General features: G+C 46.8%; 2 protein-coding genes and 1 pseudogene across 2 annotated transcripts; 1 reads left to right on the top strand and 2 right to left on the bottom strand.

Annotated features, from left to right (window-relative positions):
* The first annotated feature begins 28,612 nt into the window (after positions 1-28,612).
* On the top strand, positions 28,613-31,026 carry LOC142591530 (uncharacterized). The gene is made up of 2 exons (XM_075703852.1): positions 28,613-28,657; positions 30,202-31,026. Exons 1-2 carry the CDS (start codon positions 28,613-28,615, stop codon positions 31,024-31,026), a joined length of 870 nt encoding a protein of 289 aa, XP_075559967.1.
* Positions 31,027-110,111: 79,085 nt separating this feature from the next.
* LOC142591237 (uncharacterized) lies at positions 110,112-263,236 on the bottom strand. The gene is made up of 9 exons (XM_075703584.1): positions 263,221-263,236; positions 256,456-256,562; positions 246,834-246,911; positions 238,657-238,712; positions 193,186-193,332; positions 172,870-172,895; positions 164,564-164,625; positions 155,844-155,933; positions 110,112-110,400 (listed from the first exon to the last, which is right to left on the bottom strand). Exons 3-9 carry the CDS (start codon positions 246,886-246,888, stop codon positions 110,240-110,242), a joined length of 597 nt encoding a protein of 198 aa, XP_075559699.1. The 5' UTR covers positions 246,889-246,911; positions 256,456-256,562; positions 263,221-263,236; the 3' UTR covers positions 110,112-110,239.
* Positions 194,673-194,851, bottom strand: LOC142591793 (U2 spliceosomal RNA; annotated as a pseudogene).
* Positions 263,237-288,358: the final 25,122 nt, after the last annotated feature.

Here is a 288,358-nt window from a genome sequence, read left to right as displayed (position 1 = left end):
CATGGTGGATCCTTCGAAAGCTGCGCTGGGAAATTACTGCGTGGCATTACGCTCCAAAACAACTTTAGAGCGGTGGCGCCTGTGCGTATATTTTGTTCGCCGAACAATCAATACTGTAGTGGATAAAGATGGTATTATGTACAACACAGAGTAATTCTTCTGGACAAGATGGCTGCGCCCCGCCATCAAAGCATTCGTTGTCATACGGTTGAAAACAGTGTTGGCGGCACATTGTGGCAATACACTTTTGGCAAGTTAAAGATGGAGAGTTGGCTGGTTTCATTCAAGGGTAAAAGGAGACTTGCCGAGTGGCTGTGATGATGAACCTGCCGGACAGCCGCTTGAATTTGAGCAGGGGCTATGACCCTCCGGTGGGGACAACCAAGTGACGGATGGTCGCTATGAGCCCTCCCACCCCCCACCCCCCCGTTCCCCAAGAATGCGGAAGACTTAGGTGTGAATGGCGGAAAGAATCAAGAGTTAAGGTTCAAGATAGGCTGGTTTCCCGCGGTTTCATGACGCGGTCTCTGCTGTGCCGCAAACGTCAATCTTCAAGGTTTTCCTTCAATGGGACACCACGCGAAACGGGCCTTCACAAGGAACGATCTAATTGTGGCTTAATAGAGTCGCGCTGCATAAATACGTACGTGATTGTGTCCATTATCAGGAAACTAAAAGACACACTGCCCACTCGCGATGCCTGGGGGTGTAAGTCGAGCTGGTCGAGCTATGAATGCAGCCTCTCGATATCTTGCGCAAGTGCTGGCGGAGTGCCTTGTTGGGTGATAAAAACTGGCCTGGAAGGCATATTGAAATTGAAATTGCAATTGAAATTGATTTTATTCATTATAGATTACAGGTTGTAAAAACAAATAATATACAGAAGGAGGTCCCATAGTCAATGACTGTATCGGGACCTCCTGTTATTTATAAAAATGCGCTTTCTAAAGCAACGAATTGAACTACATTAAAATCATATATAAGCAAACATGGAAGAAAGTAAGTACTGGACAATGCAAAACAAGATTACGAGTTAGTTACAAGAAATCTAACGAAGGAAATTATACAATTGCAAGGAGCAAATGCAGTAAAACCAAATGAGCTAAGCGAATTGAACAGTAAAGGTAATTTTACCCAAACGTGCAAGACACACACAAAAAAAAGAATTTCAAATATACATGACCATAAATGCAACAGTAGAAACAACAACAAAACAACTTTGAAATACACATGACTATTAATAAAAAAGAAAGGTATCAGAATAGCAGAATATTTGAAGTAATAAGGGTGAAGAAAAAGAGGAAAAAAAGAAGAAAAAAAAAGAAGTTAACGTTAAATATTTTCTGTTAGAAGAAAGTTCTTGAGGTGTTTTTTAAATACGGATGTTGAACGCGAAGTTTTGACACAAAGTGGTATGGAATTCCAAAATGAAAAGGCAGCAAAATGAACTGATTGTTTGCCATAGTTGGTGCGCACTTGAGGTAAAATTAGATTATTGTGCAAAGCAAATCTAGTGACATTAGTGTTGATCAGGCAGGTTTTAGGAATTATACATGCAGGAACTTCATTATTCAATAACTTAAAAATAAATATACCCAGATTATACATCACAGTTTTTTTGACAGACAGAATGTTATTACGGTGTAGCAATGGGAGAGCGCTAGTATTATAGGGACTAGAGGTGACTATTCTAATTGCTTGGTTTTGCAGAGTTTGAAGTGAACTGAGGTGAGTATTGTATGTATTTCCCCAACATATTAACGAGTAGTTAATGTGTGAGTGTATAAAAGCGTAATATAGTGACACAAGTGTAGAACAGTTAAAAAATTAGCGGGCTCTAATTAATAACCGAATGCCGTAAGCAACTTTCTTTTTGATATTCGAGATATGATGATGAAACTTGAGGTTAGAATCTAGTTCTACCCCTAAGAATGAGCAATGAATGCTAGAAGGGATTAAATCGGAACCATGAATCAGCAATGGAACTGAACAAAATGGTTTCTGGGGGGAATTAAATACAATAAACTTGGTTTTCGAGGGATTAATAACTAGATAATTATCTATACACCAGTTTGTAACCTTAGCCAAGTCATTGCTTAGTTTAGTAACTAAGGACGAAATATTTTTATCGTAGTTAATTATGGTTGTGTCGTCGGCGTACAACACACATTGTGAGGATGTTAGACAGTCAGGCAGATCGTTAATGTAAATTAAATATAATAAAGGTCCCAGTATAGAACCCTGCGGTACCCCTAGGTTAGTAACCTTGGCTTCCGAAAAAACATTAGAAATTTTAACTATGTTATGTCTATCCTGCAGGTAGGTTCGTAGTAACATTAGCGCTGGCCCAGTTATGCCTAGAGCTTCCAACTTTAAAAACGAAATGTGATGGTTAATAGTGTCAAAAGCTTTCGTAAAATCAATAAGAACTGAACCAGCAAAAAACCCTTTATCAATAGCTTCTTTTAAGCGATCCGTTAGGAAGATAAGTGCAAGGTCGGTTGAATAGCCAGGACGAAAACCATACTGAGAATTGGAAAGAATATTAAATTTAGACAGGTAATTGGTTAATCGAGTAACAGTCAACTTTTCAATCACTTTACTAAAGAATGGAAGTATACATATTGGGCGGTAATTTGTTAGTAAAGAACGATCGCCTCTCTTAAAAACTGGAATTACCTTTGCTCGTTTCAGGCCAGATGGAAAAATGCCGGTCCTGAATATTAAATTGATAATAAAACATAAAACATCACATATGAGATGAGCAATTAGTTTTATGTTACTAGGATCAATATTATCAAGACCGGCACTGGTTACTTTCAGCTTGCGAATGACATCAAGAACCTCATGGGGAGTTGTAGGGTAAAGAAAAAATGAATGCGGCACACGATTCAGTGACAAAGGACGGCTACTGATGACTGGTTTGTCCGGAAAAAAGGCATCACTGAACGCTCTTGCTATCTGAAATGGTTGATCATATGTAATTTGATCGTTTGTGATGGTATCGATGAATGATAGTTGTTCATTTCTGCGCAAAAATGAATTTAAAACTTGCCACTTTTGCCTCGAGTTGCTGCCAGACTGACCAAGTTTGTGCTCATAGTAGGTCTTCCTCGCATTCTTTATTTTGCTGTTGAGTGCGTTGCAAAATTTTTTGTATCGTGCAGAGAGGGCGACATTAAAAGGTTGCCTTTTAGTTTTTTTATATAGGTTGTCACGTTTCCGCATATTGGCTAGTATGCTAGCATTTAACCAAGGGTTTTGAGGAAGGGAGAGGATTTTCTTGCAATTTTTCTTGACGGTATGTGAATCGATTAATGATAACAAAATTGCGGAGAACTGAGAAAAGGCTTCTTGCGGATCATTATTTTCTAGGACAGCAGACCAGTCACTTGTAGTCACAGATTCCAAAAAGGCATCTTTGTTCAGTACGTAGCTGAAGTATGAAAGAGCGGGTGACTGCGGCTCTGAGTTGAGGAAAATAAAGATAGGATAATGGTCTGTTATGTCGACATCAAGGATACCAGCCTCTGGCGGTGACGTCATGTTGCTTAGCGCATGATCTAGTAGTGTGCCCTCATTTATCTTATTACAACGAGTAGGTAGCGTTACCAAACATTCAAAACCGTAACTCTGAAAACAGTTGCTATAAAGGGAGCAGGTAGGGGAAGTGTCATCCAGAATGTTTATATTGATATCGCCCATAATAACTACATTCTTGTTATTAAATGATAGTTTCTCTAGGGATTGATCGAGGGCAGAACAAAAGTCAATGTAAGATGAAGACGGTGATCTGTAAATGCAACCAAAAATAAAGTTTCTGTTATCAGCCTGAAGAAAAGGATGATTGAATTCTAACCAAACAGATTCACAGTTAGTTAGCTTTAAGTCGAGGTCATGACGACATTTATAGCTAAGATGTGATGATACGTAAACGGCCACACCACCATGACTGCTAGTTTGTCTATGACAGTATTCGGCTGAGTAAGAAGGGAAGGAAAATAAGTTTTTGTCGTCATTGCAGAGCCAAGTCTCAGTAAAGCTAATGATGGTAAATCGAAAAGAGAGCGTTGACAGAAGGGAATTAAAGTCGTCATAGTGTTTCCGCAAACTTCGTGCCCTGAAATGAACGGCCGAGCATGAACTATTAGTTTTTAGTTCATTTAATTGGTTAGTTGAAAAATACGCGGACATGTTTGTTTTTGTTATTAGCGAGGGTTTCTGAAAAGTTTCCCAAGGTATAGAGCTGTATTAAGTAAATACAGCCAAGTCAGATTCGTTAGCAATGCGAAACACCCTACTACCGATGCTCTTGCGGGCATCATTGGCAGCGGCGACGGCACAGTGAACACCTATTAAGCGCGTTTTTCTGCTTGTGCAGCTTTCGATGCTGGCCACCTGACATCGGAACACGTGCAAGAGGAACAAGGTCACCTGAGTCATCAAGTTTTCGATGCTGGCCGCCTGACATCGCGACACGTGCAAGAAAAACGTCACCTGAGTCATCGCGGTACCTGCGACCCTAGCGGCTGAGGCGGACACCAGAGTTCGTCGCTACTTAAGGCGTGGAAGCTTCGACAGGCGGCATCATTGACAGCGGCGACGGCACAGTGGACACCTATTAAGCGCGTTTTTCTGCTTGTGCAGGTCAGTATTTCTGTGCTTGAGCACTTTATCTTTGGTTTTGTTGCTTTGCTGTCACTGCTGCGACATATATTCCGTGCCTTGTGTAAGCGCAGTTTTAGGAAGGTTCTGTTTTCTTGCATGCGTGTTTCAAGGCTGTTTTCACTATGCCCACTTGTGCTGAGCTCGCGAAAAGAATCGATGAACTCGAATCAAAATTAGGAAATGGGATCGGTAATTTAACAGGTTCAATACCAAGGGGCAGTCGTGAATGTGTATACATACATACATGCATGCATGCATGCATACATGCATACATACATGCATGCATGCATGCATACATACATACATACATGCATGCATACATGCATACATGCATGCATGCATGCATGCATACATACATACATACAATGTATGTATATACTCTCATTTCTTGTCGACCAGGAAACTTTATAAATAAATGTGTGCGCGTACCTTTCGTCGCGGTGATCAATGATCACCAAAATAATTGTGTACGTACCTGTGTTAAAGTAATCTGTCACCTCTGTTCCACGTGCCAAACAGCTTCAATGGTTATCCACCTTCACAGAGTGGAATGGCTGATTTTATTGAATCAACTCATCCTCAATCACCTTGATAAAAAAGCAGTATATATAGCTCAAGCTCTCTACACAGAGAAGAAACCATGAAAATTCCAATTTCATCGCATGTGTCAAACTACCTGATTGTGAAATCAGCCTCCTTGCAAGATTTGGCAGCGTGAGCACTTGCTTGCTGAGGAACTGTGTGTATTTATTCTTTCCTTTACGAAATAAAGCCGTCACTTGTTAGTGTGCTAGTCCAGTGCCTGTCTTATCAACACAACACTTCCGCGGTGTGTCTTGTCGTTATTTTAGTGCTGCTTATACTCGGAATTTCAACGAGCAGGGCCACATTTACGCTGCATTGGACTGATTCATGCCACCAGCGATAGTTGATGAAGCTTGTGAAACAAATTGTGAAACACCATTCTTCATCAGGCTCTGATTGCAAAGGTAGAAAATTCCTGAATACGTATAGATTTTGCACAATTATATTACCTAAACTGTTGCCACAACCTTTAGACACATTAACCTTAGCCGCAGAATGGGAAATTGGGAAAGCGGTTGTTCTGTGTAAATCTTGTAACAAAGTTTATCCTGCTAGTTAAAGGCCAACATCTCTAAGGAGCACGTTAGATATAAATAAAAATATAGATACAGGTAAAATAAATACAGATATCGAAATATATGCATTGTAAGCCTAAAATACCGATACTGATTTACATTTATTTTGAGGTAACGGAATGTTTTATATATAGCTTTGCAAAAAGACACAAAAGTACACCGAAACTCAGATACAGCAATACAGAGACAGGAGTGCACATACAGGAATCGTTTTTTAGTTCGGGGTTGTTCGTGCTCCGCGACGGGTATCTCTCGAATGGAGGCGCTTCCTTCTCTCTCGCAGCTGCGATTGGTCGATTTCTGTTCAGTGATAGCGCGCGCTTTTTTTTCTTGATATTTTGATTTCTTGCCTCTCGGCGGCATCTTGAATGTTCCTCAGCGCTCGCCACGTGCATGCGAAGCGCCGATCTGCGTCTCGCTCGTAGTGTCTCCCTGTGCCGCGAGGATCTGTGTGTGGCTGTTGTAAGTGGGACAGTCAAACGAAAAGACGGGTTCGCAGCACGCGTCATCGCAAACTGGTTTCCGAACATACATAAAGAAAGAAGATAGCTCTGCCCGCACAGTTTCGCTCTATAACCGACATATCCGAAAAGTGTTTCACTGGTGTGATACAAATGAATTTTTCAAATATATCTCGATCCTGAAATACAGATACTCAAAAGTATATCTAAAGTATTATGGCGACACGCCTGTAGCTTGATAACGCCCTGCCGTGCTTTGTACTCGGCTTTGCATATTTGTTATACTTTGTTTATTGTTGTGTCAATTGCTTTAGAAGTAAATTTTTCATTCTATAGTTAGCAAGCATTCATTAGCAGCCGAGATTGTTGTTTATGCTTTAAGCTAATGCTCGCTTTTTGTTCCATGTTGAGTTTATAACCAGTCCCTTCTTTAGTGCCTTTGGTCCTGCCGATATGATGATAAAATAAATAGAGATACCTGTCCTGGTTGCGTAGTGGCTATAGTGCTGGGCGATTAAACATGATGTCGCGGCATCGAATCCCGGCCGCATTTCAATGGGAGCGGTGTGCAGAAACACCCGTGTACATAGAATTAGGCGCACGTCAAGGAAACTCTTGTAGTCCAAATTATTCCGAAGTATCCCATTATGCCATGCCTCAAATAATGTTTGTGGTTCTTACACGTAAAAACCCATCAATTTGACTGAAACAAATCAAACGAACTAACTAAAGAAAGACAGGCCCGCATGCTTCGTTGCGGCATGGCTCAATACAGCCTAATACCGGGCCGTGAAGCCAAGCAAAATGTTCCCTGTTCTTATCTTCCACTTTTGATTCATGAACTGCCAGGACGTCACGATTGTGATCAAACATCGATAAATACATCTACGCCTGTCTTAAGGAGACGCTTCCATTGCCTCTTGCCTTGAATTTACTTCCTGTTCTTTCTGCTGCTTTCCCTGTTGCCTTCTTGCACGCGTAGTTAAGAAACGGTTGAGAGCGTACTGAAGGGGTGCAACAGAAGAGATACGAGATGTTAGAAAAGGTGACTCGATAAAAGGTAGCATTGCCACAATGTCCTCGCTCGGGCTCACAACAACGCCCTCTCCCCAGAAACATTGCGTAAACTTGAGTGCTTGCTCTCGGGCTCATGCACAACTGTCTGAAGAGAAAAGAGAGAGAGGAGGCGAAGAATGGGTAGAACAGGATGCTTTACCCAAATCATTAACAACGGAGTGGCGAAATCACATTTTGCCAGCATGGCGGGGCAGAGGGGAGAGCGACGTCAGAAAGCGTGCGTCGTTTCGGTTGTCTGCAATGGCGGAATGGCAGATGCTACATGTAGGAAAAATTGATGACAGGGTTGTTAACTGTAACATCAAAGAATGGTAAAGTATGTTTCGGCTATTTAGAAAAATAAACATCCATCAAGTTTGTCTTACAGAGAATGGACACCGGACATGCACAAACAAATTTGTAATAAAGCACTATAGCGTGAAGCGGGGAGTTCATATTCACACAAACGTTCTCAAATATCGTCACTACATTACGTGGACGCCAAACAAATGTCAGACAACCAACTGTTTGTTCACCGGTTTATTACAGGATAAGGACGTTTTGAAGATCAACCAAAACTTCCAAGAACCAAAAGCGGGCGAATGTTAACGTACAAATATGTTAGCTGTGCCTAGGCTGGCGTCTTCAAGATAAAATTCTTCCAAGGCTGTAGATACTTCGTCGCGGGGCATCCTTTCAGGCATGTACCCTTTGCTTTTAGAAAACCTTTCTGACGGTTTCAGTTATGGACTCCCGTGCACGGCGAACGTTAATCTCCGCATGCCTAATGGCAATTTTGTACTTGATACGCTATGCAGGGCAATTAACATAATGAAGTTGAACGGAGAGCTATCGTCTGTTTCGACAGACCATCCCCAGATTGTTTGATGATAACGGGGAGCTCAATTTTAATTGTATGCTGTGGTACAGGCGTAAAGAAATGGGGCGCACTCAAGAATGTTCCTCATGTAAGCCAGCACGTTCTTGCGTGCTTATGACAGGCATAATGACAAAGTATTCGAATCTTTTGATTCCAGATCCGCGGTTAGCCCTTCGTGATAGATCAAAATAGACCGGGCCCCAACCATTGGCGCGCGGCACTTGACCAGATTCTCCGGGCCTATGCTGTTTTTAATTTTCATGGAGTGCAAATAACAAATATAAATAATATACTCACTCAAATAGTTTTACGTTGTGAAGACCTTCAGAAATTTGGCGACGGGCATAAGCCTAGACATGTGAAATAGAACATCTTTGGGAATTCCGCGCGTGCGTGACACCGTGTTTTGCCGCTTGCGATGCTTTGAATTCGCAGATGGCAAGTGAATTAAATTACGTAGTTTTCCGGGCGAAAACCACGATTTGATTATGAAGCCTCCTTTAGTGAGCGACTATGGTGCGGTCGGGATATGATCCCGTGACCGCGTGTTTGGCAGCCCAACACCATAACCACTAAGCAATCTTGGCTGGAGTAGATGACGACTATAATCGTGTCTGGCCAAAAATTAATTTTCTGCTGGCAACTGCTTTAATGTTGCAAATTGGCTAACCGAGATATCGTTTTTCAGCACCGTAAACGTGTTAAGCGCCGGTGCTCTTCCTTGATAGTCCTAACACATCAAGTATCTGAAATGTGTCGCTTGACTCTCTGAGCGTGTGCTTCAAAAGCCAGATCTATTTACTAACTTGGTCAAAGTGATTTTAATATCTTTCTGCTGTTTTTTGAAAGATGGGACGCATGCTCAATGAGCTCAACGATCATGCTTTCGACACTGTTTCTGTTCACCTTCGAATCAACGGCAGACCATCATTCTAGACATAAAGTCCAATACACACAAACTATTATTCGCCACAAACGAAGCAATATAGAAAGAATGTTGAAGCGCATGCAACTGACAAATCTGTCGAGCCATGTGAAAATACCCCTTCATTGCCACGCCAAGATCAGGAAACGGGCTGACAGATGGAATAGCACAGTGTGGTATAAAAATTGTAAACAGGGATATGGTGTCGCAGAAAGGCTAGCCTTTCTGAAGCACCTTATCTTAGTATACAAACTTTATAGCTTCATTTCCATTGTGCGCTAAAGAAGTGCAGTATGTAGGAACACGAAGAATATGTTGTTTGCTGGAAGGAAAGTTCCGAATACGTGACACCCATCTCAATGTTCTCTTATACTGTAGCATGGTATTTATTCCCCGTCTACATTCAAAATAAAAATGATTGAAAGTCAGCGCTCTTTGCTGCGATTTTCGTTACTTCCTACGGAGACTACCGCACTAATAATGAAAGGTCAAAGTCATAGTTATCAAGCCTCTGGCGCGAAGAATGATGAGTGAGGTTGAAAATGTGTACTGCAAAGACAGCTTCGAATTCACGAGGAGGGATATCGTGGAGGATGCCGCATAGATACGGCTATAGTTAGGGGTCACTCCTCAAGAGTGTCGTCGCGTCTTAAGAAGGGTGTTTCTTTTCCACTGCGCTTGACGGCAGCATTCTTCGTGTATAGCGCAAAACGTGGTGACGTTTTTGGACAGAAGCAAATTGAAAGCGTCGTCATCAATCCTCTGACGTTTGAAAGTTAACTGAACTCGGACATGTGGAGGTCGACTTTCAACAAATAGAGAATGCCTGTGGAATGCCAGAAAAGCAAGGCTTCGACGACGTCAGCGCAGAGGTAGCAACGACATTCTCTGCAAAGCGCTGTCGACCAAATGCGCTGGCGGAGAGGCTAACAAGCTTCTCATTGAAAAGCTTCCAGCTAGTTTTCTTTTAATAACCTATCATCAACCTCAACTTTTAAGTGATATTGAGGCAGAAAATGACGTTAGCTATCATAGCCATAGTACTGCTTGTTTTGGGTGCTGATATGTTCATAAAATCCTCGGCTTTATCAAAAGTGTGGGCCAATTCAAGCCGGAGAAACGGAAAAGGTCAAGAACATGTGAAATGCTGACGAACGTAATAGACGTAGTTATAGTAGCTGGCGTATTCTATTTTCGTGTTCCAGGTTCCATGGTGACAGTTTCCAGCGTGGCTAAGTTTCAGCTGAATGGCTAAGTTACTTAGCAGGGGAATTTATAACGCTCTTTCAAGGGTGACTAACATGATACATGATTGGCAATGAAAAACACATTGTTAAAGCATACCTTCGACCTCAGCTTAGCCTTATTATGCGGCTGAGGTACGATAATCAACCTGAAGCTCCCTTCTTGACTTTGTGGTCTTTCAACGTCTAATGCGACGCCCATGCGAAAACTTATAAAAACATGTTTTGATAGATTCTGTACGAGTTGCTCAGCGCCCCAACAGAACAAACATTTAAGTTAACACTTTAAAAAGTCACAGTTTCGCCATAAAGGCGAAGCACTTATTTCGACATCAAATAAGTGCATAGCGATATGAAGTATGGGCAGTAGTTCTATCCGCAGTGTATACTTGCTAAGATTCGCTAACAAAGTGGGCGCCCGCGTAAGCGTTCGCGCACTTTGACACACGTCAGAGGCAGCTTTTAAGATAGGGCGCCCGCATGGCTAAGCTGCAAGCGGCAGTTGCCGGAGAAGCAATCTCCCCTCCCTCGTCTCACCACCGCACCTCGCGCTCGACAGAAGAGGGCGCGCTTCCAGCCCGCCTCCTCACTTTCACGCACGATAATAAGCCGCGCTAGCATTCTCGCCCTCGCACTGTTTAACTTGCTCATAAAGCATAAGACGCGGGCGACGATTTTATCGCCCTTGGATATTGTACGGAACGTCACGGCGACGGCGAAGGCATAACTGCGCCTGTAGTGCCTACATAATTGATATCGCAATAAAAATGTTATTCAATAGAATGTTACGGGTGCAAAAGTCGGCATGATAACGCGTCGTATTGCTTATGAAAATTATTTGCGTCGTGTTCGACGAATTGTCACACTCAGAAAAACGTTCCCATGACGTCCAGGGGGCATATTGGATCGGTTTTCTTCTTGCACCAGCTTGAATCGCCGATCTTATTCGAAAAATACAAATGTCCCAAAATTCTTTGAACAGTGTTTCTGACGTACTAAAGCAAATTAGCATTGCGTAATACTCAAAGCGAGTGGTTTGGAAAAACATGCATTACCTTGCGACGGCCTAAGATGGAAACGTAATTATCTTTGTAAGATGTTCTAGAGTAACCAAGGAGATATAAACACCGATATAAATGTATATGAACCGAGTAAAAAGCAATACTTTTTCAGAAAATCCGTATTTGAAGCTGGTATTTGACGGTTCTTTATTTTTTTTTCTACCTCTTTCGTTTTCACTCGCGTGTTTGTAGCGTCGGGACGATGCTTTTTAGGAGGTGGAATTGACACATGTGCGTCCTTTTTCCTCGGACAGTATTTCACCCGCTAACCTAATGTTATCGCTCAGTACAAGACACGGCTGCTTGGCTTGGAACTTCTTCGAATGTTATCGTCAGATTTTGTCTAATCAGATTCGGTAGTAATTTCTTCAAGGCACGCGGGTGACGTCAATTACGCTGGAGAGTTCGACGAGTCATGCATAAAAGCCAATGATTTTGACCCGCTGAGCAGATTCCGACAATTGCCGTCTTAGCGAACTGCTGTTATGGTTCTTTGGGTGCAGCCGCTTCAAGTCGGCGCAGATTCACCAAATAAGGAGCTAATTTAACAACAGACAATTTTTCCCACTATGTTTTTCACAGTCACTACAACCTGACAATTTGTACTTATGTATGTATTTTTTAATTGTGGGGTTTTACGTGCCAAAACCACTTTCTGATTATGAGGCACGCCGTAGTGGAGGACTCCGGAAATTTCTACCACGCGGGGTTGTTGATCGTGCACCTAAATCTAAGTAAACCGGTGTTTTCGCATTTCGCCCCCATCGAAATGCGGCCGCCGTGGTCAGGATTCGATCCCGCGACCTCTTGCTCAGCAGCCTAAAACCATAGCCAGTGAGCAACCACGGTGGGTGTATGTATGTATGTATGTATGTATGCATGTATGTATGTATGTATGTATGCAGGCATGTATGTATGTATGTACGTACGTACGTACGTACGTACGTACGTATATATGTATGTATGTATGTAACATTTTTCCCACCTACCTTGTCCACTGGGTAGTCTTTGGTGGGATGTGAAGCGCATCGAACGGCTGGGCTGAGGGAACAAGGAGTGAAAGCAAGCATCGGCCTAACTAGGATTACCGAGTTATGGTGATCTGTAAATATGCGCGGCTGATCAAGGAACCCACTTTTCGCCGGCTTAGCGCACTGGGTACGTGTCATTCAGTTTGTGCTGATCTTCAATGAAGCTTATGAGTGCACCTCTATTGCACCCGTTCCTTCGGCGAGCGTCGGCGACCCTAGTAGCCTAGAGAACGAGCATAGCGAAGAATTAAAGACCAAACTAGGAGTGCAGTAGCGATGAAAACAAGCGGTGACGGAGAGTTAAAAAATTTTCAAAAACAATGTTAGTACAGAAGCTCGGGAGCAAATCCGAACGGATTTGTAAACAATCCAGGCAGCTCATTCCAAAACGTAGACAATTGAAATCTTGGAAACTCAGCCAAACATCTTAAGAGAAACTTTAAACGATGAAAGTTCTTTTTGAAAGAGAATGTTTTGATAAGTGGCTTGTGGATGTGCTGAACTCAGGGGCGCCGTTTGTTGTACGTCCGCTAACAATACCGTGTGCTCATGTGTACATGCGCTGCCCGTTTCAGTGCCGCTGACCTAAACGCTCAGCGCAGTGCTTGCATGTTCTGTCAGTTCAGTAGTCAAGTTCACTAAGCACCTATAAGCTCCTCCGCTCTATTTCCCCTACTAAATATACCTTGTAAGGCTGACCTTCAAGATGAAGCTTCGAGCGGATCGTGCTCCGCCATGCACATTCGTCTCACCTACATATGTGTAAAGTGTGATCGTTTTGAACACACAGCCGTGCCACTCACGGTGATATTACCGTCTTTCGTCTCGCGGACTGTCTGTCTTTCCCCTTCACATTCCTCTTCCTGTGACTACACTACACACACACTCCATGGTTCTTTACTGGCTCATGGTGTTGGGCGGCTGAGCACGAGGTCGCTGTGTCGAATCCCGACAACGGCAGCAGCGTTTAGATGGGGGTGGAATCCGAAAACGTCCGTTACACAGATTTAGGTGCACGTTAAGGAACCCCAGGTGGTCGAAATTTCCAGAGCTCCTAACTGCGGCGTGCCTCATAATGAGAAAGTGGTTTTGGCACATAAAAGCTCATAACATTTTAAACTACGCTACAGAGGAAGGCATCGCGTTAGCCTTGCTGTATTGGTCTACATACTGTCACGGTTCGATTTCACAATCGCCCGCCCTGCACTTCATGTGTCACCGATGTTGGTCTCTGGATTAAATATGAAAGCATTTGGACATGAAATTTATAGTATGTAATTGTTTTTCTTGCGAACTACTAAAGGTGAGACCTACAATAATACGGTGGACATCGCGAAAATTGACAATATTACACTGCCTGCCATGCTGACATAGTAGCCTTGCCGTTGCGCTGGTGAGCCTATGTGCACGGGAAGAAATCTCAGCTTCGGCTTCTGCATGTCGGTGGAGGCGAAATGAAAGAACACCCGTGTACCGACCTCTGGGTGCCCGCTAAAAAACGTCAGATGTCAGAAAAGAGCATAGAGTATACAACTACAACGTGCCTCGTCATGATATAATGGTTTCGGCGCCTAAAACCCTGGCATTTTTGCGCATTACTTACCAGTATGCTCTAAATAACAAAGCGTAGCCTGAAAGGATCACCGCGCCCGACATGAAAAATAAGCAGTATATTAAGGTTTACTTGATGTCGGATTTTTTCCTCAAGAGAAATAGCCGAAAGTGGACATGGAGGAGCCAGAATGCCAAGACTAGAAATGAAATAGACGTTGTACTCTGCGCTATCTCTGGCATCATACAAGATGTGCACGTGCTCGGCAAATGTGCGCTGAAGTGACCATAGGATGGTAAGAACTCGAATTAGCCTAGACTTGAGGAGGGAACGGAAGAAACTGGTACATAAGAAGCCGATCAATGAGTTAGCGGTAAGAGGGAAAATACAGGAATTCCGGATCAAGCTACAGAGCAGGTATTCGGCCTTAACTCAGGAAGATGACCTTAGTGTTGAGAATATAAACGAGGATATAATAGGCATCATTAAGGAGTGTGCAATACAAGTCGGTGGTAACTCCATTAGACAGGATTCCAGTAAGCTATCGCAGGAGACGAAAGATCTTATCAAGAAACACCAACTTATGAAAGCCTCTAACCCTACACCTAGAATAGAACTGGCAGAACTTTACAAGTTAATCAAGAAGCGTAAGACAGCTGACGTAAGGAAGTATAATATGGATAGAATTTAACATGCTCTCAGGAACGGAGGAAGCCTAAAAGCAGTTAAGAAGAACCTAGGAGTAGGCGAGAATCAAATGTAAGCGTTAAGAGACAAAGCCGGCAATATCATTACTAGTATGAATCCGATAGTTTAAGTGGCTGAGGAGTTCTACAGAAATTTATACAGTACCAGTGGCACCCACGACGATAATGGAAGAGAGAATAGTCTAGAGGAATTTGAAATACCACAAGTAACGCCGGAACAAGTAAAGAAAGCCTTGGGAGCTATGCAAAGGGGGAAGGCAGCTGGGGAGGATCAGGTAACCGAAGATTTGTTGAAGGATGGTGGGCACATTGTTCTAGAAAAGCTGGCTACCCTGTATAATGCCTCATGACTTTGAGCGTACCGGAATCTTGGAAGAACGCTAACACAATCCTAATCCATAAGAAAGGGGACGCCAAAGACTTGAAAAGGTATAGACCGATCAATTTACTGTCCATTGCCTACAAAGTATTTACTAAAGTAATCGCAAATAGAATTAGGAACACCTCAGACTTCTATCAACGAAATGACCGAACAGAATTCCGTAAAGGCTACTCAACAATAGACCATATTCGCACTATCAATCAGGCGATAAATAAATGTGCGGATTATAAGCAAACCTTATATATGGCTTTCTTTCGTTACGATAAAGCGTTCGATTCAGTCGTATACCTCAGCAGTCATGGAGGCATTACCGAATCATGGTGTAGATGAGCCGTATGTAAAAATACAGAGATACCCATAGCGGCTCCACTGCCACCGTAGTCCTCCATAAAGAGAGCGACCAAATCCTTATAAAGAAAGGAGTCAGGCAGGGAGATACGATCTCTCCAATCCGATATAAAGCCTGTTTACAGGAGGTATTCAGAGACCTGGATTGGGAAGATTTGGGGAAAAGAGTTAATGGAGAATACCTTAGTAACTTGCGATTCGCTGATGATATTGCCTTGCTTAGTAGCTCAGGGGACAATTGCAATGCATACTCACTGACCTGGAGAGGCAAGGCAGAAGGGTAGGTGCAAAAATTAATCTGCAGAAAATTAAAGCAAGGTTTAACAATTTCCGAAGAGAACAGCAGTTTAGAATAGGAAGCAAGGCACTGGAAGTGGTAAGGAAATACATCTACTTAGGGCAGGTAGTGACCGCGGATTCGGATCATGAGCCTGAAATAATCAGAAGAGTAAGAATGGGCTGGGGTGTGTTTGGCAGGCATTCTCAGATCATGAACAACCGGTTGCCATTATCCCTAAAGAGAAAATTGTACAACAGCTGTGTCTTAAATGTACTCACGTACGGAGCAGGAGCCTGGAGGCCTGCGAAAAGGGTTCTACTTAAATTGAGAACGACGCAACGAGCCATCGAAAGAAGAATGATGGGTGTAACGTTAAGGGATAAGAAAAGAGCAGATCGGGTGAGGGAACAAACACGTGTTAATGTCATCTTATTTGAAATCAAGAAAACGAAATGGGAAGGGGGGGCATGGACAGGACATGTAATGAGGAGGGAAGATAACCGATGGTGATTAAGGGTTACGGAATGGATTCCAAGGGAAGTGAAGCGTAGCAGGGGGCGGCAGAAAGTTAGGTGGGCGGCTGAGATTAAGAAGTTTGCAGGGACAACATGGCCACAATTTGTACATGACCGGGGCATTTGGAGAAGTGTGGGAGAGGCCTTTGCCCTGCAGTGGGCGCAACGAGGCTGCTCCTGCTGCTGATGATGATGTCTGGCTTAGATTATATGCATTAATTTACATTTAGGTAATACAGCATAACCTTTATGCGAGTTGATACGATGCTACCAGTACGCTGTTTACGCAAATGCGTACATGCCTGCATAATCAAGGTGGGGCAAAAGGCAGAGCTCATCTTTAATAGAGCATTGATGAAGCAATCACATTCCTCCTTGTTTATAGTCACGCGCTTATAATGTTTTATGGTTGTTACAGCCTTTAGGAATTCTAACGGATTATTGTTATAACAAAGCTGATGACCTAAATGAACCCGTTTATGCTTGGCGCTATATTTGAAGGGCGGCAGCTCGCTATCCGTGCCTATGAAACTCTTTCGCATTCGTGAAAGTATTGTGAACACAAAACCACCTTGTTGTCACGATAGGACGACATATTCGTCGAAATGACTGATTTGAACAAAAGCGTGTTTTGTTGGACACTGTCTTCCTTACAGTTGTAAACTGCTTAACAGAGACACAGTTCAAAACTGCCACTCAGCCTAATCAAGCTTTTTGTTCCTTTTAGCCTGAATGGCCTGAACATTCCATTGCTATTGTACCATATTAAAAGGATAGGAAAAGCGAAATACCGGCCGTAGTTACAGAGCAAAACGGGCATTATTTGCATGTACTCTTTCCAGGAAAGACGTCCCGTCATTATGCAAGTCTTTGTGCTGTTCAGGCATGCTCTCTGTGTGTGTGTAAGATTGGCACCGTACTCTGTCCACGCGCTTTCATATAAAGAAAGATTTTTAAATTGTGCTAAGTAACTGCACAGGTCAACAAAAAACGAAGACAATCACGTTTTTAAGTATTATATTTTCACAATGTAAGGCAGTTTCTACTATTTATAAAAAAGGCTAAACTGTCACTGAAGGTGGTATTTTCAGTACTAAAAAATCTTCTCATTCCGTGGAAGTTCATGAGATTGTTAACTCTACAACGCTATACTTATGACGTGCGTCACCAGAAATGTAACAAGGGCTAACGATGCTTACATTCAGCAAGAACTTGTGTAGTACCTATTAAGTTTCTATGCCATATATCGTTTCTAGTCATTAGAAAATCCTAAGCCTGCTGAGTTCATGTCTACCAAATTGGAGATGTGAATACTGCTGGGCGAGATAATTTCATTGACTAGATTTTACTCGAATGAATGGCAACGACCGGAGTTGGCTCCATTATGTCTAGAAGGGTATCATTTAACAAATGACACCGCTTCATTAAACTAAGAAGCGAATCGTTGGAATGAACTGTATATATCACGAGATTACCTTATTATACATGATACTACACAATTTATATAGCTTAGAAGAAGTCAACGATATGTGCCAACCACCTGTGCAGAATTTTATATATTGCTTAACTATTCCGGATAGACTTGTGTTTACAATATACATTTCAGTATACCAAACAGTGTGCATGATTGCTGCGTTGTGAGATAGTGTTCATGGTAAACACGAGATTGCCGACATCAAACTGCACGCGCAAACCCTGCTAAACAAGTCAATATCGCGGAAAATTTACCCTAATGACTGTTTGCAGGTAAAAATATTGTGTTCGTTGTCGCTTAAATCGCCATCAAAATTTAAGTTTTATTTTTCAAACTTGCCACTGATGCGTCATCTGTGCTTAAAGCACCCTTTGACACCAGTTTGATTGGCGAACCTCAAAGAGGCCATGACATGGTCGTTCAGCTATTCTCAATTTAATATTGTAACAAGGATTGCGGGTCGAGTATTGCAAACAAAGAAATCGGGCTCTCAGGAAACTTTTCAGCTCGATATTTTATTTAAGATCACTTATTCCGAATGCCTTCTATCAACAGCGACTTCCATTTTTGGCATGTACTATGTAGAGTGGAGAAACAAAGGGCCATTACAGCGCCATTTGTTTCCGAGTAGCGCGATTCCAAATGGTAACTCTTCCTTTGCTCACACTAAATGGCGTGAGCAAGGCTCGCCATTGAATTTAGGCGGCAAATGTGTTCTTCACGCAATCAAATACCGCTAAAATCCACCGAGACTCACTACCACAAACAAAATTATTGACATCTGTGTGTCCTTTTTTAAGCGTGCAGCAGTATTGTTGAAATGCGTGCTGCCTAAATGATTTGGAACCTTCTCAAACAGCTCCTTCGAGTAAAAGAAGTCGATCACAAAGCTCGTGTTTCTGCTTGATACAAACATACAAATGACTGCAGTAATCGGAAATGCGTCATGACAGCTATGCGTCGTCAAGGCGGCCTTGTTGACACAGAGGAGGGGGACGTCATGACTCATAGCAGCCATGACGTATGTCGCAGTGGCCGAGATGAAACTTGAGTACGTGTTAAATGTCGAAGGCACCGAAATAAGGCAAGCAATGTTATTGAAATATACGTCGATGTATTGTAAGCGTTCGCACAAGCCGATACAAGTGAAGAAATCTCAGCTGTATGTGAACTTTGCCTAACACATGTAAAAGCAGCGACGTCGTTTTATAACTCTATTTGAATACTGCGAGCTGCCCAGCCTGTTTAAACCATTAGGGACCGGTTTCTTTTTTTTTCTTTCTATCTTGAAATAAATCTAATATATTAACTTTCCTTTATACTTATAATTCACAAGCAAGAAATTATTACTCTTGCCTATTAAGTTTTCGATATATAGCCTGTGACCATATGGTTACACTGGGCCCTTACGCTACAGCAAAATACGCGAAGTTAAACACATATATTTCAAGCCATGAAACATCACAAAAAACATATTCGAGCACTTATTTAGTGTGACATGGTTTAAATAATGGAATAAACGTGCCGTCGTCATACTTTGTACATTGTGTGCGCACCACGCTGTTGCAATTATCTCATGCACACCTCCACCTCTTGCCATTAGGTATTGGTGCAACAAAGTGGGCCACTTGGTCATACCGGGTACCATTCAGGACACCAGCAGTCTTTGGGATTCTGCCTTGATCAGGTCCTCTAGGCTTATTGTCCCATCGCATCAGGTATAGCTTTGTGCAATTTGCCTGCGGAATTCTACCTGCGTGAAGTCGAACCCTGTGCTACGAATTAGCACCCAAGCGTTGCTGATAGCTACATCACAAAGTCAAGTGAAAATCGGCCACCACCACTTTTTGCTACGAATTGCAATCCGCCTACATATTGCTCCCACTTTTTGCCACACTCTTTTGACATCCACCACTTTTCGCCACAATTGCTATAGGCGCCTACATTTACATCCCTCTGGTCCGCACCTCCTATAATACTTGTGCTGAGCAACAGTGTTTGGACGGGCCACCTTGATTCGCTTCTTCTCAACACGAGAGTACCTGTCTGCAGATGACATTGGCTCTACGCCATAAATGGTGCTTACGATCGTTACTACGAATTGTCCATCCAGCGGACAACAATTATGCCATTGTCGCTCAGCACGGCATCTTCGTGCCCGCGAGGTTGGTGCTTGACGAATTCTGGTCAAGCGATAAGGCACTCTCTGGGAACACGGTTCTGCTGCACTGTGCCCGTGACTTCGTAGCTCTGTGCGTTGAGATGCCTGAGTAACTGCATGCTTGTGAATAAACTATCAAAATTGAAAAAGAAAGGAAAGTCGTGCGTCTCTGCTGCGAGTTCTTCCACCATTTGAAGAAGTGGCGCCGCTGCTTTTACGAAGTCCATTTGATATTTTTCAGATGTTCCGGGATCCCCCGCTTGCCTTGATACACTTTGAAGTTTACAAGGTATCTGTTCTTGGCATTTAGGCACCATACTTTATACCCGAAGCGGATAGGCTTTCCGCGCACAAACTGTTTACAGCCATGATGACCGTAATACTCGATCATACTTTCGTCATAGCTCACGTGACGCACAGGTTGAACATGCTCCAGAAACCTTGCATTCAATACTGCCATCAATGGACGCAGCTTTGGCAACTTGTCACTAAGTGCTAGGCTTGCATTTGGCACCGTGCAGCAATCGCATTATCTGAACGAAGCGATTTCTTCCCACAGCATTGTAGGCCATCGTGTTTCGCATATCCGTGCCGCTATCCCAATAGCACTTTTTCCCTGGCAAGCGGTTATAGGCGGACAAAACGAGCACTCCAAGAAAACCTAATTCTTCTTTGGTAACCTCCGGATAGGGCATATTCAAAAATAACACATACGTTCTTGCTTGTTCGACTTGCAGCTCCACGACGGCTTTGTCAAAAAGCTCGAACTGCTCAACAGGTGAAAAGTCCTCGTAAGCAGCAAAGTTTGGTTCTGGAAATATGCCAAGGCTTACCTGGAGATCACCCTTCGTCCACTTAGAAGCAGTGCATAATTTTGCAGGACTGGCCGCATCAACTACAGAAGAAACCTCTGATGTACCGTCACCTTGCTCGCCGGCGTCGTCACCGTCCGAGTCGCATCCGCCAATGCGGCGTCCGTCAGTGAAAACAGTTTCAGCGCCGGCTCATAGCTGCCACCTGCTTAGAATGTCAATGAGCCCACCTGAGCCTTCATCGGCCGAGTTTTCATCCGAATAGGTGCTAGCCTCTGGCGGCTCGATATAAATCACTGACACGTCGTCATTTTCCTCTACGACTATCGTCGCTATTTCTTCCAACATCAACCTACTCAGACAATAGAATAAGAAATAACCACTGCGAGAATGCGCCAGCAGCCGAGCAAGAGATGAGAACGCACTTAAAAAAAAAAGTTAGGTAGCCTGAAGGCCCAGCGTGACCATATGGCAACGCGCAAGATAACACGCTCGTTCGTGGATAAATCAAACAGTAATCTTTCACAAATGCTCATAGAAGGTCACATATTAATAGAACAATACGGAGGTAAGGATATCTGACTATTGCTTAAAGAAGTGGTGAAATAAAAACACGCTTAGCCCTTGGAGCAATGCATGGCAATGCTACTCCTAGAGCAACACTTATTCCCGCCTTTGCGAGGGGCTCCCACAAAACGACTGACAGCTGCTGCCACTTGGTATCCATAAAGGGAACTCTAATCTTTTAAACGGCACGTCAAAGGCGATTTTGGTGCCGTTTTGTTCATCTTAATTAATTGAAATCCACTGTGCAGACTACCGTGACCATATGGTCACGCTGGTCTTTAATGGGTTAATATCTGGTCAACTGCACAGCACATGTTCTCATGGAGAAGCCTATCGAATCTATCGTATTTGCTGTGCTATATCGTTCCTCCACAATATCATCCCAGGCAGGATTTCCTTTCCGCGTGACTTTCATCGAGACTAGGCGCAATTTTCCTTTCCGAGTAAGTGCGCCTGGCTCACCAGCGCCCTCTTTCTCAGCAAATATTTTTTGGGAAATGCTGCACTTGACCTACATATTCTTCACATCACGTGTGCAGGCGCTAATCGTTGGCCACATCATCAACCGATAGAATTGCGGTTGCTGTTCCTTGAACTGACGAAGTCCCTCCGCCACCAACGAAGACGCCGAAAAGACTACCTCGACAACATATCAACGAGATGCCGCCATCCCAGCGAAGCCTAGATGCAAAGAATACGCCGACAAAAGGGCACCTGACGAAGCGATGTTCCAGCCACAGGTCAAGATGACACAACTATGATCAGACCTCAAGTCCCAACTGGAACGCAAGACGAAGCACTACTGACCTTGAGATGCGTCTCAACAGCCACGCAGTCACCGCCTTACTGGAAAAAGCAGAACGCTATGGGTGGACCCGTCCCCGCCCAGTGGAAAAAAGTTAAGGCTGCATGGGAAGCACCTCGAATTCGGACAGCTCGAGGACACCTAGTAACGCCGAATAGAATCTCTACGGCATTAATTACCATGCATGGCCGGAACAATCCTGCCAGCTTCGTGGTCCTCCAATAGCGTTCACGAGACGTCATTCTCGGCATGGACATCCTGAACCAACGCAGCACAATAATTGACCTGAACTTGAGGTTAATAACGCTGTCCGAATATCAGTCGATACCGCCGGAGAGCTGTCGTAGTCATCACACCTTTAGTGTGCTCGAAGATCAAGCGAGCAATCCACCTCGCTCCAGCATTCTCATTTCCCTCGGCAGCGAAGCACCCGCTGACATAAAAAGAGTCACCGAGGGCGATCAACGTCTACTACTAGATCGTCAAATTTGTGCCGCAAGAGGGTTCGCTTGACTGCAGGGAGGAAAGCGAAAGTGATGATGACCAACTTCGCCAAGGACTACAGGCATGTCAACACGGGCACGACAATCGCATACCTCGTGGAAACTGTAGACACTAGCAATTTGCATGTGCTCTCTGATTCTACTGCATCTACTTTGGAGACCATAGTTCCCGAATCAGTCCTTGAAATAAATGCAAACCTCCCTATGAGTAAGCACCAAAAGTTCGAAAGTCTCCTCCTACGATACAAAGAATGCTTTTCGATGTAATCTAAGATTCGGCAAACACCAGTTGAAAATGAAATCGACGAGGGGGGGCGATATGGGGGTTTGTTGGTTCGTCGTTAATGTAAGGTATCTTTATAGCGCAAGAAAACAAGAACACAAGAAGAAACGAAGACGAAGACAAACGCTTGTCTCCATGTTCGTTTCTTCTTGTTTCGTTGTTTTGTTGCGCTATACAGATACCAGGTTCAAAGCATAATTCACTCAACCTCTCCGCCAGAGCCCTTACCGACTGTCAACGCGAAAACCAGAAGCTATAATGCAAGTCGGCGAAATGCTGCGTGACAGCATCATCAAGCTGTCTAAAAGCCTGTGGGCATCTCCTGTGGTCTTAGTAGAGAAGAAGGATGGAAGTCTGTTCTGCGTCGATTATTTCCGCTTGAACAAATCATCAAGAAGGACGTATACCATCTCCCACGGATAGGTTACGAATTTGACCAACCTTGGAATGCTAAGTATTTTTTGTCGATTGACCTCAAGACTGGTTACTGTGAAAGTGAAGCGCACGAGAGGGATCGAGAGAAGACCACGTTTATCACACAAACCGGCATCTTCGAGTCCGAGGTGACCGGATTCGGACTTTGCTCGGCGCCAGAAACGTTCCAGCGCGTGATGCACACAGACTTGACAAGTGTGAAGTGGCAGACTTGCCTTATCTGCTTGGGTGACGCTGCAGTCAATGCCAAGAATTTCGAAGACCTCCTAAGGTGGCTTCAGAGAGTACTAGAGTTGTCCAAGTCATCTCGATTCAGCCGGAAGCCGGGAGAGTGCCGTTTGGCTTGCGAAGAACTTCTCTTCCTATGCCACGTCGTCGGAAAGTCTGGTGTTTGTCCTATCCAACAGAAGAAAGCTGCCTTCGCTTAGTTCCTGTGGCCCGTCGACAAGAAGGCAGCGCGCTTTCTTGTCGACAGCAGCGGGCTGTGCGTCTATTACAAGCGATTTTAAAGGACGACTGTTCAAGAATTTCGGAACCCTTAACTTATCTTACAAAAGCCGACATTCATTTTGAATGCAAGCCACGGCAGGTTGACGCATTTGAGGAGCTGAGACGATGGCTGAAGACACCACTGGTGCTTTCACACTTCAACGAAGGGGCTAAGACTGAAATCCAGCCGACGCAAGTAGCGTACCGTAACATCCCTAGCGATAGCCAACCTGAAATCTAGAAAAATACCGGTGAAAGCGTTAGTTGGGATAACTCTCAGTGGGCCGTAAAAGAAAGTTGAAAAACATATAGTCGCCAAAGCATAGACACGCGTTTATTAGCACTGAATTGATTCATCGCCAAACCGTCGAACGAACAGTCGCTGTCTCTTTCACGCGCCTGTTCCTTTTCATGCGTTATACGACGCATCCTTTGTGCCCTGATTTATGGTTAATGGATCGGGTTCGTATTTCGTGAAAATTGGGACAACTTATGGCTAACGTGCAGCAAAAGTTCTATGCAAGCGCTAACTACAGGGTATAATGTAAACACTCCGGAGTGGTTTAAGAGCTAACTACAGGCTACAATGTAAACACTCCGGAGTGGTTTAAGGGTTGCTTACGAACAGCGAAGGTTTAGGGCTGCTGTCCTGGCAGAACACGAGTTAACCCTGGAACCAAATTTGTTGAGGATGCCGGGAAGCTTATCAACAAAATGTATACTCAATAAAAGCCTGTGGATAACTTATAGCCGTCAGAAGAATATTCGTTTAGACAGAACGACAAAGCGATTGGTGTGTTTTAGGTGCGCTTTGATTGGTGTACAACAAAGAGATTGGTGTGCTTTAGGGATAACTGAGAGGCATACGTTATGCCTTGAAGACATAAGTCGGACTTTATTTTACTACAATGGCATGCGTCTAAGTGATCGAAATTAAATTTCCGTTGTCTCGAAATCCGCACGTCTTTTTGGGTACGCTGACGATAACTATTGTCGCCATTGACAACACACAACAATTTTTGTCATCGTGAAGCCGTCTGGTTAATGCCGGCTTTACTATCGGCACAGGGCGAAGAGAAATCCACAACTGCCACCACTGAGACTGAAACACATTTCACTGGAGCAATGCGCATTTCGGAGCCGGGGGCGTTAACCATTGTGGATCCTTCGAAAGCTGCGCTGTGAAATTACTGCGTGGTATTACGCTCCAAACGACTTTAGAGTGGTGGCGCCTGTGCATATATTTTTATGGCCGAACAATCAATACTGTAGTGGATGAAGATGGTATTATGTGCAACACAGGGTAATTCTTCTGGACAAGATGGCTGCGCCCCGCCGTGAAAGCATTCATTGTCATACAGTTGAAAACAGCGTTGGCGGCACATTGCGGCAAGAAGCGTACATGCACATGATGATGATGAGCCTCAAACGTGGCCCCTACTCCCAAAGGAGTGTGTGCTATCAATCAGGCGCTTTGTAGAAAAGAACGCATACAGCCTTCATGGTGTGAATATCAACAACGACGTTGCATTGTTAACGCCACCTAGTTTAGGCACTGGTTCGCCGGATCCGCAACTGCCAAGTGTCCAACAAGGGAAATATTAACGAAAAAATCCCTCAAGTGTCGTAGATGGCACTACGTCATCTCGCTCATGGGATCAGTTGTTGTAGGAGTTTTGGCCGCAGAGTTGTGTATGTTCCAAGCGGGGCATTCACAACAACTGCTGAAGCCTCAGAAGCCAGAAGCCTTTAACACAGGAATGTCCTCATCCACGGCGACCTAAAATTAAAATAAAAAACAAGTACAAAAAAGCGTAGAAAACGTAATTCGTAAAGGTTATTCGACATGCCACACTTACGGAAGGTCGACCAGGCTGGTGCTTTCACGTTCGCCTATTGATTACAGGAAACATAAAATATGATTGTTTCACACAAGTTTTCGAATATTATTGCACGGCCCACAACGCGACATTACCAAACCAACAGACGAAATGAATGTAAATCAACAGGATGCGGCATGTTTGTCTGAAACATGTATGCTGAAAAAGTAATATTGAAGGTCATTCAATCAAAAAAGTATTACTCCAAGTCCTCGGCAAAAATCTGCAAACAGCTATAGATTTCAACTAAATGCATGTAGCCTACCGTCTCAGAGGGCTAAATGCTCTTCATGTATGCATTTGTAACTCAAGTACATGCACTGCCGTGTCCTAGGGAGGAAGTTCCTAAACAACGAATAAGATAACCTAGTCATAACCTATTTCTTATAATCTATGTTTTTCTTTCTCTAAAATCATATTTCTAATTTTTTGCTTATTACGTAAAGCTCGTACGCAATCTAGCACTAATTTTTGGTCAGTATGTAGATCCTACATAGGCTGTTTGTTACCACTTGAAGTAGGTGCACCATATCGCTTTAAAAATATGTTCTAATAGCGACTCCGCCATCAGCATCAGACGCCCGCGGCAACTATGCAGAAACCAGGAAAGTCGCGAAATAAGGCATAGTTTCGAAATACCAGCATGAGAGCCTCGTTACCTATAAGATTTAGCGTTCCAAATTGTCGTGCTGGACTACCTATATACTTCTACATATACTCTATATAAGTATACATGGCGAACATTACGAGCTACTTCAGTAGATCCGAAAAGTTATGCCGATGTTGAAACAATTGCTCATAATAACCCGCAACAAACAATCTTGCTTTCCCGCAGTGTGGCGCCGTACACTGCGTTAAAAAAACATACGGCGCATGCTTGGAACTTTCTGAAAATATGAAGGCGAAAGCCTGCTTGGATCTTGTATTGATATGCTATGGCACTTTCCGCTGAACTTTGTAGATTCTAAATTGCGCATTCCCAGAACGCCTGCGTCGCATTAAAGCCACATGTTGCTCTCGTCGGGTCGCTGCCGCAGCTTCATTCGTAGCAGCTTTCGCCGGATTCAAAATAAATTTGTTTCCATCTATCCACTCATAGCCTCCTGCCGATGAGAATTATGACGAGTAGCATTTCGAGCTGCCCTAGCTTGTTCCGCCGTGTCGCGCTTTCGCGGTCTTCACCGGCTGCGACTAGGCACTTGTGTGTCGTCACCCAATTGTGAGGTGGAGTCAAGCTACGACGCCATGCGGAGACGTACGCATGGTGTGCAGCTGCCTGCGAGAGTGCTGCCGCCGTTTCCAGAACGTTCTACGGGCGCCGCCATTGACATATCCCCTCCTACCCCATCCCACATCACCTCTGTTAATAAATGCCTGTTCATTTCTATGCCTATAAAACGAGAAATTGGGCCGTCACTTAAAACAATGACTCATATTCGCTTAAGCCACTGCTCATACCTGCGTTAATTGCTGTAGCTCACAATGCGACTTTGAAACATAGAAATCTGAGGCTATCGCATTAAGATTAAGGCTCCAACAGATTGGTTCGCGCCACTTTAAGAACGCAGAAAGGAAAATAAGCGACGGAGACTTGTCCACTATTAAAGGTTACACAAAATTTGACAAACACTACTTAGGATTTTCAGCACAAAAATTCTGACAAATGTCCTGTTTTACCAGGGTTATGCTGATTGATCTTTTTTTTTCATATCCTATGACTGTGAACATATTGTTACGTCCAAGCGCGTCAAAGGGACGCGGGGATCAAGAAGAGAGGGGAAGAGGAGAACGAAGACTGTGCAGCGGCCATTCCTGTTCTTCGTAGCCTGCCGTTCCTGCCCTGGCACGCCCAAATAAACCCCTTTTCCCCGTGCTTGTAACAAATTGGTGGACAGTGCGGGGTAAACCTCGTAATCACGGAGCCTACGCTGCTACAATTTCGCCGAAGCCGTCGACTTGCCGGACTTCCGCCACCCTCACCTGCCATGCCTGAATACGCCTGCCAGATTCCCGAAGGATCTGACGCGGCTTCAAGGCCAACACCTGGCGTTCCGTGGCAATACCACCGGGTGCCACTCACTTTCGGAGGAAAAGCCGGAGAAGATGTCGACGAGTGGCTCACGAACTACCGAAGGGTGAGCCGGTCTAACGGTTGGAACTCGACCGCACAGTTGTCCAATGTTGTGTTTTCCCTTACCGACACAGCGCTCGTCTGGTATGAGAATCACGAAGACACGCTCACTTCGTGGGAGCTTTTTGTCGAGGAGCTCAGAGCGTGTTTTGGAGACTCTAGCGCAAAAAAGAAACGCGCTGAACAGACGCTTTCGCAAAGAGCTCAGATTCCCGGCGAGACCTGTACGACTTATATCGAAGAAGTGCTGAAATTGTGTAAAATAGTTAACTCTCAGATGTCTGAGGATGACAAAGTGGGACATTTGTTGAAAGGAATAGCCGAAGACGTCTACAATTTTTTTATCGGCAAGGAAAGCTTGGACTCCGTGTCTGACGTCATTCGCCACTGCAGGACCTTTGAGACGTTGAAGATACGATGGATAATACCGAAGTTTGGTCGCCTGGCTAATGTCACAACGGTGGCGAGTGTAGACCCGAGCTCGTGTGTTGACCTTCCATCCACTATACGGCAGATTGTTCGCGAAGAGTTGCTCCATCAGGAAGAGATGTACTGTTGCACACCCGGCATCACTGGCGCGTACTCACCACACGAGATGAGAAACACGGCCGTTTCGACCGCATGGCAACCCACGGTTCACTGAGCGACCATGGAGTCTAGGTCTACCCCACAAACGAGAGGGACCATGAGCTATCAAGGTCATGACTACGGCCAACACCCACGCCGCACGCAGGCCTCCCGGCGGCCGATGCCTAGCCATGATGAATGTCACCCACCTGCTGTCTATGCAGTCGACAGCAACATGCGCGACTACATGAAAGAACATCGCAATTCGAGGCATCTGCCGGTGTGTTTCCAATGCGGTGTCGCGGGCCGCATAGCGAGATTTTGCAATCGTCGCCCAACAACGCGGAATTGTCGATCGGGGCCTTCAACAAGGACCACACCTCCTACGAGGACAACTCAACAGCCGTACACCACCTCTTGGTCAGTTGGCGTCCCTCCTGGCAACGATTACTGGCAGAGAAGCTTCAGGAGCCGCTCGCCGGCATCTGACAGGAGTTTGACGCCACCGCCAACTTCTCGTGCACCGCGTTTACGTCAATCGCCATCGCCAGTGCGCCGCTCCTTCTCGCCTTCACAACCGGAAAACTAGCTAGCGCGGCCGATGGGGGTGAGGTCGCTCGACACGTGCTATCGACAGAAATGCCCCCCGCAGTTGCTATGATTAAGAACAAAGTGCATGTACTTGTTGATGGTGTTCCTACAATGGCTTTAGTGGATACCGGAGCAACTGTATCCGTAATGAGTCTCAGTTTTAAAGGTCGGTTGGGGCGTAAAGTTGTCTTTCGGTGGGACCAGGCTGCAACGTTTTGTGGAGTGAGCGGCGAGTCGTTGCGCCCTGTTTGTGTGTGCACTGCTGACGTATCCTTTGCTGGTGGAATTTTCGCGACGGAGTTTGTAGTTATTCCCCGATCGACGCACGAAGTGATTTCGGGCATCGAATTTTTGCGACAGTGTGGTGCGACCGTCGATTGTCGCACGGGGGAAGTTTGCGCCGATGGCCATGTTTCGTCCGGGCTCTTAGAGGAGACTTGCCGTCAAGGTGAACTTTGTGTGTCTGCAGAGTGGGCTGGAGAGAGCTGGATGTCTGCAGAGTGGGCTGGACGGAGCGGCAGCCATGCAACCGCTTCAAAACCCGTTCTTGTTTGTTGTACAGATTCTGGCGTTCCTCGGCACATGGCAGCCCTTGGATTCCTTTTGCGAGGCTATCGTCCTGCCTCTATCACCATGTTACGTCAGAGATCAACACTATGGCGGAAACGCCACATCATCAACCCTTGACGCGGTGTACATCGTGCCCCGACTTGGCTGGCCATTCCCATCGCCTACGACACCAGTCAGCCGGATGTACTTAAGAGCGACGCTTTCATCGGGCCACTTCAGTGGGCTGGACGGAGCGGCAGCCATGCAACCGCTTCAAAACCCGTTCTTGTTTGTTGTACAGATTCTGGCGTTCCTCGGCACATGGCAGCCCTTGGATTCCTTTTGCGAGGCTATCGTCCTGCCTCTATCACCATGTTACGTCAGAGATCAACACTATGGCGGAAACGCCACATCATCAACCCTTGACGCGGTGTACATCGTGTCCCGACTTGGTTGGCCATTCCCATCGCCTACGACACCAGTCAGCCGGATGTACTTAAGAGCGACGCTTTCATCGGGCCACTTCAGTGGGCTGGACGGAGCGGCAGCCATGCAACCGCTTCAAAACCCGTTCTTGTTTGTTGTACAGGTTGGTAAACACCCGTCGTTGCACGCTAAGCGATCCAGTAATATCTGTCTGCTGCTCTTCCCAGGCCCACTGGTGATTCTTTGTGATTTTTTGAGTGTATATATGTTGTTAAGTTGCTTATGTTAGCTGGGGATGTGGAACAGAACCCTGGTCCTCAAAAGGAGATTCTAGACGCCATTGCGGCCTTGTCGGCTAAAAGTGACGCACGCCATACCGAGGTAATAGGGTTGCTATCAGAGGTCCGAGCTAATCAGCAAAAACTTGAGGAAAAAGTTTCCAGCTTAGCCAGTAGGCTCGCAACAGTTGAATCCCTGGTGGAATCATATGAAGCAAATCAGAATGGTGTTGATCTACCGAGAGTAGTCGATGAAGCTGTGCGAGACCAAACTGCAGCAATAACTTCTCGGTTGGACGAGCTGGAAGACCGCTCTCGCCGTGACAACCTTATATTCTACGGGATTCCTGACGTCCCAGCTGAGAACTGGTCCGAATCGGAAACTAAAATTCGAAACTGCCTTACCAATTTACTACAGATAACTTTAATAGATGAAGCCATTTCCCGCGCCCACAGGCTGGGTACCTATGCAGTAAATAAGCACCGGCCCATAATCGTAAAATTCTCGTCCTCAAAACTTAAGCAAAAGGTTTTCACTGAGCGAAAAAAATTCAAAGGTTCTGGCATTTCTGTTAGCGAAGACTTCTGCCGCGCCACACGCTTGTCACAGAAAAAATTGATTGAATTCGGAAAGGCTAGCGGACAGAAATATGTGTTACGGCTTAACCGTCTACAAATCGACAAAAAAACTTACGTTTACTGTCCGGTAACTGATCGAGTCTGCGAAATCCACACAAACGAGCTTCGTTCGACAAATTCTGTCCCAAATGCACCTTCTGATGGCCCTAGCAATTCACAAACATAGCGGAGTCATGGTCGGGTGGCAAAAAATATTTCTCTTCTGTATTCAAATATTCGCAGCGTATGCAACAAGCGGGATGCTTTATCTTCTGTCGTCGACACGTGCAGTGCAGATATTGTTATCCTGACAGAGACACGGCTTTCTAGCAAAATTGAAGACCGTGAAATTTTGGAATGCCAGGGTGTTTACCGTTTCTATCGACATGATCGTGATGTGCGGTGTGGCGGCGGTGTACTTATCGGTGTTCGTGATTCGATTACCGCTGCTGCAATTGAGCTTGCGTCGCCATTAGAGCTAGTGTGCACGCGCGTAGGCTTCGAACGCAAAAATTTTATCATTTGCGTCGTTTACAGGCCCCCTTCCTCACCTAACACATTTTGTTCAGACCTTCACGATGCCTTAAATAGTTTAATTTTACGGTTCCCTTCTACGCCACTAATACTCCTTGGGGACTTTAACTTTCCTGGCATTAACTGGCATACTGATCCCCCTTCAACCCAAGAGTGTTGTTCTGAATATTCCGAATTCATCAGCCTTTGCCCCGATTTTAACCTGCACCAGCTTGTCCTGAAGCCTACTAGATGTTCTGCACACTCGGCTAATATCCTAGATTTAATCCTTACTACATCCCCGGAATTTGTTTCGCCCCTAACTTACCTACCGGGTATTAGCGATCATTGTATAATCCAGTGTAATTTGATGTTAACCATCCCATCTGTTAATTCGTCGAAAGTTATACGTGATTACAAAAATGCTGATTTTGCCGCAATTAATAACGAACTAGAAACTTTCATCACTGACTACATTCCAAGTTTCCACACTCGATCGGTTGAAGAAAACTGGTCAATATTCAAAGAGAAAGCCAACTCCTTAATTAACCGGTACATCCCGCAAAAACGTATTTATTCTAATTCTCGCGCACCCTGGTTCAACTCGCGTCTTAAACGTTTACTGAACAAAAAGAAAAGACTTTTCCGACGAGCAAAATTAACTGGCAATCATGATCGTTGGAATGCTTACACACTAGCACTGAGCGACTACAAGAATGCTGTAGCAGAGTCCAAAACAACATTTTATGAGCACACGTTGCCTTCTTTTTTGAAAGACAACCCACAGAAATTTTGGAGTGTGGTCAACGGTAAAAAATCTAGTGCCATTGAGCTGTGTGACCTTAACAACGAACCTGTCGATCGGAGTGTCTGTTGTGAAGTGTTGAATGACGCGTTCATCTCTGTATTTTCGGATTGTGTGCTGTGCGCAAGCGCTGTTTTTCCTGATGTGCATTATTTTCCAATGCTTCCTATTACCATTGACTTTGATGGCGTTGTAAAGTTGATACAGACCTCAAAAGTTTCTGCATGCAGTGGAGTAGATGGTATCAACACGAAATTTCTTAAGGGAACTATTAGTTATTCATCTATAATTCTGAGCGAAATCTTTGCTCAGTCACTTCAAACCACCATCCTTCCGAATGATTGGAAGGCAGGGATGGTGATTCCCGTACATAAGTCTGGCAGTCGGTACTCCCCACTTAATTACAGACCCATATCCCTAACCAGCGTTCCCTGCAAATTAATGGAGCACATAATTTACTCACACCTGGTTTCATTTCTCGAGTCAAACCTATTTTTTACCCCCTACCAACATGGATTTAGAAAATACTATTCCTGCGAAACACAGCTTTTGTCATTCACTAATGATTTATTCCAGGCGATGGATGCTAACATTATTATTGACTGCATTTTTTTAGACTTCGCCAAAGCATTCGATACTGTTTCACACGAATTACTTTTAACCAAATTAAGTAACCTCAACATTGATCCTAACGTGCTTGCTTGGATCAAGTGTTTTTTGTCTAACCGTTCCCAATTTGTTTATGCTAACGAATACTTCTCTTCCACTGGTCGAGTAACCTCCGGTGTACCGCAAGGCTCGGTTCTAGGACCATTATTATTTCTAATTTATATTGATGACCTCCCAGACCAAATTAAATCATCATTTAAGTTATTCGCCGATGACTGTGTTCTCTATCGTGTCATTTCTAACTCTGGCGACTGCGATACTCTTCAATCAGACATTGGCATAGTAACATCATGGTGTGCTAGATCCCAAATGAAGCTCAATTCTAATAAATGTAAGGCGATGCGTGTGTCCCGTGTTGTAAGAAATACCACCCTTCCTACGTACAATATTAACAACATACCTGTAGAAAATGTATCATCATATAAATATCTTGGTATCTACATTACGCACAATCTTACATGGAATATTCATATAAATTACATTTACGGTAACGCTAATCGCATGCTTGGGTTTTTACGGCGTAATTTTTCATCGGCATCTGCAGCTGTCAAGTTATTTCTGTACAAATCCTTAGTGAGGCCTAAACTTGAATATGCATGCTCCATTTTCGACCCTTCTACTCTAAAGCTAAAGAACACCATCGAATCCATTCAAAACCGAGCTGCTCGTTTTATTCTTTCGAATTATTCTCGTCATGCAAGTGTCTCATCAATGAAACTAACCCTTGACTTGCCTAACCTAGAGTTACGTCGTAATTACTTTCGCCTATGCCTTTTTCACAAGATCTATTACTCTAACGAAACACTTAAGGACGAACTAATCTCCCCTCCATCATACATATCGTCACGCACGGATCATCGTTTTAAGGTTGAAGTCCCAACTTGTCGCACGAACGTTTATTTTGATTCCTTTATACCAAGAACGACGAATGACTGGAACCGCCTCCCTGCCTCCGTCACTGCCATTTCTGACGCCACAAACTTCAAGAATATTGTTAACGAATATGTTTGTACTAATCACCACTCCTCTCTGTAATGCCTCCGGGCCTTGAGAGTATGACAATAAATAAATAAATAAATAAATAGATACTGTTGTGGCTGCATCAACCTCTGTGTGCGTGCCGGTTGTGTGTCGCGGTGAAGTTCCAGACAGTTTTGATGCCTCCGTAGAGCCAATGCATCTCAATTGTATGAAGAAGAACGTTTTTGTCCCTCATTGTGTGGTATCCATCGGCAACGGGCGTGCTGGCTTGTGGACGGCCAACTGCTCGACAGAACCCATCCTGCTTCCAGACGGCTTGAAACTCGCCTACTTTACAGAATACACGTCTTCGTCCGTAGCCGTACTAACAGATCGGCCGTGTGAACCTGCTGACCTTCGCCACGTCTCAGACAAAAAGCTTCTGTCTATGATAAACAAGTCACTCAGCACAAGGGAGCGCCATACCTTGGTGGATACGCTTTCTAAGCATCTGTCAGTGTTTGACTTTGCGCAGCCGGACAAAGCGTTCTCGATCCCCGAGTCACGAACACGCCATACTGTCGATACGGGACCTGCGCGCCCGATCAGGCAAAAGCCTTATCGCGTGTCGCCTAACGAGCGGAAGATAGTCGGGGAACAAGTGAATGACATGATGAAAAATGGAATAATACAAGAGTCCTCGAGTCCTTGGGCAGCTCCGGTCATACTTGTGAGAAAGAAAGACGGTAACTGGAGATTTTGCGTCGATTATCGAAGATTAAACGCCGTGACTAAGAAGGATGTCTACCCCCTGCCCCGGATTGATGATGCAATTGATTGCCTGCATTCGGCCTCTTATTTTTCTTCAGTGGACCTGCGCTCAGGATATTGGCAAATCCCGATACACCCGGCAGACAAGGAGAAAACAGCCTTCATAACCCCGGATGGATTATTCGAATTCAATGTGATGCCATTTGGGTTGTGCAACGCTCCAGCAACCTTTGAAAGGTTCATGGACACCATTCTACGTGGGTTAAAGTGGAACATCTGTATCTGCTATCTTGACGACGTTGCTATATTTGGGCGCACATTCAATGAGCACAATACGCGCCTGGATATTGTCCTCGACTGCATCAAAAACGCTGGCCTGGTTCTGAACTCCAAGAAATGTAACTTTGGTGACCGTCAAACACTTGTGCTGGGTCATCTTGTTGACAAAGACGGTATCCGGCCTGATCCCCTCAAGACGGCAGCTGTCGAGGCATTCAGTGCACCGCAGTCAGTGAAGCAACTTCGTAGTTTTCTGGGTCTTTGCTCTTACTTTCGCCGATTTATTCCTGGTTTTGCTGACGTCGCTTATCCTCTGACAAATCTGCTACATAAAGACGCACGGTTTGAGTGGACACCTGAGTGCGATTCTGCATTTCGTCAGCTGAAGTTCCTGTTAACCTCCCGACCTATCCTTCGCCACTTTAATGCTACTGCGCCAACAGAAATCCACACAGATGCTAGTGGCGTTGGTCTGGGTGCCGTCTTGGTCCAACGCTATGACGACCGTCAGCACGTGATTGCTTATGCAAGTCGCTCATTAAGCAAACCTGAACGCAACTACACGGTGACAGAACAAGAATGCCTCGCTGCAATCTTTGCGGTTCAGCGATTTCTCTCGTACTTGTACGGACGCCCATTCCAAGTCGTCACAGACCACCATTCCCTGTGCTGGCTCGTGAACCTTCGCGACCCTTGTGGTCGCCTTGCGCGCTGGGCTTTGAGGTTGCAGGAATATAACTTCACTGTTTCCTACAAGAGTGGCCGAAAACACGCTGACGCAGACTGCCTTTCCCGTATGCCGCTTGCCACGACGGACTGCGACGCAGACCATTTTGATCATCTCGTCGTTTCTGTGACACCCCCTTTTCCAGATATCGACGCATTCAAAGGAGAACAACGGACAGACACTAAATTGGAGCCACTCTTTACTTCTGCCCATTCAAGTGCAACAAGCAGCTACTGTGTACGTGACGGGCTCCTGTACAAAAAGAACTACTCAAGCACGGGTGCACGCTTCCTTCTAGTGGTGCCGGAGCGTCTCCGGCCAGCAATCCTTCAGGCTATGCACGATGACCCTACCTCCGGTCACTTAGGCACTGTGCGCACACTTTATCGCATACAAGAACGCTTTTACTGGCCCCGGATGCGACATTCGGTTGCGTTTTATGTCGCCAGCTGCATACAGTGCCAACGTCGGAAACGCCCAACCACTGCCCCATCTGGTCTCCTTCAACCTGTGCCGCCTTCCAGCTCACCCTTTCGGCAAGTTGGAATTGATCTGTTAGGCCGTTTTCCAAAGTCATCTAAGGGGAACTGCTGGATAATTGTCTGCGCCGACTATTTCGCACGCTATTGCGAGACGGCGGCTATACCATCAGCAACTGCCACCGAAGTGTCGCTTTTCTTACTTCACGCTATTGTTCTACGACATGGACCGCCTGGTGTTATCATAAGCGACCGGGGGCGTCAATTCACGGCGGATATCGTGGAAGAGCTTGTGCGTTTATGTAACTCGCACCTCCGGCACTCGACGCCATATCATCCGCAAACGAACGGCCTCACTGAGCGCACTAATCGAACAATCACCAATATGCTTTCCATGTATGTTGCGTCCGATCACAAGAATTGGGATGAAGTTTTACCGTTTATTACTTAGGCCTACAACACCGCCAAGCACGAGACAACCGGCTACAGCCCCTTCTTCCTTCTATATGCTCGGCCGCCCCAGTATACGCTCGACACTGTCCTCCCCTTTTACCACCACGAAAATCCTACGGTCGCCGATGCGCTATGCCTCGCTGAAGAGGCTCGGCGACTTGCGCGTCTGCGGACTTTGGCATCACAAGAAAACTCCAAAGCCCGCTACGACGCACGATATCGGCCTGTTACATATCACCCTGGTGATCTCGTTTGGCTTTGGACTCCCACAAGGAAGCGCGGTTTGTGTCAAAAGCTGCTGGCAAACTACGATGGACCGTATGTTGTCATCGACAAAGTCAGCGAAGTGAACTATACTCTCGCGCGCCTCACGAACACTGGTAGACCTTCTGCTAGGACACAAGTCGCGCATGTCGCACGGTTGAAATCATGTACGCCACGACAAGCTAGTTGACTCGCCCAGGGGGCTTTGTCTGCGAGGGGAGGTATGTTACGTCCAAGCGCGTCAGAGGGACGCGGGGATCAAGGAGAGGGGAAGAGGAGAACGAAGACTGTGCAGCGGCCATTCCTGTTCTTCGTAGCCTGCCGTTCCTGCCCTCGCACGCCTAAATAAACCCCTTTTCCCCGTGCTTGTAACAGTATATACGTTTCTGCGATTCTATTGTTTTTCTGTACACCTCTCTGTAGCGTGAAAGATGTTGGTGCGAAGATTGGGTTTGGGGTACAGTGGCTCAATACTAAAACGTAAAATGACTGAGCAGTGACTGGGTGCGTGTTTGGCGGTCAGTATAGAATGCCGTGATTTTAGTCACGAGACCACGTGTTCTTGGGAGTACGTAGCACATGCAACAATGTAGATAATTCTCGTACATTTGTGCGATGGTTATTGCGGGCGTGTTGTTCTCTCGGACATTAAAGTATTGTTCACGTGCAAACTCGGGCAGAGTTATGCACTACCAGGTTTTGTCGGTTCCTGCCGCCTAATATATGCAACCACATCATGCGTGGTCCTTATGAAATGAACCATCAAGAATTCATTTTTTCTTCCACTTCCCTAATATATTTACACAGCCTACGAAGTTAAGAATTTCGATTGCCTTAAGCACTGATACATTAAAGTTGCTCAACGACACATAAAGTATACCAGAAGAGACAGGAAAGAACGAAGAAAGATATAACCTTGTCGTGGCTTCACCCGACACGGATAACATAAGAGGATTTGTGCGACATGTACATGATAGGTTATGCTGCACTTCGCCGCAGATCCGCCAAGAGCTGCCGTTTGCTGACGAAGGGTCACTCACCGTCTAGCACTTATGAATTGTGCTTCATTCTTTTTCATTTTCGGGGGAGGGATCAAGCGGCATGTCCTGGTTGGTCGGTCTGTGTTTTGCTTTATATCCAAAGAATAGGTTTGTAAGGCCTGAAACCTCAGCATGCAAAGTATGGCTTACAGCTGTATCGAATGAAGAGCTCAATGCCTGACTTATACCTTTACCCACGAACGGACTAGATTCTTTTGATATACGTTCTTTCATTTTTCGCTGAAACAGCCTTTACGAGAAGAACTGTCCCCGGTGAGACATGGTGAGGCCGGTTGCCTTCACATGTTTTCAGTAAGCGCCGCACCAAAACAGATGGAGCTGCGTGCTGAAAGTGAAACTGATTAAAAAAAATAAATATCAATAAAAGATCATATGGTAAATGCAAACACAATGAAACATGACGCAAAAAGTATAACACGCCGGTGGAAGCAATATCATTTGTATATTCTTTATCTTTCGCGGTTTGTTTTTGTTTGAAGTGAAACTCAACCGTCGTTCAACAGCAGTCCACAATTACCTTCCTTTCTTTCTTCATTTCTTTCTTTCCTTATTTCGTTGTTTTTATATGCGCCGTATACACTGTGGCCCACACGCTGTACAAATACATTGCAATCTGCCGCCTGAAGCCGGCTTGATGGCGCCACGCTAAACGAAGTGCTTACACTTGCAACGTCAGCTATTTCTTCAGTTTTTGCGAACTTATGTAGTGTCAATTTAGGTTCTCGGAATTTATTCGTGCCATTCACACTCAATACATTACGCCGGGACCGTGATGAGCTTGAGAATACATTTATTGTTTGAATTACCGTTTTGGCAACAGTATTTCCCAAATTCGGGATAGTCTGCATTGCATACACTCAATGGCTGTAGCAGCATGTTGTCCAAAGACCGCTGGAGTGCTTAGTGCTTACGCAGAGAATGGCCTTTACGACCATTCGTAGCAGACAGTGGCTTCACGCACGCCTTCCACACGTGAAAAAAAAAATAAGCGGTAACAGCTGCCTGGAGTTAAATAAAATATCCGAAGTCGGTCCCTGCAGCTGGTAGCGATGTGAGTTAAGAGGAAGATTTAGCTCGGGCCCAACTCCAACGCGGCCTATTCAATTACATGTGAAACGCAAGAACGTTTCTCTAAGAGAAGCTTTTGACTGACTTTAATGAAATTTCTTGCACTTGAGAGAGAAAGTTAAATTCTGGTGACTGTTGGAAGGAGAATTTTGAGTTAGGGTTCAAATTTTGTTTAAAAAGATTTTCAAATATTCGATAATTTGAAAAAATAGAAACATCAAGTTTACAAATTGGTAGCTCTGTATCAAGAAAATATATCGCGGTTTTGTGAACGGCATCCATTAGATCATTTAAAGCGGACAAATTCTATATGTCATTTTACATTTTACGGGAATATGTTGCGTTGCTTTTCAAGGGTACTGCAAAAGCTGTATTTCCACAATATTAATTATTTTTTATATTTATGTGTGACATACCAATTTTGTCCACTTTAGATGTACTATCAGATACAATTCACGAAGTTGTGATATTATTTTTCATTGCCGAGTTACAGTGTTGTAAACGCGATAGTTTCGTACTCTGAAAATTTTCGATTTTCTCCAATTTTTAATGAAAAAATGAGGATCTAAATCTAATATTCAAGACCAACAGTCACTATATTTTAAGGTTTCCTTTTAAATGCAACAAACTCCGTAAAATTTTGTGCAATGGTTGTGGAGAAAACGAATTCTCCTTTTACATATATTCAGATAGGAGCACCCGAGATATAGCTTCCTCTTAAGCAAGGAACTGGCTAACACACAGTTTTAACGCGATAGCGTTAAGGAGCTCGTGTCGCAGAAAATCCGGTGTCGTCGGCGTCGGTGTCGGCGTCCGCGGCGTTGACCGTGAGCGATAAATCACGGCAGGCACTTCATAAATAAAAAGCAATTGCCAAGATGGGCTGGGTAAGAATCGAACCAGGGTCTCCGGAGTGTGAGACGTTACCACTGAGCCACGAGTTTTTTTCTTTGTTACACTGAGCCACGAGTTCGATGCTTCAAAGCGGTACAAAAGCGCCTCTAGTGAACACGGTGTTGCCTTAGAAACGAGCTGTTTCTAAGGCTCCGGCGTGCGTCGCTTGCTCAGGCGCACATTTCGTTGTCGCGCCGAACGCTGCGTTGCTCGACGCTCACCGCGTCCAATGCTGGGCGCGTAGTCGCTGCGCCGTAGCCCATTGTCTTACACCCCTTGGCGGGTCGACGGGAACGCTGTCGCGTTCCACTCTTGAAGGCGAAGCTTAAGCGTCCTCCAATTTTTAACGCGATAGCGTTAAGGAGCTCGTGTCGCAGAAAAGCCGGTGTCGTCGGCGTCGGTGTCGGCGTCCGCGGCGTTGGCCGTGAGCGATAAATCACGGCAGACACTTCATAAATAAAAAGCAACTTCCAAGACGGGCTGGGTGGGAATCGAACCAGGGTCTCCGGAGTGTGAGACGGAGACGTTACCACTGAGCCACGAGTTTCGATGCTTCAAAGCGGTACAAAAGCGCCTCTAGTGAACGCGGTGTTGCCTTAGAAACGAGCTGTTTCTAAGGCTCAGGCGTGCGTCGCTTGCTCAGGCGCACATTTCGTTGTCGCGCCGAACGCTGCGTTGCTCGACGCTCACCGCGTCCGATGCGGGGCGCGTAGTCGCTGCGCCGTAGCCCATTGTCTTACACCCCTTGACGGGTCGACGGGAACGCTGTCGCAATCCACTCTTGAAGGCGAACCTTAAGCGTCCTTCAATTTTTTTCTTTCCTTCTTTCTTTATTTGTTTTTTTTGTTGCACTACGCTTATTTTCTTTCGTGGCTGGTACACACTATGTCGATGGTGCGCAGTGATATAGCGTCGCAATGTTTTATCACGAAATGTGTAAACAGGCGTTATTTCACACAATTACAGTTCTCTGGCAATTAGCACAGGGCATAAGTATTAGCATCTATAGCATATGTGCAAACTCTGATGACTGCCGTTTTCTTTTTGTAGAGCGATGCTGTACATAGTGTACATAGTGCTGAACAGTGAAAAAATATACACTTTCAAAAGGATGTCAACGAAAAAGAATGTGAGAAGGGTCATTGTACCATTCGGTGCGTCAGGTTAGGGCCTTTTTTCCGGTGGGGATACGTCGTGCACGGCGATAACACCCTGCTAGACCAGGAACGTTTCGTGCAACAATATCGGTGACCTTCAAAGTCGCTGACTGAGATTATTCGAGCTGCGTGCTTTACAGCATCTGCAATGAAGTTAGATATAAAAGATATATATAAAATCAGGCACGCGTTTAGGAACATTGAGTGTCTCCTAGCTTTCACTCGGAATACCTGCGCGTGCAAAACAAAACTGCACTACTATGGATGGCACTGACACTGCTTAGAGGGTATAATTGACGTCTATGTATTGACACGTCACTACACATCATCAAGACGACATTTCCTTTCAAGCTTGCAGAAACGCGGCCAAGTTTACAGAGAACATGCTCTTCATGTTTTAGCCATAGAGTACCTCCTCAGTAACTCTAAACAACAAGGTCTGTGAAAACAAAGTATTAATAATTGTCCGGAGACGAAATGTATGCGAAACTTAAGAAAGTAAATAATGAATACAATATCTCAGGAATTTTTATTTCATTCTTTGGTTTATCTAAATACCTAATAGTCGTACGCTGAAATCAAGTAAGCCGTTTGCAGTTTTTACATAACAATGCAAATTTCACAGCCAATTTTACTCAGATTATAATTAAGGAGGAAACAACAATGTAGTACAAATAAACAAAATGAAATGTGCTGAATATTTTTTCTATATTTAGTTAACTTCCCAACTCTTCGTGAGTCGACGCTTTCTTTCCAATAGCCTACAGTGAAGACATTAATTGCTGGTTGACTAAATCAAGTGTATTAATACTACGCCATGTTTGTAGGCATCAGATGTCAGGAAGAAAGAAGGTACCTGTGCAAAATGACATAACTAAATTATGCAATAACAAGCACACAACGAAAGAAGGCGAGCGCAAACGTGCTAAGCAGTTTTTTGTGATGCGTTTTTTACGATATTTCAGCCCATCAAATATGAACCAACTAGACCTGAAAATACTCTTTTTATCCACAATTTCGTCACCGTACTGCAACCAGAACGAGAACAATGACATTCGTCGACGCGGCGAAAGAGACAACACAGGATTTAGGCAAGGCTATCCACAACACTGGTGGCTCAGCTACACATCTTCATTTATAAATAAATTTTAATTTATCTCTCTTCCTGTTACATCTTGGTAGACTGACGGGCAGAGGTGGAAGACGGAGGTCTGCAGTAAACTTTTTCGAGTCTGGCCGGTGATGTCGAAAGTAGAGAAAACAGCTTACAACTCTATTCCAACATCCGCGACTCACAACCATTAGTCATCAAGTCGCAGTTGCTGTAACATTGGTATTTCTCGCGCCACACCTTAGCCTTCAGTGAACTCCTTTGAACGTGTCATGGCTTCACCACGCTAACTTAATGAGACCTCACAGCGATCGTCCTGAATGCCCTAAAAGCAGTTTTCTGTCTTTCGTAGAGAGCACATGCTTGGTTTGAAAGCCATAAAGACGAACAGACCAATAGGAACTAATGGAAAGAAAGTTTGCTTTATTTTGTTGGCGGGCTGGCCTGTCGCTAGCCCATCGCTATGAAAGAACTCTGCTGTATCGCTCAGGCAAAAAGCACAACGTAGGTCACTTACATACTTATGACGCCATGTTGAGGTGAAACGAGCTCGGAAAAATGTTCAGGACAGGAAAGAGTGTAACTTGCAGCTAAGTTAACCGAAAGCTAACGGGATCACGTTCATAGCAGAAGGTGGAAATGTACGCACGCAGGTTTGTGCACAGTTCTGAGAAGCAAATTTGCGTCTTAATCCATACATACAGCCCAAAAACGGGTGGTTTTGCTGCGAAAAACCACAGACCTATCGCTCACGCAGATGTCACTTTTCATAAAAGATGCCTCGAGTAAACCCCGTGTCAAGGAATTTTGGCTTCTATCAAATATGTGCAAATCGGGAAGATCTGACCCTCACGTGCTGGAATCCCAGTACATAAGCAAATGCGCACTAATCTTATTCTTCACCGCGAGGTTGTGTTTTCTTGCGCTGACATTGACGCAATGGCGTGCCTGGCATATATATACCTTTCTGCAAGTAAGTGCAATTTCGAACACCGCGCCCACCACGCTAGTGCCATACGGCTTTCACGTATGGTCACATATGGTAAGCTCCTGCGACCTTGATGTGCGTGAACACAAGCGAGCGAGCTTCCGTGGAGCCGAGGAAACGATAGGTACATGATACTTGTAGGCCATTACATTTGAATTGTTGGCCACATTAGACATGCATTGCAGAAACCTGCTCCGTTTTCTTCACTAGCGGTTTGGCTATGCGTTTACCCTTCAGTAAAAAAAAAAGTTGGGTTTTACGTGCCAAATGCCCGACCTGATTATGAGGCACACCGTAGTGGGGCACTCCAGAACTCTGGACCACATGGGATTCATTAACCTCGCTATAAGCTAGAGCGCAAGGGTGTTCGGGCATTGTGCGGCCATCGAAATGCAGCGGCCAAGGCCAGGATTGGGATCATTAATAACCGCTCATCGTCGCCGCAAAATATTACAGTGAAAGCTTTTCCGCATTTTGTGAAATCAAGGTCTCACCAGCGGCGCCAAAAACACATGAAAGCTATTGCCCTCTTGTCAATCTCAGTATCCATGGAGTCGACCGTTCAAAGTTATTTGCGTGAGCACGGGCACTACACTCAGCATATGTGTTATGCGGAAAAGATAAATTTAAAAACTGCCACTTCTTATGGGAAGACACTTCATGCGTCAAGGAAACTCCTATGTCATGTTTGTGAAATCACGTAAAAGTTCATCTTAAAGCTGAGGTTGCTTCGTCGCTATGAGCCAGTGCGAACACCTGAAATCCTTTGATGGATACTTCAGTGACGTTGCTTGGGTTATTTCTATATCTTTGGTATTTCAAAGGGCACGCAAGTTTCGTTTCAGGAAATGCGACATTTGTTTTACCCAAACCATACCGCTTGGCGAGGGACACAATGATGAGAGAGAGGGACTGCGTGACGTTGGAAAACTACAAGTGGGGATGATGGAGGCTGTATCCGTTGTTACAAGAGGTTGTGATGAATGGGCCACGTAAGTCCTCATGACTCACTGGTAATTATCAAATCGTCAAATGCACGCCACGAATATCGCAATTCGAAAGCGTTTTCTCGTGCGAGCGAAGGAATTGCGAGCAAACACTCACAGACCTTGGCGGTGGACGTGGAACGTCCTTTCTGCCGCAGGCATCACGAGAACGTGATCTTTTTGGGTGAAGGTCACTGTTCAATAAACCCACACATGCTACCTGAAGGCATCAATGTGATTCGAGACCCTCGTTATGTAATAAACGAGGGGAAAAGGGGTTAACCGAGGGGCTCGACTTTATTAGTCATATCATAGGAAGCAAACAAACATTGACACAAAGGACAACATACGGCAAATAACTTGTGCTTAATAAGTGAAATGAAGAAACAATGAATTATTGGAAATGAAAGTGGATGAAATAAGAACTTGCCGCAGGTCAGAACTCAACTCAGAACCTTCACATTTCGCGTTGTGGGTTGGTTGTGGGTTCGGTTCCCACCTGCGGCAAGTTGTTTTTTCATCCGCTTACATTTCCATTCATTTACCGTTTCTTTATTTCATTTATTAAGCACAAGTAATTTCCCCTTTGTTCTCCTTGGTGTCAGTGTTCGTTGGCTTTTTATGATATGACTACACACACACACACACACACACACACACACACATATATATATATATATATATATATATATATATATATATATATATATATATATATATATACATATATATATATATATACATATATAGCAGGAGAAAGGGGGTTATACGAGGGGCCCGATTTTAATTATCATATCATAAGAAGCCAACAAACCTACGCACCAACAAAAACACAGGGGAAATTACTTGTACTTAATAATTGAATTAAGGAAATTATACATAAATGGAATTGAAAATGGATGAAAAACAACTTGCCGCAGGTAGGAAACGGTGCATCCAGTTGGTTTTCCATCCATTTTCCAGTCCGTTCATTTGCAATATGGTATGGCATGAATAACTTTATTGGGTCCTGAGGGTCAACACTAGGTTGATGCGAGCCGCTCCCACGTTGGGACTGTCAGGCCGAGCCCTTCAGCCACATAGCGGGCCTTCTGGACTGCCCGTAAATTGGTGAAAGAGTGATTCATTGTGTAGCATTTGCCGCCACCATTCTTGTTCCTTGTCACACTCTGTGAAGACCGCGGGGCACTGCCAAAGCATGTGGTCAAGAGTAATGATGCAATTGCACTTACTACAGTTGGTTTGAGTTTCCCTCTTCGAATAGACTCTGTTAATAAAATTCGGACTTGGGTATGTTCTTGTCTGTAGTAAACGTAATATGACAGCTTAGGCTCTGCAAAACTTACCGTGTGGCAATGGGTATTTCATTCTGCTTAAATAATAGTGCTTCGTGATTTCATTATATGTTAATAATTGATCCCTGTGTTCCCCGGGTAAAGTGCAAGTTGCTCAGTCTTGAAGAGCACGGCTAGAAAATCCTCGTGCTGCTTCATTTGCCACCTCATTGATGTTTCTCCGAGCTCCATCCACCACCCTCAGATGTGCAGGAAAACAGCGGTTTTCAATCCCCTCACTGTTTACCTTCTCTAGTAATCATGTTGCTATCCGTGTCACTAATCCGTTAGTAGCCCGGATGGCTAAGGCGATTGCTACTTGTTCTGTTACTGTTGGGTCCTTGGTATAGACAGTGATGGCATCCCGTATGTTACCTTGAGTGTCTACAACAACGGAGGTATACGCATCCTTATTTTTAACTCAGGCAGCGTCAACGAAGACCGCCTGCTGCTTATGTTGATCTATGTCTTGAAGGAGTGCCTTCGCCCTTGCCTTCCGTCTCTGTGTACAGTGTACACAGAGACGGAATGCTACACTGTGTACAGTGTAGCATTCCTGCCAGGTACGAGAAGTGGCAAAAGGCGAATGCATGTACCAATCTTATGGCACTGTCTTCTCCGAGCCCCCTATGTTTGTTGGTAATTCTACGGAGAAGCCTAATGACTTCTTATGACTTGTTAGAGATATGTTGTATCATCCTGCAATTAGATCCATTCACTTGCAAGAGAAGTCCTAGCACTCTAATAGACTCCATCTGCCTGATTGGTTCTCCATTCTTGGCGTTAATGTCAATGCGGGGTTCTTCCTCTGGGACATATCCGTTCGGTTTGCTCCCACGCTTACTGCTGCGTAGTAAGCGTGGGATAGTGCTGATTTTTTAGCACAGCAGTTCAGTCCAATACGCTCAAGTATTGTTTCCACCACATAAATGCTTCACTGTAGTTTGGTCTCTCTTTGTCCCATGTTACCTTCGGCACTCCATATTTTTACATCATCTGAGATATTACATAGTGGATACCCTCAATCCGCGCGGGACCTCGAGCCACTTTTGACATTGCCAATATATATATATATATATATATATATATATATATATATATATATATATATATATTAGCAGGGGACATTAATTGTACCTAATAATTGAATTTCAGAATTCACAATATGTTTAAATTCAATTATGAAGTACACGTAATGTCCCCGGTGGTTTCTTTTGTGCCTGTGTTTGTTAGCTTCTTATAATATTTATATATATATATATATATATATATATATATATATATATATATATATATATATATATATATATATATATATATATATAGTTCTGGCTGCGGAAATTACGCTGGAGCAAAATGAAGAAAAAGAGTACGACATAGGTTCAATAAGCACAGTATAATTGACTGATATTGCGGCTGATATTGACTGATATTGTCAAAGTGAGTTTGACGAAGTCTGGTCCACCAGTCAAAACGTCAATTAAATATACCGTGCTCATTCAACGTATCTCGTGCTCCTGTTCTTCACGTCTCTCTCTCTCTCTCTCTCTCTCTCTCTCTATATATATATATATATATATATATATATATATATATATATATATATACGCAGGAAAGAGACGACGAACTTTTTGGGAGACTTCTTTTACTTAACGTTTTCGGCTGGTGGACCAGCCTTCGTCAGAGTACAGTACTCTGACTGTACTCTGACGAAGGCTTGTCCACCAGCCGAAAACGTTAAGTAAAAGAAGTCTCCCAAAAAGTTCGTCGTCTCTTTCCTGCGTATGTTACGTCGGGTCCTGCGTGCTGAACTTTGAAGAAAACCCCTATATATATATATATATATATATATATATATATATATATATAGTGAACACGAAGTGAACTCGGCTTTGGGAGCACGCACGGCGGGTGCTGTAAGAAAAGACGAGGAGGCAGGGCATACATAAACCGCCCCGTTGTACGGCTGCTGAATCTGTTCTCTCCCTTTGAATGGCGCAGTCGACGAAAGGCCTGTCCTAATGCTCTCTAGTGTTAAGCAGCGTATTGCGTAGGCCTTGCGTCCGCCTGCATCTCGCCGTCCTGCGTCCATCCGGCTAGGAAACGCCTACAACCCTTCCTTTTTTATGGATTTCATACCTGAAGCTACCTCTATCTCCGCGCTGCCAAGGCATGCTGTCCTTCCCGATTGCCTCGGACATGAATCCTCGCCGTTATAGGTGCGTCTAGAAAACACCGTCCACGCTTCCCCACTGTACGCATATCTTCCCCACAACATCAACCACTTCTCAGCCGCCATGGGATGCCGTTGACGCTCCGCTGCCTACACTACCGGTGGCCGTGAGTACCATGCCCTTGGCTCAACGAATGCCCTTGACGCTCCTTTGTCCCTGGGGCTGACTGGCGTGACTACTGAGGCCACAGCCCCGCCTTCTTTCTACGTTGATTTCACCTATGGCTCTATGGATGCTGCTCACGCTCCCTGAGGCCAAGGGCTCTACTGGCGTCAGTACTGTGGCTGCGGCCACCACCACACAGTTCGTGGATTCCGCACCTGTCTCAACGGGCGGCTTAGGAGGCGCTAAGATCGACGACGTAAAGCGAGCCATCTCCCTGCTGTCGAAGAATTTGGACTACATATTTTCTTTCACGTTCGGTTCTATGCGAGCAACTTTATGATCACCACTTGTCTGGGAACTACCGGAGTTATATGGATTCCAGAATCACCCCACTCAGTGGGTGCAACCGGCCAACGTGCTCACCGCTCTCCATGCCTCGCCCGACAACACCATATGGCTGGTTCCAGCGTGGAGGCTTCGAGGACGTTCCAAGGAGTGGGACCTCGACGAAGGTAAAAAGTGATGGTCATGGGCAGAATGGAGCTCAGCTTTGATCACTATTCCACTCTCTTGCATATGCCTGCTACGAGCCCGGCAACCACTGGTAAGCGACCGGAGCTCGCGAAGTATACGCGATGGACGTGGGAGTCGCGCACAGCAGCACCTCGATAGAGAGTCCCGCAGCCTGCCCCGCTGCAGGCGTCGGTTTACCAGGTGTCACCGTCAGGTCCACCTCAGACGGTTGAAGAACACGGCAGCTAATGTGCCCGCTGCGTGGTAGCACCGGGCGGCGCATGATAATCCAACACCATCCACCGAACCACAACCCCTACACGCAGCCGACCGCCACTGCTGTTTCTACTTCTGCTTCGCCGACTTATTTCAACGCAGTCGTTGGCCGACTGCGTGGCTGTTCGCCCCCGCTGAGTGAGGCCTCACTGAAGGAAGCGCAGACGAGTAACACGGCTGAGGCCATCATCATCAAAGAGCTGCCCGTACGCCTAAGATGAACAATATGCCCAAGAGGCCTCAGGGTGCTCACGAGACCATCGCACGATGCCATCACAAGAGACCGAAAGATACGCGCAAGAAGGCAGATGCGGAAGCAACCATCGGTTTCAAAGCGGACGACTCTCGCGTCACTTTCGGGCACTTCTTATTTCGTCGAGCTCCGCGTATTCGAGCACATCGGCCAGACTTCGTTAGTCAGCGGCAACACTGAAACGACGCTTGCGACAGCTGAGAAGAGCAGCTGTTTATTGTACAGGGTCTATGGCAGGAGCCTATCAATGACGGGATATTCGTCGGCGAGGCCTTCGAATAGCGCGCCACCGTCAGTGCCAGACCGACAGAGAAAGTGGTTTCACACGGGACGGCTCACCAATGACGACCGCATTCCGTGGACAAGTTCCGTCCTGCCTAACGCACCAAAATTTTCAGCGTGATTGAGTGTCGAGACAAAGTGAACTTGCATTCGGGTGTTCGCAAGGCGGGCTTTGTAAGCAAAGAGGACGAGCAAGAGAACAGACCAACAGGCCCAGTGAACACACACACACACGCACAGATATATATATATATATATATATATATATATATATATATATATATATATATATATATATATATATACATATATATATAATGGTACGGCGAGCATTTATTTAACAATAAATGCCTAGCTTTCTCGTAATCAATGAAAGCTATATATAAGGGTTGGTTATATTCCGCACATTTCTCTATCACCTGATTGATAGTGTGAATATGGTCTATGGTTGAGTAGCCTTTACGGAATCCTGCCTGGTCCTTTGATTGACAGAAGTCTAAGGTGTTCCTGATTCTATTTGCGATTACCTTAGTAAATAGTTTGTAGGCAACTGACAGTAAGCTGATCGGTCTATAATTTTTCAAGTCTTTGGTGCCCCCTTTATGGATTAGGATTATGTTAGCGTTCTTCCAAGATTCCGGTACGCTCGAGCTCAAGAGGCATTGCGTATACAGTGTGGCCAGTTTCTCTAGAACAATCTGCCCACAACAACAACAACAACAAATCAACAAATCTACTGTTACCTGATCCTCCCCAGCTGCCTTCCCCTTTGCATATCTCCCAAGGCTTTCTTTACTTCTTCCGGTGTTACCTGTGGGATTTCGAATTCCTCTAGACTATTTTCTCTTCCATTATCGTCGTGGGTACCACTGGTACTGTACAAATCTCTTTAGAACTCCTCAGCCACTTGAACTATCTCATCCATATTAGCAATGATATTGCCGGCATTGTCTCTTAATGAATACATCTGATTCTTGCCGATTCCTAGTTTCTTCTTGACTGCTTTTACGCTTCCTCTGTTCATGAGAGCATGTTTAATTCTATCCATACTATACTTCCTTATGTCAGCTGTCTTACGCTTGCTGATTACCTTGGAAGGTTCTGCCAGTTCTATTGTAGCTGTAGGGTTAGAGGCTTTCATACATTGGCGCTCCTTGTTCAGATCTTTCGTCTGCTGCAATAGTTTACTGGCATCCTGCCTAACGGAGTTACCACCGACTTCCATTGCACACTCCTTAATGATGCCCACAATATTGTCGTTCATTGCTTCAACACTAAGGTCCTCTTCCTGAGTTAAAGCCGAATACGTGTTCTGTAGCTTGATCTGGAACTCTTCTATTTTCCCTCTTACCGCCAACTCATTGATCGGTATGTTATGTGCCAGTTTCTTCCGTTCCCTCCTCGAGTCTAGGTTAATTCGCGTTCTTAACATCCTGTGGTCACTGCAGCGCACCTTGCAGAGGACGCCTACATCTTACGAGAAAGCGTTTGATTCTGTCGAAACCTCAGCAGTCATTGAGGCATTACGGAATCAGGGTGTAGACGAGCCGTATGTAAAATTACTGAAAGATATATATAGCGGCTCCACAGCCACCATACTCCTATATAAGCAAAGCAACAAAATCCCAATAAAGAAAGGCGTCAGGCAGGGAGATACAATCTCTGCAATGCTATTCGCAGCGTGTTTACAGGAGGTATTCAGAGACCTGGATTGGGAAGAATTGGGGATAAAAGTTAATGGAGAATACCTTAGTAACTTGCGATTCGCTGATGATATTGCCTTGCTTAGTAACTCAAGGGACCAATTGCAATGCATGCTCACTGGCCTGGTGAGGCAAAGCAGAAGAGTGGGTCAAAAAATTAATCTGCAGAAAACTAAAGTAATGTTTAACAATCTCGGAAGAGAACAGCAGTTAGGGAAGGTAGCGAGGCACTGGAAGTCGTAAAGGAATACATCTACTTAGGGCAGGTAGTGACGACGGATCCGGATCATGAGACGGAATTAATCAGAAGAATGAGAATGAGCTGGGGTGCGTTTGGCAGGCATTCTCAAATCATGAACAGCAGGTTGCCACTATCCCTCAAGAGGAAAGTGTATAACAGCTGTGTGTTACCAGTACTCACGTATGGGGCAGAAACCTGGAGGCTTACGAAAAGGGTTCTGCTCAAATTGAGGACGACGCAACGAGCTATGGAAAGAAGAATGATGGGCGTAACATTAAGGGATAACAAAAGAGCAGATTGGGTGAGGGAACAAAGCTGAGTTAATGACATCTTAGTTGAAATCAAGAAAAAGAATTGAGGGGGGGGCATGGGCAGGACATGTAATGAAGAGGGAAGATAACCGATGGTCATTAAGGGTTACGGACTGGATTCCAGGGGAAGGGAAGCAGAGCAGGGGGCGGCAGATAGTTAGGTGGGCGGATGAGATTAAGAAGTTTGCAGGGACGACATGGCCACAATTAGTACATGACCGGGGTGGTTAGAGAAGTATGGGAGAGGCCTTTGCCCTGCAGTGGGCGTAACTATGCTGATGATGATGAACTGGCTAGTTTCCCGGATGGTGGCCAGAATAAGCGGTGGAGGGTGAGCGACGGCGTTGAGGGGAGCGCAACTGGTGACTCTGAGGTGACGGCGATCAGCTAGAGCAATGTCCTGGAGCGGCAATGTCAGCCTACGTCGGTGCAGGGCGCTAAGGTTGACGGATAGACGGTGTGGTTCGCGGCCCGAAAGGCGGTCGCTGAAAAGAGATATACGAGAAGAGGGGCGAAAACCTTGGCGGAAATCACCGGGGGAGCTTAGTCAGTAACACCAACGATTTCGGCAGTGGTTTGAAGTGTGGCTCACGGGAGAACAAGAAAAACAGATTGGTCGATCGTCAGGAGTGCTGTACTCAGCTAGGTTTCCATTCGGGGCGAGCTCTACCACTGGAACAGCTGGCGCCATCGTCAGCGTGACCTGGCATGAGGGATCCCGTGTACACAGAAGCCCTGTCAGCTGCTTCGTAAGCGCCGAAACGAGCTGAACACGAAAGTCCTAACTGCGCTGCAGTTCTGGTTAAGTGATGAGGCTTTACCGCCTTGGGTGCCTGCTTGGCAACAAGTGAAAGTACTATAATAGGTAGTGGCTGCCTTTGGAGGCGTGCAGCATGGTAGACTACTGGTCGGTGCCGCAGTGTCGGGCGTACGCAACGGAGCCTGGTGTCAGCCTTATTCCCACGCAGCCGCTGGATAAGCAGCTGCGTGAAGCTTGGCTCGCGAAACTTAGACCCGTCAGACAGCCATCGGCTGCAACTCGGGTATGCAGGAAGCACTGACGCGAAAAGGATTTCAGCTACGGCGCCGGGACTGCGATGTTTAGTGAGTAGCAGAAACCGCGTACTGAGATGCATGCCCGCGCCCGCTGCGCGGCTAATGTAATGACGGTTTGGGCTATGAACTTGTTGAGTTCACTGGAACGGAAAGGGAACGGTAAGACGCACGTACATTAAAAAAAACATGGCATTTGGTCGTATTTGTGTTCTGAATTATTGCACTGGCTTACGAAAAAGAAGCAAAGAGAAATCGCACGCTGCGAAGACCGATCAACATACAATGCGACGCAACTTGAGAAATAATATGGAAATCTCCATGAATTTAGAAGACAAAAAGAGATTGAATCGTCGCGACGGCACATCATAGTCGCCGTAGGCGTCGAAGTCTCTATAACGAAATAATTTCTGAACAGTTCTGATAGCGGCCACCCCACAATGGTTGCTAGTGTACTGTGAAATTCTCATATGCTGCGGCGTAAACCTCACGTCATTGTGCGAAAACGCGCTCACAGCAAAAGCAAAACATTGTGCGCGAACATGCAAGCAGACGCGCAGTAGTTCGCTGCGAACACGTGCGATCGCTGCACTGAGGTTTCATTCTGTTATGCTCCATTTGGTTACGCAGACAACCCACTATACGAACACATTTAAGATAGTTTACTCTCAGTGTTTGCTTACCTTTCAGGCAAGAAGCCGGTTCGGGAGACTCCATCAAGTCGACCGCGCGCAGTGGCGTTCAATGTGCGTATTCACTAAAGAGATAGCATCTGTAAACGATTCTGTCCTTTCAGTTTGCCCAAGATTATTATATCGATATTCAAAATTTTCCCTCATTTTCAGATTACTTACATAAATGTCCAAGAGGGCTCCTTAGTGGTGTTTTCATTGAGCGCCGTAAGCGAAACCTATGAGGAGCGCTCCGCGTGATCCCTCATACTAGGTAAAGGCGCCGCTTCCGAAAGGTGTCGAAGCCCCATGCCCTCGCCCCCAATAGCAGCATGTGAACCGCGGAGCAGAACTGGCAGCAGCAACAATTGGGGTGGTGAAGTGTTCAGTGTGAGGACGGGTAGAGCACACGGGCTGACGTGCGTGAGAGGCGGCTTGTGGAATGGCCAAATTCGCAACCTCTTGACCAACGACGGCTTCAACTAGGGATATCGTCGCCAAATGGTCATGAGCAGGTGCCTGATAAGCGGCTGGAGCCATGGCTTCGGGCTCCTGGTGAAAAATCCCGGTTCGGCTGTTAGGCGTCGAGAACGGAAAGGGAATCACGGAATCTCCGCATGAGAATGTCGCAGCCGTCTTCGGGAGTCTGGTAAAGCGGTGAGTAATGCGCCTGCTTTTTGCTTGTTGAAACCGATGACACCGATGACATTCTGTTATGAAGTAGTCAAACATGCTGCAGTGCTTACACATGAGTATGTTGAAGGCATCGTCAGCTATGCTTTCAACACGTGGCCAACCTTGTCCGTCTCTGGCATGTCTTTGTCAATGGTGCGGCACGAGGATTGCACATCATGAATATACGCGACGCACAATTCCGTCTAAATCTGAGCTCTGGGCACGAGTTCGTGCCAGGCGTACGACCAATCGGCCAGACGATTCGCGCATCTTGCATTCGGCCAATTCGTCAGTTCTACCCCGTGCGTGTTAAGCCACACGCTAGCTGTGCCCCGTGGGTAGAAAATTACATTGGCGAGCATAAGCGTCTTATCCCACCTGACGCGCTCGTACAATAGTAACCCATCGTCGATGTCATTGTTGTCCGTACCGAAAAATTGCCGAGATCGAGGGGATGAGAAATGACCATGGTTGTCGGAGCCGCGGGTGCGCGCTGCCATGACGGCTCATTGGCTTTGGCTACGGAGGCGAGAAAAACGCAGCGTCCGCTCCGAAGATCCTGGGCCGGGAGGAATAGAGCCCGCAACCTCTACCAAAAAATATTGCGCGGATTATTTAATCAGCAGTAAATGGCTAGCACTTGGCTAGTCAAGGCTGCACAGAGCACACAGGTTTTAGCAGCTGTTTCACTCCGACTGGAGAGACCCGGGCCCACTACAACATTGTCTACCTTCACACCATATATATATATATATATATATATATATATATATATAATATTTGGTGTGAAAGTAGACAATGTATCTTTGGCTCTGCTGCAATGTCTTCATTGAAAAATATGTGCACTTCTTAAATATAATTGTTAATTACGCCGACGTTTCAGCCGGAAACCGGCCTTTTTCAAGACGGTGCTTGGTGTCGGTGTGGCAGAACATTTAAATGCGTTAGCATTTCTATGCTTACCCAATGAACAAAGCCGCCCGTTGCGTAAGAAGATGGCACCTGCAGCAATGAGCTTATTCACCTTCGTGATGCTGCTTGCTTCAACGCGAACGAAGCGGTAAGTCCACAGCACTCACGGAGCTCTTAGCGCATGCAGGACTCCGCCCCTTTCGCAGATCGCTTTCAAAATACGGGACCGCGCTTCTCCCCTCAAAACTACATGGCGCTAAGATAGCGCGCGAAGCTATCAGCAGTCAGCACTCTATGTTGACATCGCAGATCGCTTTCGAGATACAATCCACGCGGCCGTGCCATGCAGGCACCACGGGGCCCTATAACGTAAAACTATTCCAATATGTTTTTATTCCAATCTCCTGACGTCAAATTTGCGTAACTGCCGACACAAGCATCGGGCGTTGAACCGCAGGGTTTTCTGAACAGACCAATCAAACGCCCTCCTCATTTATAACAGGTCACTTTTGTTCACTTTAAAAAGGAATAACATTGCCTACGCTGAGTGGCTTGTCTTATCTAATTGGCTTACAAGGGGCGAGGAGCATGCTAGAGTGGAGAGAGATTTGATGGGGCCGAGCCACTGTACTGAATATGGATTACCGGTTGAAGAGGGTGGTGCCGGCGTCTGCGATTGGTCCGCTTTTCTTTACTTGGCTTGACGTGGATGGTCGCCAATCGCGGCGGCATGCAACGGAAGGGTAAGAATGCCGCTAAAACTGATCCTCAGCGAAGAAGAGTTGGCACACTGAGGTCATAAACAAGCCGTAAGTGCTCGATAACGTTACGCGGCCACGCAAAAACTTTTATTGTACGTAAATAAGCCCAAGCTCTCCGGCAGGTGCGAGTAGCCAGAGCCCAAGCAATCGGCGGCAGCCATCTTTTATTCCTTTTGGAACGGAGCAGCCTGCGGCTATTCAGAAGAAAATCCAGTTTTGTTCGGCATATTAATGCGTCTTTTGCGCGTGCACGTCACATTGGCGCGGTGAGATTTCGCGGTTTCGTGACGTCGCGTGACTGCTAGGTGAAGTGGGTGTAGCCAGAAAACGTTTGAACAATAGCCGAGGGCTTATGCCGAAAAGACGGGGAATCAGAACTAACCATTTTTCTTTTGTTCGGTCCAGCATGCATAATCAGTGTGCACGCGTTATATCAGATGGGGAGCTAACACGGTTTTCGTGACGTCGTTTTACAGACAGGTGAAGTGGGGGTGGTTCAAAAAAGTTTTTGACTAATGGCGGAAGGCTGATTGCAGAATTGGAATAGGAAAGTTTGGAATAGCTTTACGTTATAGCGCCCACGGAGTGACAGATCGTAATGGTTCGACGCAGACGAATAAGGCGCTAAAGAGCCACAGCGGCTTGTAATCATCGGAGCGTAACCAGCGCACTTGTCGACACCACTTGCAGTTCGTTGCTTGCGTCACCTATGAACCCTACGCCGCCGTGCGCACCAGTTTGTTTCGCCGCAACGCTGTCGTTCGCATTGGTAATATAAGGTTTCATAGCATTGATAATGACACTCGGTTGCGCGGAGATGAGCAAGTGGCCCAGTGCTTACGCATACTTATACAACTCCCAGGTGAGTGTCTGGGTGGATTTTGTTTTACATTTTTCTATGGAAAATGAGCCTCGGCAGAGGGGTGACGTAGCGCAAAGTTGGCCCGAAGAACGACGTCCAATGGACCGCAGAGGTGCGATCTCTTAAGCGCCACTGAAGTCGGCGATTTTACAAGAGGTGGCTTCCGACGGCATCAAGCCACTCACTTCGTTAAGCGTGCCGTGGTAGCCCTAAAAATGATTCCAGGAAAGCCAGGAACTTTTGCCAGGAAAGCCAGGAAACACGTGGACGGGCGGGTTAGGTTAACGATCATCAACTATTGAGCCGGTCAACTACTGCAATGCCGCAGCCACAGCCGTTGCCTTCTTCCTCTCGCGACATTGCCATAGGAAGACCTGCTGGCAAAGTAGGAGAAAGGTGAACCTCGGAGTATAGAAGAGGGTGAGATCTGTAGTCTTCTATAAAGTATCCCAAAGGCGTGTTCCTATTCTTCATCGGAAAGGATATGCTGGAGTCCGTAAGCGACGTGGTTCACCAGTGCGGCCCATTGAAAACACTGACAGCTCGGCGTATCACACCTAAGTTCAGCTGTCTAGCGAAGATGATTATTGACGACAGAATGGAAGTGGTCAATGCATCCAATCTCGCTTCAGTAGTTTGTTTAATTGTTCACGAAGAGCACTAACGACATGAAGTGACTTCATTGTCCCTCTCGGCGGATACTTTTTTTTCATGCCACTACAGAGAACAGACCGTCGACGCCAACGTTGAATCATACAGCAAAGCGACTCCTCAAAGAGTGTCAATCCGATGTATTAACACAAATTTCGGTTAGTTGTTACGGGACGGTTACTCATGTAGGCCACATGTTTTTTGAGTGAGTGAGTGAGTGAGTGAGTGAGTGAGTGAGTGAGTGAGTGAGTGAGTGAAGAAACCTTTATCGCAGGTCCGTCGAGGACGCGAGCTCGTCGCGCACCCGGCCAGTCCCACGTCGGGACCGGCAGGTCTAGCCCACCGGCCCGGTCGCGGGCATGCCGGACAGCCAGGATTTGCTTTTCCAGTGCGGGGCTACGCAGAAGCGAGTCCCACTCCTCCTTGATGAACTTGGCGTATGTCGACCCGCACTCCCACAACATGTGCGCTAGAGTGGAGGTCTGCCGGCAGGAGGGGCAGGCGTCGTCGCGATACACGTCCGGGTAAGCCTCGTGGAGAACGGACAGGCAGGGATAGGTACTGGTCTGCAGAAGCCTAAGCGAAACGGCTTGCGCCCTATTCAACTTGGGGTGAAGGGGTGGAAAGACCCTTCTAGACATGTAGAAGAATTTGATAATCTCGTTGTGAGTAGTGGGAGCGTGCTTGTGGCCTTGTGGCCGTAGGGAGGAGGGGAGTCGGTGCTTCTTGCAGAGGAAGCGCGGTCGGTGAGGTCACGCGCAGACTCGTGAGCAGACTCATTGCGCTTCGGAGGAGCACCCTCGACCGACCCTACGTGAGCTGGAAACCAGTGGATTGAATGATGCGTGAGAGCATATCGACTCGAGCTGCTAAGAAGACGACCAGCTGGCTTGGCGATGCAAGCCTTCTGAAAAGCCGTAACTGCCGTTTTGGAATCGCTGTAGATCTCTGACCCACGACCGTCTAGCAGGGCTAGGGCGATGGCGGCTTGCTCGCCGACTCGGGGGTCTCAAGTGCGAATGGAGGCGCAATTGGAAATCTTGCCTCTGGAGTCGACCACAACGATTGCAAAGGCCTTCCCATCGCTGCACTCCGCGGCGTCGACGAAGCTTGCTCTAATGTCTCGTTGCTTGATCTGTTTGAGGATGGCTGCTGCTCTGACCTTGCGTCTGCCCTCGTTATGGACAGGATGGACGTTTCGGGGCACAGGGGCCACTTCGAACATGTCTCGAATCCACCTACGGATCGGGGTACTGACCATCGGGAATCCCGCAGTTTGGTAACCCAGCTCTTCGAAGATGTGTTTACCTGCCGCTGTGGTGCTCAGGCGAGTGAGTTGCGCGCGTTCTTTGACTTCGGCAATCTCCTCGGCAGGGTTATGTACTCCCAGCTTGAGGAGATCCTCGGTATGGGTCCTGATGGGTAGCCCGAGAGCCCTCTTGACCACTTTGCGGATGAGAGCGATGAGCTTGTCTCGCTCCGCTCTAAGCCAGTTGTGCATAGAAATTGTGTACGTAAAGTGACATAGTACTAAGGGATTGATAAGCCTGAGGATATTGTTTTCCTTCATTCCTCGGTACCGGTTTGCTATCCTGCGAACGAGGCGGAAAGCGTTGTCCGTCCTTGCGATGATCTTGCGGAGAGCCGTTCCGTTCCCGCCGTTCAATTCAACAAACATGCCCAGGACCCGAATAACGTCGACCCTGGGTATCACCCCCCCCCCCGTCACAACTGCGAAGACTGATGCTGCTTTCGGAGACTGGCTTCCAGTCTTTGGGTCTACCTCCCTTCTCTTTTCTGTAAAGCAGAAGCTCCGACTTGGCCGGGGCGCATCGAAGTCCGGTGGGGCGGAGATACTCCTCGATCACGTCGATCACCTCCTGCATGGATTCTTCGACTCTGCCCTCGCAGCCGCCGGAGCACAATAAGGTGATGTCGTCGGCGTATATGGTGTGCTTGACGCCCTCGACGCGTGCCAACCTCTCGGAGAGACCAATCATACAGATGTTAAACAGGGTGGGTGAGATGATGGCGCGCTGAGGAGTGCCCCGCGCTCCGAGGGGCACATCGTTGGAGCGGAAGTCCCCAATGCGAAGCTTAGCCTGCCTTTTCGTTAGGAAAGAGCTGACGTAGCTATGGAATCTGGAACCGAGACCCGGGTCTAAAATGGTCTTTACGATGAAGCTGTGGAGCACGTTGTCGAAAGCTTTCTCGAGGTCCAGACCGAGCAAAGCCTTGACGTCTCTGGAACGGCCATCCACAATCTGATGCTTTATTGGCTTCATTGCATCCTGTGTCGAGAGTCCGGCGCGAAAGCCGATCATGTTGTACGTTTAAACCTCGTTGTCTTCGAGGTACCCGTTGACCCTGTTGAGCACGACGCGCTCCATGATCTTTCCGACGCAGGAGGTTAGAGAAATCAGCCTGAGGTTCTCGATGTTCGGGGCCTTGCCGGGCTTGGGAATGAGCACCGTGCAAGCCATCTTCCATTCTGCAAGAACAACGCCGCTATTCCAGGACTGGTTGATTTTGTCGGTCAGAAAGACGATCGACGTGTCCTCGAGGTTTCTCAACATTCTGTTGGTGACTCCGTCTGGACCCGGCGCAGACTTGCGGTTGAGCGCGAAGATGGCCTGTCTGACCTCGGCAACGGAGAAGTCTTCGTCGAGCTCAGGGCGTGGAGGGCCTCGGTAGTCCGGGAGTTGGATCACTGGATCTCCGTCGTGACGGACGGGCAAGTAGTTCTGTACGAGTTTTGAGACGAGCTTATCGACCGTGTGAGACTGGTGGCTTCGTGAAGGTCCCGGGCCAACGTATGACTCTGATTTGACTTTGAGCCGCTTTCGTCGAGAAGGTGCTTGAGCATACCCCAGGATTTGCCGTTGCGCATCTGTCCGCCGATGGATTAGCAGAGCTCGTCCCACTGCTGCTGGCATAGCGCCTTGCAGTGGTCATCGATGATCTTGTTGAGCTCCGTTATCGTCTTTCGGAATCTGCGATTGAGCCTTTGACCCTTCCATCGGGGGAGCAGGACGTCTTTCGCCTCGATCAGGTGGGCAAGTCTGCTGTCCATCCGCTCGACTTGGAGATCGATTGCCAGTTGCGCGGCAATTTTGCATGTGTTCTCGGGCTTCTTTCACGCCAGGAAAGACTTTTATGTAGTACATATTTAACAACAAAAAGCTGTATCGGGAATTGTTCTTGTTGCTCTACACTTTTCTCATTCACGCTATTAATCTAATTTTATTATTTGAGGAGTTCATTACTTAATTCAGAGTAATTATGCAATTAGGCGGATTGCAAGATAAAATAAAAGTATCTCCAAGCGACGGCAAACAACATTACCATTGCTCTGTCCAGGTATGTGGCATTGGTGAATATTTAAATGTTTGTTGATGATACTAAGGACACGCTGTATATGTCCGTTTATGGTCCGTGTACGGTTTGCTGTATTTAGCGTTCCTATCGATTACCCACGTGGACAAACTGTCAATCTGGTCAATTTTATCGCATAAGACCCCTTATGGTGAGGTGCATTCTGCCACCTTGTATTTCTTGCTGTTTTTTTTAATGGATGCGTCGAGATGAACTTGGCTTCTGATAATATTTTTCCAGTGACTGTATACTCTTCAATGAAAATTTTGTATTATACACAGCAATGAAAACGCACAAATTTATTCTACTACTGGCCCAACAGCGTGCTTATCCTTCCTGGAATGTAGATTTACGGCACTGTTAACGTTAAAGGAAGCAGTCAAAATGTGCAGCGGAATTTGCGAGAGAAAGCATAATGTCATACAGCCGTAAAGTGGAGGCTTGTACACATAGAAAACCGAAGCCGACCCTCCAATTTCATCTGTTATGATATATCAGATTCTGACGCTTATGAACCTTGGTCTGTGTCTGGGTGGCTGGTGTTGCAACTTAGTGCTACACAACTTGTCATCTCTTCAAAATCAAGCGAAATTGATTTTTTGTTGCAATGGACACCTCACGCGCATTTTAGCAGTTGCCGTCACCACCACCTTTATGTTCCGTATAAAGTCCAAGGGCGATACCACTGTCTCTGCGCTCCGTGCGCTGTATTTGCGAGTGAAAGCACGCGCTTTCAACCGACAATCGCGGCTCAGCCATGCGCGCGCAAGAGAGGAAGGTGGAAAACTAAGGCGCCGTCTTCCGCCGCGCTAAAGGCGGGGGGGGGGGGGGGATCAGGTTTGAGGGAGGGCGTATAGGGCTCCAGCAGCCACTGTGTACTTCGCGACCGGGCGCAAGGGGAACTGACGATCGAGGATCAATCTCGCGCGCGAAACTGAGGAAAGTGGGAAGCCAGAACGGGGGAGAGGGGCGAAGCGGTTTCCACTCCGCCAGCAACTGCATAGGTTGCATGGCAGGGCGCGGTAACGCGCGCCGTATCTTGAAGCCCATCTATTTCTGGGCTCCTTCCATTAGAAGCACGAGCGAAACAGGCGCGTTTAAAATGTTTTTACCAACTCCGGCATGATTATATAAAAATTCAGATTATCAAATTATCTTTGTTATTCACAAACACGACCTACTAGGCACAAACGCACATGTACTTTAGTATAGTATAAATCTAACAACAATGTGTTTAAATATTCCTCTTTTCCGGTTGCCTTCCGGGAATAGAATTTGTTAGCGCCTCTCACCACTAGCGCAGAGTCCCTGTCTGAGTTTGAATTAAAAATTGAAAAAATCTCGTAGCATGTTAAACTTACCAGTGCTATTCTTTGATTATGCATCTTTACCTTTTCTATGTAATCGTTAATGCAGCATAGAATGTTTAAAATGCTGTTTTATTCTGTCATGAAAAGTAGCAAGTACTTGTATTTGGTGTATATGTTATGTAGCGTAACTTGCCAATGGGTAAAATGCAAGTTGTTGCACATTTGCTGTTACATGTGTTACAGATTTTTGTATTTGTAAATATAAATATAGGCCCACCTGCTATGGTATCAGTAGAGACTGACAGTATTGTAAACAAATAAAATAAATAAATTTGTTCTTACTCAGAATTATGGCTGAAATATCGTGGGCTGTGGTGGTCCGAGATGTCACCCCTCGATGGCCCCAGTGCACGCTCGCCACACGAAGGAAGAGCCGGGATCTGGTGGACGACAGCGTTTATTTCCCCAGCAAAGCGTCCGGCCGGGCTGCACCCAGACAACCTTCCCAATACCATCCCGAGAACTCGTTTTTAAAGGCTCGGTCTCGCTCAGTCAAACAACCGCAACAAAAACACGTACATTCTTTGTGTCTGCTTTCGCGCGCCCCTGCGGGAGCAACACTCATCTCGAAAAACCCCGCAAACATTTTCCAGTCACTCGGTGCCGCAAGTACAAACTTGCTAAGGGTAGCTAAGATGAAACAATAAAATCCGGAAATAAACAGTTTATGGTATCTCAAATGGAAGCGCTTTAATTTTCGAAGCCACATCAGGGCGCTTTAGAACGTGTACTTATAAAGCGAGGTATAACAAGGAAGAAGCATGGTCTTGCTGCGGTAAAGCTACTCAGGAGAACAACATCAACAAAGCTTAAAAAAGGATCTAGCACGTTTTATAAAAATGTGAAGAGCTGTCGACTCAGGCACCTCTGGCCTCTTTCAAACCCTTGGGTTCAGAAATAGCGGGGCGCAAGAGTAGGGAGAGCACAGACAACGGAGGCGTTCAAAAACATTGTTCCCAGTAGCGCTTGAGAAAGTTTGATGCTGGGAATTCTTTGTGCGTGTGTTTCATTTCTAAAGAGATAGGTACACCATTAGGCAAAACAGGATGAAGTGCTTGGTGGCACACGCCACTACCCCGTTACAAAGGGGGTATTTATAGCATCCATCCATTCATCGATCCATCCATCCATCCATGCAGCTGTGTCGTCTATCAACGCTGGTGCAAGTTTCTGAAATTAATGGTAATTCTCTTGCTTCTGCGGAGTGACCGGACTTATTGAGTTTTAATTTTCCAGGGCAACACCTTCGTCAGGAAAAAATTACCTGAAGTTAAGCAATGCTCTCGTGAAGCGTACTTCGACTCAACGTCGGCAATGTAGTTTTCGCGCAGACACTTAGTTTCTTCGAGGACGGAAAAAAAATCGATCAAGCATGGCACCTGCAAACTGGCCTAGGCCAAGTAGCCTCCTCGGACGCTGAACGAGACTTACTGTCTGGGGCTTATCTGCTCTATGACTATCGAGGAGCAGGCACTACACGCTTGGCAGGCCTTGTTTGTTACACGTAGTTCTTACTGCTGCCTTCGTTCCAATCGACCTTCATAAGGCGCTCTCCGGTCCATTCTCTTTCGTACACTTCGCTTGCTGAGCGGCTGGAAATCGCCCCTTGCGCATCACGTGGTCATGGATAGCCTTTCCTCAATACTTCATGATTTTGCTTCGAGATTGCCACATCACGCTCCCTTTTAGTATTTTTCCTTCTTCCGCGTTTCATGCTCGCGTTCAGCGGAATTCTGAGCAAATATGAATGCAAGCAGTGCCACTTTTGCAAATGAGAGACTTCCCCTATGCATGTAGTGCCCTAGACAAAGTTATTCCACAAACACGAACACCCGAGTGCGGAGCAATGGGAAAGTCGGCTCACCAGCAGCGAGCTCACGGCCCAAAGGGCCCTAGTGCAGCACGCGAGCGATGCAGCACGAATCAGTGGAGCCTTGGAATAGGGGCCCACCCTTGCTGAAGAGAAGTCTCAAGTCGCCAGCGCCAAGAAGATGAAGATGACGGAGACCTCGTAACCGCGAAACTCTTAAAAGACTCAATAAAAGTTTTCACTCACTGATTCACTCACTCACCGCCTAACGCGATGTGGGGCAACTCAACCCAATACAACGATTCGAACTTTCTTTAGTGTTATCATCAATCGGGGGGGCGGGGGGTGTAGTTAAAAAGTGGCACTGCCTAAATTTGAGATATTTTTGTGCACAATTTCAGTGACGCCTATTTTTATTTATGAGGCAGGCCTTCATGCCGCACAGTGCCAGAAACAAGGCACAGAGTTTTATCTTCAACTTCTGCTCAACACGCACGTGCACGCCGCCGTCACTCGCGCATGCATGCACAAACACACGCGTAAGAATTACCGTGGTTTTGAAAATCCCTTTACCACATTTCATTTCCGCTAACAGGAAATATTTCCACTACTGCCAGCTTCGCGCCGCATAATCGTTTCTTACTGGATATAGTGATGCACTGGAGATAAGTAACTTCCTTGTATGTTAAAACGTATTAGATAGCCAAGCAGAACAGTTGCCGCCTAAGCATGTTAGAGTTACGCGTCCATCGCTACACTACCAGATCCGCCTTGGCCAGTCTTTTCGTTTTGTAGATGTTTAGCCTTTGTAATTCATCTGCATGTGCGATATTCATTCACAGGAATTACATGCATGTGCATGTAATTGCAGGTGCGATATGCATGTGAACGAGAAAGTCTCAGTTTTGAAAAGTCTTTAGGCCAAGTAGGTGTGGCTGAAGCTGATTCAGGGGAGTGAATCGGAGTGAAAGCGGCTGAGTAGAACTGAGGTGAATATGAATCAGGCTGCTTTAAGAGGAAGCTTTAGCTCGGGCGCAACTCCGATATGGTCTATTCAAATACCTGTAAAACGCAAAAACTTTTTTTTTTGCCGAGAAACCCCTAGACTGATTTCAATAAAATTTCTTGCATTTTAGAGAGACTGTTAAATATTGAATAATAGGGAATATTGCAAGCGGATTTTTGATTTAGAGCCTCAATATTGTTTTAAAGACTGAAAAATTTTAATATTTGGCATAGAATAGAAGCACGAAATTAACAAATTAGTATCTCTACTTTGAGAACAGATATCGCGGTTGTGTAAACGATACCCATTAGATCATTGAAAACGCACAAATCCGATATGTCATTTTATATCGTACGTAAATTGGTAACGTTGTTTACAAGGGTGCTGCAAAGCGGTATTTGCATAAAGATGAATTTTATGAGATTCATGTGAAACATAAATTTTGCGCGGTTTAGATTTACTGTTATTGCAGTTCACCGAATAGAGATATCATATCTCATTGCTGAGTGAAAGAGCTGTGAACATTATAGTTTTGTTTTCTAAAAATTACCAATTTTCGGCAATTTTTAATAAAATATTTCTTACTTAAATAATAAATTTTAAACCAACAACCGCTAGATTCTAAGATTTTCTTTTAAATACAAGAAACTTCGCCAAATGTGGTGCAGTGGTTGCTGAGAAAGACGAATTCAGCTTTTGCATAAATTTAGATAGGAGAACTCGAGCGAAACCTTCCCCTTAAGAAAGACATAATTTCTGAGTGAGTCTGAGTGAGTTGCGTTTATTTTGCCAACCTATGTTTTTGTCTTGTTCGTCAAACATTAGCCAGCGCAAGCATTATTATTATTATTATTATTATTATTATTATTATTATTATTATTGCTTATTATTGCTTATTGTTATTAGTCGGAGGCAGATTTTTGCCACAGCCTGACGTTTATTTTCTGCACAGGCACTTCAAGGGAAAGCAGACAAGGAGCATGCGTAGTACAGCCCGGGTCATCTAGCGATCGTCTGTCAGCAACCAAGAGTGATAACAGAAAGATATTCACGTGGCGATTTTCAAGCCAGTACAAGCAAGATCGCCTCCCCTTCGACCAGCCACAACACCAGAGGGCTCCTGTTCGTCTCAGCGCTGCCTTTAAAAGACTCGACGAATTCCCGGCCTTCTGCAGCCGGCGGAAGCTTTTTGCCACAGCCTGACGTTTATTTTCTGCACAGGTAGAGTACTTTTCTGTACCTTGTTTTCAGTTTCTTAGTTCTTTTTTTTTGCCGCCGACTGCTGACTGCCGAGTGTTAGTGTGTATTGTTGCACTGTTATGGGTGACGGTGATGAATGTATTGTGTGTCAGAAGGCGTTGCCCGACGATGGCCGTTATATTAGATCTATGGATTGCAAAGAACCGCATCATTTGGGGCAGAACTGCTCTGGCATTGCCCCAAACACGTTCAATACGATGGGTCTACAAAAAATTACCGACGATTACGTTACTTCCTAATGCGAAATTTGAGCGCAGCAAATAAGCTGTTTCACCTTTTGGATAGATTGAGGCAAAGAAATCGAGCAACACATGTATGCGCTATCACAGAATTTTTTTTTATTTTTCACACGTATTCCTTTAACAAAGACTCCACTAGGTAAGCTTCTGCTTCGGCGGCACGCACCTCTGGATTCTGACCGCGATGGCGCTGGGCCTCTGCTCTGGCAGCTCGTTTAGCAGCAGCAGCAGCAGCAGCAGCAGACGGAGGACTTCCATCGGTCGTCTCGCTCATGGCTCAGACAGAACTGGCAGATAATTTCGCAGTGGCGAACGGCAGCGGCAATTTCGGCTCGGGCGGTGCACATATACAGATCCGCCGCCACCGATCTGGCTCTCTGATTGCCACCGCACAGGGGTTGCATTGGAGGAGGAGCGAAGAAAGGAATTAAGTTCGAGCCGGCGCTTTGACAACCGGAGACTCGCAGGAAGAGGGGGGAGGGGGGCGGCGTGTACACCCAGCGGCAAACGATGGGGGCAGTAGCGCGCGCAGCAAGCGGACAACACGATAAAGGGAGGAGGGAAGAGATAGCGGCGACTGACTGATGCCGCTTACTCCGATAGTGAGTCAACCCCAGCTGCGGAGTGGTTTCAGGGACAACGCCGCCGATGCCGATACAAACAATATGATACCCTCGCTTCCGCAGCGCTAAGAACCAGGTCTAGCCGTGGGAAGGTGGTCACGTATTCGTCGACGTCCCGGGGCCTACGTGAAATAACCGGCGCGTCGGCAACTGAAGAGCACCCTATCCGCCAAACAAGAACAGGGGGGGGGGGACCCTTTCCTCCTCTTTCTGCATGGCGGCGACGGTGTTCTATGCAGTCACGTTATCTTGACTCTCTAGCGGCGTCAGCGGCATCCAGCGGTATCAGTCGGTCGCTGCTAGCGCTGGGGGGATGAAAGGGGGGCGGAGCTGGTTAGGAGGCCGACGACGACGCGAAACCCAGGAACGGACGCCAAAGAGCTGCGCTCTAAAACGAGAAGTCTGGGTGTGCAAAACCTGCCGTACTAACAAAAAACTTACTGGCTCCAGTTCGCAACAGGTGCCACAACCTACGCACAGCCCCGATGTGCTAGCAGCACTTTTAGCAGAGATAAAGGTCATCAATCGAAATGTGGAATCGCTGCCAGAGCTCCACGCGAAGGTGGATTCCCTGCTTCTCTTAAAGACAGAATTCACAAGGCTTTGTACAGTGGTTAATGTCGTAGAGGAATCCGAGGAGTTCCTATCTCCACAATACGACGGTGCGGTCGAACAACTTAAAGCTGATAAAGAGGAAGTCTCGGCTTGCAGGAAAGAAGTGCAGCAACTACAAGAAAAGGTGCTCGCCCAAGAATCATTGATTCAACTGCAGCAAGGCCTAAATGATTCCGAACAACATAGCAGGAAGGCCAACATAGAAATTCATGGCTTGAAATCGAGAACAGATGAAAACCTGACTGAGTTCCTTGATGAGCTAGCCGAGAAACTCGAGCTAGAGAAGCCTCGTAATGGAGAAGTGGTGGCTATACACCGTCTTCCAAGCAACAAGCCATCTCCGCCGATCTTGGTACGATTCGCTTCAATTGCTGTTCGGGAACACTGGTACGCAGCGCGAGGCAAGCTACAGAGCCTTTGTAAATAGGAATCATTGGACCAGCTGCATTTCAATGAAAATTTGTCGCAGTTCAACAGAAGGTTATTTTGGTTAGCAAGGACCTCAGGAAAGAAAGCAGGCTACAAATTGATATGGGTAAGAGGCGGCAAAATCTTTGCAAAGAAAGACGAAGCCGCAACACTCATTCGAATTACTTGCGACGCGGACATCAATAAGATAAAATGACTGAGCGATCATTACCTAGTACACTAGAATTTCCAGACTTTGCCACGTTTAAGACAAACTTTGGCCGAAACAAAGATCATGAATTCACATTGCTAAACTTGAATATTCGTAGTCTCCGCAAATATTGGGAACAATTCAAGATTTTAGCAGAAGAATCAGCGGGTTCTGTGGATATATTTGTTCTCACCGAGATAAATGCACCAGAGCCCTGTCTAGATACGTTCACAGTGAACGGTTATCGTGCCAGTTGTATAGTACGCCCGGCACGCCGTGGAGGAGGGATCGCGGTCTTTGTGAGTGAAAAATACGATGTTTCAGCTGTTGACATTACATTTATGCATGTGGAATGTTCGGCTCTAAACGTGAATTTATTACACGCGGCTTTTACATTACTCGCGGTATACAGGTCACCATCTGGTAGCTTGACAAGACTTGTAATTGAACTCGAGGAAATACTTCTCAGGTTCAAAGATGCTGAGTTGTTCTGCCTAACAGGGGATTTGAACAATAATATCTTAAGCACAAACAAAATTTCTATTTCACATTACCTATCCTCACTTCCAGCTTATGGAATAGAAAATACAATCACTGCCCCCACACGTGAACATTTGTTCAGCGGTCGTCAAGTTAAGTCATGTCTTGACCGCATAGCTGTTCGTGCGCCGAATCGCACCTTGACCTCATGTATCATTTCTCAGCGACTGGCTGATCATTATTTAACCGCCTGTCGTTTTTCTCCTCAGTCTGGAACTGCTTCATCAAGTTTCAGTGATGTTAATAAGATACCCGGGTCATTAACAGATGAAAGAAAGTTGGATGCATTAGTGGCATCTTTTCACTGGACAAGTTTAACTGCGGACGATTCAGCACAGGTAGTTTACTTAAAGATGTGCCGTAAACTTGACGAGCTCAAAAATACTTGTGATGTTAATAAGACACCCGTGTCAATAACAGATGAAAGTAAGTTGGATGCATTAGTGGCATCTTTTCACTGGACAAGTTTAATTACGGACGATTCAGCAGAAGTAGCTTACGTAAAGATGTGCCATAAACTTGACGAGCTCAAAAATACTTGTACGCGAAAAATTACGCGTAAAAAAGGCGGAATCATGATTGGCTTAGTTCTGAAATTTTACGGGCAATCGCGAACAGAGACCGGCTGTGGAGACGTTCCAAGCAGGCTCCTAAAAACGCAGACCTTCGTTCAGATTACAGAGCCGCCAGAAACAAAGTCGTAGCACTTATTCGATCAGCTCGACGCCTGTACGTTCAACGGCAATTCAAACGAGCGTTTAAAAATCCTGCAAAGATATGGTCCCTGATTAACCATCTTCGTGGGCAAGACGGGAATGCGCCTAGCTTTGATATTTCAGTAGAAGAGCCTGTCTCAAAAGCTGATAGTTTCAATAAGCATTTCACGCTTGCAGCGGAAATGGCAGCAGCTCGACAAGGCGTAAAATGCACTTGAAAAGTATCCTTGTCAGCTTCTGCATATCTTCCTAAGTTATCAAAGAAGGATCTTGCCAGATTAGTGTTTAGCTTCAAGCGGAGTAAGGCCGCTGGAATAGATGGCATATCGGCGGCACTGTTGCAACGAAATTTTGACGCTCTTTGGGACATTATGCTCTTTCTGCTTAACGACTTCTTAGAACATGCCGTCTTGCCAGAAAAGTTGAAGACCGCTATTGTAAGATCACTGTTTAAGGGAGGTCAGAAGAACGCAGTTGAGAACAATCGACCGATCTCTGTTTTGCCGATCCTTTCCCAAATACTGGAGAAATTTCTATTTGAACGCATGATGTCCTTCTTAAACAAATTTGCTGTCCTTTCAAACCGTCAATATGGTTTTATCCCCGGAAGGGGCATCATACATCTTCTGGAGGAATTCGCTGATCAATTGTACGCAGCATTTGAGGAAAACTCTTTTAGCTGCGCTCTCTTTCTAGACGTAAAGAAAGCTTTTGATAGTGTTAACCGTACTATTCTTTTAGAAAAACTGTACTTACTAGGCTTTCGAGGTCCCTTTTATGGCATTCTCAAGAATTTTTTGAGTGGTCGTTCTCAAATTGTTAGTTTAAACAACCAATTAGAATATAGTAGCAAGCTGCCTGTAAAGGCTGGTGTACCACAAGGATCCATTCTCTCCGCACTACTCTTTAATATATATACAAATGGCTTGAGCCTAATGACTTCGAAGTGTTCAATATTTCAGCACGCAGACGACACTGTTTTTCTCACAAGACATATAAACTACGAGAAAGCAGTTAATATGTTGCAGGAAAACGTGATTAATGTCATGAAATGGTTCGCTGATAACGGAATTTCAGTTAACACACAGAAAAACAAAATAATGTTTTAGAAATCCGTTAAAGACAGCCCTTATAAACAAACAAGTATTTTTACATGATCATGATTCTCTCTCTTGTCGTTGCGAACCCGTTGAATATGTAAATTCATTCAAATACCAAGGGATGATTTTCGATAGTAGTTTATCATGGCATGACCATTTGGCTTACGTTTGTACCAGGCTGCGGAAGGTTTCATGGTTACTGTTTACTATCAGATCTTTGGCTCCAATGTATGTGAAGAAAACTGTAATTTATGCACTTGCGTATAGTGTTCTTAGCTACGGAATTACCTTATTTGCGTCATGTCCTTCCCGTTGGCATTTGTAACAATTGTAAACATGCTATCTATGTACGTTTCATCCGACCACAAGAACTGGGATGACGTAGTGCCTTTTATCACGTACGCGTTCAACACCGCCAAGCACGAGATCACCGGCTATAGCCCTTTCTTCCTGCTGTACGCACGGCCACCCCGTTACACAATCGACACTGTTTTCCCCTTCTGCAGTCACGAAAATCCCACTGTCGCCGAGACTCTCTGCCTCGCCGAAGAAGCTCGTCGTATTGCTCGTTTGCGCACTTTGGCATCGCAGGACAGATCAAAAGCACGCTACGACATTCGCCACCATCCGGTGACCTATCGCCCTGGTGGTTTAGTCTGGCTGTGGACTCCAGTACGGAAACGAGGGTTATGCCAAAAGCTTTTGGCCACCTACGATGGACCGTTTGGGATTATTATATATATAATATTGTCACGTGGTGGTGACGTTGAAGAACACAGTAGCAATACTGTGAACGACAAAACTAACTTTTATTGGGCGAACCTGTGACCACGAAAAGAGGCTACACTTATAGCACAACGATAGCGGCGAACACGGTCGGCGATCGTCGGAAATCTCCTCAGCGGGTCAAGCACGTCGTCTTTTATAGAGCAGTCGTCGAATGTTCCAGACTAATCGTTCGGACCCGCGTGCCTTCCACAAAGTTCTACACCATTCGCGTCAGGTGATGAAATCAGATAACATAAGGTTCGGCGACAACAGACAGCGGATAGAAGCATCGATAACTTTCCAGAAACTTCGGATACATGCAGGCACGTCCCACGCTGTGCGATTACATTTGTTAGGCGGCGAAACGTGGTTACCCGATAAAGATAAGTACACGTGTCTATATATATATATATATATATATATATATATATATATATATAATACAGGAAACGAGAGGTCAATTTCTATTTTGACACTTTCTAAAGTCGGTTCCCGACCCATATTCCCTTTAGATAGAGTTCTAAAGTATCAGCGAATGCAGCTGGCTCCCAGCTTTTAAAATATAAAGGCTATTAGAACTGAAAGGCGACCGAATCCAAGATTGCCCCCTGCACTGTAAAAGTTGGGCTGTCGTTTCTCAATTTGAGGCTTACTCAAAGGCATAATCCTAATATTAACTTCATCATTTTGCACTCTTTTTTACTAGAGCGCAAACAGCTCAAGGACGTCGAAGAAAAAATAGACACACATAGGCGCTAAAATACAATCCACCCATATAGACTCCATCAATCTTAAAATTCCCTGCAGTATCACAAAGATTCGCTCTTTCTTCTTCTTCCAAAATTGTGGCTTCAATTCTCCGAAGAAGAGAAAATTCCCTCCATGGTACATCACTGCTTGGAAGGGATATGGCTGCAAAAGGTCAGGTGAAACGAGTGACCCCGAGCTTTCCGCTTCAGGTGGCTGCATGCAGAACACAATTTCCCTAAACTCCAACCGCAGCGCGATTCAGAGCCATCTGCTGCGTGAAACGCTTACTTTCAAACAAGCGTGAGGTATGCCAGATGTTCCCGCGGCATGAAACTATAGTGCACTAGAATATGGGAGTGGCTCCAGCGGACGCCCCCTCAAGCGCCGAGGTTGATGCAAAAAACGCTTAATTCGCCATATCCTGAAACACCGACGGTTTCGGTAGCGCCCATTGCCTGATGCATGCCTACGGGCTGAGTAGCTGTCGCCTGCTCGGCGCACCATCGTTGCTGCGTCTTTTGCACTGTTTCTGTCGTCTTTCTCTATTTTACTGGCAGCAGGTGGGTGGGAAATAAGATCACTGTTTCCGCCACAGAGTTACGAAACTAGGTGCAGCAGAGTGAAACGCCTGTCAATGCTGCATGCACCTGCGGTAGCGTCTCCGACGTGACAAGCGTCTGACCGGTGTGTGAGACCACTCATTCAGGTGAAGGTGACGCCACGAACTTTTCATTTAAAAAAATCCTCAGCAGGAGGCCCGCGGTGGACGTCCGACACAAAGATTTCCCCTCTAATACTAACAAAAGAGGCGCCACATGAACAAGTCAATTACAATATCGGTGGTAGACGATATCTCGCTCTCTCTTCGGGATGTATTTTATGCGAAGCATATTACTAGAGGTCAACCCAGCCCCTCAGGCGCGGCGGTGTCGCCTTCAATACCACGTGACACCGTGACGTCACGGCAGAGGAGAAACGGGGCTCCAACTCGCGGCGTCGCCTTCAAGGCTGACCACGTGACACCGTGACGTCACGACAGAGGAGAAACGGGGCTCCAACTCGCGCCGTCGCTCGCGGCGTCGCGGCGGTATATAAGCAGCTGCGCTTGTTTCTAGGTGGCTTTGGCTCAACTCTTGCAAGATGTGTTGGGTGGGAATCGAACCAGGGTCTCCGGAGTGTGAGACGGAGACGCTACCACTGAGCCACGAGTACGATGATTCAAAGCGGTACAAAAGCGCCTCTAGTGAATGCGGTGTTGCCTTAGAAACGAGCTGTTTCAGGCGCACATTTCGTTGCCGCGCCGAACGCTGCGTTGCTCGACGCTCACCGCGTCCAATGCGGGGCGCGTAGTCGCTGCGCCGTAGCCCATTGTCTTACACCCCTTGGCGGGTCGACGGGAACGCTGTCGCGTTCCACTCTTGAAGGCGAAGCAGAGTAACGCATGAGTTGTTTCTTCGTCTAGCCGAACCAAATATAGCCAAGCAACAGCAGTTCACCAGGCTAAACAGTGGTTCAACAACTAAAATAAAGGCTAGTATGCTTCGCATCCTGGGCTTAACCTTAGCTAAGCCACAGCCATTTTTTATTCTCCTGTGGCAGCTATAGCCTCAGAAACTGGTCAGCAAATACAAAGCTTCCCTTGAAGTGATAGCTGTTGTAGAGCGGTATCATGTACAAAGGCAACGAGCTTGAATGCTATTGAGTTGAGGCAGGTGTTTTCTGCGCTACCGAGCCTTAAGTTACCACGTCGTCTATTGCGGTTTTTTCAGCTATTGTACGTTTCGTTGACACCAAGTTTGCTTGGAAGCCCGTGTGCTGTCGTGGCCTAGATGGAGAGCTAGGAGATAGGGAAAAATTGTACCACAGAAGGTCCCATTGATGGCTAGGTCTCTCGTACATAAATTCGGAACTGTTTTTTAGATCTTAAAGACACCAGCGTGTAATTTGAGTCCACTTCAGGACGAACGCTTAGCAATTTCGGATGAAATCCCGGCCGCGGCGTCCGCATTTCGATGGAGGAGGCACTTTCCGCGCGTTGGGAGAACCCTAAAGGCGCAACCACACGCGGTTAATCGTACGCGCCTGGCTACGCGTCACGTGTCTGCGTGGCCGTGCGCGCCTGTCCTACGCCTCTAGAGAGGGCAGACGCGCAGGAACCGCTTGCGTCAAGGAGGTCTTGATATTGGGCGGCATTTTTAGCTTACGCGACGGAAGTGGAAGCTTGTGGACCGACTTCACCTGGGCCGCTTGTACACTTCCGGCGGTTCAGAAAGGCTGTTGAAGTTTCAGAATCGTACAGAGACGTCGGGAGTAGCTGCTGGTATCGTGTCGCTAGAGCACAGAGGCTATGGGGGTGATCAACAACGAAGCGCTGATCGCCTGCGTTGAGCCTCGACCTCCGCTTTCGGGGCAGGCGAAGCACAAGGGCAACAAGAACAAGCACTTGACGAGGTGCTCGTGGATCGTGATGCCCAACGCAAAAGGTGAGTGCTGGTAATTTTATACGGGCGTCATACTGGAGCAGTTTCAATCGCGATCGAGCCCTATCGGTATCGGATTTTGGGATCACGATTGCCTGTACTTCGGAATCTGCGTAGAACCGATCGTGATCGGGAAATTCGATCGCGCTCGATCGCGATCGAGAGCCTGCGTGGAACCGCTATAAGCTCCCTCTCTCATCAGCCGACTCGCAGATGTCGAAAACGCGTTTCATCTGTGCAGATGACGTTATCACAGCGCTGCAGAAGTGATGGAAGTCCTTGGGCAATAAATGTCGGCGCCTTGGAAGACGCTTCAGAATGAAAAGAGCCGCACTGTGGCAGACGACGTTCAGGACGACGTCATCTGGCTGTTTTTCGACCAGATGATGTTCCTGCGGTACACAATGGAGTGTATACCATAAGTGATTATGAAGTTTCCATCTTAGCCGGCGTGTTAAAAATGAAACACGGGATTCCAGTGCTTTCTTTTGCAACGTCGACTGGCGATGCCGTATTTATTTATTTATTTATTATTTATTTATTATTACCTCAAAGGCCCCAGTGTGGTGTATCACATGAGGGATGGGTGAGCACTTCAGTGGAATATGGACTCAATGGCAGCCTTGAAATGATGTGGATTGGAGTGGTGCACAGCGTCGGCGGAAAGGTCATTCCAGTCCCGGGCAGTCTTCACAAAGAAAGAATGTAGGTGCACAGTGGTCCGGGCAGGCGGAGGATACACAGATGTTTCGTGACGTTATCGGCAAGACTGACGGTGTGCTGGAATGATGGCTGAAGTACTAGGAGCAGAATGATAAAATTTGTGATAAAGACACAGTCTGAAAATAGGATGCCTTATATCTAGATTGCGAATTCTTGCTGTTAATTTTAGCTGATAGACACTAGTGTGGTAAGAATAATCAGAATAAATATAACGCGCTGCACGACTCTGAACTGCTTCTAGAGTGTTAGAAAGGGTGGTTTGGTGTGGGTCCCAAACAGAGCATGCGTATTCTAGCTTAGGTCTGACAAAAGCTAGATAAATTAGTATCTTTAAGGATGGTGCTACGAAGCGCAAGTTGCGGCGGAAGTAAGCAAGCTTGCGATTGGCTTCGTTAGTGATGTTCGTAATATGAGAGGACCAAGAAAGCTTATTTGAGATTGTAAGGCCAAGGTACTTGCATGACTCCACTGATGATATTTCAGAGTTGCAGGGAACGTACTTAGGAGTATGGTGAAGCTTCCGTCGATGAAAAGGTATTAGTAAAGTCTTTGTAGCGTTCAGTGACATTAGCCACTTGCTGCACCAAGAACGACAGAAAGCTGCGCTAGTTGGTAAGGATTCATTATTCAAATAAAAGTGAGGCGTGGAGTGCAGTGCAGTGCAGTGCAGTGAGGCGTGCTGCATAACCAGGTTCGTCCCGGAAGAAGAACGCTCACGCTGTATTTCGGATTGCATCGCTAGCAATAAAGAATGAAATTCTCATTTTAAGACGCCTGACCCTGTCCGACCGTTAGTTGATTACCTTGTGGAGCATAAACTTAGACCAGTAATGTCTGACAAGGAAGGTTATTTCGTGATTATGCCAGATGACATGTTTTCAGAAAAAGCGATTTCAGCCATAGAAAAGAATTCGCAGCCAGTAACACTCAAGCCTTCGGTAGTTAAGCAACGTGCGGTTGACCTCTTGTCAAGGCATAATCTTGATAGGCTTGTCTCTAATGTCAAGAAAGCTAAATCCCTCACCTTAGAACTGTTTTTCTCTGCCAAGACCCATAAACAGGAAATTCCTTTTCGTGCTATAGTGTCAGAGAAAGGGACGTGACAGGTCTGTGTCGCTAGTTACCTACAGAACTGCCTAGCTTCACTAGTTTTTTCAGACCCCTTTTGCCTACGTAATTCTCCGGCACTAGTTCAGTATTTGAGAAAGGAAAATCCTGGTAATTGTAGAGCTTTATTATGGATATCGAAGACCTGTATTATTCCTTGCCGCATGACGGGTTCCTAAATTCCGTAAATGAATGCATTAAAGAACAAGTGCAAGAGTCAGCTTTTATTGACAGATGTGGTGTTTCCACGGGTGCTTTTCTAGAAATTCTTTCAATGTACTTGAAGTCAACGCTGATTGGGTGGACAGATGGCGTTTTTCTGTAGAAATCAGGCATTTGTATTGGCTCAAAGGTTTCCCCTATTCTTAGCAACATTTACCTGAGTAAGGTTGACAACTGCTTAGAGAAAGCATTAGGTGATAGCGTTGTCAAGATATTTCGTTACGTTGATGATTACCTGATTTTCTGAAATAGGGAAGAATTCGATTCCGCTGCTACCTCAGTAAGTGAGCAATTTAAACTTTCTGGGGGAGGATTAAAGTTTACCAAGGAATTTCCTCAGCGACGCGTACTTCAGTTTCTTGACATTTCCTTGATCTTCGAACAAAATCATGTTTGTTGGCAGTACTCCCCACTATCTTCGAAGCCGCTGCTAAACTTTCAATCGAAGCATTCTAGATTAGTGAAAAACGGAATATTGCCATGTCGTGCCTTAAGTCATCCCTCACCAGATCCTGCATGCACAAAATGAGCGCCAGTTTTAATGCGCAGGTCCGGCGCCTATAAGAAGCAGGTTATCCTAGTGCAGCGGTGGCCACTGTGGCTGAGCGCTTAAAGAAGTCAGTTTCGAGAGGGCCGGACGTGATTACAGAAAACAGTAATAGCAAAAAAAGAGTATTGGGTATTCCGTATATTCATTCAGTCTCGCACAGGCTTAAAGAAGTTGCTAGTAGATATGATGTTAACGTTGCTTTCACTGCTCCCAATAACCTAGGTAAGATATGCGCTGCCGTGCAGAATAAACAGGAGCGGGTAAAAGGCAAAAATACAAAACAGATACAAAAAACAGATATTTGTCCAGTAAAGCACAATAAAAACAACAGTTTTACTGACTGTCGTATGGGTGTGGTTTATAAAATTCCCCTTAGCTGTGGTCAGTTCTACGTAGGGCAAACGGGACGGTGTATCAATCAGAGGCTAATAGAACATAAAAGGTCGTTAACCGGTGGAACGCCTTCAAATCTTTCGCTACATTGCCGAGATTGTAACTGCACGCCAGAGTTATATGAATGCGCGATATTGTACAGGCATAGGAATGAAGATACGCGTCTTATGGTAGAGGCATGGCATATCTATAATAGTGGAAGTGCGTGCGTGAGTCAGCCTTCGATTACTTTACATAAGGGAGAGATGAAGTGCCTTAACAGTTATCTCTCACGTAGACCGGCACGTGTACCCGATTGACACGTGGTGTTACCATTCCTGAGCATGTGCAGATTAGTTTTGTGTCTTCTTTCTCTTTTTCGCCTCAGTGGTCCTTTCAGTTGATAGTCGGCGTTCGTGTTGTCCACTTCTCTACTCTTGTGTCCTGTCTGCAAGCCTCACTTTTATTTGCATAATGCTGCACCAAATGGTAACTTTGTATAGATCATCTTGCAATGCGTGGTTGTCGGTATCAGCTAGGATTGGGCGATAAATGACACAATCGTCAGCAAAAAGGCAAATGTTAGACGAAAGAATAGCCGGTAAATCATTAATATATATAAGGAATAGGAGGGGCCCGAGAACTGTGCCTTGGGGTACGCCGGAGAGAACAGGCCTTTTAGAGCAGTAGTGGTTGTTAGCATACACAAACTGTTGTCTGTTAGTCAAGAAATTTCGTATCCAGTTCAAAACAAGGAGATTAAGGTGCAAGCGAGATAGTTTTAAGAGAAGTCGTTGATGCGGAACTTTGTGAAACGCCTTTTCGAAATCTAAAAAGAGGGCATCAATTGGGATGTTTTGATCAAGGTCAGAGCTTATGTGATTTATAATGAGTGCTAATTGGCTATCACAAGACAAACCTTTACGGCAGCCACACTGGTTAGGGTGGAAGAAACTGACAGATGTTAGGAATGTAGCAATGTGGGAGTAAAGCACATGTTCCATTAATTTCGAACAGACGCTAGTTAGAGAAATTGGGCGGTAGCTACTACATTATGATGAAAGACCTTTCTTTGGGTCTGGTATAACCTTACCCACTTTCCAGTCATCCGGCACCACTCGTGATGATAAACATTGCTGGAAAATGTGGCATAACATCTCGCTTGTAACATATTTAGTATTTTTTAGGATTTTGGAATTAATACCATCGATGCCAGGTGAAGGTGACAGTTTAAGGAATCAATGCATTTCCTGATTCCATCAGAACTGAAGGTGATTGCGGGCATTGTATGGTAACTGAAAAGTGGGAATTCAGGAAGTTAGCCTTTAGGTTCACACATAAACACGGAAGAGAATGCATGATTAAGCGCTTCGGCGATTCCATGATCAGGAATAGGCTTATTTTTCTCATCGCACAGCGCAAGTGTTTGCGAACGCTTTGGATTTATAATATGCCAGAATTTTTTTCGAGTTATTTCGCAGGATGTTTGGTAGGGTAGTCGAAGAAAAGGAGCGTTTTGCTTGACTAGCAAGGGATAGGTACGTTTATTCAGCGGTGTAGTATTTTTATGTATGTTTATATTATAGTATGTATGCATGTGTATATTATAGCTGGCAATGCGCCGCATTTATTGGGATCGACTCAATATTGTGCTTACACAAGTAAATGGACGCACAGTATGCATCATATTCAGCTTTGTCTAATTGGCAATAAATGATTTGTGCGGCAGCGCTTCTCAGATTATCGCATATTTTGTTAAATGTGATCCGGTAAGGGGACATATAAGCAGTACAAGGATAGCTTTATATATTTATTTATTTAGGTACCCAGAAAGCCAGTTTGGCTATGCAGTGGGGAGCAGAGAAAGCAGAAATACAGGTACAAACTAACAAGTAAGATAGCACATAGAAACCAAACATAATAAAGCATAAGACAGAAGTAAACAAAATATTACGTACAAACTAGCAGGATGAATAAAAAGAAAAGGACTTGCATGATGCGCATACAAAAGCAAAACACAAAAGATGCAGGTAGTTTCCTCTGATTCTGGGCACTGATTCTAGAAGGCATCATGCAAGTCAATGGGCAGTATTTAGCCCACTATTGAATGTTGCTATATTCACATGTGTCTTGGCCATTGCAGTGAACAGCTTTAATTTTGCATTTTGTTGTTTCCAGCAGTGTGCAAATCTTTGCTTCATCACAGACCCACAAATTTTACCTAGCTTACTCAAGGATTCATTCAGTGCCCTCATGCTATAGGAATAAGTGCACCATAGTACCAACGAAATTACCAGCTGTGTAATTGACAATGCTTGTTTTTGTGTCTGCACAGCAGTGTCCTTACCTTCTTATCTGCTTGCGGCTATATTGCAGATACCAAGCGTTGTGGTTACTGGTTTAAGCGAAGCTTTCACGATTTTTGTGGAGAACGCTGTTCCTGCTTAGCAAAATTTCCAAGGAAAGACTAGATGATCCAGTTGAACGCATTTTCACTGTGAAAGAAGTGATTATTGAAATTTCACATGCCAAAACAACGGTCTAATTACATTATTATATTCGGTATTTGCACTATGTCCGGTTCTGGTCACTCGTGCAAGACAGTAGCCAGTAGTCCGCTGGGATGACAATGGTTCAACGACTACAATAATATCAGTATGAAGCATTCAGCAAGAGCTATCTCGCAAGACAGTCGCAGCAGTGGTAGGAAAGCCCAGAGAAGAGGCAAAAAAAGCTTAGCTTTAAGAAACTTTCTGAAAGGGTTTGCTCGCTAATATCAGCTACACTAGGCCAAAACAACCTTTACAAAGCAGATGGCAAGATGACAAACATGATTATACGTAACTTCCTGAATACAAACAACAAAAGCACTGACTACTACGTACACAGCTTCACACTGTGTTTAGACATACATTTAGTTAAGAAAAACTGTTTAGAATGAGAGGAAGTTTAATATCAAATGAAAGGAAAACAAAGTTACAAGCCAAGAACGTTTCCAGTAGAATAGCTGGAACAGGAGAGAGCCTTATGCTAAAACAAGACCTAACAATACTACTACTCTGTCTTTAGAAAGTGTAAGCGTAGATCTTTCAACATGAAATTTATTAAGTGGTATTACTGAATAAATGTAGTGGAACACTTCCTGCTAATTATTTCGGCACTGAAACACACCAAATATCACGCACTGTTTTGAGTAGTAGCTATCGTCGGGCTTTAGTCATGCAGATCTCATAAGAACTGCTTAAATGCATCAGAAGCAAAAACAGAAAAACATTCAAGAGCTACAATTAAGCGCATGCGGAAACTGTTCATTCTGGTTGTGTAGGCAAACCACTTTTGTCCCTACAAAACTGACTCAGCTTCGGCGTTCTCTAATAAAATGACACCATAAAAATAATGTGGACGGACTTGAGCTTTCATATATTTTTGCATTCCGATTGGCACATTATTTACACACTGACAATATGTGCAAACCTTATTACGCTCGCATGCAGGACGTCCGCCAACCTTCCACCAGTGCCCCCATCGAGTGAGGAGGGAAGCGCTGCAGACATCTTAACGAAAAATGTGCCAGTTTTCTGATCTGGCAACACTTGAAGTGCCATCACGCTCAGGTGAAGAGTCACAAGCACCAGCATTGACTCTGTCTTCGGCGTCGCATGAGCCTGTAGAGTCTCAGGACATTTTGGAATCTCTTGGATCACCGATGTTTCAAAATGTTCTGGTTCCTGAGGCTTCTGAGGCACACACACCACAGCAGGCCAGTCACAAGAATTGCTGGCTTCAGCAGGTAGTTGCAGGCTGGATAAGATGGGAAGCATTGCTTCTGAAGGGACAAAGTCAAGAGGGAGGAAAAGTAAAAAGAAAGAAGATAGTCAGTTAATATTAGAGGAATTAGGCAATGTTTCAAGTGCAATCAAAAGATGCAAACAACAGGACGACCTCAAACTTTTGCGGTCTTTCTGCTCAAATACATGAGGGAGGTCAGTCAGGATAAGCATCTCGATATGAAAATTAAATTGATGCAAGTCGTAAAGTAATTCAAAGATTAATGTTTTTAATGCACACCTTTCCGATAATAAATCAAATCATTCATGAATTTAATTAATTTATATTGAACAGGAGAAATAAGAACGGAAATGAAACGGGATGAAAAGATAATTTCACATTAATTCAAGATGAACCCACAACGTTTGGATTACGCTTGCGTTGCTTTACCAATAGAGCTGCAGCAATGGCTATCCCTCTGCAAACTTTATCGAGCATGAATGTGCATGTAATAGATCTCGCCCTGGTAGTATTACCCAGTGTTACTCAATCAAGAACACTTCCAGAGCCTAATCTAGTACACATAAACATTCTAGGGAATTGATGGTGGAATAGCCTCCACTGTAACTCAAATGGTTTTGGGTTCAGCTCCCACCAGTGGCAAGATATACTTTCTCCACTTTCATTTGCTTTCTCCTTGTGACCTCGACATTCGAAATAAAACAACGTTATTTTCATCTGTGCTTTACTAAGTTTCCTCGTCTGTTGGCGTCAAATCAGAGCTCCTCAGTTCATCTTTTTATTCATTTTACATTGTGTTGTATTCGTATTCTTGTGCGCAATTATTCAGGAATTTCATAACGTTGATATTTGTGGGCCTGGCTGGTTGGCCATTGCTGCTGTAGAGATGTGTGAACATGTTTTAGCAACACACCTATGAGAGAGAAACAAGCACTGACTTGCAACTAAAGGTTTGTTGTTACAAGACAGGTGTTCATCGCCTTCATCTATCCTTTCTCATTGAACCTGTCTTGTAGCAATGAACCTTTTTTGAGTTCACCAGCTGTGCATGTAGAGTTTATAAATGCATCTACGGGTGTCTGTACATGCCCATAAAGAAAATAAATGTAATGCACTTTCATGCAAGCCCCACAAGAATTTTCGGTTATATGCTGCTAGTTGTAAACCATGGTCTCGGGGCGTTCTAGCACCCTAACTATTCTTGAAGTTGTTTTATTATTAGAAGAAATAGCAGAAAGTGAAAAGTCCTATCACCATTTAGCCAGGAGGTGAGGTTCACTGCCAACACAGACAACCACAAGCCACATTTCTTGTTCAGTTTTTTTATGCTGTCGCATGGCTCACTTCCAGAGTTGGTTTAGCATGTTCTGCGTTGGATGTTTGTCCAAAGTCTTTGTACGTAATCAGTGACATTGAAGGCAATGCGTAAATAAGGCATTTGTACATATGACCCTGCTTCTCTGGCAGGATGCTGGGCTACCTGAGACGAACCGTGAAGAACATGAGCTTTGAAAAATTCTTAAGCTTTAAAAAAATGTAAGAAATTTCTGCTACTGTCATGCTGTGCAGCAGTTTAATACTTCGTAGACACAATCGTTACAATACGTCTTACATAGCATTGCAGAGTCTAGCCGTCTCAATCCACACACGGTAAGCAAAGGCAACGTCTTTTATGTCTTGCCGTGATGGCAAGTAGCTGGAATGCAAGTTGGAAAAAGATTAGTACCCATGTCTCAATTGCTGTTTGCACATCAATTACGATTAGATGAGTTTTCTGGACAATGATTTCCATGGCTGTGGCGACACTTCTTGCGTGACATACGGTCAAAATTCTTTTGTGTAGGTTAGCTACCACCTTTGTTTAATGCTACATGTGCAAGGGCATTCCTGAGAGCATGTTTTAGAAGTTTAGAAATCATTCTGGATTTTGTCTAGAAGGCGCTTTTCACGCTCGAAAGGACATTTCAGCGCGAACATAGAGAAATCGGGCTGCTTTTCGCGGCAATGCCCATGCACTGGGAGTCACATAGCGACGGAGCCCCATTCGAGCACAAAGTTTAAAGGGCATTTTAACGGCGAGCTGGCTTGTGGCGACATCTCGCGGAGGCCGCGGAAACTAAGGAGGGCATGGATTTAAATTCTGCAACTTTATGGGTATAAAGTTCTCATAAACTTTTGATGCGAATGGTGCATTGACATTTCCAAAGTCGTGCTTTAGATTTTCAACTGCGGTACCTTGTGAGTTTAATGTTGTTACAAACATTTGACGCAGACGGTCCACTGACATTTCTATAGTCGTACACCGGACCATACAACAAGACAAGCCATATGAACACATTATCCGACAATTTGACAAAGCACGCAACGAGGTCCAATCAGACGAAACGTTGTGGTGGTTGATTTTTGCCGTAATGTCAAAGAAAATATCAGCATCTCTTTTACCTGCGCCAAAGCCTTCATGTCAAGACACATAAGCCAGCAAACGTAACTGCGTTCTCATTTATTTTTCTTTGTCTCTTGTTCGCGAGGACACATTAAGCCTCTTCTATTTTTCTTATTTTTTTTATCTCGCTACCTGAGGGCTGCCACAGTCAGCCAGAGCGCACGCGATTTTCTCGTGTTGCCCCGACCACCACGGGCGCGCACTTCGATGCGTGGTCGTTTTTCTCTGGCTGAGTGTACTTGCGCCTGGCAGAGTTTCGGACGTTTTCTGGATAGTAGAGGAGAAAACGAAACAATGGTCGCTCGCCGTCATCACTGCGGGGATTGGAAGGATTGCAACGCGTTCGCTTGAGCGCAACCTCTGCGGAAAATTTTGTCTCGCCGGTGTAGGATACCCAGCAGTATGCGTATGGTTGTCTTTGGACCAAGCATCTGACTTTTTCTTCGATATTCCTTCGGTAGTCCCCTTAGGTGCCCAAAATAGGCATTCGATTGTGGCCAACATGCTTTCCTTCGCGTTTTTTTTTCATTTCCGTGCCCCTGTGCCAGAAACGAAAATAAAGACAATGTTGCGGGGCAGCAAATTCTCCATTAGTGAAAATTCGTTTTTGTTATTTCTTCCTTTGCGGAAAATAATGGGTCATGGGACGCTTCAGTTGCAAGTTATTCGTATTATATTATTCAGAGAGCAAATATAACTACACTCCAGGCGCATTCCTGCCGTCGTCGCAGCCCTCATGTCCCGTATGAAGTCCAAGGGCGATAACATCGTGACCAGGTGCCGTATGCTGTGTGTGCAAGTGAAAGCGTAAGGGGGGGTGGCATGGGTGAGCCGACGATGGTGGCTCAGTCTTGTGTGTTCAAGGGAGAAAAGCGAGGAGGAAGAGCGCCGTCTCCTGTCGCGCGTGATTCATCAGGGGTAGTGGAAAGAGGGAGGTCTGTGATATTTGAATCTGTCGTTGTGCAACATGTTTACTGACCTTGCTTGAAGCATTATGTACAGTTACTTTCTCTTATAGACGTGGATGTATTGGAGACTTATACTTATAGTTAAATATCTTGTGAGGTTTTGTGTATACGTGCAGTGAACTTTGCTTCCAGCGACACTTAATTGCCCTTTTTGAGCTGGATCTTTGCATTTCTAATGTACAACCGCGAGTCCCATGAAAGTGAGCCAACCAACCCCGCGCCATAATGGTTCTGTTCATTATCGGCGAAGCATGAGCGCAGCACAAAGGGCAACTCTCATTTACAAGAGTGACACGCAGGTGTGAGGATAAATGTTCTTTTACACTCTCACACACTGGCTTGGACATGGTTGCGTGATATAATGGACACCCCCGAAGTTGAACAGCGTGGCGTGATGAGGTTTCTGACAGTTCAAGGTGTTTGCCAAAAGGTGTTTCCCAAAGGTCTTTTCCGTATCGCTGCCGTGTACGTTGAACGTCGCATTTCATAGGCCACTGTGAAGCGTTGGAGCAAACAGTGCAAAGAAGGACGTGAAAGTTGTAAAGACGATCCAACACCTGGCCAAAGCTACCGCGCAATCGCCCCCAACACAGACGCAAAGGCCGATGAGCTGATTATAAAAGAATGAAGGCTAAACATCGATGAACTCGCAGAGCGTGCAAACATCAGCCACAGTTCGGGTCACACCATGATACATAAACGTCTCGGTTATCGGCTCTTGTGTACGCAATGGATGCCCAAGGTTTTGAACCACCGCCAGGAGACGGAGATGTTCGGCGCTGTCTTGACTCATCTGATCCGGTAACACAATGAGGGTTACAAGTTCATGTCTGCAATTATCACCGGGGATGAATCATGGTGCCACTAGTGCGAACGTGAAACACGACCGCAATGCTTACAGTGGAAACATTCAAATTCACCACCACCGGAAAGCTGTTGTTGGCTTTTCTTTTGCAATCCCCAGGAGCCATTACTGATACAATTTGCTAAACCTCGAGAGGATATCAATCACTTCCGATGTTGTGAAACGCCGGATCGGCAGCGTGTTGCCATCAAGAACAAATGACTTCGAAAGTTGATGAATGGGGTCATTTTGCTCCACGAAAATGCCAGTGCCCACATCACTGATGTGGCTAATAGAAAACTGGCAAAGATAAAGTGGGAAATACTGCAACGTCAGCCATATCGCCCCGACCTGTGGACTTGCGACTTCAACATTTTGGAGCTTTTCAAGAAACAGCTCAAGGCGACCAGATTCCTGTCGGACGATGACGTGAAGCAGCAAGTGACGGTCTTTTTGAAACAGCACTGAAGTAGTTTTACCAGACGGGAATCACGCGGCTCGTTCATCAGTGGAACAAATGTCTAAATGCTCACGGAGACTACTTTTCCATAAAGTACACCGTTTGTCATATATTCGCATTGGCTCACTTTCATTTTGCTCTCAATTTGCTTTCAATTTGCAGAACTCCTGCTTTTTGTACGTGCTCTCTGATACGACTATAATTGTGGAGGAATTACTCGCAATACTACGCCGGTGAAAGCATATTCTGCGTAATACACTGTAGCAAAGCACAGTGAGATTTATCCTTGGTCGTTGCATATGCACAAAAATGTAGAGAAGGTTTTGGAATGACAAAGTTTCATTAAAATATTTATCCTGAACTTGTTCATTTCATGGCCTTTACATCGTTAATATCAGCGGCGTGCACCGCTTTGTTGTTTTCAAAATTATATATTTCTAAATTTCGTGTCATGATTTCCTTACTTATTAAATAATTTTGGGCACAATTTTTAGACATGCGAGTATAATCTTTTAAGAAAAAAAACATATATTACTTCTCTTGACTGTGTAGCGTTGAAAAATTCGTTTACAGCATCTTTGGCAATGACGATGCAGTTATTATTAGTGTATTTGATCCATCAACAAATTCTAAAAGGCGGAGGCCGAGCTGCAACGTTAGCCTCCCCTTGAACGTAATTTTTGGCTACGCCACTGCTTGTACGTGGAATTCTAAGCGTCAGAAATTGTGAATGTAAATTCATATGGACTGTACAGAGATTAATGCAATGCGAACTCGCGCCGTAATCACCTACTGAAAAGGACGAGGAAGAGAATAAAAAAATTTTTTTTGCGTATTACCAAATATGTATCGCCAATTGGAGTGAAATATTTAGCATGTATGCATGCAAAAGCTAGACGATCACAGTAACACCAACTGAACTCTATAATACAATAGTGCAATAAGGCAAAACAACTGATAAAAGACTTTCATGAAATCTATTCAGCTGTAAAGAGCAACCCGTCTTTGACATAATAATTGTTCTTAAATCACAAAAGCACAAAAAGCACACATAAGCACATTCACATATATACATATGCAAGGGAATGAAAAATTACTATACGAAATTACGACCGAATATTACCCGCCGTGATAGCTGAGTGGCTATGGTGTTGGGCTGCTGAGAGCGAGAGCGAGGGCGCGGGATCGAATCCCGGCCACGGTGGCCGCATTTCGATTGGCGGCGAAATGCGAAAACAGCCGTGTACTTAGATTTAGGTGCACGTTAAAAAACCCCAGGTGGTCGAATTCTCCGAACTTCTCCACTACGGCGCGCCTCATAATCAGAATTTGGTTTTGGCACGTAAAACCCCATAATTTAATTTTTAAGATCGAATAGGCTCATGGGTAGATTTAGGATTTTAGGCACCAGAAATACTGCACACAAAGGCGCACTACAAGCGGAAAAGCGGCAAAAAAGGCACTACTAGCTGTTTAAAAATCATGATCTCCTTGAAGCGCTATCAAAACTTGAAGTTAACAGCACTAAACAGTTTATGAAGACGACACGATATTAGCATGCTGCTTTTTGCACGTATACTTTAATACATACTGGATCTACAATTCGTTTCGTAACAGGTACTGTCTGTACTGCGCATTATTGATACACAGCGTTTACATTGTTTAAGATGTCAGCAGGGAGCGTGATTTGAGGTAAATAAACACAACCACCACATAACTGTACCTTGAACGCTTGAGCTCCCAAGCCGGATAAGGAGCGCAATTCGTCCTGTAAATTCATAGACATTGCAAATGACGAATCCTGCTATTTCACAGTACACTTTTGTACGCCGAACTTGCTTCAGCTATACGCGACTTACACTGGTAACGTCCAACTTTGCCCATCCCACTGGGAAGCCAAGGTTTTCCATGAGCATAGGAGCACGGCGAGGACTGTATGACGAAGACGACGAAGGAATGACGTGTTGATGGTACGACAAATACTCTACCACGACAACGGCATGTCAAAATGATATGTGAATTCCTAAATAATGACGATGGTATAACGACGACAGCGTGGCGAAGACAACATCAGGAGAAGGGATGGTGTCGAGCATACGAAGTTGTGACTACCATGGCATGACGACAACCAGATGATGAAACTAGAATGATGATGGCACAACAATGATGCTATCGCAGCGACAGCGTGACAACGGATGCGCGAAAGCGACTGTCTCATGACGGTGCAACGATGACAATTACATGAAACGCTGGCATAATCATGATGGAAGAGCTACATCATGATTACGATAAAATGACAAACAAGGAATTAACGTAATGGACTGATTAAGTTGTCAACACGACGATGTTGTGTGAAAATTATGATGAAATAATCATTGGTAAAACGAAGTCATTAAGACATTGGTTTGACGACGACTGTGTAACGAGGATGGGTGACGATGATGGTGGGAGAGAGTCGCATGTCGAAGTTAACATAACCACGATTGAACGAGCGTGAGGGTACCACGACGACGGCATACAACTAATGTTGAAAACGAATGTGCAACATCGACAGCTGGACAAGAATCGGAAAACGAAGATGGTGCGATCACGATGACGACGAGTGCATGATAAAAATGGCACGACGACAATTGCATCATGAAGCCTGTATAATGACGAAAGCGGGAAGACAACGGCAATACGACACATGGTTGAAAAATTTGTAGACAATAATGGCACAACCGCGATTAGATGACGGCGACGGTCAGAAAAGGGGTGAAGGATTGCGACTCTGCTCACGGTCGTGAAACAACGGGCTAATCACGATTGAATTACAAAAGCATGAATACTATATTATGAAGAAATATTGACATTGATATAATAATGAAGGCAGTATGATGACGATGGCATCACAATAATGGTAGGGCATCACTGCAGTAATTTATTTATTTATTTATCTGTTATACATACTTTCAAGGCCCTAAGCCACTACAGAAAGGAGTTGTACATAACAAAGCGATGTAATATGCAGACAACGGTATGCAGACAACGTTAAGCGACAGTGTGGTAGACTGCTGTTTTGAATGAAGATTTATTTGTGATGTGAATGATGCAAGCAGGAAGGTGGTTCCAGTCGACACTTGTGCGGGGTAAAAAGGAATCATGGTACTTGTTCATTTGGGAGAATGGAACGGCAACTTCATATCTGTGGTCAGGACGGGATGGAACGTAGAAAGTTGGGGTGATAAGCTGATTCTTGAGCACGTGGTAAGAGTGATAAACCTTGTGGAATAGGCAAAGACGAGCACATTTGCGGCGTAATGAAAGATTAGGCAGATTCAGGGTTTTTTTCATACATATAACACTGGAATCGCGGTAATAGTTAGATATAATAAAGCGAGCTGCTCGATTTTGAATTGCTTTAAGGTTTACGGTTAGTGATGCTTGATTGTTATTCTAAGTGACAGATGCGTATTCAAGTTTTGAGATAACTATGGTTTTGTAGAGTAATTTTAGCAAAAACGGTAGAAAAGTTTCGACGAAGATATCCTAACATGCGATTTCCATTACCAGAAATATAATTAGTATGCCTGTTCCACGAAAGATCATTAGTTATGTGAAGGCAAAAATATTTGTGAGCGCTCACGGACGTTCATGAAGTGTGATTCAGTACATATCGGCACTGATAGCTATTGCTGGCCGTACGTGTTATGCGCATCGATTTAGACTTGCTGGCGCTGAGTTTCATAAGCCGTTTCTTAGACCAGATTGATGCGTTGTGAATGTCTCTTGCAGTTTATCTGAATCGTCAGGGTTAGTGATCTTTCGGTATATTTCGGTATATATCGACTTCGAACAGATTAATTGATGATGACGTTACAAAGTTAGGGAGATCATTATATAAATCAAGAAAAGTAAAGGCCGCAAGACAGAGCCTTGTGGCACTTCGGATGCAACTGTTGACAAAGCAGATGAATAGCTATTAGTTGTGACATATTGAGTTCGATTAGAAACTCCTTAATCCAAGACAACACACTTGGGTCAATATTAAGTTGATTAAAATTATGGATAAGTAGGTTGTGAGATACGGTGTCGAAAGCTTTGGGAAAATCTAAAAAAGATACAATCAATATCGAATCCTTTATCTAAGGTGCCAAGAAATCGTTAGTAAAAGAAAAAATTGAGTATCGCATGGAAAAGCTTTTCTAAGACCGTGTTGAGATTGATGGAAGAACGAGATGCTTTCCAGGAAATCGATGATGTGAGCATATATTACATGTTCTAAGAGTTCGCATGGAATGCTAGTTAATCAGATGGGTTGGCAGTTCCAGGGACATACAGCGTTATCTGATTTATGGACTGGAGCCACCCTCGCCGCTTTCCAGTCTGTAGGTAGCGATGAGCACTGTACTGACTGAGTATACAGTTTAGAGAAAATAATAAATCAAAATAATGCCGTACATTGCAACATTTTCGAATTAACAACATCAAGACCCTCGTAAGCTGAGATCTTTTGATTATCAATCAAACGGTTAATAGCAACCCAATCATGTAATGTGGGATCCATAGCACAAAACAAGGAATGAGGAATATTTGGTAACTCGGAAAGGTTATCATCACAAAAAATTGAGGTAAACACCTCATTATCACAGTGCAACAGTGGTTTTCGTCATCAATGCCATCAACATGAACAAAATGAATTGAGTCAGATTTCTTGATGCCAACAATACTTCGGAATTTAGATGGTTTAGTTCGTAAGAGGGATGGCTGTGTGACACTAAAATAGGTTTTTCGGCATTGCTAGAAGGATAAATGTACTGTGTGTAGTGGTTTTTAAAGAGAAATGGAAGAGATAAGTGCAGTGCCGTAACTTTCTCTCACAGGAGGACACCTCAACAGCACTGCACGGGGAAAGAGGTGTGGGGAGAAAAAGATGGAGATAGTGACCGGAAGTAAAGAGAGACCGGAATAGCAAAAAAGAAAAGACGACAATGTAGCTAAGCGTTTGCGGGGCCTACAACCGCGCTCTGAGGTGTGTTGCTTCACAGAATTCCATCAATGCCGAAAATGCACGCTTGGTGATGGAACTGGGAGCATTGGGGATGAGTAGGCACTGCAGGGTGGTGTATGGCAAGCCACATCGGCGGTAGGAAGCGTACAGAGCCTCCCTCTCGGTCCCGAAGGCCGGGCAGTCACGTAGAAGATGCTCCAGTGTCGCCACGCCGTCGCATCCACCACACACTGGTCTGCCGGTTCCCGTGAGCCTGTGTGTGCGCGCCGCTGTTTTGTAGCAGCCGATGCGCAGGCGTATGAGGAAGGCACAGTCAGCCCGAGAGAGGCCCGCACGCGGGAGCAGGCGCGGGGGCGTCCCCGCCGCGACGCACCGATCGGGCTGTTGCGCAGTGAGGCTGCGCAGAACCGCTGTCTTGGCCGCGTCGAAGCTCGTCACCAAGTGGGTGAGGGGAAAGCGCTCACCGTGCGCCGCCTTGGCGAGGCAGTCAGCCTCCTCGTTGCCCGGCAATCCGATGTGTGCGGGTACCCATTGAAGCGCCAGGTCGCAGCCTTGATTCACGATGTGTCGCAGCTTGCAGCCAACTCGAACAACAAGGGGCACTCCGGCGTAGTCCCTGGCCAACATGCAAAGCGCCGCACGAGAGTTAGTGAGAATGGCCGCTGACACAATATGCGGATGTTCCAAAAGGAGGTTGGCAGCGAGATCGATGGCGGCGAGTTCGGTCACTGTCGATGACGCGGCAAAGCGTAGTCGGCACTAGCGCGTTTCCGAGATGTCCGGTGCCATGCAAGCCGCAGCACCAGACCCGTCCGGCGTTACCGAGCCATCGGTGTAGACGAGAAGTCGTCCTGCCAGTCGCTCGTGCAGTAGGGAGGCGGTCTCCTGTCTCATGGCGCACACCGCAGTTCGGCGCTTTGATGCGACGCCAGGCACCGCGATGTTCACTTCGAGCTGACTGTAGTAGTACGGCAGGGAGACGAACTGTGGCGACGACCCGATGAGCTTTGAGAACTCGGTGGCGCACTTGCCCATTCCCGAGTTCGGCAGGGAGTGGAGTCTGCAGACGAGCCGCTGGACCTGTGGTGAGCGCTGCAGGCGCTCAATGTGGTGGAGCGCCTGCTTTCGTGCACGAAGCGATGGCGGCCAGTTGCCCACTTCCGCGAGTGTCGCCCCTACTTGGGAGGAGCGAGGGAGCCCGTATAGTTCTCGCACCGCAGTACGGTGCGCCATGTCAATGGCATTCCAAAACGCCGCTCGAGCGTTGGTGGTGGGGAGGGCGTAGAGTGACCTCGATGTGGCCACAGAGTTGTACACGCGCAGTGCGAGTTGCGGCGTGCATCCGTGTCGATGCGCGAGAAGAGAGCGCACGGCGCTGGCGACTTTCCTTGATTGCTTGCAGATGTGGGAGACAGCCGCATTGAAGTTGACGCGGCAGTCGATCTGCAGGCCGAGGTAACGGACGCTCTTGCGCCACGGGAGAGGGCAACGGCGCAGAGTCAGCGGTGGCGCTTCGGAACGTGCTCGCGTTCCTCGCGGGTGTACCAGTAGTGCCTCTGTTTTGGTCACCGACAGCTGGAGGCCGATGCTTCCCATGTACTGGTCCACCGCGTCAATTGCAGTCTGGACCGATGCACGCACCCGATAGCCGACTTGAGTAGGGTCAGTCGCAAAGAGGGCGATGTCGTCAGCGTAGATTGCCACCCGTACTTCGTGCGACATCGCTTTTGGGATGTAGTCCGGAAGTCGCGCGAGGGCAAGATTAAACAAAAAGGGGCTCAAAACACTGCCCTGCGGAACACCAGAAAACACACCTCGTGGCCGGCTGAGCGCACCTCCAACCCGCACCCGAAGCGTGTGATCAGACAAGAAGGCTCGCACGTAGTCGAGTAGTCGGTCGGTGATGCCGAGCTCGTGCTGCGCACTGGCGATCGTAGAATGCGGCAGCCCATCGAAGGCGCCCTGTACATCAAGCAGGACGAGGTAGCCGACCTCGCGACGGCTCGCCGCCTGCTCGAGAGTAGCGACAACCTCGGCCAGGGCGTCAGCCGTTGCGCGCAGCCGGCGGAAGCTGCTCTGCAGTGCTCGGGAGCGAATGCGTCGAGTGCCGCCGCAATCCACTCCAGACGACGAAGTGCCATAGCTTCGAGTGTCTTACCGGCGACAGACGTGAGTGAAACCGGGCGGTAGGAGCTCACGCTACTTCGCGGTTTGCCACTCTTGAGGAGAGGTACCACGTTTCCTTCTTTCCACTCGGGAGGGACGACGCCGGTGCGCCAGGCGCGGTTGTACACCTCCAACAGCGATGGGAGCTGCTCGTCGTCGATGTTTCGCAACGTCTGGTAGGTGATTCCATCCGCGCCCGGCGCAGAACGTCGCCTACGAGCGTTGAGCACGATGCGAAGCTCGCTCAAGGTGAAGTCCTCCGTGCGCAGCGCCTTCACCTGCTGCAGAATTCCGTTCGTCGGGAAGTAGCGAAGCGGCGCGAGGAGAGCGGCTTTGTTGTGCTCAGGAAGCTCGAAAACTGGGCCATCCGGCGCAAGCAATGGCGGCGGCGGTGCAAAAGTGGCGGCGAACGCGTCCGCGAGCTGCTCTGCGCTCAAGCCCTGTGCGACCGCGATGGAAAGCGCTGGACAGCGAGGGACCTTTGGTCGAAGGAGAGCGCCGTGAATGCGCCACGGGCGCGATCTGTTGCGCGTATCGTCGAGCGACACACACAAACTGCTCCTGTTCTGATTGCGCCGCTGCCCGGCATGACGGCTGCACGCCGCATCAAGGCGATTGTAGAGACTCCAATCCTCTCTCCTGTCACTCTTGATGGCTCGATGTTCAGCGCGGCTCCCGACAGCTCGAAGGTTCAGCAGCTTGATGTCGGGCACCGGCGTTCCCACAGGCACAGAACAGCATTTCGTGGCGGCGGCCACACAACGTGTCACGTGAGTCAGGAAATCTGTGTTCGCAGTAGGGGGCGTGGCACAGAGTTTCCGAAACTGTGTCGAGTCGGTAACACGGTAGGAGCGCCGCGGTCCATGGGCTGTAGCGTGCGGCTCGAGGGAGATCGGGTAATGATCGGAGCCCTGAGTGTCGGGGCTGCGTCGCCACTCGTAGTGGCAACCCTCGCTCACAAGCGACAAGTCGATGGCGCTCTTCCGCACACCCCGGCGCACGAATGTGGGACTGCCGGTGTTGAGAAGTAGGAGACCCGCAGAGAGCATGGAGTTCAGCAAGTCCCTACCTCACGGCTCGGTGTGCGGGCACCTCCATGTTGTGTGGTGACTTTTGAAGTCACCCAACACCACACAGTCACCTCCGATGCGAGCGACAAGCGCAACCACGAACGAACTGTCCCACCGACGCACGGGCTGAACATAAACACTGGCGACACAGGTGTCGGCACCCCCAATACGCACAGTCACGGTCACGCACTCGATGCCACTGGTCACGATGTCGGTGACATTTACGTCGGCTTGCGCGAGACATGCGCGAACATACAGAGATGCGCGGGACCGTTCAGGCGAATGCAGCGGGTCACAACAATGAGTCTTGTTGCAGGTCTGCGACTGGCATTCGGTGGCACTGTGATAGGCCACACATCCGGGGAGGTTAAACTCGCCGGGACGGGCGTAAGTTTCTTGTAGCGCGAGCACGTCGTATTCGTGTAGTGAGAGGTGCTCGGCGAGTTCAGCGTGACGGCGGCGCATCGAGCGGACATTCCACTGGAGGATGCGCGGCCGACGTTTCGGAGATCGCCTATCCATGCTGGGGCAGGGCTTCCTGGCCTGCAAGGGCCGCGACGCACATTTGCCGAGGGGTGTCGTCCATCGCTGCTGTCTCTATGAGGACGCGCAGTGCTGCTGCGAGGGCCGCAATAACTGCATCCTTTGGATCGGACGTGGCGGAGGTAGTGGGCTGTTGCGTCTGCGCTTGCTCCGCCGGCTGGGCGCCGCGACCGCTGAGCGCGTCTCTGAATGACAACCCAGGTTGTACGACCGCGGAAGGACGGGTGGTTGCTCCTTGCTTCCGTCGGATGGCGTCTGATGAGGCGCGAGCTTTAGCGATCGCCTGCTGTCGCGTGAGAGGCTCTGGCGACAGTGAGAACAGTACGGCAGCCTTCCTCTCCATTTGCCAGTTGGGGCAGCGCGGCTCCGAGGTTGCGTGATTCCCGCTGCAGCTAATGCAGCGCGGCCTCTGCGCGGTGCAGTCGGCGGTGGCGTGCGATTCTCAGCAACGGAGGCAGCGGGCATCGCGCGAACAGGTTGCGCCGGCGTGGCCAAACAAGCCGCATCGATCGCACTGGAATGGCCGCGGGAGTCTGGGACGAACCGTGCGACGCTGCTTGAAGAGGAGCACTTCTGCTGGAACGGCGTTGCCGGCGAATGGCACCGCTATGTTGTGGCCCCTGCGCTCGCATGAGAGGACGGTCACGGAGGCTTCAAGGTGGTCTCTTATTGTGTCGCGTCGAACGAGCGGTCGACACCGAAGATGGTGCCAGCACAGGTGTTTTTTGTCAGAGCTTTCGCCCTCACTGGCACATCGCCAACGGTGCGGACTTGTAGGAGATGAGACAGTTCTGCCCCCGGGAGCGCGTCGACGGCGACAACATTCCGTCGAAAGTTCACCCGCACGCGGTGTGCTCCCTGAATAGCTGAGAGCTGTGCGGCGATAGATTCTTGCGTCAGTCTCAGAAAGTTGCCTTTCTTCCCTTGGGGACGAAACAGGACCGTGTCAGCGCGTTCTCCTGGAGCTGGGCCGTCGACCGAGGGTGTATGCGGGATCATCTCGAGAGGCCTGTAGCGCGGCCTCCTTTTCCTGGCCCTCTTGGGTAGTGAGGGTGGATTAGCGCCGTGTTGATTAGCCTGCTCGGTTGAATCCGAGACGGAGATGAGTGCTGGGCGACGTTCTGGCTCGGTGTGGGGCTGTTGCTGCTGGCTGCTTTGCGGAGCGAGCGGCTGGAGCGGCCCGAGAACACAGCTGGGGCGCGGGTGCGCCGAGCTAACTGGGTCGGTTGAGGAGTGCATTCCTTTTTCCCCCATTGCCTTTTTCACTTCGGCGCCGTCGTTGCTCATACCTTGAGAGCTTGTCGCAGGCGCGGCTCCGGTGTGAGTCATTGGAGAGGGAGACTGACCCTCTCTCTCTCGCTCTGTCGGGCGCGGACGAGTGGGTGGCTCGGCCAGTGGGGGCTTTTGTTGTTCCCCGTTTGACTTGCCGGCGCTTGCTTGGGGAACTGGCCCGTTCTGCGAATGCTCGGCAACCGCTGCCACGTGGAGGGCTAGGGAAGGTGACGCCAGGTGGCTGTCATGGCGCCGGCGGGGGTCGCCTCTGCACGATGTTAGCGATCGGCTGATTGGTTTCTTTGGTAGAACGGAAAATACGTTTCTTTTTGTTACGTAGTCGCTTAATAAGAGAATTATTAAACCAAGGTGAGCGTGAGATATAAGGAATCTGCCTTCGAGGTAAATACCGGTTAATTAAGTGGGGCAATTTATTTTTCTACAGCTGCCAGTTTTCTTCGACACAGCGTTCATCAAATTTAGTAAGGTAGACGCTGGTGAACGTTTCCAGTTCACCGGTAATTGAGGGTATGTCAGTGCGGTTATAGTCAACGATAATTTTAGATCGTCTCTTGGAAGATACATGCTTTTTCAATGAGAATTTAATGATCAAGTGATCACTTACGCCCTGGAGGTAAGCTAGTTTTAAGCTAGGCACAGTGGTGAAAATTAAGTCCAGGATGTTAGATGACGTAGAAATTGTGCGGGTGGGTTCATGTACTAATTCTGACAAGGTAAAGTCTGAACAGATATTCAGGAATTGTGTATCTTCGGATGAGCTTTTTGCCAGGGTATCACTTCCCAACAAAATATTAGTAAAATTAAAGTCCCCCAGAATAAACAAAGGTGATGTAGGCTACCGAACAGTTACATTGTTCAGAACGTCATGTAAATCATCGCGGGAAAGATTTTGGTGCTGTTGGAGGTCTATAGCAAGCGCAAAAAATGTAATCACGATTATCAATAACAACACACAAGTTCTGAAGCAGACACTACTGGAACATTCAATGAAGAAAGTTGATCTTTCACGGCGATTAGAGCACCCCCGCCAGCACGAACATCACGGTCGTACCTGTAGATCTTGTAGATTTTTTTTTTACATTCAAATATTTTAGCGTTTCTTTATTTTTGCCGTAAGCCAGGTTTCTGAAAGGACAACTATGACAGCTGAGCATGCGTCAGTGCGAGATGATAAAGCTGTTCGTTTATTGAGAATACTGGTTGCATTGGCGGAAAGATTGAAGAACCATTTGCAGATAGGGGAGATAGCTATGCCGACCTCTCATGTGCTGGATTAGCAGGTGTTTTGCGAGTGGAAGCCGCACGCGCCTCTCTAGGGGATTCCAGTTCACAAACAATGTCAGTGACTGCGCTGTATATGTAGGCTTTGCTGTTGATGACTAGTTTATTAAAACGAAGTGAAAAAGTCTGGCCGCTAGACTTGCCAAATTCGAGAAGTCTTTTCATGTGAAATGCGTTGCCCTGCAGAACTCTTTGCTAATGGAAATACCTGTACTACAAATTTAGATATCTGTTAGAGAATACTCTCATTTTGAAGGAAGAAAACTTCACGATGATTGGGCGTGTCTTATTTGCAACATAGCCACCCAGCCTATGTGCTCTCTCCATAATGCCATCTGTAATAAGCAAATTTAATTGACATAAAAGAAGCTCACAGATATGCTCACAGTAAATATGCTCACAGATATGCTCACAGTAAATTATGTCGCCGTGACCTATCCTCTAGATCATCAAGACGCGAGGCCAACGCAACACTTTCAGCCGTAACGGCCTGGGCAACAGAACTACTGACATCTGCTGTAGGTGCCGTCGTTTCAAGACATTCAAGACAGTGATGATGATAAAATGACAGCGTGACGACGAGAGCATGAGATATTGGTATGACGAAGACTGTGCTACTTGTGTGACGATGACGGCATGACGAGAGTCGGATGACGAAGTTACAATGATGACATTAGAATGACCATGAAGACATCCCGACGGCGGTGTGACAACGAGTGTTGGATGACTATACGTAGATGACGGCATGACAAGATTGAGCTGCCGTAGTTCTGAGAATTTACTATGCATGGTCACAACGGGATCGCAACCAGGAGCACATACTTATGGGCCTAGCTATAAGAGGAATTGGGCCACTGGTTCGCTAGAAGGTTTCACAACGAGGACATGACGAGAGTTAGATCATGAAGCTGGAATGATGACAACTAACACGACGGCAACACGACGGTGGTGGGACAACGAATGCATGACGACTCTAAGACGAATATGCGTGACGACGACGGCATGAAGAGTGTCGCATGACAAAGTTGGAATGACGAACATGCAACGACTGAAATGGGATCACAACCACGAGTATAAATTAGTGGCGCAAGCTAATATGCGTTGGGTCACTGGTTCGGGATAGGAGGCGACACAACCGCATGACGAGAGTCAAATCACAAATCTGGAACGTTGATGATGAAATGACCACGACCGCGTCATGACACGAGTGCATACCGTGTGGCCCAAGCAGGCACACAGCTTGGTCCAGTGGTTCGGCGTAAGAGGCTAAATAGATAGACAGCAAGAGCTCGGGAGATTGAATGAAGCGGATGTCGTTTCGTCTCGCACCAAGCCTTTGTATAAATACTGGTTACATGGCGCACAGTTAATAAACCGTTGAGCGCGATCAATAGGTGATATTACTATTTAATCTAGGCTCCTTAAGACATTTATGAACGTGGTGAAAGGTGTAGCCACGCCTAAAGCCTACTGACAGTAAATATGTAAGCAAAATGCCCACAAAGGTTGTCTTGCCAAGGCGATAGGGTTTCTGGCATTAAAAGGACAGGTTTACATGCGCTTGTTGGAAGGGTAGCGGTTAGTGCATGCACATCGGACACGTTGATAACGTATATTTATATGTTTCAGAATCGTACGCGTATTTTGCGCAAAAGCGCCATCATTTCTGCATATGGCAATACGGCAAAGACAGACATCTGCGACCACTTTTCTTTCTTCTTGTTCCAATAAATGCTTCTTCTCTCTCTTGTTATTCAAATGAACGTCAATAACTATTCAGCACCCTTCTTGATAGAAAACCTGATTGCAGGGTTCATCTATAAGCGTTCCTGTATTACAGAAGAACAGAATTCTACTGAGTATGTTGAATATGTTCAATGACATCCATAGAACGTTAACCTATTTGTACTTTTGTAAATTTTTAATGAAACAGCTGTTGTGTTCTTGGATCGTAGCACGAAGTGACACGGACAAAGGCTAGAAGCAGACGGACGAGCGCGAACGGTCAACTAAATTTTTATTGAAACGAACAACATATTTAATTGAGAGTTAGCGCTCGTCCTGACTGCTTCTAGTCTTTGTCCGTGTCACTTCGCGCTTCAATTCAAGATCATGTTACTGTACCAACTCGCCCAAATTTCTGTCCTTTTGCAGCTGTTGTGGTCTGACTTTAACAGTCATTCCGATATCCAGTGGGGTCGTTGCTTTCGTTGTTTATTGAAGCAATAGTGAAGTGCTGCAAGTCAGTGCACGACTAACAAACAATTTTCTGCTTACATTAGCAATGGTTCCAAACATAACAGTCATTCTAGGCCGCAATAATGTGCATTTTGTATATAAATATTTATTTCTAGCCTCACAAGGAATACATCGGCGCAAGTCGTGCACAGGAATCATTGCCCTGTCTATGTAGACCGCGATGTACGAGTGCTGATGAAAGGTAAAGTGGTATCCGCGCTTCAAAAAAAGAAAGGGGGGATCTTAGGCGAAGCCATCGCTTTCTGCATGACCACGTAATTAAATTGATTTGTTTTTGTGAAGGGGAATTTCATACACACTGAAAGTGATTTCACAGTATGCGAAACGCTGGCGTGTTGTGCTGTACATCATATTGACCGCTAATAAAGACGGGGCAGCGGACGAGAACCCAAAAAAGTACGGCGCGGGTCTTGTTGCAAACAATGGGCCGACGTATACGTATATACTGTTTCTTCTGTCTATGTTCAAAGTACGTGTCTTGTGTGTTAGATTATTGAAGAATTATAGGGTGCTCTGTTATTGAACATGTTGGAGAGATTGTAATGTGTGCAATAGTCAAGTACCTTAGTCTTCATAATGTGCGCTTACAGTGAATGCCAAACCAAGAGTGTACTTGAACATGTTAAAAGGAAATGCAATTGATCCAGAGGTCAGGTGGGCAATGGTACATCAGTCAAATATGCGGATGAATCAGTGATACCGAAGAGACGATGAAGGGACACTATATCACTCTTTACGTTACTGTTACTTCACACTATTTACGTCTACTGTTTTTGTCTCTCTGAAATATTAGTTTTAAGCATTTGTACAGGGAGATACGCTTTCGTTTTTGTCGATGGAAATAGAATAGGTCGAGCGCCGCACGAATCTGCCAGCTTCTTTGGGAGCTATTTCAAGGAAGAGGAACTGTCCTCCAAATCAAGCTGACAGCAATAACCCCGAGCTGTACTTTCCCTCCAGTGACGGCACTTCGGGAGATGAAGGCTTCGAGTTCTACAAATGCCAAAGAGCAAAGAGATGAAATGCCAGTGGATCCTGCACATCAAGTCTATTGTGACTCGTACTCCGACAGCTCTGGAGCATACAAATATCTTCGTTCCTGAGACGGGTACGGACAGTCTCAACCAACTCAATAGACATACGACCTGTGTTTGCCCTGAGATGAAGCGTCGCGGAAAAGGAAGGTAGGCGGATGCGTGCTGGGTTGACCCCCTCTGGCAGTTGCTTCAGGTTTTGTTTGCGATGCATACGTACTGGATTCGTAGCATGGTAACATCGCCCTCGCGCGCAGCGAAAGCGTGCGATGGTGAGCCGGCAATCGTGGCTTAATCAGCCCTGCGCAGGGGGTGAAAGAGCACTGTATACTGCCGCGGGCGTGGCACCATGGCACTGGGGGAGGTAAGAGGAGGCAATCTGCTTCGGAAGAACAGTCTACGTGGTTCAACTGTGCGTAGCTTTGCGTGCGCTCTGTTCCCACCGCTCAGTTTGTATTGAAGCGATAGACAGCGCGAAGGACACTTCGCTCGCTGCTGCGGCAGCGATTCCTCACACCAGCGTTTTGACAGCAAGTGTCTGTGGTCACCGAGTGTGAAGTATTCATGTTTGCGTTTGCGCGGTAACACCATGCTAGGTAATTTAGATAGTAAACTAATGTTTTCAATGGGGCGTTCTACCACGTGAGTCTTGTCTTGAACACGATCTGCGATGCGAACAGAGTAGGCGTCAAGGTAAACTGAGTGCCGATAGCGTCATGTGTGCTATAGTCGACATACTCTTGCGCTTCACCTGCATTCAAAAAGTGAAACGTGATTGAAGTTTTTTTTTTAAATACGTGCCTGGTGTTTAGTCTTTGAATAAGCGAAATTGCTTGATATTTGTTTCACATCCTCTTTGTCTCGTCATCGTCACCCATCAGGGGCCTCTTCCTTTCCCCTTCCTTGCCCTCTTCCCCTTCCCTTCGCGCAGAGTAGCTGGCTAGAAGAACCTACCTTAGGCCGACCTCTCTGCATTTCGTATCAACAAACCCTATTCTTTCTAGTTTAAGCCCTGTAGCGCCAGTACGCAATGAAGGAACAGCAAAAGAACTGTAAAATTTAAAGCTGCGAAAAAAAGTGTTGGAAATATTTTCTGCTTGACAAGTTCGGTTCGGTGCGTAATTTCTTGAGATCGGGGTTTCTATGCAAGGTGCGCAAAGTTTCCCGTTCGCACGAATCTTACTGAGTTTGCTCGACGACAGTCAGTGAATGGAGATAGCATGCAACGTACAAAACAGCAGACTAAAACAAAGTGTCGAGGAGCGTACTATGCGTGAAGCATTGCTTCCGTGTTTAAAGCGCAGAATGCTGCGCAACGAAACGCGCCGGCATCGCGTATGGTTATCAACGTATCATCGCAACTTAGGAATACCGTGCCTGTGCAGCTGGCTATCTGCACACTTTCCGTGAGCTGCTTGGCACGCCTTTCTCGTGTGCGCCATGAGTGTCGCTTCCCCTTCTGGGCATTATCTTTCTATTCTCCGTCGAATGCGAAGTGGGCACATATGGTGCATTTTTGCACGTTTACTTTCCCTCTATAAAATGCGGTAAAACAAACAAACAAAAGAACAAGTATTTTATTTCTTAAGATATCTGTTGTTCCTTTTGAATTTTATAAATTGCTGATGAGAAACAGAGATCGATCGGATTAATGAATTTTGCTCTTTTCTCCACGAGTGGCGACAGTCCTCGTGACGTGAACGTTTGCAATCGGATACATTCTAATGGGTCGTGCGAGCGAGAGAGTTCTTACAGTGATTAGTTTATGCAGCTACAGTTCTATTCTCGATAAGGTTAGTCCTGACAATATACCGACCATTCTCCGTTTATTACGGGACTTACCACGAAGTGTCGCAGTATGGCTCTTTACCGCAGGCGCATGACTGAGGCTATTCAGGCTACCGCTTTACGAACTAAAACTACACTGTATCCATAGTGACGGAAGCAACGGCAGTCACTGCAAATAAGGCGGTACGGTACGCGTTCTAGCGTCCGCAGTGACTCAGCCCAGTGGCAATGCGACAGTTTATCTGTGCGCGCGAAACCGCAGCGATTCACTGAAGATAAGAGCGTGCTGCCGAGCGACGCAATTATACGCTTGTCATCGCTTACCCAGTGAACGTGCCACAGTGCGCATGTACGCAGTATCTGAGTGAGTTGTATGGTCCAAGGGGCTCGCCGATTGCCTCTGCTGCAGCCAACAGCGATTGCAGATAGATATAGCAATGATACCAGTACAATCGCATTTTGGCAGGTGACGGCTCTTGTGTGCAGTTATGAGCTGGGAATTTGAACGGAGGAAGGCGTTGCGACTGTTTAGTTCGCAGTGCTGGTGATGAAGAAATGCCATTGTACTGGGTCTAGAAAAGTGAGCGATTCTCCACACTGACAGTGTTCACTGCACTGCGGCTCCGATACATCACCGATAACAGAGCAGCCGTCTCAAAAGACAGCTGCCATATGTTGTCGTTAGAGAGCACTACGCGCTCCTTAGCATCGTCGCCCACCACGGCGCATCGACGCCTTGCAAGCAGCTACAGTGAGGTGCTGATAATTATCTGCTGTGCGCTACGTCACCATAATCCAGGCAACAGAACCGTGTTCTGTGGCCATCACAGCACGAGATGATATATGCATAAGCCAGCGACAGTCCACGCTTTGTTTTTGATAGTTGTGCTCAGTACATCAGCGACCACAGTACGTTGTGCTTGTTTTATTTCGGCTGCCTAGTTACTTATCTCAGCCCAGCACCTTACCGCTGTTGCTGAAAAATAAGTTGGGCATGGGGGGGGGGGGGGGGGGCAACCGGTGGTGGGTGCGCACACAATAGTTACATGCCTCGCGCGGGGAGGGATCTGTGGTTTTGATTGGCAACCACAAGTTTTGATTGGCAATCGCGCAACCCACCTGACTAGAACTAGGGAACATGGCGATGGCAGTAGCAGCCTGTGTGATTGCAACCAGTGGCAGTAAGCGTCAATATCACTGTCTGATCCCGTTCCCCTACACAACTGATGTATACCTTCAGCCTCATATTTGCCTTTCAAGAACGTCAGTGTACTGGCTGTTTGACGCGTTAGGCGTGGACAATCGCCTGCGAAGAAAGCGAGGCACGCAAATTACGCTTTCCGAGCACAGATTTGTGTGACAGCGCTGCGGAGGAAGTCTTGATGCGACCGCTTCGGTTCACTCCGGCTTCAAGCGCTCTGCGTCGACGCGCCCCAGGGCCAGGCCACGTCCTGCGGCATCATCGTAGTACAAAGGCATCTTCAAAGACCTAGAGTTCAAGCCGGACCAACCAACTTCAGAAGGCGGAGTGGTCACATTATAGAACAAGACTCAGAATAGACGCTGGGCTGCCTTAAGGCGCAATATGTACCGAAAGCAGTTGTCGCAGTTGCATGGTACCGCTGTACTAAACGGGCAGAGAGGCTGATCAAGTCACATCACCAAGACCGATCGCTTCGGCTCTCCGAACGTCTACCTCTCCAGGCGACAAATCACTAGGTTCACGTAATGCGTGAACAAAAGCGTAGACGTGTGGCTGTTGAATGACATGACCGCCGACTTCTTTCGTTTGTCGGAGCCCGCCAACGCCGACCGGAGTATGCGGAGTAATACGTACACGTATTATTATGCCACTTTTTGCATCTTCGAAGGAACTCAGTGAACAGACTGCGGCGCTCCTGTGTTTGGCCGATCGGTCCATCCCGTTTTTCCCTTTCTCCACGCAGTGACCAGGAGCGCACCTATCGGCGAACCTTGGTACTGTCAATCTCACTCACGAACACGCACTTGAACTGCGACGGTAACCTCTTTCCCTTTCAAAGGTCGCGGTTCAGTTCTCAACGCAAAAATGTCAACGTGAGTGTTGACAACCAGCGGCACCTTTGAAAACCCTTCTAGGAATTTTGCGGTTCCTTGAAATTGCGTTCTCCGAACCTGATTGGCGACAGAGAGTGGCGACCGCCGGTGCGCGGTGCGTTATTGTTTCCTCCACCGGGTTGTTTTCGGTTGCTGGGGGAGGTGGGAGGGGGGAGGGGAGGGGGAGGAAGGAGGGGAGAGGTGATAACGGCATCAGAAAAAAGAATAAATATATCTATTCAAGCGCAGCTCCGCGGCCTCGAATTTGTTTATTTTATTGTAGTCGTCAAACACGTGCACGTAGGCGTGCGCACTTAATTTCAGCCGGAATGCCCAGTCCGCAGAAAAAAAATCTCGGCACCCTTGGTAACCAAACTGTTGCTCGCGACTGTAAAACTACGTTATATGCTTTACTTGGAAACTATCTCTTTACACGAACATATTTTTTCGCCACCAGTAGCGAAACCCTGGCTTATATCAATTCCCTCTATGCGTGGGATTAGGATTATTCTTGACCCTTTGGTGGATTGACTGTTGTTTCGCCACCCGCCGTGGTTGCTTGATGGCTATGGTGATGGGCTGCTAAGCATGAGGTCGCGGAATCAAATTCGGGCCCCGGCGGCCGCATTTCTGTGGGTTCGAAATCCGAAAACACCTATGTACTGGGATTTAGGAGCAGGTTAAAGAATCCCAGGTGGTGAAAATTTCCGCAGTCCCCACTGCGGCCTGTCTCATAATCAGATCGTGGCTTTCGCAGCTAAAACCCGATAATTTACTTTTTTTTGCTTTTCTGCTCAGCAGAAAAGCTTTTTAGCACTATTTTCTCACTTTTTCTTATTTCTAGGAGACCTTATGGCATAGTAAAAGCAAAACATTTTAGAAATGTGCATGCAATCCTGCATCACGTAGGATTGTATTTTGTCTTGTATTTAGTATTCAGCATGCTGTTTGTTCTCAGGTTATGTTTTTTTGGGCGAAAACAAGGTTGGTGTACAATGGCCTTCTATCCTCTCCTATCGGAACTCTGTGTTTGTTAGATGTCATTATGTGGTAGTTAGATGTCATTTGTGGTGGTTAGATGTCATTTCATTTATTTGCGATTTTCTTGCGGAGTATAACAGGAGCACATCACGTCTAAATTACCTTTCATTTTGCGTACAACGGCATATTTAGACTTTATTTGCACATTATTTATCTGTGCTATTTTCGTTTGTATTTTTCCGAACTACTCTGTACATAAATTGTACTGTTCTTCTCATTGTGAAGCGAGACGAGGGCGCGTAAGGGAGTATGCGCCTTTAGCTACGGACCCCTCTAAGGCACTGTGTGGGAAACAAAAAATAAATAACAACTTGGGCGAGTAGGTAGGTGGCCTCATTAAAGTGGCCTCATGATCAATAGACGATATAAGTCGCTTTTTCAGTATTTGTCTGACACAGTCTTATAACTTATAACGTAGTCTTATAACCAGTGCTTATAACTCATTTTATAGCGACATTACGCCACGTTGCAACCCAAGTAAAACAAAGGAAAGGTGCACAACTCGACGACTAGGACCGCTGGTTGTGTGGAGCGGGGAATGTAGGGCAGTGTATGTGAACATGCTCACCAAGCCCATACAATGGTTATGTTTACCTTGGTAGGTACCAAGTTAAAGAAAAGTCAAGCAGAACGAGAGACAAATGGAAAGAAACCAGAAACTGAAAGTTGGAGAAGTTGACTACACAGAAGTGCAGAGATCGACAGCGAAGGCAACCAAGTTTGCAGAAAGACGTAAAAAGGGGGGGGGGGAATCGGAGCAATCCGCACGTGACATCGTGGTGCCGATGGACTCCAAATTATCGTTACAACGATTACACCGTGGCCTACCTCGAGAAAAGTTTACAAGGCAATCTCTGGCACTGATCAAAATTCTAATGAGCAAGGGATTTCCTGTAAAATTTCAGTGGATACTATTCCACGTAGGAATTGAAGGACATGAAAAAGCGGACGCTCTTCCACGCTGTCCACTACATGTGCCCCAAAAGTAAGAGCGCCAAAGATTTTTCAGAACTCTAAGAATGTTATTCGCAATCACTTTAGAGCGATCTCAGTCTCCACACCCATCCTGCGTGATCCACGGACTTACTCGGGAAGAACCAACGCTGTTGTACCGCATCTGAAAACTCCGCGTACACCCCGGCTTGGTTATTCAAGACTGGACGAGACGATTCCCCGTTCTGTGCTTTCTGTGGTTCGATCGCCGACATCGAACCTTTCATTTGGATATGCCCGCAGATCGACACAGAAAGGAAAGGATGGCCGAGAGCCTACAAAAGAATAGTATTCTCCACAGGACCTTTGAAGACAGGGTTTTCCCTGGAAGGCCTGCGGCCATCAGGAAGGGGGCGCAACGACTGCTGATTGCCTTCATTCGAGACACAAGGCTCTTCGACACCTGGTGACGCACACTGTGTCACACATAGGAGGCTTAGGCGGAATAAGTGCAGGTTATGTATGCCAGGGCAACCCCGCCTGCTGCACCACCACCACCACCACCACCACCATCACCACGACTAGAATATTACCAAAGTGTGCATTGTGTGAGATTTGCTGAGATATAGAAAAGGGAAGAATAAACGCAATAAACAAGAGGATGGCGGGGAAAGTGGACAAGTAAACAAAATATAACCAGAGTGTGCGCTTCGTCAGTAGCGTTGCACTGCATAGCACTGATGAGTTTGATGTGAGGACAGCTCAACAAACAACAAAGTAAGGTGGTTTACCACTCTTTCCCAGAAGTGTGTGCTACCGTCTATTCCTTTTTTTTTTTGCATTTGTGGAGCCGTCGCCTCGCAGCTTATTTTTACAGAGATAGCCAGGTTCCCATGGCGTACTGATCACGGTTGTATAACAGTTGTGTTTGAAAACAATATCTAAAGTAAGGAAATCGAAGGTTGACGGTCTTTTAGACAAGTGCCTGCTTCATATGTGGATGTCTTACTATTGTTATGAAGATTTGAAGTGATTGCGAGACAGCTGTTAAGCCTCAACGGTTTATGGCGCAGGTCGCGCGCTGAAGACGATGACGCTGCCCATGATGATGAATATGTGCAGATGAAGAAGATTAAGGGGTAATATAATGTTCACACAACTTCCCCCGCGCGTGGAAGCGGCCAATCTGACCGCTGGTTATGGGGGAAAACGCCGTATGAAAGGCTTTAAATGAGAAACATGCACAATCTCCGTTGCACGGCAGCGGCCGTCCAAAGGCGGAACAACTGGAGTGACACGATAGTTAACAGGTGAAGTCTGTTCCCGAACAATGTAGGGCCCGATAAAACGGGACTGATATTTCTCGCATAATGCAGGAGCGCGAACTGGGTTCCCCAGTAACACTTCGTCTCCAGGGTAGAAGGAAACAACACGGTGAGACGCATCATAGCGAATTTTGCGGTCTTGTTGACTGGCGTCAGCGTTGAGGCGGGCACGTTGGCGACACCGGGCAATGCGCGAAACGAACTGCTCACACACTGATTGGGACGAAGGCACGGGGACACCGAAGAAAGAAGCGTCGAGGATAGTGAGTGGTTGGGGACCACACACGAGGAAAAAGGGCGAGTATCCCGTAGTGCGTTGGACGGCCGTGTTGTATGCGACGAATGGTAGAATGACATCCCCAATTGGTGTGGTCAGGTTTGATTTACATCGATATCATGTCGGACAGCGTGCGATGAAAGCGCTCTGTCAGACCATTAGTTTGAGGGTGGTAGCTGGAAGTCGTTTTATGGATGGTATTACACGCACGGAGAACATCGTCGAGAAGTTTAGAGAGACAAGTCCTGCCGTGGTCACTGGAAACGGCACATGGGGCTCCGTGCCGTAAAAAGATGGCTTTCAAGAAAAAGGCTGCAACCTCCTCTGCGGATCCCGAAGATAGTGCAGCTGTTTCAGCGTAGCGTGTCAACTGGTTTACAGCTGTAACGTCGTTTACCGCCAGTAGTTATGGGTAGCGGTCCATAGAAGTCGATACCAACGACTGCGAAAGGAGCTTCAGGACACCGGACAGGTTGGAGCAGCCCAGCCAGAGGTGAGGTCAGTCGTCTGTGGTGTTGGCAGGGCGAACAGGAAGCCACGTATTTCGCTACGCTGGTTGCAAGTCCAGGCCAAGAGAAGCGGCTGCGAATCCGCTCGTAGGTATTATGGAAACCAAATTGACCGGCAGTGGGATCGTCGTGAAAAGTTTCCAATATCTGAGCCCGATGTAATTGGGGAACGACAGGAACCCAACGGTGCCCTTCGGGAAGACACACGTACCGGTATAATATGAAATTTTAATCTTGAAGTTCTTCAACTGCCGACGGAGCCGAGCGAAAGGTGGGTGAGACGATCCGCGAATACGTTCCATAACGGAGTGGCAGTAGGAGTCGTTACGTTGGCTAGAGGCAAACGTATGAGAATGGCTGGATGGAAGCCGGTCGAGAGCTGCGAGCGAAGGGAGTGCAGGCGACGCATCCTCTGGTTTTCTCACGGAAGGTGGTAAGCAAGCAATGTTCGAAGACGGTGGTAGGAACAACGAGAGTGAGTATCGGCATCCTGCTGTTTCTTTCCAGACTTGTAGGTGACGTCGAAGTCGTATTCTTGTAAGCGGAGTATCCAACGGCCGCGACGTAATGTTAAATTCTTTAGCGTCGCCAACAAGCACAAGGCGTGGTGATCAGTAACGACAGTAAAGTGGCGGCCGTGCAGATAAGGCCGAAATTTTTGGACGGACCAAACAACGGCGAGACACTCTTGCTCGGTAATGGTATAATTTTTCACTGCAGCTGTTAGCGTGTGACTTGCGTATGCAACCAGACGTTCTTCAGAATTTTGCTGACGTTGCAGAAGAACAGCGCCGATACCATGTCCGCTGGCGTCAGTATGTAGAAGAGTGGGTGCGGTGTTGTCGAAATGACAAAGCACAGGTTCGGACGTGAGGGCACGCTTGAGGGCGTCAAAAGCAGTTTGGCATTCGTCCGACCATACGTAGTGAGCTTCAGAAGGAAGGAGTTGATGGAGTGGTGCCGCAATGGTGGCAAACTTACGTATGAAGCGCCGGAAATACGAAGCTAGGCCAAGGAAGCTACGCAAGTCTTTGGCGCGTTGGGGCTTGGGGAAGCGAAGGACAGCGGTAAGCTTGTCGGGGTCGGGTCGAAGGCCCTCCTTGCTGACAAGGTGTCCGAGCACTTTAATGGTTGTGCTGGCGTAGTGGCACTTTTTTGTATTCAGCTGAAGGCCAGCAGCTGAGAGTCCGGACTTTGTCGAGGCGCCGCAAGTGCTGATGGAAGGTCGGCAAAAATATGATTATGTCATCAAGGTAGCATAAGCAAGTATTCCACTTTAGGCCCCGTACTACCGTGTCAATCATCCGCTCAAATGTGGCGGCAGCATTACATAGGCCGAAAGGCATTACGTTGAATTCTTAAAGTCCATCGGGTGTGGCAAGGCGGTTTTCTCCTTGTCTGCTTCTCGCATGGGTATCCGTCAGTATCCGGAGCGTAAATCAAGGCGGGAGAAATACTCCGTGCCTTGTAATGAACCTAACGCATCATGGATTTGGGGCAGTGGATATACATCTTTGAGGGTTATATTGTTCAAGGCACGGTAGTCTACGCAAAATCGCACTGAGCCGTCTTTCTTACCCACCAAAACGACAGGTGATGACCAAGGGCTTGAAGATGGGGGGATTATTCTACGTTTCAGCATGTCGGCAACGTGGGTATTGATGATCTGTCGGTCAGCGGAAGGAACGCGATATGGCCGCCGGCGCACGATGGAAGTTGATGAGCCATCGGTTTATTGCGCAGGTCACGCACTGAAGACGATAACGCTGGCCACGATGATGAATATATACAGATGAAGAAGATGAAGGGGTAATATAATGCTCACACAATATATAAAAACGGGTATGTATTCATCACAACTTCCCTCGTCATAAGTTCACTTTGCAGCAAAACAAAACACCATGAAAGAAACACGCTATTGTGACTAACTTAGGCGCTACAGCCAGCTATGGAAAAACAAGTAAGGTATTTATTTGCGCTTGTTAACGCGGAGAAGGATTCAAATGTTGAATATATTGAAGCGCACATCCGCAGGAAAGTAGGGCTACTTGCGTTGCTTTGGTATATTTTGCAGGTTGCAATGTTTCCGCCAAGAATACTTGAGTCCAGCAGCAACCTTGCACTTCGTTTTGTGTGCATGCTCACACAGCGTATGATTCTTCTTGATATGACTTGCTCCCACGAAGTACAAGCATAAAGTGTAACCTGAAAACACGAAAGTAAAGGTTTCATACAAACTCGGCACAAACATATTTTAACGTAATTAACAAGACTTCTCTTTCGGGAGCGGCACTACACAATTGCGGGTAGTGTCCAATATTTTGGTTGAACGTAATTTCACCTAACGGCCTACTGGAACAAAATATTCACAAAGTGAAAGTCCTACTTTCACATATTTTGCTATACCGTATCCCAGTGATAATTTTATGGTTGGAATACAAATGTGTGTGTGACAAAACGCTCGTAAAAATAATATTTGCATACCCAAACTGAAGAGAAAAATGCCGCCTTTTACACTCGCTGCAAGGGGCGTACGAATTGTAGCGTAGAGAACCAGCGCCCATGTTGTGTGATTTCCTTGCTTCGACCGTTCCCTTGTATAAGCAAACAGCGCATGCGCTTTCCATAGCCCTAGACTTAATCTACTCCTGCCTGCTTCTTGGGCTGTGCCCGTGCCGTCGCACGCCCGCGATGTTCTTTTGATGTGAAGAATTCTCCGCGTGTAGCCAGTTTTGTGTATATGGCTATCTACGTTCAAAAACCTCAGTCTCGATGCGTTCTACGTCCACTTGCAGACAAGGAACACGAAGAAACTAAAGCACTTTAGTTACTTCAGACCGAGAGACCGAGCAAGAAGCTACCTCAATCGGAAGTAACGGATGAGCAGCAGCTAAGGCTTCACACAAACTGCGAGAAAAAAGTCGCATGTTTCTCTCTGACGGCGTCGGATTCTTGCCTAATTCGCCACTACATCTGCACCTTGCTGCCTCGTCGGGATTGCATCCAAACACAGCATGCGGTTCCTGCTCACAGTGTTTATGGCGCAGTCAGAAAGGCGTTCTTTCGTCTACTTCCACGTGGCCGCTATAGAGAGGCACGGCACGTCTTGGGTTAAGCCAAATGAATTTCGCCATATACGCATCACTACCTCTCACCACTAGGGGCTCACGCCCTTAGCTTAGGCACGGTTTGAAGGCTGCTGATAAGAATATAAAGAATTACCAACTGAGAATTTCCCAACATTACTTTTGTGGTGTATCCCATGCATTTAGAGGATATAATGCCCAATTGAAAAGTTATTGCAGTTCTCCTTTAGATAAATATTTCAACACTTTCATTCATTATTACAATAGTGCGCGATTAGTAATTTTATTGAGTATGATACCGAATTGACTCTTGGCTGGCGAGCTATGAGGACTTTTACGTCCTGACCTTCCAGTCTATTTAGCACAAATAATCATCATTGCGTCATGGCTGGATTGTTCTTCTGAGTTCAATATCTCTGAAACCTAGCATGCGTATGGCGCATAATAGCGTGAGTTGCTTATTGCCTATGCACCATTAAAGCCAACACAACACAGCACAACAATAGCTCTGAACGTCGAAACGAGGAGTGTAAAGCCTTTCTGCTTAGACGAAAATAAATTGAGTGGATATCGTCGGTTGTTGGCGACAGCTACTTCTTTTCACTGGATTGGTATGAGTTGATATCAAAAAACAAAAAAAAATCGTGCGCTGACCTTCTCACAGGACAAATAGTCAGCCGTGCCCACAACAACGATGAAGGCGCGCCTGGTATCTTAGGTGGATTGGTCATATTGCGTGTTCCTGTAAATAGTTGAAAATTGTTTGCGCCTCCATTCGCCTTGGTGATATTTTTGGAGGTGAGGAGTAGCCCCCTGGCAATACAGAGCTCTGAAGTATGCTATTTGCACAACCTGAGGTATCATTGAAGAACTACAAACGAGCCTATCCACAACTTCATATTTGGTTTCACATCACCCACCTGCTCATATATGAGAAGACTGAGATCTTTAGTTTGTTGAGATCCTCGGAGTCCTTGTCCAGACAAGGATCGTCGCTGAGGTGACCCAGCGTTTTGAAAAGAAATTTGACCTTGCGTTTGGCACATGATAGCCTGAGTTGCTTACGCGCCATTAAACCCAACACAACACAAAAATATCTCTGAACGTAGAAACGAGGAATGTGATGGTTTTCTGCTTAGACGAAAATAAATTGAGTGGATGTCGTCGGTTGCTGGCGACAGCTACTTCTTTTCACTGGATTGGTATAGGCTGATAAAAAAAACACAAAAAAATTGTGCCCTGATCTTCTTACAGGACAAGTAGTCAGCCGTGCCCACAGCAACAATGAAGGCGCGCCCGGTAATATAGGTGGATTGGTCATATTGTTACATACGAGGTGTTTAATGCAGAACCAGATGAATCTGGTTGACAGGCGCGGTTGTTGCAGAGCGGTCTCGCGGCAGCTTGGCTAACGTCGTTCTCCTTTTTCTTTTATCTGGTTGTCTGCGCGGCAGGCATGGTTCATGACAGCTTGTGACATTTCCCCGCTGGCAGACGAAGCCCGCCGGGCGAGTCAGTCATCTCGTGGATTGTAACGCCTCAGACGCGCGACGTGTGTCACTTCAGCCTTGGCCGAGCGTCGTCCACTGCTCGAGAGACGCGCAATGCGGTAGTTTACTTCGCTGAGGCGCTCCAGAATAACGTAAGGGCCGACGTAGTGGGCGAGAAACTTCTGGCACAAGCCACGCTTCCGCAACGGCGTCCAGAGCCATACAAGGTCACCAGGATCGAAGTAAACGTGGCGGTGACGCCCGTCATAGCGTATCTTGGACCGGTCCTGGGATGCTAGGGTGCGTAGCCTAGCGAGGCGTCGCGCTTCTTCTGCTCGACATAGGATCTCATCAACTGATTCGTTGTCATGAGCGAAGTAGGGAAATATGGTGTCGAGGGTGTAGCGCGCCGGACGAGCATACGGAAGAAAAAATGGTGAGTTACCAGTGGTCTCGTGTCTCGCGGTATTGAAGGCATAGGTAATGAAAGGCAAGATACTGTCCCAATTCTTGTGTGCTGAATCGACGTACATGGACAGCATGTTGGCAAGCGTTCTGTTTGTGCGCTCGACCAGACCATTAGTTTGTGCATGGTAGGGCGTGGAATGGCTGAAGCTACACGAACACAGACGAAGGGTTTCTTCAACCAGGTCCGCGGTAAACTGTCGCCCAAGATCGCTGATTACTATGCGAGGAGGTCCATGTCGGCGTATAACGTTAGCCAGCAAGAAGATAGAAACTTCTGCAGCTGTGGCCGATGGCGATGCGGCGGGCTCACAATAGCGGGTAAGGTGATCTACGCAAACGATAACCCAACGATTACCCTTGGAGGATCGCGGGAAAGGGCCCAGAAGATCTATACCAACTTGCTCAAAGGGGACGCTAGAAGGGGGAACTGGTTGAAGCAGGCCATGTGGCGCTTGTGGCGGACGCTTGAAGCGCTGGCATTGAGAGCAGCTGGCGACGTACCGTTGGATATCTTTCGGCATCTTAGGCCAGTAAAAACGTTCTTGAGCCCGGTAGAGCATACGTGTGGAACCAAGATGACCGGAAGTTGGGTCATCGTGCATGGCGTGTAATACTCGGTGGCGAAGGTTCTTGGGGACAACTAAAAGGTAGCGTGCACCGGTGGTCGAGTAGCTCTTCTTATACAGCGCGCCTCCATCACGTAGGCGAAAGCGACTGCCTGCAAGTGACTCCTGTGCTGCCGCGAAGAGCGGCTGTAAGCTCTCGTCCTTGTGCTGCTCGGATATGACAGTACCCATATCCGGAAATTCCGGGGACACAAAAGCGATGTATTCATCAAAATTGTCCGCATCACATTCAGTTGTTTGAAGTGGCATCCGAGAGAGACAATCAGCGTCAGCATGCCGCGGGCCACTTTTGTAGCAAATAACGAAATCGTATTCCTGTAGACAGAGGGCCCAGCGCGCTAGTCGTCCTGAGGGATCCCGCAGATTCACAAGCCAGCATAGCGAATGATGATCTGTTATCACGGTGAAGGGGCGCCCATAGAGATACGAACGAAACCGTTGCACGGCGAAGATGACCGCCAGACACTCTTGTTCGATGACTGTGTAGTTGCGCTCGGTGCGGCCCAAGGAACGGCTAGCGTAAGAGATCAGGTGCTCACTGTCGCCAACACGCTGAACTAGCACAGCACCGATGCCTACGCCGCTGGCATCGGTGTGAATCTCAGTTGGTAATGAAGGATCAAAGTGCCGAAGAATTGATTGGGATGTCAACAGGAACTTGAGCTGGCGAAACGATGAGTCGCAATCTGCAGTCCACTCAAGGGGAACGCCTTTTTGGAGAAGGCGTGTAAGGGGATGAGCCATGTCAGCAAACCGGGGAATGAATCGGCGAAAATAGGAGCACAAGCCCAAGAAACTTCTTAACTGCTTGACAGAGTTGGCTACTCTAAATGCTTCTACGGCCGCAGTCTTTTCTGGATCTGGTCGGATACCTTCTTTAGCGACCAGATGGCCAAGCACAAGTGTTTGTCGTTCCCCAAAACGGCATTTTTTTTAATTGAGCACAAGACCCGCTTTCTCCAAGCAGTTCAAGACCAAATCCAAACGTTTGTTGTGCTCACTAAACGTTCGCCCGAAGATCACAACGTCGTCTAAGTAGCACATGCAAACTTCCCATTTTAAGCCGTGTAATATCGTGTCCATGAACCTTTCAAACGTTGCGGGTGCGTTATACAACCCGAAAGGCATCACATTAAACTCGAATAGTCCGTCGGGTGTTACAATGCTGTCTTTTCTCTGTCGTCCTTGTGTATAGGAATGTGCCAGTAACCTGACCGTAAATCGATTGAGGAAAAGTAAGATGCCGCAAAGAGACAGTCGATGGCGTCGTCAATTCGTGGGAGCGGATATACATCTTTCTTAGTAACGGCGTTTAGGCGACGGTAATCAACACAGAACCGCCACATACCATCTTTCTTCTTCACCAATATCCCGGGGGCTGCCCAAGGACTAGATGATTCTCGAATGACGCCTTTGCATAGCTTTTCTTGGACCTGATCGCTGATTATGTTGCGTTCTGACGGGGATGCACGATAGGGTTTTTATCGGATTGGATGGGCGGCTCCTGTGTTGATGCGGTGACGAGTTCTGGACGCAGGAATTGATGGCGGGCCATCGTGCTGCGCAAAGTCGAATACCGAGGTATGTTTCGTAAGTAGGGCCATCAAAACTAGACGCTCGGGATCGCTGAGTGACTTATCAATCATGGAAAGTATCTTCGAGCTCCCGGGGCTCGAGACACTGGTTGCTCCTCCATCGGGGAGCTCTGTAAGTACTGCCACCGATACGGGCGAGTCTTCCTGAAATGTGGCAATCTTTAGGCCTTGAGGTAGCACTGCAGCTTCAGTGGAACAGTTTAGCGCCCAGAGCCCCGCGCATCCATTGGTCACTGAGACCGCGCATTGTGGAACTAGCACGTTTTTCTGGAGGCAGTTCTGATGTACAGGTTCCACTGCAGCATCGAACGAGATAGGAGTCGGAGATGAACAGGCGACGGCAACATGCATCGCTGATAAGGCGGGCACAGCTGTATCCTCAGACACGCACAACACACTCTCCGGGCAAGCTTCACCTTCAAAGAGCACACTGGTGAAACACTGGTGTCGACACTGAGTTCTCCCGTCCAGCAGTCAACATTTGCACCACACAATTTCAAAAAGTCAATCCCCAGAATCACGTCATGTGAGGAGCGAGGAAGAACAGTAAACTCTGCATTAAGAACTTTCCCACCCAAAGACACATCCAGGTTACACACACCAATCGGGTATAATGCTTCACCACTGACTCCACGGAAACGCGTTCACTGTTCCCAACGAAACATAATCTTGCGTCCCAGAAGGCCTTTAAACCCCACACTCATGACCGAGATAGTTGCTCCCGTGTCGACTAAAGCCATTGTAGAGACCCCATCAATCAGTACATGAACCTTATTCTTTAGCATGAAAATAGTTGGAGGCAGTTGAGTCGGCAGCACACATTTTCCAGCGACCTCACCTCCATCGGCCGCGCTGGCTAGTTTCCCGGCGGGGGCGACACGAAACGGCGCCGAGGCGATGGTGACGTGAATCGCGGCCGAGGGGATGGTGATCGCGAGGCTCGGAAGGCTGGTGGTGGCGTCAGAGAACGGTCGGAGGCAGGGGAGCGGTAGCGGTTCCGGGTTCTTTCTTCTCCAAAGTAGGTCTCCAGGGCGGTGCATCGGTCCTCTCGAAAGTGGCTTCCTGAAGTGAAGTCTCCTGGCCACAGAGTGCGCAGTGTACGACCGCTAGACCGCATAGTCGGCGCTGAAGATCCGTAGTTTGATGTTCGGCGTCGGCTACGGTACCTAGCTATATGGCCAGGTATGCCGCAGCAGTAACGCACTGGCGAAGGGCGAACTTCAGAATGCGGATTGAAGTATTCTGCCGAAGACATAGGTTCAGGGTAACGAGGCTCTTTCCTTTGGAAGTCGTAGGTAACGGCGAGTCTTCGTGGACGAAAGTTCCGTGGGCGTGGATCAAAACGTTGAGGGGGCGAATCATTGCGTGGTGGTTCGGTCGTAATGTAATGTGGTTCGTCTCTCGAGCCGTTAAGATCCGCGACGTTCACCGAGTGGCTCCAAGTAGCCGAAGGGGGTTCCCAAAGAGTGTCTCGGTAAGCGGAGGAGCTGCAACGTGGCGCCACATAACGTACCTGTTCGTCATGTAGCTGGAGCTCCTCGCGGACTATCTGGCGGATGGCGGACGAATGGTCTGGGAGCGGAGGACTCGTGTCAACAGTTGCTACAGTCGTTACGTTGGCCAGCCGTCCAAACTTTGGTGCAATTCGGCGAGTCTTCAGCGCCTCGAACGTACGGCAGTGCCGTATTAGTTCTGATACAGTGTGCAAGTTCTCTTTATCAATGAGGAAGTTGTACACGTCTTCCGCTATTCCTTTTACAACGTGCCCCACTTTATCTTCCTCTGTCATTTGAGGGTTGACGGTTCGGCACAACTTCAAAATTTCTTCGATATAGGTAGTGCAAGTCTCGCCGGGTACCTGAGCTCTCTGGGCTAATGTGAGTTCCGCACGTTTCCTCTTTTCGTCCGAGTCAACGAAACACTTTTTGATCTCCTCAACGAAGCGTGTCCATGTAGTTAGCATGTCCGCGTGGTTGTCATACCATACGAACGCCGTACCAGCCAAGAAGAAAACAGCGTTCCTAAGCTGACTGGCAGCGTTCCATTTATTGTATTGGCTTACCCTTTCGTAATGGGTTAGCCACTCATCCACATCTTCCTCTGCCTTCGCCGAGAACGTGCGTGGCTCTCGGTAGTGCTGGATAGGGACTGGGCTCGCCGAGGCACTGCTGGTGAGGGTATTTTGCTCTGTGGCCATGATTTAGCGCGACGGCGAAAGTCCGGCGAGGCGACGGCTTCGGCGTAGCTCTTGTGCTGGTGGCTCCGTTGTAGGTCGTTGGAGTTACCCCGCACAGCTCCACCATATGTTACACACGAGGTGTTTAATGCAGAACCAGATGAATCTGGTCGACAGGCGCGGTTGTTGCAGAACGGTCTCGCGGCAGCTTGGCTAACGTAATTCTCCTCTTTCTTTTATCTGGTTCTCTGCGTGGCAGGCGTGGTTCATGACAGCTTGTGACAATATTGCGTGTTCCTGTATATAGTTGAAAATGGTTTACGCCTCCGTTCGCCTTGGTGATATTTTTGGAGGTGAGGAGTAGCCCCTCGGCAAGATGGAGCTTTTAAGTAGGCTATTCGCGTGACCCGAGGTCATTCGAGCAGATCCGCTTAGTTCTCAGCCGGCTGATTTTGCACCGGCTACCACACTCTATGCTTCACCTTAGCTCACCCTTGTCACCCTGGTATGTTTTCTAGGACCGACGACATCGACGTTGAGAACTGCTTGAACTGGCATGAACGCTTTAGTTCTGACAGCAGTTGAAACACGAGGCTGATTTTCTCAAATGTAATATTTAATTTTCAAGCGGCACCCAGTGCCTGATAGGAAACGGACGCCACGAAGAACCTCTGACTTTCGCAAGTAAAACCTTTGATACCCTTTGGACAAGCAAGACAGTCCTCAGCGCGCCCCGAGCAACCGGCATCTCAAGCGCAAACGTCCATGAAATTTCACGTGGCGTACATCCAGCGTCTAATATTCCTAAGTCTCAAGGTCAATCACAAGATTCCAGAATCAGACAAGGGCGACCAGGTACGAATTGGTATTGGCTGTTTTTATTTGCTGGTATTTCAAAAAATGCGATACAGATTCTGACAGTTCTGAAGACTTCTGACAGTTTGAAGATGCTTTGAGTTGGCGAATCCGGCAGAAGCTCGTCAGCTGCCGAATACCGCCGCCATTTTTGTTGTTGATATCTCCCGCTATGTCACCAGCAATTTGAAAGAAAAATAAGACGAGCGCAAGACGAGGAAGTTCCCTTCTTTTCGCGTCCACCACGTGTTTGAGCTTTCACCAAGATGATCGCGCGGCTTGCGTCCGAAGCTAGCTTGGCTAACTTTGATGACTCCTCGCTCATGGAGGTTTTTAATGACTCTTGCGGTCATCCGACAGGTGGAACACCTTGAAGGGGCAGCGCAATATGACGAAGGCAGAAGGTAGGAACATACAGCACAGCGCTGTCCTGTATGTTCCTGCCTTCTGCCTTTGTCATATTGCGCTGCCACTTCAAGATCTTCAACCATTACCAACTCGCCCAAATGTCGATCCTTTTACAGTATATATCCGACAGCTGCTGTTCGGCAAAACATCAACTAAGGCACGACCGGGTGATAGCGTACGCCAGCCGTGTCTTTTTTTAAAATCCGCGAAGCGTTACCTCATTTCTAAAACTAAATATTTCGGTCTTGTCTGGGTCATCGAAAATTGCTGCTGAACCTTTACATGCGACCGTTCCCAGTTATCACTAAACAGCGCGGCCTGATATCTGAGGACTGATTATTTTTTCACCTAGTAGATCCACCTGAGTGTGACTCCTGTGACCCTACAGACTGCAAAATGGAGATCTTGCATTTCACCTATCTGGCGGATGAATAAATGTGTGATGTCGCCTTTCCCTAGCTTATTGCACGCTTGAGCTCCTCGCCGCGTGTTGCAGAGCAATTTTTTTTAATCCGAGATAGAATCTTCTACCAGCCCGGTATGTTCTCTGAAAGCATAGAAATCCTACTTATTATTCCGGTACATTGGCGACCGACCATCATTGCCCAACATGATAGTCGCTTGGCCACTTCGGTGTTTCTCGTTTGTATGACTGCAGAAGTCGCTCCTTTTATGTGCCCGTTAATAACAGCTCTGTTCGTCAGCAACGTCGAAAGGGTCCCCCTTCCCCATTGTTGTCTGCTTCACCCCCTGGGCATCCCGAATGGCCTATCTTTCAAGTCAGTCCGGAGTTACTTGACCGATTCCTTGTGTCCCTCTGTGGGAACGAGTGTATCACCGTTGCAACAGATTGTGCCATGCGGTATGGAATCAACCGCGCCCTCCTAACTAGTTGTGTGACTTATGTCGCCCACATTTATTGCGAAAGCATCATATGGCTCATGAAGGGGAATGTCCTGCGCAATTATCCGCAGTGGCGTGAGCACCCATGGTCCAGAAAGTTGATATGCATACTGAAAAGTTTTGCGCAGAGACACGAAGACAAGCCTAGAAAAACAGGGCAAGCACTCACAACTCACAATTAAAGTTTATTCCAAACACATGTACAAATAAAATAGCAAAAACCGAAAGAGAACAACACATGACTATCATCTTCAAAACCACGTGATATCCCGTGTACGCGATTGAATTGGCCAAGAAACGAAACTCACTATGAAAGACGCGGACGGAAGTCTGACTTCCGCACTTATCTCGGCTGATACGCACATGGAAGGCTTCCATGAGCTCACGCACGAGTTGATCCCTGCGACTGAATAAAATTATTGTTTTGTCAAAGAGAAGTTTGCATTGGGGGATCTTCTCTTTTTCTTGTCATTCTTGCCACAAGTGCGCAATGTTTAGGGCTGTTTAGGCGATGTTTTCTCGGCTTGTCCACGTGTCTCCGCGCAAATTTTTTCAGTATGCATTTCAGCCAACAGGGTGAACTTTCTGCTTTCCGATATCCTAAAGTCATGGAACTCTCAACCTTGAGTGGCAGTCGAACCATGAACTTTGGTGTTACATAAGGTATAGTTAATTAGGATAGACGTACTTGAGGAGCTCGAACCCACGACCACTGGTGGGAGACGAACCCACAACCTTTGATGCTAGTTAAGGCGAAGGTAAGTCACATGTAATTAAAATAGAGGTAATTAAGCCACATGAACTCACGAGCTTGCGTTTTGCACAACTTTTGACGAACACCGCTGGTCACGTCGCGGCGCTTCTGCTTACGTGGCCGCTCGAGTTTACTTCACCAGTGGTGCCACCGGATGTTGCCGCACTTCTAATGACGGGGCCGCACGGCTTTCGGATTCATCCATGTAAGTAATACTAAGTGCCCCTTTAATTTCTTTTCTTTCTGCGAAGTCACCCCTTATCATGGTTCTGCTAAACAGCTCCTTCCTGAATGCGACCCATCGTTTATATCGAAAGCGATTACCATCATTCTTGGATCGTAGGCTACCTGGTACATGCTCATCACAGCTTCCACCACTTCACTAAAGGACTAATGAAACGCTTAAATCCCAAAATTGCAAAATTGTTGACAATGGATATCAATGTGAAAGGTTCCTTTGACTTTCCCGCCGCGCCCGCTGGCTGCGACTTTGCAGAAAAGCTCTCACACTGGGCGGCAGTCTTATGTTTAGTGCTCCTACCTGTGATCATTCCTCCGCTGTCGTGCGGTTGCGCTAGTCTTATGCAGGTCTATCTATCATAGTGGTTCGTGCGCCGTTATAACGTGGTCCTCATAATCAATGCTTCAGCTTTGAATGGTTGAGCTAGGCAGAAGAAATGTGCTGGGAGGGCGTCATCGTTTAGCGCTGGCTTCACGTTGTCATCGTGCGGTCACTGTCAAGCCAGCGTCGGCATACAGTGGCCGTCACATTCTCGTCCTGCGGCTGTCAGCACGCCTTTATCTTTGTACAGTTTTTCTTCCTGCTGGTTGCTGCCAACATTATTGCACGATTGGCTGGCACCGTTGGTATTGAAAACAAGCACCAGATATAAGGCGAACCAACAATGTCCGCGTCACTAGGTGATGCATGTGAGCATAGACGTGAACTCAGGTACCAACACGCAATCATTTCATTGTGTTCATGCTACCATGATCATTCCTTCGTTCTCATATTGTCACCCATCCACCATCAACAATCTGTTGGTCTCACCAGCGCTGTATATATGGTACCCTCACACAGCCGTCGTCCTCACACCGTTATCGTCTTTCCTTTGTAATCAGTTCTTCGTCATCATTGCCTTGTCCTTATTGCATCGTTGTCAAATAGTCCCCACCATACGGTCGTCGTCGTTTCATCTAAATGATATTGTCACAGTCTGTAGTGTGGGACGATGACATTGATGGTCGCCTTGGAGACGACGAAGAAGACTTGAGTTTTCCTCGCTTCTCTTGGCTGGTTGGCTCCGTCATTAAAATCTACCCCTGAGTAGGGATAGGAATAGGAACGATGCAACGAACGAGCTATGGAAAGAATGATAGGTGTAACGTTAAGTGATAAGAAAAGAGCAGATTGGGTGAGGGAACAAACGCGACTTAATGATGTCTTACTTGAAATCAAGAAAAAGAAATGGACATGGGTAGGATACGTAATGAGGAGGGAAGATAACAAATAGGTATTAAGAGTTACGGATCGGATTCCAAGGGAAGGGAAGCGCAGTAGGGAGTGGCAGAAAGTTAGGTTAGCGGATGAGATTAAGAAGTTTGCAGGGACAACATGGCCACAATTAGTGCATGACCGGGGTAGCTGCAGAAGTATGGGAGAGGCCTTTGCCCTGCAGTGGGTGTAACCAGGCTGACGACGATGACGATGAATAGCCGTACGTTCTTCCTTCCCGTCGCATTATTGATGGAGGCGCTGGGTAATGATTCCGCAAGACGGAGCTCCGCAGAGGACGTAACCTGGCTGCCAACGCGCTTAAGAAGGACCTTGGGACCCATGCAAAGACTTCCATTGAGTTTTACGTGGATGTCGTTGCTCTTTGCCGCAAGGTGGAATGTAAAATGGCAGAGGCAGACAAGGTCTGCCACGTTTAAAAGGCATCACGGACGACGCGTTTAACCTGCTTGTTTACAAGAATTTAACCACGGTCAATGAGATCATTACCAAATGTAGCGGCTTTGAAGACACGAAGGGCCGCCGCATAGGTCAACACTTTACGCGTCTGCCCAATACCGCAGACTCATTGACGTGTGAAGACATTTGTCTACCGCGAGAGCCCACCTCCTCCGAGAACGTCGTACGTATCGTCCGGCGAGAAATCGAAGCAGTGTCTCCTGCCAGACTACTGACGTAGTGCTTTCACGATACTCCGTCGCTCATCTCTCTCAATCAGTCGCTAATCTGCCAAGCAGTTGCCACTGTAGATCGTCCGTCAATCTGCTCCACTAGCCATCCTGACTTTGCTTCGTCTGTTGCGTCTGCCCCTGTTCACCGGCGCCAATACAGTGCATATCCGAGATATCGCAACCCGGCCCGATGGCGCACACATAATGATATATCCATCTTTTTTTATTCTGGACGTGTGGGCCACATCTCTCGTCACTGCCGAAGTTCCTAGCCAACCCACTCTCGGCCAAGCTTTCCCGCCTACCACCGCTCCCCAATTGGCAAATACCAGTGGATTAAATGGAACGTGAAAATATCGCATTCGTCACTGCAGCTGTCCTATATCACTTCACGCTAATGCCTTTTGGCTTGTGCAATACCCCGGTGACCTTCTAGCGGGTGATGGAGATTCGCTTGCGTGGCTTGAGATGGTCTATCTGTTTGTGCTACTTGGATGATGCAGTCTTAATCTCTTCAACTTTTGCGATCCATCTCGAAAGACTTTCATCTGTTATTTCAGTTTTTCGTACCACTGGCTTGCAGCTCAACTCGTCCAAGTAACACTTCGGTTACCACCAAATAACCATGCTCGACATCTCGTCGATTTGTCAGGCATTCGCCCCGACCCCGCTAAAGTTCATGCTGTGCAGAATATCCCCGTACTGCCTTGTGCCAAAGAAGTTCAAAGTTTTCTTGGCCTTTGGTCTTACTTCCGCAGGTTTGTGGAAAATTTGGCCCCTGTTGCCCGTCCCCTGACCAGCCTCCTCAACAAGCACGTTCCTTTCAGCTGGGGCTCGGGACAAGCGTTTGCTTTCTCGTTCCTAATCACGCTGCTCACCATACTTCTTTTTCTCGCCCTTTTCGACGCTTCTGCTCTGACAGAAATCCGCACTGACGCCAGTGGCTACGGCATCGGCACAATTTTAACTCAACGCCAATGTCGGCAAAACCGCGTTATCGCCTACGCTAGCCGCTTCATCTCTCCGGCCGAGCGCAATTACTCGATTACTGAGCGCGAGTGTCCCACGCTCATTTGGCTGGTGGGCAATTTCCGACCCCACATATATGGTCGACAGTTTGCAGTTACAAGCGATTCCCTCAAGGATCCGAACGGACGCCATGGTCTCTGGGCCCTACAGCTGCAGGAATACGCATACACTCTGGTCTACAAGTCGGGTCGTCTACATCAGGACGCCGACTGCCCGTCTCGTCATTCCGTCGATGCACCGCATTGTTTAGTGGATGTCGCGCTGATCTGCGTTTTTTCGCATTCCACCATGAAAGTCATTGGTGCTGAACAACGACGCCGTGAATCGTTAGGGCACATTATTGAATGCCTGCTCTACGATTCGTCAGACATGTCTGCATCGTCAGACGTCTGCAGCATCCCTTCACATCTTCGTGCTACAAAATGGCATCCTGTATAGTCGCAACATGCACACTGAGGGGACCGAGCTCCTAAGCGTCATTCCATCTCATCTTCGACATATTGTACTCCAGCAACTGCATGACGTTCCCACCGCTGGACACCTGCGTCACTCTGACCTTTGTCTACATTCGGCGACGGTTTTTCTGGCCCTGTCTTAACCGCTTCGTCCGGGGCTATGTTGCCCCGTGTGAGTCGTGTCAATGCCGGGAAAAATCATCTGTGCATCCTGCAGGTTGGCTGCAGCCTTTGGATATACAGACCGACCAATTTTTTCGCGTTGGCGTTGACATTCTCGGACTCTTCCCTATATCAAATGACGGAAATAGGTGTATTGCCATCGCTACATTCTATACAATTCGCTATATCATTACTAGAGTCCTACCGACCAGTTGCGCTACATACGCCGCTGACTTCTTGTTTGATGACGTTATCTGGAACCACGGTGCACCTCGTCATCTTCTCACCGATCGCGGAAGCTACTTTCATGCCAAAGTCATAGACGACTCACTTCGATCATGTGCAACTAAACACAAGCTTACTACCGCTTGCCATACTCATACTCACGGTCCTACCGAACGCCTGAATTGCACAATAACTAGATGCTAGCAATGTATGTTTCTTCCTATCATCTCGACGTGGACACTGCTCTACCATTTGTCACGTTGGACTAGGATTCCTCGCGCTAGGACACAGCTGGCTACTCGCCTTTCTATCTACTCTTCCGCCATGAACCTACTTTGCCTTTCGAGACTCTCCTTTCAACCACACTCGACTCGCCGACAGAGTATACTCGGGATGTCAAAGCCACGGCTACCCAAGCGCGCTGAATTGCCCCCATCTGGCTGTCTGCTTCGCAGACAAGCCAGTAATGCCGTTACGACCAGTGCCATCTCGACGTGGAGTACGAACCAGGTGCTGTTGTGCTAGTTTGGTCTCCAACTCGGCGTGCTGGTTTTTCGGAGAAATTCCACTTGCGATACTACGGCCCTTACCGCATCCTTCGCCAGGTGACCCCTGTCACATATGAAGTGTCTCCACTGGATGCCACCATGCCTTCACCTCTCTCTGGCATCATCCTCGTCGGCGGTTTCACACCGTACCTTTCTCGGACCGATAAGTCGCACCAATAAGATACTTTTTCCTGTCGGGGTGATGTCGCAGTGTGTAATGCCGGAAGAAGAGGACGCTGAAGGTGGCCTTGAAGACGACGAACAACAGCTGAGTTTTTTCCATCCTCGAGGTTGCTTGACTCCGTTATTAAAAGGCATCTAAGAATAACGGTCTGCTTCTTCCTTCCTGTAACAATATTGTTGTGATGATTTCACTGTCAGCAATGAATTACCGTCATGGCTTCGTGTGACACCGCGATCGCCATGCAGTCGTCGTCAATCCAGCGTGGCCACACCATTGTCGTAACACCTTGAAATCCTTTAACATCGTGATTCCAGTATCTACATGCCGTCGTCGTCATACCTTAGTAGCGAAAAATTGACACCATTATATCATCAATATGCATCAATATGCATCAATATCATGTTGTCATCACACCGACATGGTCATGCCGTCGTCGTCATATCATGGCCATGACTCCAGCATCGTCACCCCATGGCCAGTATTGCATCGTCAACACGTCGCTGTCGTCCATCTGTCCTCGTGATGCAAATTGTGGTCATTCCATTGTCGTTATGCTGTCGGGTTCTTTTCATAGTTTCGATTCTGTCAGATCAATATCATGGTCGTGACGTCATTGTTGTCGTGTAGTCGTCATCATTGGATCGTCCTCATGTAGTTATCTTCATACCGCTGTGGGTATTCTGTCGGCGTCATTCGTTGCATATTGATTATGGAGTGCAAAAAGTAATGGGGAGCGATGTGTATCCCAGTTGAAGCGTGTCGAGCTGGTGCGTGTGGTCTCTACTTGCAAAATAATATGACCATGTGAATATGCTTACGACGCTACTGCCTGCCAACGCTAATGCCGATGCTACTGCATGCGATCAATTAGCTACATCGCGAGCGTATTATAACTCACTCTACGACCGGCATCACCTGCTCACCAGCTTAACTGGCCCTTAACCTGTCCATCGCCAAATCATTGACATCAGCTATAAAGTCATAAGTCTTGCCCCCTCGACGTCGTGTACTGGACGCCAGAATAGCAAAATTGTGCACTTTTAGAGGCTGAAATCGTACCACGCGCTCGAAACGTAGCCGCGCCTATCTTGGCTCCGGCTTCTTTCATCCAGAAACAGCCCTGATTTGGTGCGCCTGCCGCCGGAGAATTGTGCTACGGGACTCTTCATTAGGCATATCCACATGGATGCTATAAAATGAAGATAATAAAGGCGCGCCTAGAATTTTATGCAGATACGTCCCAGTGTGTGTGCCCGAACTCATAGTTTTGAACATATATTTCATTCGTTATTGTTTACCAATTATCGTGAAAATATATATTTATAATGCTTTTTGAACACACTGCAATGCTTACATGCGCTCTGAAATGAATGGTTTCAAGAGGAGCAGGTTGTCATAGCGAACACTTCGACATCTATATGAAAAAACTTTGCTTTTTCCTGCACATATCTTCCTGGTCCGCTCGAATGAATTGCTATTGTGACCTCCGAAATATATAGGCGGACACCGCTGCTCTCAGTTTCAGTGTGGGGCGAAGAACTTGTGCAGAGTCGCCATGCACTGAGATTATTAAAGAAGCATTGCAGATGCATACCACACTGCCACCGCTGAAACACGGCATATATGTGGCGCTTAGTGCATCCGGCCTCCTCTCTTTCACTTTCATTTGGCTACACTGCGGCATCTAGCGGCACCGCTGCGAAATGCACGTATATCTAGATGTGTAATCGCACGAGATTGTCGCAATATATATGAAGTGGGTTTGATTCTACACCGAATAGGACGAATTCTAAAAGAAATAATTCGTCATTGAACCACGACAGATACACAGTGACCCAAGTTTTCTTCAATGACATTTTTGAAGAGAATCAATTAAATCGTGTCACATATCCAGTGACGCAAAATTGGCGTCAGGAAGGTTCACTGAAGGTCGCTACAACCGTTGGCCCATAATCAGTGACTTACGTCGCAGGTTAAGTGGGAGACCGCAGCGGCCAGTCTAAGCAATATTATTTTATTGGGATGGAAATAATATTGAAACACCAGGCGAATTTTCGCTGCAGGTGTTACCATCTTTTATTAATAATATATCTATCTATCGAGAGAGAGAGATAGGAAATTGTTCGATAACTAGGACAACGAACTCTAGCTCAACGATACTCTAACTACTGGGCCACAGCCACTTGCCTCAGATGAAAATAAAGCACCCTTAAATATTTCCCGCGTGCAAGAGGCGTTTAGAAGTGGCCAGTGTGGTTCTTCCTGCACATCCAACGCATGGCTCATAACCACTATAGAAGAATGGCGGAGAAATCGGTGCATTATCCTCACATATAACCACAAAAAATGCTTCAAGACTGCCTAATATAAGGGATTCCGAAAGATTCAATTAGATGTCAAAATAAAACAAAATAATAATATATAAAACTGTTATTCAACAACTGAAGCCTGAATGAATAACAAAGAAAAGATGAAATTCACAAGGAATTCGGTTGCACCCATACACATTCCACGGACGAAGATTCTGAGGCTAAATTCCAGCGCAAAGGAAACAAACTCGCGAGCCAAAGCGCAACGTTAAAATATGCTGTCGCGGTCAATGATTCATGACCTTCATGATTCAATGATTCATTCGTCCACACGTCAAAACCCTGTGGACGATACTGTACTTTTTGCCATGGTTTTTCGTAGAACTCAGTCTCAGAAGGGTAAGAATATTAGACTGGGCTAGCTTTCTTGACGGTTTTCAGCTTATATTTCGTTTCTTTTAGGTAGAGATAGGTAAGGGAAATTTTTAGGGAAAACGCGGTTATTGTTTACCAAGGCGTTATTACGAGGTAACTGGTGAGAAAAGGAGACAGAACGCGCGTTGTGAGGAGTGCGAGTATCGCTATTTGTTGGAAGAAACGCCGTTTGAGTTGATAGGCGCGGCAGAAGGCGTGCTGCGACCCGCCATGCAGTTATATCAGTCATGTACAATGCATACTGTGACATGAATGCGAGCTGCTCCAGCGATCCGGTGGCGTACTCCCGACAACCGGCCAATATAGTTTGCATGCGGCTACGCCGGTCACATCGCACGTTTTTGCGATCGAGCGCAGCCGCCTAGCGCCACACCACCAGCGCCGAACCAGTCTAACCGACCATATTCAGGCCTGCGGTGGCTATGTCGCCGACATTACGCCTGACGCTTCTGCACGGCGTCGTTCACTGTGGGCGATGTCACCTCACGCCGTAACTCGGGACGAGGAAAGCTAATTGTTGCAGTCCAAGAGGCAAGGGTTGAAAGGCAAGGGACAACGTCGAAATGCGAAAGTCTTCGCCGCAGTCCCTCTGTCGTGATCGAAGTGTTTGTTTGCGGTGTTCTCTAATCTGCATTCATGGACATTGGAGCTGTCGTCGATGTTATGAACGCTAAGTTTTGTCGCTTACTTCGGAAAGTCACGACGCCCCTTCCTGAACTGTCCCTCCGCACAGCCACTACTCAGCATATCCACTCCTTGGTGGCTTGAACTGCTCGTGCTGTGATTGCCGACGTTCTATACGGCATAGAATTTAGCATTCTTCCCTTGTGCTCTCCTGACATTATTCTCGGCTGCGATTTTCTCTCGTGCCACCATGCCGTTATTCATTGCGCAAGAGCCAAAATAAAACTCTCGAAGCTGCTAGATATGCCTATATCCAACAATTATTTGCTTTCGGTGAAACTAGTTGTCCAAGCGCACAACCACAATCCTCCGAACACCGCAACCATTGTGCCGATATCCTGCAGCAGAATCTCAGACGCTGTTTCACTACTGTTTCATCTGACCCCTTTCATACTCGGAAAGGTCTGCTGCTGCCTTTTGCAATAGCAGACATCACACAGGGCTGCAGCACCATTTTTGTTTGCAACACGCTTCGTTACCCACTGTTGCTGCTCCAAGAGTTGGCACCGTGGAAGCGATCAAAAATGTGCAACTTCTGGACGTGCTCAACGGCAATTACTGTGCTAGTTTCAGTGCGCTCAGTGCTGTTTATACGTTTGAACTATCGCACAGTGGGGTGTTTGGTTCTTCTGCTGCCGATGCCCTTACAACAGTCCAGCGGTGGCAACTTTTGTTCATTCTAGAAGAATATCGTTCTTCTTTCGATGCAGAGCAATCTTCTCTGGGCCGATGTCAACTGTTACTCATTAGGTTAACACTGGCTCGCAACTGCCATTGTGGCAACGTCCGTATCGTGTATCTCCTGCAGAACGTCGTGTAATCAACGAACAAATCGACGACGTGCTTCGCGGCGAGGTGATAGGACCTTGCAATGGTCCACGGGCATCCCTTGTCGTCCTAGTTACTAAAAAAGATGGTTCTGCGCGGTTTTGTGCGGACTACCACTACCTGAACTAGATCACTTGCAAGGACGTCTACCATACCCCGCGCATAGACGATGCGAGCGACAGTCTACAAGGGGCAGAGTTCTTTTGATGTCTAGATTTGTTTTCAGGATATTGGCACGTACCCATGGCAGACGCCGATGGGCCGGAGATAGCTTTTGTCTCACCTGACGGCTGAAACGAATTTAAGGTAATGCCTTGTGGACTTCGTGATGTGCCCGCAACGTTTGAGTGCATAATGGACACAGTTCTTCGCGGCTTGAATTGGCACACGAATCCTCTGCTAACTTGACGACATTTTTGTTTTTGATCCTGACATCCTCACGCACCTTCAACGGTTGCGGTTTGTTTTAACGTGTTTTTCAAACTCCGGGCTACAACTAAACCTGAAGAAGTTCCGATTTGCTGCTCAGCAGCTGACAATTTTAGGTTACGTCATCTCCAAGGATGAAATTCTCCCCAATCCAGCCGATGTGGTAAAATAAACTTCTTCTTCTTCTTAAAAAAAAAAAACTTTAGGCCGTTGCCAAATTCCCTGAACCTACATCCGTCAAAGACCTGCGAAGTCTTATGGGTCTGTGTATCTGCTCTACGGGCTTCATCCCAAACTTCCCCTCCATCATACCGCTCTTGACGAAGCTCGTTTGAAGCAGCGGATCCCTCACTTCGTACTTGTCAGAGTGTGTCGAGGCACTCGCAATCCTGCACCGTTTGCTGACATCACCTCTAATTTTGGTCAATACGACCCGATGGCCTCTACAGATGTGCACACTGATGTCAGCGGTGTTGGCCTCGGCGCAGTCCTTGCGCATCGCAAACACGGGTTTTCATATTACGTTGCGGCTCATGCAACTCACACGCTTACGAAGGCCGAAAGATACTTAACCGTGACGCAAGGAGATTGTTTGGCGATTATCGGTGCTTTTAATAAGTTCCGGCCCTATTTGAATGGCAACCCATTTGACGTCGCCATGGACGACTACGCACTTCGCTGTTTGTCGTCACTGAAGGTGACCTCAGGCTGCCTTGCCAGTTGAGCACTTAGCCTGCAGGGCTACGATATTCGTGTGCCCTACAGTAGCGGTCACGAACACTCTGACGTCGACGCCCTCTCGGGCTTTTCCTTGCCTGACGACAATGGTCGCTGCACTGTGTCCCAGCTTACCGTTTCTTCCATCGACCTACGCACCAACACTTCCGAACAGCGCAAGGACAACTGGGTCACCTTGCTGATAGGCCTGCTCGCTGATTCAATGGCACAATTATCCACTCACAGGTTTCGTCGTCAAGCCCTCCATGTCGCCATACGCGACTACTTACTCCACCAAGGCAAATACACCGCCGATAGCCGCCAGTGATTACAAGTAGTGCGTCTCATTCTGCGTTCTAAAATATGAGCGTCGTTCCCTTTGACACACAGTGTGTACAATTGGGAGTATTCAAAATTTACCAACGCATTTGACAGCGGTACTACTTCTGCGGATTGTGCAGCTACGCTAAGAAGTTCGTTCGCTCGTTCCCCGATTGTCACTACTGGAAATCTTCACCACGCCTCTCGCCAGCGATCTGCAACCATTGACTTTCCGTACCCGGCCATTCGAGGGCGTAGTCATTGAGTTGTATGGGCCACTTCCCTTGACACTTGCTTTTACCCGCGGGACCATCGTGGCTGTTGATCATCTCACGCGATACGCTGAAACTGCCGCTCTCGCAGCGGCTACAGCGAGCGATGGCGCCGCCTTCCTACTTCGCCGATTAATACTGCGTCATGGTCTACTACAATAGTCGCTCACCGATCGCGGACGTTTCTTCCAGTCGGAAGTCGTGGAAGCCATCCTCAAAGTGTGCCATGGTGTGCACCGCAACACTACTGCTCACCATCCGTAGACCAACGGCCTCACAATATGCTTTAACCGTACGCTTAGCCATATGCTCGCAACGTACGTTGTCTCCTAACACACAAATTGGGATGCTATTCCGCTCTTCGCAAACTACGCTTGCAATACCGCCACTCACAGCACCACTTTCTTTTGAAAAGTTTTTTTCATTATTGCACGGCCGACACCCGCCGCACACAATCGACACAATCCTTCCGTACAAGCCCAATGCCTCTGAGTGTACGCCCATTTTTGCCACAGCCAGACATGCCGAAGGATGTCGCAATCTCGTCCGTGGGGGGTTATTTAGTTATAATATATTATCATATAATATAAATTATTGAAAATTATAAATGAGAAAATGACACAAATTCTTACATTATACATAGGTAAAAACAGATAAATACCACAGTAAGTGTAAGGGAGGACAGCACCGCGTTAGCTCAGTTGGTAGAGCTTCGCACGCGTAAAACGAAAAAGTTAGGTCGTTCCCCACCTGCGGCAAGCTGTTTTTTCATACACTTCAATTTCCATTATTTATCATTTCTTTAATTCAATTGGTAGATACAAGTAATTTACCGTGTGTTTTCCTTGGTGTCTTTGTTTGTAGGGGGGGGGGGGGGCTTCTTATGCCATGATTATTATATATAATCTGAAACCCCGAAACTATCGTGAACGCTTATTTAGTAAAATTATACGCATGAATGCAGGCGAATAAGTTTAGTTTAAACTTGTCAAAAACCAGGCACATAATTTTTATACCTAATAATGCCTGTGTTCATTACACAGTTAACCTAATATACGCCAACACAAAATTCCGACATGTAACAACTCATGAGTTTCTTTTTAATGAAGGCATATCTCAATACAACTTACGGACCTTAGTAAAACTGTCGGTTGTCTTTACCGGATCAGCGATCTCTTCTCCGTTTCCCTAAGCCTGTCCAAATACTACGCACATTTCTTTTTCAAAATTTTCCTATTGTGCATTGATCTGGGGCACTACAACATTAAGTAATTTTCAGAAGTTATTGCTTTTGCAAAAGAAGGCAGTCCGGGCTATTGAGCGTTACCATGGTAAACCTATGAACATTGCCGCTCTATCATAAACATAATTTAGTTAAAGCAAACCATGTTTAGATATTTCGCCTGTTACAGTACATTCATCTTAATCGTTTGTATTCCATTGCTCCAAACCGCCCTCCTACTAAATACCCCCTTCGGCAACACAGAAAGTTGGTGCCTAAAACATGAAAAATTACGGCAAACAAAAACTAAATTACCAGATTCCAGTCGTTCTCAATAACCCATCTTTAAGTGTCATGTTTAATCTCCATAAGAACAAATTTGAAAAAGGCATCAAAAAGTTACTAATCAGCCCCGACTCAATAAAATTTGTTTTTTACTTAGCGAAACATCTCTTGTTTTTGGTTAAAGTTGTTTGTGTTTGTGTTTTCTTTACCGACCTCATGCCATGTTTATACACTGCCTTTTATTTATGGAACACTGTCTTTGTATCGAAAGTAATGTTTCTCATTGTAATACTGTCGTTTGATGCAATGTATCTTGTTCACTATCATACTATGGTAATGCTTATTTCTGTGTTGCTGACTGCTGTATCGACACTTTTGGGGAACTGTGACCTCGTCAGGCTTACCACCATTTATCGCAGTTCCCTCTTTCATCTTTGAAGAAAAATAAACTTCAGCCTTCAACCTTCATATATCATCATCATAATCATGATCATCATCACCAGCCTGGCAACGCCCACTGGAGTGCACAGGCCTCTCCCATACTTCTCCAACTACACCCGTCATGTGCTAATCGTGGCCACGTTGTCCCTGCAAACTTCTTAATCTCATCCGCCCACCTCATTTTCTGCCGCCCTTGCTACGTTTCCCTTTTCTTTGAATCGAGTCCGTAACCCTTAATGACCATCGGTTATCTTCCCTCCTCATTACAAGTACTGCCTATGCCCCCCCCATTTTTTTTCTCGATTTCAACTAAGGTGTCATTAACTCGCGTTTCTTCCCTTACCCAATCTGTTCTTTCCTTATCCCTTAACGTTAGACCTATCATTCTTCTTTCCATAGCTCGTTGCGTCGTTCTCAATTTAAGTCCAACCCTTTTGGTAAGCCTCCAGGTCCTCCAGGTATTTGTAAGACACAGCTGTTATACACTTTTCTCTTGAGGGATAATGGCAACCTCCTGTTGATGATCTGAGAACGCATGCGAACCGCACCCCAGCCCATTTTTCTTGTTCTAATTATTTCAGTATCATGATCCGGATCCGCGGTCTATACGTGCCCTGAGTAGATGTATTCCTTTAGAAATTCCAGTGCTTCGCTACCTATCGTAAACTGCTGTTCTCTTCCGAGATTGTTAAACATTACTCTAGCTTTCTGCAGATTAATTTTTAGACCCACCCTTCCGCTTTGCCTCTCCACGTCAGTGAGCATGCGTTGCAATCAGTCCCTGAGTAAGCAAGGCGATATCATCAGCGAATCGCAAGTTACTAAGGTATTCTCCATTAGCTCTTATACTCAATTCTTCCCCGTACAGGTCTCTGAATACCTCCTGTAAACACGCTTTCAATAGCATTGGAGAGATCGTATCTCCCTGCCTGACGCCCTTCTTTATAGGGATATTGTTGTTTTATTCATGGAGGACTACGATGGCCGTGGAGCCGCTATAAATATCTTTCAGTATTTTTACACACGGCTCCTCTACGCCCCGATTCCGTAATGCATGCATGACTGCTGAGGTTTCGACTGAATAAAACGCTTTCTCGTAATCAATGAAGGCTATATATAAAGGTTGGTTTTATTCCGCACATTTCACTATATCCTGACTGTTAGTGTGAATACAGTCTATTGTTGAGTAGCCTTCACCAAATCCTGCCTGGTCCTTTCGTTGACAGAAGTCTAAGGTGTTCCTGTTTACATTTGCGGTTACCTTAGTAACTACATTATTTTATTTGCAGGTAGTGTTCGATGATTGCGCCGTTACAGGGGTGGGGTACAAATGTGGCTCAAGACCCATCATTGCCTACATAAAGCAGCACTGTATAGCTAATACATAGATTTACAAGTCACAGCGTGCCATTTTACATAAATATAATATAAAATCTGACTTAACAACCGTCATATTAAACATAAAGCAGCAATGTATAACCGAAAATGCCATCACCATAATACATACTATAACTTACATGATACATATAACGTCACATACCTTAAAACATTCTACATTACAATACTACATTCTACAACTTACACGAGAAATGTTAGATCATGAGGATTCATTTAGAAAATATTCTGTAACTTCGGTCTCAAAATGTTCTATGGTTTGAGAATTGTAGAACACTTTGTAGGCACGGACAGTAAGCTGATCAGTCTATAATTTTTCACGTCTTTGGTGTCCCCTTTAAATGAAGTAAGATTATGTTAGCGTTCTTTCAAGATTCCTGTACGCTCGAGGTCATGATGCATTGCATATACAGGGTAGCCATTCTTTCTAGAACAAACTGCCCACGATGCTTCAGCAAATCTGCTGTTATCTTATCCTCCCCAGCTGTTTCCCCGTTTGCATAGCTCACATAGCTTTCTTTACTTTTTCCGGCGTTGCTTGTGGGATATCAAATTCCTCTAGACTATACCCTCGTCTATTATCGTCGTGGGTGCCCCTGGTACTGCATACATCTCTATAAAACTCCTCAGCCACTTGAACTATCTAATCCATGTTAGTAATGATTTGCCGGCTTTGTCTCTTAGCGCATAGATCTGATTCTTGCCTATCTTAGTTTATTCTACACTGCTTTTAGGTTTCGTCTGTTCCTGAGAGCATGCTGAATTCTATCCATTTTATACTTCCTTATGTCAGCTATCTTACCCTTGTTGATTAACTTGGAAAGTTCTGCCGCTTCTATTCTAGCTGTAGGGTTAGAGGCTTTCATACACTGGCGTTCCTTAATCAAATCCTTCGTCTCCTGGGATAGCTTACTGGTATCCTGGCTAACGAAGTTACCACCGAATTCTATTGCATGCTCCTTAATTATGCCCATAAGCTTGTCGTTCATTGCTTCAACACTAAGGTCCGCTTCCTGAGTTAAAGCCGGATATCTGTTCTGTAGCTTGATCTGGAATTCCTCTATTTTCCCTCTTACCAGTAACTCATTCAACGGCGTCTTATGTACCAGTTTCTTCCGTTCCCTCCTCAAGTCTAGGCTAATTCGAGTTCTTACAATCCTGTGGTTACTGCAGTGCACCTTGCCTGGTCCTTCCACTGCTTGTATGATGCCAGGGTTAGCGCAGATTATGATGTATATTTCATTTCTAGTCTCACCATTCGGTCTCTTCCACGTACACTTTCCGTTATCCCGCTTGCGGAAGAATCTATTCCGTATCCGAAAATTATTCTGTTCTGCAAACTCTACTAATAACGGTCCCCTGCTATTCCTCTAATATATACCATATTCCCCCACTGACTTGTCGCCAGCCTGATTCTTGCCTACCCTGGCATTTAAGTGGCCAATTAGTGTGGTGTGTTTTGTCGTGACTTTACCCATTGCTGATTCCACGTCTTCATAGCAGCTTTTGACTTGCGGGTCGTCGTGACTGGATGTAGGCGCGTAGACCTGTACGGCGTTCAGTTTCTACCTCTTATGAAGTTACGTAACAAGAACTTCCACCCTTTCGTTAATGCGATAGAATCCCTGTATGTTACCAGCTATATGCATATTACTCATTAATCCGACTCCTAGTTCTCGTCCCTCCGCTAAGCCCCGGTAGCACAGGACCTGCCCACCGTTAACCACTGTATATGCTTCATTTCTCCTACTAATCTCTCTGAGCCCGTTTATAGCCCGCTAATTCGTCCAATAGCGCTGCTAGACTCGCCTCACTAGATAACGTTCGAGCATTAAGCGTTGCCAGGTTCCGCTTCCAATGGCGGCGTGTCCTGATCCAGAGAGTTCTAGCGCCCTGTGCTGCGTCACAGGTCTGACCGCTGGCGTTGTCGATTGCTGCGCAGCTCCTGGGAACTGGTGGCCGAGGTTCGATCGCAGTATTCATGTAGGATATTGTGGCGAAGTACTGTATCAGGCTGGGCCAGCACACACAAACACACACACACACACACACACACACACACACACACACACACACATATATATATATATATATATATATATATATATATATATATATATATATATATATATATATACATATATAATATAGGGTGTCCCAGCTAACTGGGACCGAGATTTTTAAAATACCCAAGAGCTCTAGAGAAATCGTGCCGACTGCATAGTGGCCGTAGTCGTATGTGCTTAGAGCCACTATTTTTCAATCACGAATAATTATTCAATTACTGTTACTTAGCGAAGTACTTAATGATTACTTGAATCGCAAACACATGAATTACAAAGTTGTTCGCCACCTCAAGTAACCTCCGCCACAAGCGCTTGTAGAGTGCTCAGCTTTGCCTTGTTTATATTTCTGAGAGAAAACGAAAGCATGCGAAACATCCAAACTATGAAATAGATAGGCGCTTTCGCGCCACAACTCAAGCTCTCCCAAGCGAGTAGCCACGGATACGCGGTTTTACTAGCGGCGGCAGCCCAATACAGGGCTTCATGCTATGTGATGGTCGCGGCGTCAATAGAACACGGCACTGACGCGTCGATAAGCGTTGCGGAGCCTTGCGTGGTGCGCTTATAAGAGAATGCAGACGTATGTATTTCAATGCTTGCTTAAAGGCGCTTGAGTAGCGGAGTGTGAACGCACATCTATTTCGTATTTGGCGTATTTCGGGGGCTTTTCTTCTTTCTTAGAAAAAAGAACCAGGACAACTTCAGCACGAAATAAATGCTTGCTACGCAGGTTGTTTAAAGCGTCGTACAACATTGTAATTCATATATTTTCGATTCAACAATATTTGAGAAAGTCACTAGTTAAAAGTAATTAAGTAATGCTTCGTAATGAAAAAGAAATGCTGGCCGTAAGTACGTACGACTACACCTACTATGCAGTCGGTACGATTTTTCTAGAGCTCTTGGGTATTCTTAAAATTTTGGTCAAAATTAGCTGAGACATCAGGTATGTATGTATGTATGTATGTATGTATGTGCGTGTGTGTATGTATGTATGTATGTATGTATGTATGTATGTATGTATGTATGTATGTATGTATGTATGTATGTATGTATGTATGTATGTAGGTATGTATGTATGTATGTATGTATGTATGTATGTATGTATTTATGTATGTATGTATGTATTGCAAAGGCGTTTATTAGGCACTGGCGTTTTGGGATCAACCGTCAGCGCAGGGCACTGACTCTCAGCACGAGCGGCATTCATACGCAAAAGCGCTGAACAGGACGACCCATTATATCGTTCCCCCAATTCCTCCCTACAGTTACACCCTGCAATGAAAAGGGAGCAACTTGACGACCTAAAATCTTGTCACTATGAATTTGTCTCAGTAGGTCTTGAGGCAGTCGACGTTGACAATGTCTCGTCCACGACGACGCATGTACGGGCTCGATCACGTATTTGACGCGAGATAGGCGGTAGGCGCCTTCATATTTGGGAAGCAGTTTATTTGAGAGCCCAGGTGCGCTTGGAGGGACCGAGAGTCGCACAAGTGCTCCGGGGTGGAACGTGGGCTGAGAAGGGGTGTTACCGCAAACGCTCTTCTGGCGCTCTTGGTCAGCAATTTGAACAATTTGACTGCCTTTTGCTGGATGGAGCGCGTCATTGAAAGTAGGTAAAAATATTTGCAGAACCTGAGGCTGGTACGGCAGCAAAAATGACATCAGCGATAGGCCGTAGTGCCTTAAGTGAAGGCAGACCAAATGGGCCAATGATGTCCCGCATATTCACGGTGCAATAGAGTGGGAGAAAGCGGAAACGAACTGTAGGCTAAAAAATTTATTATAGGACGGAAGATCTGAGAACTAGGCCTGACTACCTAGATTACGGCCTCGAATCCTTGTGCCCTGGCGCCATCTAAGGCCTGCTGGATTGCCTTAAGTTGGTCTTCCACTGCACATCTGAGCAACGCAGTCCCCCACTGCTCTCTGGTCTTGTGTATTTTATCCTTTTTGGGTGTCCGAGGACAAGCCCAAACCATACGTTATAGGCCCGCCCTTTCTCGACTGAATCTACATCTATCCGTGTAAAGGCCCAGGTAGTAGTAATGGTAGGCCACAGGGTTCGCGCATGTATCTGTAAGAGGCAGCGTGCCGTCGCTTGCTGGTTACTTAGCGAGGAGTCTGCCGGGGCGAATCGGCCCTTTCCAAACTTATATTGTCTGGTGATCTCGTTAAAGCTGGTCATCCGGTCTCCCTCCCTTCCCAGTACTTGCATGTCACCGGCTCTGCCCATCATTTCTCGAGCCAAGTCCTGCGCTATTTCATTCCTGGGAAGGGAGAAGTTTGCGGGTGCCCACATAATGTCAACGCTCGATCTTCGTGATAGCTGGCTAAAGTTATCAGCGCTTCGGGCGAGGTTATTTCTTTCGCATATTTCTTTACGGATGTCTTGGGGTGGCTAACTACGATCTTAGCCTCTGTGGAAGGTATTGCCAGTGCAAAGGAAGCCTCCTCTCCCACCTCCGCCTTTCCTGTTTTTACAGTGGCACTAACTCTTGAGTCATCATCTAGACTCGTAGCAACTTTCGACATAATCTGTCTATTTGCGTACTCCGCCACGTCCATTTCGACCACGTCCCTGGCACTACGGAATCTTTTCGTTTGCGGAGAGCTCTGGCTCTTACGATTCTCCTCTCATGGTGAAACTCCGCATGCATGTTTCTGGGCATCGGGGGTATTGAAAGATGTTCCATTATTTCCCTGAGATGTCTCTGCGCTGTCTGTGCTGTGTTTCGTAGGTTATTCCGATGTCGTCTAAAATGCGTCTTCCCGTCAAACACTGTGTTAATTTCTACTGCGCATTCTCTGCGCCTCAATAAGTTCGTCAAGTGTGTTGTGCACGCCGAGCTCCAGGGGCTTGTCGTTTGACGTATTTGCCGGAAGTCTCAAGACCTGCTTTTACTCCCTACGGAAGTTCAGTATTTGGCGGAAGACCGTCGGGTCGGGTTGAAACGTGGTGAAAAGGTATACAGAACCCGGGGCACTATGCCTACCAAATTAAGATTTCACAGAAAAAAAAAGGCCGTCTCGGCTCCGACATGCGACCCTTGTTCGCAGGTAAAATAAAGAAAGGTGTTCGAGCATCTCGTTTAAATAGTCTTCAAGATGTGACGCAGGCAGAGCGCATACTCCGATACCAGATTGCCATCGTTCCTGTTCATTATTGTGGTACAGTCTTAATTATTAGCTACTCAAGAAAACGGCATCGAGATAGGACTTTTTCCTTGGCAAGGACACGTGCCTACCCCGAGTCGATTGCGTTGCTCCTTGAAGCTCCTTGCTCAGCCAAAGCAATGCATTTCACATTTTCTTTTCTCACGTCATAATTGTGCTGTTTAGGAGGCCTTTCAAAGTCATCAGTTTTGCCAATATAGGCGCACTCACGATGCGCGCATGGCACAACTTACACAACACCTGGGACTTTCTCTTTTGGTAATTTGTCCTTAACGTTGACGAACAATTGTCGCGGTTTCCGCTTTGGAATTCCCAGGCTGTCAGCAGTGCTTTGGCACGTGTCCCAAGGCATATGTCTTTTCCAGGTAAAGAGGGATGTCTCGACGCCTTTATCTTGCGTCGCTCATAATTCAGAATGCGCCCCACTAACTGAAGAGGAGCGATGGCAATCTGCCGTGAGTGTATGCGCGCTGCCTGCGTCACGTCTTTAAGACTATTTAAACGAGCTGCACGAACACCTTTGTTTATTTTTTTCAGTGAATAAGACTCCCGTGTGGGGGCCGTAACGTCTTCTTTTCTTTTGAAATTTTACTTTCGTTGGCGTAGTTCCACGGGTTTACTCTACCTTTACCTTTTCACCGTACTGCCATCTGATAATACATTCTATCTTGGCTTTCTCCGCAGCGTAAAGCTTGAGATACGGGACCACATATACAATGCGATTGATTACGAATGTTTATATTAATCGGATAAGATTGTGCTCTGTCATGCCATTGTTCCTGATGGATATCCGCTTTGTTTGTATGATTGTTTGTTAAACACTATCGTCCAGTAGTCTTATGGTTTGACCATTATAGCTGTTTTGGGATATGCGAAGTCGCAATATTTTCAGGCTCTTCACTGTCAGTATCATGGTGCCCTCTACTGTGACCACCATGCCCGGCAATTGCTTAGTGCTTTTTCGACCCCTGAATCTGGGTCTGTTGAGCAGAAGTTGTGAATTTTGCCAGGAACATCTCAGTTCATTGTTTCTGATGGAATTTTCGACCGTGTTTACTGCTGTTTGGAGAACCTCTTCCACGTGCCCATCGCTTCCAACCGCCATGCAGAGGGTGATATCGCCCGTAAATAAGCTGTGTCCGAGTCTTTCTATCTTTTCGTGTCTAGCAGAAAGACGATCCCTACCACGTTGAATATTGGCGGCGAGGAGTTACGGAGTCGCCATCTATCGGAAGCGGCTCGCTGGTGTAGTATGAGGGATCACGCGGCGCGCTCCTCATAGGTTTTGCTGTCAGCGCTCACTGAAAACACCACGCGGAGCTCTTCCGGACATTTCTGTAAGTACTTTCGAAACGAGAGAAGTTTTTTAGTGTCTAAATAATAATTTTGGACAAACTGAAAGCACAGAATCGTTTACAGACGCTCTATCTTTAACGAATACGTACAGTGAACGCCACTGTGCGCGGTCGCCGCGACGCAGTCTCCCGAAACGGCTTCTTGCGTGAAAGGCAGGTAAACGTTGAGAGCAGACCATGTGAAATATGTTCTTATAGTGTTTGTATAACTAAATGGAGCATAATAGAATGAAGCCTCAATGCAGCGATCGCACAAATTCGCAGCGACCGACTGCGCGTCTGCATGCTTGTCTGCGCACCGTTTCGCTTTAACCGCGTGCGCGTTTTCGCTCCGTGCCATGAGCTTTAGGCTGCAGAATATGAGCATTTGACAGTATACAAGCGACCATTGTTGCGTGGGCGCTATCAGAACTGTTCAAAAATAATTTCATTGTAGATACTTCGACGCCTAAGGGGACGGTGATGTGCTGTCGCGACTATTCAATCTTTTTTTTCTTCTAAATTCTTGGACATTTCAATATTATTTCTCGAGTTGCGTCGCTCTGTATGTTTATCGGTGTTCTCTTCGTGCGATTTCCCGCTGCTTCTTTTTTGTAATCCAGTGCATTAGGTCATAACACAAACATGACCATATGCCATGCTTTTTTTAATACGCTTCTTGCCGCTCCCTTTTCACTCCAGTGAACTTGCCAGTATCTATAGCATCGACAAATTCATAGACCAAACCGTCATGACATTAGCCGGGCAGCCGACTCGGGCGAGCTTCTCAGTGCGCGTTTTTCGAACAGCGCAGACGCCGCGCCGTAGCAGAAATCTTCCTCGCGTCTGTGCTTGCTGCGTACCCGAGTTGTAACCGATGACTGTTTGCCGGTTTTACGTTTCGCGAGCCAAGCTTCACGCAGCTGCTTGTCCTGCGGCTACGTGGCTACGTGTTAGGCTGACACCTGGCTCCGCTGCGTACGTCCGCCACTGCACCACCGACCAGTAGCCTACCATGTTGCGCGCCTTCAAAGGTAGTCGCTACCTATTGTAGTGCTTTCAAGCAGTGTAAAGGAGACACTCTAAGCGGGAAGATCTCGCCACTAAATGAGGACTGCCGCATACGAGAGAATTTAAACTCTCGTTTTCAGCTCGCTTCGGCACTCCCGAAGCAGCCGAGCGGCCGCTCTGTCCACGTGATCCCTCATAGCACGTCACGCCCACGGTGGCGCCAGCTTTTCCAGTGGTGGAGCTCGAGGACAATAAAGGAAGATAGAGCTGAACCCTGCGGGCTACCCCTATTACCTAGTTTGAGCGGCACCTATTTCATTTCTCCAAGTGAAATGTTTGCCGTATGATCCAACAAGAAGTTCGATGCTTCGATGCTGTGAAAAGGCCAGTCGTGGCGGAGACAGAGTAGCAAGAGATGGACAACAAGGTGGCAGAGAAAGAACAGATTCTGACGTCGGCGGTGTCGACTACTTCAGCGTAACGTCTGGGGAGATCGACGGTAGTGTGACTGAATGATGATTAAAGCCAGCTCCGCACAAACGCAGTCATCAGCAGCACCATGCACGGAAAGAAAGTTCCAAGCCAGAATATTGTCAGGCAAAGCACGGCATATAATGACGAATCCAAGAAAATATAGTACGTCATGAATCATAACACGAGCGGTTCATGCGGCCGAAGGCTTGACTTTCTGCTAGCCTGGGGTGCGTAGTGAAGAACAGCAGGAATTGTCACTTTCGTGAGTTTGCGGGAGAAGTATTCAGTTAAGATGTAAACGGCAGGCCCTGTAGCGACAAGAGTGGTTGTCTCCCTTTCTCTTCCTAAAGAAATACTGCGATTTCTTTAGAAGGAGAAAGATTAGGCCTTGAAAATGTGAATAATGGAGCAGTTCTCGCCTCGGGAACTGTGGCTGCCAGTTTTCCTCGTGACGAGAGCTACAACGGCGAAGCATGGGTGAGAGGGAACGGCGGCTAGGAGGAGGAGCCTGACGTGAGGTGAAGGTGGGGACACGTGAATAGGAGTCCGAGGTATCAGGAATGGAACACTGCGAATGTGATTGTGGTAGGCAGCTGAGGCTCGGCGTGTCATGAGGAAAATAATGTCCATGGTGGCGACAGAAACACGCAACATGTCCCAGAATACCGCATGCAAAACAGATGAAGTAGTTATCAGGAGTACGCCACGATTTAATGGAAGGTTCGAAAGGTAATAGCGCTACGTGAACCGGCCGTACCGGAGGTGGCGACGAGTAGAAATTGGCGGCTGTTCTGGAGGTAATAGGCATCGGTCGCTCAGGAAGTACGTTGATAGCGACAATGTAAGTCAGAGGTGCAGTCACAGGCGGCGGTTGAGAAGGATGTTGGAGTGCCTCAGCAGCTTTCGCCTTGATAACATCATCGAGCGACGGACGTAGTAAGGAAACAGGCTCAGTAACGCATACCACAAGCGATATCTGGGAATCCGTTACCCGAATGTATTGGTTAATCTGCGGCAGCAAGCCCAAATAATCAGCGTCGAGGCTTGCGGTCTCCAATGCAGATAGGTGTGTGGATTGCAAACTTGTACGACGGGTTGCAAGGATCTATTTGCTCAGCTCGTAGAAGCTTTAACAAAGCTCACGTGAGCAACTGTCATCAGGCTCTTGGTCTCAACCGTAAGCACGGCATCGCCGTCTGTGCTTTTCATAATTTGCCTTATCTTATCGGCTTTGGTCATAGAAGCATTCACGCGCTTACAGAGGTCGCTGACGTCCTCAAAGTAGCTCTTGAAGTTTTCACCGTTTCTTCAGCTAGACTACGCGAACGGTGTCCTGCGCGGTGTCTTCGCATAGCGGGACGGCCGAAGAACTAAGTAAGCGTCTTTGTAAAAGCTGACCAGGTTGTAAAATCGGCTTCGTGATTACTGAACCACACATTGGCCGCATCATTAAGATTAGGGATGACGTTGGTCGGCTTGGTGCTGTCATCCTACTTGTTATACGCGCTAGCGCGTTCATACTCTGCATGCTAGTCCACCACATCGTGATCATGTCACCCCGCCCCCTCTGAAGATCGCACGTTCGCGCTGACGTACGGCCCCAGAACACGCGACAGCAGGCGTCGTCGCTCATTGTAGATGAAGATGGTAACGTACGGCTTCGGAGCTCCAGAGCGCTGAAGATGGGGCCCCACCCCTCTACCAAATGCTACAGAATCTTCCTCTAAGCCCACAAGACGCCTGACAGAAGCTAGTAAAGCGAGCATTCTCAGATAAACGCGGATCAAACGCGCACTACTAGTTCATCGTCGTCTTCTTGCACACTTCACCGTACCGGCGCCGATAATATTCACTGCGATATGTATATATATATATATATGGGGTTTTCTTCAAAGTTCAGCACGCAGGACCCGACGTAACATACGCAGGAAAGAGACGACGAACTTTCTGGAAGACTTCTTTTACTTAACGTTTTCGGCTGGTGGACCAGCCTTCGTCAGAGTACAGTAACGCATGTACAACACATACACAGCTTTAAAGGTATCGTATCACGAGCAGAGGGCGCGCTATCTACACTGACTAGACCATACACTGCGCATCACAAATCATTATCATTGCCCATTATAAATGATTGTTCATGACACGCATTTTGGAATATACAAAAAATGAAATGCATATGTGTTCACGATACAATACATACAAACATGACTTTCAAGTAAGTGCCAGCGGTTACAATGGTTATGTGTAGTGCAAACAAAATGAGTTACACATGCAGATACAAAGGCGTGATGTTTGGCACATGGCATCTCTGAGTGCAACCTCCAGTTATCTAAAAAAGTAATATGTTAAGCGTACAACGTCGAACCACAGCGACATATGTCAAAAAAGCCACATGTAAAATAAGAGACAGAAAAAAGCGCTGAAATCATGTGTGTACACTGTGTGGGAAGTGTATATTTGTGCTCAATCTAAAGTTAGACAGATTAGTTTTCCTTTGTTTTCATTTATTCCAGACGAGACAGTGTTAAATTTGTGAATCAGGTAAGATTCGCGAAGCTCGCGGTCATGGTTGGTGCGGAATCCAGATTCGAGTATTGTTACTTTGAGATTATTAAATGAGTGGCCCGGCATGTTAACATTTTCGAGAGTGGTAGATTTGGTTGGGATTTGGTATGTGACCTGTGGTTGTTAAAACGGATCCTGAAAGGTGTTTCAGTCTGGCCTATGTATTGCATGTGGCAAGTGCCGCACTCGAGCAAGTACACTACGTTATATGAATCACTGGTGACTGACAAACGCGTTCAATGCATAACTTCATGTGGCCACCCTTAGAGGGTATGTTAATACTTCAATAATCCCTAGGGGCTTTCGAATTCGTGTAAACCCAGCCACCTCTGAACTATCGATCGTAAACAAGCATAAGTGGCAAGATGTACTGACTAATGCATCACTCCAGCTAGTCCGTATTATTTTAGATCACTATGAATCATCGGCAAGTTCACTTTTAAATGTAGAAAAAACCTTGGTTGGCCAACTTGCCGCGCATGAAGTACATTTGCTGAATGTTTACGAAGAAAGAAAGGTGAACGCGTGAACCAAAATAAAAAGTCGGAAACTGTTACGGGACAATGTCCCCGCGATAACATACTCTACCAAACAAACCTGTTTGGCAACTTCTGTAATCCCAGTTGTTAAAGCATTGCCGGAGACAACCAACCCGGGCACTACCATAGTTAACCTTTCCCATGTTGCGCTTCTGCCTACGGAAGAAAGGGCTCTTTCAAAAGGCCTCAATTTCTGTCCAGCCACCGGGGGCTTCGACGAATTCCAGTTAATGAAAGACATTGAAAACTTCTCCCGAAACTTAAGACTCAAAGAATATTTTCATGACCGCGCTAGCAGCAAACAGGACCACCCAGCTATACCGTCCGCGACACACTGGACGCCTGCCTCACAACGGGACAAATGCCTAGACCTATATATCAAAGCTGTTTCTCGCGACGTGCTCGACACCTACAAGACACGCGCCCCATTCCAGAGAAATCTTTCCACTAGCGAATCCGATGCTCTTAGAAGCCTAAGCACGCGCGATGATATTGTTATTAAACTGGCGGACAAAGGTGGCTCGGTCGTGATAGCGACAAAAGAAAATTACAAAAAAGAACTCGTAAGACAGTTATCTGACTGCACATTTTATAAAGAACTTCCCTGTGATCCTACCGACGAATTCCTTTCCATCATTAAGGAGACCATAAAATCATTGGTGAAGAAGCAGAAGATCGACGATAAAACAGCACGCTCCTTGATCCCACTTGGTCCAATAGCTGGGCGTTTTAGCTGCTGCCCAAGATACACAAACCAGGTAATCCAGGCCGTCCCATTGTATCCGGCATCAGAACAGTCACAGAATACATCTCTCGTTACGTCGACAGTCTAATCAAATTTATTCCAGCCACATTTTCTTCTTTCATTAAGGATACTAATGCTTTTCTTAATGACATAATAGATCTAACCGTTCCCGAAGGCTCGCTTCTGGTAACGATGGATGTCACTTCTCTCTACACGAATATTCCCCATAGGGATGGCATTCAAGCTGTCTTGAAGTCCTATGAACACCTCCAATGAAAATAGCCCGATCGATAGCTCAACCCTCGAGGTTCTGCTTAAGTTAGTTCTCGAGTTTAACTACTTCGAATTTAATAATTCTCATTATGTACAAATTAGTGGGACATCGATGGGAACTAAAATGGGCCCCAACTATGCGAACGTTTTTATGGGAGTGCTCGAAGACGCGTTCCTTAATAGTGTACGACTAAAACCGATCTAGTTTAAGCGCTACATCGACGATATATTTTGTATTTGGACGCATAGCGAAACGGAACTCCTAAACTTCATTGCGGTATTCAACCATGCACACCCCGCTATCAAATTCGCACATCATTACTCACCGTCATCTGTAGACTTCCTTGACGTGACGATTACCATTGCCGATGGACGCCTAATCACAAAACTCTACAAAAAGCCAACCGATAATCATCAATTTCTTCATTTTGAAAGCAGCCACGTGCGTCATTGTAAGACTCCGATTCCATATAGCCAGGCACAGCGCTTTAAGCGCATATGTTGCGAAGAAGGCGATTTTAATTCTTGTTGCCAGGAACTCAAAAAGAAACTTCTCAACCGTAAATATCCAGAGAAGATGATCGATGACGCGATACACCGAGCGGCAGGATATGACCGGATGGACTTTCTTAAAAGCAGAAACAAGCCCAGTGGCTCCCAGTCGACAAATTTGATACTCACACATTCCGCATCTAACCCTAAGGTCTCAGGCATACTATAGCATTCTTACCCAAAGCGACAGGTTAAAAGCCATTTTTCCTGAGCCACCTCGTGTCGTGTATAGACGTTCGAAAAACATAGGTGACATACTAACGTCTTCAAAAATCGCCACTTCTAACCCGACCGGTTGCAGCCGCTGCAATAAACCTCGTTGCAAAGTCTGCGCTCACATAACGCCTACATTAACTGCCACCAGCACAGCCAGCCAATTCATGTTCTCTATTAAAGGCAGTTTCAACTGTCATTCATATAACGTAGTGTACTTGCTCGAGTGCGGCACTTGCCACATGCAATACATAGTCCAGACTGAAACACTTTTCAGGATCCGTTTTAACAACCACAGGTCACATGCCAAATCCCAACCAAATCTACCACTCTCGAAACATGTTAACATGCCGGACCACTCATTTAATAATCTCAAAGTAACAATACTCGAATCTGGATTCCGCACCAACCATGACCGCGAGCTTCGCGAATCTTGCCTGATTCACAAATGTAACACGGTCTCGTCTGGAATAAATGAAAACAAAGGAAAACTAACCTGTCAAACTTTAGATTGAGCACAAATATACACTTCCCACACAGTGTACACACATGATTTCAGCGCTTTTTTCTGTCACTTATTTTACATGTGGCTTTTTTGACGTATGTCGCTGTGGCTCGAAGTTGTACGCTTAACATATTACTTTTTAGATAATTCGAGGTTGCACTTAGAGATGCCATGTGCCAAACATCACGCCTGTGTATCTGCATGTGTAAGTCATTTTGTTTTCACTACACATAACCATTGTAACCGCTGGCACTTACTTGAGAGTCATGTTTGTATGTATTGTATCGTGAACACATCTGCATTTCATTTTTTGTATATTCCAAAATGCGTGTGATGGACAATCATTTATAATGCGCAATGATAATGATTTATGATGCGCAGTGTATGGTCTAGTCAGTGTAGATAGCGCGCCCTCTGCTCGTGATACGATACCTTTAAAGCTGTGTATGTGTTGTACATGCGTTACTGTACTCTGACGAAGGCTGGTCCACCAGCCGAAAACGTTAAGTAAAAGAAGTCTTCCAGAAAGTTCGTCGTCTCTTTCCTGCGTATATATATATATATATATATATATATATATATATATATATATATATATATATATATATATATATATATATAGTTGCTATGATTGCGCATGGTTAAAATTACCTACGAACCCTGCGTAAGCAACCAAACCTCATCCAGGTGGAAGTGCATGGTGTCTATTCCAACTGCACGGCCGTGATGAACACGAGTGCGCACGTCTCAGTACTGCGTATTAAAGGGGCCCTGCACCACATTTTTCAAAATGGAGGAAAACATTTCAAGTGAAAATATGCTATTTTGGAAATACTTGGCCACAAAGCACTTCACTACCTTCAGCACAAGTGGAGGTATTGAATCAAACACGGCGTCCGCTGTGCACCCGTTCGTACTTCACTCCTTTCCATTGAGAAGGCTACGGCGCCGTGCGCGCGCCCATAATCGTCCCCGTGGCGCGCAGTACAAATTTAAATTTGCATCGTAACTTAGACGTCACGGCGTTCGATTCTGGTGCCTAGGACGTGCTAAACATAAGCTAAACGCTGCGGTCCACAGCGAGCCGCAGAGCGTTTAGCCAGTTGACTCGTTGCGCCCTTCCTCCCCCCCCCGCGCGGGGTCCGCAACATCTACGCTATGCAGCCCGCCGCAGATCGCAATAGCAGTCGCATGTGGGAATCCTCTTTATTATGAAATAAAGCGTAAAGCTTGCCTCCTTAAAAGTGTAAGAAGGCAGGTTTCTGTTTAAAAGTGAATGTTTGAGAGAAAAGTGATTTTGCGATTCCGCGGCACCGCCGGTCAGTTGGGCCATCAACAGGTGTGACGCTATAGTTCACCGGCGAGGTCTGTTCTATGACGTTTTAGCGGCCAATATATCTAGACTCAAGCTTCTCACATAAATCGGGTGTTCTTGCAGGTACCCATAGGAGCACATTGTCACCAGGGCAGTAGGAAACGACGCGGTGAGAGGCATCGTACCGATGTTTGCGATCGTCTTGGCTGGCTTCAGTGTTCATACGGGCGCGACGACGACAATGGGCAAGACGACATACAAACTGGTCGCAAATGAATGGCTAAGCGTTGACGGGGCCATAGAAAAAAGAAACGTCGAGTGACGAGGTGGGGTGGCGGCCGTATGCTAAGAAAAACGGAGAGTATCCGGTGGTTCGTTGAACAGACGTGTTGTATGCAAATGTTACAAATGGGAGAATCGCATCCCAATTACGATGGTCAGGTTGAGTATACATGGATAGGATGTCGCACAGGGTGCGATGACATCGATCTGTTAGGCCATTGGTTTGAGGGTGGTAACTAGACGTTGTCTTGTGCACGGTGTTGGACGCTTGCAGAACTTAAGAGTGCTTGAAAGAAATGCCTTGCCTCGGTCGCTCAAAAGAACGTGAGGCGCCCCGTGACGCAAGTAAATAGCCTGCAAGAAGAAGGCCGCTACTTCTGAGGCAGCTCCTGAACGTATTGGGGTTGTTTCAGCGTACCGGGTTAAGTGGTCAAGAGCAGTGACGATCCATATGTTGCCGTCTGGAGTAGGTGGGAGTGGCCCGAAAAGGTCAATGCCCACGACAGAGAAGGATTATGCTGGACAAGGAAGTGGTTGTAGCGTCCCGACCGGAGCAGTAGTAGGTTGCTTACGGTGTTGGCAAAGCGTGCACGAGGCAACATATCTAGCTATGCTCGTGGAAAGACCTGGCCGAAACAATCGGCTGCATATGCGCTCGTGTGTTTTGTGGTAGCCCAAGAGGCCTGACGTAGGGTCTTCGTGTGAGGCCTGCAGAACAGCAACGCAAAGAGCGCTGTAGAACGGGAACCCATCGATGGCCTTCCGGGTGAAAATGTACCGGTAGAGCACGTGGTCTTCGAACTTGAAAAGGAGGAGGAAATAACTTTATTGTGTGCTGAGGAACCCCTCCCCACCCACTCTTGGTTTAGTGGCCGGCAGGGGTCGCGGGCCGCACCCACGTAGGGACGGGAAGCCCGTAAGCCTCCGCCCTTTCGTGAGCCCTCTGGACGGCCCGGAGCTGGATCTGGTGGTCGTCGCTTTGCAGGGAGTCCACCCAGTCTTCTTCCTTAGTGAACATGGTGCCGCAACATGCTCTGGCAACGCGGAGCATTGCCAGAGCATGTGCGCTAGCGAGGAGTACGATTCGCCACAATCCAGACATTGCGGCTCTACTTCTGGTGAATAGCGGCTCAGTCTGCCTCTCGAGGGGAACAAGCCTGTCTGAAGCCTTCTGAATACTGATGACTGTGGTCTAGTGAGTTTAGCGTGGGGCAGTGGGAAGGTCCTCCTCGACAGCTCATAGTGTGTTGTTATTTAGTTGAAGGTGAGCAGCGGGTCTTGGTGCTCCCCTCCCTCCCCACCACATCGCTCGCCACGATCGCCGCGGAGCGTGAGAGCTCGCACGCGTCCGTGCGCCAGCTCGTTGGCGTTGGGAAATTCGGGGTGCACGTCGGCCCCCATGTAGGCTGGAAACCATTTGACGATGTTCTGACCCGCGGCTCCCTTGCTGCCGAGGACGGCCACCACTTCCCTGGCATTGGGTGGAGATGAAACACCGCCAAGGCGCTTGATGATACTATGGCATTAAGAATCGGCGCGCTGGTGAATGCAAAGCACTGAAGGCAGGTTTGATAGAGTCAAGGAAGAAATCGGTGTAATACACGATGCGTCCTCTGTGCAGTAAACTTGATTAGGGGATGTGACGTGCTCCGCTGACGGTGGTAATGGGCATCGTGAAAGAGCGTCGGCATCTTGGTGCTTCCTTCCGGACTTGTATATTGCAACGAAATTATATGCTTGTAATCGGAGTACTCAGCGGCCAAGGCGTCCAGACAAGTTTTTGATGGTCGACAACCAACATAGGGCATGGTGGTCGGTAACAACCGTGAAATGTCGACCGTGGAGTTATGGACGAAATTTATGAATGGACCAGACAACAGCCAAACACTCTTGTTCGGTTATCGAGTACTTTTCCGCGGAAGTGAGAACGCGGCTTGCATATGCAACAACCTTTTCGCAAAATTCGTGGTTGCGCTGTAGCAGTACGGCACCAATTCCTTGACCACTAGCGTCAGTATGCAGTAATGTGGGCGCCTTGTCATCAAAGTGACAAAGAGCAGGTGGGGATGTTAGTGCGCGCTTGGGTTCTTGGAACGCGGCTTCACACTGATCGTTCCATTTGAAGGAACTTGAACTAGCAAGGAGGCTGTGAAGGGGTGAGGCAATGCTGGCGAAGTTCCAGATAAAACGTCGAAAGTTTGAGGCGAGTCCAATGAAGCTGCGCAGTTTTTTTGCACGAGGTGGGCGTGGAAAGTTGAGCACTGCTGAAATTTGTCCGGATCGGGCTGGATGCCGTCTTTGCTAACGAGATGACCTAGGACTTTAATGGCTGTGCTAGCGAAACGGCACGTCCTCGTGTTTAGTTGAAGTCAGGCATTAGAAAGGCATGTGAGCACTTCATCTAAGCGTTGCAAATGGTCAACGAAAGTCGAGGAAAACGCGACAATGTCGTCGAGGTAACATAGACACGTTTTCCACTTGAGGCCGTGAAGAACAGTGTCGATCATTCTTTCAAAGGTGGAGGGCGCATTGCATAGACCGAAAGGCATTACGGTAAAGCCGTAAAGACTATCCGGAGGAGAAAAGGCGGTCTTTTCTTTGTCCGCTTCGTGTACTGGAATTTGCCAATATCCGGAGCGAAGATCAAGGCTGGAAAAGTATTGCGCACCTTGCAAAGAATCGACGGCGTCATCGATACGGGGCATCGGATATACAACCTTACGGGTGATCTTGTTTAGCGCGCGCGGTAGTCAACACAAAATCGTACCGATCCATCCTTCTTCTGCACTAAAACGACGGGTGATGACCAAGAACTGGCGGAGGGACGTATAGTTTTTCTTTTCAGCATATCAGCGACGTTCTCCTCGATGGTTTTGCGTTCGGCCAAAGAGACTCGGTAGGGACAAGGGCGTACAATAGTCTGGCCATCGGTGTTGATACGATGGAAGGCAACGGAAGTCTGTCCGAGTGATGAAGTATCCATATCAAAGGAGGTCTGATGCTTCGTGAGCAATTTTAACAACGCTTCTCTCTGAGCAGCAGTAAGGTCAGGACTTATCAGGGACGCAAGGGCAGATGAAGCAGATTTGAGCTGTTGAGGAAGAGCTTGCGAGGCGGCAAGAGGAAGCAGGGAGACTGGTTGGGTATCCACATAACAGGTCACTGCGGAGCCTTGAGGTAGGAGGATTGTCTCAGTAGCCGCATTTAACGAGATGACTAATGCAGAATTTTCTTTCAACCGCACCAGGCAGGAAGCGAAGACAGTCCCGCGGGCAAGACAGCGGCCGTAAGGAGTGATGAACAAGTCGCCATTGGTGAGGTCCGTAGAAGAGAGACTTATGATTTGCTCGTGGCTGGGAGGTAGTACAGAATCGGCAGCAGTGAGGAAACGCAGTCGTGGCTCATCGGTACTCCCGCTGCACTGAGCAGTCTCGGTCATATGGACTACACGTTGACGGCAAGGGAAATAAGCGGACGCTGGCAAGAGAAAGTCCCAACCTAAAATTAGTTCATGAGCGCCTGGGAATAAAATTGCGAACTTAATGTGATGACGGATACCATCAATGAAGACGCGTGCTTTACATTGGGCTGGTGGTCGAATAATTGCTCCATTAGCCCCAGTCAGGGATGATCCAATATAAGGCGCCTTCACTTTCCGCAGACGAGAGCACAGGTCCGCCCGCCTAACAGGTATAGTAGCTCCCGTGTCAATCAGAGCTAACAAACGCACACCCTCCACAGACACCAATAACATGTTCGAAGGACGTTCAGGAGGACTTGGAGCACTTCGCAGCGATGCAGTTTACCCTCCAAAAACTGCACTCGTTAGTTTTCCGGTCGCTGGAGGTGGAACTGGGAGACTGGTCGAAGTGGCGAAACAGAAAGTCGGAGCGGCGATGGGGAGCAGCGTCTCGAGGCACGTGTGTTGTGTGCGGTGTTGGAGAAGTCGGCCGGAAATGGAGATCGGCGAAGGGGATGATTATCATCATAAGTGCGGTCGACACGAGGAGGTGGCTCATCGCGTTCAAAGGCAACGTAACCACGACGTTCGTCTTGCTGACAGCGTCGGCAAAACCGGGAGATATGTCCTCGAAAGCCGCAGTAATAGCAGACAGGCCTCGACGAACGCCAGGCAGAGTAGTAAGGCGGGTGCGGAGCTCGGGCGACTGAAGGTGCCAGGTGATCATGAACAGGCGCAGGTGGTGTGATTGGAGACGGCGCGGCTGGCATTGCAGCAACCTGGGCGTAAGAAGTTGGTTGTGGGCAAGGAGAAGCGTTGGTATGGTAGGCATTCTGCAGGGAGGCCAATTCCTCCTTAATAATGCCGCGCAGGTCAGTAGAAGCAGGTTGGACGTGAGTGCTGCTGCAAGGGGGTGAGCCTTGCGCTTGCGATTCGTCGCGAATTATGGCTCGTGTGATAGACCGGAGCTCAATACTGTTTGCCGGGGGGTTGTCGGAAAAGTTCGGTAGCATGCGGATTGATTGCAGGGCGTCGAGGTGCTTACAGACGGAGACGACGTCCGACACCGTCGACGGGTTTTGATTAGCCAGTGCGTTGAAGGCAGTTGATCTTATACCCTTAAGAAGATGTCGCAGGCGGTCAGTTTCTGGCATGGCACTGTCGACACAGCGAGAAAGCATGAGGATATCCTCAATGTACGAGGTATGCGACTCGCCGTAGTGCTGGACGCGCTCAGACAGCCTCTTTTTCGCAAATTTCGAACGAACCGTGGGTGTGCCAAAAATCCGCCTTAGCTGCTCCCTGAAAGACGACCAATCACGTAAGTCCCTTTCGTGATTCAGGAACCATGTCTTGGCTACTTGAGAGACGTAAAATGGTACGTTGTCTAACCTCGATGTCTCGTACCAGTTGTTGTATTCGCTGACACGATCGTAGTTGTCGAGCCAGTGATGAACGTCCTCACCAGGCAAGCCAGAGAAGATTTCAGGATCGTAATACCGGTTGTTGGAAGGGCTGGGAGTGGGGGTGGCTGGTACTTGAACAGAGATCCTGGACGCTGCGGCCTGTTATTGCGACATGGCGGCCTCTTGGCGTAAGTGGCGTGTCAAACGTAGCTCCAGGAGAGACCTTGAAGTGGATTGAGGTCGAAGGGATCTTAAAGCGCCTCCACCACTTGAAATACCACGGTCGAGAAGACGCTTTATTCCAAGAAGGAAAAATGGCTTCAATGCAAAAACGAACACGAGGCGATGATTGATGATGACTTTATACAGATGAAGATGAAGTTCACATAAATTATTACAATATTTATGCTTTGCTGTGAATAGACCATCTGTGTTATAGCACCACACCTAACGGCACTAGCCATTAGGCCACCATCCCATCTGTAAATAGCGGTGCTTAGATAAATAGGTTCAAACATAAAAGAGTGCTGCTTGCATGGACGAGAAGAAGGAATGTCAATTAAGGATTTACACCTGCAAGAAAACCATTTTGGAAAATCTTATTTAGAAGTTAGCTTTATTTTATTGTAAATACTAGTTCCCAGTGAACACTACTTTTTGATCATACTGTCCAGTGTGAACCAAAGGAAGAGACGGAACCGAAATAATTGTTGAGAAGCGAAATAATTGCATTCGCCGCATACATAACCCTAGCCCACTGCTAGGGTACGTCATTAAAATAAAGGAAGTCCAGCCCAGTAGCATGCTTTATTTGTTGCATGTAGGAACTCCAACCTACATTTTCAGAGCAATATTACCTTAATCAGCGGAATATAAGGCCGTATAAAATTGGTCTACCACGTGCGAGAAATAAGCAATATGCGCCATTCTTCATGATCATGAAATCAGCTATCGAAATGAAACACTTTGCGGCAAGTGCAATCCGCGGCTTGGCAATAGCTAAGGCAAAATTAATAACTTGTGAACCGTTAGAAATTCATGCAATCACAATCAGTAATAGTTTTTATCAAAATAAAGGCGTGCAAATTTCTTGACAACCAATTTGAAGAGTAATGTATTCATTTCTGTTTTCTTCGATGAAGAAAACCTGACAGTGGTAAAACGTGGATTACCTTTACACGCCAAAAAATGATTTCCATTGGTAAATGCACACAAATTAGGCAACAAAATTCTACTTACTCGGCGGATCCCTTATAAGTCCGATCACAAGACAACTAGGCTCAGCCTCTACCAGTTCATAATCCTTACGTATTACTGGTTTTTCTGTATCTGGAAGTATAAGTCGCATGATGTAAGGCGATATATCTGGCATAGGAGGCTATGCTGAGAACAATTATTAATATTAAAATGTTTTTATTGATCATGTAAATGCACAGCGTACACCTAGAAATTCGTGTATAGCATGCGGAGCATTTGTTGTGTCTATGCATGCAAGTTTAAAATATTGTCCTAAGTTTTGTAAAAGTCCCTTACCTATTCGCAAAAGCATGTAAACGCATATGTTCTTCATTGCATTGCGCAAATGCCGCTGTAGGAATCTATTGCTAAGGTTTGTCCTGTGATTACGGGCTATGTGCTAAATAATAACCTTACTTACAAGATTTCAAGATCTGAGAGGGAAAAAGGAAAACTTGATTTGCAACATAAACAAGCACTTCTACCTGTCCTGACAAAAAAAAAACCGGCACGGTGCAAACTGATAGAGGTACGCCTGTGGTCTGAAAGTCAAGACGTTGCTTGGCGCTGTAGAAGCCTTATGAGCTTGCATGCCAGTCGACTGTGGCAACCTGAGAAGCAGTTCATTAGAAACAAAACCAGAACTCTAACAAGAATACTGTATATTCCGTAAACATTGTTAGCAGGGATACGCAAGGCAATTCTGCATAGTTGCTATGAGAACAGCAGCGCTCACTAAACACCAGCATATTAATATTCAAGGCGCCATTCAACGGAGATTCACCAGTGTAAAATAAGCGTAACGAAGCGGTTGGCGCTCTAGGGACCACCATCACATTCGATGATGTTTGCGAATACCAGATTCTTAAAACAGGAGCATGGTGAGGTGATTTGGCTGCTAAACTGCGGCTCACCGATAATAATAAATGTTCCGAATGCTTACGACAAGCCAACCGGTAAAACATTTACGTCATAATACCAAACACGTTTCGTAGGCACGATGAGGCGTGATAAAAGTGAGAAAAGCATGACTCATGCATGAACAGAAATCTAATACACCTTGGTTTTGGCTGCGGCAGACTTTCCTAACGCTAAGTCTTACAAATATGTTCGAAGCTTTATGCGGTTATGTTCCCAGATTTGGGGCTTCGTAAAAAATTTCGCGTTCACCGCGTGACTCACCATTCATCACTTGAAGTACAGAAAGAAGTCAACATTTTTTTCTTGTGTTCTTCACGCTACTCCTTCCTCCTAATCACCAGCCTTCTTCATTGACCCATGTTAGTACTTTTCAACCTAGCAACTGTCACAAAAATCAGTATGGCGAGAATACTTACAGCAAAGGCGCTCTTTTAAACCAGTGCCATCGTGAACAGGGCCGCGTTATGGCTGGGAAGAAGAAGACGACGAACGTGCTGCTAGCCTGTCTGAGTAGCTCTGCCTACATTTATCGTTATTTTCGTTTTCTAGTAATATTACTCGTCAGAACGGTTCAAGACGTCTGTCAACTCGAAAAGGTACCTTCCGTATCGGAGACCGACGGGTGCTGCGCCATCCGCCGCCTCACAAGGTGCTAGAAGGAACCAAGCTGGCACCGACGAGCACCCCGCCATGACCTCCCAAGGGCTGACACCGTGACAGAAACGACACCTGGTCTGTACAAGCCAGCCTGACTGCAAGCGACAGGACACTGGTGAATCTGAAGACGAATCAACTATCATCAAGGACGACAACGTGGCGAACCCTTCAGACCTAGACATGGACGAGGGCTGTTTCCGAATTGTGCGCCATCGTAAAGACAGGGCGGAGGGCATTCCAGTGTTAATCACTGCAGCATCCGAAAGAGATGATTTAAGGCAAGTAAACCCTATTCTCCTGTATTCTGAGCTTGAAACGATTCTCGGTGGAGCACCAGTGAATAGCCACTTCAAAGCACAGGGAGCATTGCTCTTAGATGTAGAGACAGAAGGAGAAGCCAACGTCCTTCTAGAGACCAGGAATATTGGCGGCATAGTCATATCTGCCCGTGTCCCACACAGTTATATGAAAAACATGTGCATTGTTAGAGGAGTCCCTAAATGGTTCTGGATGAAGAGCTGCTCACCTACCTGAGACCCCAGGGAGTATTCCCTGCAAGAAGAGTCATCCGTCGGGTCCATACCTCGTCATCTGAATGGGAGTCAAGGCGCACTAACTCGGTGGTTCTCACATTTGCTCCAAATTCAGAACGCCCGGAGAAGATCAACCTTGGTTTCACCAGACACGAGCTTGTCGACTACGTGGAGACACCACCACGCTGTTTTAAGTGTCAGCACTTCGGACATATCGCTAAGTACTTCCGTGGGGAACAGAGGTGCAAGCGCTATGGGGGACCTCATGACTTTAAGACGTGTGTAAGTAAAGACAACTTTGTGTGTGTAAATTGCGGCGGTGACCATCCTGCTAGCTACGGCCGATGTCCTGCGCGGACAGCTGCTCAGAGAATTAAGTTGTTTGTTCTGGGTCCAAAGAGTGCAAGCGCACCGTCGAACACGAAGAAGACGTCCAGAGCGCCACAACTAACTGGTTTGGAAACAGAGTACGCATCTCATTTCCCGCGTCTCACACCGATAAACGAATATATTGAGCCAACGCAAACGGTCACAGCCGCTGAGAAACCTGTTCGAAAAGAGTCCGAAAAACGCAACTATGCGGCCGCAGTAAACCGACTTCAAGAACCACTTGGAAACAGTCAGCAGGAAAACTGGCAGCATGTGATACGCGCTTTGTTCACGGCACTACGTTCCGATGTCGCGAAGATGCCTGCTAGTTCAACGAAGGATGAGCTGGAAGCAGTGCTGGCTCTTGAGTCAGTAATACTCTGCTCTACTCCCACATAGCCTCAGTAGCATAATGACAATTTCTCGCCCATTTGGTCCATTCCGTCGTCCAAAAGTGCCCTTAATAATGGAATGGAACTGCGCAGGTATTCTACAGCGTCTTTGTGAACTCAGCCTTTTCCTTCGAGACATACCTATACCAATTCTAGCCCTCTCGGAGGCCGTTCTCCCAAATGGAAGGACGATCCCAGGGTACATCAGACATGGAAATCCGAGTATACCGTCATTTGCAAATGGTAGTGCGATGATATACATCAGGCGAGAAATACCTCACGTCACCTTACCAGTGCAAGACCTTTGTTCTACCTTCTTGCAAGTCGCCGCTGTGCAATTGTGCCTAGGAAAACGAAGACTCAGTGTGGTGTCGGTGTATATAAGTCCTCGCAGGAAGGTCTAAATGGAGGGGTTTATAAAGGACCTTTGCATCCGTCGCCCCTCTCCTAGCATAATCTGCGGCGACTTTAACGCATATAATTCGCTTTGGGGAGATAAGACTGCAGATTGCCGAGGCAAGGAACTTGCCGCAGCCGCTGATGCTGCTGACTTATGTATCGCGAACGATGGCAAACCGAGTTTCTTAAGACCACCAGATCCATGGAGTGCCATAGACCTCGTGATCCATTCTACAGACCTTGTCGTATCGTCATCAACGGCCCCAGACAGGATGGGCAGTGACCACTTTCCGATCTTCACCAACATCAGCGGATTTCACACTGCTGGGCGACAATTCTGTGCTGTGACACGCTGGGGCACATACTGAGAAACGTTGCATGAATACCTTGGTGAGCTGCTCGCAGATATGCTGTGGAGCAAAAGAATGGCTACCTCAATGTTGAAACTGCCAGATCATTTCCCTACTCCTGATTTGAAACTAAAGAACCTCTGAGCAGCGCGTAGGAGAGCGGAGCGAAAATTAACGAGAAAAACGGGAAATGCACCTGCGAAAACAGAATACAACAGGATAAACGCTGTCATCCGTCGTCACACAAAAAGATTAAGATGAGTTCAATTGGCTGTTTTCTGTGAGAGTTTATCGGCGTTTACTCCCATGACAAGGATATGGGGAGTAATGAATAGCCTATCCGGAAAGATTCGCCTACACAGGTCATTCGAAGCACTTGCTTTAAAGCAAGGAAAAGATTTGCAAACCCTTGCAGAAGATTTTGCAGACGTATACACATCTGGCAGGTCAGCAGTAGTATCGAATCCTCTGTTGTCTGAAGCATTCCATACCATGGATACGCCGTTCACCTGTCGTGAGTTGGATTTGGCGCCTAGCAAATTACGAAGACGCTGTGCTGTAGGTCCCGATTCGATCAGCAATCAGATGCTGACAAATCTGCCATGTGAATGAAAACGAGCCCTTCTGGACATATATAATCACGTCTGGAGCACAGGAGAGATCCCAGAAGCGTGGAAGACAGCATTGGTGGTGCCAGTGCTCAAGTCCGGAAAGGATCCTGCAAACCTCACCTCATATCGGCCAGTATGGCTAACATCATGCTTATCAAAGTTGATGGAAAGACTAATACGTGAGAGGTTAACATGGTATCTTGAGCAAGGAAATAGACTGTCATGATGTATGACCGGATTTCGACCACGGTTGAGTGCCCAGGACAGTGTCTTGGATCTACTAAGCCATATCGAGCACCATCGCGTAGACGGCCTTTCCACACTCGCCATCTTTACGGACGTTGCCAAGGCATACGACTGTGTGCTTCATACAGGCATCATCAATGAACTCCGAGCCATGGGCGTCTCGGGAAATGCTCTTCGATTCGTCCATGAATTTCCCAGTGATCGATGTGTCCAAGTTAAGCTCGGAAGTATAATGAGTGACAAGCGGCGAATTTCCCTCGGCGTCCAACAAGGAAGTGTCCTATCTCCCTTGATTTTTAACGTTGCCATGGCCAGCCTTCCGAGTGCCCTGAAAGTAGGTCGGACGGCAGTTAAAATGTCCATCTACGCAGATGACATCTGCATTTGGATCTCGGGGTACCAACACAACCATTTGGCCCGGATATCCCTACCCGCAATCTCTACTATTGATCGCCACTTATCGGTGCTTCGCCTATCTTTATCAGCAGAAAAATCTGCCTTCATGCTTTTCCTTGGACTCAGACGCAAGTCAACACGTCTGACGCTGAATATCAGAGGGCACTCAATTCTTTGTGCAACTCATGTTCGATTCCTGGGCGTCACCATCGACAACAAGCTACTATGGCGTGGTGCGGTCGAAAGTGTTGTGGCTGCATCAGTGCAGAGTCAACGCACTTCGTCGATTGGCAGGTGTACCTTGCGGAAACAATCCTGTATCCATGCTTAAACTGAACGCTGCACTAAAAACAAGCCGCATTCTTTATCAGCTCCCTCTGATATCACCGTCATCGAGTCAATTAGAGCGCTTGGAGGCAGTGCACAGAAAGGGACTTCGCTTGGCAATGGGAGTTCCAACGGCGGCTTCAAACAAGAAAGTCACAAATGAGGCAGGGTCTCTTCCACTCCGCCTCTTGGCATCTCAGGCCTTGCTGACGCAGCTATTAAGGCTGGGCTAGTCACGCGCAGGCACGGCGCTTCACCGGCGGCTAAGAGCAAGAACTCGCTCACATTTCCATGCGGCGCTGAGCACTTTCCGATTTTTAGGATTGTAATGTGCTAAACGAAGTCGCCTTGACCCGCCATGGTCTTTTTCGGACGTTACTTGGAGCCCCAATGTACCCCACCAACCGACGAAACGCACCATTTCAACTGCCGAAGCAAAGTTTGTTGTGCTGGACCACTTGCGCACTCTGTTTCAAAGCCATCAACAAGTGTACACACACGGTTCGGTGTGCGCACAAACAGATAGCTGTGCAGCGGCAGTCTCCATACCATCCCTTGATGTGTCAGTCTGGCGGACTGGATCGCGTAGTTTCCCCTACAACAGTAGAAAGCGCCGCAATCATCGTGGCTTTGCGGAAACTACGGGCCTTTTCTGCATGAGATGTCGTGGTGCTGACGGATTCCGAGTCAGCATTACAGAGATTACATAGGGGCCTACTTCTAGAGAAATTTACAAGGCAGTCTCTGGCACTGATTGACGACCTAACGAGCAAAGAATTTAACATAAGGTTTCAGTGGATTCCATCACACGTAGGAATTGATGGAAACGAGGAAGCTGACGCCCTTGCACGCCTAGCACTGACATGTGTCCCAAAAGTGAAAGCTCCAAAAACTTTTCAAAACCCTAAGGGTGCAATCCGCCTTCACTTTAGAGAGATGCACAAGAATCCACACGAATCCTGTGTGACTCATGGATTTACACGCGAACAAGCGACGCTTTTATACCGCATCAGGGCCGACTCCGCGTACACCCCAGCTGGTTATTCAAGACTGGGCTTCGCGCTTCCCCACTCTGTGTTTTCTGTGATAAAATTGGCGACATCGAACATTTCATTTGGCTATGCCCGCAGTTTGACACAAAAAGAAAAGCGATGGTCGACAACCTACAAAAGAGCGGTCTTACGCATAGGAGCTTTGAAGATGTTGTTTTACGCGGAGGCCCCGCGGCATTCAGGAAGAGAGCGCAACGACTACTGATAGCCTTCCTGCGAGACACGGGGCTTATCGACACCTGGTGACACACCACTGATCTCAACGCGAAGGAGGATCAGGCGGAACAATTGCCGGCTATGTATGCCAGGCTAACCCCGGCTGCTTCAACATCACCACCACCACCACCACCACCGTGTTTCCGACCGCCTTGAGCAACCACCGAGCTGCTCAATTGCTCGTTGTGACTGCATTTGTTTGGTTTGCGCTGTTCCGAAACATTGGCAATATATGCCTTCAAGGCCGACTCTTTAGAGCACATTGACCGCCCATCATGACGTTTCTTGAGTCGCATTTCAAAAACTAGTGCAGAGCGAGCATTTTCTATGCTAAAAACCTGCAAGAATAATCCTATCCGTAATCTACCAGACACAGCGTTTGCACAATAAACGCGAATTCTCCAAATCATGCTAACGTATGGTCGTAGGGGACTGCGGATGGAGAAGGAATTGAATACGGTATTTAGATATTTAAGATGCTGCACATTTGGAACATGCTCTTTGGGATACTTAACTGCATCAACGATATAGCAGCTTGATTCGTTATCTACTGAAGTTATTATGCGCGTGGTCGCCCAGAGCTACGGCACCATATGCCTACATAATGTGTCGCCGACGCTTACGATTTCCCCCAAGTTGCACAAACAAAACTATGCTCCACGTTGCACTGTGAGTTTCAGTACGCGGCACTAAAAAATCACCGTGGTACTTCTCGTGAGCATGACTACGTGCACGGCCGCTTCTCTTGGCTTGCCTTAGCCAGACCGGCACCACGTATCGTCAACGGCTGCGAACTCAGTCGCCACCAGAAAGACCTATCCAGGCTCCTCGCCGAGAACCAGAGCCCTTCTTTAGTTTTGTTGTGGCCCTTATCGGTCGCGTTTACTCATCTGCTTCCCAAACACTCCCGTATTCTCGCTAGCAATTAAGCTATGCGCTGTGAAATCACACCAAGGTTTCCGATAACCTCAGGTGCAGAAGTCGCGAACCTTATCCTCCCGGAGGTAATTTTATTGTGCGGTGGTCCGTGGCAATCCTGCGCTGAGACTCCACAAAGCACAAGTTCACCACATTTCATGATTCTAAAACCCGCTTACCAAGCGATCAAGTAGGACCACAATGGACGGGCTTTCAAATTAGGTACATGTCAAGCACCTTGATTGTGCTTGCCTCCGACCCACCCCACTGCTATACACAATATCTAAATATAATTATTCAAGTCGCAATGGAACTCTGTACTCTTCCTTCTACCTCTTGCGCGTCTTCGAAGCTAATGCAACGTTAAATAATTTCCTTACGCTGCCCCATCGGGAAGTAATCGTCCACACAACGCAATCGCTCCGGCAAACCACGCGCAGCAGTACGCTCCTGGTATGTATGCTGCGTTCTAAGACGCCCGCAAAAGATTTTGTGACATTTTTGACCAAGACACGCTATTTGCGCCGGTTTCTCACCAATCACCTATCCAGGGGGATCTCCATCTCCGAGAACGCCTGCACTTTAGTACTCGCTATACTAGGCATGCAGCAATGCCCGCCGCCTCCGGTTCTTTTTTGATATCGTGATGGTGGCTACCGCTCCTCTCCTCGTGTAGGCTGACCACGATCCGATGCTGTTGGTAAGGCACTCCCATGGTCCTCTTCAAGCCATAGTGGTTTTGGTGAAAGGCCCCTTTCACACTACATGGCCCTATACAGTGTCCTTAGACGTGTGATTGGCATCGGCTGCGACATCGTGGTCACAAGTCCTAGTACGTCATTCACGTCTGCAGAGCCAAGCTCAGCCACCCTTCCTCTGCAGCAGCTGCTTATTGGAAGCCGGGCTGGCATTTGTGCGTGTGCGAGTTATTTTGGGGCATGCTTTTGACGAAGATAGTGACTGCTGAATAGTCGACGGGGACGGGCTGTTTCACTGGCGGCGTTGTTGCACGCTTGCTGACACCCACAGACAATTGACCGCCCACTTGCACGTAAGAATATTCCGCACTGCTTGGATATGAGTCGTTTCCTCACAATACTAACACACCTATGGAAATAGAGTTGAAGTATGCGTTGCTACTGGGTGACCTATTGGGAAGAATGAAGATAAGGCGGCATATCACGACAACTATACCTATTTTTATCCTATGCAGTGAATCTTTTTGCGGAAATATTTACCCGGTGTTATAAAAGTGTCTGACAAAAAATACGCAAGTGCAGAGAACGATACCTTCTCTACTTATATAGACAGTGAAGAGATCAGATGAAATTCTTACTGCTATCCTGGAGAGTGATTGTCGGACGTTGGCCCCACATGAAAGCATACCAAATGGCGAACCTGAAATATAGCAGAATAGAGGATGGTCTATGCGGGATGGCTTAAGTCAGTGATCAACACATTTCTAGTATCCCTTTAAATAAGCTAGATTGCGTGGGAACCATGAGTTCTTATTTTTGTTCAACAATATACACGACATAACTTAAGCGATATCTAGGGCCTGTAAACGTAAAACTATTCGAATATGTTTTTATTCAAATCTCCCGACGTCAAGTTCGCGTAACCACCAACGCAAACATCGCGAGGTCACCCTAAATGTTGTCTGAACAGACCAATCAAACGCTCTCCTCATTTATAGAAAGTCACTTTTGTTTGCTTGAAAAACGAATAACATTTCCTATACTGAGTGACTTGTCTTATGTAATTCGCTGAGAAGAGACGAGGAGCAAGTTCAAGTGGAGAGGGATTCGCTAGGCGAAGCAACTGCACTGAATATCGATAACCGGATAAACAGGGTGGTCCCGACGTCTGAGATTGGTCCGCTTTCCCTTGCTTAGCTTGCTTTGGCTGCTCGAAAATCGCTGCGGCATGCCACGGAAGTCTAATAATTACGCTAAAACGGATTCTCAGCAAAAGAAAGCTGGCAGAACGAGGTTGTAAACGTGCCCAAAGTGCTCGAAAACTTTGCGCAGGCACGCGAAAAGATTTATTATGCGCTAATAAAATCATGCTATGCGGCAGGTGCGAGTAGCCAGTGCCTGAACGGTCGGCAGCAGCCATCTTTCATTCCTTTCAGAATGGGGCAGCCTGCAGCTATTCAGAAGAAAATTCAGTTTTGTTCGGCATATTAATGCATCTGTAACGCTTACACGTCACTTTGACGCGGTGAATTTTTGCGGATTTGTGAAGTTGCGTGACAAGCAGGTGAAGTGGGTGCAGTCCAAGAACTTTTGACCCATAGCCGAGGGCTAATGGTGAAAAGGCGTCGAATCAGAAATAACAATTTTTTTGTTTGGTCAAATCATGCATAATCATTGCATACGCGTCATATCAGATGAGGAGCAATCCCACTTTTCGTGACGTCGCGTGACAGGCTGGCGAAGGGGGGGTGGTACAATAAAGTTTTGAAGCAATCGCTGAGGGCTGATTGCAGGAATGAAATAAAAAAAAAAACGTGTTGAATAGTTTTACGCTATAGCGCCCCTAGTGCTTTAAAACTAATCAGTATGCGTTTTGCCGGTACACGAGTCACAAGACGATACAAAAAAATGTAATGACTCACGACAATAACTTAAAAACTAAACCTCGGATTTCCGTTTTTTTTGCTCATTGACGAGTATAATAAGTTAGTGATTAGAGAAAAGCACAAAAAAACAGATATCAATAACCCAAGATGAACGGTAGGACATGCATGTTAGTATCTGCTCCGTGTGATTTTGCACACTGTCGCATTAACGAAATCAAGCTGTACACTGATTGGTTCTTATAGCAAAGCTGTATTACTTAAATAATTACGGAGGTCCTTAGAATTATTTATCGTACTTTTGCTGCTCTCTTAGATTTCTATGAGAGCCGTGTAATCACTCACAAGAAGGAGTAGCTGGAAACGATCTCTAGTTCAGCATTGTCCGGAATCATCACACTTGTTTGGCAGACCTCCTCTGCAGATTCTCATGCACGCTCCCATCAAACACAGCACGGCTATCATGGAGACGTAGTCGTTAAAGTTTGACTCAGAGATCTTAATGAAAATATCGCAAGTAATCAAAATTTTACAGGTGTTGCATCTGACTTATTTAAAAACTATGGAACTGGCTTCTCCGAAGGCAAGTTGACATCAGAGAATTGTTTAAAAAATTAAGAGAGCTTAGCTATCCCTACGTGGATGAATGCGAAAGCATTGCGACATCACTTCGATGATGCCTCAACCTCATTCTCGCGCTTGCCTGGACGAACAGGCAAGCACGAGTAGTTGCCTTCTCAGGCAGCTACTGCCTGAGAAGTCGAATTGGAACGTTTGTCCGTCGGAGCTCACGATAGATGTCACCGAAATCACTACATCTACTGGCAGCGCCGCGCCTCAGGGCGCTAATGCAGAACAGCCACACCGTTGCCGCTTCCCGGCAACTGCAGGTTAAGCAACCGCAACCTCTACAGGGAAACGTTTGCGGGGAACGCTATGCGCGAAGACGAGCTTTCTGGTTCTTTTTATTTTTGCTCCGCCGCATGGCCGGCGCCGCCTCTGCCGCGGATGCGAGCGACGTCTGGTGGCGCTTCAAGAAACTCAGCAGCCGACGCGGCCCGCGCTTCCCGTTTACTGGCTGTGACCACTTGTCTTCTTGCAGCATCTTCGTTCACGCCTCAAGATTTACTGCTTCGCATATTATGCTTTTGCATGAAAAACCTACATGTCTAGTAATTTGCGGAAGCGCACGCGCGATATCATGTATTAACAAACGCTGTTGCTGAGCTAGTTGTTTCATGACTTAAGAACAAAGGTTACAATGCTTAGCAAACGAGGACGAAGTAAGACCCGCTTGGCACCCCTATATGTCGTTTGCCTCTCATTTCATGCTTGTCTGCTTAGTGCCGTAACTTTTGTTTTGGATATTGTTACGTTACTGAAGTTAGACATAAAGATGTATTTAGAATATTTGTAGGAGATATAGCGATGATACACAAGATGGCTGTCGAGGCCGACTGCACTTCTACACATCAAATCGTCTTCGTCTGACTGACGCCCTTCTTGGGTCGGCCCTGACATAAACCCCGCCTGGAAAGGCGACGTCTAGGCGCTAACTATAAGGGAGGTCTTCTCACGGTAAAGTAACGCTTCATCCGTGACACATGCAGGACGTTCGTGGAGGCATGCGGGTCCAGCGAAGCGATCTCGTAGTTAACATCGCCAAGCTGAGGCAATATCCTGGTGGGATCTGTGCAGCGTGGTACCAGCTTTTCAGAGAAGCGGATGCGGCGACATGGCGTCCATAGGAGGACAGCGAATCCAGGAGGGAATCGAACATGCCGACGTTTGCTGTTCTGCCAGATCATGGCTGGAGACTCCGTGAGCCGCGAGCGGTAAATCTCGCGTGCCGAGCGAGCTCGGGCGTACATGTCTTGAGCGTATTCGAGCGAGGAAGGAAGCAGTGTGTCAAAGGGCAAAGAAGGGTGGCGGCTCAATAAAAGGTAAATGTTAGTCAGCGGTCTCATGGCGGTACGATTCAATGGCTAGGGTGACGAAGGGTAACCTGCAGTCCCAATCACTGTGGTCGTGGAAAACGTACTTCTACAGCATTTTTTCCAACGTCCGATTGAGCCGCGGCTCAGTTCGTTTGTCTCCTGGTGGTAGGCGATGGAAAGTTAGCGCTTGGCACAGCAGGAGCAAGGTGGGTCTTAAACTGCTCGAGGCAAGAAGGTGCGGCGGCGATCAGTGATGAGCTGCAGGGGTGCGCCGTGATAGTGGATGACGTCACGTAGAAGGAAGTCTGCCACCTCAGTTGCACATCTTGTGCGGAAAGCTCGCGTCATTGCGTACCGGGTCGCGTAATCCATCACGACAACCACCCACTTATTGCCAGATGTCGACGTCGGAAAAGGGCCGAAAAGTTCGAGATCCATCGGAATTAATGGTTCTGGAGGCACATCGATGGGGCGAAAGCGTCCAGAGGGCGACACAGCAGGATTTTCGCGGCTCATAGAGAGCGCACAGGGCTGCTATGTAGCGGTTCACAGAGTGGTACAAGCCTGACCATTAGAAGCAGCGCCGTGCGCGGTCGTAAGTACGCGGAATGCCGAGGTGGCCTGCAGTAGAAGCATGATGCAACTGCTCAAGAAATGATGTCCCGAGATGCTGTGGGGCAATGAGCAAAATTCTGGTCCATGTGGGCGTAAGCTGGGACGGCACAGAACGTCATTGCGAAGCACAAACATGGGCAGCGTGAGCTCCGAATGTCAAGAACTGAGGCGATCGATGCGAACACGTAAAGTCATTCCGTTCAGTGCGAATAATATTGCATATCAGAAATGATAAGGAAGCAAGAGTCGGTGTCAATGGCACCATATTCAGGAAGGTAGGCAGGAAGACGGCAGAGGCAGTCAGCGTGTTTGTGCAAATGCCCCTCCTTATGTAAATCATCAAATGAATATTCTTAGAGTCGTAGCGCCCACCTACCCATTGTCCAGCGGGGTCTTAAAAAAACGAAAGCCAGCCTAATGCGCGGTGATCGACAACCACTGAATATTTGCGGGCATACAAGTATGTGTAGAATTGGACAACTCCTCAAACTAACGCCAGGCACTCCCATTCGTCAGTTGAAAAGTTCACATAGGCGGGTTACAGGAGGTAGCTGGCGTATGCAATTACGCTCTCTGCGTTACGCTGCCATTGAACAATTACTGTCGCAATTTCATGGGCACTGGGCTCCGTGAAAAGTTCAGCGGCGGCAGATGGATCATAATGAGCCAACAATGGGGGACCCGCAAGCAAGCGTACGAGGGCAGAGAAGGCTTCGGTTTGAGCAGTGCACAACGGGAAAGCAACGCCCTTCTTAAGTAAGTCGGTGAGTGAGCGAGCGGTTTCGGCGAAATTCTTGATAAAATGATGGAAACACGAGCATAGCCCAACAAAGCTTCTTACCTCTGAGGCGGAAGACGTAACAAGAAAGTTCTGGACCGAGCGAATATTGGCAGAGTCAGGTTGAACGCCAATGACACGGACGAGATGGCCAAGAACAATAATTTCAGGACGTCCAAAGTGGCATTTGGATGAGTTCAGCTGCAGGCCACTGCGTACGATAACTGTAGTAATAGCTGATAGAGGCCTAGATGACTCGTGAAGTTAGTGAGAAGACTATGACCTCGTCTATATAAAATAGACATGTGCACCATTTATAGCTCCGAAGTAAGGAGTCCATCATTCATCGGAAGGTTGCCGGGGCACTACAAAGGCTGAACGGCATAACCTTGAATTAGAAGAGACCGTGGGGTGTTACAAAGGATGTTTTCTCACGGTCCATGTCATCTAGGCAGATTTGCCAATATTCTTATCGAAGGCCTATCGATGAAAAGTACTTGGCTCCGTGAAAGCGATCCAAGGCGTCATGAATAAACGCCAAGGGCTAGACATCCTTGCTTGTGATTTGGTTGAAGTTTCTGTAATCTAAACGAAAGCGCCAACTGCCGTCCTTCTTGACAAAGACTGCAGGGGACGCCCACGGACTAAGGTTGCCCGATTACGCCCTTAGTCAACATCTTATCGTCTTCTTCATGTATCACTTGTCGTTCAGCATGTGAAAGACGGTACGGCTTGCAGCATATTGGATTGGCGTCTCTGATGAAAATATGATGGGTGACCACCAATGTCTGGGCTAAAGGGGAGCCATCCAGGTCAAAAATGTCCCCTTAAGTTTCCAACAGACGGCGAAGGTCAGCAGCTTGTGCCGCAAGATCAGGTGCAATCGTCCTGCAATATTCGTGTGGGAGTCTGTGAATCGGAGGTTCACGTAGGAGGGCGACATAATTTTGGTGTCAAGAGCCGATATCTCGCAATCATTCACAGGCGAGATGTCTCCCAAGGAAGAATTTGAGTTGAGTAGTTAAACTTAAGGAGAGGGTGCGAAGACTGACTGCCTGTAACAGGGAGAACGGTATAGGGAACAGCCAAATTTCTTCCATGCAGTATGTCAACGGTGGAACACAACACACAGCTGCCATCAATATCAGATGGGAACGACTGCAGAGTGACATGCGTAGTGGCTTGAGGCGATATGCGGATGTCTTAGGAAGAGCGTAACTGTGATTATGTGACTGGTGGACTATAGCAGCCATGAGGCAGTTCAAGCTGAATGACACGAGACGCGCAATCAAAGAGTGCTGGATGAGACGATAAAAACTCTAAGCGGAGTATAACGTCGTAAGGGAATTGTTAAAAAACGGCAAACAAAACAGTCGTTAGGCGCCCCGCGATGCCAATGCGAGCGGTGCAGATAACAAGCACAGTAGGTGTTGCTCTGTCGGCGGCGTAGAGAGTGCGTGGTGCCGCCGCATTTGTAGAAATTTTGTTCAGTCGTCGACTCAATCGGACACTAATCACAGATACGTGCACGCCAGTCTCAATTAGCGCTGGGACACTGACACCATCGAGTAAAGTGTACATGAAGTTCTGTTCGGTCGCTAAAGTGATAAGAGGGTTTTGCAGTCGAGTGGTCAATGCAGCGTCACCTCAGGGAGCTGCATCGCTTAGTTTTGCGGAAACGGGCGTCGGGGCTGTATGGGGGACGGTGGGCGATGAGCCTTCGGCGATAGAAACGATGGTCGACGATCTGCTTGCGAACTGGACCGGTGGTGTCGAAATCACGACGGAGCGCGAGCGTCATTGTTCGACTGTTGTGGTGTCAATGCAGGCTGGTCACGACGCTCACTCTGTACAGGACGATAATAAGTGGTTAATGACATTCGTAGAAGGGAGGAGACAGTAAGGTTGTTACAACGGTGAGCAGCATCAGCAATACGTCGGCAGGCAAAACAGATTGGCCGGTGGTCTGCGGTTCGCCACTCGGCTGGATTTCAGTGGCGTGCAGGATACCGTAGACCAGTCAAAGAACCTGGAGCATGAGACAGGTGTGAAGCGGCAATGACACATACAAAATGAACTCGAAGCTTAACGAGATCTTCGCGAACTATTGCCTGCACAAATGGTGCTGTAGACACGTTCTTCGCTTCACTGGGACGGGAAAAACGGGCTGCAGAGCCATGTCTTTCAGTTCTCACCGTACTATTCATGTCGGGTCATTAAATGATGATATATACTGCACTCCTACCCTGTCGGCACAAGAGGATGTCCCACATGTGTTCGGCAGACGTGCGAGCGGCGTTGCAATGCGGCAATTATTGGCCTCTTCAAAGCGTTGGCACTCGTTTATGATGTCGTGCAATGTTGCACAATTCTTTCACATGAGCCGGTTGGAAGCATCTTCAGCGATCCCATTCAGTAAATGCCCAACCTAGTCTGACTCCGCCATATTGCTGTTGGCCTTAGGGTGCAGAGCCAGGAATTGCTGGTATGATGCTGTTGACATCTGGGAGCGGGTCGTTAGTTCTTTCTCAGCGGTGCTTTTCCGCCCAGGGGGAAGGCGGAATAAGTCCCGCAGCTTCTACTTACCGGTGTCGCAATCGCTAAGCTCTGCCATGTGTTTGGTATAGCACACTTTCGCCGTGCCTTGTAGGTGGAAGACCAAGTTAGCCAACATATCCGTCGGACCCCATTTGTTAACATTTACATGATTACACGTGGTGACTCAGTCTTCCAGGTTGAGGTTGTCGGTGCTGCATAACGTTCCTTGATCCCGTGCTTGATCCAGCGCAGCAATCGCTGTTCTAGGCGTCACATGTGGGCCACACCATGCCAGGTCCTGCTGCGTACGTCATGTTGTACACTCCGAGGTGACGACCACTGCGGAGGTCCGTTATTGTTCTCATGGGTCTGCCACACCAACCCCAATTTGTTACGTTGCAGAAGTCACGTACAAATATCTATTTACAATATTTACAAGTAAGACAACGATGCAGAAACAAGATGGCTGTTGAGAATGATTCCACCACTACATGCCAAATCATCGTTTTTTGACTGGAGCCACTCTTGGTTGCGCCGTAATAATATCATGGAGAGCGCGCTTCCATGTCGTGTTCAAATTTCTTCAGTGTTCGGTACGAAATAATGCGCCCTTTAAAATTAGTATTTACTAAGTACAATGGCTGAATGCCTTCTTTTGCGAAGGTAAATTTACTGCAAATTATATCACGTGCTCACCCGGCGGCAGACATTTATATGACCACCATAGAAGGAAATACTGGGCTATCGTGTACCCTCTAAATCGCGGTACAACCCGGCAGCGCAGATCACAGCCCCCGCGGTAAACGTTTGTCTAATTGAATCGCATGGCAATGATTCTTTGGAATTCTGGAATTGTGCGAATTCAGGTACGTCAAGTACGCAGCGACAAGTAATGCTTGCGCATTTAGACATCAGAAAAGTTGTTTAGGTGCATCCGTAGTTTTAAGTGATGTGAGGACAACTAGTTCAGAAAAGACGTGGCATATGCCTGCCAAATGACTAATCGACAAAACACCAACGTCTATCATGCCAAGTGTTGCTTTAAGGAAGTTATGTTTTCATTGAAGTGCAAAAAATATAAAACATTCAAACTCCAAACCACGTTAATATCTACAATTGTTATATAATATAGTAAATCACTGAATACATACAAATTAGCAAATACAAATTCATGCAAGGACATTGACACCTACCTTGACAATAACTCAGGCTTGCTTGTCTGGAATGACAAGAAATCGAAAGTGCATTGAGAAGTATTTCGCATTTGCTGCTAAATTAGGTCAAGTGCTCGTCCTAATGATTTAAAGCTGCTATAGAAGAATATTGAAATCTCGTTCTCGAAAAAAGGAAGAGAGAGTACTGCGAATTATATCGAACCAACCAGCCCATCTTTTCTGGGAGTCTTTCACTCAACCAGTAGCAATGTCAATAACAATTACTTTCGGTGTGGAGTTCGCAAAAGCAATGGCATAAAACAAGATATCCATCATTGGGGTTTCCTTTGTCTCAAAAAGAGTACTACTCATAATTACCGTGCATTCTCTTTCATATTTATTTTCAGCGGAGAATGGAGGGAAATAAAACGATCTACGAAGTAACACTATGTCATGCATCCAACGTTCGTAGGGCAACCTCCTCAAACTCAATTCTCGGTATTCCCAATCAGTGACAATGCGCACACACGCATTATATTCCAGGCTCACTTCAGCGCCGAACACTGCCGAGATTGTTGCCATTTTTCATCGGTAATTTGTTGCCACCTTCTGATCGCCGCATTTCTGCCTTTGTTACTCGCCCAGGAATCGTCGTCGGCGTTGTAACGGAAACACTGGTTCCAGAGTATCCGAATAATTATCAGAGCTTTACAACATCTAAGTGGTCGCACCAGTTGCATAGGAGAGAAGTAAACGATTAAACCGCTTCAGCAGTGAGGAGTGACAAGAACACGCCTCTTTCTGCGCCATTTCGCCTGATTATTTTGCAACAAATCTGCTAACCTGTATTTTGAAATTTTTTGTGCCCTGTTCGCCAGAACAAAAAAGAAAGCACCAGTAGGGAAAGGCCTTTGTGTATCAGTTTGCACATAACCGAATTTTGTTTTGTCGTATATTCAAATTACAATCCGATGCTATCACACCTGTTGTTTGGGCAGAAGTCCTACATCACTAAACTTCTCACACATATTTTTGCAATAGCAATTTATGGATACTCCAGGCACACACGATAATGATAAGGCCCACACGATAAATTGCACACACGATAACATCGTCGCCGCGCGCCGTATGGTTTATGTTCGAGTGAAAGCTTTCGAGGGTCAATCAATGATCGCGGCTGAATGTCGCGCGCGCACAAAGGAGGAAAGCGGGAAGGAAGCACGCCGTCTTCTGTCAAGCGCGAGGCACCGAAGGGAGGTGAGGTACGGGCGACGGGGTGAGGAGGGGGGGAGGAAGCGTTTTAACTGTTTGAACGGCGTGGCCGCGCGTGTGCCCAGTCTTCAAAGCGGAAGTGCGCTGAGTGTTGGTAGCTTCGTATACGCTGCGTTTTTGACACTTCGTTCGCTTTGAAGCGAGACGCAGCACGAAGGTGAATTCCCTCGCTGCTGCTTCCGCGCCTCCTCATTCCCGTGTTTGGAAGCGAGTTTCGGCGGTGATCGAGTGAGGCGTGTTCATGTTTACCTCTTTGGGCGACACCGAGCTGGATAATTTATTTACTAAGACAAAGATGTTTGCAAGTTTATAACTCCGATAAACTACTATCTTTACGTCGTATAGCTGTCTATCATTTCCTATGCAATCTATGCTTTGCCTTTCGGTTAAAGCTGCTAAAATTTACTTTGAGAAATTCAATTATTTCAAAAACGCGCCAGCGTCAGGCGGAGAACCCACAAACGAACAGCAGCTCTCAGACACTGAAAGAGTTTCCGCGTAGGAGAATTACGATGCCTTGTTTATTCGAATTGCAATCCGATGTCATCTTGTCTGCAGGTTCTATTTATCTCGTACTTTACGAATTTTCTAACGCATCTCATTTTGATGAATTGATTTATTTCAATGACGCGCTTGGGCTAGGCGGAAGGCCTACACGAATGAGAATGTGGGCTGTGCTAACTCCCCCACTACCTAGCGGCCGCGTCCATTCAGGCAGGCCTCAAGCTGCAGCTGAGAAAGGGTTTTGCCTTTACGTTTCTGGGTAACAGATTTATGTTTTCTCGCCTATTCCAACAACAACCCGAAGCTATCATTTCTGAATCATGTGTATAAGTCGTACTTTAATTTCACGCATTGTCTCACCTATTTACATTTTTAACATAATATTTATTCCATAAGGCAATTGCGCGCGGCGAATGGCCTAGAAGAACCAGGATGTACACTGCACTTATGCACATGTGCGTGTGCGCGTGGCGTACGTCGCTTGTGGTGGTAGATCTTGTCTAACGCCATCTAAAGTCAGTTGGTGTTTTGCTACTTGTTTACCGTCCGCACTAGCTTCGCTGTACATTCACTTTCACAGGGTGAAATGGAGGCGGATTTCTTTTTAATAACTTGATATATACATTGTCACGATACTCTTCCTTTTACACTTAGCTTTTCACCATTCAGGTAACGAAAAGAGTTCCCGCGTCAGTTCTAACAGAGTTCATCAGCAGAAGATAGGGAGCGCCGAGCGTAAAATAATGCATAGATGGAGTAATTAAATATAAAATGTTTTCATTTTGGATGATACGTGATACGATACCGTGCGTGGTGAGTTGGAATGCGGAAATATGTCTTCCATTGCGAGCGATGAACGCCAACATACCGTCCAAGGTCGAATTAAGATAGCTCGTGAAGCTTGTGGCAAAAAACCGGTCTAGAGGCAATTGCCACCGTCATCAATAACGGCGGTTACGGGCTGTGATTATTGCAGAAGCGATTGAAGCACGACTAAGCGCGAAGAGAAGATAAATTATAAGCAAAACCGGTTCTTAACATCAAAACAGACGTTAGAGGAAGTTGCGCGAGCACCACCACCACCGCAAGCTACGTGCGTCCCACGCGCACGCTTGTGCGGACGCGCAACATACATTCGCGCAACAACATCATTCGTCTAGTACGTCCGGGAAGCGCAAATGCCTTAGTAATGCAAAAGTATTAACTGGCTCATGAGGCGGCAAATCCCGCATTGGCGGCGTGACCGCACGATCGTACAATATCACTACGAACCCTCGTGCTTTGATCGGCGTCGAACCCAGCATGTCGCGTTAATTAAGGCGAAGATATTTAAAGCACACTTCATTAGGGTAGAGTTAATTAGGACAGTGACACCTTCAAAATATGATGGGAGTCGAACACAGTACCATTGGAGCTAATAGGGCTAAGCTAACTGGGGCACCGTTAATTAAGATAGTGTTAATTAACGCAGTCGAAACAAGACCTAAGTTGGGAGTCGGACCCTCTCGCTTTGGTGGGTGTTGAATTCACGACCTGTGGTTTTAATAGAGCAACAGTGAAATAACATAAAGTTAATTAGGAAGTCGAACCCATGACATTTTTGGGGCAATCGAACCCTCGACCTTTCGTAGGAGTCAAACCCGCGACCTTGCGTTGTGGCAAAATGTATACGCGTCGCGCGGTGCAACGTCGCACTGCTTTTGCATTCAACCACGTAAATGTCCCTTCACTTTTTTAACTAATGTTAGGATGGTATTTGCGTCAAAAAATGCGTAAATTTCGACTTACACACAAGCTGCCAACATGACAGCTTCGGTTTGCTATTCCAATATAGAGAATACATAAATCTATTGCGCGGAATATGAAAGACAAAACCACTTTGCAGCTACCGTTTCACATCTAAGTGGCAGTGGGCGCTACGTGACGCTACGGTTAGAACAGCATAGATGTTCATTCTTGTAGGACTTGCACCTAGCGCAAGTGCGTTCTTAAGGTAATTGAATTTCTCAAAGTAAAATGCGTCAGAAAATTCGTAAGGTATGACTTGCACACAGTTTGCAGACATTATGGCATCGGGATTCCTGAAATTCCAATATACGAGAAAAGACATCCAGCGGAAAGCCTTTCAGCTGCCGTTTGGTTTGGCTGCTCCGCCGGGAGCAAGTGCGTTATTAAAAAATTGAACTTCGCAACGTTCCAGAGATTTTTTACATTTATTTGGGCGATGCACAAAGTTTGGCTCCTCTATGGGCATTCCGTAATTTGACAGCACCTCCCATCAGCTGCGCTTCGGCTTGTAGTGAATCTTTCCATCAAATGCGTTGGCAGTAAATTAAGGGCACTTGTTTCTATTGTCGTACTAATCATTATCCTGATAGTGTTACATTGCGGGAAAGAAATGATGGGAGCGGATGCGGTTTCTTGTTCACAGAAAGCGCTCCAATAGAAACGCATATGACCGAAAGCAATTTAACGCGACAGAAGACATTACTAACGTGTCCTCACAATCACTGAGGCATCAAAATTTCGCCACACATTTATATACTATCAGTTGTCACCAAAATAGGAGAATTTTACGCCCACGCATCATAAATTATATTAGTATTCCGCAATACCGCCTGCTTCCTTGAGCTTGTACGATGCCTGCGCTTTCAAAGTAGCTTGAGCAGCAGAACATGGTTCTAGAGCGGAGCTTATATCGGCTTTTGCCCAGTTGTTACGCTGCAATATAATCTGGCGCAATGGGCGCGCGCGTCACGCACCTTTCAGTTACTCTGGTTACGCTGCGCCGGCAAAAGTGCACTCTCTACAGTCTAGCGTCCCGCTGCAGATGGGAGGCGCTGAGAGCGCGCGACCGGATCTGATGTGCAGCGTATCGGCTCCGTTGTTTTTCGCATGGAACCGCTAGCCACCTCTTCGGACCACTACCGTCTTTGGAATGTGATCCAGTTCATCTGGACACCCCGTTTATGCAAGTTGACACATTTTACGACTTTCACGGGCGTTTTCACGGGCTGGAAGGCAAGATGCTGCGCATCCGGCAATTAGGCACCTCCATCAAGGTGAGGCTCACCGTTTCCGGCAAGGTGAAGCCCAGGTACATCACCTACGACGCCCTACTAATCGCGGCACAGCCATACAAAAAGACAATACCAGCATGTAGCCAGTGCGGATATGTTGGGCCCCGCCCCGACGCCTGCCCTGGCCCTATGTCGGACCTCCGCAGCACCTGTGGCAACACAGTGCCACTCATGGATGGCGCTCGCGCACCTCACGAGTGCACACCAAAGTGCGCTATTTGCACCGGAACCCTCGTCATTTGGAACCGGAGCTCTAAGTAGCGCTACAAGGCGCCACCACCCAAATCGCCCACCCCTCCACTGGAGAGCCAACGCGGCTCCACGAAACGCAAACGCCGGCGACGACGGAAGCCGAGGTCATCCCCCACCCGGGCTTCACTGCAGAGGACTCCATATCCTGCCACCAAATCTCCTCCACCCCCGCATCCTAGAGCGGGGGCCCACAGGCCTTCCAAGCGAGGCCGTACTCCGCCGGGACCTCCTACCGAGAGGTCTCCTTCGAGGCAGTGCACACCTGCTTCCCCCACATCGCACCCGCCGCCACCCGGAAGTCTGCCTGCTGCCCAAGGAAAACTCACATGGGCTGCCCGCATCCGACAAGGACGCTAGCTGAGTGGCATGGGTTGGGCAGCCTCCCCACCGCAATCCCCCGCTCCCCCCAAACCCACCTAAACCGCCCACACCTCCCACTCCCTCGTGGGAACAAATCGAAATTCAACAACGCAAGGCCCAAGTTGCCACGCTAACACATTCAATAGAGGCGCTCATAGACCGCCTGCCCCCACTCCCTATCTCGACACCTTCCGGGCCAGCAGCGGAAGCGATGGACAGTGCCCCCTCTGAACAAAGGTACTTCGCGGCACACATCGCTCCGATTGAAGCGCGTCTGAGCCACCTGGAAGTCCAAATGGCCTCAATAGTAACACTATTGAGGATAGACTGGCTCCTGCCATTCAAATCGTATTCGACTGCATCACGGGCATAATAGTGGCCCAGCTGCCCGAAATTGTTTCCAGCACCCGTGGACCCACCCCGAGCTTAAACAGGTGAATAAATCTCGGATGCAACGACCACCACCTCACAAGGCTGAGCCTGATCGGCAGCCTGTCAGTTTGAGTGCAACCTTGTATAATAGCCCCAGAACGAGCGGCGGAGCGCCTATGGATCTATCTGCTCTAGTGGAGGCCACCCACAATTCTAATCCCCAAGACGGTGGGCCCCGACACTAAATGACGCCGCACCCGCGCTAATTCTGACTCTCTTACAAGCCTTCAGTTTAATCGCCGGGGATTTCGAGCCCATACTAAGCGGGCTGCTTTCCGGCTCCACGTAGAAACCTATCCCGATTTACCCGACGTAGTTGCTCTCCAGAAGCTAGGCGAGCACGCCGCCTTTACAAATTATACCGCATATGAAAGGGATGCACAAGCCGCAATATGCGCGCACCCACATTACACCGCCAACTTGGTGGATCTAGGATGCCACCCGCCTTACTCGTACGCTATGGTGACCCTCCTCCCACTTAGGAAGCAGGATCCATCCATACACATTCTTAGCATTTAGTTGACCCATACTGCGCAACTTACACCAACAACTTTCGTAAAACACGCGTGGCGGTAGGCAAGGAACCACTGGTCATAGTAGGTGACTTTAATGTCCCCAGCAACTATTGCAGTTACCATCGGAAGAAACGACGCTGTAGAAAATTGGCGGAATTTGATTCTACCATGCGTTTTGCCCTCCTGACGGACCCTACACTGCCAACACGCATTGGCAACTCTGTGACTCGCGACACATGTGCCGACCTCACACTGGTCAAAAACATCACACACGCAGATCGGCTCAACACCGAGGAAACCTTCGGTAGTGACCACTGCATTGTCCTTACCACAATCCGAACACACCCCCTTACCCGTCCGGACCAACAGGCAAAACCCCCCGACAGGACTAAATTCCGATCAGAGTATACCATTTCGATCCCCATAGCCCACCAGGGCTACGCCACCTGGTCTCAACACCTCGTGTCGTCACTTCGTCACATAGAGCAGACGGTTCAACTCTCAGAGGCCACGCCTGCAGTGAACAACAACCTCCTGCACTTCTGGGAGGCTCGGCACTGCCTAGTCCGTCGATGGCGCCGACGGAAACACAACCGAAAACTCAAACTGCGAATCGCAGCCCTCACCCATGAAGCGGATGAGTACACGGTCCAGCTCGCCGATTCTGAGTGGAACGGTGGAACACTGCCGCTGCGCAGATGCCAAGTATTAACACCTGGCGTCTTTTCAGGGCTCTCATACATGGTAGCCAGGCACGCACTGAAGCACAAAAACACTTGCAGCGTGCACTTCACGCATGCGTGGGAGACGCGGAGAAATTGGCTCAAGCGCTCAGAGATATATATCTCGGTCAGCAACAGGACCCTCTTTGGGCCGGCGTACTCCTATGCAGGTATGGAAATTGCTGACCTGGATCGTTGCTTCCAACTCCACGATCTGAAGGCGGCCCTGTCCAAAATGAAACGAGGAACTACGCCCGGCAGGGATCGAGTGACGGTCAGGAATTTAGCCAACCTCCTTGACTCGTCGTACCTTTACCTCCTCGACTATTTCAATTAGATCTGGGAGTGGCGTGAGCCCCTACTGATTGATTGGAAAACGGCCTTGGTTACTTTCATACCAAATACAGGCAAATCCATTAACATCGAATATATCAGACCCATTTCCTTAATCTTCTGATTGGGGAAGCTTATGGAAAGCATGGTCCAAGATAGGCTGTCTGAATATCTGGAAGCCCAAGACACCTTTGCGGACACCATGTATGGTTTTCGCCCACAACACTCTGCACAGGACATTCTCCTGCGACTACACCGAGTTGTTGTCGAACCAATTGAACATCCCACTGATGACAAGGTAGTCCTCACCTAAGACCTCAAGGGAGCTTTCGATAACGCCACTCATGACATCATTCTTACCCACCTCTCACAAGCAAACTGGGAGCATAATGTTTTCAGGTATGTTCGCCAATTACTCATGTAACGGCAGACATACCTCCGTATTTAAGAAAAGGAGCATGGCCCGTACCCCCTCGGTGCGCGGGGAACACCACAAGCAGGGGTCCTCTCTCCTCTCTGGTTCAGCCTTACCATGGCTTACCTCCCCCATTGCTCATTGACGTCCCAGGCCTGCACCACGCTATGACCGCTGGCGACATCACGCTATGGGCATCCCTGGGATCTCTTGGCAGCATCGAGACGTGTCTACAATAAGCAGCATCGGTAGCAAAAAACTACGCCCGTCGCTGTGGTCTCGAATGCTCACCTGCCAAATCGGAATATTTGCACCTTCGCCCCAAACCAAAGCCCACCACACCGAATCGAACTTTCCTTACGTACCGCGCCTATCCCGGAACGTGATAAAATCACACTCCTCGGGCTCTTCATCCACACACACCGCAAGATCGACACCACCCTGCGTAAATTGCGCACGGTAGGGGATCAGGTGGGTCGATGGTCCGCCGGGTTTCGAACAAACGGGGAAGCTTACGGAGCAGGGATGCTATGCGCCTCGCCAACGCTTTCGTCACCAGCCGGATCCCTTATTCGACCCCGTACCTGCGTCTGCGTAAATGCGATGAGAATGCAGTCGATTGCATACTCCGCAAAATCTACAAATGTGCCCTTGACCTCCCCACCTCGACACCTAACCAGCGTCTCGCAGACCTGGGCATGACAAACACATACGGGGAACTTCAAGTTCCCCGTATGTGCTTCTCATGAGGCTCATCTCCACAACCAGTACCGGCGACTTGGTGCGACACAGGCTGGGAGAAACTTCCTACACCCTTTACACATCTGCTACACCTACACGGTAGTAGAGTGGACGACTAGCCCTGAGGATTGGCGTGGTACCCTGATCATTCCGCCTCTGGCCCAAAACTTGACTAAGGGGACCTATGATCGTAGGCTTATACTACATAATACATCGCCCGAACCCACGCAGGTTAACCCCCTACAGCAACGCTACAGCTCACGCATGGGGGTCTTTTACAAGGACGCATCCTGCCCGCATCATGGCAGGTGGTACATGGCCACTGTTGTTCATCAAAACGTACCTATTCAAGGGCTCACTGTTTGTCATGCCCAGGTCTGCGTGACCTGGGCATGACAACCACATACAGGGAATCCCCGTATGTGCCTCTCATGAGGCTCATCTCGACAACCAGTACCGGCGACATGGTACGACACAGGCTGGGAGAAACCTCCTACACCCGTTACACATCTGCTACACCTACACGGTAGAAGAGTGCACGACGAGCCCTGAGGATTCGCGTGGTGCCCTGATCATTCCGCCTCTGGCCCAAAACATGACTAAGGGGACCTATGATGGCAGGCTTATAGCGCAGGCTAACCCCTACAGCAACGCTATAGCTCACGCACGGGGGTCTTTTACAGGGACGCATCCTGCCCTCATCATGGCGGGTGGTACACGGCCAGTGTTGTTCATCAAAATGTACCTATTCAAGGGCTCACTTTTCGAGGACCCGACATCACAAACGCGGTGGAAGGCGCCGTAGCACTCAATCGCAGCGGAGACCACATCTCGGATCATCATTACCGACTCGCGGGCTGCATGCCAAAATTTCATCCGGGATTGCACCACTGAACGCGCAGCCCAATTTCTTAAACGATGTTACTATCTACATCGCCCGAACCCGCGTTCCCTCATCTGGACCCCTGGCCATACACGCCTAGGTGGGAACGAGGCTGCCGACGCCTCAGCCCGGCCACTAAATTACCGGGATCCCTGTTGCCCTCCATCGCCTGATGTTCCAGCACCCAATCTGGCTACATTTTTAAGGAAATCACGGCTTTGTACAAATCGCACAGGCTCAGATTCCCACCCCCGGCATCAGGTATAAACAAGACGGACAAGCCCTGGCTCCTTCGTCTCTACACCAACACGGTATTGTGCCCGGCAATAGTCAAACACTTTAACCCGTCAACTGTGGCGCCTGCCCTACTGTGACCATCCTTTCGCGGACCCCTTCGACATGGTGTAGGCCGGCCCCTAAAACCCTGTGGCCCGGCCACACCCTTTCTCGTACCCCTCTACCCGAGAAAGCTGGGAGGCTGCCCTGCTCGGCTGCTCGACTCACGGGATCAACGCGCCCTAATGGCCCGAGCGCGTGCTGCAGCAGAAGCCACAGGGTTCCCGGACTAGGAATCCCTCCTAGAGTTGGTGAGCGGCCGGCCCTTAAGGCTGTGCCCAACTCCCTCCTCTCATTAATCAATAAAGTTTTTCACCACTACAGCCGCAGATAGCGTGACCGATGGCGTTGAGCGTGCGTTGACGCGGCCGGCGCTGGAAGGGGACATCTCACGCGGAGCCGTTAGGACAGAAGTGCACCATGACCTAGCGTATCTGACCACTAGCCGCTGGCCTACATTTCCGGTGCATTGAGGAAAGTGCGGGGACGTAGCGCCTTCGGGCCAAACGAAAAAGCGCTCATCGACCGCACGCTTAACCTCACGCGCTGCGGCAAGAGCCGGTCGATGCGCTGTGGCGGGCAACGTTAAACACGCCGAAGTTATAGCTGCTGCTGCTGCTGATGATTTATTGGCATCCCATTTATATCAGGTCGTGTCAAATAGGTACCTAGCCTGCTCGATTTATTGATCTGTACTGTACACGGTTTTCATTCTGGCATTTCTGGAGCATCTTTTGTAATTTCTCACTGTACCTTGTAACGCAGCGTATGCCTTAATTGATCCGGTCGTATTTCTTCCCGCTTTTTTTCATCAGTTAGCTAAAGATATCTTGCCTATCTCGACTGCTGACTGACTGATGTGTCCGTTCACTTTAAATCCACGCGCTTCTCTAAGGTAAACATAAATTCCAGATCTCACTCGGTAAACTTATTCACATTCCGTAAAGATGTGCTGAACTGTATCGGTATTTTCGCTGCAGCATCTACATGCCTCATCTCATAATGAGGACAATTTATTGTATCCCCTCAGAAACTGGGCAGTGACAAATAGTGCCCTACCCGACTTGAGTAGCTCAGGTGTGTTATACATGCGTTTCATTTTTCTTTTATCGGATACAATTCTTTAACCTATTTTCTCTTCCTCAATATTTCTCTATCTACGTTGTACCCTTACTTATGCTTGTAATAGACCCGGTTTTGTGAATCTCTTCCCTTCTTTTTTCCACCAATACTCTAGACGTCTCATCAATTCGACTACTGACCGGTTGATGCTTCCATCCACTTTAAATACATTTGCTCTGGAAAGTGTACGTTACCTACGGGTCTCATTGGGTGAATACATCCGCATGCAATTAGGATGTGCTGAGAGGTCTCCTGAACTTTGCTGCAGCCTACCTATCCCTCATCTAATGGCTTATATTTGGTCCAGTATGTTTTTGTCCTTAGGCAACCAGCTCCAGCCTCAAATAGCAAGGTATTTCCCTTCGTGTTGTCGTACAGACATTGCCTTCTAATTTCTTTCTTCTTATTCTTGCAAATCTCCCGGATTATCAGGGCCATAGCGCTCGAGGACAGCGAAGCCGAAATAATGCAGCGGATCGTTACAAAGTTACAAGCGTATCGGGAACACGACGACAATAATCTTAGTGTTCAACGGTATCAAGGTTCCCAAGTATGTGCGTTATGGATCCACGGTCTATCCATGCAGTCTCTACAGGAAGCAAATAGAAGTTTGCAAAGTATGAGTCAAGGTCGGCCACAGGCGCGACGTGTGCCCCACACCGGACGTACGTGTTTGCCTTTCATGCGGTGTTTCTATCCTAGAGAGGGCCACAAGTGTGTCCCCAAGTGCAAGCTCTGTGGTGAAGAACACCCCACTGGGCACCGCCTCTGCAGAGCCAAATACAAGGTGCCATACGTCGTGCGGCGACGGCGATGGGAACGCCGTAGCGCCGGAGAACAGCGAAAACAAGCACTCTAATCAAGCTCCTGTCCACGCCTAGGACGCTCCTGCTCGCGCAGCGCTTCCCGTACCCGATCCCGCAGAGCCTAGCGCCATGCCTCACGCCACGCATCACGTTACGCTTCCCGTCATGCCTCGCGCAGCGCATCCCGCGGCTGTGACTCGTCGGGCAGTAACAGCTGCGGCGCAATGCAATCGTGCTCCCGTGACAAAGTCAGCTGGGCCGACATAGATAAGGGCGAAGTGAAAGGCAGCAGTGTCAGCTCCAAAAGCGCCACTAGTGGCCGAAGCACTCCGAGCAGCTGGTAGGCGGGGATTACCAGCCCCTACTACAAGGAACTCGAACAACTTCGCGCAACCAATGCGACGCTGGTAGAAACCATGCGCCGGATTGTCGAAGAGCTAGCCGAGGTCAAGAAAGAACTTCAAGCACAGCACGCCCATCCAAGGACAGACCCAGCTCAGTCACTCGAGACACCTACAACCGCCACCGACACGCCATCACACAAAGGCATACAATCAATGGACACAACCCAAGACGAACCCCAGGACGAGAAGACCACTGATCCAACCCCCAAGAAACGAGCACGCACCGGACCTACACCCACCATTGTCTCCGAGCAGAACACCGACACGCTATCGCACCAAGGCACAGATTTAAAGGACAAAATCCAAGACGCGCACCAGAAGGAGAAGACCACTGACCCAACAACCAAGAAACGAACACGTACTTCATCGCGACATTACAAGGACCTGACCCAATTGGAAACACAGCTCGAAGCCAAAATTGAAGCGCTCGCCAACACCTATGCCAGCACGGCTGCCGTGACCGACCAACGACTGGCGCGGCTGGAGGAACTGATCACCACGTCCTTCGGCACCATAGAAGAGTGTTTCGAATTCACTGAACACACCCACAAGCTCATAGTGCGCAGCCCCATATTTTCAGCGGAATTCGCCAACCACCCGTACCTCCAAGAACAGACGCAAGCCCCACCCTCGCCACAACTATGTCCCAACCCCGATCCGCAATAGGATCGCCACCGGGCCTTACGGTCTGGCAGTGGAACTGCCACAGTTACAACAATAAGAACGCAGTGCTGCAACAACATATTACCACAGTAAACAATAAACCCGACAATATCCTGCTGTAAGAAATGGCGACGGTGACCCCCACCCTCCCTGGATATCGCGCTCACGTTAGCCAAGCGGAGGGGCACGTTAGCAAGCGTCTGCACGTTCGTCCGCAAAGGGCTCACGTTCATCGAGCACCAACTCAAACAAGGCTGCAGCAGGGTGGAATACGCCTTCACCGAAATAATCGCAAACAAACAACGGAAAGGCAGCCTGTTCATCGCCAACATCTACAGTAACCCCAAGCATCAAACACAGAAATTCAAGACCCTACAACCCACAGCCAGCACCCAATCTAGAAACAACACTTTGCTGATCGGAGGGAACTTCAACGCCGCCCATCGAGCATTGGGTTACGTGAAGGACACGGCGAAGGGACGGGACTTATTACAGGATACCTTGGACCAAAACTGTGTCCTAATCACGGACCCCGCGCATCCTACCCGCATCAGCATCTCCGTAGCACGAGACACCACACCAGATCTTACATTCATCACAAATGACCACACGGGCAAAGTATCATGGCGCAGCACGGGCGTCGACCTGGGCAGTGAAGACTACATCCTCGAAATTACGATACCCAACATATTACGGAGCAATACCATTATACACAAGTGGACGGACTGGGACGGACTGGAACCTGGACGGCGGAGCTGCACGATGCAGTGCGCTCAGCCACAAAGACTATAGAAACAGATAAGGACTTCATCATCATGGACAGCCGCCTGGCCCATCTGATCGAGGTCAAACGTTCGATACAGGCACCTTGGAAGCAGCACCGGTTGAATCGCTAATTGAGGAAAAAGGTGGCTGACTTAAACAGGGCCATTGAACACCATTGCATGCACCTGTGCCGTCAGCAGTGGAACAAAATCTGCAACCGAGCTGACAGGGAACTGCATCGAAGTTGTACATGGAATCTATTTCGGCACCTCCTAGACGAAACAAACACCAAGTCATACTAGCGCGACCGCCTGGTCCGCCTCATGCACACCATCACACAATAACAAGGAAAAGACGCTGTTATCAGGAGCCTAGAAGCCAAGTATCTGACAGACATCCCAATGGAAACCCACCCGCCGTGCGGGCGGCTGCCCAACGCGTGGCTCGATCGAGACATTACCATATCAGAGGTACGGGTAGCTCTTCACGAGCTCAACAACCGCTCAGCAGCCGGCCCCGATCTCGCTACCAACAAGATGCTACGCAACCTGCTTCGATAGAGGCCCTGACCCATTACTTCAATAATTGCTGGCATTCGGGCAAGCTCCCCCGACAGTGGTAAACGGCAAGAACGATCCTGATTCTGGAACTGGGCAAACCACTTGACATCGGGAACCTGCGTCCCATCTCACTGACGTCCTGCATGGGCAAGGTGCTGGAGCACGTGGTCGCCAACCGGTGGCAGGAATACCTAGAGAAGGAAGGCCTCTATCCTGATACGATGATCGGCTTTCGGCGCAGACTCAGCACACAACATGGCATGTTGCAACTCAAACAAGAAATCATCGACAGCAAGACACAAGACAGCAAAGTAATTGTGGGTCTCGATTTACAAAGTGCATTGGACAAAGTCAAACACTCAGCCATATTAACACAAGTATCAAGACTCAACATGGGGGTAACCAGCTGCAATTATATTGCAGACTTCTTGACCAACCGCACGGTGGAACTGCCCGCCGGAGACCTAAAGCTCCCCGAACACAAGCTTGGCAGTACGGGTACTCCGCAGGGTTCAGACTTCTCACCGTTGCTCTTTAACCTCGTCATGATCGGGGTAGCAAGGGCAGTAGCGGGGACCGACGTCCGGCATACGATCTACCCCGAGGTCATTACGCTGCGGGCGGCCGGCGGCACCAAAGCCATCATCGAGCAACAGCTGCAAGCGTTGGTTACCGCCATCGAGCAGCACCTTGACGGCACAGGCCAAATCCGAGTTGTGCATCCTCACACCCCTTCGACCAGGACGGAAGTACACGCCCCTTCGGGAGTGTGACCGCATCAAGATTGTGACTGCATCGGGGCAACGCATCCCCGAAGTTCCCAAGATCAGGGTCCTGGGCTTGCTGCTCAACAAGAGCGGCCGCAACGACGAGACCATCAACAAGCTTTCCACCAAGGCAATGGATGCCATCCGGCTCATACACCGAGTGTTTACACGACGGGCGGGCGTGCGTGAAGACAGTCTCGTGCGCCTTGTCCAGTCGTTCGTCATCAGTCACATCGCCTGCGTTGCGGCATACCTCAACTTGCACGTCACTGACAGGACCAAAATCAACACGCTGAGCAGACGGGCTTACAAGACGGCGCTGGGTTTAACAGAGACCACGAGTATGGCTCGGCTCCTGCAGCTCGGCGTCCATAACGCCTTAGAAGAAATAGCCGAGACGCAGCTCACCGCGCAATTGGAGCGCCTCTTTACCACAAAGACGGGCCGCAGTATACTAACGTCCCTAGGTTACAACCCCCAAGATCCCAGCCGACAACCATGCGAGGTCACAGATGTGGCGCGGGCCCACATTTACGATACCCCATCCCGAAGAACATGCACCCACAGTACAACTAAGAACGGCGGCAGGCGCGGGCCAAGGCTCTCACCGAACAACACGCCCTAGACCCGCACGCCCGGTATGTGCACGCAGCGGAATACAAGCGGGAAGGCTTCGCGGCAGTGGTCGTTGCGGCGGCTACCGGGACCAAGACAACGACAGCGAGCGTGTGGTCCACGAACACCACAGACGCTGAGGAGGTTGCCATCGCTCTGGCGATCACCGAGGCTGAGTGTCTCACCGTGCTCCGTGACTCGAGGAATGCCGTGCGCAACTTTTCCAAGGGGCGAAGATGCGCGCCGGCGGCCGCCATCATCGGCAAGCTCCACCTTCAAGACCGCGGCAGCACCGTCCGTATTCAGAATACCCAGACGGAACGGTCACTGTCGGGGGCGCGGAAGGTATGCGCTCGCGCCGCGGAATGGGCTGTCTCTTTGTCGTTCGGTGAGGATGCACACTCGCCGGCGTGCTGCGGGAAATGCGGTTCCGGGGGTTCCGTGTGGGGGTTCCCGGCGCACGCCGGCGAGTGTGCATCCTCACTGAACGACAACGAGACGGCCCATTCGGCGGCGCGAGCGCTTAACTTCCGCGCCCCCGAGAGTGACCGTTCCGTGTGGGGGTTCTCAACCATGGGCAGATTGACTAGTTATGCCCAAGTGACCAAGTGTTACCGCTTAGCTCGACGGACAATGCCATCTCCCCACCTGGCACTCAGTCGGGAGGAGGCCGTAATCCTAACGCAAATACAGACCGCGTAACTCCTCGCCCCCACAATGCTGCACGTGCTTCACCCAGAGCTCTATCTTAGTGGGCTGTGCGGTGTTTGTGCAGCGGGTCCGGCGGACCAATGGCACATCATGTGGGACTTTGCCAGGTTCCCGATGGCAGCTACCTCCAGGACTTACCCGCCCGAACTTCAAGGTGCACTGCAGTCTGCAGACAAGGACTCACTTCTATGGGCCGTCCAGCAGGCCCGGGGTGCGCTCGAAAAGTACAAGCCTCATAACCCACTACAAACGGGCCCAATTTGGGTAGTGCAGAGTAGGGTATAACCCCGGGTCGACGCTTGGCCAGCGTCACGACGCGTTAAACCGCCGTTTCCCGGCACTTTATTATGTTATCCCTATCCTGTCCCGGATAATTTTTGTTTCCATTCTTTGCATCCAATTCACTGTCTCTCTTTCTCTCACTTTCTTCCTGAGGACTCCTGGTTGCCGACTGACACTTTTCCAATACCCTGTACTTGGTTGCCAGCTTTCTTGACATCTTGCTCGATTCTGTATCCACGCTTTTTAGCTATATATACTTGTACTTTTTAGCCGGCCATATATTCTCTATCTACCTGAGTCTTCCTGAATTCCTGAGCCACTATTCAAAACTAATTTCGCTCTGCACTTCTGATTTCAAACGAGGCATGACCCATGTCACCCTGCACTGCCTTATTTATGGTTTTGCCATGGGCTCCCAAAGCTAACCATCCTACCACTGTTTGATTAACTTCCATCCCCTACGTGGTATCCAATTATGATCATAGAATGACCTTTTCGAACGTGAGCGCGGGCACCATTACTCCTTTCCTTTCCAGATTCCACGTGCCATCTCACATTTATTCTGGCCCACACTGCTCTGTGTTTCATTATTGCAGCCATTGCGCTTCCTCTTCATTTTCATATTCTCTTGGTGGGCGCTTGAATAAGTGTTTCATTTGTTTATGAGTTCGCCAAGGTGTCTATATTGCTTGACTACGGGTATGAAATGTTGTTCAATTCACACCGCGTAATTGCTCCACTCTTCATTAAAGTTCATACTTCTATTTCAGTATGGTAAAGACCACAATTCGTACCCGCGTGGCCACATATATTCGAGAGTTTCTGTAAATATCTTGCATTATCCGCTAGTAGTACTATGTTGCCCACATACATAAGTCCTGGGACCCCCTGCTGCACCATTTATCTATCACGCATGCATGATAGATCAAGCCATAATTCACTATTTTACGGTCGTCTTTTATGTGCTTAACATTAAGCACGAACAACACTAGAGACGGAGGACATCTTTGCTTCTGTCCTTCGTGAATTCCACCATTACATTTTCGGCCTTCCCATGGAATTTGTACTCGATTGCCTCTATATACCTCCAGCAGCTGCTCCACGAAATCGTCATCTATGCTTTCGTTCCTGAGAATATCCCATAACAATTTCTGGCCTAGGTTGTCGTAGGCTCCCTTAATATCTAGGAACACTATCCATGATGGTCTATTTTGAGCTACTGAAATCACAATGAACTGAATTAGTCAAACATGTTATCCTCTAAGCGTCTGCCTTGTCTGAACTCATTCTGTAGCTCGCCCAGTGTACCGTTTCTTTTTCCTCACATAGAGATTTATAATTTTACGGTTTGAATCGCCCTTCTATATATTACCGGCGTTACTGTAACTGGCCTGTACGAGCTTGTGATATCCTTATCAGATTGGCTTTTGTAGATGATGTTCAACTTGCTTCCACTTCTTCCAACCGGAATTTTCTTCGTTTTCAGCAGTTCTTTAATGGAACCAGTTAGTAGGGCCTTGTTCTTGGGACAGATGTTTTTAATTAGCTCTATGGGAATTTGTCCGGCACTGCGGCGGTTTTATTAAGATTTCATTTTGATTTATCTAGTAGAAGCTGTCCATATTAAATTTGGGACTTTCAGCATTCTCTATTGTTGCAGGATCTATTTGGGCCTGAACTACGCTACCTTTTGTTCCGGTTATCCCTATCAACATCTCTGATGTACCGCAGTGCATCGTCGTCTTCGAAGATGCTACCGTCTTTGTCCCTTACATCATGTTGCGAATTTTCAGTAGGAGTTGCGAGTGCGGTAACATAGTTACAGAGTCCTTTTGGGGCACCTTGGTCTCTCTTGCGAATGTTATGCAGCCAAGGTTCTATTGCGCATTTAATTTTCTCTTTTTCTTTTGTTTTCTTTCCCCAATTTCGTTTCTCGGCATTTGTCTAAGCAGCACCTCTTGTTCGTGTGATCACAGCTATTTGGCTTCTCAAAGATCCCGAGATGGCTGCTTACGGTCTCCTATAGCTTGCTTTATTTTCTTGTTTCTCCACTTCCGTTGTTTCAAATTTCCAATCCAACAATTTTTTGCCATGTCTGCTATCTCCTGCATAGTCTACCATTTCCTTACATTCCCAGACTGTTCTAGGAAACACCTCCATTTCCCCCTCTGTGTTATTTTCGATCTGTGTTATTTGGATATTTGCATATGAACCATCTTAGAAATTCTGATGGTGCTTATTCGTGTTTTGAATTAGTATCTCTCCCAAATTTCAAAGGTAAATGTTTAGTGTTGCTGTCCAGGCTATTATTTCCTTGTCATCTATCATCATTTGGTCCAGTCGTTTGTAGACCATTTTGGAGACCAGGGCTAATGCATACATTACTGCCTATTTCCGCATTTCCACGATACCCTTCGATGACAATAATTCCTCCCTTTAGCTACTATATGGTTCTGTTCATCGCACAGATACAGCACTAGACAACCTCTGTAATCAGTATACCCATCTAACTCGTCCATGTGTTATACATATATATACCACGATGCTAAGTTTAGCTTGTGCCGCAAATAAATGGCCCGATTTTGTATGTGTGTTTTTTTCCCTTACAGCTACACAAGGAAAGCTAAAATGGGATGCTAGTTAGGATCGTGCGAGAACTCTCTGGATGCAGGCTGTCATAACACTAAGAACAAAGGTTGTTACTATAATTTCCGTTTGATCCTGTGGACGAAATACAGCGGTCACTTTTAGCTGAAGTAAAAGAACCTAATGGATCTTGCCTCCCAAATAATTAAAACATTGCGTGTAGCCACGCAAGCGCAGCGTTGTGCTTAACTTACCCGTTTTTAGAGTTACTGCGGCAAAAATATTTTCATCTGAAGCAACTTGGCAATCGTGCTAACGTGCTGTCATTCACAGTAGCGTAGCTTGTTTGTTTGAACTCAGTATTTGATTGGATACCGAAGCCAATTATTAAAAAAAGAAAAACAAGCGGATATGTAATCTTACTATTTGTAACAAGCGCATAAACTTGCTATTTTGGCCTCCCTCTATACGGATGCTCACACATCTATAATAACGGCAATATTTTCACAGAATTAGGCATTTATTAAGGTACACAACGCACCGTTTGGCTTGGCGGATGTGGTGTTGCGCTGCTAATCACGAGATCGAGGGTGTAAATTCCGCCTACGGCGGCAGCACTTCGAAGGCGGTGAAATGCAAAAACGCCCATGGTCTTGATTAGGGCACGTTAAAGATTCGCTGGTGGTCAAAATCAATGAGGAGTGCTCCACTACGACGTAATTCATATGAAATCGCGGTTTTGCACGTAATAGGCCAGAATTCAATTAAGATGCTCAACAATTTTACGAGAGCAGGGGGAGGGGGGGACGCTATCGAACCATGCAGAAGAAGGCCCAAGGAAGTGCCGAAACAAACGTTGTTTGGCTGAGTGCTACTCCACTGTTGGACGAGAGTTTGCACTTCTTTCAAGAAAAAACTAACTTTTAGCGCATTTCATCCTACAATACGGTATTGGAGGGCAATATTGGACCACATTAAGGCAGTTTTCGGCATCAAATGGGTTGATGCGTTCGTTCTGTAGCATTCTCTTTCTGGTGGCAACCATTTTCTCTAAACTTTTATAAATGTATACGAATTCTAGGCTAGAAATATGTACTACAATAATTGGAATGTGTGTCAGCAATGCTTATATTCATTTGTTTGTTCTTTATACACGATTCGGTGTGTCAGTTTTAATTACCCGAAACAACCTTGAATAAACTGATTTTATAGGCGACTTGAGCGCTTACCCGATCGGTGTCATTATAGTAGGTTATATTATGCACAAATCCATCGTTCTTATGGCCGGTTTTTTTAGAAGTCCAGCAGATATAATGACCTTCGTACCAGGTATTTGCTGAGAATACTAGAAATAGTGGGTCACTTCCGCCCAGAAGCTGCGAAAAGAGAATCCTATTGTCAAGATTTATGCGAGAGGAAGAACAGCTCGTGAATTCTCAAAAAATCATCACCCAAGCTAATTTTATAGCTTATGAACAGTCATAGATCTCAGTTATTGATGTGCCCAAACTATCGTATTTACACTTGCGAAATATAAGTGGTGTCACTGTCAGTTACCTGGATATGCCATGAATCCTTAAAGAAAGATTGTCTACTAAGAAATTTTACAGCTACTTGCCTAGCGAAATACTTGATTGAAAACGTTAATTGATTCCTACTCTGAAATACATTTTTCATGAATAAATATACATATGAAATCTTCTTGCTTCTCAGTGCCGTTATTCTGACCCTCAGGTATTTCGCTCAAGTGGGTACCTTTGTATGGTCTCCAAATGCGTGTAAAACAAAATACAAGAAGTAAGGCAGTCATACAAAAGTTCTGTAACTCACAATTTAAAGACAGAATGCAGATGGAAAACATGCTTATTATTTTGCGTTTGACTCACCAAGTTGGACGAGCGCTGCTTGAAATCATAGCTGAACTTACGTTCACGTAGCGGAAGCTGTCACTTCAATGTCAGTTTTCTACTAGAAGCCATAGTCACGCTTTTCGCCGGCAACCTTTAGAATGACTATGTGCAAGCTAGAGCGGTGCTAATAAAGACAGCTTGCAAATCAATATTTGGCATCAACAAGTGAGAAATGTAGTGTTTTCGTCACTGCTTCCGAACAGGGACAAGCAGTTGAATAAACGCTTCGTGCTGCACAATGTTGTGCGTCATCGGCTACAGTGCGAGATCGGCGGCTGCAAGTATCGGTTTTAAAGTGCAGTGCCTGGTTTAATCCACACGTTTATTTTCTCAGGCGCACCGTTCTACTCATATGAAACTCAAATGTTTCATTTTAATGTAAAGAAAGAAACTCTATAGGATATAGCTTCCTTATAGCTATGGGCTATAGTGAGAGCAGCGCTGCATGACTTTTGCGTTAATTTGCACGTACACGGAACATTTATTATTCGTCTTCCCCACTTAGAACAAATCATTTGCTATGTAGCAAGAGCTGAAAAAAAAAAACAATTGCATTTCTCGAAACCATAGCAAACCAGGGGCGAGATTACGAGGCAGGAAATGTAGAAACAAAGCTTCGCATCGTTTTAAATAAATGCACGGATATCCAATAACTTCTATATATATATATATATATATATATATATATATATATATATATATATATATATATATATATATATATCTATTACAGCGAAACTGTATATGGTTAGGTTCTTGAAATATTGCGTGTGTCTATCGAGCCGTGGAAGTCAAGAACTTCTCGCCATACGTCGGCCGATACCGAAGATAGTGCAATACCGGGCCGACCCGCGGCGGAGGTGAAGCAGCATTTATGCACTCCGCCAGCTTGCAAACATAAGTTCAATATCTTAGTTGCAAATACAACCCATTTCAGATTTAAGCTGATAATAACAGAAACTACACTTTGACTCCTGCTGGCTATGTGTACGTTCGCACCACCTTCTCTTTTTCTGCATTCGAAGCGCTTGCGTATCTTCTTTTCATTTCTTTCGATCTCCCGTACTGGTGGTCCCGCATGCGTGCTGCTCACCAGGACCACAACATGGAAAAAAAATGGGAACCGTTCATCTAGCACCGATCCCCGCAGTCTTGCAACTTTTCACCGGAGCAAAAGCCAGGTTTCACTGGGAGTCTATCGGGAACCAATTTTGTTTTGCCAGTGCGTGTGTGACCGCTTGTGGTTTTCGAGTGACCTCACAAACAATACCGCACTGCGGAACGTCGACCAACGCACGATCGCCTTGGCTTTGGTGAAGCAGTGTAAGTCCTCGTAGCGCGGTGAGGCGCGTGTCTGTTTTACGTGCCTGGATTAGTCATTAAATGGTGTCGAGCCACGTTATGCAACAATAGATGGGTATCTTCCAAGGCTCAACATCCTGGAGACACCTTTCATTTTTGTGCCTATGGCGTTTGACGCTTGGTAATGGACAGTTCGACATGAACGGTCCCAGATAGTCTGCTTCCCTGATTTGGTGATCCACCTTCAGAGAGTGGATTGGCACCGAATTTTTTTTATATTTGACCCCGTGCTCGAGCTTGCGAGCGGCGTTCTGTGCGAGTTTTCCGCAATGGATCTCAGCGAGGAGACATCGAAACGCGATCCATTGCAGTCTAATGAGACTTGTGTCGCCTCCACGTCCACATAAGGGAGCCTTGCCTAGAAGAACAAGAATGGTCGCGTCCTGACCAGCGATTCACGCAAAATGATCCTCCACTCCTTCACGTACTGGTGTAAAGGGGAGCATCAACGCAGTGTGAGGAGCGCGCACAAGTTTGTCACTGAGATGGTCGGTTTCAGAAAAGACAAGTGACAAGGGGCTGCAGCGGTGGAGCGCATCGTGCACGAAAGCCTGAACGGTCTTCTGTTTTACAGGTACTGCTACAAACCACTTGGCAGGACGTCGTGGTCTGTGTTGTCGCAGCCCTAGAGGATTATCTTTGGTGTTTCTACCTTTGAAGGACATTCCTGCCTTTCATCGACAGGGAAACCTGATGTTTCATCTGCGCGCCTCGAGACCACCTGGCTGTCTGTGCTGCTACCTTTCCTGAAAATCCACTAAACGCGACCAAATAACACGGCCAGCTCAGCGGGGGGCGTCTCGCGTCATTTTGGCTGCAGCGGTGGAGCGCATCGTGCACGAAAGCCTGAACGGTCTTCTGGTTTACAAGTTGGTCTATCGCTGTAATTCGAACCTTCCTATTTTTGCGCTCCGCTGCTGCCGCTGCCAAACTGCTTGTCTGTGTCTGCTGCCGAACTGATTGTCTGCGTTGATCCTTCATGTGTTTTAGCCACTGTAGCTTTACCATTTCTTACATGTGCTGGTGATTGTGGTTGTACGTAAAAGCTGCCTACAATGTCCCGATGTTGCACGTGCCGTTTAGTTATCGGTGAGCATGACTCAGTTCTGACGTGCTCCGACTGCGGATTTGTTTTTCATATTGGTCAGTGTTCGGGCGTGAGTGAGGCCGAACGAGGAGCCTTCAAGAAAAATTGGAAGTGTGAGACATGTCAAGGGAAAGGAAGCAACAGTGTTGCGCCTGTACAGGGTCAGGTAAAAGATCCGGAAATCATGGTGAAGCTGGTAGAATTGGATAAGAAGCTTAATTTGCTTATCGACTTGGCAAGTAAAGCAAGTGGCATTGAGCAATCTATCCAAATGCTGTCTGACCAATTTGATGAAATTAAGAGACGTCTGGACTGTCACGAAAAAGACATCAACAATGTAAAGCGTAGGGTGGAAAAGATGGAAGGGGCTCGAGCCCCTGAGGACCTTAGTAAACTTAGGGATGGCATTGACGCTCTAGAATGGCACAGCAGGCGCCTGAACCTTGAAATTCATGAAGTTCCTGAGACTGAGGGTGAGAACTTGTTATCTCAGATAAACGAAATAGCACAACAACTTAACATCGAATGTCTATCGGAGCAGGACGTTGTGGCTATACACAGGCTGCCAGCTAGGTCGGGCAGGACCCGTGGCATAATTGTGCGCTTCGCGCGTCAGGAACTGCGAAATGGGTGGCTTGCTAAGAAACGATCATTCAGAGATAGTTCCATGAAAGTTTTTATTGCCGAGAACCTGACAACTCGATCTAGAAAGCTTCTGGCTGCCGCTAAGGAATGGGCAAAACATTCCGGGTATAAGTATGCATGGCACGCGAATGGGCATCTGCTTGTACGCAAAGAAAATGGTGCCCAGGCTGTAGTCATTAAGCAGGAGGATGAGCTTTCGAATCTTGCTTAGTATTCCTTGCTAATGTTCCTTGCTGTTGATCTTATTTCTTTTTCAGCACCATGAATCACTTAGGGTCGGTTTCTAAACAAGAATGGTTTGCCCACATAGAAGCTGAACAAAAGGGAATTAGTTGTGTTCATATTAACGCTCAATCCGTTTCTAGCAAAATAGAAGAACTGGATAGCTTTTTTGTGGGGATAGATAAGCTGTGTGACGTTGTTATGATAAGCGAAACCTGGTATACGAATGACAGTCACATTTTAAAACTTCCGCACATGAAAACATTTTACCTTAATAGGTTAACAAGACGCGGGGGTGGTGTGTGCCTATTAATGTCTGACCTTATACCTTGTGATATACTTCCTAATTTTTCGCGTACAACGAGTGATTACGAAGTGCTATGCGTTCATTCAGAGAAAGACCTTTTTGCTGTATGCTACCGCCCTCCTGATGGTGTTCTTGCCCATTTTCTTGAATTTTTTGATGATCTGTTATCTTTTGCTAATGAAAACCGCCTAAACATATTTATTGGAGGAGATTTTAATGTAAACATTGGCGCGGATACATTACGCCGGTCGGATTTTGAAAGGGTATTCATTTCAAATGGTTGTTTAAATACAATTCACTCCAGCACTGGAATAACAGAAAATACGGAAACTACGCTTGATTTGTTTATAACGAATTACTCTCCTCAGTGTATCGTAAGTGCTGTTTTGAGTAGTGCTATAAGTGACCATATGCCTGTTTGCATGTTTGTCAAAACTAGAATAGCTTGCACCTCGCACAGAGACACAAGCGGAACCTTCCAGAAAGTAACCGAGGATACCCTAACATCTTTTCAAACAGAGCTGAAGCAAATTAACTGGGATGACGTTTTACACGAACATGATGCTGAATCAGCGTACAATATTTTTCTTAGCAGGTTTGTTACCGTGTATGAAAAGCATTGTGTTTACAATGTTAACAAGAGAAAAAATGCCTCAGAAAGCCATGGTTAACGAATGCTCTTTGTAAAATAATGAAGAAGCGTGACAAACTATATGCTAAATACATCAAAACCCGAGAGCCTCTGGATTTAAAAACATTTAAAATGTTTCGTAAGAAATTAAGCAAGAGCTACGGAAAGCACGTGATGCTTATTTTCTGCAGATGTTTTCGTCTTGTATGAATGACTCAAATAAACTATGGAATAGACTAAATGCTCTTATGAACAGAAATCAGAGGAGTGATCCAATTGAACAAATTAGTTTAAACGGTAGATTGTTGGTAAAGGAGGATTTGGCAAACGCTTTCAATGATTATTTTGTACACAGAGACGTTGACCTCAATCATCCCATGCCGCACTATGTGCACATTACTCCAAACGCAAACGCAATATTTTTCCAGCCACTCATGCCTTCGGATGTATGTTCTGTGTACCTAAGACTCAAGACATCTCGCAGCTGCGATGCCGATGGTCTTCAGATTCTACCTATAAAATTTGTTATATATGATATAGCCCCTATTTTGACACATATTTATAATTTGTGCATTTCCACAGGCGTATTTCCAGAAAATATGAAGGTTGCTAAGGTAGTAGTATTATTTAAAAAGGGTAATAAATTAGATATAAAAAATTATGGCCCAACCTCGATCCTCCCTGTTTCTTCAAAAGGTCTTGAAAAAATTATCTTAAGTCAGTTGTCTTCGTTCTGTGAAAAGTACAAGATAATTTCAAATGCTCAATACGGTTTCCGTAAAAACAGGTCGACTGAATTAGCTCTTCTCGATCAAAAGAAATTTATATTGCAGAACTTCGAACATAAGCTATTAACAATAGGCATATTTGTCGACTTTACACAGGCGTTTGATCATATTATTCACAACATTTTATTCCACAAACTAGAGAAATACGGGATTAGAGGCGCTCCACTTCAATTATTAAAATCTTATCTTAATAACAGACGCCAGTTTGTTTCTGTAGGCCACAATACATCGGCAACCAAAGAAATACTTTGTGGCGTCCCACAGGGCAGCATTTTGGGCCCGTTGCTCTTTAACTTATATGCTAACGATATTACTTCCATCTACGAAAAGTCGAAATTTATCATTTACGCAGATGACATAAGTGTTTTCATCTCGTCCGGTTCTTGTACCAATTTAATTAGTATGGCAAATGACTTCTTGCGCAGCCTATCCTATTGGTCCACTGAGAACTATCTAAAAGTAAATACGGCGAAAACAAAGGCCGTAATTTTTCATACCAAAGGTATGAGTCTTCTTCCTCCAGATCTAACATTAGCGTATAGATCCACAAATATAGAACTCACTCTTTCTGCAAAGGTGTTAAGGGTACACTTCACGAGTACCATGTAATGGGACGACCATGTAAGCTATGTACTCCAAAAACTTAGCCGCATAACAGGTGTTTTAAATCGCTACAGACATACTTTACCCGTCTCTGTAAAATTATTAATTTATAATGCCTTATTCGTGTCTAACATACATTATGGGCATCATGTATGGGGCACTACAACTGAATGTAACTTGAGTAAATTATTTCGTATGCAGAAGAAAATAATACGTGTCATCGCTAATGTACCGTTTGCCGCCCATACTGAAAACCTGTTCAAGAAATACAACATTGCGACAGCCCATAACATCTATACCTGCAGACTATTACACGAGTATTACTTTAATACCAAACGTAACAATACTTTACTTGTAGAACTTGCAAATCTATCCGCCAATCCATACCGTTATTGAACTCATACACCTGAAGTCTGGAAGGTTCCGCGCTCTAGAACTAACTACGGTTGTCAAATGTTGTGTAATAACCTTCCAAGATTACTGAATTGATACGACAGAGCAGGCTTCAATTTACAGGATTTATCACTGTCAGAATTTAAAGCTATATTGCTGTCACTTTAGAGCACGTTTGTAAATGATAAATAATGTGTGTTATGTTCCTCTTTTTTTGTCTATGTTACCAAGTGTATATCATTTATTTATTTCAATGTTGCAGTGTATTTTGCATTGTTATTGTGGAAAAATTTCCCTGTTATTTCATATATTGTATAACTGCAATGTTTTATGGCCACTAGATAAATGTAATTTATATGGCGCTTGATGTGTTACCCCATGCAGCCATATTCTACCTAAGGGGGTGAGGTTACCTCAAGCCGCGTCTGTGCGGCTTTTTTCCCTCATCCACCTCCATTTACAACTGCTCTGTACATGTGTGTGTGTGTGTACATGGAAATCAACAAATCAAATCAAGTCAAAATCAGAGTGACGGAAGAGGTCATAACTTCATGTTTTTCGTTTGGCGAACTGTCGACGCCCTCGTGAAAGCGCCCACTACATGTGGAGAAGAGAAGCCGCAGTACGTAGTCTGACACTGTCGCGTGAGAACTGAGGTCATTCGTGCAGGATTTCTCTCGCTGCTGCGACATACTGACGATCGAAAAGATAACGAACGAGTTCTTGAAACGTATGGATCTCCCGTCATTGCAGTCGTGTACTGTGTGTCGGTTGCTTGCCGAGATAGGCACCAAGCACCAGGAGTCGCAACTCACTGCTTATAGAGCGGGATGGCATCTGCTCATTGCGGAATCGCTACCTTCGTGACGCGGAGTGATACTGCATGGAAGGCCGAAAAATCTTATTCTTAGATGAGACACGGGCAACGGCGGGACACACTCGGTCGATCATGTGGACAGACACCATCGTGCAGAAACGCTGACGCCAGTAAGCTCGAGCAAATAGTTTGTCGACGGGTTTGAAACAGCCTTCTCGGAAAGGCCAGCGCATGATCGTAACGCACATCGGCACCAAAGATGACTTCGTCGATGGCTCGTTTGGATATATTCCGAGGACAAAAAACAGGCGAAGACTAGGAAGAAAGTATGGGAATCACTCGAGAGGTTTTTCAGTGACTTTCTGCAGAAGTTACGAGCTGGTAGCTTCATCGTTATGGACAATGCGCCCTTCGTAGACGGTGACAAGAGACATTGCGAACGACTGCCTGGAAGAAGAAAAAAAACACAGAAGTGTCTGAAACGCAAGAATATCGCATACAGTGAAAGCATGGTGAAGAAATAGTTGCTTGAGTTGGTTGCATTTGTTCAGGCACGCTTTTTGAGCTACATCGTTGGCGACGTTGCTGAAAGGGCCGGTTGCATTGTACTTGGGCTTCCGCCATACCAGTGTGAATTTACTTCCATTTAGCTCACGTGGGGAAAGGTCAACAATGGCATAGGAGACAACAGAGACTTCAAGCTTTTCACGGTGGAACATATCTCGCGGATGAAAAGCACGTAACGGCGGAAGAATCGAGTAACAAAATTCAGCACGTGATACAACTGGAGGCAAAGTACAGACTTGATATATCTGGAAGTGACCACATCCAACCCATCGTCATCCAGCTGGGTGAAGATAACACTAAAGAAAGCAGCTCGGAGAGCGAGCTGTCCGGCCTTGAGCCACTCGACGAACACTCACGTTTTCTTTGGGATGAAAGAACAGCCATTATTCAAGCGACCAAAATTTGGGTGGTGGCTACATTCGCGGAACATCCCCCCCATCCCATGATATCTTAAATAAATAGCCAGCGCATCCGACGGTATATTTCATTGAATGCTAGCTCCATTATAATAAAGCAACGTCCTACACACATCCTGTCCAAGCTGGTACTAGAATGGAAACATATTTAAATGTTGCAAATCCAAATGTAACTGCAATTCTTAACCCTCAATAACTTCGTGGGGTCCAAACAGCTAATTCGTTCCACCACCATAGCGCTTGACATGCCTTAAAATAAAATAGTAGTAGTCGGCGTGAAATTGACAACCACTGTAAGCAGCTTGCACGCAAAGCACTTTCATGCGCTTATTGCTTAGTTTGGTCATCTGGCTGAGGCATATAATGGAAATAGAAGAATAAATATGAACTATAATTAGCTTACTTGGGCCCAAAATGCTCATTCGGGAAGCCAATGTCGACCTTGATGGGGCCTATGGTGAAATAGCAGAAGCCGAGGCGAAATTCACCGCGAAAGTAGGCAAACTGCAAGTTGAACCGAAAGTACACCACATCGAAACCAAAACAAAAGCAGTCATATCGGAGCTATTGTAGAGATATCAATGCCCCTACCTGCCGATATATCCCGCCAAGATTGAGAAAAAACACACCTACGGCTCAGTTTACTCGGCAGCACAGTCATTGTTATTTCATTAGGCCACGTAAAAAAATATTAGGAATACATGCAGAGCTTATGCCCCTGTTACCTGTTTCGAGGTAGTTGTGCCGCCCCTATTGTTATTTACGGCCTGCTAGGATGAAAATGCCAATGCAAGCACTGCGACACGCAATCATAAGCTTCAGGTCGGCCGTAGAAGCCACGTCGGAGCCATCATCACGAAATGTTTTTGCTTCATGACCTCACCACGTCTCACGTAAAAAAGCCATAGGCCTTCGCGGCACATGCACCACATCTTCATAATAAGCTGGAGGAGCGTCTCCATAACCCTGTGAACAACCTCTCTTCAAAATCTATGATTGATCCAAACGTCAAAGTCTCGAAATCACGTAGATCTTACGTCTGGCGTATGTGCGGTTTTTTTAAGAAAAAGCGTGGCTGCTTATAGGACGCACTATCTACATGACTGTTAGGCTACCACATAGCGCATATTGTATCTACAAAGTGTATATTTCAAGCACCAATTCATAGGTATATTTTGTTAGTGCTCCCCGTTTCAATACTATCGTCTAAATTTCATCTATTATATATATTATCACGCGGTAGTGACGTTAAAGAACACAGTACTAATACTGTGCAAGAGACAACTAACTTTTATTGGGCGAACCTGTGCCATCAAAGCAAGTTACACTTAAAGCAAAATGATACCGGCGAACACAGTTGGCGATAGTGGAAAGTCTGATCAGCGTGTCAAGCGCGTCGGCTTTTATATATCAGTCGTTGAATGTTCCAGAGTGATAGCTGGGAGCCGTGTGTCTTCCACAAAGTTCTACACTATTCGCGTCGCGCACACGTGCAATCACATTACACAAGGTTCATTGACAGACAGCGGATGGAACGATCGATAACATTCCAGAAACTTCCGATACATGCAGGCGCGCCATGCGCTTTGCGATAACATTTTTTAGGCGGAGACAAGCGCTCACCCGGAAAAGATAAACAAGTACATGCGTCAATATATATATACTTTCGAAAAAGGCCGGTCTACGGCCAGCCACAGGGTCGAAAACAAACTTCTATTTAAATATTTATCATTGTAATATACCGTATTTTCAAAGAATTGCCATGTATATATATATATATATATATATATATATATATATATATATATATATATATATATATATATATATATTGTGGCGAACAAGATCCGCAGGCTGACTGAAAAGTCCCGTCGCCATCGCGTGGCTGGTGCACTGTTCCTTCACTGGCTGCGCCCTACCTACTGATGCTTAGATTGGCGCTGCTGCTCTACGAGCCGAAAAAACCCCCTTTTACAGTTGGTGGAGCTGCTGCGTACAACCGGAATTCTGGAACTTCGTAATCGGACACTGCAGCCCGTGTTCATAATGCCGGAAGAAGTACCAACACAGCCACAACCCACTGCCCCGGTGACTACCAGCCCGTTGCGTCAACGCGACCCACCCATCTTCAGTGGTACCGAAGACCATAACGTAGAAGTCTGGCTCGCTGACTACGAACGGGTGAGCATCCACAACCGCTGGGACGAAACTAAAAAACTGAATTACGTGTCGTTTTCAAGGAGTTCAGGAGTTCGTTAGTGAAGAGGTGGCTCGTCAGCATTGCTTGATTCCACTTGCACACGGCCAGCCTAGTACTCCGTTGGCGCCCACTCTCCAATCTGTCATCAAGGAGAAGGTAGCCGACCACAATTCACCTTCTTTTCAGCAGGCTCCGAGGGCCGCTCCCCTGACGTACGCCGAAGTCGCGATGAGGCCTGCGCCACAGACCTACGGCCTCCTTCGCCCGCCTTTGCGCCAACTCGTATCCCGTACAGTCCGTCCACGGGTGCACTATGCACGACCTCAAGACCATCGGTGCACGAAAGACAACCGTCCGATTTTTTTTATGGTGGCCTTGCTGGACACGTGGCAAGTCACTGTCGCCTGCTTACGCCGAACGTCCCAAACAATGTGCGTCCACATGCGCCACGTTTCCAACAACGCCGTAACTATACGGACGCCTTTGAATCTCCTTCTGCCGTCGACACCGCATTCTCCGCCGCTCGCCGTTCAATTTCTCCTCGCCGCCGCTCGCTTTCCCCCATGCACCGGCGGCGGAGGCCTTTGCGCCAGTAAAACTAAATATCGCAATTCAGGAGGCGAGAGCTGCGGTGCCAGCGAAATGTATGAGGCCTCACACTTCCCCGAAGAACATTATTGAAGTCGCAGTAGGAGGAACATTGACGCTAACACTTGTCGACACCGGCGCTGCACATTCAGCGATAGATGCCCGTATTTGCCGCAAGATAGGAAAAGTGATGACGCCGCTTTCTGGACTGTATCTTCCCACTGCCAACGCACAGCACGTCGAGCCGTCCGGCGCCTGCACTGCTCGCGTCGTAATTCACGAGGTCCTCTATATCGTAGAATTCATCGTGTTGCCATCATGTTCACACGACGTCATATTAGGTTGGGACTTTCTCTCCACACATCATGCGACCATTGACTGTGCCCGCGCCGAAATCGAGCTGTTTCAGTTTCCCACCGATATTATCACTGACCATAAGGACCACATTCGCAAAATCGCTTTTTCAGAAGACGCCGTTATACCTGCCTGGTTTTCCACTCTTGTCAGTATCTCTTTTGAGTCGGTAGATGATGGCACAGTACTCTTCTCTCCGTCTGAACTGTTAGTTCGCCGCCGTTCACTAACACTGCCGTTCGCCGTCCTCAAGTTCAAAGCTGGCGCCTCTTTCATGTGCGTCGCAAACCCATTGGCTGAACCAGTTACTTTACGCCGCCGTGAAAGCCTTGGCAGAGGTGAGCCACTGACCTCATCTTCAATATTTGGCACGATGGACGACTCCGCTTACCTTGCTGCTCTCGAGGCATCGCATCCTCAGTCACTGCCGCGTTCTTTTATGCCAGATATTGCCAGTGACCTTACGACGGCGCAGCGCGATGAACTTCGCTTGCTCCAAGGCTTCTCTTCTTCTTTTGACTGCCAAGCAACATCCCTCGGCCGAACAACGACTGTCTCGCACACCATCGACACTGGGAGCCATGCACCCATTCGACAGGGTCCCTACCCAGTATCGGCGAATAAAAGACGCGTTATCAATGACCACGTGAACGATATGCTCAATCGCGGTGTTATCCAGCCTTCTAGTAGTCCTTGGGCATCACCAGTCGTACTAGTTAATAAAAAAGATGGCACCATACGATTTTGCGTCGATTATCGAAGGCTTAACTAGATTACCTGAAAGGGTGTATATCCGTTGCGACGTATTGACGACGCACTTGACTGTTTGCAAGGAGCGAAGTTTTTTTCCTCCTTCGATCTCCGCTCTGGCTACTGGCAGGTGCCCATGGCTGACGCTGACTGTTCTAAAAGAGCGTTTGTAAGCCAGACGGCTTGTGTTAATCCACTGTAATGCTGCTCGGTCGGTGCAATGCGCCCGCCACCTTCCAACGCATGATGGACGGCATCCTACGCGGTCTTAAGTGGCATACTTGCCTCTGCTACCTCGACGACGTTGTCGTCTTCACCCCTGATTTTCCGACCCATCTTCGGCGTTTACATCAAGTTTTGAACTGTCTCCGGAATGCTAGTCTCCAGCTTAACTTAAAGAAAGTGCCGATTTGCAGCTCGAAAATTGACTATATTAGGCCACGTTGTCTCCAAAGAAGGAATTCTTCTCGATCCTGCTAAACTTCGCGCCGTATCCGAATTTCCGAAGCTCACAAACTTGAAAACACTACGCAGCTTTATTGGGCTATGCTCCTGTTTTCGACGTTTCGTTCGAAATTTTGCTTGTGTGATCGCACCACTAAACCAACTTCTCCAAGACGACAATGAAGTTTCTGCTTGGTCGGAAGCCTCTGATGATGCCTTTACGACTCTTCGTCACCTACTCACGTCTCCGCCAGTCTTGCGCCATTTTGATCCAAGCGCACCTACAGAACTTCACACTGACGCCAGTGGTGTCGGCCTTGGTGCCGTGCTCGCACAACGCAAGAACACCGATCCCGAATACGTAGTGGCTTATGCCAGTGGTGTGCGCGTGTGTGTGAAAACATGTATTGTAATGAGGTCTGGAGGCTCGACTTTTTAAGCCAAGGCGGGCCGCTCCAATGTTGCCACTGTCAGGCCAAGCCTTTCAGCGACATCATGGGCCCTCTGGACGACCCTTAGTTGGTCCTGAAACAATGGGCTTTGAATCCTTTTCTCCCACTGTGTCCATTCTTCAACGAGGCTGGGGAGAGTCGCGGGACACCCGGCCAGCATATGTCTGATTCCAATGATGCCATTACAATCGTTGCAGTCCATCTTAGTCTCCCTCTCTAAATATATTTTATTAATGGTGTACGGTGTGGGATATGTACCTGTTTACAATATGCGCAGTGAGACTGCCTGAGCCCTGTTCAGTTTTGTATGTGGCAGTGGGAATTGCCTGCGTCCTAAATAGTAGTGTTTGGTAATGTCATTGTATGCTATTAAATGACCTCTAGATTCCCAGGCTTGATGGTGAACGGTTCGGTTGAGAGTGTCATGGTTAGCAAGTCCTCGTGTCAAGTCATGAGCAACCTCATTGAGGTTTATCCGAGTTTCGTCCACTTTCCACATATGCGCAGGAAACCATCGGATTTCAGTTCTCATAATTCCAGTGTTTTCAAAAAGTTTAGCTGCAACACCAGCTACGTAGCCTTTATCAAAACAATTTGTAGCGGATTTAGAATCACTGTAAATGATGGCCCACTTATTACTCCTGAGAGCTAGAGAAATTGCCACTTGCTCCGCCACCATGGGGTCCTTGGTAAAAATAGTGATCGAATCTTCCACTTTCCCTTGATAATTTGAGACAATGGCCACATATGCTTCTTTACCTTTCACCGAGGCTGCATCAACTCTAGCTGACAATTGGTTCTGCTGTTCTATTTCCTGCAAGAGTGCCTTAGCTCTTGCCTTTCTCCTTTCGACATTATATTCTGGATGCATGTTTCTGGGGAGAGGGTTGGTTCTGATCTTGTTGCTAACGTCAGTCCTTAATTCTACTTCAGCCTCTATTGGGCTCCTTGATGCATTCAGTTCTGCACCTATTGCCTGTAATATGTTCCTACCAGCTCGTGACTTTGTCAATCTTTCTTGTTGCGCTAGCTGTTGGGCCTCTGCGATTTCTTCCATTGTGTTGTGCACCCCTAGACTCATGAGTTTGTCAGTTGCAGCGTTACCGGGTATCCCTAGGGCTACTTTAACGAGCTTCCTGAGCATCACATTAAGTGTGTTAAGTTCTGCCTTCTTCCATTTGAATAATCCAGCCACATAAGTGAAGTGACAGAGAGCAAAGGCGTGTATTAGCCTCAAAGCGCTGTCTTCTCCTAAGCCTCTGTGTCTATTGGTAATTCTCCTTAGTAACCTAATGACTCCATCTGTTTTATTCGAGATATGTTGCATTGTTCTATAGTTAGCATTGTCTCCGTCTATGTGATACCCAAGAACCTTGATTGTTTCAACTAACCTGACTGCGGATCCTTCATGAGTGTATACGCACACTCTTGGCTCATCTTCCGGAATGTAACCTCTTGATTTGAGACCTTTTCTGCGATGTTTAATGACCAAGAGTTCTGATTTGGATGCCGAGCATTTCAACTCCATGTCTTTCAGTGTGTTCTCTACAACATTTAAACTTTCCTGTAATTTGGTCTCTGTCTGTCCTACATTACCCTTGGCACTCCATATGGTTATGTCGTCGGCATATACCATTTAATGTATACCCTCAATTTTCTCCAGATTTCTTGCAACCTTGGACTATGCTAAATTAAATAGCATGGGTGAGAGCACAGCCCCTTGTGGAGTGTCCCTATTTCTCAAATTCTTCGCTTCTGATTTAAGCTCACCCAGCATGAGTTTTGCAGTTCGATTTCTAAGAAAGTCCTTAATGATATTAAAAAGTCTCTTACCTAACCCCATCTCCGAGAGGACGCCAAGTATTGCCGTACGCTTTATACGATCATAAGCTTTTTCCACATCCAATCCCAAAAGAGCTTTCATATGCGCTGGGCTGGCCTGTATAATCTGGTTTTTGATCATCAGCATAGCATACTGAGTTGACAGCCCGGGACGAAAGCCGATCAAATTATATGGGAGGATGTCATTCTGCTCAACGTATTTAGTGAGTCGATTTAGGATGACATGTTCCATAGCTGTGCCTAGACATGACGATAAGGAAATAGGACGGAGGTTGTCCAGAGTGAGTTGTTTTCCTGGCTTTGGTATGAGAATAGTATTGGCCACCCTCCATTCCTCTGAGTTTACCCCTTTTCTCCAACATTCATTGAAATGTTCAGTTAGATAAGAAATTGATTCAGCATCCCGATTTCTTAATATCTTGTTAGTTATTCCGTCAGGTCTAGCCGCCGATCTACTATTAAGACTGTGAAGAGCCGCCCTCACTTCAGTCTCAGTGAAGTCCCGGTCAAGTTCGTCACATATGCTTCCCGTATATTCGGTGCTCTCGTCTTCTTCGTTTGGTTGTTTAAGTGGGAGATATTTGGCTGCGAGACTATCCATGAAATGCTTCCATGAAATCTTGAGTTTCCTGATGAAACAACTTAGATATAGCTCTTCTCTTGCTTGTCCTTGTTTCATTCTCGTTGAGCAAGTGCTCGAGGAGATTCCAGCTACCTCCATGTTTGAGTCTACCATCAGCCGAATTACAGATCTCATCCCACTGTTGCTTCACGAGGGTCTTCGAGTGATCATCAATTTCTCTGTTTAATTACGCTATTTTTTTTCCTTAGGCTTCTGTTAAGTCTCTGCGTTTTCCGTCTCTGTAATATAGACTGTTTGGCCTCAATCAGATGCGCCATCCTGCTGTCGATAGCTTCAATATGTTCCTCTGTCCTGATTTCTTTAGTGGCCTCTTTGACGTCCTCTCTGAGCTGGATGACCCATGTCTCAAGGGGCTCCTGCTCGGCATCTAGAGGCCCCACTTTACTTCTGTTCGCCCTGATTTTTCTGAACTGATCCCAATCAGTGAATTTGAAGATTCTAGTTTCCTGTCTTGGTATGCGTATGGTTATGTGTATGATATAATGATCGCTCCTGACATCCATGTTTGAATTTTCCCAATTGGCTCCTCTTGAGTTGTTTACAAAAGTAAGATCTGGTGTGGAGTCCCTGCTTGCGGACGTGGCGCAACGGGTGGGATACGCCGGATCAGGAAGCAAGCATGACCTCAGATCCATGGCAAGACTCCATAGGTACTCTGCCTTCTTTGTGTTCCAAGTGTATCCCCATGTGTAATACGGAGCATTAATGTCCCCTCCAATAATGAGCGGGGAGTTTTTGGCAACCGAAAGCACCTTATTAAGGAGTGCTCTAAACCTCTGTCTCATGTCGTTAGGACTGCTGTAAATATTCAAACAGAAAATGATTTGCGTCTTACCTCTGTTCCTTTTAAGTATTATCTCAACTAAAATAAATGAAAACCTGGAATGTCTCAGATGAATATGATGCTCAATGTATGGCAACTTTTTGACAATGAGGGTCGCCAACCCTTTCCCCGTTTTTTGTCTCTACATATAACTTTGCACAAAGTAAGCATAAATTCGTCCGCTAAGGTTTCCTGCAGCATAATTACTTTTGGCCTGGCCTCAGATGACCTGATCACTTGTCGCAGTGCTGCTTTTTTGTGTTGGAACCCGCGACAATTCCATTGCCACACGTTAAATTCATGATTACTGTCCATTGTTATTAGGTGAGGCTGCTTTTCTATTACCCGCTACTTTCCTCTTTGTGATGGCCCCCGAAAATCCAGGAATAGACATTATACTATCCCCCTCCGATGGCAGATACTCATCATCTTCATCCCCTCGCGTGTAAAATTTTCCTAAGTCTTTTCTCCGACGTTAGCCTCCATTTCCACAATTTGTCCACTTTAAAGTTGGTCGTTTCCACTGTCTCTCTTATCGCTTTAATTGCATCTTTTATTTCACTGAGGGCTGAGAAGATTGGCTCATGCTCGGAACTCACCGCCCTCTTTTTAGGGGCTAGAGAGCCGGATTCCCCTGGATCGCTTGTTTTGCTTAAGGATCTATCTATCTCTACTCTAGCAGGGCTCGACTGCTCTTTTTTACGAAGTCCTACTACCTGCCTGGTCAATTCTTCATTAACTTTTCTCAAGGAAGTTACTTTTCAATTAATTAATTAATTAATTAATTAATGCCAGTCGTGCCTTCACGAAACCTGAGGCCAATTACTCAGTAACAGAAAAAGAGTGCCTGGCTATCGTATGGGCTCCAAAAATTTCCTCTATATCTGTACGGTCCACGCTTTAACGTGGTGAAGGATCATCACGCTCTTTGCTGGTTGTTCAACCTAAAAGACCCGTCGCGCCTCCACGCTCGGTGGGCACTCGGAATCCAGGAATGTGATATCCGTGTCGTCCATCGCTCTGGACGCAAACACACTGACGTCGATGCCCTCTCGCGCTCCCTAGTTACCTCAGACAGCAGCACTTCTACCTACAGACATGACATCTCACCACTTGACATCCTGGACATAGGATTGGAGCCATGAATATCATGAAGACCCATGGATCTTCATGATATTCGACATTTTATTAAATCCTCCGGCGACTTCGGCACCTCGAGCGTTACGCAGACAGGCGCAGCATTTCACAATCCGGGACGGACTTTTATACCGCCGCAATTACCACAATGACGGCCGCAAATGGCTCTTAGTAGTGCCTTGCCACCTACGAAAAGATTAATGCTCCGCTTTTCATTCTGACCCGCAGTGTGGTCACGGCGGAGCGTCCAAAACCTACACACGGCTTCGCCTACAATATTATTGGCGACGGATGTACACCTTCATCCACAAACACACATGCTCCTGCATTACCTGCCAGCGACGCACATGTGTCCGGCATCTCCCTACCGCACGTCTCCAACCACTTCCCTGCCCAGCTCAGCCATTTGACCGTGTCGGCAGTGATATATACTGGCGCTGGCAACCGACGGATTGTTGTCGGCGAAGATCATTTGACACGGTATGCTGAAACCGCCGCCTTGCCTGCCGCTTCAGCAAAAGACATCGCCTCGTTCATTCTAAACGACTTCGTTCTCCGCCATGGCGCACCTCGCGAACTGTTGATCGATTGGGGCCGCGTATTCCTCTCAGACGTCCTGCAGTCACTCCTATCTGAATGCCAAATTATTCAACGCACTACTACAGCTTATCATCCACGGGCCAATGGCTTAACAGAACGATTCGACTGAACACTTGGTGACATGTTATCACTGTATGTTGCATCTGACCACTCCAACTAGGATCTTGTACTTCCGTTCGTCACTTAAGCATATAGCACTGCCTCTCAAGCCACTACCGGATTCTCACCATTCTTTCTGCTTTACGGCCGCCATCCGTCCAGCACCATTGATAAGGTTCTCCGGTACCGGCCGGACCCTGCTGAATGCTCACCTGTTTCTGCGGTTGCTCAGCACGCCGAGAAATGCCGGAAACTGGCCTGTTCTTTGACGTCTGCTCAACAGTGCCGCCAATAAGAGCGCCATGACCTCAATCATCCCCCTCACCCTTTCCCCGTCGACTCACTCGTGTGGCTTTGGGTCCCGCCTGTTGCTGCTCCTGGTGGTTCGTCCAAGCTCCTCCCGAAGCACTACGAGGCCTACCACGTGGTTGCACAAACATAACCTGTGAACTACGTTGTCGAACCCGTGTCGCCATCTCCCGATCTGTGTCGTCGGGGGCGAGAGACTGTGCCCATTGACCGGCTGAAGCAGTATTACGATCCGGCCACCGATTCCTAGGTCACCAGGATGGCTACTCTTCAATTCCGGGGGTGATTTTGACAAAGGAGGTCCGCAGGCTGAAAAGCCCCGCTGCCATCGCGTGGCTCGTACACAGTTCGTTGGCTGGCTGCGCCCTACCTGCTGGTGCTGAGTTTGTCGCTGCTGCTCTACGAGCCGAATAAACCCCCTTTACAATATATATATATATATATATATATATATATATATATATATATATATATATATATATGCATATTACATGGCATAGAATACATTTTGTAATGACCTGACAAAACCTTTTCGACCACACATGAATGATTGTCCTAGATGCGACTTTTCTTCAGTTTCCCTATAAGAAAACATGTTTTCCCACTTGCTCAAATTATAGCACATGACTATCATGTTTTCATATCATATGTTTGCATCTACTATCCTATTTTCGCGTTCAATTCATTCTTATAATGAGTTGTAATTGAATGATATGCTTGTACTACGTGTGAGGTACTGAAGAATAGAGACCCTTTTCGCCTGCGAGGCCGGCTTGTACTAGCAGGTATGCGTTCACGTGAAGTATCTGACCTTCTTGTATGGTATTCTGCCCCTTGCACTTTTCACATAGCGCCTACTGAGGACGTAATGTTGAACATATCAAGCAATATGCAAAGGCCCTGATACGCCAGACAGTTTCGTGAGATTTTATTTCTCAGCAACGCGGCTAAAACCTTATGTTCTATTTTCGGTCCATCAATAACGACATGCTGTACTGTTGCCACCCAGTACTGTTAACGCACAGATTGTCATCTGAATGACGCGATTATAGTGCATTTCAGTCTTACTCCAATGTATAAATTGTGTAACGAATATGCAGCAGAGACATATATATAACATATTTTCAACGTAAAAGAAGAGGGTATTTGACAGTACCATACACGTTATTTTCATGTAAACCGGAGCAATCTCAACCTTTATTATAGGTGTTGAATTTCAAACTGTTGCATCTACTGCAGCTCCAGGCAATATTCGTGGTTTATGGGGAGGAGACCGTCGTAAACTGAACACGATAACCGCAATTAGTAAGTATATTAGGAGTCGTGTGCTTATTTGCATACATTTGTTGAAACACACTCAGGCCTGCTTTCAGGTTGGTAAAGTAGTGAGATAAGTACATACAATGGGGCAATAAAGATACTTTCATGTTTGTAAATACAAGATACAAGCAAGAAACGGTGCCCGGGGAGCTGCCTAGGGTATTTACCACAAATTTCTTACGAGGCATTCTTGCACACAGTCCACGAACCAGCCTTCTGCTGATCTTTCGCGTTTACGGTGAAGTCGACAATAAAAATTAGGAGAACATAATGTTGTAGAGCGACGCTATGTGGCAAGAAACCCACAATCTTACCCTGGTGAGCACCTGGCGACGCATGCACTAATGCAACAAAAATACTCTCTATGTCTGGTGCTCATGCGAGTTTGCATAACACACACATTTCCTCGTTCATATATTGTCCAACGCGAGGCCAGGTGCGTGTGTGATAAGTTTTCTTGAAATGAGGGCCGATGGTTTGGCTTTTTAAGCCAAAGGGCTTCCACGAGGGCACTGTCAGGCCAAGCCCTTCAGCTACATCATGGGGCGATCTGGAGGGCCCTTAGTTGGTCTTAAACCCTTTTTTTCAACTATGTGCTTTCTTCAACGATATTGGGGCGAGTCGCGGGACACCCCGCCTGCATATGTACGATCCCAATGATGCCATTGCAATCGTTAGGGCAACCTAATTCCCTCTCTGGATATATTTTATTAATGTCGTACGTCGTGGGATTGTGACAGTTTGCAAGAAGCGCAGTTAGACTGCCGGATCCGTTTGATTTTGAATGTGGCAATGGGAATTGCCTGCGTCCTAGTAATGCTTGTTAAGGTAATTCTAATTTATTAAATGACCTTTACATGTCCTGGCTTGATGGTGAACGGCTTGGTTGAGACTATCACGGTTAGCATGTCCTCGTGCAAAGTCATGAGCAACCTCAATGAGGTTAACCCGAGTCTCCTCCACTTTCCCCATACGTGCAGGAAGCCATCATATTTCAGTTCTCATAATGCAATGTTGTCAAAACGTTTAGCGGCAATTCCAGCTACGTAGCATTTATGAAAACCCTTTATAGCGGCATCACTGTAAATTCAGGCCCACTTATTAATTCTGATGGCTAGCGCAATTGCCTTTGTTTCCGCCACCATGAGGTCCATAATAAAAATAGTGAGCGCATCTTGCACCTTCCCCTGAGAATTCGATAAAGTGGCCGCATATGGTTCTTTACCTTTCGCCCAGGCATCATCAACTGTAGCTAGCAGTTGTTTCTACTGGTCTATTTCCTGCAAGAGTGATTTAGCTCTCGCCTTTCTCCTTTCGACATTATATTCTGGATGTATGCTTGTGGGGAGAGGTTTCGTTCTGATCTTATTCCGAACTTCAGTCCTTATTTCTACTTCAGCCTCTATTAGGCCCCCGGATCTATTCAGTTCTACACCTATTTTCTGTGAAGTGTTCCTCGCAGCTCGTGTTTTTGTCAATCTTTCGTGTTGCGCTAGCTGTTGGGCCTCAGCAAATTCTTCCATTCTCTTGTGCACACCCAGATTATGAATTTGTTGGTTGCAGCGTTACTCGTCATCCATAGGGCTACTTTCACCAGCTTCCTGAGAAGGAGATTAAGCCTGTTAAGCTATGCCTGCTTCCAGTTGAATAATCCTGCCACTGAAATGAAATGACAGATAGAAAAGACAAGTATTAGCCACAAAGCGCTGTCTTCGCCTAATCCTCTGTGTCTGTTGGTAATTCTCCTTAGCAATCTAATGACTTCATCTGTTTTATACGAGATATGCTGTATTGTTCTATAGTTAGCGTTGTTTCTTTCTATGTGACACCCAAGAACGTTTTTTTTTTCAGCTAGCCTAATGCTGGATCCTTCATCAGTGTATAAGCACACTCTTGGCTCATCTTCCGGATTGTAACCTGTTGGTTTACAATCTTATCGGCGATGGTTAATGACCACGATTTCTGATTTGGATGCCGAGCATTTCAACTCCATGTCTTTCAGTGTGTTCGCTACAACATATAAACTTTCCTGTACTCTTGTCTCTGTCTATTACCCTTGGCGCACGATATGGTTACGTCGTTGGCATATGCCACATAATGGATACCCTCAATTTTCTCCAAATTTTTTGGAACCTTGGACATTGCAAAATTTATTACATGGCTGAGAGCACAGCCCCTTGTAGTGCGCCCTTTTTTCCCAAATTCTTAGTATGTGGGTTAAGCTCTCCCACCAGGAGTTGTGCAGTTCTGTTTCTAAGAAAGTCCTTCATCATGTTAAAAAGTGTCTTACCTAACCCCTTCTCTGAGAGCACGTCAAGCATTGCCTTATACTTTATATGATAAAAAGCGTTTTCCACATCCAATTACAAAAGAGCTTTCGTACGCGCTGAGTTGCACTGTATAAGTTGGTGTTTGATCAGTAACATAGCATCCTGGGTTGACAGCTTGAGACGAAAGCCGGTCAAGTTGTATGGGAGGACGCCCAGTTCTATTTTTTGACATGACACGCTTATAGCCGTTAGGGTATGGTAACATAATAGGGACACAGGCATTAAGGTACAGTTGTGCATCACGTCAAGCCTGTGTGCAGCCAGAGAACATGCGTTGAGAGAGCAGATGGCATATCCGTGGGGCTGATCGAGCAGTCGAAAATACGGTTGCACAATTCTGTTAAGGCAATGTTGTTTGAGTCAACAGTATTCGTAATGCAGTGCTCCATCTGTGGTTTCGGTGGCGTGGTCAAACTTGAAGAAGAAGAAACTTTAGTAAAGAATAGTCCGGCAGTTCTTGATGTGGTGGCCTCAGGTGACGGCTCGAAGTTCTTGGACTCGAGCGGCATCTTTGGCTTGCCGGACGGCCCAGAGCTGGTCTGCCAGCTTTGAACTTCTGATAGCCGCCTCCCAGCGGCGGCGACGCCTACGGAGAAGGTCCCCGGCGGCTCCCGCATCCGGGGCGGCGTAGGGAAGAACGGAGCTCGAGCCTTCTCCTGCTCTGGCAACAGCCGCGATTCTGGACGCGTCGCCAACGGAGCTGCTTTGATTACCGTTGTTGCCGGCACACTCCCAGAGCATGTGTCGCAGCGTGGCTCTGTGTCCGCATGTTTTACACGCGTCTGTTGGATACAAACTCGGATAGCAGTGGTGTAAGATAGCGGGGCTAGGGTAGGTGTGTGTCTGGAGCAAGCGTAATGTTACGGCCTCGTTCCTGTTCAATTTATCGTGCGGTGGCGCGAATGTGCGGCTTTCGAGTCTGTAGTGTTGGGTGAGGTCTCTGAACGTGGTTAGGCGATCGCCCCACGCCCAGTGTGTTTCTTGTTGCTGTGTTTCTGTTGTAGTGTCCCGATCCGGCAGATCCGATGCCCCGCTCTCGGGGGCGGAGGCGGCCTCATAATCAGCGGCGGCTCGGCGTTTGAGACCTCGAGCCGTGGCGTGGGCCGCCTCGTTTCCCGCGAGCGGAACATCGGTGTGTGCCGGGGTCCAGAGGAGGAAGACCGTAGAATTTTGGGGTTGCGAGGGCGAGTCGCCGTCGTCAGAAATTTGGAGTATGCGGGCCGCTTCCCGCGAGACACGACCACGCGCGAAGCCGCGGATTGCCGCGTGCGAGTCACTGATCACGATCGCAGCGTTAGGCACCGCGACGAGTGCTAGGGCTATCGCGGCTTCTTCGGCCGCCTCCGTGTGTCCCGTGGTCACCGCGGCGCTCGCGAGGCACCTACCCGAGCGGTCTACAACCGCTATCGCGTGCGCGCTTTTCCCTCCTCCATATTGCGCCGCGTCTACGTACACCGCCTCGTTGTTGTTACCAAACTTCTTCTGAAGGTCGCTTGCTCGTTTGTTGCGCCTCCCGGCGTGGTGCGTCGGTTGCATGTTTTTGGGAAGCGGCGGGATGATCAGGCGGTCGCGAATAGAGGCGGGAACCGCCGTCTTTTCTCCATGCTGAGTGTGGTACGCGATGCTGAGCGACTCGAGGATGCATCGACCTGCCTTTGTCCTTGGTAATCGTTCGTATTGCGCAATGTCGTGCGCCTCGATTAACTCGTTGAGGGAGTTGTGAACTCCGAGCTCTAGAAACTTGCCGGTGCTCGCGTTGAGTGGAACGCCGACCGCCCTCTTGAAAGCCTTTCGGCTCATGCATTCGACTTTGTTCTTTTCGGACCCGATCCACCTCAGGTAGGGGGCAACATACGTTATGCGGCTTATCGCGTACGCCTGCACGAGACGGATCGCGCACTCTTCACGCATACCATTGCGTCTATTCGTGATGCGACGCAAGAGTCGAATCGTGTCATCGACCGAACGGCGAAGTATTCGCACTGTCTCTCCGTTATGGCCGTTTGCCTGCAGGTGTAACCCTAGGATTCTAATTTTCTCTACGTGCGGTACGGGAGTACCATCTGCCAATGTAATGCGTATTTTAGAATATTCCCGTTCCTCTTCGCGCAGGGTTTTACGACCTTTCCTTGTGAGTTTGTAGAGTAAGAGCTCGGACTTGGTTGCCGAGCACTCGAGGCCCGTTCCACGCAAGTAATTCTGAACCGCATCTACTCCTGCCTGCAGCGTTCGCTCGACGTGACCGTCACATCCTCCTCCGGGAACCCAGATGGTGATGTCATCCGCGTAGAGACTGTGATGTAATCCTTCTACTTCTGTTAATTTCTCGGGTAGACCGAGTAGAACTAAATTAAATAGTAATGGTGATATGATGGACCCTTGCGGCGTGCCGCACGGACCCGTCTCAAATTCCGTTGATTCCTTGTCGCCGACGACGACGCATGCGCGCCTACCTGTGAGGAAATATCTAACGTAATTATACATTCTTTGGCCTAGTCCTAAAGTTCTAATTGTTTTTAAGATCGCTTCGTGCTTAACATTGTCAAACGCCTTTTTAATATCTAAGCCTAGAATTGCCTTAGTGGAGCTGGAAGTGTCGTCAACGATCTGGTGTTTAAGCTGAAGCAATACGTCCTGTGCTGAGAGGTTGCGGCGGAATCCTGGCATGGTGTGCGGGAACGCGTCATGATCTTCGAGAAAGTCGGTCACGCGGGTGAGAACTGCGTGTTCCATGACTTTGCCGACGCAAGACGTAAGCGAAATCGGTCTTAGATTATCGAGCGTAACTTGCTTGCCAGGTTTAGGAATCATGATAACGCGGGCCCGTTTCCACGCTTCGGGAAGGGAACCCTCTCGCCAGCACTCATTGACGTAGGCCGCGAGTCGGGAGATTGACTCGTCGTCTAGGTTTCGGAGAGTCTTGTTGGTAACCCGGTCTGGGCCGGGCGCCGATCGAGTGTTGAATTCGAACAAGGCTAACCGAATTTCCGAGTCGCTAAATTCCGCGTCCAGTTTCTCGTTTGTGACGCCGTCGTACTCGGCGTGCTGGATGCTTTCGGCCTTCTTAAAGTAACGGTCACGTATTGCGTCGAGGAAGTTATCGCCTTTATAATCTCTTACAAGTCTACGAGTCTTGTGGCCTTGAGCGGCCCGAGTCTCCTCCGGATCTAATAGGAGTCTAAAAAGGCGCCAAGCACTCGCCCCGGTCATCTGCCTCTCGAGGCCGTTGCACGTGTCTTCTCATTGTGTCCTGCATACCTGAAGCGCGTGTTCTTCAATGCCTCTGTCTAACTGTGCTATGCGTTTGCGCAACGCCTTATTGTGTCTTTGGCATTTCCATCTCTTTAGGAGGGCTCGCTTTGCTTCCCACATGTGTAGGAGCCTGCTGTCAATTATTTCGAGGTTCGCCTCGGGCGGAACGTCGCTCGTTGCTGCGCCTACGTCCCTTCTGAGCGTCTCACTCCACTCGTCTATGTCCGTAATCGGCTCGTCGCCTCGCCCTGCTTCTTTTCGCTTCTTGCGGAACGTGTCCCACTTCACGAGTTTGAGCTGACGACCTTTGCCCTCAGGGTTAGTACCACGACCGCTCGGGCCCGTGCCTATCGTGATCTCGATCAGCGCATGGTCGCTCCCCAAATCTTCCTGGGTATTTTGCCAGTGCGCTGTTGTTACATTTGAAACAAACGCAAGGTCTGGTAACGTATCGGCACTCACGCTGTTCCCTCTGCTTGTAGGATCGGCGGGATTCGCGATCAGTGCAAGCCTTTGGTCTTGCGAGTCTTCCCAAAGGTGTTTGCCCTTGGGTGTTTCTCGGGTGTAGCCCCAGGCTCCGTGGGGCGTGTTAAAGTCGCCCGCAACAAGTAGAGGCTCGCCGCGGGAGGCCGCGCGCGCGCCCCGCAGTAGGTCCCCGAATCTGTGCTGCAGCGTGGGTTTACTATACACGTTAAGGACGAAGAGTCTTAGGCCGCTCTTAGGAATTAATTCTACGGACACGTGAGGTATATTTACGCAGGCAAGTTCTCCCTGCGCCACAGTGACATTACGTCGAACGAGCACGGCGGCGACCGGCAACGGGCGTGGCGGAGGAGACGGCCGGCGCGGTACCATCGCCCCCGTTCCAGCGCCACCCGTCACGCGGGGTGTAGCCCGTTTCCTTCTTTGCCTGTTCTCCGTCGCAGTCGCGTCTATGGCTTTGTAGCCAGCTAGTTTAACCGGATGGTTTGTCTCCTGTAAAAGGATCACGTCCGGTTTCGTCTTGCGGCTGCGTATGAATTGCTGGAGATTACCCCGCTTCCTCCTGTAGCCCCGGCAGTTCCACTGCCAGATTGTGTATTGTTGTTTCCCAGTGTTAGTGAGCTCGTTCCCACCGCCGCCGCCGACGGCGGGCCCGGCAGAGCGGCCCGCCGAAGCGCCTCCGCTGCCGGGAGAAGCGGCGACAGCCGCCCAGCTCACCTGTTACCCAGTGCTTCTGTGACCTTGCTGCTGCCACGGCTGCTGCTGCTGACTTTGTTGGTTGATGTGGCCCACAGCTGCGGTGCCCGGACCGCCGCCACCGCGCGTCATCGACGTGCTTCTCGGTCTCTGTGCTCGGTTGCGAGAGCGGGATCGAGATCAGGATTTTCCCGCACCGCCCTTCCCGCCGCGGCTAGTCGAGCGTCCTCTTCGGTTGTCGGTGACTGCATGACGGTCTATCTTTGGAAAATATAGGTAGTAGCCGGCGTTGCCATTACAGACGCTGCTGCTGTTGTAACCGCTGCCGTACGCTGTGGCTGCTTCTTCCTCTTCTTGTCTTTTTCACTCTAGTTGGCGACGCTTGACTATGTCTGGGGTCTTGTATCTCGCCTTGCACCTGCGGTCTCCCGTGAAGTGTCCCTTGCCGCACAGTCGACACTGCGGCTCGCATTGATGGTCAGGCGACGGATTGTTGCGTCCGCATCCACGGAAAATCTTGTCGTTGGGATTGGGGCACACGTCGGCGCGGTGTCCCAGCCTTCCGCACTCGTAGCACACGTCAATCTGCTTCCTGTAGAGGGAGCATCTGACGAGCATAGGTCCGTAATATACGTATCTCGGTACGTGGAATCCGTCGAACAAAACGATTATGTTGTCCGTTTTGCTCATGCGTTTCGCGTGCAGCACTCCGGGGTAGCGCTGCGTCACTAGATTAGCGATGATGTCTGCCGGGCTCTCGCTCTTGGAAATGTTCTTAATCAGGCCCTTGGAAGTGTTCTCCGGGGCGGCTTGATAGGTATTCGCCTCAAACTCGCGGTCTCCGATACAAAGCTTGCTAATGGCTCCGTAGCGTTTGGCTCTGTCTTCAGACGGCGTGCTGAGCACCACCACGTTCTGTTTAACGTTGAGGCAGATGCTATCTTCCCCGGCCGCTTCTCTGCCTACACCCGCCGCGTTACGTAGGCAGCAGTAAATGCGATCCGTCCCGTAATCGCGCACGTTGAAGCCGCCTCGGGGGCGTACGACGATTTTGTGATCATCCGGCTGTAACTCAGGCATTCGGCTTGCCATGGCAACCTGCTGCACTTTACGGGCGTACTTCCTTTTGTACTGCGCTGTGGTGACTCCCGTAGTCGATGTGGCTACCGTCCGTCGCTGCATGTGCACATGCTGGTTATGCGCCGACTCGGTCGCACCGTCGGCCTGTTTCTTCCTCTTGACATCGCACCACCCCGCTCCCTCGCCGGAATCTTCCGGCCAAATATCTGTTCCTTCTACCTGGATAACTTCCATTTAACGTCAGGAAAGGCCTGGCACTTTGCACGGTAGGCTTGGCACGCCCCGCCGCCGCGGCGGCCGGGAAATAGTGGCCTACGTGGAGATAGGCTTAGCTCCTCCCGCCTGCGTGGCGGGACAAAAGGCGCTGCTTATCGGCCAGAAGATGGGCCCACCTGGCGAAACTTGATGTCGGGGGAGTCCTGAAGAGTCCGCCGATCGCTGGTAAGAAGAAGTACCACGAGAAGCTCGATAATCCGCCAAAAACATAGGAAAATAGGGGAGCCGACACGAAGCACGCCTGCACTCCGTGGTCTTCTTCTTCTTCCTCCTGGTCAAACTTGAAGTCGTCGTCTACGTTGGTGAAGTAAAGGCCACCAAGTGAAGTGGCTCGCTTGAGTTCCATGAATACAGGTTTCTGGGGGTACCGTTTGGTGTGTTCCTAAACAACGCTAGCGTATGTGCCACCCTGAGACTTGTGAATCCTTATTGCACTGCTTACACAATGGGAAACTGTGTGTGGTGACATGTAATGCCAACCTTACGGTGTAACGTTGAGGTGCCCATGAATTGTTCAAATCGTACCCACTCAAGGAACGCGCTTCTGAGTAGTCTACGCGCTGGTGTCACCTTTGGCTATATGAGTTCTCCTGATGCCCCGCAGTAGAACTTCTGCCACAATCTTTTTGCGAGTCCCGACTCGTCTACCTGAGTGTGGGTGAGGTTCCAACCCGCGCCGTTGACCAGCCCGTCCATTCACCTGTGTTGACATGTAAAACATACTGCACAGCTTCCTGCGCCTCATATTATTCTGCTCGCACGTGACAGTCTGCGTGGCGCAGCTCCATCCATTGGACCAAGAATATCCTATGGACATCCCGATTAGATTCAAACGTCCAAGTACTGATTACTACAACCAGCGGATAAAATGAGGACAATAATTTCGGGACGTATTGTTCAAGACACCCATCGGACATCTCCACAATTCAACTTCTGCAATCTAAACAAAGCCAAAAAGTTTAATCTTATGGATGTTCGAAAGATGTTTTCAGCGCCATGTACCATACCGGACGTATGTGGGACCAACAGACACAATTCAGCACGTACTACGTGACCATATCGCGGAATTGTGTGTCTCTTCTACGGCTGCGTTCAGCGCACGCTCTTCAGAAAACACAGCATGTCAGCCAGCAACACGAAGCTGCCGCACGCAGGATCTAACTACAAAGGAAGACTATAAATTGAGAAGCTGCAATGAAAGACTGAAGCTGGACAAGCATATCGGGAGCGAACGTGACACAGCGGCAGGGAGAGCGCCGGAACAGCTGCACATTAGCACCTACCGCAAAGCGTAACCGAATCATTCGTGTTCTAGGCTCTCGAAACATGTACAAACACCTGAGTAGTCTATACTGCGTGACGACTGAAACCGCCGCCGTAGAACAGACCAGAGACTGCATTATCAAGTCGAATCCCCACAGTCTGTTGCATGTAGGCGTTGCGCTGATTTGCGCATCGCTTTAACTTAACGACGCCGTTTTATTGGATCTCTTCGTTCTTCTTGTGATCATGTTTTGTGCGCTCTGTGTGCGCATTTTCCCTGAACCTTGTGGTTGTGTAATGTGCTCATCCATTCCAGCGTGAACGTTTGTCAGTTCTAAGTTACCTTTTCGTCATGCGCTGTCAAATTCCATCTCTGCGGCTCCTGTACGTCTTGCGCTTAACGAGAGTAAGTGACACTTCCTGGAGTAAGTGTTTTCCTTTAGCAGCCCTGACCTATTCGACTACCGTGTCGTCATGTCTGCGCGTAATCGAATGTCGTACGCTGTGCATCCCCCCGGTTTGCTGCCACGGTAACATCAGTCAGTGAAGGACCATCCGGTGTGCTCCCGGAATACTGCGCGTTGCATCGTACTGCTTTTCTGCAAACTTCCGAGCTTACTTTGTGCTGTATTGTTTCTGTGCAGCACTGATATCCACCGAAGACAAATTGCTGAATGCCAAACTTTAGGAGCGCTAACTCTTGCCATGCAGCCAACAGGATGGGTTCGCGAGAATTATCGTTGTCTTTCGTGAACAATGTCGAATACTACTACTACTATTACTACTACTACTTCTACAACTACTACTAATATTAATAATATTATTAATCATAATAATAATTATAATAATAATTATAATAATAAGAATAACTATTCCCGGCACGCACTTTCTAAAATAACCTCGCTTGAGCTTCGTTTGCCGTTTTTTGCGTAACCGCGAGTGCGAAAATAACATAAAGCTGTATACGTTTTGAATAACAGAACTGTTTGACTTTTGTATCGCGATCAGAGAACTTGCTGTACATGATGGCCGGTCGTGCTGATCAATTTAACCACGCGTGTCTTAAGGGCTGGCATTCGTTTTGCTCAAACAGTCTCCTGCACGTTGTTGTTCTAACGAAATAGTTGCGTGACTTGTAAGACTTCTGCGTACTTACGCGTGAACGGTGCATGCTATTATGGTGTTAAGGTCAACTTCACGTCTCAGTTCTGTAACGTTCGCAACGTTTGCGTTGATCAGTGCGTTCGTACGTGGTCGTATTTTTTATTGGGAAAGATTGAGTTAACTCTTGCTGTCACGCGGGCCGTGAATAACCATGACACTTAAGCTTTGTCTGCCAGTGGCGCTTTGTTTGCGTAACGATTGCGATATCAACCGTAAAACTGGGTAAGGGTGACTTTCCATAATCTGAATGCCATGTAGTGGTGTACGGAGAGGGATTGGATTCTTACAATGCGGGAAAATCCCGGTTTTGAAGGATGATAAAACACCTGTTCGCTGTCGTTGGAATAAGGAATAAGCGTGCAGGTTCGTACGCAACCTTGGGAGGTGCAATACAGATTTAGACATCTGTATATCGATCGGAGCACTTGCTGCACGTGACTATTAATTAGCCAGATATGCTGTTGAATACCGAGCTTGTTCTTACCGCTGGTATGTGGGTTTCAAAAAGTTCCCTGCTAGTTTCTCAGAATAATGCAACTTTGGGCGATTTCTTAGACTGCTGCCTATTTGTACGTGGTCGGATGCATCCTACTATGTTGGTAAGATCAACCTTACGTCTCAGCTTCCTGTTGTGGTCGATACATTTCCGCTACTTGGACTATTGCTCGTTCGCACGTGATAGTACTTTTACAGCGAAGATGTATATGGCTACCCGATTCATCCGTCTGTCCATCCATCCGCCCGTCTGTCAACTGTAGGATGAAAACTCCTCCGGTGCCACCCCATGCGCATTAGCGAAAAGAAAGGTCGTTGTGGTCGCTCTGAGTGTTGCCATCTTCCGTCTATGTATTAAGTGCACTACAATTTTCGTATGATGTTATCGGTCATGGCGGTTGTTCGGAATGCTATCATCCTACCGACTATGTTAGGACGCATGACCTTCATGGTCATATAGTAAACATGGGATGACGGCGCTTCTTAGTTTCCATTGGAGGGTCGCGAAGCATAATAAAACGCAATTGTGCACCCACCAATCGTCGACTTTAACGTCGATCTAGCGCGGCCCGACGGCAAGTTGATTGTATCTTTCCTGTTGGAACGGTTTGGAATTGAGCACAACACGAATGACACTGTGCCGACCACACATCACCGGTCGTGTATAGATTTACCCTTTGGCAAGAACGTGTCTGGCATAGCAGTACAACCAATCGTGGTGTACCAGAGCGACCACAGAGCTAATGTCACTGGGGTAACGAATGAGACAAAATAGAGACAATAAAATCTATGAAGTTACATGTATGTGTCTATTCAATCACTATAGTAATACCAATATAAATCAATATAGCTGTCAAATAGTGGACCCCATATAGTTTCGCTTGTTATCCTTCTTCATAGAGTGGAAGGGCACTAATTTTTTTAGTTATGGGGAAACTTTGTCTCTGTTCAGTGTTATAATTGTGAAACGCGTTTGCCCTCATTGATTAACCGTGTCGCTTAAGTGTCGTCTTACATTTACGTCTAGCGCGCATGGCCCCCATTGCGACACCAATCGCAAAACAGCGTCAGAATGTAATAACTGAACTTTTGTAGGGCTTTGTATTATGATTGAAGTACTTGCTGCACGTGATGGTTGGATGGCCGGGCTGCTGAATTTTCCCACACGTTTTTTAGGTTGGTTTACTGCTCGAGGCAAACAATGCTGTGCATCTGCGTTTATTGCGATAACGATACGTTTGGGTGGCTTCGTGTTAAATTACGGTCTATTTACACGTCAAATGCATGCTAGTAAGATGGTGAGGTCATGTTTACGTGTCAGCTGTCTGTAATAATCGAAACGTTTGCCCAAATTATACGACTGTTGCTCATTTGCGTGCTGCCATATTTTTTTATTAATTGGGAACATTTGTCTTGGTTGAATGTTAATTAAATTTGTCACGCGCCTTCACCGATTAACCCCGTCGATTAAGCTTCTTCTGCCGTTTGCGTGGTTTTTGCGATCCCAAAAGCAATCCTAAAGACTCGTCAGGCTCAAATAACGGAACTTTTGTAGGCATTTGTATCTCAATGGCAGCAATTTTAACTCATGCTGATTGGCAACCGAGTTGCTTCAGATTTCTTTCCTCTCGCAGCCAGCGTATATTCTGAAATGTGTGCGCGACGTACAGTACAAGATTACGTATTGTCATTCTATTATTATTGAAGCTCTTCTCAATATTTGCCTGATTTTTTTTGTTATTATTGTAATAGACATAGGAGGGACTTCCCAGGCGAAATTCCTCTGATGCGGCGTACGCATGGTAAGGGCGCCGCCGTAGGTTGCTGGTTCGTGAGCACTGTTCTCAGGCAGAAATAGTGTCAGAGGTCACGCAAACTTAGCTCAGCAAGGTCTGAAAACGCGTTGTGGCTCGAAGCAGCAAAAAACCACGGCATGTTGCTGGTGATTCGCTGCAGCATGCGAGCGTTCCGACAGCGAGTTTCCCGTGACATTGAGTTAGAGCAGTTCTCGTTTGTCTTCACGCACAACACAATGGTTGTTATTTTAATAAATAGGCGAAGTTTACTATAACATACACTGGCGATTTCACGTAGCGCTGCTTAATTTACTCACAATAGCTGTCTGCTTATTTGCTATCGCAATCACTGCTTGCAATGTCGGGAAAAAGTTCGCTAATATTGAAGAAGAGGCCGCGCACGGTTGCACCGCACATGGGTTCCGTCTTTACATCGCTAAACGATGGTTAATTGCCGTCAGCGCGGCCACAACCAGCATCAATCGACTGCTTACTTCGAGCTGAACACGTGGACCCCCAAATCTATACTGTGAGTCGCTTTCTCCAAGAATTACCGGACCCTGAACTTGGCAAGAGGCGCTCGCCGACCTAAGCTTAACGACGGGTACGGTCAACGAAGACCTTGACCCATTTCGGCGCACCAATGGCTACCAATGATGGCACCGAGATGAATCTCGAGCACGCACAAATCCCACTTCCTGATGAACTCGCCGGCGAAGACTGGCTCACTGTTATGTACGGTCGGAAGGAAACATCGACTCCCACCAAACCATCCCTCCAACCTCGACACCCATCGATTGTCCGACAACCCCGACTCCCAACGCTGCCCGAAACGACCTCAAGGTAATCATTTTTCCCCGAGAGGTACTGAACCTTGCCACCTGGACCACGCCACAGGCTGCAGAACGCATCAAACTGGCATGTCAGCACCCCACTACTGAGCACGTATGAGCCCTTATTGTAACAATTGACCCAGTACAAAACATCGCAATTGCTAGCACACCAAACGGAGAGCTAGCTATGAGCATCGGCCGCATCACTACAATTCACCTCGGTGGTCGAGAATTCGCAGTCACGGCATACGTGGCGGCACCACACATCTCTGCCGAAGGGGTGATTCACGGCATTCTCGCAGGGACTCGCTCAGCAGTCTTCCTTAACGGGCTCTAAGCACCTGGCCGAGAAATCTTACACGCCTGTATGCTCGGACAAACTGCTACGGCAGTGATCACATTCACTGGCACGGCTGTGCCCCTCTACGTACGATAATACAGCGGTGAAGTACGATGCAAACCATACCGACCAACCACGCATTTCTGCCGCATCTGCCACAAGTCGGCCACCGGACCTATGTATGCCCAACTCAGCAAACAAACGTATGCCCCCAGAGTGGTACGCGGAACCCCACTCAGGACCACCCCTGTTATTCCCGGTGCGCCTTATGCCAGGGGCCTCATCCTACGGCTTCCAAGGGGAGCCCTGATCGACTGAAGAAGGCATCCTTAGCATTCCAAAAGACCAGCTGCCAGGACTACTCACGATCGAAGTCTCGGTCACGTACAGACCAGCAACGAAAGCCTTCCCCCTCCAGGTCTCGCTCTTGCTCACGGAACCAACAAAGAGCGACCCGGAGCCTCAGCGGGCCTGCTGTGCCGGGATCACAAGCGGTGAGCTGGTCAGCACGGCTTTTCCGCTCTCGCACAGTGCACCAAGACAACACCCTCTCATCCCGTCTACACACAGCACCCACCCCACACAGTTCTTTACACATACACAATACTGATGTTCAATACCAAATTCTAGCTGAACTAAAGGCCATCAGAAAAGAAAGCAAACGCCTTCATGAAGAAAACAACAAACTTCGCAGGCAAATTGCAGAACTATGCGCCAATCATACTGCCACTCAGCATTCCTCACCAATACCGCACTCTCAATGCCATCATCTTCGGACCGTCCTTAACCCATGATTCTCGCGGAATCAGCAAAACCTAGAGAAATCGAACAAGTCGAGGACAAAGTCGATGTACTGCAACGGCAACTTCTAGCAATGCCACAAAACATCTAGTATCTGGCAAGTGTAATTGAAGAATCACAGCTCACCGAAGATCAGCGATGCCGGAAAGTGAGAACACAGGCAAAACAGGAAGTAGAGCAGGGACACCCTGCCGATCCACCCGTAAGCCAGGGTGAATAGGAAGACCAACCACAGGAACGAAAACCCACTCCTAATTTGGCATTGAAATAGTCGCAGCTACAAACGCAAGCAATGATCATTAAGACAGTACATAAGTAATGCCAAAATGACACCAAGCGTAATCGCACTGCACGAAACAGGCACACACCCAACTCAAACGGGCTATAATACACATACCACCACGCCTGAAGGCCGCGTGGCCACACTTATAGCTAAGACGCTCACAACCACAAAAAAGACGGAAGCGACGTCCTTCATAGCCTAATTGAGATCCTACCGCTCCTACGAGCGCGAAAGAGCCTTCTGATGCTGAATATATACAGTCCACCTAAGCAGAAGCAGGCCAAGTTCGACTGCTTGATCACTAAAGCGATTGGCGTAGCCAAAAATAATAGTCTGCTGATTGTAGGCGACTTCAACGCGGCTCTCTGGGCATGGAGCTACACGACAGCCACATCAAAAGACACTGGGCTCCAGTACACGATACAGCAGCACCGTCTCAGCATCCTCACAGACCCCGCATACCCCACACGTCCAGGAAACAGTATCTCCCGAGATACATGCCCTGACCTCACCGTGACTAAAGCGATACAACAAACTAGGAGGCACAACACGGTGGAAACTCTGGGCAATGACCAATGCATACTTGCCACTACATTGAACGTTACGCGTGCACGCCACCCGATAAAAAAGACAACACTCACAGATTGGACAGCTTTTCGCAAAGAGCGAGCGGATGACTCCTCAACGGGTATTACGGAGCTCGAGCAGTGGGTATGAGTGCTCCAACAAGACGTAGACACACAATCAAAACAGACCACACTCACCACAGACGTAGCAGCCGTAGACCCGCACCTTCTTCACATGCGGCAAGCACGTCGAGGCCTTGTTAAGAGATTGAAGCGTCAAAAACGTAATCGTAAACTGAAACTGCGTATAGCGAAACTCACGGCAACCACGGAGTTTCATGCTGGGGAGCTCACATGTCATAATTTACCAAACTATGTAACAAGTTGCAGAGCAATCTTAGGACGGCCAAAACATGGTCACTGCTAGGCCATCTTCTTGACCTTACACAAAGCAAGGCAATTAGCCAGCAAACAGTCCAACGTCTCCTCCACAACCATCCGGGTTCTGATGACGAAATCCTGGAGGAGTTGCGGGTGCGGTACATAGGCAATTTCGAACCTGCACAATGGTAACTTCCAACGTACAGCGGGAGCGATAATTACGACCTCGACAAGACGATCACTATCACTGAGGTACCGCAAACACTCGATGCACTCACACGAAACACTACCCAAGACAAGAAGAGAATAAATAGCAAGCTCCTGCGCAATCTGGAGGATGGCACCATTCAATCTCTTACTGACCTATTTATTCATCACTGGGAAGCGGGTACGCTACCAGCGGACTGGAAGCACGCGGACATCATACTCATTCAGAAGCAAGGCAAGCTCTCCAGCTAAGAAAATATGCGCCCAATAACACTTACTTCACGCCTGGGCAAGCTTCTGGAACATGTCATTCTTAACCGACTTCCTAGAATTCAGCTACCTCTTTCGCGAAACATTGTTCGAATTCCCGCCCCACCTTTCTACCCACGACATCTTCTTTCAGCTGAAGGAAGAAGTCCTTGAACACATCTGACCGCACACCGGAGCGATTCTAGCACTCAATCTCAAAGGCGCTGTCGACAATGTGGCTCACCTTACCATCCCTACAAACCTAAGTCCCATGAACTGTGGCCGTAATACTTACAATTACATACGCGCCTTTCTAAGCAACCGCACGGCCACGATAGGCATTGGCTCATTCAGAACCCCGACGTTAACTACCCGCAAAAAAGGAACCCAACAAGGTACTGTTCTATTACCCGCCTTTTTCAACATTGCTATGATGAAATTACTTGACAAAGTCAACGCAATACCAGGAATCAGGCTTGGAATATACGCCTAATGGCATCACTATCCAGACCAGCACTGGTTCCGAAGGAGAGAAACAATACGACCTTCAACAAGGGACCAACGTCGTCCAGAAATATACAATAACAACTGGTCTCCGGTGCTCCCCTGAGAAGTGAGACCTATTAGTCATTCGACAGAAATCGCGAAGAAAAAACAATGAAATACCCCACATCACACTCACCCTCGACGACATAAAAATACCCACACCGCGCCCGCATTCTCGGCCTCTGCATACAACCGGACGACGGAGGCGCGTACACCATCCAACGTCTCAAGCAGACCACCTTCAGAAATTATGCGAATGGTCAGCCGCATGACCATCAAACAATACGTATTGAAAGAAGACGTAATACAGCTCGTCCAGGGACTGATAATCAGCCGCATTGCCTACGCTACCCCGTACTTACCCCGCATTCCCGAGGAGATAGATAAATTAGACGTACTTCTTCGGAAAGCCTAAAATCAAGCGCTCGGCCTGCCACCGGGAAAAGCGACACCCAAGCTTGAAGCCCTAGGAGTCCATATAACAACAAGAGAAATTATAGACGCCCACCTCAAGCCAACGAGAGCGCCTAGCCCTCACACCAACAGGAAGAACAGTCCTAGCGCGCCTAGGCTACCCCACATACGGCAAAGGCCACGAACAAGCAATCTCTCTGGCCCCCAACTTCCCGGAGCACATCTAGGTAGCCCGTATCCCCAGAATTCTGCACCCTGAACATCATGCCGATCGTCGCCAAGCTCGTGCAAGAACTCTACAGACAAAATATGGCAGTCTCCCCCCCCCCCCACATTATACATAGATGCCGCGCAGTACCCTCAAAAAGCAGCCATGACGGCCAGCGTTGTCAACGATAACCTTCAAGAGGTGGTCTCGATGACCGTCCGCACTGCCAGCGCCCTCGTAGCGGAGGAGACAGCCGTCGCCTTCGCCATCACCTCTAGTCAGACCAACGAGCACGTCACAATTATTTCTGACTCCCAGGCAGTTTGCCGTAGCTACGTGAGGGGCAGAATATCTTCAATCGCCCACCGACTCCTCCAACAAGCCTCCCAATTCCCGGACGTTTAAGAAGTATGGACTCCAGGACGAGAGTCCCTCCATGGTAATCAGCGTGCGCACGCTGGAGCCCGAGCTCATTCCTCCCAGGCGCCACAATACAGGGATACAGCCGCATCTATGTAGCCCGTGCCTATACAATAGAACGCCATAGTACGACACCACAGATTGAACTGGCGACAATACCCACCTCCACACAACACCCTCTCACGTGAAGGCGCCATACCATGGCGACAATTACAAACCAATAAATACCCCCATATAAGCAGAAAACGCGCAATACACCTTACACTATATTCCCACAAATGTCCCCTTTGTAACCGTTACACCTCCCTATATCACACCACATGGGCGTGCCCCAACGTGAAGGCAGCCCCACAAATACCCAACCCTACATCCGAGCTGTGGGAGGCCGTGCTGACTAGTTCGGACCCTCGTAACCAGCAGCAACTGGTGCGGCGGGCCAGGGAGACAGCAAGAGCCGCAGGAGCCCTGAACTAAGGGCGCCTCACGCAGAAGCAGAAATACACCTGCTTTTCTTTCCTTTTCTTTCAATATATGCTTCTCCTCCTCCGCCACCTCTTCCTCGCTAATATTACCTTTATAAGTTCATTTGACAAAGCGATGCTAACAAAGTAATGGGTACAGACTTAACGATAATTCCTTTTAGCTTAGCACAGAGTTAAAATTACAGAGGCCGAACAGCTGAGCAAATTGCGCCATACTGCGGCGAGATTTGGCCTTTGTGCCATTCTACTCCAAAGCGGCATTTTAGTGGAAAATTGAGCCGTTCATGCGTCAAAGTATGCGTAAGAGCGAAACCCTCCTTACGAACATGTTTTGCAGAACGCAGACCTGAAATCATAACCAACAGCAAGCTATCATCATCGTAGAATGAAGCAGATGCCCCTCGGAGTCGTCCGCATTTTCATTCGAGCATTTTATAGACCGCTTCGCTCGCGCGATAACAGCAGCGACAGTGCGGCTCCAAGAAGCTTGTGGTCACACGCCTTGTGAGTCTACTGCGCCTGAATACAAATAGTTTTAGGTTGTTTCACTGTGCGAATATTCTATTTTAAGACTGAAAAATTAAATGAAATTACGGGATTTTACGTGCCAAAACCATAAGCTGATTATGAGGCACTCTGCAATGAGGGACTCTGGAAACGTGAACCACGTGGGCCTCTTTAACGTGTACCTAAACCTAAGTACTTGGGTGTTTTCGCATTTTGACCCCATGAAAATGCGGCCGCCGTGGCGGCCGGCATTCGATCCTTCTGCCGCATGCTTAGCAGTCCAACACTACTGCCTCTAAGCTACCACGGCAGGTATTTTTAAGTTTTGAGATAAACGGCATGCACATTACTCCTCAACGCACGTACAATTTTCCGTATAATTTTTGGCAACCTTGACTTGGGAAATTGTCGTTATGTAAAGCGGTAGTGTTGAAAAGCTGCCAGCGATAGCACATAAACGGACACTCCAGGCACATGTGGCCGTTGTGGTCACCGTGATATTTGCGAAAGGTCCAAGGGCGATAACAAATTCGTCCCGTCCCGTATGCTGTACGTATGTGCAAGTGAAAGAGTGTGGGGGCGAGCTGACGATCGCGGCTCAATCTCGCGTGGGCAAGGGAAGGAAGTGGGTCACCTTCCGTCGCTCGCAAGCAACCGAGGGAGCGGAAGTAAGGGGGCGTTGTACTTCGGTAGTAATGACATACGGGGCGGTAACGCCGGATTTTTCTTGAAAGCGATGATTTTTAAGCGCATAATGTCCGTGGGCCGACGGCTTGTGTCTTTGCGTCTGCTGTTTTCCCGCCGCGCAGTTTGCGTTGCAGCAATAGATAGCACCAATGTCTTTCGCAGGCTGCTTCTACCGCACTTCCTCAAGCCAGCGTTCTGACAAGGAGTCTCCGCTGTCATCGAGTGCGATGTCAATGGAATTCAATTCTTTATTCAATATCATCATCATGAGGTGGTTAAGTTTGCATGTGCGCCCTGACAGCATGCTTGTTAATTTAGTTAGTAACTGTTTGCAAGTTTATATGGCCGATAAAACTGTTATCCTTACTTATTATGGCTGTCTACATCGCAATGCATGCTTCGGCTGTCGAGTGTAACCACGACTTTTTTCTCTGACAGACGCACAATTAAAGTGTACTAGAATAACCTCATTCTAGTACACTCTAGTGAAATGTTGTACAGCTGTACCGTCTTGCTGGCACTTTATTCAGTTTTCGTGGAACCCGCATGATACCGACAAGTTTCGCGAAGGATGATGTCACACTTTAGAATTAAAGGAAAGCTTTTTCAGTATTTACGTTTAATATCAGAGCTTTCCAGGACAGCCACTGCGACCTGAATCGCACGTGGGGCATAGTTAAGAATGTTATTAAAGAATGAGGTCGAATGGGGTACATGGCGAGAGCCGCTACTTTGATGGGTGCCGCCATGTTCGTTGACGCGAAACGTTTCCGCTGAGTTTGAGGCGCAGCCCTATTTCAGTCAAGTAGCGTCACGAACGAAATCAAAACTCTCTTTTTGCATCTAGCGCATCCGCAGTGGCGCTGACGCTATTTCTTTCGCGGCTGCAAAATATATGCGGTCCTTATTCAAAAGGAAGGAAGGAAATCAACTCTATTCGTGGTCCTGCAGGCCACGACAGCTTTGGGCTCTCATGGAGTGGGCGTCTCCCCCGGCGGAACCGGGAGGTTGAGTTTCCTGGCGGCGTCGTGGACCAGCTGGACGGCCCAGAGTTAGGGAGCTAGTTCTTCGCTCCGAATTGCTTCCTGAAACTTGCGCTTGTCCTGGTCACAGTTTATGTGGGCTTGCGAGCACGGCCAGAGTAAATAATAGACGTTAAGGGATGTATTGCAACTGGGGCAATAAGACTTGTCGTAGAGCTCAGGCATGTAATGGTGTAGTCTGTTTTGCATAGGGTATGTGTATGTTTGTAGCATTCTGAGTAACCGCTTGAGCTCGAGTGAGCGTGCGGTGTGACGTGCTATACTCTTTACGTTGTAAGTAGTAGTGTTTCATGATTTCATTGGGGGCGTCCTTGTTCTCCGACTGGTCGGGTGAAGCCGCGAGGTCTGTAAGAGCGCGCGCAGCCTTGTGCGCCGCCTCGTTAAGGTTGGGAACGTCGCCGATCTTTGGACCTAAGTGCGCCAGGAACCAGTATATTACGTGTTTCTTACTCTCTTTTTTTGCGAAAATTCTGAGAGCCTGTGCGCAGACCATGCCCTTTTGGAAAGCTCTGGTAGCGGCTACGGAGTCGCTGTAGATATGGGAAAGATTGTCGTTGGTGAGCGCAGCAGCGATCGCAACCGGTTCGGCCTGTACATGCTTCCTTGCAATTACCGTGGCTGCATGTCTTGTGGATCCGCGCCAGTCCACAACCGCCACTGTGAAAGCTTTGTTTCCCGCGCATGCAGCCGCGTCCACAAAAACTGAGCGTCCGCGGTTCGCCAAGGCTTGGTTATGGAGGAATGGTCCTCTCGCTTGTCGTCTGTCCTTGTTGTTTTCGGGGTGTACGTTTCTGGGTATAGGTCCGACCGTGATCTTGGCACGGATGTCCCGTGGGAGGTCTGCGAAGTCTTTTTCTGTTTCCTTGAGCAAAGCCTAGCTTCCCTATGATCGTGCGCCCCGGAGGCGTCGTCAAAAGCCTAGCAAGCTGGGCGCGCTGCTGGGCTCCGGCAACTTCTTCCTGGGTGTTGTGCATGCCCAGGCACCCCAGCTTCTCGTTGCTGGTGGTCATCGGATTACCGAGGGCTTGCTTGGTGACCTTTCTGATTTGAGCATTAAGTCTGTCTCTTTCGGATCGTGACCAATTGAGCATTGGCGCTTCGTTTGCTAAGTGACAGGTGACGAAAGCGTGTATGAGTTTGATGAGATTAATGTTCCTTGAGGCCCCTGTGTCTACCTGCAATTCTTTTGATGAGCCCGATAACGTTGTTGGTCTTGGTGATGAGCTTCTGAACCATAGAGGCATTGATGTCTTTAGCCTCTACGATCATACTCAGGACTCTTATTTTGTCGACGCATGGTATGGCGTGTCCCTAATTGGTTCGTACGGTAATTTTTGATTATAATCGAAGTATGACGAGCATGGCCTGCGGCCCTTCCAAGTGGGTCTGCGTACGAGCAGCTCCGACTTGGAAGGCGAGCATCTGAGTCCTGTGGGAATTAGAAATTCTTCTACGGTATTCACTGCTTCTTGCAAGATGTCCTGCACCATGCCTGGGGTTGCTTTGGAGACCCACATGGTGATGTTATCTGCGTATATGGTGTGCTCGAGCCCGTGGATCTGTCCGAGTTTCTCAGAAAGTCCCGCCATGGTAAGGTTGAAAAGCATAGGGGAGATGACCGAACCATTGGGGGTGCCCCTGCTCCCCAGCGAGAGTGTCTCCGTGCAGAGGTTGGCAAATCGGAGCGTAGCTGTCCTGTTGTTAAAGAATGACGACGTACGAGCGGAATCTCGCTCCGAGGTTGAGGTGGGAAATTGTGTCCACAATGTATTGGTGAGAGAGGTTATCGAACACTTTCTCGAGATCCAACCCGAGAATGGCATTGGCGTTTCTAATGGGGGCGAAAAAATACATATCTGCATAACATCACATGAGTATATTGCACGATGTCATGCTCAGTTCCAGCCCGTAGTTGATCGGCCTTGCAGTGAGCCTTTGCCTACAAGCCATGACTGCCGCACTGTGTTGCATCCTGGGCTAATAGACACGCGTTTGTAGACGATATGTCTGTGGTGCTTTTCTTGCGCCGTGTTGACGCACCCGGCCGTAGCGCCCTATGCGCATAGCGGTATGGAGGAACGTCTCATCCTTTACTGACCGCACTTGCAGAGTAGGTTTCGCGGGAACCCGTCTTCATAACATATCGACTATATCAATTAAAATTTTCATGGCATATGGTAAGCATGTGTGCGCTGAAATCTGCGCTAAAAGTGCTTGCTGCTGCACCAAATCGACTTTTGGCCTTCGCCAGGCCCTGCACTGAAAGGTGAAATCACTGTTGCACCACTGAAACTGTAACTTATTTTCTGGTGACTGTCTGCTTAGCTAGTTTGTATAAAGGCAAAAAGAAGCAAAGTTGTTGTCAGAACCAGCAGATTGCTGCGAAATGTGCAGCTTGTTAAGATGTTTATAGGTCGCACGTTGGCCTTGGCATAAATAGGCAAATTATCACTGATGTCAAATGCAAGAACGCTAGTTTTATTTCTATCAGTGCTTAAGTTTGTGAATTATATGTGAATTAGAGATAACGAGTTTTCAGCCACTCTCGAAGGAAGATTGATTGAATTAGGACAATCATAACCACAAATTAAAACAGATTTTTTCTGTTTACACTTATGCGATGAGAGTAATGGCTTTTTTATTTTTTAGTAGGCAAAATGGCAAGAGAAGTGCTTTCGGTAGACGACTACAAACAGAAAGCACTGTTTTTTGCCCTTTGCGACTGACAATTCATCCCTTGTAATTAAAAGAACTGTGGCACTAATTCACGTTCAAACGTATTACTAAGATGTTAATGCCCCCGTCAAGACCAATTAGTCGATTTAAATAAACGTATTCTACGTAGCCACCCTTAAAAGTGATGCGTCAAAGAACGACATGAAATGTATTTTGGCATTGCTCTAACAAACTGCTGAGTTCGGTTTTTTTTATTTTTAATTGAGTGGGTATAGAGATGAAAGTATTTAAAGATTTAAAAAAAATGAATTTCCGATGTTGTTCTCAAAAAAGTGCGGTAGAATATATAATTGGTTATCGGAGTATACTAATGCAAGCAACTTGACTGTTTTTAACTTACACATGTTTATCGCGATCGATGGCAGTTATCACCCGAACCACCTGCGGATGGTCAAACTTGAGCATGTAAGCCCAATTATTTCCAGGCGAAAAGTGTCTGTAGTTCTTCCTATTTGCTTACGACTTGTCTTGAAAAGAAATGCACTGGTTCTTTTTGTGAGGCTTTCGGCGGGAGAACGAAACTATCTCGGAAATGCGCAGCTTCTCTCCATTATTTGACCACGTGTTCCTAAGACACTGCGGAGCGAAACAGCCGATCATGGCCGGTATTTTTTTGTTTTTCGCCGGCAGGCAGTTAAGCGCCACATCGTTCTTCGAGAGGGCTGCCAGGGTACTTCAGACAGGGACAGCTTTTATATTGCCCGGGCAAGTCAGCACTTTCAGTTTACTGAATACTATGTCATTCTAAGTTAAGACGTCGACTTCTCCATTCAATATTGCCCAATTCAAGTATAAGTTGACTTAGTTCATCGTCGTGCTCATCAATTTTAAAGCGAAGCTGTATATGGCTAGCCGATTTGTCCATCCGTCTGTCTGCAGCTTGTACGCTGAAAATTCCTCCAACACAACCCCATGCGCATGAGAAGAAAAAAAAGGAAATGGAGGCATGCGATTCGCTGGACCAGTAGTGACGTCCTTGCTCTTCGTCGCAGCTGAGGATGCGTGCAGCCGTTTCTCTCTGGCTCTGAAACGGTAAGGCAACGCGTCATGCATACTCGAAAGGGGCAGGCAGCATTCCTTCAGCAACGCGGCGAACCGAACTGGGAATGAGCTCGTCTAGGCCGTGCCGATGCTGCAACCCATGGCACAGAACAGGCTCGTGCATCGGTGCGCAAGCAGCAACTGCGTGCCGAGGATCTGGCAGCCTACCAAGCTCTCATTTAATGAACCGTCGGGATTAACCAAGTGATAAACACCGGAGGCGCATGTTTAAGCTTCGCTGGTTAACCATTTGCACGGAGTGCTTTGGCAGTGATTCTTTTTCACTCTATTCTGCAGTTTCCTGACTCCTCCCTCTTTTTTCTCTATGCGCTCAAGGAGTGCCTCATACGCCGAGCTCATGAACTGCGTAGAATCTTCAATGCCTTCAAATGCATCCTTCAAAGGCAAAATATATTGTAAATTTTGACTGATTGTCTTTAGCAAATACCTTATTTCACTCTCCTCTAAGTTTGTTGTGGGTGTGTTGCCTTTCTGAGGGCACTGTTAACAGCTACCGTTAACTGCTACATCTAAAAATCTGTTCATGTGTAATTGACAATTTAGCCATACACCCAATAAACACGTGGTCCGCTAAACATTCTTACAAAGCTGACGTGGACGTCCAACGCTTACTTTAAATATTCAGATATGTACTGCCGTAACGTATACCATGTTGCACACTCGTGGATAATTATAGCAGCTGTAACTGAAAGAATTCCCAACATGCGCACTGCAATTTGATGGGCTTATATTTATCGGATACAAACTGCAGGGTACCGGAGTGGGCGCAAGATTTAGAAAATAATACTTGCCTTCCTGGCATTTTCAAGCTTCGTCTTATCATCATTAGACCTCTCGGATATATCATCTTATATAAAAACAAAAAGATGAAAGGATTTCAGCAAATCGTAATGAAGCTCGTATTACCCAATGCTTGCTATATTTAACAATAGAAAGAAACACATTCGCAGTAATGACACCCACAAACGAAAAAAAAACGTATATACCAGGAAGTAATTATAGGTGAAGTGGCTTCTATTTTATAACATAGGATGTCATGTTATATCATAATTTCGTTACATTGAATCTAGCATCTTCAAAGCCTAAGCCGCAAGAATGTTTAGCGTTGACAAACTCCCTGAACCACAATTGTTACGATAAAGTTGTGCTGAAACAACGAAGCATACCGGTACAGAAATATTACATGACAGTCTGTTCGCTTCCATGAAGAACATCACGAACCACCCACAATTTTTTTTTCAGTTATCACAAAAACTTGGCACGTTCAAACAATAAACCTTATGATGTTTCGTGTTAGAACAAATAAGAAACTGAATAAAACGAGAAATCTTTGTGATACTGAAGATTCTTTAGGAGTCATTGTCTTATGACTGGTTTTCTGTGCCAGAGAAAATAAAAGAACAGATGTTTCACCGTTCAAAGCGTGAAAGTGCACGTGTGTTTGGTAGCGTCTCCCATCACTTGCATGACAATGTCCTGTATCAATCAAAATACCTAATAACAATTTTATTATTATGTATGAGCATGTTTCTTTCTTGAAGCTGTTTGACGACGCGGAAGTGCGAGGACTCTCATGTTCCAAATTCTTGTTTCCGAATGTCCCGCGGCACTCATCAAAAGTGTGTCATTTGCATTCACACTGACATAGCGGAGCTTTGAATTATTATAAAGTGAAATTTTTGTAATAGGAGTACCTGGAGCCCACGTCCCTATTGACTCTTTCTAAACCAATACTTCTCCGGCTGCTTTCGGCCATAATTGCAAACAAAAAATTTCGTTTCACGAGACTTATACACAACTTCCAGGGAACTGAAGAAGAAGCGCTCGAAGCGATCACCGAGAAATACATCGGAGACGAGCAACAACGGAAGACGCAGCGGGTCATTCACCCGGAGTACGAGGGGGAACCCAATCCGGATTTAGACCAACCTTTCACCAAGTCGGAGATCGTGGCAGCCTTAAGAAATCTCACAAGAAACACGACGCCCGGCAGGGATAAAATTAACAACTAGACCCTCCGTAACCTGGACGACGGGGCAACGGAGAGTTCACTAAAGTTTATCAATGAAAGCTGGGAGAACGGCTGTATACCGGCTTCCAGGAAGCACGCGGACGTAACGATGATCCCGAAACCCGGCAAGCCCATCAACCTACAGAACCTGCGTCCGATCTCTCTCACGTCATGCGCGGGAAAACTCTTCGAGCACATGGTCCACAATCGTCTCTCGCCCTATCTGGAAGAAGGTGGGCACCTGCCGAACACTATGTTCGGTTTCCGGCCTAACCTCTCCACCCAGGACATTCTACTTCAGCTGAAAGAAGAAGTCATCGACGGCCTCAGCACATTCCACAAGAGTGCCATCCTGGCACTCGACGTGAAGGGAGCCTTCGACAACGTCTCACACGAAGCAGTGCTAAACAGCCTACAACATACCAACTGCGGACGGCGGACATACAACTACGTCCGGGACTTCCTGACGGGTAGAACGGTGACCATAGGCCTGGGGAATCTCAGGACCGAGAAGTTCCAAATACCGCAGAAAGGAACCCCCCAGGGGTCGGTGATCTCCCCGTTGCTGTTCAATATAGCGATGAGGGGATTGCCGAACCTCTTGGAGAACATCAGGGGTATCCGTCAAGCAATGTATGCAGACGACCTGACCATGTGGACGTGCACGGGATCGGCGGGCGAACAACAAGACGCCCTGCAGGAAGCCATCGACAGGACCGAGCATTATCTGCACCGCTGCGGTCTTTCATGCGCGCCGGAAAAGTCGGAGCTCCTGATCCTCAAAAAGAGGACAAGAGGGCGGCCTCCGCAGGAGACACCTGACCCAACGTTGACACTAAATGGAGTCAACATACCCAAGGTGGACACACTCTGTATTCTGGGCCTCACTCTCCAGAAGGACGGTGCCGGTCTCGCCGCCATTAAAAAACTGCAAGCGACAGTTACCCAAGTCGCGCACTTGGTGCGAAGAGTGACAAACAAAAAGCACGGCCTGAAAGAGCAGGACACAATCAGTATAATACAAGCCCTGGTAATCAGCAGAGTCACTTACGGCACCCTGTACCTGGGTCTCAAGAACAGCGAGAGAGACAAATTGAACACCCTAATACGAAAGACCTACAAGCTGGCACTGGGGCTTCCACCGACGACGTCGACGGAGAAGCTACTCAGCCTGGGCATCCACAATACTTGGGAGGAACTAGTAGAGGCGCACAAGACGAGCCAGATAGAGCGACTCAAGCTCACCAGCACGGGTAGGGACACGCTACTAAGACTGGGCTACCCAGTCGAATATGAGTCCAGAAAACAGCGGGTTCCTCTACCTCTGAGGGAGAAGATCACGGTGGCCAGCATCCCGAGAAACATGCACCCTGAATACCACAGAGAGAGGAGGCGAGCGAGAGTGAAAGCTCTGCGTAAGGCCTACGAAGGACCAAAACAAGGAGAAGTCCGATACACCGACGCGGCGAAGTACAAGAACAGAGCGGCCCACGCTATCAGCGTGATCAATGGCCAAGGACAAGAGGTAGCAGCGGCCTCGGTAAGCACTCCAGACATCGACTGCGCGGAAGAAACGGCGATAGCCCTGGCGGCCACTAGGGGCCAGCGAGAGGAAGATCTAATCACGATCATCACCGACTCACAAACAGCATGTAGAAATTACCAAAAGGGCCGCATTTCCAAACAAGCCCTGAGCATCCTCGAAAAGCGAGACAATTTTCCAGAGGTGTATATTGTGTGGGCCCCGGGACACGAGTCCCTGGCGGGTAATGTAGCGGCTAATGCCGCTGCCCGAGATCACATTCTCCGGGCTATCCCACCAGGTTCACGAGCACCGGTAGACCAACAAGATAGCGTCCCGAAAAGATACGCCGATATCCTGAGCCACTACAGACTGGGTAGAAGGATCTATCCACCCCCGCATCCCCAGCTGACAAGAGAAGAGGCGGTGATCTTCCGAAAACTACAGACCGGCACATTCCCGCACGGCACCCTGCTACACGCAATGTACCCTACGACCTATACTCACAAATGCGCCTTCTGCTCTACGCTTAATACCCTCTACCAGATGGTATGGGAATGTCAACAAAATCCATCGACACCGCCCATCACCGGACCAACCGTCGAGCAGTGGGAGGCCCAACTGATAAGCTCGAGCCCTGAAGACCAGCATCGCCTGGTGAGCAGGGCCAAGCTATCAGCTCAAGCCCACGGCATCCTGGACTAGGGACGCCGCCCACCTCGGACGATTTTACCGTCGGCTCATTTCAACTAATAAAGTTTATTCCTCCTCCTCCTCACGAGAACTTTAAAAAAAAGCAAATAAAATTGATAAGAGCTAATGATTCTGCATTTTTCGACAGATATAATGAAAGAGGAGCGACCATCATCGCCCGCAATCGTGGCATGATTTTTCAAAGGGTATAAAGCTGATCATGTAATAGAGAGATGAGAATGGAGACTAACGTGTTTCTTTCCTCTGTCTGGTTAAGCTTCAATTAATTCGTTGTGGTTATAGATTGTCAACATTTCCTAACTCACTAATTTTCGTGCCCTCCTCACAAAATGCCTACTTATGTACAAGTTTCTGTTTGGTTTACACCTGGTGTGTATATTCAATTTTTTATATGTAGGTTGGACAGATGTGGATGTTTATTTCTAGTTCAAGTTCAAGTTTGTTCATCATCAACGATGTCAGTTTTAGAAGAATTGTATGCAAAATTAGCACTACACAGGGAGTCTCAAAGTTGCAAACTGTCAGGGGGACTCCCATACATGAACAAAATGAAAAAAAAAACAGTACAAATCAAGCATTGGTTACGGTGGCTTCAAAGACAATTTGAAAAAATGATAAACAGTGCGAAAAAACAAGAATATGAAACAGTTTAGTAAGACAAAAAAACTTGAAGAAGCCTTCAGTAGTGAACAAGCAATGCAAATGTAATATACAATAAAAATAGGAGTAATATAACATGTAGTATAATAGCTAAGTCAATTATTATTTGTGGCAGATCGTCCAACCGTCTGACGAATGCCTTGACTTGGGGTTATTTAACATTAAAATACATCCTTTATAAGCGCACGTAACAGATTAATAAGCTGTTTTTTTCGTGTCCACGTTCCTGTTTTGCGTCTTGCGGTGCAGCGTGCCTGAATAGGTGCCAACTGGCGTGCTAGTTACTGCTTCAATAGGTACTGTATTTTCTTCCAAAAATATCCAGGCGCGTATACGCCCAAAAGAAAACGCGTTTCATTCTGTTCATATCGAGTGTACCCAATGACTACGTACGAGGTGTGCTCAAAATGCATCCAACCTTTCTTTTTTCCAGCGAAATCGATAAAGTGCGGGAGGCTTCCTTCGGTAGATATATCAAGGCGACATCCAAGCGCTACGTGATGTTTTGCGCCGGCAGAAAGCGTCAGTTGCTTGCAGTCAGCTTATGAGCGCGGCCGTGTAGTGAGCGCTTGTTGGATTACAGTAAGTTGTGAAATTACGAAATAACATCAGCAGCAATATTGCATGAAACTTTTGCAAAAAGCTTCGTCATACCCAATTGGAAACCCTACGCCAGACTCAGCAGGCTTTCCGGGACGATGCCATGAGCACCTCACGGGTAAATGAGTGACAGGCAACTGCGTTCTGGCGGACCCTGAACAAGATGAAATGAGAATGTGATTGAGCGACTGCGTTCTTTGTTCTTGGGTGACTGTCATATCATAATCCGAGAACTTGCGAACGAGCTTGGGGAAAGCATTGGATGAGTGCATTCAATTTTGACCGTGGATTTTGGCACGAGGAGAGGGTCCGCCAAATTCGCACCAAAACTGCTAAGAAATAACTACTGAAACGGTGATCAAGTGCACTAAACTATCAGCAACCAACTGCGCCTGGAAATGGCACAGGACCTCCTGGATTATGCGCGCAGTAACCCGAACTTCTTGCACACCGTGATCACAGACGATGAGTTATCCGTTGATCGCTATAACCCAGAAATCAAGGTGCAGTCGTCAAAGAAGAGACATCCAACATTCTCTAGCCCAAAAAAGCGCATCCAATCCGCCTCAATGTAAAGGGCATGTTGAGAACCATTTTCTTCTACTCCCGTGGTGTGGTGTATCATGAACATGCCCCCCCGCGCCAAACTATCACAAATTAATACAACCAGCAGGTCCTTCGTCGCCTTCGTGATGCCGTTCAGTGCAAACGAACAAATCTATGGGCACCAAAAACACGGCAGCTCCACGTCCCCGCCCATTCTGCTCTCCATCTGATTTAGACAGTATGCGCCAAACACCGCATTCGTATGGTTCATCAGGCTACCGACTCCTCCGGCATGGCTCTGTGTGACTGTTGGCTATTTCAGAAGCTAAGAACGCCGGTTAAAGGAACCTGATTTAAGTCAAGAGAAGACATCATGCGGAATTCGACGGCCTGGTTGATCAGCATTCCAGAAGACGCGTTCCAGAAGTGTATCCAACAATGGCGAGAGCGCTCGGAGAACTGCGTGCGTTGGCATGAAGAGTACTTTGAAGGGCAGTCAGGCTTATAACTGTTATCAAGAAATGTATTTCTACTGACCAAAGCTTTGATGCTTTTTGAACACACCTCCTATGCTTCTACAATATGGGGTGATTATACAATTACACTTTGTTAAAGATCAACGTGAATCATTGCTGAAAATGCGTCCGAGTTGCCGCGGGGGAGGTGTTTTATAATAGCTCACCTAGTGAGCATGTCTATTCGTCTGGCGTTCGAGTTTTGGTTGTCCGGGCTTGGCAGCGGCGGCCGAAGCCGCGAGGTGACACAGCCGCTCAGCATTTCAGCAGCAGATGAAACACACATGTCCATACTCTGCCATACCCGTAGGCATGTATACACCTTTGCTGCTTCGTCTTCCTCAAGTAGTGAATTCTTTAGGTGGCATAATACGCTACACTTGAGGTCGCATCTACGCGCAATGCCTGCGTGGTTCAGGGCTAGCTTTTATAACGAAGCAGACAATTAGAAGTGCCTGTGGGCGTGTAATATGTAATAGATAGAATGTAATAGTATAGATTGCACCTTAATGGCACATCCCTTGAAGTCTGTAAATGCCGAAATTATCAAAAACCATGTGGCAGAATTTTCAACACATTGCAGACAGTGTGTGATACCGCATGTAGAGAAATTAGTGTAATCAATGCATTCTTGGCGTGAGGTTTTGTTTTGGGATTGACACGGCTGGTGCAGTACCCTGGTTTCGTTTGGCACCAGGCGAGTAAAATGTTTTATCAAATTCATATCTTTTTTTCCCTAACAGTCTGCCTGATGAGGCGAAAACAATTTTTCGTACAAATATCTGACAAGGGCAACATGATATCAAGTAACGCGTCCTCACAACTACGAAATCAGTCAGTTTTGCGCTTAAGAAAGTGTACTCGACTTTTTTACATTATATTACCACAGCTTCCACCAATGCCGCTCATCATGCCAGCAATCCTACATTGCCCCTCAGTCTGCGAAGGCGCTAACGGCACTAGCTGAATGAAAATCGGTGCGGTGATGCCGGTCTAAAGTTATTTGCCTCAGTATATGGCGGAATGAAAACACGTTTACAGTTGCGCTCAGATTTCGCATTACAGAGCACCGTAATCGCCGGATATTTTCTTTCGTGCGTTTTTTGTTTTTCAACTTTTTTGTTTTTCCTGTAATTTTTTTTCTCTCTTCAGCCATGGCGAAAACGATTTGGCCACTGAGATCTCACAATGGCAAATGACACCAAGCGCCACGTCCTTGCGCTCGCTCGGCATACAGATCTAATGCGTCGACGGGTCATATGTATAGGTAGGTGTGAATTCTAGAGATTTACGTGCCAAAACCAACATTTGATTATAAGGCACGCTGCAGTGGGCCACTGCGGCATAATCTTGACCACAAGGGGATCTTTAACGTGCCCCCGTTGCATGGCGCACGCGCGATGTTGCATTTCACCGCCATAGAAATGTGCACTTCGCCACCAGGATTTGATCCCATGACCTCGTGATCAGCAGCGCAACACCATAGATGCTATGTCACCGTGGGGGGGGGGGGGGGGTATAGGTAGGTTTATTGATCTGTCTCTACAACACGTTGATAGCGCTTTCTTTAAATGCACTGCGTAGCGCATAGAAGAACGGCGCAAGAAAATCGTGTTACCCAATGGTCCTATGCATCAGGCAGTCCGGCAGCAGTGGCAAGATATTTCTTCCTATTCTACTTCGCCTTGTGAGATCTACATGCGCGGCCACTGCTAGTTGGAACACGAGCCCTTGGCATCGCTCTGCAGAGTGCCCCACCACCGGCGCCTCAGTAGGACTTGCGACGCAGGCGCAATCAAAGCGATTGGCAAAAAGCCCGGGGAGTCGTCTGCTATGGTGGGTCATCAGTCATGACGGCATGAGGAGCCTGTGGTGGCGCTTTGCGGAGTGATGCCATGGGCTCGCGAGTTCCCGCTAGGACTGACCGTGCCTGCACGTGGTGAAAGGCTTTCGCCACGTGAGGTTAACTGCTGGGGACAAAATCAGGAACAATAGAAAAAAAGTATCCTCAATGGATGTCTAATCCAGATACCCAGCGTAGCAGACAGATTTTGCAGCAATATGCTAAACAAACGGCGGGCGTTCCACAGTTTCCATATTCGTGATATTATCTGCCGACACGAACCTGCTCAGCATGTTGCTGGATGATCCATGTTTCTTTTGTCGTTGCTGAAAACAAGCTCTTATGCTGTGTACATACGTGCGGCTCCAACCTTTACTCTATGATCTTATAGAGCCATACAACCATATTAAGTTTAGGTAGGAAATCTAACCCTCAGCCTCGTGACCTCAACGCCTTACTTAGGCGTCCACACCTTGCATGCCGATACAGTTCTGTGAAACATGTTGCATGCCTATATAGTATATAGTAGCTGCATTTTTGAAAAGTAAATTACTCACATGCACACAACGTCGAATACAGGGCGAAGAAGACAGAAGCAGTCAATAATTTCATTGCCTCGAATGTGCCAGCCGATGCTGAAAGGAAAGTTAGTCGATTAGCAGGATTGACTGAGCATGTTTACATATATATATATATATATATATAATATAATATAATGTGCATGGACATGGTGAAGAAGTTATAGAGGGTCTGAAGGCAGACGACGATTCGCCAGTGTTCGGAATAAAGAAGATGGCTGACACCATAGCCGGGCCCTACAACGTCTCATTCCAAATTGGCGCAGCCGCATACTTCTTGTGTGGACATTCAAGTCGAGATGTTGGTAGACTTCCCCATTGGAACAAATCAACGAGGTGGCATTCGAATCTTCGCAGCTACCCCTCAAGGTGAAGACGATCAAACTCGTCGGCAAGGAGTGAACACCGAGGCATTTGTCTGCTGTATAAGCGCTAGAACGAAGCTCGCTTCAGATGATTTATTTATTTATTTATATATTTATTACAACATATTGCATGCCTAATGTGCCTAGGAGAAGGGCCATACAACTTAATAATCGCAATAAAAAGATAGAAAACTCCAACACACAGCAAAATACAGCGAGAACAAGCGAACAAAAATAGTTATAATAACTGTACGTCATAAGACAACGTTGCCAAGCTGATGATTGACTTGAAGAAATTGTGAGATTCAAAAAGCTATTCAGGAAGTGAATTCGAATCTGTGCCTGAATTAATTTGCTCTGGTAAAATTAGCTCTGGTAAATTTGCTCTGGCTCTGGTAAAGATTTGCTGTAACATGTGTTCATTAGAGTGTCGCGTTCGTCTGGAAGTTGAGGGTTGAACATAGTAAGGTATTGGAATACTTACATCTTGTTTGAGAATCCAGTGAAGGAATAAATGTCGGTTTATTTTGCTTCGTTCTCAATGAAGCGGAAGATTATATTTAAATATTAGTTTTGTAGAGGAATCAAATCTGCTGTATTTGTGGAAAATAAACCTGACTGCCTTCCTTTGAACCACTTGAAGGGAGTTTATGCTAGTTTTTGTATGCGGGTCCCAAATGCTAGAGGCGTACAGAGGCGTAGTCCGAAGAAAATTGTTATAGGCCAAGAGCTTAATATTGGAAAGCGAGCGACTTAGTTAAAGGAGTACTGACAAAAAAATTTGAAGTGGAGATAACTTGTGAGATGGATTTAGTTGGTCACACACACATCGTCTATAAAATATCAGCGGCGAATGTAGCTTTGAACATATTTAAAATCAATTTTAAAGTACGTGCGCGCAGCCAACCGCAATACAGAGCACCTCGCGACATTGACATCAACCGGGATTGTAAATAGCCAAGAAAACGCTACGTCATGCGGCTACGTCACGAATTTTCGTTGGCTGCCATGCGGCTTACATGTGCTCTTCTCCTCTGTTGTTGCTTGTTCTAGCTGTTGTACTTGTAGTGGGACGCTCTCCGTGTCGCTGCAACTGCAGTTTTTGTCGTGTCCATCGGGATATTTCCCACACTATCAACTTGACTGCGCTGCCACAACGTTAAACGCCGATTTGTTGTGTGTTACCATTGATTGTGGCCGATGCGAGGGTTTGTTGAGGTTCGTCCTCGCCATCGCCGCCCGCAATATCTGAGCCGCTAAGTGATTGGCCACGTCTAAAGCGCGATACACATGGCGCGATTTTCCGTGCGATCTGTAGTACGGCGCGTCGTGTTCGACTTGCCGCATGCGGCGATTCGGGACACATGGTACGAATGAGCGAGCGGCGGCCCAGAACCGGCACCCCTGCGCGGAAGTTCGGAATGCTGCGTAACTTCGAACAGAAAGTGAAAGCAACCGCATTTGCACAGTTATCTTGTTTGAAACAAACGATGACAATATTAACACGCCTATGCGAGCACTGTAGACGTGTTTCCGTAAGGCCGCTTTAGCACTATCGGATCCGTTGACAGCCGCCAATGGCCAAGAACCGGCAGGCATAGCTCGCTGGGCCATCGAATCCAACACCGGTGGCGCTTGTGACACGATCGCTTGCAGCTTGTATAATGAAGCGCCTATGCTAGTCGGTACAACGTGTACACAGTTATGTCACGCTTAAATTGCAGCACATTTGATTTCATTGGCGCCGACAGAAGCGAACGAGCATGCCAAACGAGTTTGCGATCGCTGGGAGACGATGTAGGCCTAGCTCGCCGGCCGTCTATCCGGGGCCGAGGGTCTTTGCGATGCGTCCGCAGCTCGTAATAAAGCGCCTAAATTCGTCAGCACAATCAATGCCTGAACATTTATGTTTCTCTTAGGTGAAAATACGGTTAATTTTCCCGGCGCCGTTAGTAGCGATGAATAAACAGGCCAGTCATTCGAGCCGCTTCGTATGTAGACGATTGCTGGCGCGTCTGCGCTTACCGCGTCCGAGTAGAAATCACGGCAACGATTTACTATTTCGTTCAACGTTTTATAACTCGCACTATTTCGAGGTCACTTTATTCTAGAAGTTATATCCTGTCAGAAACAAATTGTAGCCCATTTATGTGCCGCCGTCAGCGGCGAAAGAGGCCCGCGTTTCGACCAGGGAGAGACAAAAAAAAAAAAACAGACATGAACAGAAACAGTTCACGCTACCGGCGCTGTCATTGGCTGCGGTCGTCCGACCGATGCGGCAGTCGCACGAAAATATTCAGCAAGTTGGTCGCGCACGCTAGCTGCGCGTAAGAGCATACGTCATGGCTTTTTGCGAACACGTGACCACCACTTTGTTTATATTCCCGTTTGTCCCGTCACGTTGCTCTCTGGAACCGAAACTTCGACTGGTCGCTACAAAAAAGACTGCAAATAATTACCTGTCGCGCTCTAAGGAAATGAGGTTTCGTGCCGTGATTACTGGGTTATTACCTACCTATTAAAGCAGGAAAAAGCACGTGGATTTTTTTTTGTGTGTATCATTACTCCTTTAACGTTTTAGGAAACATAATGTTGAGAAAGCTGAAGAGCAAGTTTGCGCGATGTGCGCGGACCAGTTTATTTGATTGGTAAGTGTCAACCCTAGATACTCGTGTATAGCTACTTCCTGAATATCGGAACCTTCGAAATAGTAAATAGACAAGCTAATATGTTCTTTTTTTTCTCGTTACACGTATGAGCACGGTTTTCTTTATGCTAAGACGCATGACTTATTCCACACACCATCGGCCAATATAGCTGTCAAAGAACTTTGAATAATACTACGGTCAGATGACTACCTGATCTGTTCAAACAATATGCAATCATCTGTAAATAATCGTATGCATACAGAGTTTGAGATAACGCCATTGAAATCATTATTTTAAATAAAAAAACCATATGGGACCCACTATGGGACCCTTCGATACACTAGAAGTGACATCCAGAGACTTGGAAACACCTCAAGAAATTCGCTCCTGTTTTCTAAGAATGCAGCAATTCATTGAAGAATGTATTGGGAAAGACCAAAGAGCTCTAATTTAAAAATAGGTTTCTCATGTGGGACCCTATCGAAGTCCTCGGCGAAATCAGAAGGATATATAAACTTGTCCCGAAGTGTCAAGGACACGTGATAAGTTATGAACAATGGTCACAAACTGAGTGACTGTTGAAAATCTTTTTCGGAATCCATGTTGGAAAGGAGATAGTATGCTTCCGTTACATAGAAAATCTCTAATGACTCCCGCCGGTATGTGTTCTAAATTTTTACATCTGTTCATAATTGATACTCGCCGATAATTAGAATGGTTCGATCGCCTGATTTATGAATGGGTACCACCCTGGCTGCTTTCCAGTCTATAGGTAGATCACTGGAACGCAGGAAAACTCCAAACTTGTCGGCCAAATACACCGCTACCTTTGAAGCACAGCATCTTAGAAACGTGTTTAGAAAAGCATCAGCTTAACCACCCTTCTCGTTATCAAGCGGACATAGCAAGGATAGGACACATTCAGCTGATATGGAAGGAATATTACTGTAATCTAGACATTGTTCCTGTTTTTGAATCACCGATTTTGTAGTAAATTCGCCTTGAAAGTATCGATTAAAGAATTGGCGATTTCCCGCCCCTTGACTACGATGGTTTCATTTACTTTTACTTTTTCCAACGCTTCCTTCTTTTGACTGAGATGGCGCAAAAATCTGCTGAGGTTAGTATTTAAAAAGGAGGTAAGTGTAACTTCGTAGTACTGGTTTTTTGTCATTTTCCACTTTTGTGCTGACATTTGTTTTTATTCTTGAAAGAAGGCCGTTGGTGTTTTGTGTAGCCTACGATGTCGTTTTATTTTGCGTTTAAGGTGACTAACCTCCTTGCTAACCCAAGGATTTCTTTGACACTGTTTGATTTTTCTCAGATAGAAAAGCCACTAATGAAAACATATTTGTTTTTTAAACCTATTGCAAAGAACATGACTGTTGTCGCTGTCGTTACTAATTAGCGCAGTTTATGATAGTCGATTATAGCCGAGTCATCCGCATGACTAAATTCCCGTATAGTTACAGCTGGCACATTTCGAGAAAACTGTTCACTCTTAAGCGACCAACAAAGGGATAGCAAGTCATGATCAGAAATACCACGCTGAACACTCAAAAGGCATTGGAAAAAGTTTCACTAACAAAAACCAAATCTAGAATAGCCCCTTCACTAGTGGATACCTTGACTGTTTGATCCAAATTCAAGGCTAACATAATATCCGAGATCACATTGTTAGATTCACATTGACCATAAAGCAAACACTCCCAGTGCAAACTGCGCAAGATGAAATCCCCTGTTAATGGGATGCTACATTCACATTTTGCCAACAAGTGATCATACAACGTTTGAAGGTACAGGTCATCAGCGTCAGGAGGACAATAAACAGAACAGAGCAAGAAAAATTTACCCGATAGTAATCTGTGCAAAAACAAGCTATCGTGGTAAGGTATCTGGTCTCAAAGGCAACAGTAACAAGTGACTTCACTATGACAGCTGCCCCACCACCACCAGGACTGCCGTCACGCCTTAATACTTTATAGCTAGGAGGAACAATTCACTCGCATGGGATGCCGCAATGTAGCCAAGTTTATGTCAGGATAACTATGTGCGGATCATAAGAAGAAAGCACACAATCCAGGCTTTCAGTTTAATACACAATGCTTTAGCATTAAGCGAAAGGATGCGTGGTTCCGACTGCTGAATATGTGACCGCTATTTATCTGATTGAACGGTCCGTCCAGCCGGCACCCGCGTGTTACTTGAGCCATCCCAAACAAAAAACGCTTTGTCAACGTTAACTTTATCTCCAACTAGATATACCGTCTTTCATGCCTTTCTCTGCCTTTTGGCTTTGCCAGAGCAATTTCCGTTTCTTTAACGTTTCTACCGAGAAGTGGTTTTGCATGGAAATCGCTGAATCTTTTAGTTTAAGCACATTACGCTGCCCCATTTGATTCTCAAGGTAATTGCAGAAGCGGAGAATCACTGGGCGAGAAGTACCGTGTCCCCACCTATGCATACGTGCCAGCGACGTGCAGTTAACAGCTACTTTTTCTATTTACACCTCATCAATTACCGCCCGCCGTAAATTATCTTCAGTTCCCTCTTCCTGTTCATTAACACCGAAAACAATAAAATTACTTATTCGACTGCAATTTTTCAGATCTGTTCAACGTGATCTATACGAGTTCAGCACTTCTGGGTATTTTAAAACGATTTCTTGGAACCTTCGAATCTCCTGCGAGCTTTTGTACACCTCCTTAACAAACTCTTCACCCTTATACACGCGAACACCAAAATCGGACACAGCTTTCTGAATCTTTTCTAGTCTATCCTTAATTTCCGCTAGATCAATGGGAATTGTTTTCATGACCTCCAAGAAAGAGATTCCAGCAATTCTGCAATACAAGGACCCGGGTTTTCTTTTATATCGCCGCAGAGCAGTCACGCAGAAACATGGAAACAATCAACAGGAATAAGCCAATAGTGCGTGGCCTCCGCACAACAATAATACATCTATCATCACTTCTTAACCAGCAGGAGTAACTAACCGGTAACAAGATGGGACGCGTGCTTAGCACACCCTTCACTCTCGTTTCGCCCAGCCCACTGAGATTCCAAATGTGCTGCCGTAATTTTATAGCCAGTACTGCCGGTGACGTTACACGTCCGATGCTGGGTATTGTCGCCTGAAGAAAATCACCGTCGTTCTAGGCGTTGTTCTGTGGGATGTGGAATACCACTGCTTGCTGATCTGTGGGTCCTTCACCCTGCGTGTAAAACGTTAGAAGTCCGGCAGAAGCTAGAACCAGTGCCTGTACCAAGATGGGAGGCATGCTGAGCACACCGTTCGCTGTGGTTTTGCCTAGCTCACTCATTTCATTTAATTGCGAGAGGAAAACAGAAGCTAAATATGAAAGTTCAAGGTAATGAAAATTTTTTTTCTGCCTCCAATACGAAACTTCGCGAAACCTGCTACCGCTGCTTCGTCTGACAGCGCCGTCAACATAATTAATCTGATTCTTGATGTGTAAGAGCAACAGATCCAACAGCAAAATGAAATAATGTGTTTGCTTGTAAACGTTACAGAAGGAGGAATAAACAGACCGAATCTTGAACACGTGGAACTCGACATATTTGATGAAACATCCAGTAGTCCCTAGTCCTGGCTAACATTTTATGAATATATATGCGATAAAACCTACTGGCATAGTGACGGAGATAAAGTGAAAAACAGGCGACTATTCCTGTCAAGAATAGCGAAGGGTTGTTAGGAATCGCACGTCAACGATCACACCAAGAAGCACTGGACAGATCGTAAGTAAAGCCTTTTTCACCTCTTCTGGCGAGAACAAGGTATCTTTATGGGAAGACGGAAGCGTCCGACTCTGCACGGACTACAGGGAAATTACCAGCAAACAGAGCTTTTCCTTTTCTTACGCCACGAATAGGCTCTATCATAGACGAGACGTGCGGATGCAGAGTGTTAAAGTGTAGTACTCAAAATAATCACATGTAGTAAAGTTTTTAAAATCAAGTACGCTGCAACCACTTCAGCTTAGTTAAAGCGCAGATACAGTCCTTCCGCTCAATTTTCATTGGCTAAAACAATGATTTGAGGCGTCAAAATACGGAAAGCATGTATAATACCAGGGGCAATGTGAAGATATTTGTAAATAGTCACACCAGGTCATGTTCTGATGCCGCGTTCTTAATGGTCACTACTTGTTTAACACCTGATTTTGTTTTGTGCATAAAAATAATCTATTCATTTCCGATTTCGGCTTGTCTGCACTTGAATGTTCTGCATGGTGTTCACAAATGAGTATCAATATAAGTAGGTTTCCTAGTCTAGATGGTAAACAATATTCCTAATCATCTCATCCTGCCATCAGCTGCTTGTGCATTGCTTCTGAGGTGCTTATCCTTCTGTTTTGATGCATTCCCTATTTCGTTCGGTTTGCTTAAATTGCGCCTGTAGTAATTTGGACTTTCACTCTAGCTTCACTATGGTTGCGCTGTTTCGCCAATTGCCCTAGATTTATTCAATTCCTGAGTGTGTTCTTTCAACAATGAGTTTTTCTTAATAATTATGTCAGCTGGGAAAGCTCCTGTGTTCCTTTCTGTATGTCTCTAGGCCCCTTAAAATTAGGTGATGGCACTATAATGATTTGCTTATGCTAACGTAGATTCTGGTTTTCACATGGACGTCTAAACCAGTGGTCTGTTTTCTCCTGGGAAGACTTAGTATTGCTGTGATGTATTTGATACCGATACCGCAAGAGCCGGTGGTCATAGCAGGCTTTTGATGTTGTGACTTCTTATGAGACATGGAAAGAGATAAGATTTCCGCAGCATATTTTACGTGCCTAAGGTCTCGCACGTAAAATATGCTGCTTTTTTTCAAATAATCGAGAAGTACAGCTATCCTAAACTAATATAACGAAGATATAGAAAGTGTAAAAACCTATAAACAAAATAATACCTCATAAATAGCTTATAATACATTAAGTTTTTCTTACATTTTCAATAGGATCAACAAATATCTATGGATGCATTCCTCGATGTATATATACGTGTTGAATAGTTGTTAAGTCATACATTTTAAAGGTAAGAGCTTAGATTGACGACGACCACAACGGAATGACCATATTGACCGACCGACTTCACTGTAGCAATATTTTTTTTCTAATAAAAACCAAGACCACCAAAATTGTGCGGTGGCTGCTAGCAGTGTGGGGTGCGGTGTTTGAATTTGTTAACGTGACCATTCAGCCTTCTTTGCTGTGCCTCTGTTAGTGAGCGATAATTTTGCCGCTTGCCCCCTGGTTGCGGTGTTGGATAACGGAATTCCGCAGCGGACGTCACATAAGTTTTACCGTGATGGCCAATGGCCTGCCTTAGGCCCCGCAGTTTGACTTCCATCTAAGTACCAATTACGAGTACCAGGAATCCTCTTTAACAGCGATGGAGGCGACTGTAAAGGTTAAATTTTGTGATATCGATGAGTAGTCAATGAGAAAGAATTTGGCCTAACTCTAATGTTCGCCAGTTTTGTTTATTACCTCCGCCATTCGCAACAGACCAGCGTGAGACACACGAAGACCCTGTCAAAATCTGGGCGTTTACAAAGCAAGCGCCTGTTTGTGAAGCCTGTTGGTCTCAGTTTATCAGAGACAAGTAGTACACGTTTTGACAGGTTCAAAATGAAGATTTGACTGGCTTTATTTAAGGGTAAAAGCAGACTTGCCGGGTTGCAGGGATGGTGGCCTTGTGGGACAGCCGCTTCAGTTCGAGCAGGGGCGATGGCCCCCAAGGTGGGGACAACGAAGTGACGGATGGTGGCTAAAATGGCTCCCCCCTCTCCCCCCGAGAATGCCGGAGTCTTAGTTGTCAATGGCGGAAGGAATGAAGAGTTAAGTTTCAAGATCGTCTGATTTCACGTGGTCGCACGACACGGTCTCTGCTGCGAACGTCAATCTTCAAGGTTTTCTCTCAGCACGAAACCACACGAAAGGGACCTTCATAGGGAAGGAGCTAATGGTGGCTTGATAGAGTCGCGCCGCGGAAGTGCGTTCCTGGTTGTGTCTATTATCGGGAAACTAAGACACACACTGCCCGCTCGCGATGCGTGGCGATGTAAGTCGAAGATGGTCGAGCCATGCATGCAGCCTCTCGATGTCCTGCGCAAGCACTGGCAGAGTGCCCTGTTGGGTGATAAAAAACTGGCCTGGAATATATATGGCTGACCCATAGAGGATCTCGGCTACACTAACTCCCAAGTCATCCTTGACTGTTCTTCATAGCCTTAATGGTGCCTGGGTAGCCTTTCCACCCATTGCTGTCTGTGGTCGGCGAAGACGCTTGATCATGCCCTTGATCTTTGAATGGCATGCCATGGTGTTATGAAGGAGCGTGGCTAGCAGTCTCGCCAGGCCACAAAAAAGCGAGCTTTGGAATTGTCGGCCTCTGTCAGTAGTTATGTACAAATGGCAGCCACCGCTACACGAATATAACAACACATGATTGCACCACTGTTTAGGCCATGATGTCTTGTACAGGCGTCCCCGCAATCCAGCTTGAGTAGCGGTCTACACACGTGAGGAGGTACCTAAAACCTGGGCATGGCAGAAGAGGCCTCACCCAGTTTAAATTCATGTGATCGAAATGGCGCAGTTTTTGGTAGAAGTTTCGAGAAGGGAAGTCCTCGATTTCCCGCACTCGTGATTCCAGTGGCTTGTTGCGTTAGGCTGAAATGCATTGGACGAGAAATCAGGGGCCTTTAATTTTCAAACTGGATTTCTGGTGTTTTATTTATTTTATTTATTTAACGATATTGCAGACCCTTTCCGGGCCCAAGCAGGAGTGGGTACATCAGTGAGTATGAATACAGTACGAAACATCAAAATTAATCAAAACAAACGTAATCCGTGTAGATACGGAACTGCTATTTCGAGAAGTACTATTAATACAAAAAAAACCGCAAGAAAAAACACTCTGTCGGGAATGCGAACTATTCAATTTCAGAAAATTTCATTGTCTTTATGTTGTTTTTTACATATGGAATCAAGTGTCGTTCGATTCAATACAATGCTCCGTAATTTGTTGCAACCAAATATGGCTTGGGGAAATAAATATTTATGGTAGTTTACTCTACTAAATGGATTCCCAATCGCCGAAATCCCAATAATTCCCAAAAATCCAAATAAATAAAGGCGTCAGGTAGGGAGATACAATCTCCCCAATGCTATTCAGAGCGTGCTTACAGGAGGTATTCAGAGACCTGAATTAGGAAGAATTCGGGATAAGAGTTAATGGAGGATACCTTAGGAACTCGCGATTCGCTGATGATACTGCCTTGCTAAGTAACTCAGGAGACCATTTGCAATGCATGCTTACTGGCTTTGAGAGGCAAAGGAGAAGGGTGGGTCTAAAAATGAATCTGCAGAAAACTAAAATAATGTTTAACAGTCTTGGAAGACAACCGCAGTTTACGATAAGTAGCGAGGCACTGGAAGTGGCAAGGAAATACATCTACTTAGGGCAGGTAGTGACCACGGATCCGGATCATCAGACTGAAATAACCAGAAGAATAAGAATGGGCTGGGGGGCGTTTGGCAGGCATTCTCAAATCATGAACAGCAGGTTGCCACTATCCCTCAAGAGGAAAGTGTATAACTGCTTTGTCTTACAAGTACTCACGTATGGGGCAGGAACCTGGAAGCTTACGAAAAGGGTTCTGCTGAAATTGAGGACCACGCAACGAGCTATGGAAAGAGGAATGATGGGTGTAACTTTAAGGGGTAAGAAAAGAGCAGATTGGGTGAGGGAACAAACGCGGGTAAATGACATCTTAGTTGAAATCAAGAAAAAGAAATGGGCATGGGCCGGACATGTAATGAGGAGGGAAGATAACCGATGAACATTAAGGATTACGGACGGGCTTCCTAGAGAAAGGAAGCGTAGCAGGGGGCGGTAGAAATTAAGGTGGGCGGATGAGATAAAGAAGTGTGCAGGGAAAAAATTGCCACAATTAGCACAGGACCGTGATAGTTGGAGAAGCGTGGTAGAGGCCTTAGCCCTGCCATGGGCGTAACCAGGCTGATCATGATGATGACGATGATGATGACGACTCGACTAGATTGTTGCCGGGTAGTTCTACAGGGGTTAGATCTGGTCAAGTAGTTAGAGGGGTCTTGTAAGTAGGGAGGAGAAGGAATTTCGTAATGCCCATCGTAGAGAAGGTGTTTAAGTTTAAATTTAGACATTATTCTGCAGTTTCTTAGAGGTTCAAAATTAGCTCTCTTTACTAGGCTAGCTGCACTAATGTATCGCATGTAGCCCCAGTAGATGAAGGGCGCTGCTAATTTCTGGATATTTGCGATTTGGTCAGTTAAGTATTTCTGAAAAAAAAGAATCCGTGTTCATCCAGGAGCCCAACCAGAAGGCGCAGATGCTCCTTATTCTTCATCTATGCGACTTTCAGCAAGATTTTCATCAAGGTAGAACAGGGCTGGGTGCAGCAACTTGTTTGTTCACGAAAGCGATGGTGGTGCAAGTGCAACTGCCGTGAGGAGTGTCTAGGTGCGCTCCGAGATTGTGGAGACGAATGGTTGCACCGAAGCTGGTCGTCAATGTTGCCACCCGTCGTCAGCCTCTCCAGTGCACTGGTAAGGTGATCGACTGTTTCCTCTAGGCGCGAGAGTTGGTCTCCTGGATCTGAGACTCTCGCTTTGGCGATAGGTAGCTGTGCCGCAGGCGAGCAGTCGCATGTGCGGTCAACAAGTGCAGCTAGCCGATCGAGACTCATCACTTCGAAACTCGCCACCACTATGCGTGTGGAATGCATGAGTCCCCGCATTAAGAGCTCGTGCAAAATTGGACGCTGGCTCTCGTTTGCGGAGTGGTCACCAAGCAAATAACGTAACTGGTGCAGGAGTTGTGACGGTTTTTCGTCGTCGAGTTCCTCGGAGGGGAGCTTTTGGAGCCTACTCTGTTGCGACCGCTCGAGGTGCGGTAGGTTGTCGTATGCTGTGGCCGAAGACGCAAAAACTAGCAAGTCGCCTATGGCATCGGTGATTTTGGCGGGTAGGGTGGCGACAACATGCAAGTTCGTTGTTTTCTTTGAAGTGATGCCCTAGAGTTGAAATGGACCTCTATAAGCATCAACCTAACTTAGAGGATTTTCGGGCCAGAAGCTGGGAAGGGGAAGCTCTGCGGCAATTACAGGAGACTAATTGTGGCGTGGTCTCTGTCAGCAGTAGTAGGAGCTGCGTCATCCATGGCTACAGTTTGGAAAAAAGTATGTCCAGGGTCACCATTTGTTGCGAGCTCGGTTTATGTTTGGCAAGTAACACAGGATTTGACGGTGTGAAAAGGACGAGTCCACTGGTTTTGCTAATGAGTAATAGCAGGTTTGCCTAGTAGTAGTGGTTATGCCCCTGTCGGACAGACGCTTCGGTTGGAGCAGGCTGGGCAGTGAGCCCCACGGCGAAGACAACGAAGTGACCGAAAGTCACTACAAGTACATTGGTGGGCAGCTAGGACGAAAAAGGTGCTCTATGCCGGAACTGAAATCTCAGCAGAGTCTTACGTGAGGTTAATTCAGGATGTGCTCCTGCTCCGCCGTATAATCGACAGAAACACCAACGAGACCGACAAAGTGCTACAAACTGAAGGACATTGCAGTTCATACTATAATCTTGCTCATCTTCCAGAACGCTCACTCGTGTAAAGACCCCCACTTGGAACTCACCTGACAGGCCAGAAAATGTTGACAGATTATTGATCGCGAGCTAAACGCCAGTCTTCAGCCAGTCCTCGTGAAAAATATCATGACACAGAACCTTCCATCTTAATTTTACAAGCCATTGTTGAACAAGAAGCGACATGTTTTGACTTTTTAGCGGCCGTCTTGGGCTAAGTTTCTCCCCTTGACACTGTTCTTGATGTATACCCACGTCTGATCTGTGGCGTTCAAGTCTCCGCATGCCAGAAGCTTGGACTTCCCTGCTACGGTGCTCCCCTTTTGCGGCACAGACTTGAATCGCAGTCGCATGTGCGACGGGTTGCTGTATATATTTAAGTTGGAAACACTTTCCTTTCTGCATTTGGTCGGCACGAGCTCCGTGAAAGTATGCTCCACTTTGACGCCTTTGAGTTCGAGCTCCACGAAAGTCAGTCCCTTTCTGACCCGGGTAGACAGGCCCCTGCCGTCTGGCGGGCGTGCACTCTGTAGCCGGGAAGGGACGGTGTGGCGGTGAGAGTCTCTTGTAATAGTAGCACGTCGGGTTTTCGGTTGGCACGTCCATGTGTTGTTGGATCACTGCCCGCTTCTGTTGGAGGCCGCGGCAGTTCCCCTGCCACACGACTCTGCTTGCTTGGTCGATGGCCATGTTTGTCCGAAGTGTAAGTTGTTGCCGGATGCTTGCACAAGCCATCGTCAGGTGAAGATGTTAAGATACTTTACCCGCAATTGCAATCATTGAAGGGATACACCAAGGGAACTACCAAGTTTGAGGTACCGTTTAAGTTAGGCGATACTACTGTGGTGAGAAAAATACCCATAATACGTAACGGGAGAAGGGAATGTGCTTAATAACGAGCTGCAAAACATGTTGGATTACCAAATAAGTCGTCCATCCACCTCTACATTCGCGTCGCACATCACCATTGCGTTTAATCAAGATGGAAGCCTCTGACTCTGCTCTGACTACAGGTAAATTAACAAGCAAACATTACTTTTTCATTTTTCCTATGCCACTAATATGCTCCGTCATAGACGAGACGGGTGGATGCAGAGTGTGAAAGTGTAGTAATCAAAAGTAACCACATATAGCTCAGTTGTTGATATCGAGATATTTCCAACCACTCCAGCTTAGTTAAAACGCCGGTACAGTTTTCTGTTTAGTTTCCATTGCCTCAGTCAACATTTTGAGGCGCCACAATACGAAAAGCCTGTATAATACATGGGGTAGGTATAACTATAAATGGTCGCACCCAGTCATATTTTGCTGTCGCATTCTGAAGGATCACTACTTGTCTAACAACAAGTTTACTCTTGTGTAACTAAATCATCCATATATTTCCAATTTCGGCCAGCCTACGATTCAATGTTCCGCATGCTTTTAACAACTGAACTATAATATAGGTACATTTCCTACTATAAACGGTGAAACATATTACTAATCACGTTATTGTGCCACTAGCTGCTTCGGCCTTGCTTCTATTGTGCTCATCCTTCTGTTCTGATGCGTTCACTATTTTGTTCTGTCTGCTTGAATTTTGCGTGGAGTAATTTGGACTTTCACTATAGGTTCACTATAGCTGCGCTGTTTCGCCAGTTGCATTAGATTTACTGAATTCCGAAGTGTGCTTTTTCAGCAATAAACTTTTTCATAATTTTGTTATCTGGGACAGCTTGTTTGTTTCTTTCTGTATGGAAATAGGGACCCGCGAGCAAGACGTTATTTTCGGCCACTCGGGCAAGCGGCTGAAAGAAGTCGAAGGAAGGTTTAGTCTTTTTGTCGTCAGCACAACCATGACGCCCTGTGTCAAATCTCTGAGTCATCGGCCCAGCCGTGAGAGCCCGACGGCTTTTTGTAAGAACCCCTGTGTATTCTCTGGTCCGCGCGTGCATTGAGAGGCTTACTAAGATAGCAGGGGTTCAATAACTCCGAAATATCTGGTGTGTCTGTGGAATCCTGTGTCCACGAAGTGCTGCCAGTGTATGTGCGCCGGCAGCGCCGTATGGCCAGCTGCTGTCGTTTGTCCTGTGTTTGTGAGCGAACAATAGAGGCCTGCCATGGACTCAAGCGTGTGCGTGTGTGGTGCAATAAAAGTGCCCGACCTCAAAGAAGCAGGGGGGGGGGATCGCCCGTTCACAGGGCCCCAATAAAAGGGACGCGCTCAAGAACTTGGGGGAGCCTGGATACAATTGGGTGCACTTAATTGGATCGTCACCAATATCCGCCGTTCTGCAACACAGGGAACTAGGGAAAGGTGAAGTTATTTAAACACATGTTTTAGACCTAACTAAGCAGTCTAGAAGCTAGTGCCGTCCACTATCGCCTAGGCCGCCTAGCCACGTCTGAACTCCGAGTTACTAGTTGACTTAAGAGACGACAAACCAACGTCTGCAATGAAGCTCATGTTACTTCCCCTCCGGTTAGCTCAACCTGCTCGAGGGAAGACGTCAGACCTAGACTCCCGGGAAAGCCAACCTAGCAGTCGCCTCCGCCGCAACGAGATCGGCTTGCCAGCGTTCTTCGGGAAAGCTCTGCCATTGACTCCACGCTTCATGGACTTGCTGTTGCTGCCCGGTGATGCGTATGCCATCATTTGTTTTCTTTTGAACTTTGTTTAGTTGACCACCGTTAAGAGTGTGTGGTGTAGCCTTAATTTCTATATTTACGGTAAACTGTTCCTTGTAGTTATTTCACATTCATCATTGATCTAGATTAAGTGCACGTGTGTTAGTGTTCTTCTGTTTTCTGTGTTTCTTTTAATCTTTGTATCATTGTCGGTTATTACATATTCTTTTTCTCTCTTTCCCACTACTCTGACTCTATATCTGTGTTCGCTTGAGTACGGAACGACCAACCGGAGTGCATATCCCGTCGAAGACATCGCGCCAACGACGAACGGGTGGCAAGCCTATATATGACTATATAACTTGTAAAATTAGGTGATGGCACTATAATCATTTTCTAAAGCTAGCCTAAATTCTGGTTTTCATACAGACTTTTAGAGTGGCGGCCTGGTTTCTCCCGGGAAGATTCAGTATTGCTGTGACGTATTTGATAACGATAGCGCAATAGCCGGTTGTTATTGCAGGCTTTTCACGTTGCGAGTTCTTATGAGACATGCCAAGAGATCATTTCCACAGCCTATTTTACTTGGGTAAGGGCTCGCTAGAACATCTTTCAGGAAGATTGTAGATTTCAGGGTGACATAGCAGGTAATATGTTCCTGAAGCAGGCCCCTCGTTATTAATGTCATAAAGCACCTTAAACTTATCATCTCTTTTAGAGATAAGGAAGGTGCGTTTTAATAAACTATTGGATATACACACGCAAGATGCGTGTTTTAATACGAGGAACTAGTGGCTCAACACTTATGCAATATCGCCACGTCTTAGAATAATTTCGTTCCGTGATATATGAAAATTTGGGCATGTCGTGTCTTGCAATATTTTGGTGTCGTTAAATTTTATCTTGCTCCTCCGTACTCAGTCGAATAAAAAGGCTTATCACAGTAATAATTTCATTAGCCTCCGTTATATGATTCACAAAATTTATTTGGCCAGTTATCTGGCCTATGCCCCCTATCTCAAATATAGACATATAATACACCTTATATTAGCTTCTCTAGCAGTGTAAGGTAATTGAAACGAAAATAATTACTTACATGCGAACTTCCAGAGTCCGTATACTTAAAGTTAGTCGACGAGAGTTTGGAGCGGCTACAACGCGCTTTATATATAAATAGAGGCGCACCTGTACGGCATTGGTGTTAAGAACATGAGGCAGAATAGTGGCATTACTAAAACTAGCATGGTCTACTTGTTGAACTTTTGGAATGGAAAAAGCCGGCATTCCAGAAAAATTTAGGTATATTTATCTACTGTCGGGCGTTAGCATTCAATGAGTCAGACGTCACCGTCCGGCTGTACTGGTTCCACATTCTTTTAAAAAACACTTACCATCTGGAGCAGCTGCAAGCCAAGTCAACATAAAGAAAAGCACAGAGAAGTTAGACGTAGGAATTCGAGAGAATAAAAGAATAATAACGAAGCACCAAACTCTAGTACATTGCTTATGGTTTATTATAAATTTTTATGACGCTGACAACATTGGGAGATTTGAATTTTAACTGTTATCAAAACTGGCGGGAATGCCTTCCAATCGTGCAGCATTCGTTGAAAAGAAAACGTTCAAAAGATTCCTCTAAACAAACTTATTAATTAAATATTGATGCTTCTTCCACATCTCGCGAACGGGATCAGATAATTGCTACATTCTTTGGTCCCAACTTTACCCTGTATTAGGATATACTTACGCTTTTCTCGGCTTTTTTTGCATATAATCGAAAGGTACAGCTATCCTCAAGTAGTATAACGAAGATATTCACCATGTAGCAAAATATAGAAAGAAAATACTACCACATAAATTGCGTATAAAACAAGACGTTTTTTACTCTTTCAAAGCCATGTTCACGGATGTTTTGTTTTATGCAAATAAAACACCGAATGACTGACTGACTGATCAACAAACACCTATGAATGCGTGCCCCAATGTATATGTGTGTAATAAATATTTGTCAAATCAACCATTTTTAAGCCACGAGCGGAGATTGACGGCGACCGCAACGAAATGACCATATTGAACTACAGACTTCACTTTAACAATATTGTTCCATTTAAGACCAAGACTACCAAACGAGACATAAGGAAGCCAAAACTGTGTTGTTGCTGCTAGCACTTTGGGATGTGGTGTTTTAAGGTGTCAACGGGACTGATTTTGCCCGCTGCCACCTGGCGAAGAGGCGGGGGGGGGGGGGAGGAAGTACTGGATAACGGAATTCCGCAGCGGACACGGCACAAGATCTCCCATGATGGCAGCTGGCCTACCGTATGCCCCACAGACTGACTTCCATCTAAGTGTGAGCAACGAGTACCAAGAATCCTCTTTAGCAGCATTAGAGGCAATTAAAGATTAAATTTTTTGACCTCAGTGCGTAATCAATGAGAAAGAAGTTGGCTAAACTCTAATGTTCGCCAAATTTGTTTGTGACCTCCGTTGTTCGCAAGAGTCTAGCATGAGGCAAACGAAGACCCTGTCAAAATCTGGGCGTTTACAACGGAAGCACCTGTTCGTGAAGCCTGTTGGTCTTGGTTAATCAGAGGCAAGTAATACACTTTTCGACAAGTTAAAAACGGAGAGTCGACTGGTTTCATTCAAGGGTAAAAGCAGACTTGCCGAGTGGCAGTGATGGTGACCCTGCCGGACAGCCGCTTGAATTTGAGCAGGGGCTATGACCCCCACTTTGGGGACAACAAAGTGACGGACGGTCGCTATAAGCCACCCCCCCACTGCCCCCCAAGAATGCGGAAGACTTATGGGTGAATGGCGGAACGAATCAAGAGTTAAGGTTCAAGATAGGCTGGTTTCACGCGGTCGCATGACGCGGTCTCTGCTTTGCCGCAAGCGTCAATCTTCAAGGATTTCTCTGAATGGGAAACCACGCGAATGGGGCCTTCAAAGGGAAGGATCTAATGGTGGCTTGATAGAGTCACGCCGCATAAATACGTACGTGATTGTGTCCATTATCGGGAAACTAAAAGACATATTGCCCACTCGCAACGCCTGGGGGTGTAAGTCCAAGCTGGTAGAGCCATGAATGCAGCCTCTCGATTTCAGGCGCAAGCGCTGGCGGAGTGCCTTGTTGGGTGATAGAAAACTGGCCTGGAACGCATATTGCTGAACCATACAGCATCTAGCTTGTGTTTTCTTGCCCTGTCATTGACGCAATGACGTGTCTGGCATATATATACGTTTCTGAAAGTAAGTGCAATTGCGTACACAACGCCGACCGCTCTAGTCACGTACGGCCTTGCATGCTTTTTTACACATAAGGTCAGCTCCTGCGACCCTGACGTGAGTGCACACAAGCGAGAGAGTTTCCAGGGAGCCGGAAAACGACAGGTACTTGGTACTTGTAGGCCATTACCTTTGAACTGTGGGCCACATTAAGCATGCATGGAACAATACTGCGCCCTTTTCTTTACTAGGTAGCGGTTTGGCTTCGCGCTTACCCTTCAATTAAGAGAAATATGCGGTATTACGTGCCAAAACGCCGATGTAATTATGAGGCACGCTATTGTATGGGACTCCGGAAACTCAGACCACCTGGGATTCTTTAGCTTGCATGGAAGTCTAAGCATTCGGGTGCTTTCGCAATTCGCAGCCAACCAAATGCGACCGCCGAGACCGGGATTTGGACGTTTGAGAACCGCTCTTTGTCACCGAGAAACTTGAGAGTGAAAGCTTTTCCGCTTTTTGTGAAAACAAGAACCCACCCGCGACGTCTAAAGACGCACGGAAGCTATTTCCCTTTCATCAGGCTTACCCCCGTATTCTTAAACACGCCTTCACTCAACGGTTGTCCTCGACTCAGCCAAGTCGAGGCGACGGAGCTTCGTTCACTCAAGGCGCTGTTGCTTTTTATAAACACTACTTCACCTTTCCTCCGCCAAGGAACGCCTTGAAAATGCGCCCTTGACTCTAGTGAAGCGCACCGTCCGAGAAAAGCGTCTGATATCGAGACTATTCCTAAATGTGCTTATCAAAACTACGATTGTTTAAGACAAATATATGTTTCCGGTAATTCGTCTCCCTAATCAAACGACTACATGGCGCGATGCACAACTTTAGCTCGGCATCGCTGCCACTGTGAGCATTCGACTGATGGATCTAGCGGGATCTGTGTTTGAGGTCTGGCAACAATCGCACCCGAAGATCTGAGAGCATGAAGCATGGCTGAAAACCAAGAAAACTGGCGCCGGCATTTGTCCGCTGCTCTTTCCTAGTGCTTCATTCGTGGTCCACGTTCCGGTTGTTAATCGCGATTATTATGCGTGATTTTGTGCGTGTGTATGCTGACCGAGCCGGATTGACTTCGAAGAAGGCCACGGATGGAATGCCCGATGGGCACCGTTGTTTAGTTTCAACATTCAAGACCGATTGACACTGGAAGTTTGCTGAAAGCAAGAAGAGGACAGAAAATACGCGTGAGTGAACCATTCTTGCATAGAAACACATTATATTGATGCGATTTTCACGAGGTTGCTGCGGCGCTGTCGATAAAACGTTTCCGATGGGTTCAGTCATGACTGTTGTTCATTTTGTGGGAATTAGCACCTGATGAATATTTGAGGCAGCATAAGCTTGCGCAAAACATATTTTACTAATCGGAGCTTGTGGGAGATTCGACACGACAGTCTGTTATTGGTTCCGCTTTTTTAAACGAAACTGCAAAATGTACTCATCGGCGCCTATGTCCAACGATCATTCCAGTATCGCGTATGAAATCGTTCAGTATTTAGGAGAAGCCGTTATAGTATACATGTGGCAGAACGCATATGGTTCTGTGCGCAGCACCGGCAGGTTGAAGAAAAGCGTTTTTGAGTGCTGTACTTTGTTTTAGAAACCGTGGTGCTTAGTCGGTTTGTTCAAATTGTAGCACACATAGTAAATTGACCAGCACAGGTGCCTGCATTTCCAGTGCTTCCTCACTTCACATACCCTCTACGCAGTGTTTATTCTTCTGAAAATTCACTTGTCAGTAGTTCACCACCAGAATTAGTGTTTTTCTCCTTACCTTTTTCAATGTGCTATCTGGTAGCATTTGATGCACGTTCCATCAACTGTGCTTTAAGTTCACGTTGTGGCCCCATTTTTCAGTTTTGCTAGGTATTTTCATTTGCGTTGCTTAAGTACACTGATTTTACTTATCACACGAACCCCCAGTGTTCAGAAAAGTTTTGGAATTCTGGTGCACGATGCACCAGAATTTGGATGCACCAGTTCATGAAAAAATCTGTTTGGGCTTCGCAGCAAGGCTTGTGGCAGACCTGAAAGCATCGATGGATACGGTGCCTGCCCTGTTGGAATCGCACCAGATGCTTCCCTGAAAGAGCCTAGGGGCTGAAGAAGTACTTGACTAACCTAGCCGGTAATTAGGCTGTGCTTATTTTCATCAACCTTGCAATAATATTGTTACATAGGAAGGCGCAGACGAAAAGCTATGTACAAGTATTATTTAGAAGAAAATACGCTGCGCTTGGCCAAGAGGCAACAGCCCACGCTAGCTTATAATCGTCGTCGTCTTTTTCTTACTGCTCGGCTCTTCGTCATTGGAAATACTATCCCGTAGCACTATCCCTGGCGGCAAAAGCGCCGTTCCGGAGCGACTATAGGCCGAAGTCTGAAGCAGTGTAGTAGGCCTTGAGCCTACTGACATGCACGACATCACTAGTTGCCAGGGTACATAACGAGGTTGAGCTCACAGAAGCAATTTCGTACGTCACAGGCGTCACCTGGCGCAGCACATGGTAGGGCCCGGTGTATCGCGAAAGGAGCTTTAATGAAAGTCCGACGTGACAAGAGAGCGAACACAGGAGCACGAGTGCACCAGGCGAAAACTGTACGTCACGGTGGCGGGCGTTGTACTGACGCTCCTGCGTGGTTTGCGAGTCCCTCAGTCGAGCACGGGCAAGCTGGCGTGCATGGTCGGTGAGGGCGATGGCATCGCGCGCATACTCGGTTGTTGAGATCGCAGCAGGAGGAAGCACCTTGTCAAGGGGCAAGGTCGGCTCGCGACCGTAGTGTAGATAAAATGGAGAAAATCCGGTGGTGTCGTGCCGGGAAGAATTATAAGCAAATGTGACGTAAGGAAGGGCAACGCCCCAGTCGTGGTGTTCGTTCGAAACTTACTTGGACAGCATGTCGGTAAGAGTACGGTTTAACCGCTCTGTCAGGCCATCGGTTTGAAGATGGTATGAGGTAGTCGCGGGGCGCCAGCTGTCGCGGGGCGCCATGCACTAAGATAATGTCACGCAAGAGAAAGTCCGCGACGTCAGTGGCGCAACTGGTAGAGAGAGCCCGCGAGATAGCGTATCGGGTGGCGTAATCAGGTGCGACGGCTACCCATTTGTTCCCAGAAGATGACGTGGGAAAGGGACCGAGGAGGTCTAATCCAACATGAAAGAACGGTTCCACAGGGACGGTGATCGGCTGGAGATGACCGGAAGGAAGCACCTGAGGTGTTTTCCGACGCTGGCAGAGATCAGAGGGAGCAACATAGCGCCGAACGGAGCGAGCGAGACCAGGCCAATAGAAGCGGCGGCGGACGCGGTCGTACGTGCGGGTTACCCCAATATGTCCTGCAGTGGGTGCGTCATGCATCTGAAAGAGCACAGTCTGTCGTAGATGTTTTGGCACGACAAGAAAATCAGGACCATCAGGGAGGAAGTTCCTTCGGTACAGAATGCCGCCCTGGAGGATATACCGGCGAACGGATGCGTCGGTAGGTGTAGAGCGCAGACGCTCGATGAGTACTCGCAGCGATAGGTCTCGGTACTGCTCATCGGCGATGTTAGCGAAGGCAGACATGGAGAAAATGCCGTCGGCGGTACTACTGTCGGCGTCGTCAGGCTCGTCTACCGGGTAGCGAGACAGGCAGTCAGCGTCCTTGTGTAGTCGGCCAGATTTGTAGGTGACAGAGAACGAATATTCTTGGAGGCGTGAGGCCCAGCGACCAAGTCTTTCTGTAGGGTCTTTCAATGAGTATAACCAGCAAAGCGCGTGATGGTATGTGACAACGGAAAAGGATCGGCCATATAAGTACGGGCGGAACTTCGCAACCGCCCAAACTAGGGCCAGACACTCACGCTCAGTGATGGAATAGTTGCGCTCCGCGGGCGAGAGGAGCCTGCTGGCGTAAGCGATAACACGGTCGTGGCTACGCTGGCGTTGTGCCAGTACTGCGTCAATTCCGTGACCACTGGCATCAGTACGGACTTGGGTAGGCGCAGAAGGATCGAAATGGACCAGAAGGGGAGGCGTTGTGAGAAGGTCGATTAGAAGCGAGAATGCAGAGGCGTCGTTATCGCCCCACTGGAAAGGGACGTCTTTCTTCAAAAGCTCGGTTAGTGGTCGTGCTATGGCCGCGAAATTTTTCACGAAACGGCGGAAGTACGAGCAAAGGCCGATGAAGCTGCGCACATCCTTGACACACTTTGGAACAGGGAAGTGCGTAACAGCATGAATCTTGCCTGGGTCCCGTTGCACTCCGTTCGCGTGAACTAGATGTCCAAGGATGGTAATCTGGCGACGGCCGAATTGGCACTTCGATGCGTTAAGTTGCAGACCGGCCCGCCGAAAAACGTCCAGGACTGCTGAGAGGCGCTCGAGTTGCGTAGCGAACGTTGGGGAGAATACGATAACGTCGTCCAAGTAGCACAGGTACGTGGACCATTTGAAACCGTGAAGAAGGGAGTCCATCATGCGTTCAAAAGTGGCAGGAGCGTTATATAGACCGAATGGCATCACTTTGAATTGATAAAAACCGTCGGGTGTTACAAAGGCAGTCTTCTCGCGGTCGAGATCGTCCACGGCAATCTGCCAATAGCCGGAGCGAAGGTCAATAGGGGAGAAATAGCGAGCACCGTGGAGGCAGTCAACGGCGTCCTCAATCCGAGGTAGGGGATACACGTCCTTTTTGGTAACCCTGTTGAGGTGCCGATCATCCACGCAAGAGCGCCATGAGTCATACTTCTTTTTTACCATCACAACAGGTGACGCCCATGGACTACATGACGGTTCAATAATGTTCTTGGCAAGCATTTTGCGAACTTCGGTGTGAATAACTTGACGCTCAGCCGGTGATGCTCGATACGGGCGGCGATAAATAGGAGGGGCATCGCCGGTATTAATGCGATGTTTGACAGCTGTTGTTTGGGCCAAAGGACGATCGTTAAAGTCAAAAATATCTTGGTAGGAAATCAGAACGCGGTAGAGCGCACGAGCGTTCTCGGAAGGCATGTCGGGTGCAATCATTTTCTGTGAGTTGGCAATGGTACAAGTGCCGACTGCGACGGTAGAGGAGCATCGGCTGAATTGTCTCCTGAAATCGATGCTGAATACTATCCCGTAGCAATATTGATGTTACGTCTCTCTACATTGACAAAGTGGCGAAATGGTCACCCCGTTATTTCGAACCACAAACATGAAACAGCTATACCATAATGAAATGAAATGCATATTTTATTCCTGTTCAACTGTCAGATAAATTTGTTTTGGAGACCATATATGTATAATTATGATCTGCGAAGTCATCAGTTGCCTATGATGCGTTGCGATTGCGATGTGAGCTTTTTACTGCCCACAATTTGTGAAGCAGCAGTTTGTACCATTTGTAGCCAGCACTTTCGTATGCTGAAGCTACTTTAGCATGAGCTAGTGTACATTAAGAAATGTTCCATAATTGTATCGTTAATCGCAGTTTGCCTGAAGTAACGGTAGTGATGCACTCTATACTGTATTGTTCAGGATCGTCATTGTGACAGTCTCCACCTTAATTTGGCCTAATTTTCAATCCTGCAACACGCGCTGCTACCCTGCGTTTTGTTTCTCGGTCAACTGGTGAAGTTCTGCAAGCCCCATTGATGTCATCTGTTATCCCTATCCAATAGTTGAAATTCATTGTTGCGACCCTCATAATTCATCTTAAGCTGAAGCTAGAACCAAAGCGGAAACAGCATATTTTCTGCAAGGATTTACCACTACACACCGTCGGGTGCCTACACCCACAGGCTACTGTCTAGAATACACGTGGAGTTTTATTCTATAACATATTTGTAAGCAATAATACTGCTTCTGTTTGCAAGATCAGAACTCACGCTGTATTTTCATACTATTAAGGTACAGAAAAGGGAGCATAATGTTAAGTTGTTTTTGAAAAAAATAATGGTACTTGGATTGACCAGAAATTATTAAGGGGTACATACTATTTTAATAAATATGGATGAAGAAAATAAATCGGAATAAAAAATACAATCACTTCAGCTACAACGTGTATATGAAGGCAAATGCATGCAGTCAAACTGCGTTTAGTGGTGACGTTTGAGCTGACAGGATGTCAGATGCAGTAGCATAGACGTCTTAGCCAGCATATTGCGACAACTATTGTAATGCAGCAGGACACATTAACTAGAGCTTTTCACTTGCACACCAATGCAAGCGCATCACACACAGCACACTTGGAAAGGCACTTGCAGTGCGTGCTTGTGTTGGCAGCCTGGTTCCTGCATAAGAGACAAGGGGTGGGTGATAAGTATACAATGATCTTAAGGCGCATGAAAAGAAGCTTAAGTACTGTATTCGTTTTCTTTAGTTTACTTTTCCTCCTCATCATTCATCATTTATTATTCCCTTAAGGGCCCCATGTGGGGTACGACATAAGGGGGGGGGGGGGGGCAGAACAATAATACAAACATCAAAGGAATGGCCATGTACAAAGTAACAAAAGCAACAACTGAAAAGACGCTGCAAAAAAACCTATGAACAATTATACCTATTAACTATGAACTTTCCTACTAATTAAATTCGTATAAGACTTTATGTTCTAGACAGCATTTTTTTTCTATATTAAGCTCATGCTGTTTTCATTTATTTGGCAAAGAAGCATATTTCAGCTGGTTTGGCGTTTGCGCAGCCAGACCGACATAAAGCTATCTAACACTTACATAATGAACTCTCTAAAGAGCTGAAATGTTCGCAACAAAGATATGCGAAATATATCTGCTAGCACTTGCTAGCAAGGTCTGTACTAGGAACTGTCACAGCACTGCTAAAGCTTTTTTATCGCAATAAAATCTATGTGTTGTGCAAAAAGTATACTCTCTTGTATTGTTATTGCGTTTTTTACTCAAATAAAACGTTCCATTCACCTGTGTATACGTGCAGGTGTAATTTTGAATGCCGTTTCATAACTGGCAACTTCCTAGTTGGGCTCGAATGTTCATAGGCGTGATAAGCTAATTAAATTGGATATTTAAAAGCAAGGCTTATAAAAATATTGGTTACGACTATAAATTCCAACAACTGCACACGGTCCACGCAAAATTTTCTAGCTCAACTAGCTGGATGGAATTAAAGAAAATTAAAGAAAATGAAATCGAGCGCACCTGCGCGTTTATAGAGATGATCGTCTTGCTGCGGTGTGCTTTGCCGTACTTGATTAGCACAGTCACTGACGACCTACCCTAGTGCAAACCGCGCGAACGTGGGCGACTGCCGGCGCTTGCACAAGCAATACACGCACACAAGCAATACACGCACTAATCGCAGGAATCTTGGTCGTTTTGTTTTCATGGATTTGAAGTCAACCGTAGTATTGTATCCCGCCGTGCTTGAACTCATGGGGCCTTGTACGATCAGCCGTGAGAAACACGTAAATTCTCTGGCGCCAACAGTAGTTTTGGAGCAGTCGCACGAATAATACCTGTATGCAGGTAAACAACTGGCTCGTGCGAGGAGTAATACGACAGTCAGTACACTAGCTCGCAGTCTTCTTGACAGGACGGCCGATCTGTCTCGGCGCCGCAGTGGAATAATTCCGTTGCCGAAGCGCTCCTGAGGATTGCAGCGGTCCCGGAAACGAAGCCTTTGAAAATGCGGAGCATCGGTAACTACGATGCTACGATGCTGCGAACTAAGAAAAGCTACGGTGGCAACTGGCGTCCATCCGAAAAAGCTGACGAGGCGAGCGACAGATAACAAGGCTGCCATGTTTACGGACTAACTTTACTCAAGGAGCGATTCAAGGTAGCTGCGAGGCTACCTTGACATTGTCGAGTAAAACGCTCTAGCTTTCCTTCACCTAAGGGGCGTTTCGACTGGAGGGCGATTTGTGAAACGGAAAACTGCACTCCGGGAGTATTTCGAGTGGAGGGTCGAGTCGAGGTGCGTTTGTGAATACGGGGGTTAGTATCCGTCGAGTCCAACGTTAAAGATTACTTCCATGAGCGCTGCCAGTACGCTCAGCATACGTGTCACGCTGAAAAGATTAGGCAAACATATAAAAACTGCAACTTGTCGCGTAAAGGAAGTCAATGCGTCAATGAAAGCCCTTTGTCATGTTGGCCAAATAACGTAAAAATTCATCGTAAAACTGAGATTGCTCCGCCGGTATGGGCCGGTGCGAACGTCTGATATCCTTTCACGTCTATTTCAATAGAGTTGCTTGGGTTATTTCGAGGTCTTTGGTATTTAAAAGCGCACGAAAATTTCGTTTCAGTATATGCGACATTCATTTTCCCCAAGCCGTGGCGGTTGGCCAGGCACACATCGGTGAGAACGAGCGACGGCGTGATGTTGGAGAACTACCAGTGCGGATTATGGAAGCTCTGTCCGATGTTACAAGAGGTTATGGTGAATGAGGCACGCAAGTGCTCATGACTCACTGGTAATCATAAAAACGCGGTTTGTGGCATCGACAAATGCACGCCACGAGTACCGGAGTTCCACAATCTGTAACAAATTATACGTTTGTGTGCTGCGCTGATGGTCTTCTGGCTGACCTGGAAACTGCAGTACATATTACAAACCAGCCACAGGTCAACATGACGCAACCATGATCAGACCTTAAGTCCTAACTGGAACGCAAGACGAAGCACTACTGACCTTTATATGCCTCTCAACAGCCACGCAGTCACCGCCTTACTGGACAAACGGGAACGCTATGAGTGGACCCGTCCCGCCCAGTTGAAAAAAAGTTAACGCTGCGCGGGAAGCACCTCGAATTCAGACAGCTGGAGGACACCTACTAACGCCGAATAGTATCTCTACGGCATGAATTACCATTCATGGCCGGAACTATCCTGCCAGCTTCGCGGCCCTCCAATAGCGTTCACGAGACGTCATTCTCGGCATGGACATCCTGAACCAACACAGCGCAATAATCGACCTGAATTCGAGGTTAATAACACTGTCCGAATATCAGTCGATACCGCCGGAGAGCTCTCGTAGGCATCACACCTTTAGTGTGCTCGAAGATCAATTTAGCAACCCACCTCGCTCCAGCATTGTCATTTCCTTCGGCAATGAAGCACACGCTGACATAAAAAGCGTCACCGAGAGCGATCAACGTCTACTACTATATCGTCAAATTTGTACCGCAAGAGGGTTCGCTTGACTGCAGGAGGAAAGCGAAAGGGATGATGACCAACTTCGCCAAGGACTCCAGGCACGTCAACACGGGCACGATAATCGCATACCTCGTGGAAACTGTAGACACTAGCAATTTTCATGTGCTCTCTGATTCTACTGCATCTACTTTGTCGACCATAGTTCCCGAACCAGTTCTTGAAATAAATGCAAACCTCCCCGTGAGTAAGAACCAAAGGTTCGAAAGTCTCCTCCGACAATACAAAGACTGCTTTGCGATGTAATCTAAGATTTGGCAAACACCATTTGAAAATGAAATCGAAGAGGGGGGCGATATGGGGGTTTCTCGGTCCGTTCATCATTGAAAGGTATCAGTATAGCGCAAGAAAACAAGAACACAAGAAGAAACGAAGACGAAGACAAACGCTTGTTTCCATCTTCGTTTCTCCTTGTTTCCTTGTTTTGTTGCGCTATACAGATACCAGGTTCAAAGCATAGTCCACTCAACCTCTCCGCAAGAGCCCTTACCGACTACCAACGCGAGAACCAGAAGCTATAACGCAAGTCAGCGAAAAGCTGCGTGGCAGCATCATCAAGCTGTAGAAAAACCCGTGGGCATCTCCTGTGGTCTTTGTAAAGAAGAAGGATGGAAGTCTGTTCTTCTGCGTCGATAATCTCCGCTTGAACAAATTATCAAGAAGGACGTATGCCCTCTCCCACGGATAGGTGATGCATTAGACCAACCTTGCAATGCTAAGTAATTTTTAATTGATTGACCTCAAGACTGGTTACTGTCAAAGTGAAGTCCACGAGAGGGATCGAGAGAAGGCCTCGTTTATCACACAAACCGGCATCTTCGAGTCTGAGGAGACGTGATTCGGACTTTGCTCGGCGCCATCAACATTCCAGCGCGTGATGCACACAGATTGGACAAGTGTGAAGTGGCAGACTTGTCTCGTCTGCTTGGGTGACGCTGCAGTCAATGCCACGAATTTCGAAGATCTCCTAAGGTGGTCTCAGAGAGTACTAGAGGTGTCCAAGCCATGTCGAATCACCCTGAAGCCGGGAGAGTGCCGTTTGGCTTGTGAAGAACTTCTCTTCGTATGCCATGTCATCGGAAAGTCTGGAGTTCGTCCTATCCAACAGAAGATAGCTGCCTTCGCTGAGTTCTTGTGGCCCGTCGACATGAAGGCAGCACGCACAAACCTTGGCCTGTGCGCCTATCACAAGCGACCTTAAGAGACTCTTCAAGAATTTCGGAAACCTTATCTTATCTTACAAAAGCCGACAGTCATTTTAAAACCAACCCAAGGCAGGCCGATGCATTTGACCAGCTGAGACGATGGCAGAAGTTACCACTGGTGCTTTCACACTTCGGCGAAGGCGCTAAGACTGAAATCGGGCCGACGCAAATAGCGTACCATAAACTACCCGAGCGATACCCAACCTGAAATCGAGAAAAACACCAGTGAAAGCATGCGTTGGGATAACTGTCAGTGTGCCGTAAAAAAAAAGTTGAAAAACGCATAGTAGCCAAAGAATCGACACGCATTTATTAGCGATGAATTAATTCATCGCCAAACCGTCGAACAAACAGTCGCTGTCTCTTTCATACGACTGTTCCTTTTCATGTGCTTTACGACGCATCCTTTGTGCTCTGATTTATGTTAAATGTATTGGGTTTGTATTTCGTGAAAATGGGCGCAACTTATGGCTAACGTGCAGCAAAAGTTCTATGAAAGAGCTAACTACAGACTAGAATCTAAACATTCCGGAGTAGTTTATTGGTGGCTAGCGAACAGCGAAGATTTAGGGCTCCTGTCCTGGCAGAACAAGAGTTAACCATGGAACCGAATCTGTTGAACATGCCGGGAAGGTTATCAACAATATGTATACTCAATAAAAGCCTGTGGATAACTTATAGCCGTCAGAAGAATATTCGTTTAAACAGAACAACAAAGCGATTGGTGTGCTTTAGGTGCGCTTTGATTGGTGTACAACAATGAGATTGGTGTGCTGTAGGGATCCCTGTGAGGCAAACGTTATACCTTGAAGACATAAGTCGGAATTTATTTTACTACAACGGCATGCGTCTAAGTGCTCGAAATTGAATTTTCGTTGTCTCTAAATCCGCCGGTCTTTTTGGATACGCTGACGATAACCGTTGTCGCTATCGAGAACACATAACAATTTTTCTCATCGTGAAGCCATCTCGATAATCCCGGCTTTACTATCGGCACAGGGCGAAGAAAAATGAAATCACTCCACAACCGCCACCACTGAGACTCAAACACATTTTACTGGAGCAATGCGCATTTCGGAGCCGGGAGCGTTAACCATGGTGCATCCTTCAAAAGCTGCGCTCTGAAATTACTGCGCGGAATTACGCTCCAAAACGTGTTTAGAGCGGTGGCGCCTGTGCATGTATTTTGGTGGCCAAACAATCAATACTATAGTTGGTGAAGATGGCATTATGTGCAACACAATGTAAGTCTGGACAAGATGGCTGCGCCCCGCCGTGAAAGTATTCGTTGTCATACTGGTGACAACAGTGTTGGCGGCACATTGCGGCAAGAAGCGTACATGCACATGATGATGATGAGCCTCAAACATGGCCCATACTCGCAATGGAGTGTGCGCTATCAATCAGGCGGTTTGTAGAAAAGAACGCGGAAAGCCTTCGTGGTGTGAATATCAACAACGACGTTGCATTGGTCATGCCTCCTAGTTTAGACACTGGCTCGCCGGATCCGCAACCGCCAAGTGCCCAACACGGGAAATATTAACGAAAAAATCCCTCAAGTGTCGTAGATGGCACTGCGTCATTTCGCTTATGGCATCAGTTGTTGTAGGAGTTTCGGCATCAGAGTTGTTTATGTTCCCAGCGGGGCATTCACAACAACTGCTGAAGCCTCAGAAGCCAGAAGCCTTTAACACAGGAATGTCCTCATCCCCAGCGACTTAAACATTTATATAAAAAAACAAGTACGATAAAGCGTAGAAAACGTAATTCGTGAAGGTTATCCGACATGCCAACCTTACGGAATGTCGACCAGGTTGGTGCTTTCGCGTTCGCCTATTGATTACAGGAAACGTAAATATGATTGTTTCACACAAGTTGTCGACTATTATTGCACGGCCCACAACGCGACATAACCAAACCAGGAGACGAATGAATGTAAATCAACAGGATGCGACACGTTTGTCTGAAACATGTATGCTAAAAAAAACTAGTATTGAAGGTCATTCAATCAAAACAATATTATCCCAAGTCCTCGGCAAAAATCTGCAAACAGCTATAGATCGGAACTAAATGCATGTAGCCAATGGAGAAGTCTCAGAGGGCTAAATGCTCTTCCTGTAGGCATTTCTAACTCAACTACATGCACTGCCGTGTCATAGGGAGGAAGTTTCTTAAACAACAAATAAGATAAAGCCATAACCCATTTCTGATAGTCTATGTTTTCCTTTCTCTAAAATCATATTTCTCATTTTTTTGCTTATTTCGTAAAGCTCGTACGCAATCTAGCACTAATTTTTTGGCCAGTATGTAGGTCCTACATAAGCCTGTTTGTAACTACTTGCCGTAAGTGCACATATCGCTTTAAATAATGTATTCTAATAGCGACGGCACCGCCAGCATCAGACGCCCGCAGAAACCATGCAAAACCCATGAAAGTAGCGAAATAAGGCTTACATTCAACATACCAGCAAGAGAGCCTCGTTGCGTATTAGATTAAGCGTTCCAAATTGTCGTGCAGGACTACCTATATACTTCTATATATACTCTATATAAGTATACAGGGTGAACATTACGAGCTACTTCAGTAGATCCGAAAAGTTATGCCTATGTTTAAACAATTGCTCATAATAACGCGCAACAAAAAATGTTTCTTTTCCGTCGTGTGGACAAATGCTGGCGCCTTACACTGCTTTAAAGAAATACGGGACATGCTTCGAACTTTCTGAAAATGTGAAGGCAAAAGCCTACTTTGATCTTTTATTATAATGCTGTTGAACTTTCTGTTGAACTTTCTAGATTCTAAATTCTGCATTCCCAGAACGCCTGCGTCGCATTAAAGCCACATGTTCCTCTCGTCGGGTCGCTGCCCCAGCTTCATCCGTAGCAGCTTTCGCCGGATTTAAAATAAATTTGTTTCCATCTATCCACTCATAGCCTCCTGCCGATGAGAATTATGACGAGCGGCATTTCGAGCTGCCCTAGCTTGTTCCGCCGTGTCGCGCTTTCGCGGTCTTCACCGGCTGCGACTAGGGACTTGTGCGTTGCCACCCAATTGAGAGGTGGAGTCAAGCTATGATGCCATGCGGCGACGTACGCATGGTGTGTAGCTGCCTGCGAGGGTGCTGCCGCCATATGCAGAACACTCTACGGGCGCCGCCAATGATATTTCCCCTCCTAACTCATCACATCACCTCTTTTAATAGATGTCTGTTCATTTCTACGCCTATAAAACGAGAAATTGGGCCGTCACTTAAGGCAATGAATGACTCATATTCCCTTAAGCAACTGCTCATACCTCCGTTAATTGCTGTAGCTCACAATGCGACTTTGAAAAACAGAAATCTGAGGCATTCGCATTAAGATAAAGGCTCCAACAGATTTGTGCGCGCCACTTTAACAACGCCGGAAGGAAAATAAGCGGCGGAGACTTATCCACTATTAAACGTTACACAAAACTTCACAAACATTACTTAGGATTTTCGGCACAGAAATTCTGACAAATGTCCTGTTTTGCCAGGGTTATGCCGATCGATCTTCTTTTTTCCCTATCGTATGACTATGAATATACATACGTTTCTGCGATTTTTTTTTCTGTACACCTCTCTGTGGCGTGCACGATGCTGGTGTGAAGATTTGGTTTGGGGTACAGTGGCTCAATACTAAAATGTAAAATGACTGAGCAATGACTGGGTGCGTGTTTGGCGGTCATTATAGAATGCCGTGTTTTTAGTTACGAGACCACGTGTTCTTGGGAGTACGTAGGACTTGCAACAATGTAGATAATTGACGTACATTGGTGCGATTGATCGCACATTGGTCGTGTTGTTCTCTCCGACATTAAAGTATTGTTCACGTGCGAACTCGGGCAGTGTTATGCACTACCAGGTTTTTTCGGTTCCTGCCGCCAAATATATGCAACCACATCATGCGTGGTCCTTATGATATGAGCCATCAAGAATTCATTTTTTCTTCCCCTTCCCTAATATATTTACACAGCCTACGAAATTAAAAATTTCGATTGCCTTAAGCACTGATACATTAAAGTTGCTCAACGACACATGACCTATACCAGAAGAGAGAGGAAAAAAGGAAGAAAGACATAACCTTGTCGTGGATTCACTCGACACGGATAACATACGAGGATTTGTGCGACATGTACATGATAGGTTATGCTGCACTTCGCAGCAGATCCGCCAAGAGCTGCCGTTTGCTGAAGAAACGTCACTCGCCGTCTAGCACTAATGAATTGTGCTTCATTCTTTTTTATCTTCTGGTGAGGGATCAGGCGGCACGTCCTGGTTTGTCGGTCAGTTCTTTGCTTTAGATCCAAAGGCTAGGTTTGTAAGGCCTGAAACCTCTGCATGCAAAGTAAATGGCTCACTGCCGTATCTAATGAAGGGCACAATGACTGACTAATACCTTTAACGCATGAACGGACTAAATTCTTTTGAGATACGTTCTTGCATTTTTCGCTGAAACAGCCTTTACGAGAACTGTCCACGGTGAGACATGGCGAGGCCGGTCTTCTTCACATGTTTTCAGTAAGCGCCGCACCAAAACAGAAGGTGCTGCGTGTTGAAAGTGAAATGGTAAAAAAAAAATAAAAATCAACAAAATATTATATGGTAAATGCAAACACAATGAAACATGACGCAAAAATATAACACGCCGGTGGCAGCAATATCATTTGTACATTCATTATCTTCCGCGGTTTGTTTTTGTTTGAAGTGAAACTGAAAACAGCAACCCACAATTACCTTTCTTCCTTTCTTTCTTTCTTTCTTTCTTTGGTTTTATATGCTCCGTATACACTGTGGCCCACACTTTGTACAACTACATTGCAATCTGCCGCCTCATGCCGGCTTGATGGCGCCACGCTAAACGAAGTGCTCACACTTGCAACGTCAGCAATTTCTTCAGTTTTTGCGAACTTATGTAATGTCAATTTAAGTTCTCGGAATTTATTCGTGTCATTTACAATTAATACATTACGCCGGGAACATGATGAGCTTGAGAACACATTTATTGTTTGAAATACTGTTTTAGCAAAAGTATTTCCCAAATTCGGGATATTCTGCATTGCATATACTCAATGGCTGTAGCAGCATGTTGTTCAAAGACCGCTGGAGTGCCTAGTGCTTATGCAGAGAATGGCCTTTGCGACTATTCGTAGCAGACAGTGGCTTCACGCACGCTTTCCACACGGGAAAAAAAATAAGCGGTAACAGCTGCCGGGAGTTAAATAAAATATTATCCGAAGTCGGCCCCTGCAGCTGATAGAGATGTGAGTCAAGAGGAAGATTTAGCTCGGGCCCAACTCCAACGCGGCCTATTGAATTACATGTGAAACGCAAAAACGTTTTTCTAAGAGAACCTTTGCACTTATTTTAATGAAATTTGTTGCACTTGAGAGAGAAAGTTAAATTTTAGTGACTGTTGGAAGCAGAATATTGATTTACGGTTTAAATTTTGTTAAGAAAGATTATCAAATATTCGACAATTTGAAAAAATAGAAGCATCAAGTTTACAAATTGATAGCTCTGTATCAAGAAAATAGATTGCGGTTTTGTGAACGGCATCCATTAGATCATTTAAAGCGGACAAATTCTGTATGTCAATTTACGTCATACGTGAATATGTTACGTTGGTTTTCAAGGGTTCTGCAATAGCTGTATTTCCATAATATTAATTATATAATATATTTAAGTGTAACACACCAATTTTGTCCGCTTCAGATGTACTATTAGATACAATTCACGGAGTTGTAATATTATTTTTCATTGCCGAGTTACACTTTTGTAAACGTGATAGTGTCGTACTCTGAAAATGTTTAGGTCCTCAATTTTTAATAAAAAATTGAGGACCTAAACCTAACATTGATGACCAACAGTCACTATATTTAAGGTTTCCTTTTAAATGCAACAAACGCCGTCAAATTTTGTGCGGTGGTTGCCGAGAAAACGAATTCTCCTTTTACATGTATTCAGATAGGAGCACCCGAGATAAAGCTTCCTCTTAAGCAAGGAACTGCCTAACACTCAGTTTTCTTTTCTTCTTTCTTTATTTCTTTTTTGTTGCACTACGCTTATTTTCTTTCGTGGATGGTACACACTATGTCAATGGTGCGCAGTGAGATAGCGTCGCAATGTTTTATCACGAAATGTGTAAAAAGGCGTTATTTCACACAATTACAGTTCTCTGTCAATTAGCACTGGGCATAAGTATTAGCGTCTAAAGCATATGTGCGAAGTCAGACGACTGCCGTGTTTTTTTTTTTTTTGTAAAGCGATGCTGTACATAGTGTACACAGTGCTGAACAGTTAAAAAATATACACTTTGAAGAGGATGTCAACTAAAAAAAGTATGAGAAGGCTCATTGTACCATTCGGTGGGTCAGGTTAGGGCCTTTTTTCCGGTGGGGATACGTCGTGCACGGCGATAACACCCTGTTAGACCAGGAACGTTTCGTGCAACGATATCGGTGACCTGCAATGTCGCTGACTGAGATTATTCGACCTGCGTGCTTTACAGCATCTGCAATGAACTTAGATATAAAAGATATATATAAAATCAGGCACGCGTTTAGGAACATTGAGTGTCTCCTAGCTTTCACTCGGAATACCTGCGCGTGCAAAACAAAACTGCACTACTATGGATGGCACTGACACTGCTTCGAGGGTATAATTGACGTCTATGTATTGACACGTCACTACACATCCTCAAGACGACATTTCCTTTGAAGCTTGCAGAAACGCGGCAATTTAATAGAGAACATGCTCTTCATGTTTTAGCCATCGAGTATCTCCTCAGTAACTCTAAACAACATGGTCTGCGAAAATAAAATATTAATAATTGTCCGGAGATGAAATGTACGCGAAACCTAAAAAAGTAGATAATAAATACAATATCTCAGGAATTTTAATCTTATTTTTTGGTTTAACTAAATACCTAATAGTACGCTGAAATCAAATAAGCCGTTTGCAGTTTTTAAATAACAACGCAAATTTTACAGCCAATTTTACTCAGATTATAATTAAGGCGAAAACAACAATGTAGTACAAATACATAAAAGGAAATGTGCCTGAATATTTTTTCTATATTTAGTTAACTTCCCAACTCTTCGTGAGTCGACGCTTTCTTTCCAATAGCCTTCAGTGAAGACATTAATTGCTGGTTTAATAAATCAAGTGCATTAATACTACGCCATGTTTGTAGGTATCAGATGTCAGGAAGACAGAAGGTATCTGTGCAAAATGACATAACTAAATTGTGCAAAAACAAGCGCACAACCAAAGAATGCGAGTGCAAACGTGCTAAGCGGTTTTCGTGATGTGTTTGTTTTTACGATATTTGAACACATCAAGTATGAACAAACTAGACCTGAAAATCCACTTTTTATTTACAACCTCGTCACCGTACTGCAACCAGAACCAGAACAATGACATTCGTTGACACGAGGAAAGAGACAACAGAGGATTTAGGCAAGGCTGTCCAAAACACTGGTGGCTCAGCTACACATCTTCACTTATAAATAAATTTTAATTTACCTTTCTACCTGTTACATCTTGGTAGAGTGACGGGTAGAGGTGGAAGACGGAGGTCTGCAGTAAACTTTTTCGAGTCTGGCCGGTGTTGTCGAAAGTTGAGAAAGCAGCATACAACTCTATTCCAGCATCCGTGACCCACAACCATTAGTCATCAAGTCGCAGTTGCTGTAACCTTGGTACTTCTCGTGCCACACCTTAGCCTTCAGTGAACTCCTTTGAACGTGCCAGGACTTCACCACGCTAACTTAATGGGACCTCACAGCGATCGTCCTGAATGCCCGAAAAGCAGTTTTCAGTCTTTCGAAGAGAGCACATGCTTGATTTGAAAGCCATGAAGACGAACAGACGAACTGGAACTAATGGATAGAAAGTTTGCTTTATTTCATTGGCGGGCTGGCCTGTCGCTAGCCCATCGCTGTGAAGGAACTCTGCTGTATCGCTCAGGCAAAAAGCACAACCTAGGTCACTTACATACTTATGACGCCATGTTGAGGTGCAAACAAGCTCGGAAAAAATGTTCAGGACAGGAAAGAGTGTAACTTGCAGCTAAGTTTACCGCAAGCTAACGGGATCCCGTTCATAGCAGAAGGTGGAAATGTACGCACGCAGCTTTGTGCACAATTCTGAAAAGCAAATTTGCGGCTTAATCCATACATTCAGCCCAAAAACTGGCGTTTCTGCTGCGAAAAACCACAGACCTATGGCTCACGCAGATGTCGCTATTCATAAAAGATGCCTTGAGTAAACCCCGGGTCAAGGAATTTTGGCCTCTACCAAATATGTGCATATCGGGAAGATCTGACCCTCACGTGCAGGAATCCCAGTACATAGGCGAATGCACACTAATCTTATTCTTCACGGCGAGGTTGTGTTTTCTTGCGCTGTCATTGACGCAATGGCGTGCCTGGCATATATATACATTTCTGCAAGTAAGTGGAATTTCGAACACCGCGCCTACCGCGCTAGTCACATACGGCTTTCACGTATGTTCACATATGGTTAGCTCCTGCGACCTTGATGTGCGTGAACACAAGAGAGCGAACTTCCGTGGAGCCGAGAAAACGACAGGTACTTGATACTTGTAGGCCATTACATTTGAATTGTGGGCCACGTTAGGCATGCATGGAAGAAACCTGCTCCCTTTTCTTCACTTGCTAGCGGCTTGGCTATGTGCTTACAGTTCAGTTTAAAAAAAAGTTGGGTTTTACGTGCCAAATGCCCGACCTGATTATGAGGCACGCCGTAGTGGGGCACTCCGGAAATCTGGACCACATGGGATTCATTAACCTCTATATAAGCATGAACACACGGGTGTTTTCGCATTGCGAGGCCTTCGAAATGGAGCCGCCAAGGCCAGGATTGGGATCATTGATAACCTCTCATCGTCGCCGCAAAACCTGAGAGTGAAAGCTTTTCCGCATTTTGGAAATGAAGGCCTCACAAGGGGCGCCAAAAAACACATGAAAGCTATTGCCCTTTTGTCAATCTCAGTATCCGTGGAGTCGTCGTCCGTTAAAAGTTATTTGCGTGAGCACGGGCAGTACACTCAGCATATGTGTTATGCGGAAAAAATCAATATAAAAACTTCCACTTCTTCTGTAAAGACACTTCATGCGTCAAGGAAGCTCCTATGTCATGTTTGTGAAATCAGGTAAAAGTTCATCTTAAAACTGAGGTTGCAACGTCCCTCCTCCTCTTTTCCCTCCTCCCCCGTCACATCACCTCTGTTAATAAATGCCTATGCATTTTTATACCTATCAAACGAGAAATTCGACCATCACATGAGACTATGAAGGGCTCATATTCCCTGAAGCAACGGCTCATACCTCCGGTAATTACTGTCGCTCACAAAGCGACCTCGAAACATCGAAACCTAAGGCCGTCGCATTAAAAGGAAGGCTACATTACCTTGGCGCAAGCCGCTTTAAGAATCCAGAAAAAAAATAGACGGTGGAGACTTGTCCACTATTAAACGTTACATGAAAGTTGAGCAAAACTACTTGGAATTTTCACTACAGAAATTCTCACACGTGTCTAATCTTTCCCGCGTTAAGCATGTTGACATTTTCTTTTCATATCCTATCACCGTGAACGCTCATACGTTTCTGCGATTCTTTTCTCTTTGTACGTCTTGCTGTAGCATTAAAGATTTTGGAGCGAAGATTGGGTTTGGGGTACACTGCTGAATACTAAAATGTAAAATGACCTAGGAAACGCTAGATGGGTGCTTGACGTTCACCACAGATTGCAGTGTTATTAGTCACGTGACCGCGTGTCCGGGAGAATCCGTGGGAATTGTAGCATTGTAGCTACTTCTCATACATTGGTGCCATGATTATTGTGGTCATCTTGTTTACCCTGGTATTAAATTATTTTTCCCATGCGAGCTCAGGCATAGTTATGCACTACCGGTTTTTGTCGGTTCCCACCGCCAAAATATATGAAGGCACAGCATACGTGGTCCTTATGAAACGAGCCATCAAAAATTCCTTTTTTACTTCGCCTTCCTCAATCTATCTATACTGCCTACAAAGTTAGGAATTTCGATCGCCTTAAGCATTGATATAATTAAAGTGCTGAACGACACGTGGCATATACCAGAAAAGAATGGAAAAGAAAGAAGAAAGGCATAACCATGTCGGGACTTCACCCGATACAGACAATATAAGAGGATTTGTGCTATATGTACATGATAGGTTATGCTGCACTTTGCAGCAGATCCGCCAAGAGCTGCCCTGTGCTAAAGAAAGGTCACTCGACCTCCTAGCACTAATGGATTCTGCTTCATGTGTTATTTTCTGGGCAGGGATGTAGCGGCATGTCCAGGTTGGCCGTTCTGTGTTTTGCTTTAGAACGGAAGGTTAGGTTACTATGGACTGAAACCTAAGTATATAAAGTATGGCTTACAGCTCTATCTAATGAAGGGCACAATGCCTGACATACCTCTACCACAAGGACGGACTCAATTCCTTTCAAGTACATTCCTTCATTGTTCGTTGAAACGCCCCTTACGAAAAGGACCGTCGTAAATAAGACACGGAATGGGCCGGTCCGCACAAAAACAGAAGGCGCTGCCTGTTTACACTGAGCCTTATATATATATACATATATATATATATACATATATATATATATATATATATATATATATATATATATATATATATATATATATATATATATATATATATATATATATAATTCATTTCATCTATGCTAAGCATAATGCAAAAAAGAAATGCAATAAAAAGTGAGAAAGCTGTGGCAGCAAAATCATTTGTATATTTGTAATTGTCCACGTTTTCCTTTTTCTGGAAGTAAAATAAACTGTCGCTGAGGAGCTATGCTCAATGACCCGTTCTTTTTGTGACTTTTGCTGTTGTAGGCGCGTTGCATATTGTGGCACATCCCGTGAAGAAAAGATTGCGGTACGCCGCGTCCAGCCGGCTTGATGGCAATGTGATGAGCTTGAGAAGACGTTTATTGTTTTAATAATAGTTTTGGCTACGGTACGTCGTGGATTCGCGACACTGGTCATTGGCAGCACTCAATGGCTCTAGCAACATGTTGTCCAAACACCACACAGTGTCATGTGTTTGTACAGAGAATCTCCGTTAGGAACTTTAGAAGGAGGCAGTGGCTTCGCGCATGCCTTCCGCCGCTAAAAAGAAAAAGCGATCACAGCTGCCTGAATTTGAAGAAAAATCGTGCGAAGTCTACGTTTGCAGCCAGCAGCGAAGCGATTTAAGTGAAGAACTAGCTCAGACGGAATTTTTTTTCTTTTTTTTTGCAGTATGCTTGCAACACTTTCTTTAGTCCAAGTGCGCGAAGTCTCGAATCGGTGACATGCCATGCCGTTTACAGTAAATTCCCTTTTTGCACAAAATACGGGTGGCATTCTATTAAGAGGGCTAAATGAAGGTAAAGTCTCGTGCAATATATTTTCTTCTGTGCCTTTAGTTTTTCTGTCGTTAAAGGTTTAAAAATAAATTGCTCGTACTGTGCGCGTTTTCGCAGAAGACACATCGCTCTACCGTCTAACACTTTCCAATAAGGAGTTTTGGTACATATTGCACAACTTCTGTACTGTATGTTTTTTGTTACGATCTAATATATAAAAATTTACAAGTGTTTTGAGTTGGGGCAGATTGGTTTCAGGAATCGGCTTCCAATATCTTCTCAACATACGCTTCACGATTGTTGATTAGATAAAAGTGAAAAATACCACAGTTCATCAGAGCACGTCATGAAATTAATTCATTATCTTGTTATGGGAACATTTATGGGCCTCCACGGAAAAGACTGTTTCACTTATGCATCTCTTATTGTCCCTAGAGAACTCTGCGGAGAATACGCTTGAGTACTATGCGTGTTCATATGGCATTCTCCCTGTTCTTAGAATGTTTTGTTCATTGCAGCACAAAGCTAGTGTTTCCTGCGACAACGCAAGTGCTCAGTGATTTCACAGGCGTGCTGCAAGCAGCCATTATTGGCGCCGGCTTATAGGACGCTAGGGCACGGAACGCGCAATGAACAAAGCTGAACAAACAAAAGAGGTAAAGCATAGAGAACAAAAAAAACGTGATACTCTCACCGGCTACGACAAGGTCTAGTATTGTTTCCTTTACTTCACAAACCCCAGCTGAAGTAAATGCAGGTTACCAGAAGTCTTAACTAAAAGCCATCCAACGCAGATGCTGTATTCTAAACGTCCCAGTACGGAGCCCGTCTAGGCACACTAAAATAGAAAAACAAAACACCGAGGAAGTGGCCATACACGAATGACCAAGCCATGTTGGAACTTAGGCACCTTGTAATGCACGCTGGCAGTTTTTTATAGTCCCATTCGTTCTGCCCAGCAGAGGTGGCGCCTACGAGAGGGAAATAAGAGCAGGGGTGTCTTACCTGTGCGTCGAACAGAACCAAAATAGGAATGCGTACCAGAACCGCCAAATTTGGTGGAACTCAACTCGAACCCGAACCAGAGCCGATATTTTTGGAACGTGCCTAAACCCGAACCTCACCTG

This window comes from Dermacentor variabilis, chromosome 8 (genome assembly GCF_050947875.1).
Source record: "Dermacentor variabilis isolate Ectoservices chromosome 8, ASM5094787v1, whole genome shotgun sequence".
NCBI lineage: Eukaryota > Metazoa > Arthropoda > Arachnida > Ixodida > Ixodidae > Dermacentor > Dermacentor variabilis.
Note: the sequence above shows the minus strand (reverse complement) of the source record. Positions and strands in the feature narration are given on the sequence as shown.

Bases quoted from the DNA above. Each gene is read 5' to 3' on its own strand.
- LOC142591530 (XM_075703852.1), top strand. From the start codon at position 28,613: ATGCGCGACTACATGAAAGAACATCGCAATTCGAGGCATCTGCCG. The intron at 28,658-30,201 runs GTGTGTTTCCAA...TGATTTTTTGAG, and splicing joins GCAATTCGAGGCATCTGCCG to TGTATATATGTTGTTAAGTT.
- LOC142591237 (XM_075703584.1), bottom strand. From the start codon at position 246,888: ATGAAATTATTGACTGCTTCTGTCTTCTTCGCCCTGTATTCGACGTTG. The intron at 164,626-172,869 runs GTAGGTGTCAAT...GCTATATTTCAG, and splicing joins AAGCCTGAGTTATTGTCAAG to GTTCGCCATTTGGTATGCTT. The intron at 110,401-155,843 runs GTAAGTAGAATT...TCGTGTTTTCAG, and splicing joins ACTTATAAGGGATCCGCCGA to GTTACACTTTATGCTTGTAC.